The sequence below is a fragment of the Pelmatolapia mariae genome, linkage group LG7 (genome assembly GCF_036321145.2).
Source record: "Pelmatolapia mariae isolate MD_Pm_ZW linkage group LG7, Pm_UMD_F_2, whole genome shotgun sequence".
NCBI classification, from domain to species: domain Eukaryota; kingdom Metazoa; phylum Chordata; class Actinopteri; order Cichliformes; family Cichlidae; genus Pelmatolapia; species Pelmatolapia mariae.
This window is the reverse complement of record NC_086233.1, coordinates 55,279,856-55,531,798: the sequence shown is the minus strand read 5'-3', so window position 1 is coordinate 55,531,798 and position 251,943 is coordinate 55,279,856. Positions and strand designations below refer to the sequence as shown.

General features: G+C 40.1%; 17 protein-coding genes, 1 long non-coding RNA gene, 1 other non-coding gene and 2 pseudogenes across 36 annotated transcripts in view; 14 read left to right on the top strand and 7 right to left on the bottom strand.

Moving 5' to 3' along the window:
• Positions 1 to 619, bottom strand: part of zgc:77752 (uncharacterized protein LOC393862 homolog) — a 4,514-nt gene extending 3,895 nt beyond the window's left edge. The window contains exons 1-2 of the mRNA XM_063479822.1: positions 475 to 619; positions 13 to 204 (exon numbers count right to left, since the gene is read on the bottom strand). Of these exons, the coding sequence (XP_063335892.1) occupies positions 13 to 203 (191 nt within the window). The 5' untranslated portion in view covers position 204; positions 475 to 619. The remainder of the gene's footprint in view (positions 1 to 12; positions 205 to 474) is intronic.
• Positions 620 to 2,312: 1,693 nt separating this feature from the next.
• Positions 2,313 to 7,017, bottom strand: LOC134632442 (ADP-ribosylation factor 5-like). Its single transcript, XM_063481167.1, has 6 exons — positions 6,807 to 7,017; positions 6,085 to 6,165; positions 5,852 to 5,961; positions 4,513 to 4,584; positions 3,619 to 3,744; positions 2,313 to 3,509 (listed from the first exon to the last, which is right to left on the bottom strand). Exons 1-6 carry the CDS (start codon positions 6,871 to 6,873, stop codon positions 3,423 to 3,425), a joined length of 543 nt encoding a protein of 180 aa, XP_063337237.1. The 5' UTR covers positions 6,874 to 7,017; the 3' UTR covers positions 2,313 to 3,422.
• Positions 7,018 to 9,625: 2,608 nt separating this feature from the next.
• On the top strand, positions 9,626 to 15,233 carry si:dkey-30c15.2 (uncharacterized protein LOC558938 homolog). The gene is made up of 10 exons (XM_063480401.1): positions 9,626 to 9,658; positions 9,794 to 9,837; positions 11,081 to 11,144; positions 11,262 to 11,393; positions 12,942 to 13,144; positions 13,618 to 13,663; positions 13,848 to 13,919; positions 14,017 to 14,170; positions 14,249 to 14,331; positions 14,423 to 15,233. Exons 1-10 carry the CDS (start codon positions 9,626 to 9,628, stop codon positions 14,573 to 14,575), a joined length of 984 nt encoding a protein of 327 aa, XP_063336471.1. The 3' UTR covers positions 14,576 to 15,233.
• A 105-nt stretch (positions 15,234 to 15,338) lies between these two features.
• neto2b (neuropilin (NRP) and tolloid (TLL)-like 2b) lies at positions 15,339 to 24,789 on the bottom strand. Of its 2 annotated transcripts, none has more exons than XM_063479820.1 (12): positions 24,372 to 24,789; positions 23,140 to 23,196; positions 22,783 to 22,935; positions 22,179 to 22,427; positions 22,024 to 22,071; positions 21,742 to 21,869; positions 19,178 to 19,279; positions 18,792 to 18,918; positions 18,381 to 18,494; positions 17,768 to 17,898; positions 17,571 to 17,663; positions 15,339 to 17,482 (listed from the first exon to the last, which is right to left on the bottom strand). In XM_063479820.1, the coding sequence occupies exons 1-12, from the start codon at positions 24,379 to 24,381 to the stop codon at positions 17,033 to 17,035; spliced, it is 1,662 nt and encodes a 553-aa protein (XP_063335890.1). In that variant the 5' UTR covers positions 24,382 to 24,789; the 3' UTR covers positions 15,339 to 17,032. The 2 variants fall into 2 exon arrangements, with proteins under 2 accessions (XP_063335890.1, XP_063335891.1); XM_063479821.1 differs by having other exon boundaries at positions 22,783 to 22,888; positions 24,372 to 24,785.
• Positions 24,790 to 34,184: 9,395 nt separating this feature from the next.
• Positions 34,185 to 35,811, top strand: si:ch211-127m7.2 (uncharacterized). Its single transcript, XM_063481166.1, has 3 exons — positions 34,185 to 34,395; positions 34,494 to 34,596; positions 34,786 to 35,811. Exons 1-3 carry the CDS (start codon positions 34,298 to 34,300, stop codon positions 35,104 to 35,106), a joined length of 522 nt encoding a protein of 173 aa, XP_063337236.1. The 5' UTR covers positions 34,185 to 34,297; the 3' UTR covers positions 35,107 to 35,811.
• A 1,582-nt stretch (positions 35,812 to 37,393) lies between these two features.
• Positions 37,394 to 39,691, top strand: LOC134632440 (uncharacterized). The gene is made up of 2 exons (XM_063481165.1): positions 37,394 to 37,591; positions 38,249 to 39,691. The coding sequence occupies exon 2, from the start codon at positions 38,256 to 38,258 to the stop codon at positions 39,105 to 39,107; it is 852 nt and encodes a 283-aa protein (XP_063337235.1). The 5' UTR covers positions 37,394 to 37,591; positions 38,249 to 38,255; the 3' UTR covers positions 39,108 to 39,691.
• Positions 39,692 to 41,991: 2,300 nt separating this feature from the next.
• Positions 41,992 to 52,183, bottom strand: terb1 (telomere repeat binding bouquet formation protein 1). The gene is made up of 19 exons (XM_063480400.1): positions 52,147 to 52,183; positions 51,939 to 52,049; positions 51,648 to 51,779; positions 51,208 to 51,339; positions 50,927 to 50,987; positions 50,671 to 50,789; positions 50,375 to 50,503; positions 50,120 to 50,272; positions 49,893 to 50,024; positions 49,599 to 49,724; positions 49,225 to 49,355; positions 49,121 to 49,130; positions 48,146 to 48,208; positions 47,235 to 47,453; positions 46,193 to 46,264; positions 44,744 to 44,809; positions 43,551 to 43,621; positions 42,757 to 42,912; positions 41,992 to 42,092 (listed from the first exon to the last, which is right to left on the bottom strand). The coding sequence occupies exons 1-19, from the start codon at positions 52,181 to 52,183 to the stop codon at positions 42,054 to 42,056; spliced, it is 1,959 nt and encodes a 652-aa protein (XP_063336470.1). The 3' UTR covers positions 41,992 to 42,053.
• Positions 52,184 to 53,465: 1,282 nt separating this feature from the next.
• On the top strand, positions 53,466 to 58,921 carry pdp2 (putative pyruvate dehydrogenase phosphatase isoenzyme 2). Its single transcript, XM_063479819.1, has 9 exons — positions 53,466 to 53,544; positions 53,949 to 54,078; positions 54,186 to 54,377; positions 54,902 to 55,021; positions 55,115 to 55,401; positions 56,382 to 56,487; positions 56,567 to 56,803; positions 56,899 to 57,198; positions 57,326 to 58,921. Exons 2-9 carry the CDS (start codon positions 54,001 to 54,003, stop codon positions 57,599 to 57,601), a joined length of 1,596 nt encoding a protein of 531 aa, XP_063335889.1. The 5' UTR covers positions 53,466 to 53,544; positions 53,949 to 54,000; the 3' UTR covers positions 57,602 to 58,921.
• Positions 58,922 to 59,321: 400 nt separating this feature from the next.
• LOC134631842 (cadherin-1-like) lies at positions 59,322 to 65,555 on the top strand (annotated as a pseudogene).
• A 3,859-nt stretch (positions 65,556 to 69,414) lies between these two features.
• si:dkey-30c15.13 (uncharacterized protein LOC558731 homolog) lies at positions 69,415 to 70,678 on the top strand. The gene is made up of 6 exons (XM_063480399.1): positions 69,415 to 69,576; positions 69,656 to 69,766; positions 69,872 to 69,928; positions 70,014 to 70,121; positions 70,265 to 70,411; positions 70,625 to 70,678. Exons 1-6 carry the CDS (start codon positions 69,415 to 69,417, stop codon positions 70,676 to 70,678), a joined length of 639 nt encoding a protein of 212 aa, XP_063336469.1.
• Positions 70,679 to 72,922: 2,244 nt separating this feature from the next.
• On the bottom strand, positions 72,923 to 150,709 carry frmd4a (FERM domain containing 4A). 10 transcript variants are annotated; one of them, XM_063479814.1, is made up of 24 exons: positions 150,298 to 150,709; positions 105,573 to 105,638; positions 101,048 to 101,142; positions 99,299 to 99,391; positions 96,307 to 96,391; positions 94,302 to 94,358; positions 93,572 to 93,594; positions 91,912 to 91,995; positions 91,738 to 91,803; positions 91,253 to 91,310; positions 90,924 to 91,010; positions 86,187 to 86,262; positions 85,088 to 85,230; positions 84,801 to 84,942; positions 83,166 to 83,299; positions 82,923 to 83,045; positions 81,290 to 81,521; positions 80,980 to 81,036; positions 80,646 to 80,883; positions 80,261 to 80,419; positions 79,704 to 80,027; positions 78,986 to 79,569; positions 77,117 to 77,219; positions 72,923 to 76,134 (listed from the first exon to the last, which is right to left on the bottom strand). In XM_063479814.1, exons 1-24 carry the CDS (start codon positions 150,328 to 150,330, stop codon positions 76,032 to 76,034), a joined length of 3,165 nt encoding a protein of 1,054 aa, XP_063335884.1. In that variant the 5' UTR covers positions 150,331 to 150,709; the 3' UTR covers positions 72,923 to 76,031. The 10 variants fall into 10 exon arrangements, with proteins under 10 accessions (XP_063335884.1, XP_063335883.1, XP_063335882.1 ...); XM_063479813.1 differs by lacking the exon at positions 150,298 to 150,709 and adding an exon at positions 135,177 to 135,898; XM_063479812.1 differs by lacking the exon at positions 150,298 to 150,709 and adding an exon at positions 127,962 to 128,410 and having other exon boundaries at positions 85,088 to 85,226; positions 86,186 to 86,262.
• Positions 77,366 to 77,438, top strand: trnam-cau (transfer RNA methionine (anticodon CAU)). Its single transcript has one exon. It is a non-coding gene; the product is annotated as a tRNA-Met (tRNA).
• Positions 150,710 to 167,870: 17,161 nt separating the features above from the next.
• Positions 167,871 to 181,423, top strand: LOC135933342 (uncharacterized; annotated as a pseudogene).
• Positions 173,425 to 187,243, top strand: LOC134632438 (receptor-interacting serine/threonine-protein kinase 3-like). Of its 2 annotated transcripts, none has more exons than XM_063481163.1 (16): positions 173,425 to 173,502; positions 182,722 to 182,901; positions 182,993 to 183,317; positions 183,414 to 183,562; positions 183,661 to 183,710; positions 183,964 to 184,119; positions 184,259 to 184,341; positions 184,451 to 184,517; positions 184,611 to 184,657; positions 184,967 to 185,033; positions 185,142 to 185,182; positions 185,485 to 185,551; positions 185,730 to 185,770; positions 186,129 to 186,174; positions 186,264 to 186,506; positions 186,590 to 187,243. In XM_063481163.1, exons 2-16 carry the CDS (start codon positions 182,747 to 182,749, stop codon positions 186,595 to 186,597), a joined length of 1,545 nt encoding a protein of 514 aa, XP_063337233.1. In that variant the 5' UTR covers positions 173,425 to 173,502; positions 182,722 to 182,746; the 3' UTR covers positions 186,598 to 187,243. The 2 variants fall into 2 exon arrangements, with proteins under 2 accessions (XP_063337233.1, XP_063337234.1); XM_063481164.1 differs by lacking the exon at positions 173,425 to 173,502 and adding an exon at positions 182,140 to 182,159.
• Positions 187,244 to 188,654: 1,411 nt separating this feature from the next.
• On the top strand, positions 188,655 to 195,465 carry LOC134632437 (receptor-interacting serine/threonine-protein kinase 3-like). Of its 6 annotated transcripts, none has more exons than XM_063481160.1 (14): positions 188,655 to 188,736; positions 189,346 to 189,525; positions 189,614 to 189,932; positions 190,018 to 190,166; positions 190,265 to 190,314; positions 190,563 to 190,718; positions 190,858 to 190,940; positions 191,050 to 191,116; positions 191,210 to 191,256; positions 191,564 to 191,630; positions 191,737 to 191,768; positions 191,923 to 191,968; positions 192,060 to 192,302; positions 192,391 to 195,465. In XM_063481160.1, exons 2-14 carry the CDS (start codon positions 189,371 to 189,373, stop codon positions 192,396 to 192,398), a joined length of 1,422 nt encoding a protein of 473 aa, XP_063337230.1. In that variant the 5' UTR covers positions 188,655 to 188,736; positions 189,346 to 189,370; the 3' UTR covers positions 192,399 to 195,465. The 6 variants fall into 6 exon arrangements, with proteins under 6 accessions (XP_063337230.1, XP_063337229.1, XP_063337228.1 ...); XM_063481159.1 differs by having other exon boundaries at positions 192,057 to 192,302; XM_063481158.1 differs by having other exon boundaries at positions 191,920 to 191,968.
• Positions 195,466 to 196,398: 933 nt separating this feature from the next.
• LOC134632436 (uncharacterized) lies at positions 196,399 to 198,688 on the top strand. Its single transcript, XR_010573758.1, has 5 exons — positions 196,399 to 196,572; positions 197,545 to 197,580; positions 197,913 to 197,958; positions 198,050 to 198,292; positions 198,373 to 198,688. It is a non-coding gene; the product is annotated as an uncharacterized LOC134632436 (long non-coding RNA).
• Positions 198,689 to 201,240: 2,552 nt separating this feature from the next.
• On the top strand, positions 201,241 to 208,028 carry impdh1a (IMP (inosine 5'-monophosphate) dehydrogenase 1a). Of its 2 annotated transcripts, XM_063479807.1 has the most exons (18): positions 201,241 to 201,456; positions 201,593 to 201,642; positions 201,805 to 202,083; positions 202,764 to 202,862; positions 203,888 to 203,936; positions 204,577 to 204,678; positions 204,809 to 204,883; positions 205,019 to 205,225; positions 205,407 to 205,494; positions 205,589 to 205,788; positions 205,989 to 206,079; positions 206,190 to 206,285; positions 206,384 to 206,527; positions 206,627 to 206,768; positions 206,847 to 206,990; positions 207,076 to 207,159; positions 207,400 to 207,416; positions 207,529 to 208,028. In XM_063479807.1, exons 3-18 carry the CDS (start codon positions 201,848 to 201,850, stop codon positions 207,630 to 207,632), a joined length of 1,878 nt encoding a protein of 625 aa, XP_063335877.1. In that variant the 5' UTR covers positions 201,241 to 201,456; positions 201,593 to 201,642; positions 201,805 to 201,847; the 3' UTR covers positions 207,633 to 208,028. The 2 variants fall into 2 exon arrangements, with proteins under 2 accessions (XP_063335877.1, XP_063335876.1); XM_063479806.1 differs by having other exon boundaries at positions 201,593 to 202,083.
• Positions 207,978 to 214,778, bottom strand: prrt4a (proline rich transmembrane protein 4a). The gene is made up of 3 exons (XM_063479804.1): positions 214,660 to 214,778; positions 213,465 to 214,334; positions 207,978 to 211,781 (listed from the first exon to the last, which is right to left on the bottom strand). Exons 2-3 carry the CDS (start codon positions 214,225 to 214,227, stop codon positions 209,713 to 209,715), a joined length of 2,832 nt encoding a protein of 943 aa, XP_063335874.1. The 5' UTR covers positions 214,228 to 214,334; positions 214,660 to 214,778; the 3' UTR covers positions 207,978 to 209,712.
• A 2,625-nt stretch (positions 214,779 to 217,403) lies between these two features.
• On the top strand, positions 217,404 to 224,463 carry si:dkey-5i3.5 (uncharacterized protein LOC565091 homolog). The gene is made up of 4 exons (XM_063481151.1): positions 217,404 to 217,629; positions 220,697 to 220,993; positions 221,963 to 222,209; positions 222,296 to 224,463. Exons 2-4 carry the CDS (start codon positions 220,757 to 220,759, stop codon positions 222,655 to 222,657), a joined length of 846 nt encoding a protein of 281 aa, XP_063337221.1. The 5' UTR covers positions 217,404 to 217,629; positions 220,697 to 220,756; the 3' UTR covers positions 222,658 to 224,463.
• Positions 224,464 to 225,512: 1,049 nt separating this feature from the next.
• On the top strand, positions 225,513 to 234,625 carry rbm28 (RNA binding motif protein 28). Its single transcript, XM_063479803.1, has 20 exons — positions 225,513 to 225,823; positions 225,946 to 226,092; positions 226,173 to 226,273; positions 226,358 to 226,433; positions 226,548 to 226,640; positions 226,751 to 226,822; positions 226,912 to 227,005; positions 227,102 to 227,352; positions 227,451 to 227,517; positions 227,668 to 227,777; positions 227,878 to 227,951; positions 228,408 to 228,543; positions 229,898 to 229,962; positions 230,094 to 230,252; positions 230,394 to 230,543; positions 230,730 to 230,804; positions 230,915 to 231,044; positions 231,264 to 231,402; positions 231,601 to 231,718; positions 234,172 to 234,625. Exons 1-20 carry the CDS (start codon positions 225,706 to 225,708, stop codon positions 234,304 to 234,306), a joined length of 2,310 nt encoding a protein of 769 aa, XP_063335873.1. The 5' UTR covers positions 225,513 to 225,705; the 3' UTR covers positions 234,307 to 234,625.
• Positions 234,626 to 235,557: 932 nt separating this feature from the next.
• On the bottom strand, positions 235,558 to 236,135 carry LOC134632434 (leptin-like). The gene is made up of 2 exons (XM_063481150.1): positions 235,986 to 236,135; positions 235,558 to 235,893 (listed from the first exon to the last, which is right to left on the bottom strand). The coding sequence occupies exons 1-2, from the start codon at positions 236,133 to 236,135 to the stop codon at positions 235,558 to 235,560; spliced, it is 486 nt and encodes a 161-aa protein (XP_063337220.1).
• Between the last annotated feature and the right edge of the window lie 15,808 nt (positions 236,136 to 251,943).

Below are 251,943 nucleotides of genomic sequence, written 5' to 3'. Positions count from 1 at the left end.
AAACACTCTCACCAGGAGGAGAAAATGCCTCGAATAACTTGCTGGTTCAGCTTCCAGCACTCTGGTCCCTCGTAGCGACAATCTTTACCTCCACAGGCCAGTAGACAGAGGAGCTTGGGTGGGATAGCTTTCACCAGATTCTCCCTGGCCTGGGAATAGGTGGGCTGTGGTACCGGTATGTGAGGGGTCAACGTCGGCATCATCCTGCACATGTAAAACCTGCAAATCAGCTTTTGCTAACATATTATATCTGTGAAGGATGCCTCACCTGGAAGAAATAGCAGCTTCCTTCATCCTTCAACTCTGACAAACATACATCTTGCAGTCTGACAGTATTTGTATTACTTTTAGCTGTCATTTTACTTACTGTGCAAGGATGTCATTTCTGAAAGTGTTCTGCTTTAAGAACAGTCCAACTATATTGTTTTTACAGAACTTCATATGTAATAAACAGCAATTAAATGTAACGCTTACCTTTCTGTTTATGTTGAAAAGTGATGGTTTAAATCCCATTTAATGTATTTCTATGAGGCTTTAAGAAATATATAGAAAAAAACGGATCAACAAAGTAGAGTACACATGATGCACACCGCTTGCACTCACTCACAAAACTGTGTGATGACCCAGCTCCACTAAGCCTGATTAGCTGTCATAAATACATTAGAACAGACACTCATGCATCGTAGCAAGCCAATTATATAATCCTTACACCTTCAGCTATAAACACTGTGTATGTCCTAATTACCTGGCACCTGGCTTCATACATGATTTTACTCCACTTGATATGCTTAGAAACTGTTTACCTCTCTAACAAGCATCAAAAGAGAGACTGTATGAATGTTTTGCTCACACCTGCTCAGTCTGGCAACTATGGTAACTGATTTATTGAAAATTGATTCACTATAAAGTCTTCATGGCGGAAAATTGCCACACATTTTAATCTTAGTGCACATTAAACTGCTGTGAATTGGAGATAAACGTCAATGCATGCCCCTTCTGGTTCTCTGTCTGTATATGACCCCTTCCTGCACTACAAGCTGTTCATTCAATAAATTCACTTCTCATTAGTACACTGGGAGCTGCCCAGCCCATGAGTCGCCACCAGTCCCCTCTGAGGCCTTTCCCAAATTGCACCCTCAGTTCATGCTCAAGCCATCTGCCAACATCTACTAGAAACACTGTCAAACTTAAATGAGGATTTGGCCCCAGCTAGTGACTCACCTTTGACATTATTGCCCCCTGCAGTGCTGCAACAGTAACAACATGGTAATGATGAAAAGCTGATAATACAACCTTTTTCTAGCCCAATGAGGGCTCATCTCCCATTTAAAAAATGATTACCATGTGCTGGATAAATTTCACACATCTGCTCCTGCCCAGCACAGGACACGCTGGGGAAACAGAGCTACATTACAAAGCTTTTATTTGAAAGCAATTTTATATTCAAGTTTTTTAGCATTTCAACTTTTTACCCTTCTTCTTTACTTGACAGCGGTCTTAATTTAAGCAAACGCTGTGAGCGAGCTGCTCTCCCTTTATAGTGCACCATATAATATGTCATTATATTTCTCTATTATTCAGTCCGCATTCAACTTGAATCCCTGCATCTGATAGCCTGGCACTCATTTTCCAGCCAAACTGCTACAAAAGACCAGACACTCTTATTCAGGAAACTGCCATTTACTAACATTTAGAAGAAATCCACATAACTAATCCTGCTTTTCTCTCCAAGTCACCATCATATACCACTAGCTGTCAAAATGAAGGGAAACTGCATCAAGGTCACGTAGGCTGAATGTTTTCCTCAAACAAAGCACTGACAGCTATTTTCAGTGCAATGCCTCCAGCTCAGTTTGTTAGTTTACAGTCAAATCGCTTCCTCACCTCTAACTTTTAGTTACATTAGTTTAAAAAATAAAAAATAAAAAAAATAATCTTGCTTGCCTGAGGGCCACTTTCAACATGCAGAAGCTGTACAATTCGCTGTACAGATGACCTTAGGTCACACCCAAACATCAAGGAAGATATGTGCTAGGAAATGTGGTGGCTTGAAAGCAAGTAATACATAAGCAAAGACAGGCAGAAGGTGAGATCCGTTTGTAAGGACTCTGTCCAAGTCACAGCGCAAAAGCAAAACATAGCTGATACTAAAGATTTTCACTTCCTCTCAGCCTGGTTCCTGATAAAAAGATGTTGACTGATGATGAAACAAACCTGAAAGCCAAGAAAGGCCTGGCCTGAAAAAACACTGACAAATGACGCCAAATGTCGTCAACAATGAGCAGAGTCTGAAAAATATCTTTAAACACCAACTTTATTTGGAAAATATTATTAGAGAATATTTTTGACAGGTGTCAACATCTTAAAGCACAAGTTGGAATGTACCCAGATAAATTGATGAGTAGGCATGGGATATGTAACACAGTATTTGCAAAACAGTACAACTGCTGAGAAACAGACAAAAGCAATAAAGAAAAAAACAAAACACATGCTGCTTTACTGTGTTGCAATGACACTGGCCCTGTGTCAACACTGAAAAGATGCTTCCTTCCTCCTTTTAGTAAAAAGATTTTTTGTCGGGAGGATAGAAGATCACAAGATAAAAGAACTTAAGTCCCCTCTTTTTCCATTGTGGTTCATAAAAACAAAGTGAAAAAAGGCAAATGAGCCAAATTCACAGATGTTCAAACAGGATAAGTTGCAGAAAGAAATCTGTTCTCACTTTGGTTTTGCTGCACCCCAGCATGCAATCCACCACATCTTATTGCATAATTCTGCGTTTCAAAAGCATAGAGAGACAAAAGCAAATTAGGAGGGAGCATGACCTAACAATGTGATAAAGAAAGGATTACTCAGATTTAGGCAAAGAGGGACCAGAAGGCACGATGCTCCTTTGTGGATACATGTGATTCCACACTAGTAACAAAATCACTGCAATCCTCCTGCACCTCAGACTAAAAGGCACAAGCCTTTTCAAAAATGAGTTGCCATTAGATTAAGGACACAGAGGTGAACCGCAGGGCTGGGTCTAACATTCACAGTTTGTGGCCTATAAATTGTCTTTAAATAAAGTTTTTTATTTTGTCATATCCCTCCAAGTTAATGGTTGAGGAAGATAAAGTCTAAGTACAAGAAAATGATTACTGCAGATGCTGCCTAGACAGGAGCCAAGGCATTAAACGGAAATGATAAGTGGTAATAAGTAGGAACAAAAAGAGAATAGACACTAGGTCAAGAGATAATGTAACTGATAATACAATCAAAAAGAGGAGTTATTAATTTTTTCCAAAGATGACTACATTGTCCACCAGCCTGATCCCTTGTGTGATCACTGGTGCTGGGAAGTTTCTTGACTGAATGTCTGTGCCTTCAGTCCTATTTTGTGCCGTTTAGTCTCTTTCTTCTATCCAACCAGTCCTTCCTCAGTTCTTGGACAACTCTTGGGATAGCCAGTCAAGTCCTTCATATAGCCCAGTGCCCTGGGTAGCGCAGGTAGACTCAATGTGCCACTGGGGGGTGAGATAATGTGAGATTGTGAAAAGAGCTCCAAACGTGCTTGCTTTTTGTTTTTTTTCCCTTCTTCTGGTGTAAAGACCGTTTTCTACTCAAATTACTTACAGTTCTGCTGCGAAGGGCATGAAGGCCAAGTTTGTCCGTCAGCTCGCTGACCGATAAGGCGTTGGGAAGATCTTGTTTGTTTGCAAATACCAGCAAAACGGCATCTTTCAACTCGTCTTCTTGCAGCTGCAGAAACCAGATTAGAGATTTCATGTTATAGCAAGATAAATGGGGTGAAGGACATTTCTACTGAGTTTAGATCTTTGTCTGGCACCAGTGATTCGACTTTACTGTCATTTCAAGTCCTGATAAACTTGACTGTTATTTTTCTCTTTGACTATGGGGACCTATCGAGGCAGCAAAGTCATCTTAAATCATGATGCCACCACCACCGTGCTTCAATTTTGGGACCACGGGTTCATGGCTCTACACCGTGAATATTGTTGCATGCTCATCTCAAACAGTACAACTCTATTTGTCCACAAACTCTAAGATTATTTTGTAAAACTTCACAGTTTTACATACGTCAATCCATTTTCAATATGTAAATTTGAATTTATTTGGCCATAACTGTAAACTGGATGAAGATCTGCTGTTATTTTGGGACAGGCTTATGCACACATATACACATATCTTTCATTTTTATGGGCTATGCCAGTAACAGTAAGGCAACACTAGAAAGTAGATACTATTTGCTTCTGGATGGCTCAGAAGAAGTAAAAATATGATGAGAAATCCATGTTTCTTCAAGGCACGACCAAATCAATCAGCACTTCAAACTACAAACAGACTCCTACAGTAAGGAGGACAGTCATCTAACAGTAAAAAAAAAAAAAGGAGACAAATATTTAAGGATCAAGTACATCCTGTAAAGACTAGGTTTATGTTTTGAGTCCCTGTAAAGCATGTTGGGAACAGAATTAAACTGTTTTTCCTATTTAGCCAAGAACTCACCATCTTAGACAGCTCTTCTGCTGATTCAGTCACTCTTTCTCTGTCATTGCTGTCCACTACAAAGATGAGGCCCTGCACAACAAGAGAGGTTGTTGAAGTGATTACATTAGAATTTAATGTTGGTCATTTAATGAAAAGCAAATATGGTCAGTGTACTGGTATGTAGATTTTAAGATCAACTCAAATATGCCACAAGATAACAACTAAAGACATGCTCATACAGCTTTGGTGAAACTGCAATGACTTAAACTACAATAAATATAAGATACATAAAATAAAACCAGTCATTATGTATTTTGACAAATCTATTTGCTTTAAACATTATGGCTGCATTGGCATCATTTAGTTTTTTTTGTTGCTTTTGCATTTCTTAGCTGCCAACTGCTACTACTGCTCAATGACACATTGTTATGCCAAACATGAGATTATGTAATCCTCAGAAACATGGTATCCAACCAGATGATTACTTTGAATCCCATTAACTTGGCCTCCAGGGACACTGCGAGGAATCTCGGGAGTTGTTTGTGATCAGGACATGTCCTTCAATGTGCCCATTAAACAAATATCTAGGACTGCTTTCTTTCACCTATGTAATGGCACTAAAATTAGAAACACCCCATCTCAGAGTGATGCTAAAAACTAGTTCGTGCTTTTATTATTTATAAACTAGACTGCTGTAACTTATTATCTGTTTTTTCTAAATGTTCCCTGAAAAGTCTCAAACTAATACAAAATGCTTCAACAGAAGTATTAACAGGGTTGAGAACGAGAGCTCATATTTCCCACATATCGGCTACACTGGCTCCCTGTTAAAGAATTGAAGTAAAGTGGGAGGCAGAGCCTTCAGCTATTTAGCTCCTCTCCTGTAGAACCAGCTCCCAGTTTGGATTTTAGACACAGAAACAGTCTCTACTACTGAAATTAGATTTAAAACTGTCCTTTTTGATAAAGTTTACAGTTAGAACTGATCAAGTGACCCTAGGGCATCTATTAATTGCGCTGCTATAGGCTCAGGCTGCTAGGAGACTGCCTCCGGCACTGCCCGTCATATTACACACTTCTTTTTACTTTCTCTTTCACTCCACCTCCAACTGGATGGCTGCCTTGACCAAGTGTATTTCTGACTGAGTTTTTCCTTCCTGCTGTTACCTAGTGCCTCCTCTTGAGGCTCACCTGACTGTAGGAGTTTTCTCTCTAACACTGTGTGAGACTTACCTTCCACTATAAAGCACTTTAAAGCAACTGTTATTGAGATTTGATAAGCGTGAACTGAGCTAAATTACCTTTAGGCTATTAATCCAAAGTTGTCACAAAACTGCATGATGGTCATATTACATACCTGTGTGTTCTGGAAGTAATGCCTCCAGAGAGGTCTGATCTTGTCCTGGCCACCCACGTCCCACACGGTGAAACTGATATTTTTAAATTCTACCGTCTCCACATTAAAACCTTTACAGAAGAAGAAGAAGCAGAAAGGGGGCAGCTCTTAACACTGCTAAACACTGGAGAACCATCAAAGAACCACAAATGAACTTCAAGTTGTAAAAGGAAAAAGAAAGGAAAGTCTCTCACCGATGGTTGGGATGGTAGTTACAATTTCACCCAGCTTCAGTTTGTACAAGATGGTCGTTTTTCCCGCAGCATCCAATCCAACTGCAGGGAAACAACGTGGTTTAAATACAAGTCAACATTCATACTGAAAGTGAATACAAGTCAGTGTTGAACATTGAACTGATTGCGTAACAGCGTCTTCCTCCAGTCTTCAGTCCAGTCATCACTCACCAGAAGTCGACTAATATCGTGCCCTGTTGCGCCATTTGCGCAAATAAACGTCATCAGGAGATAATTGCTTAATTACTCGAGTTAAACAACGTGAAAACGCCGTAACGAGTTACCGTCAAACAACGTATGTTAGCATTTTTAGTTACAATATTTACAGCTTTAATCGTCGCACTGTTATTCTTTCAAGTGCCCATTTGCCAATGACAATAACATTAATTTCAGTAAGTTTTCTTTTAGTATTTTAACGTAATTTCTTTTAAAATGATGCTTTTAACAGACTTTACTACGAAACTTCTTTTAAACCACACACATAAAAAATTTAAACCCTCGACGACAAAAATTTGTTACCTTTTTCAAACAACAAAATATTACGAACAACAATAGTTATAATAATATAATTGTCTCTTCTTTGTGCTTTTTCTCCTCTTCCTCCTCCCAAATTTTTAGAAGTCTGAGAAGTACTCTCCCACGAACGCTCATCAACAACTAGCTAACAGCTAGCTAGCACTCACCCATCAAAATCCTCATCTGTTTTTTGCCAAATAGCCGACCGAAGATGGACGAGATGGTGAGCCCCATAACTGTCCGTGGATGTTTGACTTTGTGGGAGTAGAAGTGACACAAGCCTCAGCAGGAACACACACGTAGACTGTGGTGCTTTATCTCTGATCCGCTTTTTCACTGTGATTTCCACACAGGAGCACTGCCGACTGCCACGTCCGGGCCAACGTGGAACACGCACACGTCACAAGTTTGAATCAACTTTATCAACTATCTCTGTAAACACCACAACTCTTTTGTAGGATGCTGCGCTTTTTGAGGTCTGTTTGTACGGTATACCGAGCGGTATTACACGGGATATGAGAGGGAGTCTTTAACCATTCAAGAAAGTTTATTTAATATAATTTAAATTACTTTTTCCTGCTCTCATATGAACAAAAATGCAGAGCCCAATTCTTACCACTAGATGTCCCTGTAACACAGACGTTCAATTATTGTAATCTAATACACCGACCAGTAATCAGTTGCACTGCACTGTCCTCATCCTGTGAGTGTGTGTGGATCTATAGCTGTAGAATATACGAATGGCAAAAACGGTTTAGGGCCCTTCTATGATCAGCATCAAGCATACATCCCAACAAGCCCTTGTTGGTTTAGCACAGGGGTAACACGTTTTTTGTAGTTGGTCACCAGGTTTGCACACATCTGAAGTGGGATTTTGACTAACTCTAAATCCTTGAGGTTTGGAGACTGGGAAGCCCACTCCATCACCTTAATATGCTTCCTCTTCAGCCTTTCTTGCCTTGGCAGTGTGTGTTGGACCCATCTTCAGTGTTCTCATTGAGGGAAGGTGATTCTCATCCGAGATTTCACGATGCATGCAACGAAGTTGTCCTGTACCCTAATCAGAAAAACAGCCCCAAAGCATAATGATTCCATCTCCATGCTTGGCTGTGGGGATGGTGTTCTTTGGGTCATCCTCTGTATTTCTCTTCCTCCAAACACAGCAGGTTGAATTGATGCCACATAGCTTGTTTTTGGTTTCAGCTGACCACAGCACTTTTTCCCAAGCCTTCTCTTAATCATTTAGATCAGGGGTGTCATACACAAGACACAGGGGCCAGAACTGGCTCGCCAAAGACTCTAATCTGGCCCACAGACAGCAGGAGGGCATATTTTTGGCATTTTTCATACTTTTTTACACCTTTTTGCACTGATAAAGACCTCCCTTATTGTCATTTGTACTATGCCATTCATACTACATAAACGGGAATTTTACTAGTCCGATCCACTCAAGATTTGTTGTCGACTGTGGTCCCAGCTGTCTTCAGATGATTAACAGTCTCCTTCTGTGTAATTTTGGATTGATCCACCACTTTCTGTCATGATCATCTTGACCCAATGAAGATCTTGCATGATGCTCAAGACCAAGGCTGAGTGAAAGTAATTTTAAATTTCTTCCATTTCCAAACGATTGCACCAGTGGTTGTTACCTTCTCACCAAGCTTCTTGGTGGTGGTCTCGTTCCTCATTCCAGCCTTGTGTAGGTCTACAAATATTGTCCCTGATGTCTTGTCACAGCTCTTTGGCCTTGCTCATGGTGATGGAAATGTTGGAATGGAAGAAACTGATTCTGTGGACAGATGCGCTTTGCACACATAATGAGTTGCGGTCATAAGTATCTGTAACTGATTGATTGAAATCTGCATGCAACATGGGCACATAGCGAAACTGTGGGTGTCAGAACTCTGGCTGGGTTGTCTCAAACCCTCATTTTATGTAATTTTTATGTAATTGTTTTTCTTGATTTTTACTTGATATTCTACCTCTCTCCTTTTAAAATGACACTACAATAAAAATTAGATAGTGTTCATTTCTTTAGAATTGAGCAAACCCAGAATTTCAGAAATAGATCAAATAATTATTTACCCAACTGTACTTGACAAAAGTGGTAAACAAATTAAACACTATGTAGAAAAAATAAATATTGAGAACAATTTAAAAAAAAAAAACTTTTAAAACTGGGGACTTTCCTGTTCTCCTAAAAGTAAAGCAAGTTTTTACAATTTACTATAAATGTACAGTGTTAGATAACAAAGTGTGAGAATAAACTGTGTTTTTAAACCATGTGATGTACACCATGTGATGTAGGGCAGGATGTACTACATATTTAGGCTATGGCTTCTAGAAAAAAGAAGCAAGACACACTGATTAGTCAGCACTGCATCTTACAGAAAGTCAATAACCCAGAATACAAGTGAAAGAAAAACGAAATAGTTAGAATATTTTTTTATTATCGGGATTCCTTTTTTTTATTGCACATGTGTTTTCAGCTGTGGACTAAGTCAATAAGATTAGGATTTAGGTTTCCATGAAAACCTTAAAAATATTTGTTCTACTGTATGCTTTCATTTTATACTAGACTAAGACATGACACCTTTACTGAAGAATGTTAGGGATGCAAAACTTTGCTCAGACTTTCTCTATTATTTTCTTAGTTTGCAATAATCAGAAGAGGGCAAAACCCCAAAGAGTACAGAGAAACTCCAGTTTCATTGTCTTACTATATCTTCTAAATGGGTCATTATCTTGGAAGGCATCAAGTAAGGCGCAAACTAATTCCACTCTACCTGGGGATTACCAAGTATTGTCACAAATACACACAAACACACACACGCACTGAGTCAAGCAGGTGGAGTCACAACATGTGACAAGGTGCACTTTTTTATAGAGGCACTCTATACACAAAGAAGTCACATTTTCATTGGCCTGTAATGAGAGCAGGTTATGGAGCTGTGCACATGCCGAATGTGACTTTTTACTTCTCAGGATGGAGCTAAATACTTTGCTGAGTGGAGCTCAGGTAGGCACTACATTTATTGTTTTTAATGGGCTTTAATCAATTTTTATTTTATTTTTTTATTTTTAGAAAAAAGAACTGTATAATAAAATCTTTTATCCGTGAAATGACACAGGCATTTCCAAATTTTGCTTTCAGATCGACGTCCTCTCTACGGTGTACATAGTTTTACTCACTCCCAGGTACTCCTATGCACTTCCTCATATTATTATCATCATGAATTATGTAACAATGTGTTTTGTAAATATGATCATAGCAAACACAAGAAACTTTATTTTGCATGTTATTACCTTTATGACAGTTTCTCATTTTTTTTAAATCAACTGAGACCAGCAGGGCACCATGCAGAGGGACTTTCTCTTTGAATTCTCTCAGTTATCTTACATAATCCATCGTCATTGTCTGATATGTTTGAGTTTTAGGTTATTTAGTGTAGATGATACCTGTAATTTAAACACTTCCTTAAAGATCAATGATACTCCTAACCCTTTGTTGAAGAGTCTTCGTGTTTCTTTTTGTTTCTTGACAAAAGCAAAGCAAGAATAGGGGAGAGAGGAACTTTTTAATGAATTACATTGTTTGTAAATGTTGTTGTTGACATGGTGCCGCATGTCTAAGACATGTGGCAACATGTCTGTTTACCCCCAAAAAAGTCATCATGCTTTGTGATGTTAACCTGGATGTAAGCAAATTTAGTCTATCACTATCACTAAACTGAGATATCGTACTTTAGTCTTTTCTCGCCACTTTCTATTTCTACTCCACCTCTCAAAAGGCAAATATTGAACTTTTCTATTTATCTGCATTTATCAACTTTATTTACTTTATAAAATTATAAGTTCACCCATTTGCTGCAGAAAATTTAATGGGAATCATTTTGCTGATCATTTGAGTTATCTTTCATATAAAAAACAAACAACAACAAAAGATGTTGGCATTACAATTGTGACAGCTGCCGATTTTCCTTTTCAGATTTTTAAAGTTTTAACACATTTAAAAATCTAAGCATTACCTATATTTACCCAGAGTAGTTAAGATTAGCTATACTTTAAGTTAATGCAGCAAGAAAATCCTGATCTTGCATGAGTACTAATAATAATTATATGCATTAATGCAACGGTGTCATTTTTCAGGACTGTTGACTTCTTTTAATACTAATACTAATACTAATAGTTATTACATTGTTACAATACTTCTTAGCTAAGTAACATTTTCATTGTAAGACTTCTGCTTGCTACAGAAGGCTTTTAAGGTTGAATAATAGTGGTATTACCTGAATAAAGGGTATGAAAAGTTAATGTAACCTGAGCAGTATTCGAGTGAACTGTGGTTTGGCTCAATGTTAGTTGTTCATTTCTTTTAAACTTTCCTTCAAATAAATACCTGCGGTCATTTAATAGTTTACATATTTCTTATTAACATCAGTGTGATTGGGAGTTTCTCCGTCCTGGTGGTTTCCATAGCAAGATGGCAGCATCTAAAAGAACAGGTGAGTCTAGGTGTACGCATTACTAATGGATTATTTAATGAAATTAATTATTACTGTGCATAAGGAACTATGTAGTTTGTCAACACTGCACAACCCTTCATGCGTACTGTTTTGCAGGTACACCTCCTGGTGCAGCTTGCTCTCGCCGACCTCCTGGCTGCTCTGATCTTGATGTCCACGAGTGTCATGAACAAAATACCCCCTGACAACAGTATAGTCATCTGCCAATATGGCCTACCGCTGTCACTGGTGAGCAATAGTTTATTTCATTGTTTGATCGGGCTTTTACCACCGCAAATAAATCATTAACAGGATTGCGTTTTGGTGGGGGAGTAGTTTAATCTTAAACAAGTCATCAAAGTTAAGGTGGTTTCACATTCCTTTTGGTACTTCCAGCTATAATAATCAACATTTACAGAGTAAAAGATCAGATTACTGTCTAATAATATAACGTTTTCTAAAGGCACCGAGGACATATCACGTAGTTCAAGCAATAAAGTAAATCAAAAACATGTGTTCCTTATATTGCCTCTATAAAATGACATAGTGAGCAGTTTTGCTGTGTCACGTTCCCTGTTATGCAAACATGTCCACATTCTTCCCTCAGACCGAGAGGAGGAGCTCCACATGCTTTTCATAACAGTTGTTCTCAGCATAAAATTCTAAGTGACAACGTCTATTGTGAACTCGGTTGACTAAAGTCTTTTGAGTTCTCGTTAGAATTTAGATTGATAAGCATTAAGGACAGTAGATATTGATTGTACGTAAAAGCAACAGAAAAAGGAAAGAAAAGAAAAGAATGTTTTGTAGGACCAAACTCTCAAATTCCTCTAGCTCAGATTATGGAATTCTTTCAAAATGCAGATATGGAAAATATTTAACCTTTTTAAGAGTTCAATATAAAAAAGAAAGAAAGAAAAAAAAAGAACTGACTCGGTTCCTAACTTAAGGTTACCTTATTTTGGGGTTCAGAGTCTTTATGCACTCCAACAGACTTATTAAATTCCAAATTTAGTTTACATGCTATAGACAGGGGTCCCCAACTCCAGGCCTCGAGGGCCGGTGTCCTGCAGTTTTTAGATGTATCCGTGATCCAACACAGCTGATTCAAATGGCTAAATTACCTCCTCAACATGTCTTGCAGTTCTCCAGAGCCTGGTAATGAACTAATCATTTGATTCAGGTGTGTAGACCCAGGGTGAGATCTAAAACCTGGAGGACACTGGCCCTCGAGGCCTAGAGTTGGGGACCCCTGCTGTAAGATAACAAACATCCACTTCAAATACTAAAGGAGCATGGTTTTAAATCATTTTTATATCACCCTACATTTCAAAATTCAGCTAATGTAGCATCTTATTTTTATGTCTGCAGGTATGTCAGCAGAGGTTTACTGTACCTTACATTTACATTTAAATAAATAGCTGTATTTATACTTCATATCCTTCTTATACAAAGAAGCATGTTTAAAAAAGAAAAAAATATTTCATTTCATTTTACAAGCAGCACATGTAAAATCAAATAATAAAATGTCCTCACATTGCTTCATAAAGATCGTCCTCGTAAAGATAAAGGTTATCTTGCACGTTTGTTGGACACTGGTCCTGAGAATCAGCATAACCAACTGAGAAATCTTCTTCAAGTATAAAGTTGTTGTTCTCTGAGAACCAGAGCTCATCAGTATTCACATAAATTATATTTAACTGACATTTACTCTAAGGTAAATATTAATGCTTGATCTAAAATTACTTTATTGGTAAAACTGTCACATTTTGTGTTGTTCTTTGTGTTTTGTTCCAGACATTTTATTTCATTTCATTCCTGCTGGTGGTCGTTTACGCCTGGAAGTCAAAGAATGCAATCCAAGGATGGAGAGAAAGACCAGCGGATGATGAGGGCGATCTGGTGAGGCATTTGCTGCGTCTGGTGATCATAATTTGTCCAGAAACCAGATTCACTGACATTTGCTTGTTTTGCAGAATACATGTCGAAGACCAGAAATAGTCATACCTGTGTATGCCATTGTGTGGTAAGTTTTAACCACTTTTTAAAAAAATAAATGAATTAACCCTTTATTGACCGGCCCTTCAAATTTACCTGTAAAATGGGCCCGCCGGTGGGCCCACGGTCAATAAAGGGTTAATGAATGCTTTAGTTTTTACCTAACCCACCAGATGGTATCCCATGTGTGCACAATTTAATTCTTCTACTCTATCTTCTGCCCAATATAACAGGTTGATCCCACTTGCACTTTACTTAGCATATGTGCTCACTCCTTTCATGAAAGCTACTTTGCTGATTCCAGCTACCAGCAGCTTGCCAAATGGGGTCTTCAGTAACGATAGCACGTACTGCACCAGGTGAGCACACAACCCAGAGATTCAGCCTCCTTCAAAATCTTTCAAAGACGTCACAGCAGTGAAATGGGTCTGTTCCCCTGTGTTTCTGACCTTTTTTGATTTTCTCTTTTTCACAGTTGTATTTTGTTCTTGCACGTCTGGAGGGAGTCCTGCTCAGATGTTGTGAGTGTACAGCTGTCTTATGAAACCCTTTAACACACTTTCTTTTATCGAGGCCTCTGTTGTAGTGTGTGTGCATATAGTCTCTGTTTAACAGAATAATAATGCTCTTTAGCATTATTACATTTTGTATAAGCAATGCACTGTGCATGCATATTTTTGATACATAATTCTCTTTTGCCCACAGGAGATAATCCATGACGTTTTCATCAGAGCTTTTCTTTTCATTGTGGTGATACCGGTGCTGGTGTCTTGCTCTGTGAGTTACTAACAATCACATTGCTGTAACATAACAAACAAGTTTAAATACCAGTGTAATCTGATAAAACAAATATTTTTTTCCTGGTGTGGTTCAGATTATTTACTATAAGGTTGGTAAGTGGTATGAAAGACGAGATCCGGAGGGGCTTTTTCCAGTGGAGGGAGATGGGCGTTCAAGAAGAAGAATGAAAAGAGCAATTTCTACTTCAAGGAATATGGTGACAGTCATCCTAATCTGCTGGGCACCAGGTACACAAACGCACGCACAAAGCTAATGTAAATATCAACTTTAAGACAAAATTAAACTGATGTTTCTTCTTCTTGTAGCGCTTTTCCTCATCCTGCTATCTACCTTGTTGATGAGAACGAAGGTTGAACAACACAGTTTATTTGGTGTTTATATGATACAGGTATGTTTTAGTTACAGATTTTCAATGAGTAGGTTAAAACGTCCTCAGATGGCAGATTTGCAGGCTAAAATATTGCTTTTGTTTACTGCAGGCTGCCAGCGTGTCTCTACAAGGTTTCCTGAACAGCATGGTGTACGCCTGGAGAAGGCCCAACTTCACAGAGGCTGTTCTTGGAGAGAGCACACCCTTGGTGGCCTATAATCACATGCCCTTTTTTGATGAGTCATTGAGGACCTCGCTTTAATGCTTTGGACTATAAACACATGGATGGACCATGTCGTGCTGCAATACATCATTCTGGCCTTAGGAGCCTGGTCTGCCTGCACACTTTAGACTGAAAGGAGTTTTTTTGTGGACTGAAGATGAAAAAACACCAAACAAAGTGATGAAGGAAACTCAAAGACTTTAAACAAGCTGTTGCTGTATTTTCATTTTCAGCTGCTGATGCTGACGTGTACTAAGTCATAATGCAGCAGCACGTTTTCTTATCAATGGGGCCAAAAACTGCTTGTATAGTTTTATTAAAGATTTATAAAGATGTTATTTTAAAATTACAGACCTATTTGTGTGTTTGATTTCTATTTTATTATGTTTTACCACATTTATTTATTTTGATCAATAAAGTGCTTTTTATTCTTGACTCCTCAGCATCGTCTGTAGTACAAGGCAATCACTGTGCTAAACACGTTAGACGTCATTCTTTCCAATCATCGTTACAGTAAACATTTTTTATAAACATTTCCCAAGCCTTCTTGTCTGTCTCTGGAAACTCTGAATGGTGGAAAGACTGCATGCCAACCTGCTGCTCTAATGTAAGTTATCACCTGACCTACTGTACTGCAATCTAAAAGTAAACTTGACGTTCAGTTCTGGTCAAGCATTGTTGTTTGTGTACCGAAGGCCAGACACTCACCTGCAGGTGATAGATGGATATCATGAAGCATAAGCAAAAGTGTTTGTAGAATATTACAGTTTTAATTTGAAAGGAATCAGCATAACCAACTGTGACAAAGTAAAAATGTTTTTATAAATGAATTAAAAGTAGTAAAAAAACAACAAACAAATGATTATGGCTTTCAAACTATTTGTGGTGACTATAAGCACACAGGGCTTGTAACAATCTAAAAAAAATCAGACAAAAAAACCCAACTTAAACTTCTTTAGCTCCTTAGTGCAGATGTTTTCCCAGCGTTGATCAAACTGAGAAAAGAATGAGACACACCTTTGAAGATAGGCTTAACTATTGTCACACAGAGAGTTATTATATAGCAATAATCCTGGATCTGCTGTACCTTTTGACCTATTTCTCTGGAGTCATTTATTACCTGAGGTGTTCCAGATATCGTGCCTATTCATGGATCTTGAGATAAAAAAAGGAAAAAAAGACTGTGTACCGGAGCTGAGAATTCATATTCCCTACAAACAAGGTCAACTTATGGAAGCATATAAAACAGAGTACATTATCATGACTGACCCATTTATGTTATCTATCACTTGTTTGATCATAGCTTTTATTGTGTACAAAGTAGCCAGTGCATAGAAACTTAACTGGAATTCTTTAATCGTGAGTTTATAAGTCTATACTTAGAGGTCAAATGAGAATTGTATAACACTGTGTTACCAGCACACACACTAGCACTGAGAATGCACTGTCAGGCTTTTGTCTTTGCAGACAAACTATGTTGCCCCATTAATTATTGGTCCAGTGAATTTTTTTGAGGATGACAAATGAACCGCAGAGGTATGCTGACTACACCGCAAGGCTTTCCAAATGAGGTCTGTGCCAGCTACAAGGTTATGTAAGAGGTTCTGTGGGAATTTCAGAGACACTGTGTTTAAGATCACAACACATGAAAACATTGGAATACAGCATTTTAGATCCACTGTGAAACCAGGCAAACCATGTCTAACTTTCTCCATTCAAACACTTTCTTTGAGGTCAGTACTCACATGGTTTTATTTCTTATTAAATGGTTTAATTCCTAAATACCCTCCTTGCTAATTAACAGGACTATGTTGGCTTTTCCCCCACTGTGTTAACGTCTGATAACCCATTTGTTTTTAAAGATTGTAAAAAGAAACCTTGTTTTCTGGTTTTCATAAGGTCAGGTGTGTCACTGAAGATTGACATAATTGTAAAATTTCCAACCTGTGTACCTGTGCAACGTGCCCAAAAGGGGATTGCAGAACAACCAGACTTTCCTTCAGCAAAACTAAAACCGACTTTAACTCGGAGCTGACTTTTCCTAAGTCAGAGGTGCGGAAATTACCTTATTGTTTTTAACCAATGTAGTTTTTTCACTAATACTCAAAATGTAATCACACTTCTTCTACACACTGACTCAAAACATACTTCCACAACATCTATTCGCGTTACAGTTAAATGTATTCAACAAAATACATCAAGACAAGAACACTATACAGCATTTTCTTTTACTTTCACCTTTACACCGGTGTCAGAGACTTGATAACAGCTCTCTGTTTGCTGTTTCAGTATATAAGCAGATTTGGCAGTGCCTGAGGATCTTCTTGTTGCTCCTTAACAGAGCCTATGTTTTCCAGCCTTACTGAGAAGAAGGAAAGTGTACTTGCACAAGCCATTGGTTTTCTTTCTTTTTCCTTTTTCCTGTAAATTTGAAAAGCTCCTCCCTAAAATTGAGGCAGTGTTTACCTACCCTAACGCAGATCTTGTTTTTTCTCCTCAAAAGTCCATGGACAGGGATCTTTGCTGGGCCATTTCATAGCCTCTTCGGCTTCCGCCTCTACGCACATACACATCATACCTTCCGTCCTCCTCCTCCTCTTCATCCTCTTCCATTACTCTGTCCTGCCGCCCCAGAGCTCTCTCTCCCATACCATGATGGCCCTGTATTCGGCCTGATTTCATACTGGGCCAGCTTTTCTTCCTCAGACTGCTGTTGAAATCTCTTAGGGGAGGCAAGGAGTTTTGGAAGTCTACTCTGAAAGGTGGAAGCTCCATGGATCCCCTTCCCAGGCCTTGTGCCCCTAGGCTGCCTTTAACGGAGTTGATAGAGGCCAGAGAGCCACAATGGTGTTCGTGTATGCAGCGCGATCCTGACGAGGACCTCCTGAGCGCTTGTAGGGACTGGAGCTCCTCTGACAACTCCCCAAGGTCTCTTGAAGAAATCTCCTGTGAAGGACAATGTTAATAAATTAGTCGTTTTAAAATGATATAAACATGTACCAATAATATAATGTGTAAAAGCAATAAAACTGACCTTGTCTCTGAGATTAAAGAGTTCATAGTGAGGAGGGTCAAACACCTCCTGGAAGTCAGCACGAGGAAACAAGTTGTTCTTACGAACCAACACCTTTAAAATATGACAGTATTTTACACTATTTTATTTGTAGTTTCTATGAGAAAAATTTAGTGGGATGATGTTAGAAGAATTCGACAACAAATTTTCTTAAATACCTTCTTACGTGGCTGCTTGACTTGCACCAGAATGGAGACAATTAGGAGTAACAGCACCACCCCCGTAGACACACAGATTATTGTCCCGTGAGTCTTTGTGATCTGGTGAAAAAGACCTTTGTTCTTTTTCTCTGGAGGACAGCGATGATGACATAAAGAGTTAAAAATATCAGAGGCTTTCAAAGGCACCGAGAGTACATCAGTCATTTACTTGTTCCCACCCGTGTCAACACAATTCGTATCTCTGGATGCCAGGAACAATTCAAAGCAGTTACTAAAAGCTAAGGCACTGATAAACACCCATCCCAGCACTAGAAATGCTTAAGATCCACTTATTAGCCAAAAAGCCTTGAAGGCCTTTCAGTTGGAAACGCGTCAAAACTATGAGATTATGCTTTTCCTGCCAAGTGGAAACACATCGATATTAACTGTTCTGTAGTTGCTGCAGCCGGTGTGTGTTTCATAATGATCCTCAAGGAGACTCAATGTGACACAACAAAGGCAGACATGACATCCATCATTTCATAAAGCATGACAGAATTACACAGCATAACACATCACAGCAGACCAAAGAAAGCATTTCTGCCAAAGGGCTTCAGCAGAATCGAGGTACCTTTGCAGTTGCTTTCGTCCCAAGGAAAGACACAGTTTTGTATGCCGTTGCACACCAGAGAAGTGTTGATGCACATGTTAGTGTGGCAAAAGAACGCACCGCCCATACAGGGTGCTAAAACAAAAACACAAGTGTATATGAAGTATGTGTACAACCTGACAAAGCATCGAAAGCTACAAGCAGAAAGAATGTGGCATGTCCTGGTCAGGGTATTTTATCAGAGATTCAACTATAGAATGCTTATCAAAACTAGTATTATTTCCTATTGCTAAGACTTACTATATAAAGTGCAGTGATTAAAAGTAACCACCAAAATGTGCACCGTATCTTTAATACATGTACTTTCCCATCGCAGCTGAAAAAGCAAAGTGATGGGCAGGGGGGAAAGAATAATCTGAAGGAGACACTCACGGTCAGCAAAAGATGTGAACAGCATCCGGAAGCGGCTGAGACGGCTTGTCTCATCAGCCCACATCCTCACTACTCCCACACCAGTGTCCAGCATAATGTCATTAGCTACTGTACTACAAAACTTGGCCTGCAAGAAACCACACACCACTTTCTTTTATGGATGTTGATGTGCGGACTCAATGAGGCCAAGGTCTGTAGAACAGTTGCTACATACTTGTGATTTAAATATGGCATTAAAAAGGCGCATGTATGGCAAAGAAAGAAAGATAAATCCTGTAGCAGAAGAAGAACCTCAGACCTGAAAGCATAGTGCAATGTAATGCGCAACAAACTTAGTGCGTCATGCAGAGACAGAGTAATATTTATGATGTTATGCAAAGAATTACCTTTAGATCCTCAATGGCATTACTGCCATCATAAACAGCCACAAAGTTCTTCTTACATTCATTGGAGTTTTCCATCTGGTATTCCAAAAATCGCAGGTAAATCTGGAATGAGTAATGGAGAGGGAAACAGTGTACACTTTTCATTTTTTACACACAAACCAATTCCAAAAAGGTCGGGATGCTGTATAAAAAATGAATCCAATGATTTGTAAATCCCATAAACATGAAAAACAGGTCAACTGTTTAAACTGGGAACAATATCCCTGCCATATCCATAGAGGCTGGGGTCTACCACACCAGGCAAGACCCCAGCTGCATGCTGGAGCTAGCAGGCAAGGACATACATAGAACACTATCACCAAGTGGCTGGTATAGTCTACAGGGCCTGGAAGTGGCCTGGAAGTCCTGAGGTCAAAATGGGATACGCCCCCTAGGGAGGTTGAGGATGACCGAGCTAAGATCCTGTGGGACTTCCAGATACAGGCAGACAAACTGGTGATGGCTAACCAACCAGACATAGTAGTGACAGCCGTAGTGATAGATGTAGCTCTATCGAGTGATAACAACATCAGGAAAAAGGAAAGCAAGAAGCTCGAGAAGTACCACGGGCTGAGAGAGGAGCTCAAGAAGACGTGAAGGGTGAAGGCAACAGTGGTACCCCCATACGGGGCGAGTGCCTTCAGCAGATCCCAGGAACAACATCCGAGATCTCTGTCCAAAAGATCGCCGTCCTAGGAAGCGCAGGATCAGCTACTGGACTTTTAGGAGAGGAATGTTGTTCTGTTCATGCCTGATGTAGGATTCTAGCTGCTCAGCAGTCCTGGGCCTTCTTTGTTGTAGTTTTTGCTTAATGATTCAAATGTTTTGATTTAATGAAAGGTCTCTGCTGCAGACAGGCCGGTTTGGCATCCGAGAAATTCTGCTACGAAGCTATGATGTTGACATATGCGTGCAGTACATTTAGTTTTGTCTTGCTGAAAATATAGAAGGCCTTATCTGAAAAAGATATCATCTACATGGTACCTTTACAGCCACTTCCATAGGTACTATTTCACTTCCATACCATCAAAGATTCATCATGCTTTTTAAGTCCGCGCTCATAACAAGACAGATGGTCCCTCTCCTCCTTAGTCCAAAGAAAGCAGCGCCCAAGTTTTCCAAAAAAATAGTTTGAAATTTTGATTTGCCAAACTGTGTTCACAGACAGTGATTTTGGAGCTCGTGCAGTAATTTACATGGCGGACTCACACCTGTTTTTAATGCAATGCCATCTGAGAGCCTGAAGTGAATGGGCATCTGTCATGTTCCAGAGTTTGAGCCTTATTAACTGAATACTATTATTTTATGGTTCTTAGTTGACTGTTAAACTTGATCTTTATGTATCTTGGACCTTTCAGTTTATTTTCATTTGTATTCTGGTCTGGGTCGATTTAGCATAGTTGTTTCATGTTTATTTTCCTGGCTTTACCTTCATGTCTTTGTCAAATATGAGTGTGCTAAGGTCTTATCTCTGTGGTAGGTATGTGACTTCCTTTTTTGTGTGTTTTATTTCTAGTTTCACTTCTGTTGTCTCTAATTTGTCTTTAGCTGTTCCTCATTTCCTACCTCTTCCCAACCCCCCTGATTAGCCCTTAGTGTGTCAGCTTGTATAGACAGGCTTAGTGACTCTCTTTGTTTCTGTCTGTATGTTAATGTTTCTCTCCCTGTGTGTTCCCAACTTTCAGTTGCCTTCTTAATGGACTTCAGCATTTTTGGTTCTTGCTACAACTTCCAAAGATCGAGGTCTGCCTGTCTTTGGAGTCTGCATTTGGATCCTCAATCTGCTAAACTATGACAGCATCCAATTCTGGCTTTCAGCTTTGTCCCTTGCACAGAGATTTCTCCAAATTCTCTGAATCTTTTAAAAATGTGCTGTAGATGATGAAATATTTAAACTCTTTACCATTTAACATGTCCTCTTGTAAATAACATACATCATGAGATTTGCAAAGCATTGCATTCTCTTCCTATTTACATTTCACAGCTTTTTACAAAATGGGTTTGTAATTCAGCTAGTTTCTGTTTGCCAACAGAAGACAGGTGAATCATCTCTGATATAAATCATTTTGACTCAGCTTTACTGCAGATGTACTTAAGCTGACTGTCAGATTATCGATGCACATGTTTATTATTTATATGCATAAGCTGCGGATTAGTAGTTGCTTGATATTAAAAAAAAGATGCTTGGGATGCTTTGTTTTTCAAATAATGTAAAGAATATAGAAAATACATCACAGCAGATATGGAGAGGGTGAAGGGTGAAAGCAGAAAGCAAAATAAGCTGCAGGCTGCAGACTCATCTTTAATTCCACTGTACTGTTTGTCATTTTGTTCCCAATGAATCATATCCCCTCTCCTTAAATTAATTTTGTTGAGAAGCAATATTTCTCCTTTCCTTTATTTTCCTTTCCTTTCCTTTCTGTTTTTCCTTTTTACAGACTTTCAGTTATCACTCAGTTGAAAACGCAGAAATGGAAACCTGGATGTATAAATGCAAATTTAACAATGCCATTTTAATATCTTACCCTGTTCTTTGTTGGGGCACGTATAGTCCAGATGCAGTCCACTGCCTGGTCTGGCTTCACTTTGTTCTCTTCGTCCACCTGACTTGAACGGATCACACCGTCAGCTCCAGACAACTCAAACTGACAATCTGACCCAGAGACAGCGACAGTTGGCAAGAAACAAAGTGGAAGCAAAAAGGAGGACATGTGATCAGATGGAAAGTAACAACTTTATTTCACATGGCAGTCTAAAGATGTACACCTGAAGCTGCATGAGTTTTCTTATACATGCTGTTGCACTACCTGGGATGGGGTTTAAAAGTCCTCCCACATGCAGATGAAATTCAGGATCTTGGGGGTGAGAAATAAGAAGAGCACAGAATCACTGGTCAGCGAAAGGCTATTTGTTTTTTGAGCAGTGTGAAAATGGTACATCCACCACACTGCATTTTAGTCACCTGCAGTAAAGCTGTACTGGACCTGGAAGCCAGTCCCCTCCAGTTCTTCATCACTGAAGAAGCGGATCCACATGAAGCGTCCGCTGGACAGGATGAGTCCAGGACTGGCTGAGCCGCAGAAGCGATTGATGAGCGGGGAGAAACTAAAGGGACCGTCCCGCACTTCGATGTGGTCGAAGCGACATTCGAATGACGCCTCGACGTGGAAGACTTCGTCAAACATCAGCTCTATTCTCTGGCGAGGCAGGGCTGGGGAACAATTGGCACTCTTTTACTGTCAGAGGCGATTCAGGAATACAAAACGCTACCATAAAAACGGCAACAAGAAAGACACGTTTGCTCCTTTCAGATATTACTCTGTCTTGTATGTTCTTTATATATCATTACTGGTTGAGAAGTTAATGAACGATACATTAAAATAACACAGTTTTGTCTTTAATGACAAAAGAGGAAAAAGAGGCATTGCACATAATAGGTTTTATATGTGTTCATGGCATCGGATTCCCGCAGAGCCAATCCGAGTCAATAAAAGAATATGTCCCAATATCTGAACTGTTTTTCACATCAGTAAAATGAGCAGGGCTGTGTGCTTCTCATCAGTTACCTTCCAGCACATAGAGGCACTCCTTGTTTGGAGGGTACGTATTTGGGTAGTTTGGGGAACTGAAAGTGCCGCCATCAGTGGTTCGTACCCAGTTTCCACAGTGACGCTGTGGTCGTAGAGAAGGGTTAACTGCTTTTGACCCTGCACCTGAATCTGCACATTATGAAAACCAAGCAACACAAGGCATTCAAACCTACAAAAAATTATCCGGACAAAAGCTGCTGACATCTAAAATGCAGTTATGGACACATTTGTGTAAAAAATTAATAAATAAATAAATTTCAAATTAAAGAAAAATATGGAAATGTATAAAGGAGTCCATTTGTCAAAGGAGCAGAGTAAAGATTGCAATCTTACCTTTAATCTTTTGCGCCAGTGCAAATCCCTCCTCAATGAATAGGAGAAATATCCAGACTGTACAGAAGTCAACAGTGTGTGAAATCACAGTAAGGAGAGGTACAATCAAGGAATAAAGGAAAAGGGAGCTTAGCAGGATTTGTTTGTCTGCGCTTTATGTTTCAGTACACTCAGCAGAATCCTTGAATGTATATTAAAGCCAAGGGTGTGGGGTTCAAAGCTTGGGAGCGAGAGAACAAGCTGCTTCTACCATCTGCTTCCTTAACTCTTACTCTTATCTTTGCATCCCCTTTTTTTTCGTCAAGATTTATGCTGGGTGAGAGGCGGGACTGCTGTCTGCCAAGAAGCTGTTCAAGGACATCTAATGGTAAATATGCATTAAAAAAGAAAAAAAAACGTTTCATGAAATCATATCTTGCACCACATTTGTACCTATTACATAAAATGTGACCCAAATAAATCATCTTGCCCAGGGGCACCAGTCTGCTTAGAACTTGCTTTGAGTTTTCACCAAAGTGGCATGTTGGCATGTTGCTGCACATCCAGGGACAAAAAGCAAAACATAAAATGGCAGTAATAATATAGGCTGTGGACGTTCATGCTGTATGTTCCGCCTGTCACAGCTTGTGACCTGGGAAACAGGCAGATTTATAACTTTTGACTCTGTTTTCAATTCATTATTGTTGTACAATAAGGTAAATAAGATGTGTGGCTGACTGCCATGCTGCATGTTAAATTTACTTGCAGCCCTTCCTCTGAGAACATATTAAGTGGGTGCAGAGGAGGAACAGAGGCAGCAACAGCAGCCCAAATCCTCCTCTTGCCCAGGCACTGAGCCACCACACGCTGACGCAAAAGGGGAAAAACGGATTTCCTACTTTGATTTTTTTTAAAGAAAAATCCGTGATGCTTTTTTTTCTTACTTTTTAGAGTAACTGCACCGAGCAAGTGTGGGGAGCTGTTACTTCAGCACCACGAATCGATGCACAAGAGAAACTTTCAAAACAAAGAAAAAAACGTACTGTACAGGGTCCCTTGCGTCATATTACGGATTTCTTTGCACAAAGTAACTACACAAACATGTCAGAAAACAGCCAAGAAAAAAACCCCTAAAAACCAGACCAACAACGCGTTTCTAACAACTCTCTCTTTTCCCCTCAGACATTTAAGTAAAGAAATTTACTTAAGAGAGATCTGCTCTAAGGTGTGAAAATATGGATGATGTCTCTTACCTGCGTACATCCTCGCCGCTGAGCTCCTTTTTATGAGTTTTTCTGTTTTCAAACTTGTCCCTCACATCCCCTGTTTATGTCAGTAGTACGGATTATCGCACGTTAAAACTACTGATTTAGAAAATCCGAACTTTCACCTTTCCATCCTTGTCGTGTTGGTCAAACTGAGAGCGGCTCAGGTGCGAAAAAGAGCAGATGAACTTCTGATTCGTCATCAGAATCAGAAGTTTGCACAGTTTTCCTGCCCAGCTCGGTGTATGAGATTCAGCCTCAAACAAACGGATGATCAGTCTGCAGCTGCTCGCGGTTTAAAGATTGAGCTCAGTTGGCGCTAGACTGTAAGGGAAAGCTGATTGCGCATGTGCCTCATCAGTTATAAGTATTGGTGATATGATAAACCTCCAATCGCCCGTTTGGCATGGGGATGAATTAAATTGGGATTTCCCATTTTTCAAATTTTAATTAGCTGATACTGGCCGCCGCACTGACTCTCCCAGACAGACAGACAGACAGTCGCGCGCGCGCACACACACACGCACACACACGGCGGGGGGACCGTGCCAAAAAGCCCACTGAGCATAAGTCTGTCGGTGCATTGCTGTGAATTCCTATTCAGAGCAGAGAGCATGGACACATTGGCTCTAGCCTTCTCATTTTTCACCAAGGACACTCATCACCTAAAGCCCCAAAAAGCTGGCTACAGAGCCAGAGAGAGATGGAAATGGAAGCCAAGTGTAGGTGGGATAGAGATTTTCCTTTGATGTGTTAGCTTTTAAGACAAAAAACGACTCACCACATCCACTGGAGGATTTGTACTGTATTTTATAGGTGAATGTACTTGCTTTAAATCAGAAGCTTGTCACAAGAAGTGGGACATTTGCCAGTTCTCCCTTCAGTTGATCAGTTGTATCAAAACCTTCCTATTCTACTTGTTTTTCACATTCAATGCATCTTTACAACCAATCAATGAAGCAGACAAATCTGAATATATTAAGTTGTTATACCATTTATGAATACTTTTGATCTGATAGTGGAGGATATTCCTCAGACTTTCCTTTAGAAGCTACAGGGAAATTTCTTTAAGTAAAAAGATAAGTACTATCAAGAGTTTAAAGTACTTCTACTTGTTACAAGTAATAACATATAAGAGTATAAGATTTTAATATGTATTTAATCGTTGGATTGATATTGCTTATTTAATAACATTCAAGCTGAATTAATGTAATTTTAGCTTTTTTAATCAACGTGGGAAAACTATTATGGTAAAAAGTTAATAGTACAAAAAAGCCTCAGTTTACTATATAACTACAAGTACTATACAAACCCAATCACACAAAAAAAATCACAAAAAAAGGTGAGGCGGTGTATAAAATATGAATAAAAAAAGAACTCAGTGATCCGCAAATCTTATTAACCTGTATCTTATTCACAGTACACAGCAAAATCTCCAGTGTTAAATTAACACTACAGAGTGTCTATATGTGTCCACACTGTTGAGTGTTAAATGAACACTTTTGACAGTGTTGTGTTTTTAAAAGTAACCTAGTCAGTTTTCAAGATTTACAATGAATAAAACTGAGCAGTGCTGATTTTCTGAACACTGGAAAATAACTCAAAATGTTAGAAATATTCCAGTGTTAGAAAATCAGCACTGCTCTGTGTTAGTCATTGTAAATCTTGAAAACTGACTAGGTTACTTTTAAAAATACAACACTGTCAAAAGTGTTCATTTAACACTCAACAGTGTTATATTTAACACTCAACAGTGTGGACACATATAGACACTCTGTAGTGTTAATTTAACACTAAATCTTTAAACTGAGAAAAAGTAAGCAAGTGAAGTTTATTTGTAAAGCACCTTTTGCAGACACAAGACAAGTCACAAAGCACAATCAAAATAATAAGATTAATCAAAATCAGTTACTAACAATAAAAATCTCAACAGAAAGCTGTTAAATAACAACTGCTTTTTAACAGCAGGAGACTATTCCAAAGTCTAGGTAGTAGAGATTAGGAAGCTAATCTACAACAGATTAAAAACACGCCGACACGCTTCAAAAACACGCTTCAAACCACAGAGCAACACAAACCAAAGCCAATCCTTATTTATTAGGTGGGTAAGAAAGTCAGCAGGAGATAAATGCTCGCTCACACAGCATGTGGACTTTCACAAAGCTGCATCCTCTGGGCTTGTGTTTGAAAACAACACTTTCCCCTGTGACTGATTATAAAGTGAAGGTGTTGTCTCTGAGTTGCGTGAATCATTTATTATCAGCGTGTGTTCGGTTGGGAAAGGGAGCTTAAACTCCACCTCACCCTGAGCTATGTGAACTCAAAGTCTCCACGCATACCTGCTGTTACACACACAGCCAGTCCTCTGGTCCTCTGCCTGCTGCTCATTCACTGAGACACATGCAAACAAGTACACATACAGGTACACTTTCACCACACATCAAGGGTATTCAAATCCACATCAGTTACCATAGCAACCAGACTTTAGTCTTGGCTGCTTCTTCTGAGGTAATCAGAGACCTAGAAAGCAGAGGTTTGACAGAGACGGGGATCAAAGTGGAACAAAAGGTGTGCTCCTGCTCCAGGAGGAGAAAAGTACTGTTGATTTTTATTCCCCTGTGATTTACTGTAATGTTGAGTATTACTTCAGTAATACTCAATCTTTCTGATTTCCTTTCACATTACTACAATTCTGTAATTTTTCTCAGCTTTTAGAACTTTCTGATTTTCTACTCGATAAAATCATTCTTAACCCAGCTGTGCATGTGTGGGCTCCATCTCCATTAACTTATCGATGAGCTTACGAAATAGGCTATTTAAAACAAATATAGTATTTACAAGTTTTCTTCTGCTATTCACAGCACATTTTGAGACACTTTCTATGACAAAACAATCACATCTTGTTCTCATTGTCACGCTGAAGTGGACAAGAGGATGCAAAATGCTCAAGACCAGGATATTCAGACATTTGCTATTCCATGAAAAACGGGCAGCTTAGGAGGATTACAAAAAGCTCAGGGACAGTCAGTAAAGAACTGTTGGTGAGATTTATTGGCCTGCTTTGAACTTTCTGAATAGAAAAGTAGAACAAAACACAAGTTGGCATGTTTTTCTTGTTTCAAAGTGTTTCTTATTTTTAAAACATTAGGAAGGAAGGAAGGAAGGAAGGAAGGAAGGAAGGAAGGAAGGGAGGAAGGAAGGAAAGGGCCTGTATCCCTGTAAAGAGCAGGGATCTGTTCTTTAGTACACTGCTGAAAAAAAATAAAGGAATACTTTAAAAACATCACATTTCCATAGGAAAAATCACATATATACTGATATGGAATGTGTTAGGAATTAAAGGACGCCACAGAAACGGATGAAAATGAAAACGATCAACCTACAGACGTATGATTTCAAAAACACCCTGAAAGTGAAAGTGAAAAAATGATGCACCAGGCTAGTCCATTTCACAGCAAATAAAAATGTTACTCAGTAGTTGGTATGGCCCCCATGTGCTTGTATGCATGCCTGATAATGTCAGTGCTCCTAATGAGACAACAGATGGTGTCTTGGGGGAACACCTCCCAGATGTGGACCGGGGCATCGCTGAGCTCCTGGACAGTTTGAGATGCAACCTGGTGGTGTCGGACGTAGCGAAACATAATGTCCCAGAGATGTTCTGTTGGATTTAGGTCAGGCAAACGAGGAGACCAGTCAATGGTATAGATTCCTTTAGCTGCACAATGTTCTCCACAGCTTTTTCAGACCATTTCACAGCTGTCACATGTGTTCAGGGTGAACCTGTTCTCATCTGTGAAAAGCACACGGCAGCAGTTATGTACCTGCCAATTCTGGCAAAATATGACAAATACCAATGTGGTCCTGACGCCCCCAACTAGAGGATATCGGGCCCACAGGTCAACCTTAATGAAGTCTGCTTCTGATTGCTTAGTCAGAAACATTCACTCCAGTGGCCTGTTGGAGGTTGTTTTTGTAGGGCTCAGGCAGAAAGATAATGTGCTAGAAGACCATGGTACATATTGATCCTAGTGGAGTTGGTCTGCCTGTGCAGTTTCTAAATATCTATATTCCATGTGGATTGAACGGCATGACAACAGTCATAGCACCCTCTGAACAGCTGTAGAGTAAGATTAGATAAAGTCCAGCTGGAATGTTGACATTTTTTGTAACACCACAGTGTTTTGGCAATTAGATGCAAAACTGCAAACACTGAAAAAGACACACAAAAGAGGATAATGAATTCTAAATTGTTCATTTGCAGGGCTGCGAGTTTTAATTAGCATTTTGACTAGAGTCTCAAGGAGGCAAGTGATTGCTCTTATGAGCATGTGATTACAGAGGAAATTAGCATCTTCAATTTGCAGAGTACACGGATGAGTGAGCCAGGTGAGTTGGTGAAATCAACTTTAGCTCATTTTAGCCTTTCTTTTCTCATTATGAAAACGCACAAGCCCATGCACAATTTTGCAGTTTTATTAATCTGAATGAGCTGTCATGAACAGGGTCAACTTTAAGGTCATGCATCACACACAAGGACGTTTCATGGAGTTCAGCAGCAACATGTTATGACAGGGTAAAGCAGTTCCAGTGGATCTTTAACCCTTTCCAAGCACAATACTGCCACAGAAACACGCTGCCTGGACTTTGAATCTATGCCACTGTTTCCTTGAGCTGCATGTCTGCGTGTCACCATGATAAACGACAGATTGATGAATTTCGGAAGAAAAAAAAAAGGCAGTTTTATCAGCTTCCAAGGGAAAGTTATTAAGATCCCACCACGAGCCTGTGATTGGCAGGAAATCCCAATGGATTTGACCTATTACTGCCGATGAAGCAGCACAGTAGCCTTCAAGTCTCAAGTTTAACAACAGATTACTGCATCCCAGCAACTCCTTATTTATCATCATAAAGTGGGGGGGGGGGGGGGGGGGGGGGGGGGGGTTGGCTCTGGAGATTTTACGGCCTTTGGGCACTGGATGTTACAGCCGTAGATTATGTCACAACCAATCACCCTCACGCACAGTCTGCGGCATTAAATCCTACACTCAGCTGAGGAGATCAACTTGGGTCTTCTAGTGTGGGCCATAAAAATCTTTAATCAGCAGACCTGTGGCATAATTGACCTTTTCCTTTTCTTTGTTCTTGGGGTATTTAAAAGCTGTCGGTCCAAAACCTGATCTTCATGGAAATTTAAACTGATGTTTAATCATCCCCATAGATGAAGCCTTACATAAGAACCAGCTTAAGGTTCAAAGTCACGTTGACCCAGGAGACCCAGCCATTGACTGTGAACACACATGTCACATTCCTAGAGAGATTTAGACATATGTGATATCAGGAAGCACGAAGCGCTGACACTAAACAATATACTGACCTCAGGCCAGCATGACAACAGATTAGAGAAAGAAAGAAGGGCAAGAAAAACAACCCCATTAGAAAGAATGTCGGAAAGAGAACTATAGGTTAAGCTTTTAGAAGATCACAGGGCCAAATTCTTATGAAATCAGTTTTGGTTCTAAATATACCAAAAAAACAGCTTTTTCTCTTTAATCTCAGTCTTGTGTTTTTAAGTTGTCACTACTCTTCCTTCATTTCTGTTTATGAAGCAAAGCAAAATGTTAAAAGGAATTACAAATTAACGTGGGAAACCACATCGTAGCCACGTCATGATGAATTCCAATCAAGCATACATATATGCAGACAAACACAAATAATAAAAAGAGTGAAAGGCTGCATTCACACATCCTACGTGTAAACACATCTAGAACTTGGAAAATGGGAACGACTGGCTCCATTATGTTTTGTGGCAACATCCAAACGCAACCTGAAAGATAAAAAAATGTCTCTGCTTTTCCTTAAGTGTCAGGTTTTCTTCTTTGTGTTCTGCTACGCACACAAAAAAAGAAAAATGTTACATTAAGTATTGCCAGACCTGCAAACATAGTCTTTCATGGTCCTGTATAGATTTGCAAATCCACAGCTATGCCATAGCGAGAAGGCGTTGTGTCTGTGCCAACAGATAAGATCATTCAGTGGAAATTTTTCATTCAATTTAAACATTCTGCTCTTCATAAATCTTGCTCTCTGGCGCCATATGGCCAATCACAAGGAGGGCTTCTGAGCCAGATGGCCAATGGCAATGACCCTTACTCAAATCAGGGTTAATCTCAGGAAGACAACGATAAGATTACTCTGCTTCATACCAATTAGAGCAAGAAGAACATGTGATTGGCAAGCCTATGGAAAATCAGATATTATATAATTACACTTCTACTCTGATGAGCCACAAGTTTAAAACCACCAACAGGTGAAGTAAATAATACTATTCACCTTGTTGCTGAGAAACCTTAACTCTTGGCTTTTGTATGGCTGCTACTTTGACACGTGTCAGCCATCTAAACATTGCCATAGATCCAGCCACCTCCCGCCATGGCACTCTGAAAGGACAATGCACCTCGTCATACAGCTAGGGCTGAGATCACAATGATGACGCAGCCTCAAAACTCATCAGATCCCGGTCTGACTGACTCCAAACTCCCAGTGCCAGACATCACAGGACATCCCCAGAGGTGGCGTGACTGTGCTTCAGTGGGTCAGAGCAGGGGCCCGCACAATATTAGGTTAATGGTACTGCTGACCAGTAGTATATGATATAAACAGCTGATAGGTTTGTTTAAAATGATTTGACTCACAAAAATCTACCGTGTGAAAATTTTATATAAGAAGATGTTACAAAAATTTAAGTAATTAATTAAAAAAAGAGGGTTACTACTGAAAAAAGACATTTAAAAAGTGTTTAACAAAATCATGGTGGTGATACTCAAGTTTAGCACATTTTGGACAAGTCTGACCCACAAATTCAGCAGGCTAGAGAAGCAGCGACAAGATTTACTCTATTGGCAAACAGAAATCTTCTTAGCACAGCCTGATCTGTGGATGTGGCAGCAAGCCTGGAGGAGGATGAGTCCAATACTATATTGGGGTCTACACAGATTTGCGTGCGTGTGTCTTTACGTTTAGATCATTTTTATATGATTTTTTTGATTTTGCAGTGATGCCACTGAGTTAATGATGATGATAAGTTGTAAACACCGCACACAGAGTTAGTGAGGCGTTTTAAAAGTGACAAATTGAAAGCAGCTCAGTGAGAGTGCTGTCTGGAACCCTCGTGTTTTATTGGTGACCTTTTTTTCTCATAAATCATGCCTGGCGGATTTAAAAGCTATTCCAAATTATAGTCACTAATACAGTTTGTTGTTGGTTAAGAGCCCCCTTTCAGTGCCATCTGTAAGAATAAATAAAAATAATATCGTGGGAGATTTTGAGGATTTTTCTTGCCAGTTCAGGCTGCTGGTTATTGTTTTTTCTTAAAATGCACTGAACTTAAGAGCTTAAAGGAAAATTACATTGTGAACACATCTTGCTGTTAACATGCTGTTTGCCTTGAGATTTTTTTTTTTGTGTCCCTTTTTTCCACTTTTTAATTTAGTCAAACATACAAAGCCGGTCCTTGTAATCAAAGCCTAAGCGCTTGTAGGCAGGGGCTTTAGAGACATAATTAAAAGGCCAGAGTGAGAGAAGGCAGCTTTGGTGTACAAAGTGACAGAAAGTGAGAGTCTGATGCAAGGTTGTTTAGAACATCAGTGATTTAAAGAGGAGGATAAAAGGACAGAGGGAGGAGAAAGGAGTAGAGTGAAAGAGCGAGAAAGAAATGTGTCATGCAGCTGGACAGATTATCTACTGATGGCCCGTAAGATCAAGTCACACATGGCTAGAGATCATCAGCATGTCCAGATTGCATTTTAACAGCTACAAGCATCTAACTGTCTTTCTAAAGTGGGAGGACACAAATCAGAAAGTGGTACTGATTTGTAAAGATTACTATTATTTTATTTATTTATTTTAGCTTACGTCTGCGTTTTTGTGCTTGAATCTGCAGAAGAGCTGAGACAATAGAAAGTCCTGGGCGAAAGATTGGAAATTAGATTAGACCAGACTTAGAACACAGTTTTAATCACACTCACAGTACTTGTGATCCTGATTACTTCCAGCAAAATAAAGCGAGCATATGTGTGCACAAGTAAGTGTGCAATGATATGGAAAGAGAAAGAGATTTGCAAATGGTGCCTGAATTTTGTGTACACTGTATATAACTGTGCATTTTTTACAACACATAATTTAACATTTGGGCCCATGCATTTATGTATTAACTGGAGGAGCATAAGGATCATTAACAGAAATGTGCCACTAGATTAACTGTTTTCAGTGATAGTGGTGCATTTTTGAAGCACATCTGTAAGCTGTCAAACTCAGTGCCATCCACTTATCATAAACTGAAGTGGAAATAGCTAAACTACATTTCTTATTGATTAAGTACTGGCTAATGATGTTTATCTGATGTTTATTTATACTGATGTTTTTATTGTTTTATTCGTAATAGTTCACATTCTTCTTTACCACTTTTAGAATTATTTTATTATTTTTTTAAGTTATTTGTAGATTCACTTATTTATACTCCTCAAAAACAAAAACAAAAAAACTGGAATGGTTTAAAAGGTGGAGGCCAATGATGTGTTTTTCCTCCTCATCTTAGCTGACTATATGTTTGTTGTTTGTTTGTTTGGTTGGTTGGTTAGGGTCAGTGTCACTACTCTCTACAGAGGTTGCACAGGCAGACCAACCCTGCCAGGATCAATATGTGCCATTGCCAGAAGGTTTGCTGTGCCTTCCAGTACAGTCTCAAGAGTGTGGAGGAGATTCCAGGAGACAGATAGTTATTCTAAGAGACCTGGACAGAGCTGTAGAAGATCTATAAGTCATGAGCATGACTAGTATCTGCTCCAGAGCACTGCCAGAGCAATAAAATGACCCCCAGCAGGCCACTGGTGTGAATGTCTCTGACCAAGCAATCAGAAACATTCATGAGCATGGGGTCATGGCCGTACATCCTCTAGTGGGCAGGACCAGTACTGGTGCCATGTGCTTTTCACAGATGAGAGCAGGTTCACTCTGACCCTTTTTCAAAACAGATTCAGCAGTAAGAACAACAGCTTAATCTGTGTCAAACTCAGTTCTGAATGTACAGTGCACCATGTACCAAAATATTAATGTCAGATAAGGGGGAAGAAAGGAAAATATGGAAGATACTGTACAGGTACACCACTCAGGTTGGTTACAAAATGTTATTATCACCACTGCAGAATGAAGACAAATGTGAAACAGTCACAATCTCTCATGGTGCAGCATGTGGTTTCTTTAAATTATAACCACAAATAATGTCAAGAATACATGATGCTACTGGGAAGTTTGCCTTTGACCTTTTTGATATAAATGTTATGATGTCATGATTTTGTCTTAGTGGAATTTTTGTTGATCCTAAAGTATGTGAAAACACATGTTCTGTGAGTTCACTGTGACTTTTGAGTCTTGAAGTCAAAGAAATTTTCTCAAGGTCCTTTCAGATATTGCATCTCTGGGACAGACAGTGAGATTACATAATGTCTCCATTCATGAGTGCTGAAATAAAAAGCAAATCTACAAGTTTTAAGCTCAAAGGGCGGGGTGGGTGAAGGTGGGGGTTTAAAGAAGTTAAATGAAAAAAAGTAGAGCTCTAACGCCGTCTAGCGGACAATAAAGTCTGAATCACTATTTTGAAAACCGCCGTTTGCTAATCCTTTGTTGTCGTGGCTGTATGGTGCCATTACATCCTTGTCCGCTAGGTGTCGCTAGCGACTCTGTCAGCCCGTGACATCACGGTTACTCTCTGCTGTGATTGGTTGTTATAGGGTTGTCAGCGGCACCAGAGCTCGTGCAAACCGTGTTGTAAACAGGTTAGTCTCGTTTCATTTTACGTGATGTTGCGGCAGACTTTCGAAGTGTTGTAAAGCTGCGTACGACGTAAAGAGAGCGGCATGTCAGAAAGACACAGGTCGCTGCCTGCATGGATGGCAAAGAAAGAGGAGAAAAGCCAAGAAAAGAAGCCACTGAAGAGAAAGCGGAAAGCTGCCAGGTAGTTATCGTAAGAAACACGATCGGGCTCGGTTTAAGGTCCCATTTAAAGCTCCTTAAATTTTTTTAAACTTACCCAATCCACTTATATGTTCCCAGGTCTGCTTTCTACTGTATGAACGAGCAAGAGCTGGTAGAAGCAGCTGTTTCCTATTTCACAAACAGCTCATGTGAGGAGCTGACACTCGTGACTCACCAGCAGGTGGTGCTGCTTCTCTTTTCAGACCTTTGATTTTTTTTTTCTCTACATGCCCTATACATGCAATATAATGATGTGAAAGTCCATTATATCCAATATTACTGTGTGCAGTTAAACTCTTAATCATCACATGTGGGTTACGACTTAACTGTCGTGTAATATTTGCTTGATCTCCCCTTCTCCCACACCCAGGGTAAACAAAAAGCAGTGGACACAGTTAAGAAGATGGGGAAATCCACAAATTCACAGCTGACAGCGAATCCAGTTGCTGCAGAGGAGTCCCCATCAGACTGCACTGAAGATCTGGACATGACGTATGTTTCAGAATCAGACTTGGACATTACAGAGGTAGAAACATTACCGTACACCAGCAGCCCGCAGCATCAAACATCTGAGCGTCGGCATTCAGGAACAGTTGAGGATGTGGAGGCTGGGAAGACGCATGAACCACCGCAGACAGCAGCAGAGGACAGCGATGCCTTACGCCTTGTACGGGAAATTTTTTTCAGCTGATTAACTTATTTAATTGACACTAAAAAGTTTTTGCATTAAGTTGAAAAGTGTCATTTGGGGGAATGCTTCCTAAATTACGAATTCAGGTGAGAGTGCAGTCAGTACTTGAGGACACATAGCTCGCAGCCCATCCATAAAGAAGCAGTTTGGAGAATGGATCCATTAATTGGTGTCTCAGAGAGGTACATCCCAGCAGCGCTTCACAGGACTACATCCAGAGAAGGAGACAAGTAATTAATTCACCAAAGCTTCTGCACTGAAATCAAATTTCAGCGCTTCAGTCTATGTTTCAGTGGCATCATCTAGCACCGCGTGTGAGCGAAACTACTTATTTTAGTATCTTACAGTGTGACAGTTACTTAAGTGTTGTGTTTGTTTTTTTCTCACTTGGGTCCACACTCTAAAATTGACAACATGGCATTTTTTTTAGGTTTACTGAAGGTTTAAATGAGGAAAAAAAAAAAAACAGAACGGTTTTTGTTTTCACATGCATGACACTGTATATGAAACTGACAGCATCTGTGGGTTTTTCACCACAAAGGTTTGGTGTTAGAAATGTTTCCACCAGAAGGCCTAACAAGTTCCTGCTAGTACCCTGAGCATAGTACTCCACTTGTGCAGTACTTGTACTGCACAAGTGGCCTTGTTCTGTGGGGAGAAACTTGAAAAAAGCCTTGCTTTTGCATTAAACTGCTAAAACATAAAGCAGACTGTTATTCATGTGAATTAACTAGAAATTGTAGTTATAGAAATCACATTACTGTTGCTCCTTGAATATATGAGGTAGCAGATATAAGAACACACTTTGAAAAAAAAAATATATTCTTTATTCCTTACAGCTTATATAGAAATAACTGTCAGCACAATTAGGGTACCACTCATGCATCCACCAGCTGTGCATTTTAGACTCAACAGACCATATTTTTTGTTGTGTTATACATTATGTGTGTTGGCTTTCATAAACCACTTGGTAAAGAGATACAAAGTGATATTGCAGCACCAAAAGACACAGCTTATCATTAAATACATCATGACAGCAATCAACATATTCTCCTAAGCAGATTCCTGTGTAATTGCATTAATATAGTACTTTTCTAGTTTTACTGACCACTCAAAGGTCTTTGTGATATGATCATAACATTAATCGCTTTATTTAAACTGCACAGTATGTGGCTCATGTTTACATTTAAGCAGGGATGAGCTTAAGCATTTCGCTGCGTTCCCAGTATGATCTCAGTCGCTTACCTGACACATGGGTCAGTGCAGATGTGATAGCCAGCTCTATCACCACACCCAAATAGATATAGAACCAAATGGTTATGTTTTGCCAGCTCACATATGACTGATAGACAAACAAAAAACTAAAAAGGCCAGCCAGGGTGAGCAAGGCTGCTCCGACCTGGAAAGTCGTGCTGCAAAAGATAGCAGGTTCGTCTTTGTCAGAGATGACTGAATGCATGCCCATCAGGGCAAACGCCACAATAATCACTGGAACATACACAGCTAGGTAAACCGCTACTCTGACAGAGTTAGAATGTGGCTTAGATAAAGTCTCAGCTTCAGCTCCTTGGGATTGCGATAGCTCGTACAGGTGACTCTTATACACATTATCACAGGACCATTCACCAGTTTGTTGGATCTGACAGAATCTGTAGGGGCTGATGAGGACTTTATCGGAGCGAATAAACACACCATCAAAAGGCACCAAGGTGATTATCATCTGAACCATGACAAGCAGAAGAAGCAGAAAGATCCCACGAACGTGACACGCGGGACTCCTCACAGCACATTGGGCTCTCTGCTCAGGCCACATCCTCACTGCTCTGTAGATTAAATAAAACAAACATTCTGCAAACTAAGCATGAGAATGATGTATATCAGAGCAGAAAAGAGAAGCTCAAAGTACCACAGATCCTAAAGACGTTTGACTGTCTTGCAGCATAAGAACACGCTGATGTTACAGTAAATGTGTCAGTGGTTTTGTGTTCAGCCTCAGTCAGCCGATCACCACGTTTACTTCCCCAATATGAAGGCCTTATGTCATATAACTGTATTCATGTTCCTGTCATCATGACTCTACTGAACAACTAATGCATAAGCTTTCTATAAGGAAATCTACAACTGTCCAGGGCTTTAATAACACACGATTTAGTGGTTTAGTTTAATGGCATATCTAGTTTGACTGAGTAAGGCAGATCCTTTAATTTATTATTATTATTATTATTATTATCGTTTTTGTTGTTGTTTACTTACGTTTAGTAACCGAGAAAAGGCAACGAAGCCAATCTGGTTCAGGAAGTTAAGTGGTTGCGCGCTGGAGCGCGCACCGTGGACGCGGAGAATGTGCGCCTCAGCAGTCTGTGCAGGGCTCAGCTCCTCTCTGCTGTGCGCACTTCGAGCGGTTTAACAAGCAGTCTCCTCCACGAGCGGGATCATCAGCAACTTTATATATATATAGGCCTGCTGCAACGCCAAAAGTACAAAGGTTGGTGAAATGCTATTATCCTCCTAGACATTTTAACCACAGTGTTTTTGCTCCTTCTCTACTATTTGGATACAATTTAACAGTCTGAGCACCGCGACAGGGAGGCGGGGTCGTCTGCAAAACTTGTTTTTCCTTTCGCGATCACCAAATATTAATGTTTACTGCCTAACTTATGTTGCTCGCATTTTTTTATTTTTTTAGTAGCGCATAATACTAGTTATGTGAGTTATGCTTCGTTTTCATAAGCGACTGGAACATATTATTTTATAGAATCTAAGAAAGACAAAACAACAATGAATCTGCAGACTTTAATTGACATTTTTAAGTAAGGGGATGTTGAGTGAAAGTCTATGAAGTGGTCAAAAGTTGTGACTGCACAGGTCATGATGTGTCCAGAGTGTTTTTTGTTTTGTTTTTTTTGTGGTCGGCATGTGTATATCAGGGTACAGGAAGTAAAGGATTAATCAAACAAGTGCTTTAGGTGGTCCTTGGGCTCTCCAGAAATATATTTAACATCTCAGAAAAAATAGAGCACACAGTGCAAAGAAGAAGAACATAATGTACTAAAACACACAAATTTCATCTCCACCAGTCAAATAAGCATCTCTCTTGGCATTAGTTTAAATCCGTTTATATTCATTTTGACTTTCTGTACAGGCTCATTATGGGAAACAGGCTCAGCAGAAGGCGAGAAACCCCAGCCAGCACCCATGAAACTGTGGCTGCTGAAGAGAAGACCACAAAGGAGCCAGGAAACGACTCTGCAGTTACACAGACTCACGAAGCCGCCAAAACAGAGGATCTAGATGTGGTGGTGGGAGAGCCAGTGACACCAGTGGTGTGTTTACCCAATGAAGAATGTGTCGCGGAGTTTAAAGAAGCAGAGGCTTCCAGTGCCTCAGCCCCGAAAAATGATACAGAACCAGCACCTGTGGTAAAGGAAGCCCCAGTCCAACCTGAACCTCAGGTCTCAGCCAGCACACCTTCAGAACCAGCTGCTGAAGCCGAGCTTGCTCCTGACTCCGAACCAGACATTGAGATAGTCCAGCCCATCTCAGAGCCAGCACCAGCCTCAGTGGAGCATCTGGAGCAGCAGCCGGATCAACTAACACAAGAGTCTCTCCATGAACCGGTTCTTTCTTCGCCCCCTTTGACCGACTCTGGTCCCCCTGATTTCGCGCCCTCCCAAGATCCCATCCCTGTCCCAGTCAATCCAGACGAGCCATCAGACCTCCCATCAGGTGAGGAACGCCAAGATGGTGATGAGGCTGCTGACAATTCCACGCTTGAGCCAGAGAAGCCAGCAGAAGCACATCTGGAAAAGCCGATGGAGGTGGAGGCTGAAGAGAGTTTGGAGAAGCTTGGAAGTGATGTCAACGAGGAAAGCGTTAGTGAAACCCCAAAGAACTCGGAGCTGAGAGGAAATGACCTTGTCAGTGACCTCATTCCAAGAGATGTCAATTTCCCTGATGACACTCCCATCACAGACATGAGCACATCTACTGAGCTGATGTGAATCCATCAGAGGATTCATGAAGGAAGTGAAACCCTCTAAATCTAAATTGTGAATGGATCTAAAAACAGTGGTTTGTCTCACCCTAAGTGCCCACATTAATGCTAATAGAGCCTTTTTTTTAATGTTAAATGAACCAAAGGTGCCAAAAAGCAGTGTGTGTGTACATGTGTGTGTTGTGATGGAAAGAAGAGTGACCTAGAATACTTCATTATTAGACAGAGATCTTCATCTGTGAAGATCCAGGCAGAAATTAAATGTGTCTTGTATATATTTGAGCAGTTTTCTTTTTTGTTTTAAAAAAAATTGGCAACAAAAAGAAAAATGAAAAGAAGGTTAATGAAATAAATGTAAAGGACAAAGAATGCAACTTCAGCTGGAAACGGCATATGCATTCCACAACTGGTTACAAGTATCTACTACACATTTATGAATTAACATAGTAATACATGGCATTTTCAATAATCCACTAATCAGAATGATTGTCATCTTATGTAATTTTAAATAAAATAAATGAATTTTCAATTTCAAGTAGTTGCCTTTGAAAATAAACTGGCATTTACACATCACAATCTTGCTCCCTGTTTTTCAAAAGTATATTTTATAGTATCTGGTCACACTGAAGATTCTGGGAATGGATTTTTGTGGGGGAGGAAAAATAGGAGATACTCTGGGCATGTTTGACAAACTACTACATGTACGGGGCACTCTGCAAATGGCAATAGAAATCTATGTAGCAAATCCCAGTTCATTTAAGAGGGACTGGAGCTTCTCACTGTCTCGTGGGAGAGAGGACATCAGAGGAGGGAGGAGAAAAGGGGGAGACTAGGCCACATTCTTTCCAGAGGAAGGAGATTTTCATGGGGCCTGGGTCAAAAGTCTTCAGTGTGACTGCATTTCAGTCCATGAGAAATCTGTTCCTCACATGCCTCCCCTTGCTATCACTACATTGCTATCCCAAAATCTTGTCTGAGTAGTCAGGACACTGGTATGAGAGGCCACTCCTAAATGCCTTAAAACTTTAATCTAGTCATGTGGAAAGAAAGCACACGCTTTTGCAATTCTGTGGTTTAATTTATCAGGTCATAAAAAATAACCTAAAACTGGGTAACCACAACCTCAGATATTACATCATAACAAGATTAAACCACAATGTAGAAGCAGTGTGTGAAAAGCAGCCGACAGGTGCTGCTAACCAAATACATTTGATTAATTGATTAATTAGCAAATGTTTGCACCTCTATAAAAGCAGAGATTTTGGCAGAGTGCTGGCTTGGAGCATTGCCCGTTTTTTCATGAGTGGAAAACATTTAAGACGGTTTCCAATATTCCCAGCTGTGGATATCTATTTACTCCTCCACGTGGTGGAGGGGTAAATATTTGGGCTCAGTTTGCAGCTACAGGATCCGGACACCTTGCAGTCATTAAGTCGACAGTGAACTCCTCTGTACATCAGTCTAGAGTCACATGTAAGGCCATGTATCAGTCTTTTATATCCTCGACAATAATATGAAAGACTGATAGTCATGCAGAAAATGATTACTTCACGTTATTGTTATTAAGGTGGTTTTACAAGCTAAATGGGTGTAGTTAGTTTTTCACATACCACTTCTGCAGTTTAGCTTTTTGTTAAATAAATATAGTGTAATATGTTGTGTTGTTTTTTGTTGTAGGTTGTTGTATTTTTTTTTTAGTAATTTTAGAACATGGTAAGGACCGGATGATTTTTTAAAAATATCCTGATATGCAAAAGCTTAGAATTGAAAGAGGGTGTACTTGCAAATGTAAATAAGCAATAATTTGCGCATTTACTTTGCCAATTCAACAGAAATACAAATCAATGACGGGAAAAGCTTAATGCCAGGGTATACACTATCACCAGTAAAAATTTCCCTTTCACCCTTCCATTATTATATGAGGTCTCAAACTATTACAGCCTACGCCCCAGGGCATGGAAAATGGGGAAGACCCATGATTTTAGCAACACACTGATGAGTCCCCACAGAATGGGAGAGGCACTCTAGACAATGATCTCAGTCAAGCTAAGCTTTAAAGGACACATTTTGCAGACTGAGCTGCTTCTTGAGGCACACTGTGAAAGATAAGCAGTTTGATTTGCACTGTGATTCCTGTCATACCAGAGGCTTTCAGCTCAATAAACAAAAATGCTTGACCTGAGTCCCCTCTCCCCTTGTTGATTTCCTGTCTGTGAACTGAAGCACAAAAACAAAGAAAGCAGGACTTGGCATTTGCTTCTGTGATGCTCTATGTCAAGGCCTTAACAGGGTCTAAGCAAAAGAAGCAATCAGACATAATCTAAATAGTCTTGTTTTACCTGAAAACTTTATGGAAAACAACTCTGGTTAATAACTGGTGAAACAGACACCACTTTCTTTAATATGCATATGAAATAACAAAAAGCCACAGTCATTTTAATGACCAGATTATATCCAAACTGCCATACAGTAAATCTGACCTGGACTAAAAACAGTTATGATACAGAAAAATAAATATGTGGAAAACTATACTTATACTGACTATCTGAACACACTGTTCAAAGGCCAGTTAGTCGGTTATGCGGTACGATATAGTAATTATTCAATAGGTGCTTTTGCATCACTTAAATCTACCTTTTAATATCAATTTAATTTGGGCACAGTTCATTCTCAAAGAAACTCCCAGATGAACATAAACCATGAACAAATAATCACAAATAAATAACATCTACAGCTATATTTTCATTTTCAAACCATAACTCAAAGAAGTTTGAGACAATATTCTGCTGAAACCACAAATCACTAAAATTAGTACACCAGGTATAATATAACTATAAGGAATATATACTGCTGGAGATCATAAAAAAATTATTGAAATGTTTTTTGAAGTGAGAATGAAGGCCTCACAGGTAAATCCATTCAGCTGATCTACAAATCCTAGGTTGAACAAGGATCAAGAATCTGCACGGCTGGCATCCTGGGCCTTACATTTCTGAAGGCAAAAAGACAAATGAAGTTAATTAAAGTCTGTGTAGTTTAGCGGTTCTGGTGGCATTCAAAAACTGACACTTACATAATTCGAAAGGTTTGAGAGATCAACTTAATGGTGAAACACAACAAGACCAATAAAACAAAAACTTTTGATCCTACGGCCAGTAGGATTACATTTCTAGTCAGATTTAGTAGACACGGGAGTGGTGGTGCACTGCAGCAACATCTGCACAAATATGACCTCATGAAAGAGTCATATGAAAACCTCGCCTGTCTCCTGAAGAGGTTATTCATTGAGAGAATTCTGCAAATAAACATCATCAGAAGAGATGTATATGCAGGTTCATGAGAGATTCTGTCTGAACGAGAGGCTTTTAAGGAAAAAAACTTCGGGTGAGTAAAAAACACATTTATAAAGTCTGAAATTGGCCAAATTAGGTCTTCCTGAACACCAACCATGCAAGGTGATGAAATTTGTTCTGGGCATTTTTTTTAATGAATGGGGGGGGAAGTAATTTACTCAAAAGAATTTTTAAAAAGTATGAAATTAACTTTGTGCATTTTGTAAATCATGTCATCCCTTTAGAGTTTGGAAATTAGTACCACTGTGCTCAAAACTTCTAAGGCCACTGTAACTTGTAAAACACTTAATTTAAGGATTTTACCATTAGTCGCCTGTACTTCTTGGCCAAGTCAACATTGGTGCGCCCAGGCTGGAAGGGATATGACCACAAGATTAAGTTCCAAGAGAAGCCATACGTCTTTACTCCAGACAGCAGGTAGCCCACCTCCTCACAGCTGAAGTCCTTTCTCTTCCTTTTCTAAGAGTATTGAAGCCAAAATGTGCACATGTATGCATACATGTGCACATGTATGCACATGCACACTTTCATCAGTTTGCCACACCTCTCAGTGCTTAGTAACTTTTAAAGCATTTTCTATCAAAAATTGGCCTGGTCACTGAAGCCATGGTTAATCGCAAATAAAATAAAGAAAGAGGAAAAATGTTTTCAAAACATCTGGTTTTTTTCTTCTTTTTTCCATTTACTCATACTGAAAACAATCCAGCCAAGTTGCCTGTAACCAGCATCCACAGACCACACTGGTTTCAGCCCATTAATAGCTGCATTTTGCAAAGCATGTTATTCACATTTAAAATGATTTCAACACATCTCAATGAGCAATGGTAATTTGTTAATTCTTAACGGGACTTTTTTGCCATGTGTTTGTGCCCAAGTTCAATCATCTTCGCTTTCTGATTGGCTGTTCATATTGCAAAATAATGCAAGCACCAATAACAGAAAGCACTGTCAGGGATAAAAGGTGCTTTGGTAAACTGAAATTCTACTGTGCGTATCTGCCCTTTATCTTCAATTATTGTTATAACTACGATGCAATACTGATTATGACAATAAAGCTTTTTCTCGACATCCAAAAACATATCTGATAGAAAACTTACAGTGGAACTGTGATCTATGCCAATCTTCAGCTGATTGTTATTGTGACCACTCCTCCCTCCCATCTCAATATCTGAAACACAGCATGTGAAAGCATGTTTACCAGGGATGCACTGATTTATTAGTTAAATATAAACATCACTGATATTCAGTTTGTATACAGCCATCAGCAAATACAATGACATTAAATGATAACAGAGGTCAGTGGATTTCTGTTGTGTGTCACCAGCATTGCTTCTAGTTTCATATATTTGTGTAGCTGAATTTCACTAAATTTGCTGACAGTGTGTTTAAATTACATTTAAAGTTATTGTTAAAAGTGGAGATGCTTTTTCCCTCCTCCAACAAAAGGTGAGAAAACAATCAGTACTGCAAATCATCTCTGCACCTCTACTGGAAAAGACAAAGCTTTACAACCCCTGTTTTATCATTATATATTCAATTGCCCCAGATTTAATATGCAAGACAATTTCCTTTTTTGCCTAGGACTGATTTTATAGCAGTACTAAGCGGTAGTAAAAAAGATGAAGACAGAGTAGGAGGGGTGGTATTATAGTTTAACATGCTGAAAAATGGATGGCAGTGGAAAAAACTAAGGAAGAATGGACTCAGAGTAAGCGCTGGAGCTGAGATGGAAAAAAACAACAGTAAATCTCAGTGTGACAGCACAGAGAGAATGCACTATGAAACAGTGCCCCTGCTTTGCAACACTACTGCAATTCTTGGGCTACACAACCTTTGAGATGATGCAAACTTGCAAACTGACAAAACACTGCAATCCCTCTAGTTTCACTACAGCGTCACTGGCAAGACACAAAAGCATCCGCCTTAATCTCTCACAGTGTTACACAGAGTGTGAAACAGCTTAATGCAGCTGTGCTGCTTTGAACCAGCTCCGGCCTGCACTGTGAGAACACTGGCTGCAGTTCAACATTCCCTCTGCTGTTTGGTTTGTCTGCTGCCAGGAACACATTGCAGAGAACAGCTCCCACCACAGGCTCTCAATCATAACATTCACACAGTTAAATAGTCAGCTGTAAATACCCCTATCTGATATTGCATATCTATCTTCAGGAGGATTCTCCCTTTTTAGGAGGGCCAAGAGAGGAGTGATGGGATCTATGTTGCTGATTATGGCAGAAATGCAGGACTACAGTAAATAATTAAACTGCTGCTTTGTGAAAACATCTCATACCAGTCCTGTTATGAGAGGCGAATGTTGTCTTTCTAGCTCTTCTTTGTAGTGGAACCAATGTGACGCCTAAAAAGAAAAAGACAACCAAATTAATTTACGAATTATACATATAGATGTCCTACACCTAAAACACAGCAGCTCGCAACTGCTCAGACAATTTCTTTATCTTTCAGGACATTCCTGCTGCTTTCTATTATCTTGAATTTGTGCTATGTTCCTATCGCTGTATCACATAATTTTGTGACATTAACCATCCCACACACCATAGAATTTATACCGAAAACTAAACTGTAATGCTAATCCTTGGTGGTGGTAAAAAACATGTAAAGTAAAACCAAAACTTAGAAGGGTCATTCTGCATTATTTGCCACTGCTGTTGCAGTTATTACTTGATGCAACATAAATGGAGAAACTATTGCTTCAAAGTTGTTGCCTCATCTGAAAATCTTCTCAGTGCATGTTATATACTATTATTATTCCCTTACAGGATAACTGCTAGGATAAGGTGTGACAGTACAAACTCTTTGCTTCGGGGCCACATGCCTATGCACGCATGAATTCCCACTGTCACCACTCCCATTGTCACAAAGTGCTTGCTCATAGTGGGTCATCTGATTGTTGGGCCTTTCTCTGTATTATTGTAAGTTCCTTACCTTACAATATAAAGCACCTTGAGGTGACTATTAACATCTTTTATGTTTGTCAATTCATATTTTGCCAAATGCCCTCACAGGCGGCGGTTTTGTTGTGACACATCAACATCTGGCATGTTTGCCAATCAATCGATAACTACATGCTCTTGCTGGCACTGGACCAATGGTGACACATTAAAAGCTGTCATGTTTGTCAGTTAATGTGTAACTATATTTCTCACCCCAAAGCTCAAAATGTGTTCAGGGTTTGTGGTGGAAAAAAATAAGGAAAAACAACAACATACATTTTACTCAGTACTGTTATACTAGCAGTAGGTATATTAAACCTCGGAAACTGAGACTTGTGAGTTGAATTGATTTCTACAGAACAAACAGAGTACATAATAATAGAAGGTTACAGTTTAAACTGTGGCTTCTGAGAAGACTGCTATGGAGTTTGAGGAATCATGGAGCACCTGGTTTCCAGGACAGGTGTGAATGAAATAATTTTCAGTCTCAGTCTGTTTAGCTGAGAGTGCTGCACATTAGCAGCACCATTCTCACACTGGCACAAATGGACCCCACTGTTACACAGTTGGGAAACACTGCGTGTTGTCCAGGCACACTTTTGTGTTAATGTGTTCACCTTTACCAGGTGACTGGTGCCAAGTATGTGGCAAAAGCTCTTTTTTGTACTCGCACTGGTGCATTTCTGATACAAAATAATTACCACAAAGGGTTCAAAATAGCTCGTATATTAGATTTACAAAGACTCATTTGCAACAGTGCTTTCAGGTGTTTGTGGTAAATTTCTTACCATTGTGCTTTCTCCATCGGTGCTCAGGCAGAGTGTTCTTGTTATTTACCTTTACTTCACCTTCAGAAGGTCCTACAGTGGAGTAGAAAGTCATTTTATTAGCAACACATGGCAACAATTTTATATTTAAGCATTTTTTATTTCAGCTTAACCCTGTAAGACCCAACCCATCAAAAAATAGCCAGAAAATTCTGATATTTTGGAACTGAGATGTTTATTAACCCTTATAACAAAATCGACTTTTTTTCTACATCATGTTGGGTATGATAGATTTTTATTACATATTTGTTATATATTTTTTGTATCACATTTGATACAGTGGGCATTTTTGGCACCTTCTTGTTAACAACAATGTCAATTTTAAACAAAAAAAAAAAAAGTTTTGTCCGTAACTAATGATCAACAAGTATTGATCATGTTGATGAGATAGAGGTGCCAGAAATCAAATATGATACAAAGGGATTAAAAAGAAAAACTTTCACACAATGACAATAAAATGCTGTTCAAAAGTAAAGTCAAGCTCCACCCATGCATTTCAGTTCTTCTCTCACACTAACAGTGAAGAGTGCCTGCAAGACACTGCAAGACTACCAATGCAAGAAATGAATAAGAAAACTTCAGAGATTATGTGGGCATTACTCAACCATTAAATGTGGTTAGCTGAAATCACATATCCTGCCACTAATTCAACCGTGTCTAAGAGACAAAGAATCTCAGTGTGTGATTTACAGAGAGCAGATTACCCAATGACAAATGTCTATCAAAGTGCAAACAACTGCACCCTGTGTGTCAATTTTTCTGCTGAACTTTGATGCTAATTGAGTGATAAAGCAGGTAGTGCATCACCTTCTGAACCAAACTTGTTGAAAACTCTGTCTATCCATTAGCAGCAAGACCTTTAAAGGAAACTAACAATAATTAGTACTTTTTAATAAAACAAAAAAAGCAAACCTAGGAGCTGCAGGAACTATTAGTGTTCACTGTAAACACACAGAGAGCCAGTGATAAACTGGATTTCTGTGCATATGGAGAATCTTCTTACCAGTCCAGTTTTTGCAGGTTTGTTGTGGCTCTGCTGTTGAATATCTCTCAGCCTCAGCGGGATCCTGGTGCTCCTTCTCAAACATGAGCCTGCAGTGATGCATTCTGAAGCGCTCGGTGGCCTCTCGGAGAACCTTGTGCCTGTCACAGCTTTGGTGGCAAGAGCTTTGGAGAGACTCAAAATTGTGACTGGTCACTTCCTCAAAAGGTAACACACAGGCTATGTGGAGAAAGAAGGACATGGGATTTATACTTCTGTTTAAATCCTTCTGTAAACCATATTTATGTCATAACCACAAATACTTCCCAAACTCCACATCATAACCTACACTATAACCTGATGTCAACCTCCCCAAAAATGTAACTGAATGTCACATTGTCACAGCCCGCAATCAGTGACTGAGCAGTTGCCTTTCCAGTTACTCTTTCGTTGCAGTTTTTGAAGTGATCGAGCTGCTTTATGATGCAGTCCCCAGGATAGCCTGGACATATATACCAGAAGCAAGAAACAAATGTACTTTTTAGGCCCCATTCACACATGCCTAGTAACCATTTGGTGGACATCAGGAGCAAGTGGAGGCTGTGAAATAAATCTCTTCTTTCTTCTTCTCGCCGGTCTACAGATGGGCCATTGGGAAAAGTTTGTATACTTCTTTGCGACAAATTTCACACTAGTGATGCCAGTAGGTCCCATACCGGTCTCTATGCCTGTTTGACTGAGGCCTACATATGCATTTAACCAGAACTACTGGCCCTAATTTGATACGTCATAACTATTTTGAAATAAGGCTTATTAAGAGAGACACTTGTGTTTGCAAAGACATAGAGAAGTAAAGGCTGTCCAACACTGTCCTTGTTTAAAGTCTGCCTTTAATGATACAAAATTAATAGGATTTCCGTGTTATTTCCTACCTGCACATCGACTAAAAGGAACTGGGGCTTTGATCACGTTCTTCATATCAGTATGCTGTAACTCTAAGCATAAAACACATTTAGGAAAACATCACATACTATACACTTACTGATATGTCAAAGTCCTTTTCATTGAAAATCCAAGTGTAAGACACAGGAGGCAAGTAAACACACACACACACACACACACACCCATACACACACACAAATCAGTCTGATACAAAAAAGGTCAGGCAGAGACTTGTGCAGATTGCATAAAAAGGCAAAATCCAAACACAAGGAACATGTTAAAAAAACATTCACAGGTATTAACTGAGTAAAAGAATGCCAGTAAGCTCAGGTATCAGACAACACACAATCTAGAGATTAAATGTTGGGAAGATATGTGTATATATACTGAGGGAGTGATTTGCAGAGTGCAAACAGGTGAGTTAACTGGGGGAACCAGGTGAGGAAGTCAAGGCAGTCTGAGCATATAGCTAAATACTGTAATTCTAGTGCCTGGAAGTGAAAATAAGTGATACTGTGTCTCTTACCTTCAATACACTTAATCTCGCTTGGTTTTGTGTACCTCACTGGAAATAGTGCCTTAAACCACTGACTAAAAAAAAAAAAAAATCTTATCATTCACCCTCATTTTTTTTCCTGATAAATAACAAACGCAGAGCAACTCCACTAACCTGTTTGCCTCAAGTTGCTTACTGGCTCCCTCTAGTGGCAGGACATGAGAAGACATGAGCACTCCAGTACCCTTGCACATTGAACACCTGACGTCACCTTCACTGGTTTCTTTGTGAGAACTTAACCCAGAGGTCAATTCCTTGTTTTCACCATTATTCCCCCTCTCAGTTATGTTTCTGGGGACAGTTTCAACACCCTCCTTTTGTGGTATGTGCAGTGGCAGAATTAAAGCTGGTAGAGATATTTGGTCTCGCCCCTCATTTGAATTTGGTAGACCTGTTTCTTCCTGCTTACCCTCGACATCCTGAAGATCAACATAAGTACACATCATGAGTCACCATGATATGATCTGGTCAGACTTGGCAAATACATGTGTCTAATGCATGTTTAACTTTCACCCTTCTCTTCTCTAGCAGGTTAATCCTGTGTAGCATTTCTCTGGCTGAACTCCTGAACTCCTCAATGTGTTTAGGGGCTTCCACATTTTCAGCCTGTTTTGCTATCGGATCACCCACTCCTGAGCACATAGCTTTATAGAAAAGGCAAATACTGCAGATCATTATGAAAGCAGATTTTTATGTTTTGCATACTATATACATGCCAGTTATCTTAAATGTAAGACAGAGGCAAATAATGCAAATAAAATGTATATAAGATAGACTGCTGTGATACACAGTAACTTAAAAGCTAAACAGAAATGTCAAAGTGACTGTGACATGTGAAAATACATAGAAATACAGAATTATTGGAAAATAAAACTGCTTTGACTTACTGGCCTTTTTGCAAGTTTGCAATATGAATGTAGCAGCCCTCCTAACCTCCTCACTTGAATCCTCTGTGAGTAAAGTTATGATAATGGGGAGCCCTCCACACCATATCAGCTGGGACTGGTGTTTCTCTATAGAACCAAATAAGCACAGTGCAACTGTGAAATGCATGGACAGTGTGTTATGATCTTTAAAAAATGAACACTGTGCTCTCAATATGTGCATTATGCAAGATATCATAGTTAAGATATAAATTGGAATATATATTTAAAGCAGAAAAAAAAATAGTGCAGTCGCACCAGAGGCCTCAGTGCAGTAACCAAGGCTTAGTAAAATAGGAAGCCTGTCTTCTGGGTCCAAGTGTGGACTAGCCAGCAAAGAGAAAAGGTGTAAGACCACGCCATACTGCGCCAGACCTGAAGCCAGAGAAGCTACAAAGAAGAGATTGTAAATAAAGGAGGAGATACTTTGGTTATTTAGTTGTGGATTTAGGGTGCATGTGTATGTGTTCGAGAGCAGTTCGCACAGTTATCAGTGATGCAAGCTGACAGAGTCTTGGATATAATGACAGAAAGCTGGCAAGACAATAAGCTTGTATCTGCAGCAGAAGCTAGATGACCCAGGGTAAGAGCGAGAGTTTCTAATCCCCCACAGGCAGAAAAACTCTCCTGAACACAGGCTGCCAAAAGAAAGAAGTGAAGAACATTTAGTCATTTGCATTTCAGGATCAACTAAGATGTTTTACATTTCAGAAAAACAAAAACATATTTTCAGCACTTACAGTTGTTGGCCACTGTCATTGCTATGAATGTGCATATTGGCTGAAAAATTTCAGTCTGTGGAAAAGTAAGCTGCTGAAGCCAGATTTTAATCACAGGAAACGCTGCCACACAAATACGCTGACCCTCCTCTGCAATACAAAAGAAAATAATAACCGAGCAAAAAAACAGCTTTTGTGCTTACCCCAAATAAACATTTAATTGAATACTGAAAATTGTTGCCACTATAGCAAGCAAATCCGTATTTTACATTTCACCTTATCTGAACAAGAAAGAAAAAACACAAAGCTCATGTTACCATTCTGAGGGTTGTTTACACATCCACAAAGAGCACTGGACACAGACGTCCAAAGCTGGTAAGTTTGAGTAGCATTAGCTGCTCTGAAAGTGGCTTCTGTGGAGATGGGGAAAGTGGCCCTGCAAAATATATACCATTTACCTTACATGGACTCAAATGAGTGTTTTTATTGATGTTGTTTTCCTTTCTTTGTAACTACAAGTGGTGTGATTAAAAATTATCTTTGGTCAAAAGAGATTTCAGCAATGAGAAATACCTGAAGAGATTCAGTAGAATGTCCAGGCAGCCACTGGTCTGAGCCAAAGTCTGTCCTAATTCTACAATAAAACAAAGTCAGACAAAGGTTGCAAACATTATCATGCTCTCAGAACTAAAAAGGATTCATGCTATGTTTGGCTCTAGTTATATGGAATAAATTTAATGAGCTTGCAAATAAACCAGACCATATAGAGTAAAGTGACTGATAAACATGCAGATAAATGTGTGATCCAGTGCTGTAGCTTAAACTTATTCTGTCTTTTTAGAATTTGATCTTACTGTTGTTGGCTACCAGCACAAGCAGCAAATAAACAGAGAGTCGCTTCTGTTTCAGCGGGATGTCCTCTTTCATTAGACAATCAGCAAGGTCTGCAAATGTCTCCTTTTTGCACAGAGAATTCTTGCAGTAGACTAACAAAATGAAAGACAAATTATATGTTGTTAAAATTTAAAACTATAATTTATTTTAAAACAATTTACACTTAATAAACACTTAATAAATACCACATATCACACAAACACATATTACACACATATAGCACAAGTTGGATATCATTGGGGACCACAGAGCTGCCTTTAATTTCTGGAAAAAAAAAAGGTATGCCACCTTTCTTCCCTCCAATGCTTGATTGTCCCATCATGATTCCAGAAACTGCATCCTTAAAAAAAATAAATAATCCTCCCTGAACTTAGATTGGACAAATATCAGACGTGCCTACCGTTGGCCTCTGCCAGTGTGCCAAGTGTAAAGAGTGCAGTCTCCTTAACATCTGGATGAACAATGCTGGATTTGGAGAGGTTATAAACAAATGCCACACCTCCCATTTCTCTTAGCAGGTCCACATTATCCTCTGAAATATTCCCAATTTAAAGTGAGACAGTCATCAGTTACCATGTCAAGACCTTATGCTATATAAATATCTCACTAAATACATGTATTCATATGACAGATGTGTTCGGGTTCAGTTCAAGTTGAAAGTACGTTTATGTCACTGACTGTTCATTATTACCTCTCTTTTCGCAGATTGAATGAATAGTGAGAAGGGCTTGCTTCTGTAAATCGGGGCATTTCATCTGAAACTTGAGACACTCCAGCAGCAAACTGAGATCTGTCTTAATAGCTGAAAACGGAAGAATGTAATATAGCCAGTCAGGGATACATTTGTCCTTCCACAAATACATGAAAGAGCCTGAGGAGTAAACGGAAATTACACTTACTATTTCGCCGGTTGCTGCAAATCTTAGTCTTATCCATGTCAATGTTTAATTGAAGTATTTAACAAAAACACTGGCAAATGTCATTAGTGTCTGGATAGCTCCAAATTACGGGAACATCATATCTTATTTCCCATATTTGTTCAGTTAGGTGAACTTTATAATACTACCATTTTCAGAAATTATGCTCGCTAACTAGCTAGCTATAGCTAAACTAGCCAAAAGTTAGTTTAGATATTAGGCTTTAGCTAAGTAATTGTGCTCAGTCAAACCACAATTTGTTTATTGTCACCCTAATGTCCTAACTTTAAATACACTCCCAAACCTTCACGGAAAAAAGGTTCGAGTATCTTACTGCGATATCAGCAATATTAAACGTTAACAGAGATATTTAATAGAAAGAAAGTGACGACGAAACTTTACATTGCACGTTACCATAGAAACGGACTAGCCTAGCTGCTACTACTACTACTACTACCCATAATGCAGCCCCTGAATTGGGACACAGTTATGGATGATGCTACAATATGCGGATAACTTCTTAAAGATAATCAATATAATGTTCAGAGAAAAATGGTTGACAATATCCATTCAACGCCAAAAACCAACTGCAGCATAAACAAGGAGGTCACTGCGGTCACTGAGGGAAGTCGACTGAAATGGACAAAAAAAGAAAGAAATTTCAAAACTTGATTGATTTGTAAATTTGTAGTTGAAACGGGTAGTTTGCCACTTGAACCTCTATGTTGTAGGAATTAATAAAATAATTTAATTTTTCATTGTGAGTTGTATGTGAGGCGGCTGAACACAGGAAGGAGAAAAGGACTGATATCGATTGTATCTTTAGGAAAAACAGGAATTGTGAGAAAGATAACACAACTTTTTGTTCTCCTAAATGCGTTGAAAGAGCCAAGAAGAGGTGGACAGAAAAATGGAAAAATAAATTTAAATATAAATGATTGTTTTTACATTAAAATCTATACCTCAAACAGTCATTATGAAAAATGTCTGAACCTTTTCGTCGAGTATATTTTATTGACGGCCTATAACACATACAAACAACAGAAACAGATCCAAAGTGCTTTAGAAGCAGACACACATTGCAGGTCTCGAAAAAAACTCAGTTTCAAAATACATATAAAGCTGAAAAGTGTGATTTGTTATATTCACTAATTATTGTGGGAAGTAAAGATCACAATGATCGATTGTGTAATAGATCGACACCAAAAATTTGCAGTAGAGGTAAGAAAAGAGGAAGCATGCACCCCACTAAGCTCTACATCTACTACTACAGCAGAGCGCGATAACTGCTACGTCAGACGTTTCAGCACGTGACCGTCCTGTTATGATTTTGAGTAGTGACTCAATGGACATCGATTCACTCGAAGTTTTACGAAGTTTGTACGTATTTGGCTGTTCAGTTGACTTGACATATATCTTAAGCCACTGTATGTGTGGAGGTTTAGCTAGGTACAGGCTACTGGATAACGCTAGTACGGTGTGGTTTTTAACCAAATGTTAGCGCAAGCTAGCCAGCTAGCAAGCTAACTTTACGTGTCATGTTGACAGCTCAGTGGTACGTGGCGGACTTGCACGTAATGTACCTAAATCAAATGTCAGAAGATGCCACTTGGGAGTGGCGTGTAACAAACGTATCATGTTGTTAATCTGAAACTGTTTGATCTATGGAGCATGTAAAATGCTACCAGCTTACGCTAGCCATTTAATTATCGCCAGGAACATCGTAGCATCACCATACACATAAGCAAATGTATAACATTTTTATTTTTTCATCCTTGAGCTAGGCATAAAGGTGATTAGGCTGCAGCACAGCCTAGCTAGAGTGTCGCAACAGCGATGTATGGACGTGTGTACGCCAGCATCCTGCAACGAGCGTCAAACTCACTCACGCTTTATTCTGGCGCTCAATTCCAGGTTTGTCTGCTTTTATTTTATTCTTTCTTGTAAATCAAAGGCGGATCTAGCAGAAAAGCTTTAGGAACCACTGCCCTAATGTATTTTTAATCCCCTTTCTTCCTCAGAATGCACACGCTGTAGCAATTTGCTGTTCTCAGTCTCACTTACCCCACTGCCACTTCTCATCCTGGGGTCCATCCAATGGTGATGAATCTGGGAATTTGTCTAAAAGCCAGCGACACCTCTCAACTCGTCAGGATTTGGACTTTCAGCAGAGCAGAGTACAGATCAACAGTATTCTTAGATCCAATGAACAAGTAAGGGGTAGCACACAGTCTTACCCAGCAGATACTTTAAACTTATTAATTAAATGAAAATACAACAAAGACAGAATATTGTGCTAATTTTTTACTAAATACCAGCGATATGCATCAAAAATATTGTGTTTACCATTATGCCTATCACCTCTTCTTTTAGCAAAACTCTAAAAGTGTTTGGAAACTGAGAAATTTACTCACATATTTTGACTGGGTAACAATCTTTAGCACTCAGACTATCATGAGCTGGCCATTGTACAATGTGCAGAAGAAGTATGCACTAAACACTAGTTTTTACTTTTTATTCATTTATTGCATTTTGTTGTCAGCAACCTGAATGCTTCCCTCAGTTGGGTTGAAAAGAGTTCTGTGATTTTTCTTTGCCATTTTCTTTCAAAAACCTTTTTCAGTTTGAATGTGAATATTGACGAACTCTAGTTAAGTGTCTTCATTTTAAGTTCATATTTATTATGTAACTGTTTTGGTAAATAGCTAAAGTAACACAAACCATATCTCTGTTTCAGTCTGTGAGTGTCCCAGAGTTTGATGGCAGGGGACTAAGTGTTGTGAGGAAGTTTGAGAGCAACCAGCTAGCTGCTAACACTCCTAATGAGGACCGTCGCAGTGCAGCCACCTGCTTACAGGCATGCAGTTTTTTCCCCCTTGCTATAGTGAAATCTGTGTTTTTTCACTTGTTTCTTGTAAAATCCAATTTAATGTTTCTCTGTCTTCTCCAGTCAAAGGGCATGCTCTTTGGAGTGTTTGATGGCCACGGGGGTTGGGCGTGTGCTCAGGCCGTTAGTGAGCGGCTGCTGTACTATATAGCAGTTGCAATGATGCAAAGGCACAGCCTGGAAGAACTTGAAAAATGCATGGAGCACAGCAGACCTATTCCTCCCATCCTGCAGTGGTATAAACATCATACAGATTTTAATTATCGTGAATCTGCTTCCCTGTACATCGACAACCTCAGAGTCTTCTGGCAAGAATTACTGGACAGTGATGAACACGAGTCAGGCATGAGGTAAATGCTAATAAGTCTTCTCTTCAGCAAAGACTGAGAGGAATTATTATTTAGCTTGTTTTATTGTTTCAAACATAGTCCTTGCTAGATGTAACAAATGGTGTAAAATTATACAAATGTCAACGCTTTGACTCAGCTTTTAAAGCATTATCCAGTTTTTGTGTGTGTGACTCAGAGGCTGTGGAGGGATGAATGCTGTGGTAGTGATAGAAGGTTTAAGTGGGGTTTAATAATACAGTTTAAAATGGGCTATATGCTTGTTAAAGGCAACGGGTGGGTGTGAAATAATACAAACACAATAAGAAATAAAAAGTTTATTGATATGATGGCAACTAACCTAAGCTGCAAACATGTGTCTAGACGTATATGTATTTCCACACATTTGATAGATTTTTTAGTTTTGTCATTTCCCCTCGATTACTTTTTCATTTTTATGCTATGTTTTGCTTTCAAACGGCCTTTAAAATACATAACACAAAGTAAAAGGAAAAACGAGAATTTTCTGCAGTGATTGGATTTGTTGGCTCTGTTATGCTTTGAAAGTTATTTTGCTGGCATGATTTGATTCCACGCCTCAGTGAACACCTTCACTGTAACATGAAACACTTTTATATTAATGTGAGTGGTCTCTTTCACGATGAGAGTGCACACATTTAAAGGGCAATAGGGGTCACTCAATGGACTGATGAGTATGAAAATGATCTAAATCATATTCTGCTACTGAATTCTAGTAGGAAATTTTAGACTGAGGTGACTGTAGTCCTCTTAAGTACCAACATCTAACCACTATATAGGGAAACTGTTTTTAAATAATGACATAATCCCTCTAGTAGCCTTACAGAAAATTTAAAGTCAATAACAAGATGCACTGAAGCCGTTTCAGCATCAAACACTTTACTGATACGTGTTGATTTATGTCTTAACTTGTCAGTTGTCTATGTATGCAGAATAGCACAAAACAGAAAGCCTTGTTTTTTTAGTCCTCAGGATGCTCTGGATTATGCTTTCAAACGGCTTGATGCTGACATCTCTCTGGAGGCTCAAGTTCCTCTATCCAATGACCTAATGAGAAGTACAGCCATTCAGGTAATAAGATACAGCAGTCTTCGGTCTCTAGTGTGTTTTAAGTTCATACAAGGTTGATACACATGCATTATCTGTCCAGGTTGCATTTGCCGGGTGCACTGCTTGTGTGGCCCATGTTGGCATGGATGGCATCCACGTGGCGAACGCCGGTGACTGTCGAGCAGTAATAGGGGTGCAAAATGAAGATGGCTCATGGAGCGCTTTACCTCTTTCTCGAGACCATAACTCACAGAACCAGGCTGAGGTGGAACGCATCAAAGCCCAACATCCACCTACAGAGAGCAACACAGTGGTTACAGATGACAGGCTGCTAGGGGTGGGTTTTTGTCACCACATGCAACAGATCACAAATGTGTTTGCCATTCGGTTTAGAGAATGAGTCATTGGTTCAATTCTTTATCTTTCTGTCAGGTCCTAATGCCACTCCGTGCGTTTGGTGATGTGAGATTTAAATGGAGCCGTGAGCTGCAACAAAGTATTTTAGCCAGCCTGGAATCTGGAGTAGACCTTGACTCTCTTAATCTGTATCAGTACACTCCACCTAACTATCTAACACCGCCGTACCTGGACGTGTCACCTGAGATCACTTATCATAAACTGAGACCTCAGGACCGCTTCCTGATCCTCGGTACTGACGGCTTATGGGATGAACTAGGTAGTGAGGAGGCAGTACGGCTCATTGGAGAGCACCTGAGTGGAATTCACCTACAGGTTTGTATGGAGTAGCTACTTCACAACATGCAACTGTTAGATACAGCACTTTATTTAGACTTTATCCTGCAATCTTGACCTGAAAAAACCAAAAAGGCTTATGACCGACCTTTCTTTTTTGTTCCAGGCTCCAGTTTCTCAGTCTGAGAGAAAGCTGAAGTTGGGTCAGATGCATGAACTGTTGCTGAAACGCCAGGCCCGTGCCTCCCCGGCTCTAGATACAAACGCTGCCACACACCTCATCAGACATGCTCTCGGCACTGGGGACTATGGAGAACTATCCCAGGAGAGGCTGGCGTCAATGCTCGCTTTGCCAGAGGATCTAGCGCGAATGTACAGAGATGATATCACAGTTACTGTGGTGTATCTGAACTATGATCTGGCTAGATCTCACCACAACTAATGGACAGAGAGAAACAATTAGAATTGGGCTATTCAGATTAGGACTCTACCGGTAAGTATTAACGAGACCCTTGATCTTTAAAAAAATGAACTATTGAGATCATATTAACTATACAGATATGATAATATAATAATTAGTCATGTAGTTTATTGTTTTATACACTTTTTATAGGGTTTTGGTTACAAACAATGCCTATCTACACTCTTATAACTAGTGCAATTAATTTGTCTAAAAAACCAAAAATAATAAAGTCAACGATTCTTGGAGAATTGTACTGATAACTTTTTTTTTTTTTTTAATATTCTGTATCTATGTTAATAATACAGTTTTATTGTGAATTCTTTTGGCCATGACAGTCAGTTAACATTTTCTAAAGGTTGTCACAGTTACAGCTTGCTTTATAGACTGATTGATCTTAAAAGAAAATGACAGTTTTCAGTGTTTACTTACAGTTAGCCTGAACAGACAAACGCAAAAATAATCATCAGTCTGGAACCTTTCAGTTTAGTTCACAACACATTGTGAACCGATGCAGGTCAAAATACCTCCGGATCAAACTGTAGAACTACAACGAAACGCGGCACAGTCCTGAGTGACCAAAAATATAAACACACTGCAGCTTGTACTTTTCCGCATATCTGACAATCAGTTGGCCCACACATGCTAAGCCTGCTCAATGTCTTTGGAATAGAGGGTGGCCATCCATATGCTTTCTACAGAAACATCGACACTCAAATTTGTCTGGTTCTTAGGAAAAGTTCAGTTACCAATTCATAGTTGCAGCATTTAATGGGTCACAATTACAGTTTTTGTTTAGAAAAAGTCCTTCAGTGTATTTTTGATGTGAAATAATGGGAGCAAACGCAATGGTACCTCTCACTTCTGTTGATTTTCTTATTGTGCTTTTGTTTTTCCATTTAATCTTTTTTTCCATGTCCCTGTTTGTGTAAGCTGTGAAGTATCTTTTAATGAAGTTTAAATGTTTATTGTAATCGTGTTTTTATGTTTCCATTCCATTTACTGTAAAATTAAACTAATATTACATTGAACAGATTTTTTTTCTGTCAGAAACATTTGGATTAAAAGAAATTACAAGGGGACATTTAAATACTGTAAAGCATAGTTTTAATGTCCTTTTGCCTAAACCTGGGAAAGTAGATAAGTGGGGTCAGGAGTTTTCAAAATAAACTCTGCTTGTCATGTGAGCCTGTCTCTTCTCAAACGTGTTTTGTAAACATGTGTGTGACATATTAGAGGAAAAAAGTTAGTCTGTAATCAGCCTGATGGTCGTACAAACATAAATGAAGTTATTTTAATTGATGCTGCTAGTGGCTCACATTTTTCTGCTGGTCTCTCACTTACAATTGTAGAGAATATGAACAAATTCCACTTTTAAAAAAAAAAACCTCAAGCCTTTTTTGAAATGTGAAGTTGGAAACCCACATGTGTAAACACCCTCACCTGCAGGTCTGACGTATTCTTAATTCCAGTTTAACTCCTTCCTGTGCAAATCAGCTACTCAGCGTGTGAAGAAAGTGAAACGCTAAACACAAATACTGTAGCCGGGGGCAGTTAAAGAAGGCAGTCACAGACAGTTGCTAGGAAAATTACTGCACTGATGGAGGACGTTTAAAGAGGAAAAACACTAAAAGACCCGTTAGTAAACATAAGTAAACTTGGCAATCTGACATTGGACTGTAGGGTTTCTATACTTGAAATCATGGGGGACACCAGGGTCTTGTGGGTGCTCTTTTTGCTGTATCTACTCCACGTGAGTGTTTTTTTTTTTTTGTTTGTTTCTCTCTGCTTTTCAAGATGTCTCAAATGACCTCATTGCACTTACCACTTAGGTTTCTATTTATATTTGTATATAAAGATGCACATATTATACAATCTTTTCACTTTTAAGATTTCTTAGTTTTTTGCATATTTGTCAAACCTACATGTTTCAAATCACTGAGCAAAATAGCGTTTTGTCTTTACTTAGATATATTTGTTTAATATTTACATTTGTTTGATGTTCTGAAACATTTAACTGAGACAAATATGAAAAAAATAAGACATCAGAAAGAGGGTAGATACTTTTTTCACAGGACTGTTTATTTAGTAGTAGTAGTATTAGCAGTATTGTGTTTACAAAGTTTATTTTGTTTGTTTTTTTCTAAACCACACAGATTTGAAATGATACATACAAGCTCACTAGTATTTGGTTAAATGTCCTTAACCAAGTTGTACCTTGAGCAGATACTTTTGATCCATGAGCAAGCTTCTGAAATATTTCTGTCTGGATACGTGACCACTCTTCTTGGGGGAATCGATTGTTTATTTTGTGTGTTTTCCTGACACACAAATTTGATTGACAAATTTTAAGTAGGGTTGAGTTCAGGGATTTAGAAAGGCCATTGTAGAAGCTTAATGTTAGTCTGCCTGTTCCAAAACCAGTTTTGATGTTTGGGATCATTGTCCTGTTGAAACACTCAAATGTCTCCCAGTTTCAACTGTCTGGCTGCTGATTTAACAGGCCTTGGCTTAGTCAAGTTAAAGCTATTGTAGAACATTCAGCACCACAGAAAATGCGCCAGTTGAATGGTGAGGGAAACTGCCAAGAAGGTGTTTGGTATTGCCTTTAGATGGAGGAAGGAAGATGAGGAAATACGGGGAAGTATCAAAAAGAGATAAACTGGAAAACAACGAAAGTAGACATGACTACTTGGAGGCTAGGAGTACAACAAAAAGCAAAGTAAAAGGCTTACAGTGAACTGTATGTGAACCTGGACACTAGAGAAGGTGAAAAAGACCATGGAGCTAGTTACGGTGATTAAGGAAGGGGTTAAAAATATGCTTACAAGTAAAGAGAAGAGAGAATGTAGGAGTGGTTAGTGGAGCTCATAAATAAAGAACACTAGAGTGAGGAGGGTGGATGGAGGATAGTTAGTGAGTTAGGAAGTGCAGATGATTAGTAAGGAGGAAGTTAGGGCAACTATGAAGAGAATGAAAAGTGGACAGCACTGTGATGTGTAAATTAAAATAGGGAGCAGGTGGGAGAGAGCCTGGAGAGGTGGAGGTATGCACTGAAGAGAAGATGAATGAAAGCCAGGAGAAACAGGATGTTTGTTTTATATTATAATTTACAGTGTTTTCAGATTGTAGTTTGTTTTTTAACACTTCACTATGACACATTTATATGTATATTATAAGCTTAGCATTACTAGGATAATGTCTACTGTTGCTTCCTCAGTGCTTGGCATTTCAAGTTGCTCCTGCAGGGATCCAACCACAGTGCCTGAAAAACAGAAAAAGCTGCCCAAATAAAATCTGCAAGAAGGTACGTCTTAAGGTAATTTTAGAATTATTTGCATCATCACTTTTCATTGATTAAATACTATATCTGGTGCAACATGATGTTCTGATTCAAAAGTTCTTACACCCTCCCCCTGCAGCTTCCCATTGTGGAGTTTCCATTTGTGTCTGGCAGCTTGAGGGAGTGGGTTATTCCACCAATTAGCTTTTCAGAAAATGTCTTACCCCAAAAATCTAGTAAAGGTAACTGCTGCCATGCAATCCCAATACCATAGAAGTTGGATGCTGTGTAAAATGTAAATGCAATGATTTTCAAATCTCATAAACATGTATTTTATTTACAATAGAACACAGTGTCACGTTGTCCTGCTTTTCTGGAGGTGCTAGCTATATTTCTGGATCATGTTCACATATGGCTTCTTTTTTGCATGATAGAGCTTTAACCTGCATTTATCTGTGTTCACAGACAGTCATTTCTTTGCCCATGCAGTAATTTCAATGATGGAATCATGTCTATTTTTAATGCAGTCCTGCCTGAGGGCCCAAAGACTAGTGCATCCCATGTTGATTTTCAGCCTTGTCCTTTGGATGCAGGGTTAAGGAACAAATTTGTAAAATGGCTTTATTAGATTTTCAAATCATTGCATTCGGTTTATTTTTTACATGTTATGCAGCGCCTTCACTCTTTTGGAATTGGGGTTATATAAACCAAGTGATATTGTATTGTATTCACCTCAGCTCAAATGACATTTTTATTTTTTGGGATTAGCTGAAGTCCAACAAAGGAAAAAACAGTGGCCATAACTTACAAGATCACTGGACCAGGAGCAGATCAGCCCCCTGAGGGTGTTTTTACTGTTGATCGGCGATCTGGGATTTTGTATGTGCATATGCCGTTGGACAGGGGAAAAAATACCCAAATACACAGTAAGCTAACAGGAAGTATAATTTCACCTTTAATAGTTTTTTCCCCATGTATAGGTTATCTAGTATTTTATGAAATAAACTTGTGAAACTCACTCAAATTTGCTTATGTCTAAATGGTTTTTGAGACCATGTTGTGTTACAGCTGTTAGCCCATGCAATGAACAAAGGAGTTAAGGCTGAAGAGCCCATGCAACTCATTATCAGTGTCATTGACCAGAATGACAACGCTCCAGAATTCATTATGAACCCTTTCTTTGGCAATGTGAGCGAAAGCACTGATATTGGTGAGCCAAAGAAAACTTTACTCCCTAACATGTGAATGTCTAATGCACTACAGTACATTTTATTAGCCAACCTGGTCTTGTTTTCTTCAACAGATGCCACAATCATAAAGGTAAAAGCAGTGGATAAGGATGATCTGGACACAAACAATGCTATAATTAGGTATAGAATAAAATCTCAGACACCTAAATTGCCAAAAGAGGGCATGTTTGTGATAAACCCAGTGAGTGGCATCATCAGTCTTAAAGAAGGTGGACTGGACAGAGAGGTAATGTAGCAACAAGGCATCGTGTCCTTCAAATTGTTTTTTAAAAATCCTTCATCTTCATTGTAATTCATCTTCTTGTGTTAGACTCATCCAGAGTACAAGCTCATCATAGAAGCTGCTGATTTGGAGGGAAATGGGCTAAAAGCCACCTGCACTGTTACCATTACCGTTACTGACAGCAATGATAATGCTCCCGAATTCAAAATGAGATCCATGAGTTTGGAATGCCCAAACACTTAGTAACAAGTCATTAAGTTTAATCCATAAATTCACTGAGTGAACCTCCATGCTTTCCCCCAGGTGTCCTCATCAGTCCCTGAGAATAAGGTTGGAGTGGAGGTGGTAAAAGTACAGGTCACTGACAAGGACAAGTTAGGAACTCCAAATGCTAACACCAAATACTCAATAATAAAAGGCAACAGCAGGAGAGAATTCAGTGTTATTACAAGCTCCAATAAAATGGGGGGGGGGGGGGGGGGGGGTTGTTTTGTTTGTTTGTTTTTTGTTTGTTTTTTTGCCTGTCCCATTTGGTTCTTTAGCCGTCAGAACTGTTAATTTTGACAAGTGCATGATGAAACTCACAGAGTGCCTGATGATCATTTTTTGCTCTCCATCATTTCCAAGGAGCTGGACTTTGAGAGCGTTCCTGTCTTTACTCTGCTTGTAGTGGTAGCAAATGAGGCGCCGTTTTCTGAACCGGTCTCTACATCAACAGCCACTGTTACTGTAAAAGTAGTAGACAAGAATGAGCCCCCTGTTTTCAGTCCAGCAGAGGTCCGTGTGAGCATCTTAGAGGACTTGAAAATAGGGAGTTCTGTGACTGAACTCAGAGCCAAGGACCCAGACACAGCAAGGAAACAGAAAGTTAGGTAACTGAAGCACAGGCACACACAAATCCCACTGTTTACATGTAATAAGTGCTAATTGGGATGTGTCTTTTCCTTTCAGATATAAACTATACAATGACACTGCCAGGTGGTTAAGTATTGAAAATACTACAGGACTGGTCAAAGTTAAAAGTCGCATGGACAGAGAATCACCGTTTGTCATGAATAACAAATACGTAGTCCGAATTTTGGCTTATGATGATGGTAAAAAAAAAAAATTGTAGTATATTCATTCCCCTTAGAACATTTTTAATACCTGACTCAACAATAACTCCTGGATGCCTCTTTTTTCATGCTTTTAGATGATGTTCCAGCTACAGGCACTGTTAAATGACTGTTACCTTTCGATCAAGCAGAGAAGAGTCAGTCTGTGCAACCGCAACCCCTTTTCAGCCCTTCTTGACGTAGTGGGCCTTGATGGACCTGATTATGCTGGGCCGTTTACTGTGGAGCTCCTAAAGGACCACAGGGTCAACTGGACGGTCGCCATCAATTCCACAAGTAAGACCTCACCAACAACGCCTACAGAGAAAATGGCCACACTTGCATTTGCAATAACGAATAAGTTATAAGTTAAACCAAGCAGAAGTAATCATTCTGCAACATTTCCAGGCAACGTTGCAGCTCTGGCCCCCAAACGACACGTATCTCCTGGGGACTATAACATGATGATGCACATTTATGATGCTGGGATGCTCCACCAAGACAACACTCTAGAAGTAGAGGTGTGCCAGTGTTAAGGGGCCGTCTCTGCCTGCTTCATCCCACATAGTGCACCTCATGTACTCACATCTTCTCATGCAATACCAGTTTTGGGAGGAATCTTTCTTTCTTTCTTTCTTTCTTTCTTTCTTTCTTGCATCCATCCATCCATCCATCCATCCATCCATCCATCCGACTTATTTTGTTTTACTTTGGTCACAGTGCTTCTTCTACTCCTTTTGTTGCTGCTGAGAAAGAGAAGGAGGGCAAAGAAGGATGTCCCCATTCTTGAAAATTTGCCCAGGGATGACATTCTCTCCTGCAGTGAGGAGGGAGGAGGTGAAGAGGACAAGGTAGGAACATAATGGGGAGGAGCGCCTTAAAAATTTGGGTAACAAAGATGAACAGTATCGTATTTTCTACAAGTACAGATAGTGAGCACATTGCGAGTAGTCACATTGTAACAGCTGGGGCTTTGAGCTCAGATAGAGAGACAAAGATAGAGAGGACAAAACACACATTTTGACTATGTTCAGTTTTGCAGTTTTTAATAGAGGTAAACAGGTTAAAGCAAACATAATTCTGGTGGTTATGAGAATGGTTGGCTAACGATTGACAGAAAACCAAATAGGAGATAAAGGCTGAAAAAGCTTAGAAAGTATTGAGTGATTGGATTACTTGCAGAGTTGGACGGCTGATTGAGGAATCCTGGTGGGCAGAAGGAGAATAAGCAGACCTGGAATGAGAGATTCTGTTGGTGATGCAACACTGGATAATGTATTACTAATGAAACTAACGAATAAAATAGAAGACTTAGGGGGAAATACTGATGATGTAATAAAATTGCAGTATCACTGCCTGAGAAAGTTGATGCTGCAGTCACACTAAAGTAGGGGGTACATTTTTCTGAGGCTTTTTCTACGGTGGCCCTGAAAGGTCAAACGCACTACAAATGCAATCCTTCACGTGTTTTGGTTTCTGCCACTTCCTCAGTGCTTCACTCACATTAATGTCTCCTTCAAAAACACTTCCCTTGTTTTTTTTGGTGAGATTTGTTTTATTCAACTTCCTTCGTGTTTTGTGTGTTTTTGCAGCATTTTTATATGTGCTGGTGCGTTTGACCTATCAGGGCCACCATACTTCCCTGTTTTGTACCTAGTTTATATTACATATGTTCATCTTGTGTTATAGGTCTATGACCTGAGCCAGCTCCACAGAGGGCTAGATAACCGTCCGGAAGTCTTCAGCACTGATGTTCTTCCTACTGCACAGAGCTGCCCAAACTACCCCCTACAAATACAAGCCAATGAGGACATTTGCAAATTCATTGAAGAAGTGAGTAATGTAACAATTTTGTATCATCTTTTAGTGCATTTAATAGCAAACCTTTGGTATATATGTAAAGATTTACAGTTTATATGACTGTAATATTTTCAGAGTCTTATATGTGCCTGTGGTTGTCCCCTCTTAGAATATTTGTGCAGCAGACAGTGACCCCACAGCTCCTCCTTATGACTCTCTCCTGGTGTTTGACCATGAAGGTAATGGCTCTGAGGCAGATTCACTCAGTTCGATGAAATGGTTGTAGTGATGTGTCGGTCGCGAACGAAACGACTCTTAGAGTCGGATCTTTGACGTGAACGACGCGAACCGGCTCCTTATCGCGAGCCGTGGGTTTTGTTTTTTTCTTTCTCTCACCCTCTCTCTCGCACTTTTTTTCCGCTTCACTCCGCATGCGAGCCTTGTGCTTTAGGCTGGGATGGGGGGGGCGGTAGATACACTCAGTAGCACAGGAACAGAGCGGGAGGGAGAGACAGAGAAAGAGAGCCAGGGACAACAACGTCACATTAGAAAGGTATAGTAATCATCCACAACTATTTTCAGTTGCAGATGATAAAGGATTCAGAAAGTTTATTCATGCAGGCCCATATGACAGAGAATATGCATGTTCTTTTTGTTTTCATATTTTAATTTATATTTAATTGTGTTGTGGTTTGCAGTGTTTTGTGTTGTTTCACTTTAAATTTGTTTAAAAGGAAAAAGATGAAAATTTAAATAGTTAAAAGTTGAAATGTGAATAATTGTTTTTTTGTATTATATGATTTATTTATTACATTTTATGTGGAGTGAATAAATAAATGTCTATTTATGGTGGCCCCTAGAGACAAAACACGTACAAACCCCGAAGCACGTACAAACCCCGAAGCACGTACAAACCCCGAAGCACGTAAAAACTCCAAAACACGTACAAAAGACAACAGAAGTGCTCCAGGATGCTAGGCGCAGTGTTGAGCTTTTGTTACCTAGTGGCTACACAAGCCAGGAAGTACCAACGACCGGATTTGGTGTGTAAATGAACATTTTTTTAAAATTATTTGAATATATATGAGTGCTTGTGTATAAATACACAAACAATACACATGCTTTCAATTGTGTAATTTAAGTGATCTAGGTAGCTCTGTTTTGGAAGTTCAGTTAACGCTACAAATGTGTTTTGGAGTTTGTACGTGCTTTGGAGTTTGTACGTGCTGTGTCTCAAGGGGCCGCTGCATATATTTATATATATATGAACATATATAAATAAAACCACTTTTTTTTTTAAACATTAGTAATTCCTTTTGTGCATAATTTTATATTATTGTTAATAATAAATTAATTAAAGCAACAAAACAACCTGAAGAGCCAGTTCGGAGCCGAAAGAACCGGCTCTTTTTAGTGAGTCGAGCCGAAAGAGCCGGTTCTCTAAAAAGAGCCGGAAATCCCATCACTAAATGGCTGAGCATTGATAAAAGGTGGCGATAAAGAGCCCTTCTCTGAGGGGAAGTCTGCTGGATATTTCATTTGCAAACAGCACCTCCTGGAGGATTAAATGAGGAATTGCTGTTGTCCTGTTGTCCTGATCAAGTGTGATACATTTTTATTTTTTATTACGGTTTCTAAGATAATTAATATAATGATTAATTTACTTTTATGTTCTCATGTACTGGTTTTATAGGTTTTAATATATGTAATATTTTTCTATAATATGTATCTATGCATGATCACTATATTGTTTGACACAGAATATGAGATTTAGGTTTTTTTCTTGTAATAAAAAGAGATTTGTTTGACTATTTTCTTTCCAGTCATTGTTTTTCTATGCATGTACTTTATTTATGTGGAGTTATTTTAGGATATTTTTGTGTTTGAATGAAAAGAAAAATCTTTGTATCTTTTGTTATTTGTAATGGCTCAATGATTGTTGGTAACCATGTCCATTAGGTTCAGCCGGAACTTTTTTGAGGGTCATGCACACATGCGTAGCTATACTCCAGTGACCACAGCTGACTGTATTCCAGGGGCCAGAGCAGGCGACACTAAAGGAAATTTGAAACTGCAAGCTAATGATAAACGTAGATTTCACATTGGCAGTAATAGCACAAATTATTTGTTTGATTAAAAAAATATTTTCCCACAGATGTGTCATTAGGTAAAGAATCTCTAATAACTTCTTTACTTAGACACTTCCTCTCTGATTGATCTTTGATTTAACTTCAGTATTTTCCTCTAAACCATCATCATTATTACTTCAATTTGAACTAAATTGATCTATATTTATTAACACGCTATGTAACATATCTACCTTATTATCCTAACAGAGCACTTCACTCGCAGGCTGTAGGCTTACTTGTGGTTCCTAGAGTTTTCAAAAGTAGTCTGGGAGTAAAATTGGAGGCGGAGCCTTCAGCCTTCTGGCCCCTTTATTCCCAGTTTGGATTTGGGAGACAGACAGACTCTCTACTTTTAAGATTAGGCTTAGAACTTTCCTTTTCCACAAAGCTGATAGTGAGAGCTGGATCAGGTGACCCCGAACCATTCCTTGGTTATTTTGCAATAGGTTTCGGCTGCTGGGGGACATCGCATTAAGCTCTGAGTGTTTCTTTTAACTCCCTTCGTGTTTATACACCACTATGCATTCAATCATTAAAAATGATTAAACTAAGGCTCTTTGTCTCATACGGTGTCGTTTGTCTTGCCTCTCTGTTCCCTCTTCTCTTTGCCCTAAACTTTGAATTGAATACCAAGACTTTTTGAGATAATTATTTTCTCATCCTTATCTGATATGGGATTCTAGCTGCTCATCGATTTTGGGTCTCATTTGTTGTATTTTTCATTTCATGATGTGCCAAATGTTTTCAACTGGTGAAAGGTCTAGACTGCAGCCAGGCCAGTTTAACAGCCAGACTTTTCTACAACATAGCTATGCTGTCATAATAGATAGAGCAGTATGCGCTCTAGCTGAATTATGCAAGGCGATCCCTGAAAAAGAATCATTTGTAACGGTCTGAAACATGTATATACCTTGATGGTGCCTTTCTGGATGCACAAGCTGCCAAATTCACTGTCACTAATGCATCTCCATACCATTAGAAATGCAAGCTTTTGAGCTGAGCTCTCAAAAAGCTGGACGCTTCCTCTCCTCTTTAGTCAGGAGGATGTTTGGTTTTCAAAAAGAATTTCAATTTTTGATTTGTACAGTTGTCCCACTTTGCCTCAGTCCATTTTAAATGGCGTTTGACCCAGAGAAGATGGCGGTGTTTTAGGATCATCATCATCACGTAGGCCTTCTGTGAATGATCGAGCTTTAACCTGCGCTTGTGAATGGCACTCTGAATTGTTTTCAGCCTTTAACCTCAAGCACAGAGATTGTAATGTAGATGATGAGATATTCAAAGTGTTGAGGAATATTATTCTGAAATTGATCCACAATTTCTAGATGCAGGGTCTGTCCATCTTTACTTTAACCGATTAGTACCAGTTACTTTTCACATTTTTTTTCTTGCGCCCTCCCAACTTTTTTTTTCAGTGTCTTGCTATCAAATTAAAAATTTGATATTTTTTCCTGAAATAGTAAAATGTCTCAGCAGTAACATTTGATTTTTTTTTCTATTGTGAATAAAACGTGGGTTTCACAAATCACTACAGCATCCTGATGTTTTTGGAGCTGGGGTTGTATTTCTAAGTATTCTTCTTGTGTCTAAAATGAACCAAGTCCTCTGATCTTACAGAAAGCCCTGCCTACAAGCTGATAAGCACTTTACTCATGGCTAACACGCTCTCTGAATCACTTCCTCAGCAGTGAACTTTAACCGTTCATTATCATCCAACTCAAGTGAACTTTGACCAAACAAGTTTACTGTGTGCTATAAGAAGTAACTTTGTAGCCGTGAGAAAAGCCGTTTAATGTCTGTTATTCTGGTTGGATGGATATTTTCTGTTTATATGAAAGCCCGTGGATGAATAAACAAGGGCTTTACAACATCTGGGCAAGGTAAGAGGTCACAGACTGAAGTTAAATGCAAAATATGAATCTGAAGGCATTCATATCAACCATGATTTGTTTGGCAAAATATCAAATGATTTGTGCAGCATTTAACATCCATACAAATTAACCTTTTCCCTGACAGATGAGGCAGAACATGTTTCAGGAGGGACTGTACCAAGTATTTTTTAAGGATACACCCTCACCATCCCCACAAACTGAGGTCACCAATAATGGAGAGCTAAGCAATGCCAGGATTCATCGTTGGTTCGGGGCTGTGGTTAATACTAGACTTTTAGTCAGTGGGGTAAGAAGCTCGCCCAAACTATTGATTAACATCCTGAAGCTTTGAACCTGCCCATCTTATATTCTTTATTCCCCCTCAGGTGATTCAAATCCTCAGTGCCTTAGCTTGCATACTAACCACAATCACTCACGCATGTGTGAGCTACAGCTGTGCTGTCTCCATGACAACACCAGCATGGTCAAGCATATTTGTGAGTCCACATCTGCTTCAGCTGACATGCACACAGTATAAAATATTTCTGTTTTAAAAGAGAGAAAGCCAAATAGGAGGTTGTACCTGTTTTTTGTTGTTCCAGTATGTGGCTGCTGGGTGTCTTGCAATAGAGGTTCAAAGAAAAGCGAATAAACTGAAGGTAAAAAGTTTGGTAAATTCTTATGTGGCTTCTTTTTTACTTATGTTATGATCAGCCTGACTTAGTTTATCTTAACAACAAACAGATCATCGCTCTGATGGGTGTGAATGTCTTTAGTCTCGTGTTTGGATTCTCAGCTTTGCTGGCCAACGGTATCAGAGCTGCACAAGTCGTCACACTCACTTACCAACAGGTAATTCTGCATTCCAGTAACTAGGTTTGAATCTTTCTTCATAATAAAGAGGTCCTGTAAGGAATCTCTTTTGGGGTTTGTGTTCAGCATACACAGAAAACCTCCTTACAATCTCTCTTTTCCTTCTGCCTTCTTCTCACTAGCGCGCTGGTTCTTATGTTGCAAGGGCGAGCACCATAGTGTTCACCGTACATTGCTTGCTGGCATCACTCTACATACTTTTCCTGTCCTGGAGGGGTCTGCGCCGCTACAGTTCTCCCCATTTTCAGGTTTACAGTCGCGTCTCACAGGTAAATATTGGATGATAGGGTAAAATAAAATAACCTGAGACTGGGAGAAAATCCTAATGAAAGCTGTGACGTCTGGTTTAAAGGAATACAGGAATGCAGTTTAATTCTGTCAACTTTTTTTAGGGCATGATGATGTATATTGAATTATTTAATTGGCATTGATTTGTTAATCACTGCTATCTTAGTGTTTCATCTGGATGCTTTTCTTGGCAGGATCCAGATGAAACCAATGGGCCTCTCCTGGAACAAGTGGAATTTAATATGTGAAAGATCTGAAATCTCATTGTTTGCAAGCATAGTTACTGTCATTAAATTGTTTGATCTGAATATAGTAATGTTGTAAATATGTTAAAGGCAGTAACCTATCCTCCAGACAACCATTCACCCTCACACTCACACCTCAGAACAGTTTCTACAAACATCTGTTAATCTAACATGCATGTCTTTGGACGGTGAGAGGAAGCTGGATTACCTGGAGAGAGCTGACATAGACACAGGCCTCCACAGAGACTTCAGACTGGCTGGTGGAGTCAAACCCAGGACCCTCTTATAGTCAAAAAATTGACAGTGGAAATTGCTGAAATTGCTGTCATATATAAATATATAAATATATCATATATAAATATGAAGCTTCTTCAGTTCTGAAGAACTGAAGAAGCTTCTCGGATGAGAGGTGAAACGTCTTCAAGCAACTTAAAGAAGTCCAGACGCTTTTCTTTACAAGCTCCTTTGACTACGATGACCTGGATGACTGAGAACCTTCACAGACATATAAATATGTCAATAAAATTTGGTCTTTTTTATTTAATTTTTTGTAATTCAAAGGCTATAATAGTTAAAACTGCTGCCATGGTTTTCTTTCTTCATTTACTTTGATGTTATTCTGCAGAGGGCACTAGAGGGCGATGCTGCCACAGATTTTTCACATCGTAAGCCAGTGTAATATTTTACTCCATTGCAGTAGTTAAGCGTAAACCTGGATAATGAATTTCATTTTATTATTTAAGGTTTTTTTTTTTTTTTTCATTTTTTTCAGCACTCAGGACCTTCAGGGCTGAAAAGCCAGAGTGATCTAATGAATATGCATCTTCTTCAGTTGTAATCTATCCATCGCTGACTGTAAATAAATGTTCCTGTTGAAAAAGCTTGCAAGAATCTGTTATTTTTTTCCCCTCCTTCTGGATATTTTTTCATGAATCTCAGTGGGATTTTAAGCATCTTACTTGAACCCTAACCTTCGTCACAAACTCAACATACACTCAAAAACTGCACATCACAGACATATTCGCATGTCTAATAGTTCTTATATTTATGTATTGTGTAGTAGAGGGTGTGGTGTGTTTGAGTATTTCAGTGATGGAGGATTTAATTAGGAATTTAAACGAAGGTCATACACCATTCCTGCAGCAAGAACTCTCTCTCACACACACACGCACGCACGCACACACACACACACACACACACACACACAACCACACACACACACACACAAACAGACGTAAGAGTGGAAAAAAATCCAAGTGCAGTTACTTTCTCACGGCAGTTCGGGCTAACAGCTTCCAGCTGTTGCCTGGCTGGGAGAACTGCTATGGGAACACACCGAGTACAAAGACTAACATGGGATTAATTAGTAAATGGACACAGAAGTGGTACAAACCAAAGCAGTATGATGAAGCTGGGTGTCCTGGCAGAAACTGACACTGCTCATGTTAGCAGAAACCACATATCATCACAAAGGATCACAACTACCGTTTGTGAGTTTTGGGCCTGAGTGCTACCCTTAACCTCCTAAGACCCGAACTCTTCCACGACATGCATTTTTAATTTCTCTTTGATATTTGGGTATATTGGGGCCCGATGAATGTAAAAACAAAGAATTACCAGATTTTTTTTTTTACATTATTTTTGTTTTTAAGAAAAATAAGAGCCACATATGAGGATATTCGTTTAAAATTTTGATAGAACAGTAGCAGTATAATGTCCTCGTAAGTGGATATCAGGCCCATGTAGGGCAAATTTGAGTATTTTGGTCTAAATAACCCAAAATGTGATGTCCACATATGTGGACGGCAGGTCCTAGGAGGTTAAAATAGTAGAGCACACGATAAGTTAAACACACATTTCAGCATATTCTGCATCCCACGCCAGAATTTACTTAAAGGAGGATTTCGTTTTTCAGTGGATATCAGCAAATGAAAAAACGTGAAGCTGGGCTGTTTAACCACGTCTTCTGATGAGTAATATCTTTTCTGTTTGGAGTGTATCTTCCCTTCTGACTCCACAGGAAATCCTCTCAAAGGTGCTGAAGGGAGGGAAGTAAATTAAGCTCGGATGTTAGGAGAGTGAGTGTGTCCGGAGGAGAGGAAGCGGTGACCACATGTTGGGATTCCCTTTGATAAGTCTGGCCAACACTATGACCTTTCAGCTGAATGGCCTCAAGGTACCTGATCTTGAACCACTTTGGAGAAAGGGAACGGAAGAAGTGAAAAAAGAAACGACAGACCACTTATCTTGAGAACATTCATCAATAATTTATTTTCTTACTCTCAAGAACCACCACAGCTTCTCGTCTTGAAAATTTCATCATCAATTTTGAACAACACAGTTTTGAAAAATGCAAAGTTACTATACAAATTCTTAATAGAAAAAAGAATAAATTAAGTGTGGAATTAAGTTTTTTTTTTTAAATCAATTCCACATTTTTTCCTACAACACCTTTAATGTACTGTTTCAGCTGAGGAGAACTGATAAAATTGAGTTACATGCTCTATTGTCTGGTAGAGGAAGTGCTTCTACTATTAAACTGTTTGTTAAAATAAGCTTCATTTTGCACATCTGGTATTGAATCTATTGATAACAATGAAGAGATGTCTAGATCCTACGTGACAAAGCAGTAAGTGGTCATTTTGTAGCACCTGAAAGGGTTGTTACAATGTCCGAAACTTAAAAAAAACAAAACAATACTGGTTCAGTTAAAGTGGAACATTGTTAAAACAAAGGATGTGAATGTTAAAAACCCCACAAAATCTAACAGTGCCCCATCAGTACATACAGGAAAAGACTTGGTAAAATAGTTAGTTCATTTCTTCTCTTGGGAGTATTACAAAAACCTCATACATTAGTATGGAGCACAGGAAATATGTTGTTTGGAAATATGAAGGGAAGGGATGTCACATGTCTTCACAATGAGCTCAGAGGTCAGAGATTACAACAAGGTCAAAATGGTACTTTTTTTTGGTGCGGGATGACACCATGGAGTAAAACGTGCTAATGGTAACACGAAGGAGCTGGGCGCTGTCTTTGGGGTCTTCCTTTCTCAGAGGATCTTCACGACATGCGTGGGATGTTTTGTCTAGCACAGAAATGTTTCGGAGGAAAAAGCAAGATCAAACTCAAATACACTCGAGTAAAGAAGTCATATTAGGCGGTAACCAGTGATCACTGGTTCCAACTCTGCTTAAAGACTTATTCAATTTGACCAAACTTGGCAGGAACAACTGTCCAAGAACTAGCCATGCAGGAGGTCGGGGGAAACCTTCTTAGTAAAATATTGTAAAAAGGGGCAAATTACAACAACTCACAGCAGTCTATAAAGGAAATACAAATGAAAGACGTACCGTTCCTCTCATACCAAGAAGCACAATACACCTTTTATCCAGTCTGAATGGTGCTATAGGATCTATCACTGAGATTCACAACGTGTTTTAGAGCAAAATAACACTTGTTTAATTTAGATTTTGAGGAATAAGGAAACAGTGGTGAGCATTAATTTGCAACGGAAACATTTGTCAAAGGAAGAGAAGGATAATGGCTAAAAAACAGCCAAAATTCCTTTTATTGTTATTTTTTTTACAAAACTAGATGTGCTTTTCTAACCCTGTTCTGAATATTTGATTGATTAGGACGTGTGAGAAAAATAATTCTTTCCGTTTGAGCGGGTTAAAGAATTTGTGTGTTGGTTTTAGCGTTTCTTCCCTGACAGCAGGGGTTTTAATTATCTGATGCCTGAAACACAGAGAGGATTGCCCTTTAACACCTTGTGGTTACACTGATATGAGAATACACTTACTGTAGGTCCAGCCCTCAAAGACACTGTTAATGTTGTGCTTTCAGACTTAATGGTGTTAAAATACATTTTTATTTCACTTAATACCAAATAAACCCTCGTTGGATGTCACCCGTCCACTGTGCCTCACTGTAATTTCATAGAATGGCTTTCTGCTGTGGGGAAGTAAAGGGGCTGTGTGGTTTGTAATGATTTCAGTAGTAAATTACAGTATTAATGTAAAGCACCAACATATTTGGAACAGATAAAGTAAGATGAGTAAACACAGTGCCATAAAGGGATACTCAGCATGGTGAGAGCTGGTGTAGAGCCAAGATCAAAGGTTAAACAATTCTCACTGAGCCACTGCAATATTAAAATATAAGTAATGCCAAGACATGTCAGACATTTTTTCTTTCTTTCAGGGTTTAATATGAAACAGTGCGCAAAGGCCAGACCAACAAACTTCAGACAAAATTTTAAAAAAGTGCTGTAATGACTGAACAGCACCCATAAATGACCTTTTCTTCCAAGCCTCCTCTACTCCCTGGCTCATACACCATGTGATCAAACATGCTGCTGCGGACAGAGAAATCCTCTGAAGATCACAGATATTAAAATAAACACGAAGGATGAAGTCAGTGAAGAAGGCAAAAGAGTAACGCCAAACAACCACAAATCCAAATTCCCCCTATCATGATCCTTGAATTCACTCCGCCGATTCTAACCAGTCCAAAGACTTCTACGAGGGTTGTTATTGCTATAGTCCTTATTAATATCCAGACAGTCTCTCAGAAACCATGCTGATATTGTCACTTTGAATACAGTTTTAACTTTTTTCTTTGTGCCTGCCCAAGAACTCTGGTGTGACTGGTCGATTCAGAAACTGTCTGTGGTTGTGGGTAAAAGAGAGAACTCCTGAATGTTTCAGTCATCTTTTCTTTTTATAAATACGCTGGAAGAAATAAAGAAAAAGAAAGACAAACAAGTGTTAATGGGAATGAAATGCAACACAGTTCGTTTGGGCCTGGAAATGGGTTTGAAACTGGTGGCTCAAATCCAGCAGGTATCCTCTGACTGGGAGGCAGTGCACTGGAATAAGTCTGGGGACCAAAGATGAATATGAAAGAGATCCTGGAATGGCCTGTGTTGTTTCTGCTGAGTTTTGAGTTGCATGCGAGACGTTTTGCTGTGCTCTCTCTTCCTATTGCTCGCTTCCCGTTGCCCTGTTATTTGTGTGCTGCAGTAGGTGAGTAAAGAAAGGGCTCTGTGGTGCTGTAGGGTGACAGTTCAACAGCTGAGGTGGCATTTCTCAGTCCGTCCTGTGAAATCTGCCCTTAAAGAGCCCAGCGAGTAGTCCCTGTCCTGCTGAACTGCAATAGACAGGTCATAATAAAGAGGTGGTGAGATGTTAGGAGGAGGGAGGCTTACGTCCAGCCCGTCAAGTCTGCTCAGGGCAGGGTTTCTGCAGGGCTTTAAGGATGAGGTTGTCGGTTGTTGATGGATAATTGTGGGGAACAATGGAGAGGCAGTAGGAGAGGGCAATGGGACTCTTCTAGGCCCCATAGGAAGGTCTCAGACCAGCGTTCCAGGTTTGGCCTTGTCTTGTCCGTACCACTGCACATCTGCCAGCTCTGAACACAGAGGGCTGCTGAGAAAACAGCTGTCACTCAAAGTCCTGCAGAGGAAGAAAGCCCAGAATCAGAACAGATGCAGGGCAGCTTTTTTGTCTTTGTCTGCTGTTTGTGAGCTTTTCGTTGTTGTTTTTTTGTTCAATCTCTGGTCTATGACGGTGCACGGTTAAGTATTGTTTATTAGTGAATCTTGTGAGCTGCAGTAAAGCTTTAGCATCAGAACGGAGCAGAAAGCATGCAAAATTCAGACAGATACAGGCAGAAAGGGAGTTCATGACACGTATACCTCCACCGTCAAAGAGCAAGAAATGAGAAATGAACCACAACTGTCAGTGCCCCACAGATGTGCATTAGTTTATCATGTTTTGATGGGATACATTTTTATGAATTAAAAGTTGGACTAAATTTGGTCCTGATGTTCTACAACGAAAAAGGTTTGCTTTAAAATCTACTGATATTGCATTTTCCTAGTACTACACTAGATTTAGACCACAGACGGTACCTCTATGCATCAGAGCTGGGCTGAGGGGGAGACTGACAGACGTCCTCAGTAGGAGAGCAGTCTGCTGTCCCTCTAAACCAGGAGAGAGGACACACACATAAGGAAAGGAGGGTTAGTAAAGACAGAAAGATGGACAAGAAAGAAATGACAAACAATAAGCAATAAGAAGATTTCCAAGAGAAAAAAGTAAGAGTAATAAGTGTGTAAGATAATCAAGAAAGACAGTGAAGAAAAAAATGTACATAAAGACCACAAACAGGAAAACAGGCGGGAAAATACAGACATATATGATCTGACTGAAGTCTGAAAAGAGTTAGGAAGTGTTTTGCACCCAAAATCACAGAAAACGACACAAAGAAGAGCAGACACTCGAAGTTTGTGAGTGTGTTAAGCGTGAGTCCTGGACAAATACAAAGAAAGAGAAAAAAGATGAGCAGCAGATGCAGTTTTCCCTAATATTCCTATACGGCTTCTATGTCTTGGCAGCTTTTCAGCCATCTTATGCGTGCTTGTGGGTTTCTTACCCGCTCTGCCAGTTAAGGATGTGTTGTGGGCTGCAGGGAGGTGTGGGTGTAGCTGCGTGTTCACTTGACGGGGTCATACTCCTCTGGCTGTGAGGGGAAGCAGCTAAAGCAAAAAAGTAGAGTCAGTCAAGTGACACAAAGACCAGAGGTTACAGTGAGGTGAGAGACAAAGGAATTCCAGCTATGCTCGGGGGATGGGGGTGGGAAATACCCTGTGAGCTTGGGTGGGAAGGCTGAGGGGGAGAACAGGCCTCGTTGGCGCAGTAGGCAGCGCGTCAGTCTCATAATCTGAAGGTCGTGAGTTCGAGCCTCACACGGGGCATGGCTTTGTTTTTTTTATTTTGTTCTTAGCCCTTATCTCTTGATATGGACTTGTCAAAAATGCATTTAGCACAAACTTCCACATAATTGATGAGCAAGTACCAAAATGTCATGCTTGGGCCAAAAAGATGCATATTTACTTCCCCAAAGGGACATTCGAAGGTTAATTGTCATTCAAGTGAGAAAACTGGGCAAAGATGTGAGAATCCTCACATAAATGCGGGAAACATTAGCGTGTGTGCGACGTGACCAAAGCCTGTGAGGCTTCAGATCACAAATCCAGAAATTCAACATTTAAATTCAGCTTTAATTGCTTAGTAATTACAATTTTCCTAAACATTATTAATTTATGTATAATTAAAAATAAATGCGAGTTGAACTGCTGAACTACTTAGTAAGAGTTCTTAATCGGAACCCTAATCTCTGAATATACATGAATAATCTCATTAATTATTGCACGCATGGGTCACACAGCAGGCAGCGTGAAGGTCTCATAAAATAAAGATTTGGAGTTTTAGCTGCATTTTTTAAATCAGCAATACCAGCTAGTAAATTACAACCAAGACCAACACAAATCAGTTTGTCAATTCAATTCAATTTACATAGAGCCACACAGACAGTCATCTCAGAGTGTTTTACATTGTAAGCTATTTTAAGAGCGAGAACCACATGATTAGATGATCCCTTATGAGCAAGCATTTGACAACAGTGGGTAGGAAGAACTTCCTTGTAACAGGAAGAGACCTCTGTCATTACCAGGGTCAGGGCGGGGCAGTCAGATACAATTTGGGGTTAATGAGAAAGAGAAAAAGACAAAAGAGTAGAACAGAGAGATCCAGTTTTGGATAGGATATATGTTCCTATCCAAAGCTAGAGTTTTAACAGGCTTGCCTTTTAGCTGAAGCAGCCAACCGGAGGAACACTGCTTCATACCCACACACACATGCCTCACTCTACTGACGCCTTAAACAGTCTATTGCAAAATTTCCCATCCCTTCTTCAAACACATCAATACCACTGCTATCCTAACTTATAAACCCCAATCTTATATAAAACTGCACTTCTGAGGAGTGATGAGCTCGATGCCTAGAAAAGATTCAAAGTGTATTTTCCTGCTGCTCAAGCTACATAATTATTCAAACTGAGCAACTGTTTACCCTCATGAAATTAACATTAGCTTAAAAAGCTCTGTCATTTTTTTCTGAATGCAGAAATATTTATAAACCTTTTAATTATTAACAATTATTGTTATAATCTAAACATTTATGGAAAACTAATATAGTCAGAAGATCTGAAGCTAAATGATCCCTCAGTAGTTCCAATAGTCTGAGGGCAAAGGAATTCAAAGCATGCTTTCCATGTGGCGATGGCCTCGGTTTGCTTTTTTGTCACGGGGTCATTTGACAAAATTAGTGACAGCAGGGATGTACTGCATGCCTTCTCAGTGCAGTAGCCTGTCAGTCTCATAATCTCAAGGCTATGAGTATGAGGCTATGGCCGCTGATATTCGTTCACCTGTTTAAGATAAGGTTTCACGATGAGACCTACCTGGTGAGCCTTTGGCGAGTGTTCCTACTCTACTTCCTCGACCATGTCCCAGAGTTCCTTGCTGTGACCCAGTCTCAGAGGATGTGGATCCCGAATGTGAGTGACTCCTCTCCTTTAGGCTCCCTGAAGACCTCTGGTACCAGCACCGCAGTTCTTCAGAAACTGCCGCCCTCCCACCTCCTCCGCCTCCACCACCCTCTCTCCCCAATGATGGAGTCCTTACGATCTGAGAGCGTGACGGCGTAAGTCGACCGCTTCCCTCTCCTCCCTCCTCTCCCCCCCAGGCCTCTTTGTACAGTCCCCCAGCCGTGTAGGAACTGGAGGTCTTGAACTGAGCCTTCACGCTGTAGTGTCCCTCCTGATCACTCTCCAGGCTGCGCACCACCACTGGGTTGGGGCTGCCCTCTACATATAGAGGGTACTCTTTGATGCGGTACTGGGAAGAGGGCTGGCTCTGGCTGTGGAGGTAGACTCCATGGTGTCCCCCTCCCACTCCACTACCACCTAATCCTCCACCAGAACCGTTCTTAGCTGCCAGATTTGGCATTGAGCCAGAGTTAGAGGAACCCAGGTGACCTGCAGACCTGCAGAGAAAACAAAAAATGATATATGACAGTCTCACAGATATATTCATTTCTTTAAACACATGAACATATACATATATATATATCTATATATATATCTATATTTAGATATATATATATTTCCCTGCTCTTACCTGTGTCTTTGCCTCTGCCTCTGCCTGGCTTTGGAGGGTGAATCTTCTCCCAGAGTAGAGTAATTTGGGTTACTGCCAGGGTGTCCTCCAGAGGGGTAATAATGCTCCGAGCTGCTTTGGCTGGTGCAGGATGAACAGTCATCCAGTGGGTCGGAGCCATTGGAGCTGCGTCCTGGGCCAAGGAAGAAGTCAGGGCTGCCCAGGGTGTGCGGATGTGCGTCGGAATCGGATGCCAGCAGTTTGCCCTGGGACTCAAGGCTGGAGCTGCGGTTCCTAAAGTGCTGAGAAAGACTGTGCAGACGGGTGGGACTGATGTCCACTGACCTGTGGGAGTTGGCAGAAATACTAAGTGTAAAGACTGGGCTTAAAAATCTACTAACTTATTTAACACAGAAACTGCTGCAATTTTTAGTTAAGTAAATGGAAAAATAGAAAGAGCAGCAAAGGAGAGCTGAAGTGAAGAAGTCCAATGGCTTATTTCCAGTTGGGAAACAAGGCTTAGTCAATTTACCTGATGATACACATTTTAAAAAGCCTGGTGAGGTATATCGACTGACCTGGTGGAATGTACATAGTGCGGGGTCCTGGTCCTCAGGTCCGGAGTTGATGGCATGCTGGACTGAGAATTCCAGTGAGGGAGGCTCCTAATGGGGCTGCTCTGCAGAGAATTACTACCCCCTGCTTCTGCACTGCCCGAACTCGGGAAACGCCTGTGACTAGACAGAAGTTAAATAAGTTACATTCAAAATAAATGCAATTATTATCATCAGCATCCACTGACTTTCTACATTTGCTGGCTGCAGTTCCTCTCTGCAATTGTACTTCTTGCACACACACTCCTCTAACAGTAACTTGAATGAACTACTTGTTGTCTAACTCTGATTAAATATAGCAAGATATCACATTGCTATATTACAAATTTAAAGACAAACTCACTCATACCTCGAGTGAGATGAGCGTTTCTTGACTTTCTCATAGGGCTCATCCAGTGATGATTCGCTCCACATCTTGGGTTTGATAGGGGATTTGTCGTAGTCAGAGCGTGTGTAGTGCAGGTGTCGCAGGCCATCCAGGGACTGCGGTGGAGGGGGGCGACTGTGAGATGGTGGTCTTGGAGGGAGCCCCTTATGAGGTGAAGCTACTGGAGAGAAGGTGGGGGTACCTGTAACTTGAGAATCATCTGAAACAAAGTAATGATTGGATTGGATTAGACATTATATTATTATTAGGAACAGCACAGCTATCAATGGGAATAAGGCGAGGGACGGAAACTCACCATCATCCAAGACCAGTGCATCAGACAATGAGCTGTCTTCAGAGCCAATATTGGCTTCTATGGGATATAAAAACAAAAACAAGAGGTTACAAAATCTAAAAGCTTTTGTGTCAGTGTCATTGTTTTCAGATCTTTATTATATCAATAGCAAAAATACTGAAAATTACTAGCCTCGCCATACAATGGGTGGGTTTATATAACAGTACAGATAAGAATATTGCTGTCTGTGGTGGCAATTACAGCAAATTGATATGACATAGATATGAAAGCGATTTGATTTTCCCTAAGTGAACAGGCAGTTTATTGGTACCTTCTATGATAAGCGACGCTCTCTGCGTGGGCTTCTTGCCAGAGCGGACCCGGTACTCATTGATGGAGTTCTCAATTTCCTGGAGCTTCTTCAGTGCATTCAGATAAGAAGTCTTCCTCTGTTTCTTCAGCTTTTTACTGCTTACGTGAGGATCGCTGGCGAGACGCCTGGCTGCCTCGGTAATCTGTGACTGAATGGCAAACTCCCGCTCCAAACGCTCAAGTTCTTCTTCCTGGCAAATACACAAACATGATTGCAAACTTAGAGTAACACAAGCACTAAGTTACTGGATCCACTCGCAGCTTTTAGCAACAGAAATGTAGGAATGATCCAAAAATAACAAGTTCTAGTTTGCAGACAGGGATTCAGAATAACTCTCCCATGCAATGTAGTTCGGTTATACACATACAGAAAGCCTTGCCAGAGAAAACACACTGCGGAAATCATTTATCTGTGCTGCAGCCGTGCATTTTCTCACCACTGGATAATCTCTATTGAGACACTCTGTCCCCAGTAATAACGCCTCTCCATCAATCCGTCCTCTCCTCTTCTACAGCTCTCCTGAGATTTCTCAAATCAAACAGGTGAACCAAGTAAACATATTCTGTTTAATGCACTGTATATATACTGCGTGTGTTGCCTGCACAGTAAAATGTATACGGACATACCTCTACTGTTAAAACTCATGAACATGACAAGAAAACAAAGTCCTGTGACACACTGTGTCCATCGAGCACGTAATTGCTTCACTGACATCTGAGCGCGCACACACATGATTTCACTTGTCTCCACAGAGGCAGAACAATGATGTATTCACTTGGGTTGACTTCATAGTGGGCTACCTCATTTCCGAAGAATCCCTCTCACTAACAGTGGCTTTACACTACAGCCGAGCGGCTTCTGTTTCTGTGTGTCTACGAGTTTAAGGTGCTCCGTGTAGATCAAGAAACACCGTTTGTGCTTGCGATGCACTTTTGTGATATCGTGTCCCTGGATTCTTTTCAAAGCACACAAACCTCTGTGGAACACACCCACATGAATGCCTGCACACATGCAGGAGCACACACAATCCTACTATCACCACTTCCTGTGGTGAGAAACCAGCCGGGCTATATTTAGAAGTTCTGCTGCTCTGGAAAATCTAACCGTGGCACAAAACCGGCAGCGAGACAAAGCTACTTTACAAGATCAAGATGTCTCAGATTGTGGCTTTTCAGGGTTCTCAGTTTTCTTTGTTACTTCAAAATTAAATTCTGATAGAATCGGTTACTTTATTATCATGTGAATCCTCATCCCACTACATTTTGAGAACATTATGTAGAGTATATTAGCCTCATTTAAATCCTAAGGAAACCCTTGATTTGCTCAGAATAACACAGAGCCCTTAAACAGCACTACTGTTCAGTGCGGACCATTAACATTACAGCTAGCTTAAGAGGAGATAAACTCACTAAACTAATTAACACTGACATATTCCAGCTGCTGCATTACACCACTTGGCCAAATACATATACTATTAGGTATTCATTTCAAATGCTGACTCTGCTAAATGAGCTCATGTTTTTATTTGGGGAGTAGGAGACTGGAGTGAGAGATAAAGTGCCAGTAAAAGAAATGGAAGTTATGGCCTAACCTCTCCCTTAGGTAGAATTTTCTGCTCATCCAGTTTGAAGGCGGTACCGATCTTCCGTCTCACAGTTGGCGGCTCCTCTCCCGGATCCAGTGGATATTCCTTTGGAAGCTTTCCAGTCAACTCCTGGAAAAATTTAAGGAGAAGGAAGGAGGAAGGTAGGAAGTGTGAGGCCATTGAAATGAGATTAGAAAGGATTTACGCTTTTCAAAATATTCACCAATTCAAACAATTATTTTCACTTACCGCCTCCCGTATGCAGATGTTCTTGAGTTCCTCTAGTCTCTGCTTTAGCGTTTCCTCCAGAGCTTCCTGTCTGGCCCTCAGCGCTGCCAGCATGTCCTTCTTAGCCGTCTGGGAGCTGTCCGATTCCTGAGAGCCTGCAAGGTGCAAACAACATGTAAAGTGAAGACAGGAGTCAGAGTACTGTTCTGAGGCAGAATCTGAAGCAGAGGGAGAAATAGCTTGTGCACCTGCTAGTCTTGCAGGATGTTTACAAGGAAGTGAGTGGAACGTTTCGATAAGGAAACTGAGTTTTGCTGATGTGTTTGTGCAAGTGTGTGAGTGTTTAAAGGAAGGGGCAGTTTAGGACAAAGTCGGTGACGCACATCTCCAAGACCCCGAGGTGGTGCCAGTCTTGTTTGAAAACAACTCATACCCTCCCACTCACACTGTGTTTCTTGCTCTCTCATTGACCCCTTATGCGGGGATGACGGACAGATGGACACGCAAATACTAAAAAGTACTGGTGAAAATGTTTTGTTAGAAATAAACAGCTGTCTATAATTCTTAGATAAACCCAAATTACATTAAGAGTTTCTTCTGTTTTGGAGGAAAAAAGCCTGCACGTTGAAAGATTTCTGAAGACTTTACAATTTCGATCTATTTCGAAAGCCCCGTTTAGACATGTCACAAATGTGTCACAGTTCCTGTTCATGCTGTTTGACTAAGATCTACCCTAGTCATCAAGAAATCATCACTGTAATCACAAAAAGAAGTGACAAGACACAGATAGACAAAATGAAGAAATACTGGATGATATGAGGTGCGAACAGAACTACAGAAGAACGCAGAGGAGGATAGGGGAAGGTTAGGAAGGGATATATGAGAAGAGCAAGGGCTAGGTGGAGGTGAAACAGAAGGAAGGAGTAAATCTAACCGAGGTGATCAATGGCGAAATGAAAAGCCCAAGCAGACAACGCATACTGAAAGGGAACTGTGTTCTTCCCTGGCAACAGTAATTGACTCAGTAAAGTGTGAAATACTTTAAACAGCTGACCATGTAGTCACGTACATGCTAATCATAGATTATGCTTGGCTGGACTAATGCATGCAACTTAAAGTGAGTTATACAGTAGTAGCGAATCAGGTTACAGTACTGGTGTTTCTCATCAATGGAATTGCTGCACTTGATTTCCCAGCATGGAAGACATTGTATGTGGCTGTACGGGAGTAAAAGGGCATTTTCCCTCCCAACTCTAATTTTAGCTAGTGTTACAAATCTTCCCGTCACACTCGTTACTTGTTCAGCACCAATAAGCATTGTTTTAAAGGCCACGCAAAGTTGTTCACTGACCCTCTGCCCCTCTCATTCTCTCACCCACTAAAATTAGAGGAGTCGGGGGCCTCTGGAGGATGAGTCTGTGTGACATGGGAGTGGTGTTCTATACATACTGAAAGACACTGGGTGTGGTGTGAGCACAGTATATGTTTGAGAACATTCAACACAGAAACGCTGGTCTCTTTCCACCCGCAGCTGTTTCTGTCTCTCCGGTTGTCAGCAGGACTCATCATCAACAGACGCGAGCACAAAGACAAATCTTTGTTGGGGTATTTCCCCCTCGTGGTTATTTTCCTCTGAAGCAGCAAACACACACTGACCTGAGGAGAGCAGGCTGCCACTGCTGCCACTGATGATCTTGCCCTTGCTGCCCATGTTGGCCAGTTTGGATGTCTTCAGTGTTCCTGTTTCTGTCAGGTCTATGGCAATCTCACTCAAACTCCTCGCTGCATGGATCTTTGACTGTATGGACGAGCATGGACAGGCTGTGTTAACACATCTGTAAACTGTTAACCCACCACTCCTGCTGACCATGCCTTGTAGAATTGTAATTATTTCGTGAGATCTATCGTACGCTTTGACTTAAAACGTCGTGGGAGAGACTGACCTTGCTCTGTTTGCGGTCCAGGTAGAACTGGTGCTGGCTGATGGCCATGGCCCAGATGGACTTGATGAGGGCAGGACAGGCGTACCAGGTATGCACAGCAATGCCGCTGTGACCGAACGTCCTTCTCGTTACCGACGCCCTACAGTAGGAGCGGACACAAAGCCTCCTTATATACACTGAATAAAAAAGATGGCTACATGTTTACAGCAATGAAAACACTCCCACTGGACTGCTCCAGTGACTAGTGCTGCTACTTAGAGAGCAAGCTTCTTTTGAAGCCTGAGGAGAACTGTCCTGATAGAGATACAGTTTGCAAAGCCACACACGATGTTTCCCATTGTTTAGTCATCCTTTTTTAAACACACATCTGTAGCTGAGCAACAGACCAGCTCCCTCTAATGACAGCTTCCTTTAAAGAAAACACCGCTGCTCTCTGCTTCACCCTGTCTGTCTCTTTTTCTCCAATTCCCTCCCTGCCTCTGTCTGTGGAATAACACTCCACACATATAGCCATGTTAAATAAACACAAGAGAGGTCACTTCCTCCGCAAAAGAGCTATCGCACAGCAATCTATCCTTCTCTGGTCAACTACCAAGGGTTTAACATACATGTGTGCATGTTTGTGTGTGCGAGCACTAGAGCGCGTGTATTCTTTGCATGCATGTGGCTGCACGAGCGTGTTAATAATCAGCATTTCAATCCGTGGCGGGCTCCACCAGGACATCCTCAATATCTTGCACCGTTGCCAAGACAAATTTTTCAGCCATTACTCAATTAGATTCTATCTCTCTTTCCGTGTACCGCGCAGTATGGAATCTGAATCTCAACATATTGACTCAGGCCGCAGTGGTAATTTACAGTAAAAGCTACTGGAAGGCATTTCTTAACTGATGTAAGACTTTTATGAGTTCCAGATATTAGGCTTGAGACCACAGATCAATTGCAAGAACATTCATCATTAAATTTACTGATTTAAGATCACGATCGTCCAATGAGGACTTCTGGACAAAGAGGACATGAATGCTTGATAATTAAACGGTTTCTTAGAAAAGAACGGCATCAAATCAATCTCAGCTTCAGTTTGTGATATAAATTTACCTCCTGGGGTCATGAACTTCCACCGAAAACTTCTTCTCTCTGAAGTAGAGGTTCTCCAATTGACGCCATTGGAACACCTGAGATTTAGGAAAAACAGAAACTCTTCAGGACTTCTCACAGAAAAAACGTGCTTCACATTAAATCCGCGCAGCTTTCAGCCGGGTTTCTTCACTGTATGTTCCAATTTGTTTTGAAAGAAAACGCAATGGGTAAGGAGGAGGGGGGGAAAAATCGGGGCTGAAAAGGAGGAGTTGGTAAGAGAGAAGGAGGACCTAATCTGGAGCTCTATGATCAGGTCCAGACCAGGCAGTCGTGTCCACAGAGGATCCCAGCACTGGATGATCTCACTTTGGAGATCTCACTTTCTTTTTACCTCCTTTCCGATCCTTTGACAACCATCAGCGCCTCTATAAAAGAAGCCAAACCCAGCTGGGCAAGCAAAATTCCCTCTAGACGTACTCCAAAACATATGTGTATCTTAAATCCTCCCAGGCGCAGGGAAGCTGAAAGTTCTGAGGTGGTGGGTGCTCACCATCTGTAAGCATGTGCTTGTGCTGGCAGAGAGAAAGTGTGTAAAGTTAAGTTTCCTCCTCTCCTAGAGCTTTGCTAGGAGCGTTAAAAAGTGAGGGGGCGTTTGTGCCTCCCCTCCTTCTGACCCCTCCTCCCTCCCTGAGGGACTGTGGGCTCTGCTCTGGGCTGCGGTTGTGGTGTGTGTGTGTGTGTGATGAGGGGTCTGGGGCGTGATACGGGGGAAAGAAGCTTTTTGCGGTCCTGCCGATTGAAGTGCCCTTGCTTTGTTTAGTCAGACCTCTCTGCTTGCACACACAGACATTCACAGTCTGAGTGTATTTCGTGCTTGGGAAAGAGCAGAGTGTCGGCTACTTAAGAACACAAGACGGTCTGCATCTATCAGCTGTAAGAGACACACAGAAACATGAAACGAGTATCAAACAGGAGAACAGAAATAAGGCAGACCAAAACGAAAACGGGAGGGGAAGAGGAGAAAGGGTGTGAAGGGAGGAACAGGTCAGAGCCGAGGAATTTTAACAGCTTGGGAAAACAATGGACAGAAGGATGAGAGGGAGAAAAGGAGGGGGGGAAATATTATGAACAAAAACCCCCAAAACAGTCATGCGTGCCTGTGGGTGCACGATGAAAGAAAATCGGTGATCTTATCAAAACTCTTACTGTACTGCACATTGTCAATGGAGTGTTAAGTGCTAATGTAGCATGCTGCTAAAAATAGCAGGCAGAGTAGAAATGGAATGAGTGACTGTGTGAGTCTTGGCTACATATGGGCTAGAGCTGTGGAGATTAGATAGGTGTTTGTAACTGTTGTTAACTGTGTTCAAGCACGAGACCACTAAAACTGTCCTCACTGTCAGCTGGACAGACTTACTGCAATTTTGAAAGTGCACTTTGATGTTTGCGGATAAGCTGTACGTGTACGCAGAAGGTATTTGAATCTGTTTGAGCCACATTATTTACAAAGAGACGCAATTATGCCACGCTGAACTTTAAATTTAGCCATTTTTGCTTTCAAGTATATACCAGATTATGTAAGTACTCCTCTTACATAAACCTATTGTATTAAAAAAAGACTTTCTTCTGTTAATATCTTGAATATCTGATAAAAACATGCTGGCAGCTTCTTCCTCAGGAACTCCAGTGAAAGCCAGCGGGTGCTGCTGTTATCAGGCTGAGGGTTCGGCATGTGCGTGTGGATATAAATCCTCTTCGATTTGGCTGTAGAAGCCTTACAGACAATGGCACAATCAGACACAGACAGAGGAAGTGACTGGTCATTATTCATAAACACACGAGGTGCCCGTGTGCACGGAGCCACGTCTGTCTCACAATAATGTTTGCACACAAAAACACACATCCACTGGAGATGAAAGGTCACATCTGATTGAGTGTAAACGCCTTTCTTTGGTGTAGCAGACTCCCAGAGGACCATTGAAAGAATAGAAAGTTTAAATAGCTTACATCGGTTTAACTATAGTGCAGCCAGGTATTCTTTTCTATAACTGGAACTAGGAGTCCCAAAAACTATTGTTTAACCCTTGGGTGGGGTTCCAGTGCGCACCAGTTGTCACAAAACTTGAGGCACCTCCTGTTTCTTGGTCAGTGTTTCAGAGAAAGAACACACAAACAGATGCTGACACAGACGAAGGGGTGATATATTCATATACTATGTAAGTTTATATGCAGAGAAACGCATAAGAGAATAACCATATGTGCCGTTTTTAACTTAAATATTCTTATTATTTAATCATAGTGTTTTTTCCCGGTCTGTGACTAACAGACTCTATCATCTCTGCTTAAGCAAGTCACAAGACACTAATGAAGCATTAGAACAGTGTGTGGGTCCACTGTAAACCCCTGCCATGATGAACTGTTCTAGTGTGTCCGCTTTTAGCATGTGGTAAGACTGGAGGAGGTATTTTAAAACCACTAATAAAAAAAAGTTGAGGGTGTGGTAGGTTGCTTGCATTTAGAAACAACAGGATCTCCCCTTATAAAAACTAAGTAATTAAAGAGAACTACTTTTAGTGCACAACTATTGTACACCACAGCGTGAAGCTACTCTCTAATTCATTAGGGTTTTTTGTTCCTGTGTCCAAAGACAACAGCCCCAAAATGTCTCATAATCAGCGTTGCTCCTCCATCTCCCAGATTTACAGTAATGAAAACTTTAACAGTGGTTGCACTGTGAGTCAGTGATTACTGGTATCCATCTGACTTGTGGGCTGACGAATCACCAAATCTGCACTTCCTGCAGTTAAAATAGTGGTGACACTCACTTACTAGCATTTGAATTTTCTAGAACACATCTCTGGAAAGAAGAAGCGCTAACTCTCTTTTATCATCTGATTATTGAACAAACCTTCACTGTGTTCAGTGGAGTTTCGCTGAACATGTAATGTTTTATTAACCCTTTAATGCCTAGTGTGTCATATGTGGTGCAAACTGTGTTTTGAGACTTCTAAATCATCAGTGAGATCTTTTTTTTCTCCCCGAAAACCTAAATAACCCAGATTCAGCAAATACGATAGAAATTAAAAGTCATATATGGAAATAAAAATGTAAATAATTTTTAAACAAATTTGTCAGTTTTTGGTTTCAGCTTGAGTCAAAACATGATAAAGAGGCCCAATCTCACTCATTCTCTGCTCTCAAATGCATGGAAGAAATAAGGGAGGGTGAGTACGAAAGGAGAACAAAGTCAGGGTGTCAGCACCAAAGCTTAATGGACCTTGAGTCACACTGACTGTTGCTATGGCAGCTGAATGCTTGATAAGCCGGCACTTCTCAAAAAGTGGCCCCTGCTTCTGTTTTCTCTGTCCAGACAGAGGTATAGTTTGCATGTTGTTTGTTTGTTTCTCAGCAAAGGTGCTGAAAAAATACTGGATAGAATGCCATGGAAGCTGGCGAAGAAGAACCAGCTCGGTTTTTAAGTGAGTTATAGCATCAGTCTTAGTAGAGAGCCCTTTCAGTTTTTGATGGGAATTACATCGGACAAAGATATACCATTGTTTACCTGCCTGAAAAATTTACAGCAAAAAAATTGGGAGGGAAGGGAAACCTATATGGAAGGTTTTCACTTCACTTAATTCTACATTCTTTTAAACAGACTGTAAGGGAAGTCTCCTGATTTAAGACTTCAGGACATGTTTTCCTGATAAGTTTATGGCCTCAATTGTGAGTTTTTAGTCTACAAAACCTATATATATATATGTATGTATATAAAATTAATGCTACATTGTGATTGAGAAGTTTCTGCTGAATGTATGTTCCAAAAAAGGTGGTAACAACCGAAATGCTCAACTCAGAACTTCTAAATATAAATCCATAAACACATGGGTAGTGCCAAATTGGTTACTTCATATATAAATACCAGTCCATTCATGCTGCACAAGTTAACTTTAATTTACAGTGTAAGCCCGTGCTTTATAATAAAAAAGTACACAGTTTGCAACCAATCCAGAGCTTTCTCAGAATGACCTGGTGATGTGAGATACACAGACTCCTTTTTTTCATCACCATGGTTACTTAACACCAAGGAAACCACTAGATTTAGCACACTTGAATGAGACAGAATTTCAGGCTTGGTGACTGGAATGCACTAATTATGACACTGAAAACACGTTAGTGGCAAACAGGAAAGCATTTGGGCGACAGGAAGTATTCGTCAGGATGGTGAGTTCAGTGTTCAGTCCATTTCCTGTCTCTGAGAGTGTGCATCTGTTTGTGTGTGCATGCACCTATGAGTAAGGGTCTTAGTGGGCAATCAGTGTGCAAGGATGCTGTTAACACAAATAACATCTTTCGAGACAAAGGTGAATGGAAGAGATCAAGGCTTGAAACCAGTGTGGAAGTCAAAGGCGAGGTAAGAATTGTTTTTGCAGATAACCCACACAGTGAAATGACTGTGAGGAGGCAGACATAAATTAAGGACAGGATGCAAAACATTCTAAGACTGAACATCTCCAGATAGTAATAATTATACAACATTGTTAGTACTCTTTGCAAACACAATACATTTGATGACTGAATGGAACAATAGGCAATAGGGACTGTAAAAAAAGATAGAGAAAGACAGAGAGCTTTCCGTATAAAGCAACATGTTCCCTGAATAAATTCTCTGCTTGGGGTGAAATAAACTGAATTTAAAAAGTGAAGGAGAAACAGTTTAGTTTGTGCGGTAGATAGATCAGAGAGAGCATTATCTCACCTTCCTGGGCTTAACTTTGTCCTGGTAATCATACTGAAAGATGCCTTTATAGCTCAGACCCAACCACCATGGGATCCCCTGCTTGTCCTGTAACACAACAAAAACAACTCAGGAACGGCTGTGCATCTGTGCAAGACTCAAAGGGGAAGAAAGGGAAAGTTAAAGAGAGGTAGAAAAAACCGCACAAATGGAACAGTAAAAATTTAAGTTCCATCATGTGTGCAAAAATCCCAACTGGGTGATTAGAGATCCAAAGTGAACAAAAAATGTGTGTGGTGTGCGGTGCATGTGTGAGAAAAAAAAGAAACGGCAGAGCAGTAAAACTGTACCTTTACAGAATAGTAATGCACTCCATATGTGGGTAGAGACTCTACAATGCTCATATAACTGTGAGGAGCAGAAAGAGAGACATGTAAGGGTTACAGAGAAGACAGCTTTCAATATGCTGGACCAACATAACTAAAAGCATAAGCCCCTTCACACAAAGCCCCTGTTCAAGGCAGAGTGGTTGTGTCTTTATTCCCCCTCGCACATCTATGTGAAAGGTACTGTACAAAGACAGAACTGGGGGGAATTGTTATTGTGCTTTTAAGCCCTCAGCAGAGGTAGTGACAGAGCTGATTCAACATCTGCATGAAGGGTAGAGCCGGCATGGCCATGCCACACTAAACCCCAGTGCAGTTGTGTGAAACATATAATGCTTTTGCTGGAGTCATAAACTGGGGTGACACTACACCAGGCAAAATCTGGGGGACTTCTCAGAGGCATTACCACCTTATCTCTGTGTGAATACATAAGACATTTACACACTTACTTTACGATTGCCTGCCCTCTACTCTGCCCGCTGAGCTTCTTGTAATTCTCTATGACCCGATCTTCACTGTAGGGGGGTGGGATAAAGAGAAAAGAGGAAAATATCAGCAAGACGATAAACAACATGTGAACTTATAAAACGTTCGGTAGATTTTTCTGGGTAAAAGTGTCTCACCAGTAAGCCAGTGATGGGTGCTCCTTTAGGGCCTGGGTGGGTAGAGCAGGCAGCTTTTTCAGGTCAGACCTAGTTGCATCGTTACTGTGAAAGAAAAAGAGCACACTTGATCAGCGACACTTATTCTCAACAGTTTCACACAAAAACTGAAAGATATCACTCAACTGTGGAAAGGGGACAACTTAAAAAAAGTTGTAAATTAAATATTAAAAAAATGATTTTCTGCAAGTCTTAAAATGAACTTTAGAACATTTTGGAAGAAGGGACATTTGGTTAAGAGACAGGAGTAAATGTCCATGGTCTAAATGCTTCTGTGGTCTGTCTGAACAGCTGCGGAGAGTAGACATTGACAGCTGGAAGCAGAAGAAAGAAAAGAGCGACAGAAGCAGAGACACAAAGATAAAATAAAGAAAGATAAAAGGCGATACAAAAAAACAAAACAAAACAGGAATGGGACAGGAAAAGATTAAGACTGAGAAAGAGTAAATGAGACCGGGAAGCATACAGACAGCTAAAGTAACTTGGCCCCAGATTCAGTTTTCAGACCTCCAGCGGCAGGAGGTCTTAATACCCAACTCTAATCCCCCAGCCTCTCTCCGGCCTCTGCCTAGGCCTCAGAAGATTGGGGAAAGCCCTGGGAACATGACAACCTATGAGCTAAAGCCCTGGCAGAGATCCATCCACCCTGCCCGTCTGTTCCTCAATGTGTGAACACAGCTGTGCGTCTGCATTGACTGGTACTCACTATATAGCTATTTATTTAGTATACCGGTTGGGTGCACAACTTTGGGATCATACATGATAACGATCTGAAACGCAAGCTGTGCAGAAAAACATCCTAAAAAATAGTGTTTTGCTCCAATCTTTTTCTTTAAACTGTTAAATGCAGAGAGAAATTAAGCGCTGTTTTACTAAGATTCAATTAAGATTACTGAAACGTAGTCAGATTAACATAAACCGCACTGAAAATCAGTCAATTTACTGAATTCTTTGGGAACAATGTGATATGCATTTAACAAAGGAAATCAGGTGTTTGGTTTTAAAACTGTATTTTAGGAGGAGACGTAAAAAAGGGCAGGAACTATGAGCTTTTAGAAAAAAAGATTTATGTGTATGCGTGGGAAGAAAAAGGGTAGGAATGTGAAGTAATGTCTCCAGAGTGTGTCACATTCCGTCCCTATTGTGTTTATTTACTCCTTTTACTGGCTGAAATGGGGTCAAAGGTGATGGCTGTAGTAGTATGTTTTTCGTGCTACAATAAAGGGATGAGGAATCACATACATTTAAGCCAACATCACACAGATGAATATCAGAAGGGCCACATGAGGTCCTCAGCTCACATAAAACTTGCACATAAATTAGTATTTTTTTTCCCCTAATAAGTCAAAAATGAAAATATAACCCAGCAGAAAAGAGAAAATCCGAACGGCTCAAAACTGTTAGGAGAAAAATAAGAAAGTGAGGTAAATCAAATTAAAGGCACAGATATAAGTGATCAAGAGGGGAGCAAAGGACCACATCCAGACCATAAACCACATCCAGTCCTTGAAAATGTCAAGATACTTTGTTAGCCGTTAGCATATTTAGTTTTTAGTTGCTTTGTTGCTTTTAACAACCTCTAAAAGGACATAATAGCTATGATGACTATGAGTATACATACCTAGTGAAATCACCTTTAGCCTCCTGTGAAAGAGAAAAAAGGGAAAAAGGAGGTCAAAGATGATAGGACAATTTATACAGGTGGATATGTGAGCACTAAACAGTGGCCATAAAATGTGCTTTTAAGTTTTTTTATGCTGGAATCAAGGAGAAACATTAAACGACCATCTGGAACGAAACTTCTGAAGAGTTACGGAGCAGATACCTGACACTGTGTGTCTGCACCTGCACACAGAGGCCGAAAACGCACCCACATTACTCAGCCTAGTTTATGTGTAACATGACCTTGCAGAACCACGGTTAATTGACTTACCTACTCCGAGAAAGGGACAGGAAAGGGAAAGGGCTGGAGTCAAGGAGGATTTGTGAAGCGTAAGTGCTTCTCTGTGACAACAGCTATTCCTGTCCACCATTTATCTGGTAGACCAAAATTTGTGTTACCAAAGTCAACTGAGGTTTTTAGGATTTGAAACCTCCCAGCGTTACTGCAGATTAACGTCAAATTGATAGCTACATTAGATAATGAGAGTTTAATTGCTCACAATTATTACTGCAGTAGATAATGTGAGTTTAATCATCGTCAATTAGGATCAAAGGCTTGTGGAGATAGTTTGGAGGAAAACTTCAAACGGTTTCAGAAAAGAACAGCCCCTGGAATAACTTGTGGTACACACACTGACACACAAACAAACATACAACACACACACACACACACACACACTTAAGCTTACTTGGAGAATGTAGGAAGCCAATTCGAAGACAACCTCACTGTCTACTTCAATTAGCTCCTGCAAAAAGGGGAGAAAAGGAATGAGCAAAGGCCATTGAAGACATTCACAAATAAATAAAGCACACTTTGATCCCAGTGGGAGTAAAAAGTGGACATTCCTGAAATGATCACTCATTTCATCAGTCGAGATAAGCTGATATTTCCTTTCACTTAGATGCCAATAACCCTTCTTTTTTCATGATGTCTTCATGCAGAAAGAGATCAAAGATTAGAGACAAAGTGGAGGGGTTTGGGAGAAGGTGTTGAGGGGTTGAGGGTGAGCATGGATGCTCTGGTTTTTGATTACTGAGTACATTTACCAATGTGTGTTTTAAATGCATTACTAGGGATGCACTGATCTACAGGTATCTGCCAATATCAAACCCTGTTGACTGATATTGTCCTAAGATGGCATTTACCGATGTCAGTGGTCATGGGTATTAGCATTACATATTGCTAACCAACTCAGAATTTAACCATGGATGCATGCATGTTTACTACTGTTATGTGTACTACTGTTATATAACACGTAGATGAAGAGATAAGCGACAAGCAGGGAGAACAGACAGAGACAGACATGCAAACACTGGTACAAACATTTGTGATTTAGTGACATGCGGTGCGTTCCTGTGAAAAATTTCCCAAATACTTACTTTGGGAGTAAACATATATATGACATGATATGTGTACATTAACAGAGGATTAGTGGGCAGTGAGTAGTGGGTCACCTATCCCAGGAATGTGCCCTTTACAATCCACCTCTTAATTTGATGGAGGATCAAACAGCCAGGATGAAACACTAGACAGAACAAACCCAACGTGGGTGTACCACCCAGTGAGGCTACAAATCAGCACACACTGTGTGTGTTTGTACTGTTTTTTTCACAGCACAGCAGAAATGTTTCTAACTACAAGAATAGTGACTGCAGGAAGCACATTTATATCTTTCTATCTGCTACGCTGTGCTGTTTCTCTTGCTTTCTTTTTTGCTTTCCTACACTGGTATTTAGCTAATATGAGTTGTAATAAATGAGCAGATAAAAAGTGGTATCTTGATGAAGACGCTTTAACATGTTTACTAGCTGGACTGAGCCAAAATCCTTTTCTTTTTCGGGACTTTGCCAGCCTTTTTAACCTGAAATATTGCAACTGCCGATATTTGAATGTCTTGCTACATATAAGACGTTTTAGCACAAAGAAAAGAAGTCTTTAGACACTCTCACAGTTTTCTACAAGGCTTTACTAGAACATTTCAGCTCAGTTATTTACAGTTTCAGGCTGCACACGCCCTCTTCTGGAAAAATTACATAACTGTTTGATACTGGTGTCTATAAATGTGCTGTATGCTGACCAAACTATAACTAGATGCCCCTGCTTGAATTTTAACCAGTTAAGTGAATTGGATAGCCTCTCCTTGCTCTAAAGAAATGTACCATATTATCTGAGTGGTAAAATAATTCCAAAAGCTTTCCTCCTTTAAATTGTCTCTTTAGGCAACTTTCTGGAAGTATGTATTCCAATGCATAATTTAAATTGCTATTTAAACAGCCAAAGTAATTGTGGCTTAGCGCTGACAGATGGCAATGAAAATCATTTGCTAGTTGCTGAAATGTGGAGCAGCGCATGACATGACGGGTAACAGATGATGCACATGGTTCACATTTTCTGCTTCAGCAAATCAGCACGCAGGACCGAGGTCCAAGCTTTCCTCTTGTGGCATCTCTTCATTTAGAAAGAAAAATGGGCTAAGGAAGTGGCACGCAACATGAAGCCCAGCACTCTATGCAATTTCACCATAAAATGTAACCACTGAAAGCCAAAAATGATTTAAGGCCAGAAGAAAATCTTGGCTTTAAATGCAATTTCACAGAGGATTCATATCATTCATATAGCATGTAAAGATAAACCAAAGGAGAAGGAGATGAAACCAGCAGTACTTGAAATGCATAAAAAAACTAGCTATTTACCTTGTATATGATGGACTTTGCATTAAGAAAGAACAGTTCAATGGTGGCGTTATCCTTCAGGTAGGATATACTCTCTATGTAGAACCTGAAAACACAGAAGAAAATATAAACACTCCTGCAGCTTCAAAGTAAGCAAGGATGTTCATTGACCTTCAGCCGACAGAAAGAAGATACATGAAGGAGTGTTTTTTGTGTTTGCTTCAAAAACAGAAGCTAGCATGCAGGGAAGCTATGAAAACTAAACTGTGCAGATGTGACTGAAAGGTTGCAGTGGTAAAAGTGACCAGATGGGGGCGCACCATACCAAAGGCTGATCACTTATGCCAAAATCCTTTCCCTTCCCCTTACACCACATCGCCACAGTGGCTGGCAGTGATTCATTATCAGTTTGTGAGTGTGTGCACATTCCTCAATCTGAATATGCACGCACACACACGCAGATTGAATGTGCACATGATGCACTTCACTGTGCATCATCAGCAGTGTGCAGTGATCACACACGCTCGCACACAAACACAGAGTACTACCACACACAGAGATGCTGTCACTTTCTGGAGAGAGAAACACAGTAACCCACTTCTGGCAGAGCGGTGAGCAGGGAACTAACACAATAATGCAGTTTAAATTTAGCTCATGAATGCATGCAAAGCCAGAGGGAAGCTGGAATGGTGCACCAGGAAGCTACTCGTTGTTATCTCCTCTCTGGTGAAAATACACATCAAAAAGATTCCATATAGCTCAGCTGCTCTAAAGTGTCACCTGACATCTTCTTCAGAGATGGTAAATCGTTTGCTGTTAATCGCGTCTTTTAACCTAAGCTAGGTTTTACAAACCAAACCACTTCATTCACCCACTGGTACATCAGTGGTGGCAAAGCTTGTCGTCCACAGATGTGAATGGGCTGGGAGTCGAACTGGGAATTGGTGCGATTAGCGGATAAATTGCTTAAATCCCCCATCTGGTGTGCATAAAAGAGTTCACTTGACTTGATATATCTCTGTGAACAATGCGATCAGCAAACATGTCCTTATGAATATAAATCGGAAATGCGCGTGTTGATTTCAGTGCATATGGGTCTGTATAGGCATCGAGTGAGAGGGATTGTAGGCAGATCAATAATCGGGGGTGGGGGGCGGGCCTTAATTCGCGTTACCCATTGAGCTGCAAGAGAGAATGAGAGGTGCTTGTCAATATTCAGTGTGAACATTTAATTAAAGCAGCACGGTTGATGAGACATACCCACACTGCCAGCACAGCAGCAAGCATGCAAAAAGGCACCCACTGAATCAGCAGGAGGTGGGCATGTGCCTAGCACTTATTGGGAACACACGCATCACACAAATACCTCATGAGAATGCAGAAACGTGACATACAGAGAGAAACACGCACCCACACATAAACACACAACATACTTCATATTAGACAAACACACCCCCGCGCATAAACAAACCTTATATTGTGCTTATTAAAAACAATATGCTCAGATTGATAACAGATTCAGGCCTGGCATTTGGGCTGATTGTTGTTCCACTGCAGTCCACAGTCTGGATCTGAATGTGTGCACGTGCAAGGATGTGTTTGAGAGCGGGTGTATTCAGTACTGTGACATTTAGAGAGATTAAGGTTAGAGATTAGACGGAACTGTGATGATGAAGAAGGGGGATGAAGCCTCAATGAGGTGTCAGAGTTCACAGTGTCATAGCACTACCATCACATCCTCAAACACCCATTAGTCTGTGTAAATACACACACAGTGACCCTGCACCCCACACAGCTAACAACCAACACTACCACTACGGCTTGTATATGCAGGCTCCTGGGAAAGACAGGACCGTTAGTTAACGCAGGTGTAAACATAATTAAGACATTCTCACTGTATTGCTGTGGCATTGTGCAATGAAGCCACTAAGTAGGATACAGCCAATGTGCTAAGAATATGCTTTTTCTAAACAGCTCATTTATATCATGTCTCATGACTTGAGCCACGATATAAATGCCACCATGAAAATGACTCACTGACATTTTGTCCATGCGCATCACTTCGCTTTACACTATTAAACGTTTTATTGCAGTGTTGTGCTAGAGAATTATACGGTCCTAGCATTTATATCGATGTAACTCTGACCTGTGCCACAAACCTAAATGCTGACGCAGCTCATGCACAAACCTGAGCGGAGCAAAAAAACCCAACAGGACAATTCAAAATAAAGCCTTCGTATTTTTCCAATTTTATTTCAGAGAAACCTCTATATGCATAGGAATGTGTGTTTTTTCATGTCACGTGGATTGTTTTTTACAAGCCTATGAAATATGTAACACCACTAAATGCAATCACAAACAGCTATATGCTGAATTTTGGTCATGCCTGTGTGTGTATTGCAATTCTTCTGTCCTACAGGGGGGTCAGTGGAAAGAAAACGAGTGAACTGTGGTGCAATTTTATAATCCTGTCACAGTTGGTCAAAAGAAGCATTTTGTTTTTAACCAAAGAGATGACTACAGTTAAGCAACAGCAAGAAAGTCATGGTGGGCTTATACAAAACAAGGATAATGACTGTGCTGTTCATTGTTCCATTGAAAAAGGATGTTTTATAAATGAGCTTGCGAGTGTTTTTGTCAAACAGCTTCAACATAAAGACGCACAGTGCTGATTTATCCACCCCCCCAAACCCTACCCTTATAGGAAAAAGCTATCTGGTATTTTGTTTAGAGTACAGTCGCCATGAATCCGATGCTATCTGCATGCAGTGCATTCTGATGAAGTATGAGAGGCTTGCCATTGGCTGAGAGGCCCTGTGGTGGGAAGTAAACACTGTGATCAGAACAATTTCACAGGGGCTTTTCATAACTAATCGTATTAATCTCTTCCTATTATCGCATGAATGTATGAGTATACTCAAGAACGTACAGACTTATTTCTTTCATTCCCACATACATCTGCAATCAGACAATGATTGGTGTGAGGGCACTAACTTGCAGAAGAAAGACTCACCTGACACAGAAGTAGAGGACAATGGGACCAGACTTCTTGGGGAATTCATGTTCTAATACCCTGCGGTCCAGCTGCAGCCAACTAAAATGGCCCCTGATGGGGAAGAACAACCATACAATCAACACTATAATTCAGAGATGTCTTAATATCAAACTAGGGTACACAAAAGTTCATCTCATGAAACAGAACACTTTCTACTTAAGCCTTCCCATTTATCTTTTTTGTCACACTTTGCTTGCCTCTGTCCCCCTCCTCTTCTCTTCCCTCCCCTCTCGTTTCTCTCTCTTTGTTTCCAACAGAGAGAATAACTGCACAGACAGCTTGTCACCCTGGTTACCCTGCATGGTCTCCTGAGCAACTGAGCAACATCTCTCTCAAACTCTCCCTTCTTCTGTTTCTTGTCTCTCAATCTCTTGGCCTCCTGTCCCCAACACGCAGCCTCTTTGACCAGTGAGCGGTCAGAGCTCAGGCGTCTCCTCTCCCCAGGCAAAAGCAACAAATCTACACATCACAGAATTAAGACTCTATAGTGGACACTGCTTCGCTGGACAGACACTGGCAGTAGTCGCTACCATGTAAATACCAAAGAGCAGAGGCCAGTCTTGCTTGACATCAGTGGATGCATGAGATAAAACAAAAACAGAAAGGCAAAACGGCCATGGCGATGTTTGCCTGCATGTAAATCGCTGGCATCACTATCATGCCGTGGCGTTTCTGCCTTTCTAGGTCAGAAAACCCAACAAAGCTAATTTGAATGTCATGTTTGCATTTCAAGCACAGCTCTCATGGCAAGCCTACTGGCAAACACAGACTTGTGATCTTTGCTAGTCCAGAGAAAGATAACCACCCACATCACTTCACTTCACGGTTAAATGTGATCTTCACAGATCTTCATTCTTTGCTTTACCGACAATGATAAAGGCAGTGGCTGACAAAACAAATCTGTTTGGTTTGTTTTTTTGTTTTTTTTTAAACCACTGAACAAAAAGAAAAAGACAAATTAAACATCTAAGCTAAATTTGATTTTTCTTTTCAATTTCATAGTTAATTAAGCCTTAACAGGAAAAGTGCTCTGGGAATTCCCCAAGAGAAAACCAAACCAAAACCAAACGCCACATTATTAAAGTGGTGCTTTTGCACACTGTGCTACAACTTAAGTTAATCCAGGAGTATATATTTTATATTTAGTCCACCATTATCCGTTTTGTTCACTAGTGCTACAAAGTCCAATTAGCGGGCACACAGAGTAAAATATAAACGGTTATTGTGGAACAGTAGCCATGTGGAAAAAGATTTTAAATTATACCTCAAAACTGAACGCAATCAAATGTAATTAGAAACCATACCTGCTACTACTCATTATCCTTGACACTAACTCTATAGCATTTATATAAGGCTTTCTATCTTTTTCATTGGCATCTACAAACACACTGTCCACGACATCAGTGTCCATGACACTGGCTTCAGCCAACCATGAAATCAGAAGCCATGTTCATGTGCACTCCCCTCTGATATCCTTGTTGCTTTGCCTATGTGCACAACAAACTGCACCTGAACTTTGATACTAAATTTGCCTATGATTACACTACTGCTGACCCACATGTTGCTTTAATAACTTTACTGCTACCAACTGTGTATCAGATCTGATGCTGGTGTCATTTACAGTGATCTCATGTTACAGCACTGAAAAAATCCAAACAAGCAAGTTAAATTAAAGACTGAGTGACATAATATTTTATTATAACTTACGTTTCATCTGTGTATGCAATTCCAAAGTACTCCTTCTCCTTGAGGTTGAAGTGAGAGGCCACAAGGTCCAGCAGGTCTTTAGCCATCAGCTTGGGCTGCAGGGAGGAAGATATACGAGTTTGGATTAGGCTAAGGTTGTTTTAATCAGCTGTCTTGTGTGTGTGTGAAGTGGTCTGTCACACTGTAGTTTAATTGGAAAAGTAGATGTAGTAAAACTTTATGCTAATGTATTATATCGGCTGTTGAGTTACCGCAGTGACTAAGCATTTTGACAAACACCAGGGAGGAGAGGGAAAGGGCCAGAGTGGAGGAGATAAATGAGAGTGAGAGAGCAATAGAAAGATGGATGGAGTGCGTGGATGTTGCTGACAGTGCAGGTACCCTTCCCCTCCCCTCTCCTGCCTGACCCACACCTCCACTGCAGAGTCACGGCTATGGGCTGAACCACTGTATTGCAGAGAGATGCTAGCACAAGAGCTATATAGCATGCAGATCACCTTAAAGCAAAGCGAGAGTCCAGGGAATGCTGCCATATGCTGCTGGTTTGTCACATCCTGAATAAAAGTGCACCAGTAACTGAGGTTAACCATGGGTGTGCCTCGCTGCCTACATTTAAGCGCACAAACACACATGCATACACACTCATCTGCATGCAGCCACAAGACCGTGTTATACAGGCCACTCCCAGCATACAGAAGGAACACATGTGTTTGTACTGTCTAGGAGAGGAGGGCATGAGGATTACATATTGTCTGAAACCATTTTTCTACACATGCCCACACACACAACAGCTACATTGTAGTGCCATAGTATCCACACTCTTAAGAGCCTCTTCCTAATGTCCTATAGTATCTACTCACTGCATAGCTACAACTTCAGTGTCATAAGCTACTGAGAGCTATTTAAAGGGAAGGAGGTGATGTCATGCACACACACACACACACACACACACACACACACACACACACACACACACACACACACTACCACATCTCCACTGACCTAGATCCCATATAATCACGACGCCTACAGTGATCCTGCTACACATAAAGGCTCAGGAGAGATCAGAATTGAAAGAGAGAGCTGAAGGTGAAGTTACCGCATAAGTTGATTCGACCCTATATTCACAGATGTAAACAGAAAAACAACATGGTTAACCATGTTGTTTTTCTATTTAAATGTCTCGTTAAGAGTAAAATTTCCAAATACATATTTACAGAGAGAATAATTGTAAATTTAGCAAAGATAAGATCGGGAATGTCTCTGAATATTTTTTTGTTCTGCGGCTGTATGTTTACATTGCACAAGCAGAGAAGCAGAGGTTAGAGTGATGATTTTCTCTGTGTTTTGGTCCTGATCTGTGTGACTCAACTGAAATTGGTACTCCCATCCAAAACAGGTCTGATTGGCCCTGTCATTTCTTCCAAATGGGAGAGCAGAAACTTAGATGATCAACACTAGAAGTCTTTGAAGCCCTCAACACATTTTATATGTGGAAATTTTAGGTTTTGAACAGAGGGTATCTTTATAGCATTAGCAGTAATACCTGTTTTGGTTCAGTCTGGGGAACATGCTGCGATGGTCTTTCATTACCACAGAGCAGCCAAACTGCTGTGGCAACAATATCAATTAAACAACATCCATCCCACCACGGTGTAGGAAGCAGTGAGCAGGTAACAGGGACATATTGGCACGTTGTTGGGCAGATGATGAGGCGCTAAAATAAACCCCAGATACGCTGTTAAAAATCAGGAGTGTATTACTGAAGATTAAGAACAACACAGGAAGCATTTCGCTAAGGTTTGACCTACCTTCTTGCCCAACCACTGTTATGAATACCTAGAAGACTCAGAAAGCAGAATCACACTGGCATCACTGAATGGCTTAATTGCATTTGTTTTCCTCTTCAAGTGACTACCCACCATTTCCACAAGCATGCGTGGCAGCTTATTTCTGGGATTACAGATACCAGATGTGTAATAATGTGATGTAGACAGAGAAGGGCAGGCAGTATTGTAAGTGATACGGTACACTAAACACACCCTAGACATATACAGACCGTGCAGACACACATTACATACACATACACTATGGAGCCATCTATCAGACTGTACAGTTCTCTGAAAGCTTAGACAGCATTACTGCTAATAGATATTTAGCCTGTGCCTCCTCAGCAGCACAGGTAATTAACAGCATAAGAATTACAGGGAGGTGTAAGCGAGTAGCAGACACACTAAAGACAAGTGACAAAAACACAGTTGCACATTTGGCTGGCTGGAAACAAGTCATGGCCCGATCTCTGCAAACACCCAGTAAGGTCTTTGCTGCCTTCAGAGTTGCTGAGATTTATGAGTTGCCAACTGATTTATTAGTTGCAGCCTATCCCCTCTAAGGCTGTCTAAGGTTAAGGCTTTTTGGAGACACATGCTGCATTATTGTGATTTTTCCCTGCACAATAACCTCTTCTTATACTTTTTGCTTTGCATACGGACTTACAGTTTACTGAACTTCCCCTTCATATTATGTAAAAGGACTCAGTGATGTAGAAAAGCAACACTGTTACACAACTGAACCTTATTCACCCTTTAGCCTCGCAACAGTCTAGCCTACGTAAGTAATAGCTTCTGCACTGATATACATTTTCACCGAGAGGTGTGTTTGGTAGTTAGCTTTACATCTTTACAACCTGGTTAATAAGTGCGCTGTCCCTCTGGTACATTGCTCCCTGCCAATGAGGCATTGCTCCACAAGCAAACCACAAAGGGCACGCTATCAGACTGGAGGAAGTAGACAAGGCTAAATGACTCTTCTGGGATTAAACAGCTGGTCAATGTTACAACTCACTGACAGAAGTAGGAGCCAACCTTTCTTCAGATGGTAACTGGCTTGTGTACTTGGCATGCTTACAACAAGTTTCATGAAAACCTCAATGGGACAGACCTGACAATGGCGCTGTTTTACGATCGGGGAGACTTATAAATAAACACAAATTATAAATAAACACACTGGTTTAGACTGTTTTTGAAATGTGAACATCCAAATCTTTTTTTTTGCAAACAAGCGGAGGACTGGACTGCTTTTTAGTTCAGTGGAAAACTTAAGAATAACACTGTGATTCTCTGTGGTCCCACTAACAACTCAATGACCTGCAGAACATCCGCCTAACGGATGGAAGCAAGGACAGGGACTGAGAGAGAAAGAAAGCCAGCAGTTTCCTGATTTATGTGACAAAGGTTTGTTAATGACATCCACTTTTCTGACCTTTTTATCAGTCTTGTTTCTTCTCACAAACGCGGTTAACACAGTCAATTTTTATCACTCACTCCTTATCCGAATATACCAACAAAACTCTTCACATAAGCACTACATTAAGAAATATTTATGTTAAAGCCCCAAGTTGTCTTTTTATTTTAGTTTTATGTACTGAAAGAAACGAGAAGAGCAATTGAGAGGGTGGATGGATGCGAGATAGAGCTGAAACAGTTGTATTTGTAAATTGAGATAAAGCACTGGAAAGACAGGTAAAAAGCTAGCCAGCTGTTGAATGAGAAAAGAAGACATGAGGAGCCAAGAGTGGAGAGACAGACAGAGTGACTAAGGAAGAGGAGCAGAAAAAGAAGTACCAATTTGAAAGGGAGGATCAGTTCTGGCAGAGTAATCAAATCAGAAAGTCAGCAGACCTATCCTTGGCTCTCCTCTCCATTTTCTCCTCTCTTTTCCCATCCCTTTAGTGTCATCTCCTTTTCATTCCTTAGCCCTCATCTCATTTTTCTCTCTCCCTCTCAACCTCCCGAGTTTCTGCGTCAATCGTTCTATTCTCTGCCTGCTGTTCTTCTCCTGTTCCAGGGCAATTACTTTCTTTTGTCTTTCTCTGTTTCAGAGGAATCGAGTAATGGTCAGACCAAAGGGAACTATGGGAGGTTAGGAAGAGTGTAAGGAGCTCCTAATGAATCCATTTCAGTGTATCTAGCCAAGCCAAAAGAAAATAAAAAGAATGGCAAAAGTCAATATCATTAGCAATCAATGAAGACCTTTGGTATAGAAAAGAAAGCAGACCAGAGGAGAGTTGCAGCCGAAAGCTGAAAAAGGTAATGGTAAAAACGTAAATGAAAGAGAGGCAGTTTTTTTTTAGGATGGTGCTGTTTTTATTCATTACTACAGAGAGGCTTGCTGGGAGAACTAAAGGCTAAAAGCAGAGCCAGGGTAATTGAAGCAAAGGTTTCCATTCAGGACTCGATCGAGTGGAACTGTATGCCAGGATTCAGAGTTTAAACAGGCACTGCAAATCAGTGCTGCAAGCGCAACCTATGTGTGCTTTTATGCATGTGTATGAGAGAGATCAGGGCAAGCATCAAGAAAGCGCAGCGTCACCTACTCCTGACCAAATTTCCCTTCGTCAGCAATAATGGAAGTCACTTGGGACTGCAGACATCACTTCTCCCTAGCTGTAAGGAACTGATAGTCTGTAAAGTGAGAGGGGAGAAAGGAAAGAAAGAGCTAGAGGTCAGGAGGAAGACACACTCACCTGAACGAGGAGCTCCAGCTTCCTGTCGTCCAGCAGATGGACCTGACATCGCCGGCCCTCTGTCATCTGAGAAATAGAAAAAAATGTATGTTTCTTAATATACTTGTTTATAACACCTCATCCAAACATACACCTGTATCCCACTATTCTACAGAACTACATTGTTACAACTCATACAACAAAAATTTGGTACATTTCCAAATGACTCATATATTTTGCTCAAATTGAAAAACATCATTGTGCCTCTCATCAATAAGTACAGTATGTGAGCAATATCCTGCATGACAGGCTTGGAGTTTGCATGTGTGTTAGCTCGAGCCATAACAAGGTTAGCTGAGCTAAATACACACAATGGGCCTTGCTCTGTTCCTCACGGACATTTTTAACATTCCTCCTTGAGCAGGAAATCCACTATCCATCAGAGGACTAGTGACCAAAGTGAGGGAAGCTGCCTGCTGACAGTGTTCACTGGAGTGTTTGTCTGTTATGCTGATACCAGGTTTGCTGAACAGAGCTCCAAAAGAATGAATAATATCCGTCTGCCAAGGTCAGGCGTAAACAGTGAAGCAGGTGCAATGATGAAACAGTCAACTGTGGGAAAACACGTGTTAGACCAAATATTTTACACGGCAGACAAAGCCAAGCCATCTCTGCAAACCTGCCCTAACATTTGCTACTCAAATACAAACAAATCCAGGACCAAGCCTTTAACATTCACTGCATAAACAGTGCCGGACATTTAAAGCCATGTGAAGAGGCTGGGTCTGAAGTGTTCTGCATTTTTGGGTGTACGTATGTTTTTCAGCACATGTGGAGATTCTCCACGATTTCACAGGAAGCAGGGACCCTGAGGAACACAAACACCCTTTGGCTCCACCCACGCTTCCCTCAAATCAGGGAGATGGGGACTAGAGAGGTTGGAGGATGGTGTGTGTATTTGGGGGGGAATAAAGAGACGGGGGAAACATCACCATTGTCCAAAACTCATCTCAAAAAACAGATGCTATTAATCTGAACACAAGTATAACTGGCTTGTAACTCTATCAAGAGGATCATATTGGCCTCCTGAGGCTATTGTAATTTGGTAAGGGTGTCTCCTTAACATAGTTAGCCTACTTTCTCACCATTTGTGCCAGCTTGCATCGGGGTGAGACTTTAGCGAAGAGACGATGATACCAGAAAAAGTGAGGGAAAGAAGTACCGCAGCACTCGTCCCAGTGTGAACTTCCCTAAATCATTACTGGTGGGCGTGTGTGGCTTCTAGTGTCTTTGCAGGGTTCAGCTTACCCTCCCCCTCGCCACTGATCTCCTGTGGTTTGAGGGTTTAGATTGGGTGCACCTGTGCACACAGTCAAGTGACACACAAACCCTTGCATTTTCCAACCTTGCCCTTTGTTTTTATCCCCCATCCTCCTGTCCTGGAGTTACATTATATCTCTGAAAACAATATGTGTTTATACTGTACACAGTGATTTTAATTATTACCATAGCTGCTTAGTGGTAGGTTTAGTGGTGCAGATACAACCAGATGTGAGCTGTACAACAACTCAGAGATGTCAAGCGCAACTAAGGTTGCTGTAAAGGCATAACATCACATTAATCCACATATTTTTGCTCAATTACTCAGCACAAAACTAGAGTATAATAATCAAACATTTAAAGTATCCTGTCTGCAGAACACTTCAAACTGTAATGTGGCATGCACGCTGTCACTGGGACTCAGCTTGAGGCACATGGGAATAGTGCAAGTCTTAATGTCAAGGTAACAAATCACTGCCCTGAGGAACAAAAACTAAGCAGCCCAATCTGGCACAAACAGATGGGTTTTGGCTGCAAAACTGCATGAAAATAAATGTAATAAGTCTCTATTACAAGGTTGTTATCAGTAAAGAAGGCTGACAAACGTAGAAAATGAGGAATTTTCAATATAACACAATCTAGCTGCACCATGAGCTAAATAATATACATTGTTACAAAATGTTTCTTCTTTGCAATGCAACTTCTCTGAGAGAAACAGTGGCCAAAAGCACAAGTGCTACTGGCTGCATCACCTTATCCTGTTGTGTGATTCATAATGCATTCAACAAAGCAACATTTCTGACCCCATTAGTGGTCAGGTCTGAATTGGTTAACATGCATCCTCAAGCCTGACTCACCACCAAGTAACGCTGATATTTAAAGACCAGAGATGAAAGTGAGGCATATACCACTACAGTGCTGTCTGAAGCAGCCATGTTCACAGTGTTTCATTATTTCTTCGCTGGGGCTGACAGCACAATTACACACACACACACACACACACACACACAGTTGACAGTGATGCTTGGTCAGTATAAGCGACCGCAGTAAGGTTATCATTAGTTAGTACCTTGCAAATAAATGTTCACTGCCACTCACAGAAGCCGGCTCCAAGATGGAGAGAAAAAACAAAAATAATAATAAAAAAAATTAATCCCAGAAAGAAATGAGTCGTGTTACAGCTAGAAAATCCTCAAAAAACACCCGCTTTTCTGTCCGGCCTAGAGGAGGATGAGGCACATCAGCATCCATGTTTGTAACCATTAGTTAACATTAGTTGCGAGCTGGCCGTATAATCCCGTCTTCTCACGTCTTCGCCGTTCAAGCAAAAAATAAATAGGCGCTAATTAACGGCGACCGTGGAGCGTTTTTCAAGCGAGGCTTCTCTCTCATCCCTCCTTGTGGAAAGCACTCAGCTCCACGGTGCTAGTCCCGGTCGACCAACCCCCGCCCACCCCCTCCCCACACCTTTCCCTACCGGCACCGTGCACAAACGGCGTGTGAACGTGCGGAACGCGGGAGACCGTACCATCGGTCGGCAACCGAGGGGGACGGCCGGAAGAAGCGGCTGACTGTGCTCCAGTCTGCCTTCACTTCGCCAGCTTTGCTTCTCGCTGTCACCGGAGTTGCTTCGAAAACACGGGAATAATGGAGGCAAGATGTGGGGGCGGGGAGAGGAGGAGATGAGGGGGAATTTTCTGCAGCGGCAGCTCGCAGCCATGAGAAACTGCAGACCTCTCTCTTTCTCTCTTTCCTGATGTGTGTGTGTGTGTGTGCACCCAAACATCTGTGTCTGCAGGACGGTACTGATAAATAACAACGTAAAGTCTGCCTACTTTAAGAAATCCGCTGTGTAGGGGCAGGAAGAGTTGAGACTATCTAATATGACCGATCACTTTTAAATCAGCATGTAACAAGTGTATTGTGACAGAGCTGCACAAACCTTCAAATGTTGGTTATACCCTGCTAAAAAGCAAACAAGCAGAGGTTTCTGTCTAGATCCTTGGTTTGCGCTCCCTCTCTCTGCCTCCCCCTACAGCTTGTAGCTTCCTGTCTGCACTTTCAAACACAAATCTTGCTCACAGGTTTGGCTTGCTTGAATGAATCCTGGCCCTTCAGTCCACTGCAGCCGTTGGACTGACTCTCTCTTTCTTTTGTATGACCTAAATTGGGCACTTGTGTTCACCTTGCACGGCTGGAACAGCAGCCGTTGAAACCGCAAGCTGTTAACATAACAAAATCAGTCTGGTTTGTGGATCCATAAATAGATACTAAGATGTGCGGAGGGTGCCTATAAAAAGTTTAAATGATTCAGCTATTCTGCTTTTTACAACAAGAAGCTGTCCCCGTGTTATGAGGACCCATGCAAAGCAGGTATGCATATGTGGCACACCTTTGTCCTGTCTCTCAAGGATACCTGGCTATTTGTTGTCAAATGTTTCTCTAAAATTTGTGTACTCGGTGTCATTCTGTTTATTTGAGTGAAATGCAGTTGCGCCATATGTGATTCGTTGAAATGCTCTCTTCCCAAACATTTAGCAATATCAAGATGCAATTACATTTTATAAGCTTGGCTTGAAAAGCTTTCTTGCAACCACGGTGTATGCTGCAACCCCAAAATTCAGCTTAGTTTGCTAAATGTAGAGGGTCACATGAGAAACGAGGAGGTGTATCCTTTTCCCTTCTGCCGGATTTTTCTGTTTCTGGATATTTTTGGCCTGCTCCAGACACCGGAAACTGGCCTGTCCAACTTAAACATCTCCAGATGACTCTTTCTTTGGCATTAATACATACAGCCGTCCCCTCATTCTTTTTCTCCGGTCAAATTCACATCTCTGTTTATTGGTAGCTTCCTCAATTTGCTGTGATAAGAGTCCTGTTGTTTAACAGTGCCAGGGAGAGTGAAAGAAGGGGGACAGAGGAGACTAGAAGCAGGATCCTGAACACTTACACTGCATGAGTCTATGAATGATTCCTCCTGTGTGGCATGGATGAAGCTGAACCACAAAAAAAAACAAACATAAATAAAAAGGAGGGAAGAAGGGAAGCAAGGCAGGAAGGAACAATAACAGGCAACTGTGATTTACTGAGCCACCCTATGCAGTGTCCATGGCCCTTATCTTCCCATACATGCTAACCTCTCCATGACCTACAGACAGTATTGCCAAGAACTACAAAGTGAGAAACACTTGTAGGTGTAACATTTCTGGACCCTGACCGAGCCTTGTTATGGAGCCAGTTTGCTTCTATTCTGGGCTGAGGTGTGGCCGTAATAATGAGGTGCTGATTAAGTATTTTTCTACAGAGTACCGATCCAAAGGGTAAAGATCTGAATGGCTGAGGTGGGTTTAACAGGGTAGAGTGGGGTTTTAGGGTCAGACAGGGAAACACAGCTGTTGGTCTGTGTTGGGAAAGGTAAGCTATGTTGGTGGAACCCAATATAAACACCGCTGAACGGTTAATTGAAGCAAGATGGAGAATCTCCTCAACCCTAACTGTGGGATGATGTGGTAGGCAATTAAGACTGACACACACACACATACACATACACACACACACACACACACTCTGTCTTGCTCTGTCTACCGTTGTCTGCTTCTCCCACATATTTATGGAGACTAAATAAACAGACACTCTTAAACACGTCACTTTGAGAGCAAGCGTGCTGTGACACAAGCACTCCGATGATGATTTATGATGCTGAGATCATTACATCTGAGCAGGCTTTACGACTTGTCTGCAGTTTGAACGCAACAGCATCTACGTATGGTGCAGATTAGATTACAATGCAGAAGAAAAATAAAACATTGGGAATACAGTTTCAGTTCAGTCCAGTAGGTTATTAAAGACCTGATGGAAAAATAATAGCAGGGCCAAATCCTTTCTTCCCCCTCAAACTAGTGCTTCACAGAGTGGCAGAGTGAGATGGAGCAGGGAGGGTCAAGGAAAGGCAGCCAGGAATGTCTAGAGAAAAGACTGACCGTCGAGATCTGTTTTGTTTGTACAAGTGTGTATATGGGAGCGTGCGTGCGTGTTATTGTGTGTGTCTGTGAGCTCCACCCTCACTGCCCGTGAGTGACTTTGGGACTGAAATGTGGTTCCAGTTAGGGCGTTTTTTAAAATCAGAAACATACTGGCACTTCAAACAAACTGGGGATATTTTTGAAGCCAACGCAGCTTTGTTCTTATTTTACTACAAAGCTCCATTCCCAGACTTCCACTAAAAAAAACAAGAAAAACAAAAAAAACCCTTTCCCCCCTCATTTTAATATAGAATCACAACTCTGACTAAAACTGACAGACGGAGACGCTTATGAATTTCAAAAACCACACGGGCACTTTTAGCGGGAACAGTAAAGACATTGGGAATAATGCTGTATAAAAGATTTTTGCAAGATCCAAACTTTTGTTGTGTTGAAGTCACACCAATCCACCTCTGCCTTCACATCTTAAGTTCAACCTCGCTGCCATTTGCACCCTTAGGAGCCTCGATTCCAAATGAACTGAAAAGATAAGACTTTTGCCTTTTCTCGCTTCATGGTGAAGACTGCCAGAAGGCATTTCTACTACACACACGCACGCATGCACGCAAGCAAAATGTACATTCATCGACAGATCAAAGTGTCATCAAAGGGTCTCTAAAAATATGCACAATGTGAGCCAGTGGTTTGTGCTTCGTAAAAAGATTGTGTGGATAAGAGAAATAAAAATAACAGGTGTGATGATAAGACATGAAGACACAGCAATAGTTTTTTTTTGTGCTGGTAGAGTTAATCTGAATATGCCTTACAGTCATAACATTAAACTTCACCTTGTTCCGCTTGATTCCTCATGGTCTGAAATTCTTCTTTTTATTCTTTGCAGATTACACACTGAAAGGTCACATTGCCTAATCCCAAAATAATGAAGTGCTTTCTTACCCCCCCCCTTGCACACCTATGTTGTTCCTGTAACAGTCACTTGTGTGGAGTTGCTTAATTAGCTCCTACTCGCCTCCTCTTTGTTTCAAGCCCATATCATCCTTCTGTATGTCTCAGTTCTTCCATTTCCTTTTTTTTGTTTTGTAAATCCTTCATATACATTTGTTTCAACTGCACTTTGTGGTTGAACAAAAGTTTGGCCTCTCAGACGTACACGTGTGCACGGGCGGCTCACTCACAGAACCAGCAGTTATATTTAAAACTCTAAAACAACACCACAGTCTCCTATGATTACATCCAAGCAAACAAGCACAATGCGGTGATACAGCGCCACAGTGCGTCAGTATAGGAGGGAATGGCCTCAGGCTGCTTTGATTATTCAGTTTTAATTTTTTTTATGAAAATGAGATGTACAGAAAGAGCCAAAAGGGCTTATTCCACTTTCTAAAGGTGGCTCCCCCAGTTCATGATTCTTTTCATGTCTTCTCTTTTAGATGACTTTTCCCTGTCAGCTTTATTGGAATGGACCGTACAGTCTATCTGTGTGTCTATAGATGTACTGAGAGTGCCAGCAACCTGAAAGAAGAGTACAGAAGTTCAGGACAAATAGGTATGAGTGATGTCATGTCTTCTCAATGAAACACAGTCTCAGTGATTGCGGGGGCTGATCTGAGAGGATGTGGACTGTCAGTGTTCACAGGGGAAGGATCTTTTACCCCTACACCTCCTCTCTTCATCTATAATTTAGACAATGAAAAATCACTGTAGACCCAAGCGACCCTGTGTTCACTGATACTGCTGGCACTGCACTCAGAAGGACAGTGTGACGTAGAGAGGAGTGTGTGGTTCTGCACAGTATCCTTTGTATACAGTGTGTGTGTTTGCATCTGTGTGTACAACCCACTGAATTTTGCTGATCAATGAGCCTTCCTTGTAGAGCTCTTTTTATCTTTGCTTTTTTTGGCTTTTGTTTGGTGTCCCATAAGCAAAAACCAAAAAAAAGGAAAACCCTACATGTTTGTGTGTGCCCTCGTGGCGTAAACTCAAGGGCACTGAGTGCTGCAGAGCAGTTGAACCCATGTGGCCTCTATTCCCTGCCCTGTGACAAGATGGAATACCAAACACGCTAATCATTTAGCATGCTGAATATTAAACAGTGCTGTCTGCAAGTTCTATTTGTGTGTGTGTGTGTGTGTGCGTGTGTTTGTGTCCTAATGTATTCTACTAGTCTATTAAACATGTACCCTGAGACCAGAAACAGCAGGGGAGAGTTTGGGGTAAAAGGTGCCTAAATCCTCTCTGTGCCTTGCTGATTTTGCCTGGTGTGTGTGTGTTTGAGTGTGTGTGTGTGTGTGTGTGTCCTCCAGGTCCAAAGACCCTCTAGGCTAATTAGGGAAACAGCCAAAGAACAACACCATTCAAAGCACTGGCTTTACAGGAGCTTGGTGAGCTTCCATCCTCATAATACTTCAGAGATTTTCAAACCACCCACTTCTTTAGCTGAGTGCATGGAAACATCCTGCAGTGTCAAGTGCACACACGCATACATGCACACACACTGTCGCGTGCACGTAAATGTTTGACCAGCCTCATTGCTCCGTGCTCGCCAAAGTGAGATGCAAACAAAAGTTGCCATGGCAACGTTCTAGGAGATCTAGCCTTGTCTGTCACTCAGTCCTGTGCCAGAAATGTAGGGCACTTAAAGGAGGAGGCACTGTCACACAATGGTCAGACATTGTAACAAAAATAGGTATGACTGTGGTGTACAATTGTACAGCAAAAAGGCACGCAATAAAGGCTTCAAGTGATTCAGTGCAACTGATGACAGTGTCATGATGCCTGATGAAAAAGACAAGTGAACCCTTTGCTCTACCAGGCCAGTATGTACTCATAATTTCACACATCTGCACCTTCACTATTCCAGTTCGCGTTCACAGGGAATTGGCAAGGGAAAAGGCTGAAAAGGGTTAAGGAAGACAGATTGGAGAAAAAAGGAGAATACATGAGAGATGAGCCAGGCAGAGAAATCGACACAACATATAGAAGAAGCTGAAAGCTATGAAGTTATGGGCTGAACAGGGTGCAGCCTAGGACATTTCTTCATCTTGCTTCAGGATCTATTTCAAGGTATTATAATGAAAAAAAGGGGAATGAAAAAGAGTTATCGGCCCCTCCACAAGTCCCGTCCTGCAGCCTGTCTAGTCAGTTTGAACTGTGCTCTATAGCTGGGATTTATCAATCCATAACTTTGGTTCATTGTGACTAAGCTCCATTATGACACACTTGATTCCTCTGAGGTAGGGTAGTGAAAAATGACCCAGCTCATCTGCAGGGAGAGCCCTTAGGCATTTGTGTGTGGTCTGTGCACAGGTGTGTGTAGTGTATAAATATATAAATATATATATGGATGTGGGTGCAATTCCTGTTGTCCAAAGGGAATCCCATCACAGTAAAGATATTGAAGGTTATCCATTTGTCCACTTTGCCTCAAGGAAATTCTCAGTCTGAAGGTTTGGAAAGCCTTTTCTTTCTTTTGAAAGCACCTGATTAAAAAAAATGGCTGTGGTATAGAACCTCAACAAAGCTTACCATTCCTAAAATCTAAGATGTGAATGAATATGCATTCACTCTCATTCAGGGGCACAATGAGCTACTTTGGACTGGAGGAACCGTTTCATGTCTTACAAATTTTCAAGGTAGTCTCTACTTTTTGTTTGTCGGCATTAGAGGAACTAGGAACCATCAAAGTTCTTGGAAACATTTTTTGAGGTCTTTTGTTAGCTCCTCCTTCAGCATAGACATAGTGCTTACTGTACACATGTAGTTGTACATGTGTTGATTTGTGTGGTGCTTGCAACTGCATATATAATAACTGCTAGAATTCCTACTCAGCTGCTTGAGACATTCAAACACAGTGAAGCAATTTAGAGAGAAAATGAAGATTAAATAACATTAATAATAAGATGATAAAAAACCACAACAATCATGGCTTAATGAAAGCTACCCTTGTCCACAGACTGGTAACATGCTGCACAAATGATTCATTAGTCGAATTTTAATTTCATCAACGGCTCCAGGAGCCTCTGCCTCTTGTTAGTGAATCATTGTATACTTAACAACGCAAAAAGAAAATAATCACTTGTAATGTTACGTTATATAACTTAAAATAGCACATTTGGGTGCTTTCAGCTGCAGGTCTTTTTTTTTCCAAGTCTATTATTATCACAAAAGATCCAATCATGGCACCTTCCAGCTTGTTGTGAATGTGGTCTAGTTGTTGCTATGCCAACCATGTAGCAACAATACTTCATGTAAATGTTCCTGCTAACTGCAAATGCAAACAGGCAAAAACCTCAGAAATGTATAGCGGTCTTGGTGGACCACCCCAGCAGATAGTTACTGTTTGGGGCGATACACTAACTTGTCAGATCTGAATGTTTTGGCTCAGGCAAATGTTGATATTTCTCTCATCTCTACAGTTTAATACACATGCAAAACTCTAAACCTCTTTTCAGTAAACACATGTGGACTCACTGTTAGAGGGTATAATATCCGTACAAACAGAGGATCTGAGAGTCCCTGAGAGGGATTTCCCCAGATATTTACCAGATTCTCGTAGTAATCCTCCGGGATTACCATTCTATACCGTGGCCCTAACCTTTGAACTTAAAACATTATAAGCTCTTACATCCCCAACACTAATGTCGCATTTAAACCAATCTCTTCATTCACTGGAAGAGGACCACCTCCAAAAACCTTATATCATGTCCGTTCTGGCCACGATTCAGACACACTGAGAGGATTTAAAGGGATACCCGCCAGCTTTATGGAGCAGGCTTCTCAGCCTTGGCCCAATAAAACACTGACCAGATACTGCAAACATGTTCAGCATCCAAATAGTCTCCAACATGGTAACTGATGCCTGGCAAAGTTATTTAAAATCAGACAGTCTTTTTCACGCACCAACGATGGATGGTTTTCCTTTAAAAAAAGTATGACTACCATCCTGTTTATATCCAATATCCAATCCTTAAACCAGAGAAATCAGATTAGTCCTTCTAATACTGTACAGCATGTGTGAAGATGTCAGTGTGCACCCATGCATGTGCCTGTAATTAATTAAAAGTGAGAGGCCATCCTGTGAAGGACTCTGATATATTTTTACATCACCAGAGAAATTATATTCTGGCACGGTTGATAGCTGCTAAATGATAATATTGCACATGGAGAATTAAATTGGAGAAGGGTGTTGTGCTTTAAATATTTAACATGTAACAGGGTTGCAGATCATAAGAAGCCTCATCAAACAACTTTATAGCAACAAAATGTGGACAACGATTCAGTCTTTGATCGTGAATTATGATTTACAGAGTGAAATTATAACTTAGAGTTCAACTCCTGATGAATCAGTTCAGAAGATTTTTTCTGGCTTCAAACATGATCAAACAACGACAAGCTTCGCTCTCCTCTGCTTTTTCCTCTTCCTCTTTCACACATCCATTTACACTCACACACTGGGTATTTGATAAACCTGGGAATGGAGCAGTGGAAATGTTTTCCAGACGAACTATGCAAATAAGTCCTAATCCCCAGGGATACACTGTAAACGGCTTGAACCACCAACACAATCTACAGAGGGGTATTTGTGTGTGCATGTGTGTGCATGTGTGTGCGTCGATGCAGGGATATCAAACACAAACACGCCTCCAGCTAGTTGCCAACAAATTAGAAAATTACAAGTAAATAAACAAAGTACTGGAAAAATTTGGTACAGTGTCGATTCTGGCCTTCCCATCCACGAACCCTTTCTGTCGGTTGTGGGAAAAGATTTTCCTCACATACAGATCCTGACTTTGGCAGTGAGAACAAAGACTGCTGCCAGACAGCCCTAGCGATCAGAATTCTTCAGCAGGAAGTCACAAGTTTAACTTCATCCTCTATCCAATAATTACTTGGCTGGAAAATGGGATAACGTTGGGAATAAGCAAGGACACAGAGATTTCGGATTCTGGACATTTGCCTGCCTGTCATAAGGTTATTTACCGACATCTGTTTCAGTAGAACACTTTACAAATTGACGATAAATTGAACATGAGCGTAAGAGAGACTTCACAAAGTAGGCTGATTACAATCGTGACCTAATTCAGGGGAGCTGCTGGCAATCACAGTGGATTCTTCCCAACACTGTACTTTGACTGAGAGCCAAAAGTCCACAAACAAAAGCAGTAACTGGACAGATACAAATGAACCAAGTCTAAGACAGAAGAAGGATTGTGTATCCTATATCTTAGGGTGCTGTTGCTGCGTCTCTGGTTCGTATCATAAAGTACTGGGACCACTCAGTGGGAAAGGAATACATCCAATGACAGAACTTTTCTCACAGGAAACGGCACCAGATGAGTTTGGTGGGAGTAAACTGGCTTGGATTTCAGTGTAAAATATGAGGAAGGAGAGCCTGCGAGCTAATGCACCATAAGAGTTACAACGAATATACCTTATGCGTGCAATCTTAAATATGCATAAAATTTTTCAGTCGTATTGTGTTGCTAGGAAACAGCTTGGATCAAAGTTTATTTGTCATGTAGGAGAACCAGTTTCCTGTCAGCATTGTTATTAGCAAGAGCTGTAACAGGAAGCAAACTGAGTCTATCTAGGATGTTTATCTTGTCAAGTCTGAAAAGCTCCACGGGGATGCCGAACACGCTTGCTTAACAAGTCACTTCAGATTGTTATGAATAAAATGATGGCTTGGAGTAATTTTTGTGAGTTGTATTACACTGATGACTACAGGTTGATTAAAAGAAAAAAACAAAACAAGAAACAAAACAACAAATCTTGCAGCTCAGGGGAAGTCCGACCACCTGCGTTTGCTATAGTCTTTACTGTTGCGTCTTCCCTGCGCAGGATATCCTGCCTTCGGGATGGGGTGGGATGATAAGAAGGGGGTTGGTAGGATATAAATGAAAAAAAGAAAAGGCACAATGTGCACAGCTGAAATCGATGCAAATTGGAAGCAGCACGAGAAATGACAAACAAATACCCTGAGACACTGTGTAACGCAGCACAGCCGAGCGCTGCCCTGTTGGTACTAACCCTGTTTAAGGGGTCACATCACCAGAGGAAAATGTGTGACTGGAGGCTGTTGAGTCAATATTACTCAGCCTGATGTATGGAAGTGTGAACACACAGATCCCTCAGAAGAGAAATAAGTGTACGTCTGTGTGAGCAAACAACATTTCACAAATGCCGTCTGCTGGTTAATGCAGCGCTACAGCTCCATCGCACGGTGCGATGATCCGCACAACATGCAGAGCGACGTTGGTGCGAAATCATCACCTTGACGCACAGTACATTCCCACATGGATTGAGCATACTGGACTGCTGGTGATGCAAGCCTTCACTGGTCACAGCTGAAATGACTGCAGAGAGAAAGAGCTGAAAGGAAAAGCAGTTGAATTTTAAGTAGGAACAAATTTTTAAAAAGAAAGTTTGAGAGTAAAACAAGGCACGGCATGATCCTGGGACAGGTTAGAGCCACGACTGGAAATGTTTTCCAGTTCAAGAGAAGAAAAAAAAGATGGAAAAGAAGTGCAGAAAGTGAAAACAGGTTGGTAGAAGTTAAGGCCTTGTCTGTGTCTATCATTCCGGCTCTCTTTCTTTCTTTTCCCCTCTCTCTCCTATTGTGTGTGTGCCAGTTGTGTGAGGCTGGGTATCTCATTAACAGTAATAGAGGAAGCCAGGCAGGGCGGCAGTGAGCCAGGGATATCCCCATCCCACAGTCTGACACACTGACCCCTCCTTCTCTGCTATTGAAACTCCCACCACTATTAACTGCTCCACCTTGGACTGTACCACTTTTCCAGGGGAAATATTGTTGAAAGGACTTCTCCAGAGGATGTTTAGGGAGCATTAAAACAGCCCCTCCTGAAAGGTGCCTTAGTGTGGACCAGGATGGGGTTGTTAAGGATGGGTTAGACTTAGGGAGGCCTTGTAAATTATTTCAGCTTCCTCTGATTGTGTTACCCTCCCTCAGGATGCTTAAACCGAGGAGCTACATAAAACCGCATTTGAAGACAAAAGTTAGAATAACAATCCAGATTATTCTCCTCTTGAGAATAAAAAGGGAATCGGAGAAAAAAGGCAGGAAAACGCGCATGCTGTGTATGTTTATCTTTGTGTGCATGTATGCGCTGACGAATTTTTGCTATGCAGTGTGCTTCTTATCATTTAGCTACAGGCCTGGTGAGTCTGTTGGGTTTGTCCTGGTGGTACCAGCTGCATACAGGGCAGGTGAGATGCTTGGGGAATACTAATGGGTCCATGAAAGCCCTGTGCATCAATCCAGACGTGGTGAAGTGAATACTGATCAAGCTTTTTGCTGAATCACAGCTAGACAGGCACAAGGCGCAAAAGAAGCTGCTGCTTTTACACAAATAAAATAATGCAGACCACAGAAAGGGCTTGCATTATTAAAGCAAATTGACACATTTAGAGAACACAAAGTTAGCAGGGAGTGAAATGTGAGGCAAGGGAGACAGAGAGACCAGACAGCTTACAAAACAGCCTCTATGTGTGTGTTTTTGTGTGCAAGCATCCCCCTTTTAGATGCCCATAGAAACACTTACCAGCTTAACAGCTTAGTTACCACCTCTTTAATACTGACCTTGGCAACGTAACTTCCTGTTGTGTATGCCGAGCACAACAAAAACAAAAGAACACTATACACAGGCACGGCTAAGTGAAAAAAAGTTCTATTCAGTACATAAACCTAGCAGGAACATAGCCATGACATCCAACCCAGTTCTGTCCTTCAAGCTTAATGAAACAAATCAGTCAAGTTTAACCCTGCCCTGTCTCTGGCTCCAGCCTTTGTCAGGAGGACATACCTGGCCCTAGAGTACATCATCTGTTCCCTACTTGTCTTTCTTCTTCTGCCTCAAGCCCTTGACACACAAGCGCAGAATCCTTCATTAATAACAGCTCCTTATTACACAGGAGGGCAGCATGTAAACGCACATTTATTTGGGATAAAATTAACCCATGTAGTGCAAAGTGCCTACTGAGATGAATGTGCATAGAAATCTATCTTATATATATACCTTTTCTTTCTTTCTTTCTTTCTTTTTTTTTTAAATGTGTGTATTGGAGATGAATCCTACCTGATATAGCGGCCTTGAAACACACCTGTGTGTGTGCAATAGATGCAGAGGCCCAGGAAGGTTCCTGGCATGCACGCGAATCCGCCGGATGGCTGTGGAGGTGAGAGTCCATAGCAAGCCCTGTCGAGTACAGACCACCTCATCTAGACCCAACAAGACAGCCTCCATCCCTAACTAACTACTTTGCCACCAGACGAATACACAGCAATATGAGTTTATATCAAAGGGACATCCACAGGTAACACATTAGTGGCAATGAGATGGTATGATTAGCCTTTATTGTCCTCTTGATGCCACTTGGATCCAGTAGATAATATATGAGTCATTTCTAGAGGTAAGCCTGAGAGAGACAGGTTAACCCCCGTGTCTGTCTCCTCTCTTGTCCCTCTAGGGCCACTTGCCTCTCTGGGATTCACTGGAGTGATGCCTCCTCAAGGTCAAACCCTGCTAGTCCTTCTGCCCCAGTCCCACACAGCAAGTGTTCCCTGCTGACTCCTTCTCTCCTGGTCCTCCTCTCTTCCTGTCCCTTTTCTTCCCACTGAAGCAAAGCACCCTCTGTCCGTTGCTCTCAGCGTCACAAACACAAACATTCCCACTTAGGAAATGCAGCCGGTCTCTTAGTCTACCCGACTGGAGGTTGTTTTTAAAGCGATATGCACTCGAATACTGCAGCACACACTGAGGGAAACCAGTCCTCTCACTTTCTCTCTCACTGTCTCGGTTTTCAAGGAAAAAGGTATGAATCTGTGGTAAGTCCATTCCTTTCAAACACCTGTTCAGACTGAACACTAAGTGTATGTTTTTGAAGGAAAAGAAGACTGGCACACATGTTATACAAGCATAACTGCAAGCACGATACAGTAGAATGAATCACAGTAACACTGACATCTGGTCACTTGGATTTTTGCCAGAATGTTTTTAAAAAAGGACATATTTTTCCCCCAAGCCAGTTTTCCCAGGCTGAAGTATCCTGGTCTGACCTATCTAAGCTTTGAAAAAAGAAAAATTATGCCTGCTCCAACCGTCTGCTAGTCTTCGCCAACTCATTATCTTGTGAAAAAAAAAGACTGAATATAATTCATTACGTCAAACTAAGTTGTTTATTTGAGTCAGAAATCCACAATGAATCTTACACTTGCTTGCATACATCCATTTGCAAAAATGGCCACATGGAGGCAATACAAACCCCATATATAATCTCTGCCAAGCAAGCAGTGCCTGTGTGTAAATCCTTGCCAGTCTGTTATAAATTCTGGCTTAACAGCACTACTAAAACACTACAGCTTGTATGAGACATGCTCACCATGTTATGTCTGATAGAAATGTTAAAGTAACTCTAAAATCAAACACACACATTTTTTTTGCCTCCTGCAGATCACGACTGGTTACAGAGAATTTTATTTATGGCAGTTGTGCTATTTAAAAATAACGTCTGCTGGTTTTGTACAGCCAAATGCTTTCATTTTTCCTACATTCGTCATAGTCTCTCCTCAGAGACTTGATCGATATAAAAATTCAATAACTCTGTACAGTACAGTAATTCTTTGCCTTTTCTACCAAACCACCAATCTGACTGTGTGTATGTGGGGAGGGGGGATTAAATGGCCTTTCGTAGCCCGCTCTGATTCATTGCGAGGCTTATTGATGCGAGGGTCATTTCTGTACTGCTGAGATAGTGTGCTTGTGTGTGAGACTTTGTGTGCATACAAATTATTGTATGACTTAAAGAAACCACAAACATATGAGTGGGAGGCTGCTGTGGTGTACATCGGGCTCAGAACATAATATAAGTAAACTTCTAAGAATCAGCTTATATTTACACCAACCATAAGCTCCAGAATACCTCTGCTTCCACAGCAATCATTTCCCATACTTCTATCTCATGGTTTGATGTTGTCCTCTCAGTGGTGTCTTGAGAAACTCATGAGGAATGTGTGGTATTTGTGCAGTGTGAATTTTCCAAACTGACTGGAGACGCTCATCTCACAGTGACTGTAACTTACAAGGGGGTGTAAATATTTGTTTCGGTGAGGAGAGAAGAGGGAGGCTGGGTATGAGTGTGCGCTGTTCCCATGATTCCATGTGTTTGCTGTGTCCTGCTGAATCCTGGGAAAGGTCAGACAGCCACTGTGATGTAAACAGACACGGCCAACAGTGTCAGCTGGGCGGCTATCCACAAAGTAAGAAGACGGAGTGGAAAAGAGACTTTTTTACATTCAGAACTGTGATGAACAAATTGAATTGACAGTTAACTAGTGAGAAAATCTACATAAGACACGGGGAAATCATCTGTCTGCTCCTCATGTATACATGTCTGGCTTCTTTACTTTCTCCTGTTTCTCCATCTCGTTTGGCCTCTTTCATCTCTCATCTCTCATATTTCTATATCTCAGTCTTCCTTCTGCTCTCTGATTTTCACTCAGGCGTGTTACACTAGAGTGCAGGCAAGGCAGAAAGAGCGAGTGAAAGAGAGAGGAGTGGAGGGAAATGGGTCACCAAAACTATAAATTCACAAGCAGATTCTCAGCTGAGGCTCTCTGGCACACAAATACCTTAAACGAGCTGTGCGCGGGAGAGCAAAAAGTGCACCTGACACTGACACGTTGAAACACTTTATGCAACACTGAACCCGACACGTGACTTGTACGGGTCTAGATTGCTTTGGATTTTTTTTTTATTTTCCAACATACAAAGACACACAGATCGATGTCATTGCAACAGAGCTCATAAGTGACACATCCATATAGACCCAACCAGGAATTCAATTCTGATCAGTCTTGCTTAATGTGATCACATTAGAGGTGCAAGCAGAAAAATCAATAACATAAAGTAATCTGGCCCGAGAGACGGATGAATGCTTTGAGTTTCTATATGTCTGCGTCTGCGAGAGTGAAAGAGTGCATGCTGTGAGCTTTAGTTTCACTAGTCCTATGGGTGTTTGGAATAAATTAAATAAAAATATTGTTTACTGAGCATTTGTGCAATGAAAAACACCCAGTGATGACATGACATAAGCCTTTGAAGTATCGGGACTTTTATACTCTCTTAAGTATAGAAGTTGACCTAGTTCATGTGTTATATGCTCTAAATACCGTACACACATGCATTAAAGGGTGTTCACGCACATGCACGCACATATACACTCTCGCTCTTTCTACCTATCTCTCTCAAGCTAATCATTGTCTCCACTTTGCCTGGCAGATAAATATTAATGAGGATTACTATGTTACTGCAGCACACCCACGGGAAACCAAGAGCCTGCCACTCTCTCCTACTTTCTAACCCTTTCCTGCTCCATCTCTCTTTGTTACTCCCACACGCCCACACACACACACACACACACACACACAATTCAAACATCTGCCAAAAAAAGTCTGCCACTTTAAGAAAATGCCTGTCCCCCCTCAACTCTCCTTTCTAGATGTCTTAATATGCCGTAGAATGATTCACACACAGACTCACACACACATGCAAACTATGAATAAACCCCTTCATATGAGTGAGTCACAGGCATGCCTCGGTTCTCATTGAAACGTGTTATCTCTGTCTAACAAAGGGCACAGATTGTGCTGGGATATTTAAGGAACATTTCAGGGGTCTCCACATCCTGTTTTGTGGGAGATTGAGTTTTTTCCCATCAGCCCACGATCATCTTTTTCTTTCTTCAATGCTTGCCTAAAGAACATGATTGTGTTTCTTCCTATATCAGTTAAATGTCTTTATCTTTCGGTGTAAAAAAGGACCTGAGGTAACAGTTGTTGTGCTACAAAAATAAACCTGAATTGAATTTTTCTCCACTCTCTCTGTCTTGAGATGATTGTCATTTCTGTGAATAGAGAAGCAGATATAATGAAGAAATCTTACTGAGCTCTGCATGCATGTGGCAGATGATGGGAACACACAGTTAGACCGACTGACACACACACACACACACACACACACACACACACACACACACACACACACACACACACACACACACACACACACACACACACACACACACACATCCATCCCATCCATCTACTGGAAATGTTTTGGCAAAGGACACAAGACTCCACTTTCACCATAGCTACCCTGCTAGCAGACTGTCTCCATAGAGAAAGCATATCATCAGCAGCCTTACTGTCTTCAGCCTTCACTCACAGTCATAGGCGATCATCTCTTGTTTGATCTGTACAGATTTACTTTGAACTTGTATGCAGCTGCGCCATGTGTCTATCTGCGGGTTGATTTTGGACAGGCAATAAAAGACATGAAAAAAAAAATCATAGCCCAGAGTAATGAAAGAAACAGGGTGGAGAAGAGGGTGGGAGTCTCCCGTTCAACCCCCCTTTCTTCAGTGGCTCAATAACATTCTTCATTCTGAGCTGCCTTGGGGAGAAAAGGGGGGTCCCCTTTCATGCCGAGCAGGGTGTGGTGCAAGAGGGGCCGTCACGAACCTTTAGCTCTAGTTATTCCCACCTCTTTCTTTTTTTCTTGCCTCTTTCTCCTTCTCTTTGTCTCTTTAATTGGACTGACTGACCACAGCTCTCTCACCTACAGTCCTGGGGGCATGTTTGGATCTCAGGAAATCAATACTGTAGCAAAGGAAAGGAGAGCTGTAGGGGCAAAAAGCTCAAAACTCAGACTTTTTAGCAAACACACAGAGAAATGATAAACAAATTACAGATATTTTGGGTGTTGTGTTTCCCTTTGGTTTCCATGTCAACTATTCAAGTCCTTGAATGAATTCTGACTCTAATGTCCCGGCAATTAGATCAGTCTGATGGGAAACAAGTAAGAGAAGCAAGAATGCCAGAATCCAGCCCTGACCTTCTCTGTGATTGGTCCAGACAGGATGTTTAAAGGTAACAAGGATCGATTAGTATTCCTGCCTTAAGTCTTGCGTGGCTGCTTCTAGCTTTCAGCCCTGTAATGGTAACTGCTGTCAAGCTATTGTCTGTTTGGATTCCTGTTTAGCTTATGAATGTTTGTTCTGAACATGTGTATATGTGTTTGTGTGAACTTCTCCTTCTTTGACAGCGATCCCCCCCTCCCACCTTCATGCCCTCGCTCCCCTGCAGTGCTCCCGACAACAACATGTTTCCCCGGAGACCGATTCAATCTCCTAAAATCAGAAATTGCACACAAACACTCGCACAGGCACACACGCCAGTCCTCCCTCTCTTCTCTTTGTTTGTTTGGGTTTGGCTTTGTTCTTAATTTCACAAATAAAAGCTGAGCAGCTTTACATGATAGCAAGATAACAAAGGCAGGAAGATAATCCTAATTCAGACAGCTCACAGAGGTAATCTAAACTGAAAAATATCCCCTCAAGGAAGATGTTTTTTAAAGCTGTCAACACCAACTGTGCAATTTCTCACCACAACATCATGGTATAAATACCATAAGTACTTCTGTCCCATTTTGTTCACACTGATGCACAGAGGCAGAAGAAGGATGACGTCATATATAAAAGACCTGTAAGCAACAATCGCATGTGACAGACAACAAGATGCAGAAAACGTGTAACACAAATGGAAAAAACCCGAAACACAATCAAGTCCAGTTAACAAGGCATGTTTTTTTTTGTTTTTGTTTTTTAATATGTCATAGCTACTGACTGGGAACAAAGATAGCTAATTAGCCACTCATCCATCACAAGCTACTGATGCAGACGTGACACGATTCATCTGCATTAGATTAGTGACAGGGCGCAGATGAAAAGGTGTGTTTTCACCCTGCAATTTGCAAGTGAAATGAAACCTGTAGGATCAAGCTTTAAAATATCTTTCAAGTAAGTTCCCGAATGGTTTGGAGCAAAGTGTATAGCCAGCAGGGATCCATACCCATTAACGTGTGCTTTTTAAATGGGAGACGCTGAAGGACATGAAAAACTAGGATCCAAGTATGTAAAATGCTTTAGCTGACAGTAATAAAATTTCCACTAGAACCTTTCACTTGCTTAGTCAGATCATATATACATACTTATAAGCAGATTTCTTTCCCTTAGCCCTCTAGCCATCTTACGCAGTTGTATAAGATACAGATGGAGTAGAATGAGTTGCCTAACATGACAAGTCAGAGCAGGACATAGCTGCAGCTGTGAATAGAAGTGAAATCATTTCAGTGGCTCAGTAAGACCACGGAGAGAGGAAAAGTCATTAACCAACAGACAGTCAACATTTACAGAGCGCGTCGCGCATAGAAACCGGCTTGTTCACATGTCATTACTTAACAGATAAATTACTCAGACAGTCTGGTGATTTAAAATAATTTTTGTTGACATATTAAACGCTGTTTTACCTGTTTTGTTTGACTCATTACTATTTTTCATAAAAAGTGATGCAGTCACCGCCTCCCACATCAAGCCAGTGATTTTTTCCGGTGCGGCAGTACAAAAATGTGACTGAGTTTATGTAAATCACAACAAGTAATCCCTCTTCAGTCTGTCTGCTCACAGCTGGTGTTAAGGAAAAAAAATGGAAGGAAGATAAATGGAATTCAATCAGGAGAGACTGTGTGTGAAAATCTGCTTTTCTCCGTTAATTAAGGTGATTTGAGTGAGGGTGTCTGTTAGTGGCTCCAGCCAATCAACGAGCAGCAATTACATTTGTGAAAAGGGCAGTGAATATTCAGTTTCCTTCAATCAAGGACTGTTACGAATGTCAGATAGATTCAGACAGAAGCGATCCACCCAGGAGCTTAAATACCAGCATTAATAACACATAATAACACAAACTGAGTCTTAAGATGATAACTTGAATGCATCACAGCTATAATATAGTGTCTGACATGCTCCTGCCTCTGATCTCTTTCACTTATCATCAACAAAGAAACCAGGTTGCATTTTATGTACTGTGATGATGCAGCGGTGGTGTGTATATTTAGGCTCATAAAAATGAAAGCTTTTCCATCTAATTTATGACAGCATGTGCACAGCATGTGTTTTCTTGCGTGTGCTGGTGTATATCCTCTGTTCAGTGAAAGCAAGAACCACAAAGAAAGTGGCGATTCTCCAAAGGCCTCATGGCATTTAGGAGTCCCAGCCACTCAAAGAGGCACATCTATGAGACCAAAGTCACCTCATAGCGAGTGACTAGACTGAGATCTGAAAAGAAAGATGAAATTCCTTTCAGTATCATCATGCAAGCAGATTGTGATTGTTGGAATGCAAGTCTGGAAGCTCTGTATCTTCGGTTCGCACGTCACCTGAACACACACTGTACTTAAGTGTGATTCACTTAATACCAGTGCATTTACTGCATGAAAGAACGCTGACACCCATCACAGAATGAAAGCACAGCTGCAAACCTTTTTTTTTAAATTTCTTAAAGAAACATGACAATTAGGAGTAAACAACTTTGCTGAGCACCAAAAGATATGAATTACATGGCAAGTTACAGCGTGTCTTTACAACTGACACAAGGGTTAACTTTGCACCACACATTCCATGTAGCTGGGAACTATTATCTCCAGCCACCAATCTCCACCCACTGCACGCACAAACACATAAACACAAGCTTCTGGTGCCTTGCAGATGAGCTGAAGTGTACTGTTTAAAGAAAAAAAAAACGATCTGGGACAGCACAGGATTCAGCGCTTTAAACTGGGCTGAAGTTGAAGCTTTGCTTGATAAAAGCCCATGTCTCGAGTTTAATTGCACTGACGGTGACAGGCAAACAAGCTGCACTCCCACTGTGAGACTTCCCTGTAACCTTGAAGCCGAGGACGGCAGAATGCATTAGCGGTGACAGAGACAGGCTGAGAACTACAAAGATTGACAGACTCAGACTGGCAGGAAGAGAAACACAGAGAACTATTGTCCACTGTAGAGATTAAAAGCTTTGCTCTTGACTTGCCTTGCACCAACTCAAATCTAATATAGTCCTTTGGATTAGTCAAGAACTTTTTTTTAAATCCCACTTACACACACAACGATGCTAAAAAAAATACTGTCAAACAGACATAAAGTCAAATAAGGAGGGAGAAAAGTGAAAGAGGTTAACTGAGGGAAGCTTGTCTCTTACCCTCTCTGCACTGTTCCTTCGAAGAGTCCCCACCGGCAGCTTAAGCATCAGCCGGCGGGTTCTCCCGGGCGTCACCGCTCCCTGAACCACCATAGTACGCTCCAGAGTGCGCGTGTCTGTGGGTGTGAGAGCATGTGTGTGAGAGTGTGAAGTGGGTGTCCTCGCTGTCCCGTCCAGCCTGACAGCCGTAGTTCACGCGAGCTTGCGCGTGGCGGTGTTAGAGGGAAGGAAGAGTGTGATGTGAGCGTAGCTGTAGAAGTCCCACACGGGTCCTATGTGCCTCTCTCTGCTTCTGTTTCCCTCTGTGTTAAAAGGCTTCCCATTCTGCTCCACACAGTTACACTCCGCTCTGCCGCTCACGAGGTGAATGAGTGTGTAAGAGTGTATGGGAGGGAGAGGGAGTATGCTTTGTCTCTCCTCTCTTCTCCCCTCTCCAGCTTTGGCAGCTTCCCCTCCCTTCCTCACATACTCACTTCCTTCAGTCAGGGGCTTAACCAGGTCACTGGATTAATGTGACGTTACAGCTCTTATTAGCATACGCACTTGTGTCACATGACTCAATAATTATTGTGTGTGAGCATATATACCCCCACCACCCACAAAGCCCTTACAGGGAATCACGTGGGGAACCTCAAAAGGAATATGGGATGTTTTGCCATCTGGTAGGGAGATTATCTTCGAAATCCCACATCCCAGCTTTCTCTCCCTGCACTGTCTGGAATAGGACACAAAGGAAGAATACATACACACTCACTAGCATGCATCCTCACAGACCAGCATGCATGTTGCTCATGCATGCAGATATTGATCATATTATCACTCGGTTCTTTGCCTATATGGGGGCAACTGTGGCAATTGGCCAGAGCTTTTTCCACAAAGCTATGACAGCAGTGGACAGTTTGCAGTATTGATCTGGCCCTTGCGGAGACCTTTTATCATGGTAAAACCGCAGCCGCAGAGATCTCCGACTAGCTGCGGCTTCATTCAGCTGAGTCAGTCCTCTGTATCCACCATTGTGGTCTTTACATTTCCATTAAAGCTATTGGAATCATGAGTTACTGCTGCACCTTGTCATATCTACATCATCACTCACTGCTGTGCTCTTTTTTTGCTTCGGCACATCAATACTAAGCTGTCAGCTGATTAAACAAAGTGAATCGACACGCGCTCACATATGCAAAGCTGTTAGGTATGCACATATCCATGCACACATGCACAGCTGCGCACATCTCGAGGTAACCATTGCTAACCAGTAACACTGGAAATATAAACCTGTAAGATTTAGCTTGGTCATCTCAATCAAGAGGTGAACTGATGCTGGATCACGGAGCAAAAATTTAGAGTAAAGTGATTAAAGTGAGCAAACTAGCGAACTTCTTTCTTCTCCCATATCATTTCTTTAATTGAGATCTCTGACAGCTTTCGTTACATGAGGCTATATATGTCACACACACACAAACACACACACAAAAATACCCCACGCATTGTGTTAAAGCCAAGAGCCAAGCATACAGGAGGAAATCATCTGCAGTGGTAATCCCCAGAAAGCATTATTTATTCATCACCCTGGCCTGCATCGGTGTGTGAGTGACTGTGGCCTACATGTGAAATATCAGAGGGCTATTTTTAAACTTGGTGTGCAGACATCCAGGTCTAACAGATAAGGAACCAAAATGACTTGGTCCATTTCTCTCTCCCTCTCTGCAATATGACTGGTACTCTGTGTGGTGTGCTTCCTTGACATTAATTCACATCGTGATGACAGAGTTCAAGCTCTGCTGCTGATTGGGGAGACAATACACAAAATCCTGTACTGTACATCCCCTTGACAGTGAAATGAAAATGCACCCTTCTAATAGAGCACTTAAAGTTTGATTTGTGATCCTTTGTTCTCTTCTTTTTTTATTTGCTTCTTTATTTATTTATTTTTTGCTTTAAAGTGCAATGAACTCCTCAAATCCACAAAGGTGATAAGCCCTCTTCTTGACAGGAGGGAGAAAAAAATAAAGGCAAGTAAAAACAACATGCTACTATTCTTGATGCCTCGGGCTGCTTGCACAATGACCCATTTCAGTCAACAAGCACATAAAGCACATAAAAAAGTAAAGCAAACGGGATTTGCACTCGGTAACAAAATACATGAAATACAAACCTGTGTACATGATAAAGAGCAAAAACATAAATTTGTAGGAAAAAGCTATTAGATTCTGACAAGCTTTGCTTTACAAGCACCCGTTGTCCTCAAAGTGAACCATCAGCTATTAATACATTTGCAAAAAAAGAAAAAAAAAACTGCAGAGAGAGAAAGAAAAGAAAATCTACGCCTGAGAGACGCTAATGAGGGAAACAAAGCAGCTGGATTGTCTGGGTTTTATTTCTGCTGTTCTTTTTTTGTGCATGTCTGCTTAGTCTTTGTTCGTAGTTGCAACAATAAGAAGCGATGTTTCTCCAATGGTAGACTCCCGGCATTGTGATGCATTAATTTACCCTGATAACCCAGCCAGTCTCTGCCCACGGCTGTCTGACTCATCCCTATGGTCCTGCTCCTCAACTCTGCATGTTTGTGCGCCTGTGTGCGTGTGTATGTGTGTGGGAGTATGTGTTTATGGAAATGCCCTCTAGTTGGACCGACTCCCCATCCCAAGCGGAATGGAGGGGGATTGACTGTTTACGTTTCAAGACACCACAAATTACAAAGGATTGAGTTACAGCATCATCGCAGGCAAAACAGATAAACGATTGTTTAGCTAAACAGTACCACCCTGATAGCGTAACTCGATTCGCTGCTCACTGTGTGCTTTCATCTGTGCTTCTATATGTATGCCAGCCTTGCATCTCCTGAGAGTGAGATGAGCAGAATGTGGGGCCTCCCCACCCTTCATCAGGCCAGAACCAATCATAATGACTTCTCCACAGGGAAGCATCCACTTCAATTACCATCTTCTCAGCAGTGTCTGTGTAAGAGAACCCGGGAAACACCATTACATGCTAAGAAAGGTAACGGATCGCCTGTGAGATTGTTTTATTTGAGTCACAGTAAAAACTGGGGCATATTTGTGTTTCAGAGAGATTTGGTGCAACACTAGGACAGGTTGTCCTGGTCAAACTGTGTCGCTCAGCACACATCTGCTCAACCTGTCTGTATGTGTGTGTGTGTGCGAGAGTGTGCGTGCAAACTGCAAACCTGCTTAGGTGTTGTTCCGTAATATTATTGTTCAAAGTGTTGACACCAAAGCCATGCAGTCAGGCTGTCTTTCTAGCCTTAGGAACACAGAAGATAAATGTGGCCTTTAATAAAATCTTTGTCCAAGTGCAGTCCACAAACACACTCATACGCTGCTATTATCCAGCCATCTATGTCTTAACAGAATTACAATATATCATTCCAATGGGCCAATCAGCAGTCTATTAGCAGGGCAAAAACACATTTGAATGTGGTGCTAGATGTGCAATATGCCTGAGAGAAAAGCATTCAAAGCTTCTGAATTATTCACCCGAGTGTGCTGGAAACCCTGAGCGTGTGCTGGGCCAGCTGACATCCGAATCTGAACCATGATGGAAATTGAAGGATGAATGATAATGGCTCATCGGTTTTATACGTCTGCACAGAAAATGGGATCGAGTTTATGGTAATTTTGTTGTTGTTTTTATTAAATTTATTTATTTAATTCTGTTTGAATGATCCTGCTGCCAAAGACTAATGAGGCAAGTAAATGAGATACATCTGATTGCACAAACTGACTATATTACTATATTATTCAAACTTCTTTTTCAAAAGAAATTTAAATAATCTCTTTAAAAAAAGAAGTTTCTCTGTTCTTGTAAATATATTCCACTCAGTAAATCGTACAAGACCCCCATAAATAAAAACAAATTGATTCTGCTATCAAATATTAGTATAGCCAAACTCTGATATTGCTTATTTCTCTCAGCTGTTGTTGCCCAAAAGCTATCAAAACACAACAATGAGCCATTGCTGCACTGGGGGACATAGTTTTTTTTTCTTTTGTTCCATTAACATGAATAAGGACTGTAGTTTATTTTGAGTCAATCCCCTGAATCTGCAACTGCAAACAGCCCCGCACAAAGGCATTATTTACTTCTTCTTCTTTTTGTCCAGCTTTTAAATATTTATATCTCCAGTAGTAACAAATGGGCTTGGGGCTGCAGGATGCAGACAGTGTAGAGAAAGACGGAATCAAATAACAATGAGAGATCGACTGACACATGCTGGTTTTGTTCTTCTTGCAGGATTTTTTTTTTGTTAATAAGAAAGATACTTAAGTCACATCTCAATCAATATCGAAATCAAAATATTTCAGATTAAAGGACAATTGATTGTTGGGGAGTAAATGGGAGAGTGAGTTACGAGGTGCAAACAGAAAGAGGAAAGAGGTCAGCTCGCACTAGCTGAACAATTTTGTCACTGGTCAGAGAACTGGTCAGAGAACACACCCATTACATAACAGAATACTCTCACATAATACACTCAGTCAATAGCCAATGTTTGAATCAACACATCTGCAGCAGTGCAGTCAAAAGAGAATAGTTTGCTAATAAAGAGGCTTTTTGTATGCATGTACTGTAGACACGCATGTTGTATAATGCCGTAGCAAAACTCCCATTGTGACAAGGAAGCGCTTGGTATCGGTACGTCACAGTGTTTGTGCTCCTGGCGGAGTGAATGCTCTCAGAGGCCACAGGCCCTTTGTGACCAAATAGCTCTCCCAAAGATATAAACCAGTGCTTTATGGCTGCTGGAAGCAGAGGAGACGATGGAGACGAAAAAAAAAAAAGCAGAGCAGTGCATTACAGCTGTGATGGAAGCAGTCCCATCCAGCTGAGGTCTTTCTCCTTCAGAAGAGACCGGGGGATGGGGGAGGCGAGAAGGGATGTAGGACTAAGGAAGAGTAGGAGATGGAAGGATTAGTACCGCCTGCAGGCTGTATCATAGATGTGATGTTGGAAGAGATGATTGGGAGGTGTTTGTGGGGTGCACAAGGAGGAGATTCAATTAAACTACACAGGGATTGAATGCATTTTTAATCACGCTGCCTCAGTTGCTGATGTGACAGTCAGCCTTTGTGCTAGATTGCGAGGCATCCTCTGCAAGAGGAGTTGCCATGCCTCCCTGTCTGTGTGTCCTCTCCTCTCCTCATAGCTCAGCAGCACAATGCACAACAGCTCTGGCGTGAGATGATATGATGCCACAAACCAGTATTTCATAGCAACAAGAAAAAAAATCCAATCAGCAGATACAGATCACATTACTGGTTCATTAAATTTCAAAGGAGCACACATGTGTGAGCTTATTTTAACAGTGTTGAATTTAAAAAAACAACAACTTTGCAATTTAAATCCACGATGGTGGTCTCCTTGAATACAGCTGACCCGAAATATCCAGCTTCCTGCAAGCGAATGTGGCGACAAAATAGTGACCTCCTTTTCTAGTAGTAAAAGAGGCTGTGAAGGAAGTTCATTGCCTCGGATCCTCTCAGCTTCCCTGAATCATTCATATGTGCAGCTGTGCTAATGAAAATAGCAGTGAGCCCTTGAATATAGCTGCGCACTTCACTGCTGCTCTAAGCCAGTGAGCAGCATAGATAGGGCTCTGGAGGTCTTTTTCTACCAGAGGATGGAGAACTGCTGTCATTATTCTAATGATCCTTAATTTTCCTATAACGATCCTGGTCTCTGAGCTTAACTGTCCTAATTCACACATACACACAGTCAGACTTATTGAATACACACTTTACAACAAGGACGACTATATACAGTATCACAGGCCTGATCCATAACACCATCTACTGCTGGTAAGTCTTCCAATATAAGTCCTTAATTCCCCCTTCCCTTACTTGATGGTTCATTGAAATAGGCTCACGTCTGCATGTTGTGAGTGTGTGTGTATGCATGCATTGCCATATGCGCATACGTCTAGCCAGCAGTCTGGAATGTGTGCACACAATTTGAATATTTCTCATTTAAGTATGCAAAGTGGCCAGATAACCCTCTGTTTTCCACCCTCTTCCAGCAATTAGAGAAATAAATTAAAAAGCGTTCTAATTAGGATGTTGAGAGGAAATGTAGAGGAAGGAAGCATTTTCCTTACTCCAATTTTTCCATCCCACATGCGGTGCATGAATAATCCAAATCCTGCTCTGGCCATAAACAGTAATCTTTATTGCCATGGTCATAAATCATCCTTTGGATATACAGAAAGAAAATGACCAAATCTCCAAAGTAGTTTGATGGATCCGCGCATACAAAAAAAAAAATCCCAGCATATTTCAGTGACACTGAAGCCCTGTGGCAGCGGATTGAATGCTGATAGTGCTCACTGAATATATATCTCAGGGAAGACAGATTACAGTTCCCTTGAACAGATGCCTGTGCCTGTAAACAATGTTAAAGGGAAACAGCAGCTTAACGACCAAACTCATTACAGCAGCCGGCAGATCAAAGCAACCAGGGATTCTGATGTCACATTTACAAAGTGTGTCTGTCTGTGTGTGTGTGCTGAGGTAGACCATGTAAGCTGCATGTGTTTTTGTATCTAAATGTCTGTGTGGGATGCAGTTCTAGCAGCCCAAAATGCTTTAGCAACCACAGGGATCTGAGTAATCTACCTCTATCCAAGCGTCACAAGCGACAGAAACACGCCTATCACATCCATCAGACTTTCCACCTACTTCTCATTCCTCTTTCATCCCCCATTTCCTCATTCTCGATTCCCAATTCCTTTACTTGGAGATTTCGTTCATTGCTAATCAAAAGATTTATAGCTATCGAGAGATAAATATGAAGGATGCAGACCACAGAAAGTAAGCCCACTGCCTAGATTTAATACTTTCGAGTTAGTTGGACGAAAGCTCCTCATATGCTGAGTTCAAATTTCCAAAGTTTTAAGTCCCTGGGCTAACCTTATGTTGACTCATATATTAGGCCAAGCAGTTCAGGTTATATTCCTGGTCAGCCAATTTATACCATAATTCTCCCTAAGCAGAGAATTTGATGGTTAATAAGCATGTGTTTTCAGCACCAATTAACGACATAGCATCTGGAATGTTGCATGAACATATGTCAGCCCCCATCTCCAGCTGAAATTATGCGCTGGAGAGGTCACCCATATAAAACACAGAGAAGATGGGTATATTAAAGCATTTTTTAAGTGATATTAAAACAATGTTGAGCAAGAGAAACTGTGGAGAAACTTACGAAAACGTCCATAAGCATGTGTTCCAAGGTCACCTCTAAGTCCTCGAGTCGTGCTGAAAGAGTCATCGTTCAACTGATCAACAACCACGGCAAAAAAAAAAAAAGAAGTGATTTTTCTACGAAATACTTAAGCAAAATTCTCTTTCTCTCTTTTATTCAGTTCGCTCATGGGATTAATCCTCATAAATGACTTAAAGAAAGTAATAAAGCCATATCAGCTATATAATATCCAATTCCTCCAAGGAGTTGTGCCAGTAACAGTCCAACTTAACTTTTCAACAATTCACTTTTATTCTCCATCCACTGCAAGATTCCCAAATGGCCAGCTGTAACAAACAAAACTATCTCCAGCAAGTTTGGCTCCCAAATCTCCCTGGACTCCGATTAGTGCACCAAAGCTCCCTAAAAAGAATTGGGCGTCCCGTCAGAGCGCTTCACTTGCTCCACTGAGCAACTTGCAACTACTGGCGGGGATCTGTGACAGACTAGGGTCTTGTAGTCTCCTCTTCACATCTAAGTTATGATCCATGAGAGAAATGAAGACACTGACAACTCCCTGGCAGAGGGAGGGCAGAGGGTGGTCTCACTTTTCTTGCTAGGATGCATAGAGGAGGATGATAGGAGGAGGCGTACGGCTTGATGGGAGAACTGACTCTCAGAGAGGCAACTATTTTGTGACGAAGTCATATGTCTGCCTCACTTTTTTGATATCGCTCTAACATTTTCCAAGTTGTTTGAGTTATCTCTACCCTCTTTTCACATTTCTCTCTCCCCTTCTTGTTCTCTGCGCCTTTTCAGGTCTCTGTCCACAGTGGGCGTCTTTGTGCGGAGGGAGAGCCTGGGGCAGCTGATGCACAGTTCTGGGTGCTCTTGGCTGGGGTCATCCTCTCTCACACTGGGCCTCTCATCAATGGGCCTTTGTGGTAGCCTCATTAAGGGTTGGCCTTGGATGCTGAGGCTCTCATAGACACACAAGGGGGAAAACAAGAGCGATATGGCCTGGATCTATGACTGGAAGCTTATGTAACAGTTGCAGCAGGGGTGGGGTGTGGGTGGGGGGGTGTTGTAGAAGGCAGGGTATGTGGGGGAGACTGGAGGCGGGAGGGGGAGAATAAGGGTGCATAGCCGAGGGGGCAGTAATTCAGTAAGAGGGGAAGGAGAGCAGAAGCGAGGGGAAGCGGGGAGACAGAGGATGTTGGTGGGACACTCCTTGGAGAGTGGTTGTTTCTGTTTTTCTGGCGGGAGCCGGTGGAATGTACCCCCCACCACCACTATTCTGTGTTCATTAACAAGAAAGAGAAAAAAGAGAAAGGCCGGATCAGACTGAAATGAGTTTAGCTGGGCTGGACCAACAAACAGGATGTGACTGCACAGAGGAAGACTTTCTGCATTTACTATCAGAATTCAGGCTACAACAGGAAGCTGGAGAAGATCATAGTAAGAATAAAAAAGTCAGGAAATAAGCCAAAGGACTAATTAAGCAACCAGTTTCAGACATAATAATTAATTAATGTCCCTGCATCGTTTAAGCTGATGGTCACATCCATCTCCAGCTTTTGACTCCACTTTTGACACAAACATCCCTCTCAAAACGTATGTTTCGAGCCAGTCCTCCTCGTCCTGCCCTATTTTCCTAATCCATGCACTCCCAGAATGCCAATGGCCTATGCCCTCTAAACTCTCTTGGGTGTGAGGTCATCATGAACTCATGAACTCATCAGTCCTCACATCAACTCTGCAGTCCAGAGGAGTGGGGTGCAACTCACAGTTTTGCACTGTGATTTGATGTTGTTACGTCCCTGCAAATGAGGTCTGGGGGAAGGGGTGGGGAACAGTAACAAATAGGTCTGGGAAAGAATGAAAAGGAAATCAGACAGAGAGGTTTAGCATAAACACACATATAAGGACACATTCAGACCCCATAATACACACAACTGGGTGTTAAAGAGTGCACATCCATCAGTCCTTTGTTGCCCTCAGGAGGCCATCCCGCCTTCCTGAAGCTCCTAATGCTGACTGCTGTGAATATGTAACACCCATAATAACTTAGAAATATCACTCTAATTTTCATCTGCATGCTGCATGAATTATAAATATCCGCTAGCGTGGTGAAGATTGATAGTATATGACCATTAAGACTTGCGAGGCAGGCAGCTCATGGAGTCCGAATGCCAAGAGGAGTGTAGAGATAGCGGCAGGTAGCCTAGCCAGACCGGCATTTATAATTAGAGAAGAGCTTAACCCCCAACTGAGAGACAACGCAGGACAGCATGTCCCGGTGTGACTCCTTCTTGGCACGAGCAGGGTTAAAACCCAGATTTCTCATAATCTAGACTGTGTGTCTAAGGGAACATAAATGAAGACAGTGGAATGAATCCTCTGTGCAATGTTTTTACGACAGGTGACTCACAGAGAGCTGAATATCTCCTCACCTCTTTGCACCTCTTTGGATAAACCAATTATGTTTCCTCACACACAACTGCACACTCACAGGCACTAATAAATGTGTATACTCGAACATATTGGCATGCGACTGACAAAGGTTTAATGTAAGACTGCTTTGTGTGAATTATCATATGCACAGATATACGAAGACTACCATATATATTCATATGCATATATATGTATATATGTATATATATATATATATATATATATATATACATACATAAGTAGAATTAAATACTAGATACTTCAACAAGCATATTGAACTATATTTAACTGTTATATGCTTTGTCAACCCCTTTAGCTAAAAAGCTGCAGTGTATGCTGTACTTTAATATGAATCAAGCTGGAACAGTGAGATGTTTATTATTTTTTGCAACCATCAGTTTCCTCCTGAAAGCTGACCGTCCCACTAATCCCATAATCAGAAAGAGCACCAGAGTGGCAGCAGTTCAGATTGTGCATCACAAAATGGGCCTTTACCAAGACTCTCCGATTCTTCTTCACACTCAAAGCTCCGAGGACAGTTTTGCTCTTTAAATCTAATTTTAGGCGAGAGTACAGAGCGTGCGCCTGTGTGAGCCTGATTGATCATGATGTCCACCTGGTGTGCAAAATAGGGATATGTGCTAATCAAACTCCTGGCAGCCTTCCAAGTCAGTTGAGGTTTGTATACACACAAGCATTCAAAAATAGTAGGCCCACCTATTCCAGACATGTTGATAAAGCCTCTTAAGCACCTGTCTGCACCTAACTGTCGAAAGAGTTTACTGCCAGCTTTAACATTGGACAGGAAGGCATTTAAGTCCAAGCACTGCACTTTACAAGCTTGCATGCCTGTTGTGGTGACCGCATATGGTTTGACTGGCCAGTTAAACGTCATTGCGTGATGCGTTTTCTCTCTGATTAAAGCTCTAGCAGAAATTTTTACATGATGCAAATGTTTTTGTCTTTTTATCTTTGCTGACAGTTTGTCTCTTTTTCTCTGGGTTATAAACGGCAGGCAGTGCAGATGCAAAGGATTCTGCTAAATCATTCACTTCATCGCTGTTAGTAATGAGAATTTTGCTGTGTCATTCTGCAACCCAAATCTGTCATTCCACAATGCAGTGAATGGCTCTGTGTCTGTCTGTGAGACTGTGTGTATTTGTGTGTGTGTGTGTGTGTTTGCAGCATTTCTAGAAAGACCTGTGAAGAGTGAGGCAGGTGCACGCTACTATTTTATGTCATTCTATCTGCAGTGAAAGTCACCTTGGATTTTAAAGGGACCCATTCACACTCAGACCGCAGAAAATGTCCTTTGAAAGATCTGAGGAGAAAATGAAAAGAACATCTGATATGCGAGGGGATCAGAAGCCATTCACAAGAATAATACACACCTTACACCTTTTCTCCCTTGGTTGGAGCCGCTGTCTTGCTTGTTCTATACACAAGCCACTCGCCACAGAGTAAGTGTGTGCCTTGGATGCACTGAGCAGACAGAATGCGACAGAGGCATATTTTAGGGCCTGGTTGTATGAAGGCACTGGATTGAGTCATGCTCCAGGATTTTCTGCCCCAGTAAACTTAGCCCACTTTACCCAGTGCCGAGGAGACTTCACAGCCTCCGCTATGCAGGGAAACAAACAGAGATAGACGTATTCAACCACACCATAAGAAAACACTGTTTCCTTGATTTAACAATTAACACTCAGTTTAAAAATATGCACGCCCGTCTGCCTGCAACTCTGCCCAACTTTTTATGAATTACTCTAGCATGCAAGCAGCACGCTCACATCAACTTAGGATCAAGACATGCACGTGAGGTGCTCTCCCCCCAAACGCAGCACACACACAGTTGGGAATCTGATTTGTAGCAGTGTGAGCGTTAAATGTTTGATGATACGGCTACATATTTAATCTTTACAGACCGGATCATGGTGGGAAATGGGTTATACACGATTGTACTCCCAATGGAAAACATTGGGTTACTGAGGGGAAAAAAAGAGGCAAACATGGTTTTAAGCTTTTAATATGTTTCTGTGACATCTTAATTGCTGTTTCTAAATTTGGAGACATTCAGTTTAGACATCAATAAGCAAATCTGCAGTTTAAGTAAACATCAGTGTTGAATGCCGGGCATTTTTCAACTCAAATTTATTTTAATGTTTTGAATTGCTTTAGCAACAGAGATTACTGCTGAAACCCCATAAACTAATGTAAGTGTTCCTGTATTGCTCACACCCATGCCACACAGTTCTCATTCTTTAGACCTTTGGCTCGGCCACATTTGTCTACATGCAGGATGCAGCTGTGCTTATAACTCTCGTAAACCTCTCAGCCCGTCGTAACTACACAACTCTCCTCCTTTATAGACATTAAATCATTATGAATGCTCAGGCATGCAGGCCACAAATTAACGAAGCATGTGCATAAACAAATACAAAGTACAAAGAGGATGCACCTGTAAACCCCCCTCCCCCCCCACCACACACACACCCACACGCACACACACATACTCATACTTGCATTTCCTCATGCTTCTAATGAGCTAACATGAACTAGTCATGCTATAACCCTCAACACACATGCATGCTTTCTCCCAGGAGGGCAGTAACCCAAGCCAGACGGTGCCAGCTCCACCTCTTGCTGCAGGCATGGGACTAAGCTGCTTGTTACTGTACAGATGGGCCCCACACCTCTGACAGGTGCTCCGGCTCCACTTCTACCACGCAAACCAATGGCAAATGCACTGCCAAATGACTCAGGCTTTGTCTTTGTTAACGTGCAGAGGAGGAAGGGAAGGAGAGCCCCCCCCCCCCCGGGGTACAAGGAAAGAAAGACGTAATTTGAGGAGATCATCTCCACCTCCTGACATTACTCCAGGCCATCCTTCTCATCATTGCGAAGGGAAAATGTCAAACAACATGGCAGCTTGTGTTTATGGTTTTATTCACTGTATCAGAACTGATAGTCAGCTATTACTCGCCTTATCTTTTAGCAAACACTTCACCTTATTTGTGTTTCTCTGCTGTGCAGAACAAATGGATGGGATGAAAGAAGAATCCAGAAAGGCACTGGGTTTATAGAGAGCGGCAGCCTGATGCCCCCTGGGGCCATAGCCAGACAAACCAGTCACCTCCCACCCTCCTCTGTCTTTGTCCTTGCTACACCTCCTCATCTGTACCCCAGTCAAAGAAAAGATGTGCTGTGACAGACAGTGCTTGATCACTCCTGGGTCTGTCCAAGCCAGGGTTGCGTCCCATGATATTTACCACGCATTTACATTCAGAGCCAACTATTGCCATGGGAACAGAGGTGCTATGCAAACTATGAAAGGGAAAGGAAGGAATAAAATGGTATAAGCTGACCACATGAAACATTAAGGACTGGAGGGAGACGAGAGAAAGTCTACTGGGAGGGAACATGGGGGGCAAATCCCACGTAATTGCCCCTCTAGCAGACAGCAGGGGTAATAGGATGGCCACTCAGTCACTGACACAGCTCATAATTATTAATCAAGCTCAGCGTTTAACATATGCTCCCCCCTTTCAATCCTCACTCACTGGCGCCCCATCATTTTCCTCTCTTGATTTCACTTGTTTTTCGTGCTCTTCTTTCCACTCACTGTCTCTCTCGTGAACAGCAGGAGATACAGGATGAGGTCATTAATTATATACCTCACTGTTCTTCAGTCACCACACACACATCTGATCTCCTGTTCTGAACCTCGGTACTCCACAACCACTGTGTTGCTGAGAAAGTTGTGATGACAATGATGAAAGGAAATGTGGTGTACAGTTTTGCTCTTATCTGAACCAAACAGCCAGCGCTCATACACAGCAGAGCAGCAGACCACTGCCGATTAGAGCAGAGGGTCTCTGCTTATTGGCCCCATACATCAGAAAGGACACAATGAACAGCTGACAGCTGCAATCTAAAGCAACATCAGGAGTTTTTTTCTTTCTCTCGCCTTCTTGATGGTTACCGATGTGAAGAGGAACTTCAAACCCTCATATCCGAAAATGAAGTACTAACACAACTTCAGGGCCCAGAGGAAGTGCTCTTCCTCAGGTGGACTTTCAAGTGCTGAGCTTGTTATTTAGAGGAACCTTGGGAAAGGTTAGGAATCCCATCGCACAGCACACTCTGGTGGTAAGAGGGTGGAATGCACTGCATAGGTGAAAGTAGTGTAAATGGTGAATAAATGAAGACAAACAGCTTGTGTGAATGTATTTAAAGCAAATCGGGAAAAAAATACACTTGAAAAAAGGCACAGCAGATAAAAGCTCATCTAGAGATCCACAACAGCAACATTTCTACAGGGCGGTTACCACTGAACTCACCTGGCAGCTCTAAGAAACAACAAACATTTGCTCTCAAGAACTTTTTTATGTTTTAGGTATTTGTACTGCACTATTATTTCTAAGCTGCTCAATTCAATGCCAAGGTACATAATAATACCCAACATCCACCTGCACCCACTTTAGAAACCCGTTAGACGACATTTCATGTAAGATTGATGGCGTACTGAATAAAAGAAGTTGGACTCGTCTTCATGATCTGCTTTTTACTTTTGTGTGTTATTAGACACTTCCTTGGTTTTGTTCAACCTTTGCACAAGTGCTGACATGCATTTTGAGCATTATGCATGTCCTGTGTTTAACAAAACGTTACTGGGAGGTTAATGGTTAGCAATGATATTTATCAGTATTTACCAGAATTAGTGCATCAACCTTTGCCGGTGCGTGTGTCTGTGTGCGTGTCTTAAATGTTATTCTGTAATTGCAAGCAAATTAAAGTAGAAGGGTTAAATCCAGATGTTTTCCATATAAAAATATATATCTACATTAACTTGTGCCGTTTTATAACTACATATATTAATTTAAATCACTTGAAAAAACACACACAGAAAAAGATGTACATGCAAACAAAGCACACAGCAAATAACACCAGCTGCTGCTGAAAACCAGACACATCCGCATACAAACACCTCAAGACGTTTATTAATGGCCTTAACTGCAATGGCAGATGCTCACATCTGTTCAGAAGAAAATGCACATCCGTGTATGTGCAGACACAAATACACTCAGGGGTGAGTTATAAATCTGACACATGTCACCTTTAATTGCTCTAACAAGCCATAATGAGAGCATCAGAGGTCAGAGAGACACTTAGGATGATGTAAATATTCCTAGGAGGATGGATGAGCATCAATCTGGCAATGCTGATTTCATATTTTGGTTTAATTCAGCGTAATGGCAGCTGTCTACGCAGGGGAGAAGAGAGGTAATAGGATACCTGGCAAACACTGCACAGAGTCCACAGATTGAAAAGGATTGGTGGAATGAATAGAAATGTAAAATAAAACACCCAGCATTTAGACCGCTTATGCAATAAGCAGTAAAATGCATGGTTTTTATTTAAGGGAACTCAAAGGTTTTATGTCTTAGTCCTAACTGAGAATTGTCAAGGGGTCTTGAAGAACCCCCTACCCCCTCCAAGTCCAGTCTGTGACTATAAGCAGATTCTTTCCCCTTCTTTATCCCGCCAACGTTACATCTTTCCTTCTTTTTCTCCATCCATTCATCCTCCTATCTATCAGTTTTTCTAAGCAGTCCTGAACCCACTCCTCCCAGCCCCACTGCTAGGAAACTGACAAGCCAACATCAATTAAGCTGTCTAGTGGCACCGCATGGGTCCATATGTCTGGGGCTGTACACATAGATGTTATGGAGCATGCAAATTGACCAGTGTGCATGCCTGTGTTTGGGGATGTGCACATTTTGAGTCTACAATGCATCTGTATGCAAAAGCGCTCAATGTCTTTGTCTCCTTGAGCAGCCATGTACATAAATCATGAATTAGCCATTAGCACACTAGAGCGTAAAAAACGCAAATGTAAAACTGTTAAATGCTGTTTGATTAAAGACATTTGGAAAAAAACAAGAAGGAAGCTTCACTAAACCTAAAAGGAAACAAGTGAACTTAAAATTCTACTAGAAATCTTCATAAAGTGCAAAACTGTATTTTGGTCAACAGACCTAAATACTGTTTTATGGTAACTGAATTTGAAAAAGACAGTGTTTGTTTCGTTGTTGTTTTTTGTATTTGTGTTTATCATCCTTTTTTTTTTTTTTTTTTTTTTTTTACAAATTCGTAAGGGCACATTTGGTGTGCTCTGCAGTTTTTATTGACGCATCGAGTCGAGTGGATTCAGTTTCTTCTTTTTATCTGCTAGAAAAAAATTCACCATGAGGCAATATCCTAAATGGATCCCCAAGCAAACAGCCATCAGCACAGCAATATAATCCTTTGCAGCTTCACATTTGCTGCTTTGACAATTAAGCTTATCCAGGTTAGAAGCCAGAAACTCCACAGCCACAGGCTGAAATTGAGACTCTGCCGCGCGGTGGTGGTGGAGTGATTGCAACTTTCTAATAAAGCTGGAATTCCTCAGTGCATGCGAATGGGTCAGAATGGTGCAACTGTGATTTATTTATTTCTTAACACCATTACAAATACAAATAAGTATGCCTCTTTTCTCTCTCTACCTCTCACCTCAGGGCAGTTATATGGTCAGCCAATCAAATCTAGACCTGCTAGTAACCGCTGCAAGCTTACTCTCTTCATATATAAAAGGTCACAGTTCAGAGCCCAGGGGAAGACATATAGGGTGGCTTAAAGTATGGGTGTAATGGGCTAGAAATGGTGAGTCTATGATGGTGCAGAGGGGAAAATGACAGAGGAGGTGGAAGAAGTGCTTAAGTGTGTATGACTAGAGGAGATAAGAAAATGATTTATGGTTTCAGGGGGAAAAAATAAAACTCTTATTTCCTTTGTAAGAGTATGCATGAGTATTTGTGTATTTATAAAATTCATCTGTGCTACATAGCTCAGATGAGTGAGCTACATAGCTCTATCTGTTCAGCTACATAGCTGAACAGATAGGGTGATGTATGATACCTCTTAGAGCCAGTGTCACCCACTGTAGGAATTCTGACACTACTAATCCTCTGTAGGTTCATTAGAGATACTTGTGTGGTTGAGCAGTGGTGATTACATTCTAATACAGGAAATATAGCATTACATTTGCCATTTGGATTGTCTAAAGGCTTACGGCAGTGCAGTCAATGTCTCTTGAGATGCTATTCTATATAAGTACATAGATAGAGTCAATATCTAATAATGGGACTGCTGCAGGCTTTTTTATTTTAAAAGATAGGGTTTAAACACTGACAAAAATAAATGCACCACGCTATAGCGAAATTATCTTTACGACGGTTCTCGTGTTATGTGCTCTACCTATCTATGTGAAGACTAATTCTGCCCTCCCATCTTTCAATTGCCTTTCTGTGAAATTATTTAAAAAAACGCCTCTAGACTAATGACAGCCAATGAAGTAGAAAATCTGCACCCCGCGTTTCCATGACAACATCAAGTGCTTGGTTTGCTTCTCCAGTTGTTCAATTGCGCCCTGATTGATCTCATCGTTTGGAACTCTTCAAGGGGACAAGAGCACATTTGACATGCTTGACACCAAAGGGTACGCTCAAATGCACACACATTTACACGACCAGAGGTGGCGCATGGCCGCCGGGCTGCGTCTTCAAAAATGGGGAAAGAGACGTTCAGCAGAGAGGAAACGCTTCAAACAGGGAACTGTGGGAGGAGGACTCTCTCAACACGGCATCCCGCTGATCTAATCTTACTCTGCAGAGCAAGAGTTGAGCCTCTTTTTATCTTAATCTGCCTCTCTGCATGTCATCAGTGCACGGGTGTTGCAGGTGGGTTTGTGAATTTTTGTGAATTAACAGAAGCTAGTAAGCTAAGGATAATATATAGCTAATAAAGTTCACATATATATATATATATATATATATAAATAATAATCTTTAAAGTATTATCGGAGCACTAGGTGGGGTGACTCCCAAACTAGGCGAGTGGCTCCAGCAGATCCCAGGAACAACATCATGTCTCTGTCCAGATCTCTGTCCAGAAGAGCACAGTCCTAGGAACAACTAAGATACTGCGCAGGACCCTCAAACTCCCAGGCCTCTGGTAGAGGACCCGAGCTTGAAGGATTGACCACCTGCAGGGGCGAGTGGGGAATATATATAATAATATCAATAATAATCTTTAAAGTATTATCACCATATACAGATGTGTGAGGCAAAGCATATACAATATCATTTGCGCCTTATACAATTATCAGAGCTGTTGTGTACCTTTTGTCCAAATGGGACAGCGTTTCAGTACAGGAATAACACAGCAAGTAGTTGCACTCTAACATTACCTGTGATTGTATTCTACATCATTCAACATTGTAAAATGACATTTAAGAACCTTAAAATGCACAAACATAACAATAGAAATGTGGCTGAAGAGGTGTGCCATTTATACACAGCCCCATGATATCATAGGGCAGCAGCGCAGCTGTTTGTACTTCAGCAAAAAGCTATAATCACAACATAAAATCCAATGTAGCCCATAACTGAGATTTCCCTTGACAGTGCATTTATTAGGCTAAGATGATGACAGCTGGGAGATGTGGCTCTACATTCAGTGTACATGTAACTGTGTGTGTGTTTGCGTATGTGTGTTCATGTGTGTGTGTGTGCCTCAGAACCCCAGCATGTGTGTTTGTTTGCATTTGCCCCATGTGGTTTCAGCAACCAGACATCCCTCTGCTGCGTACTTTGGCCTTTAAATGCTGCCAGCTAACCTGCTGTTCATTGAGAGAGAGAGAGAGAGAGAGAGAGAGAGAGAGAGAGAGAGAGAGAGAGAGAGAGAGAGAGAGAGAGGACTGAGCAGGCTGCCAAATGCAGCCCCACCTTTTGCTGCAAATCTGAAGCCCACCATCCTGGCCTTTCACTCGTAATTATATTAACCCAGACAGCGAGGTCGGCTTCAGGCATGCACGTCTGGTCACTTCTCTTTCAGCTGCTTTGTCCCCAAACCAGTCTAAGACCTTAGCCAGGTAGGTGGATGAATGGAGAGATAGAACATGGAGAACACAACAATTTGGGGGGGGGGGGGGGGGGGGGGGGGGGAGTGCATCCTCAGGGAGGGAGGTGTGTGGGTGTGTGTGTGTTATTTAAACTGGCTATTCTTTAATGGACTAAGTGCATGTTTGCAGAAGAGTGTGTGTGCATGTGCAAGCCCATGGCCATTTTTCTAATGGCACCATCTGTCATGGGCATCTGGACAAACACAGACACACACTCACAGATATACACACACACACATATTAGGGCTGAAGGATTCGGGGAAATATCGAATTCTGATTTTCTTCAAAGCTACTGCAGTCCTGTTTAGATTTTTAGTAAAATGGTGCACGTCTGTATTCACCATGTGACCACATTTGTTACTTTTTGGATTTTTGAGACATTGCGATGAGATCCTATCAAAACATTAATTGCTCTACATTTTAATGCAAGCATGATAAAAAAACAAATGTTTTTTAATTATCAAAGAGCATACGCTCACACACACACACACGCCCAAATTCTCATGCGAAGAAATACAACCAGTTGAGGAAAGAGCCTGGAGATGAGAGAGGCAGTGACATAGTGGTGAAAGAGAGAGTGAACTAAACAACATGAGTGAGAGAGGAAGAGCAGAGGAGTCTCTCTGATTAGACTGAGAGAGCATTGACAGGGTTAATCTCTAGATAACTACTCCTCATTGATCCACTAACACACAGGAAGAGCTGATTGGAGAGAGGATACATAAGACACACACACCCGCACATTTACGCCGTACTGTGTGCACAAAGCGTGCCCTATAAAAGCACACACGGTCTCCAGAGAAAGATTTCTATGAAGTTTGAGCTCCTTGTTCTACTGACCTATATGCATATATTAGACACACGAAGGGGAAACCTACAGGGAACTCTATTTTTCTTTTTAGGAGTCTGTGAGCGCATCTTTCGGGTTTGCAAGGGCCAACAGAATCTGGATGTACCCTCAAGTCTCTGGTTTACAAAAAAACAAAAAAAACAAGAAGAGGACAATGCGCAGAGTTAAGATAAAGTTTGGAAATTAAGTGCAGTGAGATATTTGTCCTGACTAAAATAAACTGCAACTGTAAGAGCACATTAAAAGACACAGAGAAAATATAATAGCAAGGAGTACATGTGAGCAAAGTTTATGGACTGGCTACTAACAAGCTACTTTTTTCAGATTCCCCTCAGGATTACTTTGCTTACTGCATCCTGTATGCAATGTGTGTGTGTGTGTGTGTTGACCTGTTTTTCTGCTGCATGTAACTATGCACAGGCAACACAGACGCACAGCTCACTGATGCTTATTTTATTTCATTTTCCTGCATCAGTGCCCATTACTGTCATCCAAATAAAGAAAGAGAGTGCACATGGAAAAAAAACTTGCTGGATTGAAGTAGAGAGAACAGGAGCTTTGGGGAGATATGACTACAGCTCTTCTAAAGGCCACTCGATAGCTGACACGGCCATCTCAGCACAATTTCCCCATTTTAGTGAGCTGAGGATTAGGAATAGTGGAGCTTTTACAGGCTATAGCTGTTCCAATCTCTTATTAGGTGTTGAACATCTTTTTGCACACCCTTGGAGTAAGATTCAGAAAGAATGAACTATTTAGTGGCTAAAATGGTCCTAAATGGGATAGCAGATGCTATTTTTTCTTTTCTGTTTCTTTTATTTACTTCAGGTGCAGTATTTGCTGTTAGAGTAGATGGCTCCACTTCTGTTGAGAAACAACACAGCATTACGCTGCTTCTGAAAACAAATATCTGGGATTTATTACCTTCCGTACTGTTCCTGAAAGCCACAAATCAAAACTCCTGCTTTCACTACATACGTCCTTTTATCTCAGAGGGTGAGAGTAAGTGTATTAAGATGAGATTATGCAGCATAAACTTTGACAGACTCCTGCACTGGTTCATCACGCTGTGATTCATAAATCCACTGAAAGTGACTTTGATGCCAAAACAGAGATACCCACATCAACTGTGGGGCATGTGAAGCTCAATGTGGCTGATGAAGATAAATGCAAAAGTCATTTAGTTATTGAAAATGATTCCAACAGCTCTGTGGCAAATCTGGCCAGGGTGGCAGACAGCACAGATATAGCAGACTTGATTCGGCGCCATATCTTTGAAGCCAAGTCTATCTCCAAACAGCCCGCTAACACTCCTCTTTGGATTAAATCACGGGCCGATCTGCAAATACCAATTACATCGCTCGCATTAACTGCCAAATACACGACAAGGGGCAGACAGACAGGCAGACGGACAGGTGGGCAGACAAAAAGGATGGAGAAGCAAGAAAGATCTGGCTTAAAATACCAGAAGAATTTTGGCGAATCCACATGCACATGGGAAAAGAAAAAAAGGGTCAAAACTCCCACTGAAAAGAAGAGAAGGAGTGTGAGTTGTAAAGGCGTGAGAGGGAAGGTGAGCAGACGGGGGTACTCATGTGTGACAACCCCATCAGGTCATCCCAGTGTCTCAAACCTTTCAGCATCTTCGCACATCGAAGCTTGTGTGGGAGTCATAATAGGGCGTATGAACTATACCTGCAGGTTACAACAGGAACAAACAGCCTATTACAATGTATGCAAATTCTCACATGTATGGGAATTTATTTTATGCTGCACGGGTCGGTACCAGTGGTGATAAAATGAGAAGGGGGATGGGAGGAATGTATCACAGAGCTGAGTGCTGCTAAATCATCTTTGTCCTCCCAGGAAGGGGGAGCAGGTAAAACAGTAACAGAGGGTCCAGCTAATAAGTTATTTATTTCCTGCGCCTGATTTAGTGTTGGATCGATGGCTGCTAAGAAACTTCTACAAAATCATTCCCATCTCCTGCAAAAATAATGCAATAATGCTTTTATAAACATTAATAACACAATATACTGTATGTATTTAGTAACACAAACTGCCATCCAGAATTAGTAGCAGGGTCAAAATGTACCAGGAATCAAACACCTCTCAGTCGCGATTACTGTCCTCACATTGGTGCTGGATAAACTCCCTGGTACTGTATGTTCTAAATTAACACACAATCACTAACATAGGCAGGCACATATAATTTACTTCTCTCATAAGCCTTTTCTGTGTGCTTCAGGCACAATCACTGTCCAACAGATGCTGAGCACAGGGTACAGCCTATAGTCAACTATGCCGGACAGGGACATGAGTAACTAATACAAAAGGTCATGTTTAACGGGAACAATAGTGAAAGGCCACTTTCAGATATTCATCCAATTCACTGCACAGCTCCTCCCTTGCACCTCTTTCTCTGCTCCTTCTCTACCATAAATCAAAAGGCCAGTGGTTTGTACTGAATGGAGATGGGCACCACTTTGAAAACACTGAGTCATTCTTTCAAAGCAATCCCTTGTTAATCTGTTCACACACACACACACACACACACACACACACACACACACACACACACACACACACACACACACACAAACACACACAGACTGCATGCAAACTGAAACTGAATTTCAGGTTTAACATTTTTACCTACACACCAAACTGAGACGTGCGTCTCCCACTCTCTCCCTGCATCCTGCCTACAGTTTCTGATTTATTTCAGCAATCAGGCAGCTTTTAGGGCACGCTATCTCACTCTATGCTATTCTGGTGATGGATTCCTGTGGAAGAAACAGCGTGTGGGATGCTCTGCAATCCCCATGGTGACTTACCCGCGTCCTCATTGGAGACAGCAGTCCCTCCATAGTTGATGAGGTTGGTTCCAGTGGGCTCGGGCCCCTCTCGATTGTGTCACCGTATTATTCCAGTCCGCAAATAGATCCTGTTAGAAACGCTGTCTCATCCTCAGAGCGAACATCTCTTCTACAACACAGCTCCCTACCCACCCAGAGAGCCCAGCGCTCTGACAGGCTCACAGAGAGAGCCAGTGTCTGTATGTGTGTGAGTGCAAGCATATAGACACACACACACACACAGAGGGAGGCAGCAGGAGAGAGGGCAGTGCCAAACTCCCAGTGCTTGTCCTCCTTCCGCCAACCTGTCAGTTGGTGTGGATCTTCCCGTACAAAACAGTGTGGCTTTAACGTGCAATGTCCACGGAAGGTTGCCCTCTCTTTCTGTCTCTCTCTAACTCTCTCCCTTTCTCCTTGGCTTTCGTTCTCCCCCCCTCTCTCTCTCTCCCGCTCTCTCTCTCTGCCTATCCTCTTCTCTCTCCCTCTCCCTCAGTGCCTCCAGCTACATTTGTTCCCTTCAATGTGGCAAATGATTGCAGGTTTTTTTCTCTCTCTCTATGGTACAGCTCTCCTGGTAGTGCTCTCCCTCTGCTTGCACTCTGATCCCTCTGTCCGCTTGTCTTGCTACCTTGGACATATCCCCCCATCTCCCATAATGCCCTTTTGTGGATCTTCCTGCTGACTGTCAACTCTGTGTTCCCGCCCAAGCTGGGGGGGGGGGGGGGGGGGGGGGGGGGGGGTGTCAGACAAAATGTACATTTATAGTACGTGTAAAAAAAGGATTAAAAAAAGAGAGAGAGAAAAGAAAGCGACAAGAGGGCACTCCTGGGTCTCCTATTGTCCCTACAGACAATAGTGGCTCTTAATCGCCTAGCAACCTGATCACCCTCTTTTCTCTTAACAGACAAGGCATGAGTCACTCTCTAGACACACAAGTACACACACAAACCCTGTCCCTCCTTTCCTGGCATGCCCACGCTTACACAGCTACACCTGCACCAAAGCCCACAGTATATATTCATAGCATGTGACAGGTCATCCGGTATATTGTGTTACGGCAGCGCTTTGGTGCTGTGATGTTCTCGTTTACGGAAAGCTTTTGGCTTTCTCTGTGTGACAGCAAAGGTGGATTAATGAGTGTTTCTGGACGCGCATCTTAGATTCAGTCTGTTGTTGCTCTATTACAGCATTACAGCGTTATTCCCCGTTATAAATGGATGAAAATGTGAACAAATCATCACCTCTGCTCTGAGTTGCATCTCGCCGTTGCCATGGCAACAATGTCCGTTAGGGTGGGCGCACGCAGAGGCGGTGGGATAATTCTAAATAAATAAATAAATACATGGAATAAATAAATAGATAAGCAAATCACTCCTGTGCCTGCTGCCTTTCCTCAGTCACACCAGCTGGATCAAACTATGCACTTAGAAGACATCAGTGGTTCAAATGGCTGCCTGCTGACTTCAACAAGCCTTTATACCTGGAATGCAATTGAAGCACTCTGCCTCTCCCTGTTTCTTATCCTTGCTTCTTGTAATTGACCCAGATAGGCCCAAAAAAGAATCAAATTAACTCAGATGATCGCTATATAATTTATCTTTGAGGATTCCTCATTAGCTTTTGTCTACAGCATAACATATCCTTGCCACTCCACAGTCCTAACCTTTAAATTTACAATGCCTTTCTGATAAAAAACAGTAAGAGAACAATAGTAACTTTTTATATATACCACCATTAACAATACACTTTACAAAGTGCTGTAAAAGAAGTGAGGAAAAAGAGGAATCTGCTTTTAAATTAAAGAAAGAAACAGAAATCCAACACAAAATGATAAATGGAGGGGCTGTTTAAAATTAACAATAAAATGACACATTATATTATACTGACAAAATGTCAATATTAAAAAAATATCAATAAAAGAATGAAATGAATAAAAACACTTTTTTAAAAGCAAGGCAACTGTAAAATCCTAGATGATTAGACAGCCGATTAAGGACCATAAAAAAAATGAAATGAAAGCAAAAGTATTCAAATTGACCTAAGAGTATTTAAATTGACCTAAAGGACATCACTGACGTTGTGAGCGTTATCTCCTCAGGCAGGCTGTTCCAAAGCTGAGGAGCCCTGATGGCAAAATCAGTCATCTTTAGATTTAAGCCCTGAGCACCTCAAATTAAAAGGCTGTGAACTGGTTCATACGGGCACATCGGCATTTTTGACCCAAATCTGCTTTAAAATTGGTCAATAAAATCTCAGAATCAATTCTGAAACACACAGAGGGCCAATGGAGAAAAGCCAAGGAAAAGCGTGTTAAACAAATGGTTCTAAACACTCTTAATGTGTGCTGAAGTGGAGATAAGAGGAATAATTCCATTTATTACGTCTAACTTTAACACATCAGGCAAAATACATCCACTGCACTCTTCCGTAACATAATTTGGTCAAAGTGCATCAATATGTGTGTCTTCAGGTACATTTACATCCCAGTAGCAGTTAATCAATGGCCAAGTGATTGATTTGTGTCGACAAGCTGAAATCCTGCTGTGACCACTACACCATCAGATATCCACTGCACCGATGAAAAAGCAGATAAACTGGAATCTGCTGTCAAAGTTCAGCATTGATCGCAGCCTAGCCTGGACAGCGCAGACATTTAAGCACAGCAATGTATGGACATTATCACCAATGTGGTCCTATTATGTTTGTGTATGAACAACAAGCATTGTCAAACTGATTTTATCGTTAATGCAAAGACTGAGGTTGCACAAGAGTCTTCTCTGTACTACGCCATCACAAACATAAATATATGCTTAATAAAAGCACTGCTCGGGGATCCATAAGGTTGAAATTTATGCAATATTTATAGCCACTGAGCTACTTACCATCTAATTAAAAAGGGATAACATTCAAAGTCATGAATTTCATTAATGAAGCATATATAAACAAAAGATTTCCCTCGGGAAAACACTCCTCGGTTCACTTAACATAAGACAATTTACTACTTCACACGGAACATTGCCATGACACCACGCGACCGTATCGCTGCACATGCTAACAAATTCACACGCCTCAGTGACATGAAACAGACACAGATGAATAAACATAAACAGACAGTGCAGACACACACTGTATCAATCGCTAATTCTCTAAAACACCAGCTTATTGATGAGGTGAAAATTGTCAGGCGCCGCAGAGGTCTCTATAGGGAGGCAAAGAGAGGAGCTCAAATTGCATTAATAAGATGACCTCTGACCTCACAGCAGGCTCTTAAATGTAAGTTTATACATAAATCTAGAGCGCATTTGCACCTGAAAATTATTTTATTTTCACAGCAATTTTTCACAGTTTCTGTTTCTGTTAGTCTCTTTATTAAATATATATTACTACTCTGGCTAAATAAAAATTTTTTTTTGAGGGGACAATAAAAATTCATCGAGGCATAAGGTTGAAGTGCTTTTTTTTTTTTTTTAACCAGACTATATGTGCCGTTCCAGGCAAGCCCTACTGTCATTCCCATATATCACCATCACACATTACTACTGACAGTGAATGTTAACCTGTCAGCAAATCCTACACACACACACGCACACACACACGCACACACACACACACACACACACACACACACACACACACACACATACCTCGCCGTCCCACTCACTATTAAACCTCTACAGGACATAAAGAATAGAATGGGTGGAATATAGGGGGTGATAAACATCGCAATCACAGGACAATACTACACAGGGTATTGCACATTTCAATAATGCACACTTTCCTTAAACCCATCCCCACTGCCTCCATCTTCTCCCCATCCCCCTTCATCTACTCTCCTCTCCTCCACTTCACTCCTGTCCCCGTCGCCCCAGCTGAACCCCAAAATTAATCCCTGGTGACTTTTTCCATCATGCTGATGTGAGCAGACACACTTTGGTCCGAGTGTGCAGCTTTATTGTTCTGGCGCCTCTAGGTTCTCGCACGCTTGCTTTTTTATATTATTCTGCATTTAACCCTCGTTGTAAATTTCACACTTTTCAGTACAGACAACAGCATTTCCACTGAGTGAACATATGAGGGTCACATCATGGACAAATTGTGAAAATGGTGTGTAATTTTCTTCTGGCTGTTTGTGTTTCTATTGAGAGCTGCAATTACACTGCAAAAAGCAGACGTCCAATCGGCTGAGGTAATTAGAGACTGTAACTTCATGGGGAAACAAAGGAATTAATTGCAATGATTACCAATTAAACTACATCACAGCAAAAAAAAAAAAAAATGAAAGAAAGCATAAATGAGGTTTGTTTTTTTTCCTTGTAGAGGCGCTCCAACTCATGCTTCAACCTGATGTCTTTTTTGTCGTTTAATCTGTTGTTCCATCTGCCACTCTGGACGTTTCAGTGCTCTAAATTAGCCAGACACCATTTGTTTAGTTTGATTATTTAGTTTGCTTTATAAAAATATCCAATAGTGGAACTTCATCCAGGGAATATCTGCAGAACTACAGCACTGTGCAAAAGTCTTGAGTCACCTTTCACAAAGTGCAGCACTTTATTGAAAGTTTTATTTAATATGAACACCTTTATTACACATTCAGAGCTCTTCTTAGGACGTTGGCTGCTTATTGCTCTGTTCCCTGATGGCATGACAGCACTTCTTCAGTAATGTTGAAGTCCGGGCTCTGAAAAGGCCAATCTATGAATGATAGCGTTTCATTGTCTCGGTGTGTGTTTTCATCAAGGTATGCTTTTTTGCATCAACATGTAATCTAAAGTTCACTGCCATGCTTTAAAATGAACCCAATGCCAATCAGACACTTTCTAGAAGGTATTTCATGGTAGCACATAATCAGATACTTTTCTGCAAGTGCAGCAAAAATACTTTTCTGCATTCACAATGCCATCCGTTTTGATAAGATCCACTACATCCCTGGCTGAAATACAGCTCCGAACCATCACTTGTCCACCGGTGGCTGTAGGCACTCACTATTGTACCCCTCCCCTTACCTCCCCTAAAATGTTCAAATCAGGGTTCATGATTTAAAAAAACTGGTGCCACTAAAATTTAGTCCAGTGCTTCCGCAAATATGCATACATGTGCCTTGTACCTGTACCTTTTATACCTGTTTCTTTTCCTTAAGAATTGCTTTTTGACAGCCACCCTTCCACTGAGACCATTTGCGATGAGACTTAAGCAAACAGTAGATGAATTAACTGAAGCTTTAGCTGTATCTCTCAGCTAATCTACCAGGTCTTTACTGGATTTCTGCCTATTTCTTGAGAATGTGACTTTTAGATACCGTTAATCTGCTGTAGACAGCTTTTTACACTGGCCACTTCTTCTTTTGTCCTCACATTGTCCATTTACCTCATATTTTTTTAAATACACACTGCACAGCAAGCAGTTTTCAGCTAATAGCTCTTTTGGAATTATCTTGTTGGTGCAAAAATACTACTTTATATCTGTTTTTATGTATTCAGTGGGAACAGATTTTTGCACCAGGCTGCTAGGAACAAAGTGCCCGAAGATTCCATTTAAAATAGTCTTTTCTCTGCTATGTGTAGACACAACACAGTTTCATCTCTTTGGTTAGATGCCTTTTATATACTTGTGAGATTCATAGGTCAGTGTTAAGTGACTCACCAAACAAAGATCACAATACTGTGAAAATGGTCAGGTCTGAGGACTGGACTAAAAATTATATTTAAAAAAACAGCCAGTGGCCAGGAAAAAACTTTGCAAGACCTTCAGAGAAGAAAACTATTCCTCAAGACCACTTTAAAAGATTACAAGAAAGTCTGGCTGCTTGGAAGAAAAAAAGATATAAGAAATGAAGGATGAGCCAAGACTTTTGCATAATAGGATATATCAAAACCTATCTGTTACAGCAAGCCAGGTGACCACTTTGAACAAGAGACTGGCAGCCCCATGGCAGAATGGGACAACAAAACAGAGAGAAACAGTGGAAGGAAAGAAAAAAGGAGTCATATTTATCATTATTCACTGTGTGTCCGGGCATCTGGCTGACAACAGAAGACCCTATAAGTCAATGTGTGACCCTGTCACACCACAACAGCTAAATCAATGCCAAAAGAGAGTAAGCTGCTGCTGACTCTCATAAGGTGGACAGGGACTTCTTGTCTACACAGACTAACAGAATCGGCTCAGTAGGGACTTGGAGAGATAAGATGTGTCCCTGTTAACAATCACTGTCAATACTGTGGGAGGGCTGATGGAAAAACTGGCAGACTGGGACCCGCTGCTCCAGGTTTTCACATGTTGGGTGTAAATTTCAGTCAACAGCTTCTATGCTTGATAATCCTAGGATAGAAAAATCAGTATCAGCCCTTGAATCTTACCCTTCCACTCTTATTTCTGCCTCCACATTAAGCCTCAACAGAGGCAAAAAAGCAATCTCGTAAATGAATATTGACAAATCTATGTGGTATGTGTCTGAGGGATTAAAATAGTAAGCCAATGAAGTGTTGATTACTGCATTAATCTACTAATCACATCATCATCATTAAATATTTAAACTGTTCACTCTTGGTAAACGTTTGGTGTAGAAGGATTAGTCCAGGAATTATTTAAGCATTGAAATAGAGTAAAATCATCACAAAACACACGCACTCATACACACTTTACATCTGAGAACTGAGGCGTTTGTTTCTGCTTTCAACAAGATGTTAGCGCAATTGGTTTTTGCTATTTAGAGTCACCAGTCATGGCCAAGGTTGAGATTTACTGTTATATATTGGGGTGTGCCAAGGGTTCTGGCCATGTTTAAGAGCGCCAGGTTGATTGTTGCCAGAGGGAATATGTCTGACATCTAATCTAAAGTTCATTAAACAGCAATCCCTAGAAACATGCTGCACTTGCACATTGATATGCCCTCACACACACACATATCCACAGTCACCCACACCCACACACAAACAGAAACTACCCTGCACCAACATGCATAGACGCATACATTTGATATGTGTGGTTGCCCTCATTGGCCTGCAGTCCTTGGAGGTATTTAAAGGAAGAGGGGGAAACCCCTTCTCTTCTCTCACACCTCACCACAGCTCAGAGGGACGAACATCTTATCTCACTACTGCAGAGAGACAGAGAATTAGGAGGGAGAAAGATGGATGGGAGAGGGTAATGTGAGCAGGGTTTTGCAGGCGAAGGACATACGGGATTGAGGGAGTGTGGGCATAAGAGAATAGCAGCGAGAGACAAAGAGAGTGAAAATATTCAATCAGCCTCATTTCTCCAAGTTTTATGCACGGGAAAAAAAGCAGCTTCTGTGGGACCACTGATTGGAAATGTGTTGTACAAGAACAACATAGGCATCAGCTGGACTATATTCACGTTTTTTTCCACAAGACATCTCACAGGAGCCTGGAATCTTCTCCTCCATAGATGTGCTAATGTGAAAACACTTTCTACCCACCACATATGTGCGTGCTGATGAAGTGTTATCGGTGCCAAAGAATATTTCCCCCTTATTTAAATGCACATTTGGGTAAGAAGGAAAGTGAATTGATTTTATTCATCGTGAGCCATGGCATGAGCATGCCCGATGCTATGAAGTCATTCCAAAACGGTTTCCTAGCAACCGTCGTCATGGGCAACCAGCATTCTCTGCAGACAGCACACCGAGCCTTGCAGAGAGAGCGAGAGATACACAGAGAGTGACAGCATGGTGGAGAGTTGACTGCAGTTAATTTGGTGTTTGTGTGTCAGGCTTTGCTTATACAGACTCATCATCCACATTCATGTGTCACCATTACTCATACCGGTTCATGAAAAGCCTTTTCTTATTCAGAGGAAGTGTGTGGCTTTGCAGTTTTGCCATGATGACTCCTTTTGCAGGCAAAGACACTCACAGAAATGTGACCTATTTCGATATTCCTGACACACGCTGTACACTCAAACACATGCCCAAAGCATGGCCAGACACTCAGTATAGCACGTACCAGTAGTGGTGCATTATTCACCTGCAATCAAACACTGCCCTCTACTGAAGAAACTCTAATAAAACATGCTGGCAGTTCCTATATTCAAATAAAATGCGTCCTCTTTATAAAAAATAAGGTTGAAAGCTAAGCATTACGCTTGTATTTGATGACACATCAAATAGCAAACTGTTTGAAAAAGTTGATTACTGCTAACGCTGTAATCATGATTAAAGTAAAAAATTTAGTTTTTATATTTTCTGAGTTGATGAAAAGAAGTTTTAATCATGTAGCTTTCTGACAGTTTGTTCTTTGGGATGCAGACTGTTGTGTGCAGAATGGGGGCAAAAGGCAAATTTTTTGTTAGTTTCTTGGTGTTGGCTTGTTAGAAATGTAACAAATACCTTGTTAAAATGCTGTAAAACTGCAATAAAGATATGATGGATAATAAAAAAGAAAATACAGTTCAATCTCCATGTTAATGTGATGGAGATCATATCACTTCATGGAAAAGCATTTCAAATTCTTCGTGTATCTTTTTCTTTTAATTTGATCTGAAAATAATTATATCACAAGTAATCTGTTGTAATAGCATGAATTCATATGAATCTTCATATGAGCTACTGTTAGGAGCGATTACTCCATTCTCCTAGGATGTGATAAAGAAACTTATTTAATAAAATGCTACTGATTTACTTTTTTTCAAGCAGCAAGGTATAACACATGAAATACCTACAAAATAAAATAAGTCCTACATCATGGTTTTTGCACCATGATGAGGACAAAGAGAAGAGTAAAGAGAAATTCCACCTATTGCAAAGCGAACTCACTAAATAAAACATGTAGAACTACCTATCTCTCATTTCTTTATGTTGTAAAATGGGTAAACGATGCAATGTTGTTTTTAGGCCTGCCACTTCTTACTTTGTCCTCTATTTGTCCTTTTTCCTCAATTATTTAAGGACACATTCAGATATCCCAAGATATCCTAAGTTTTCAGTTAATTGCTCTGGGGATCCCTGTGTTTGTGAAAAAAAATATTACCTTATGCCTGTCACACTGGGGTTATGTGTTTTTGTAATAGGCTGCTAGTAACAAAGTGCCTAAGGATACAACTTAAAAATTGTTGTTTATTGTCTCCATACTGTCTGTTATGTATAGATAGAACAGTGGCTCATTCCTTGAGGTAGGTGCCTTTTTTATGCTTGAATGATTCATAGGTCAGTGTTAAGTGGCTAAGTAGCAGCTAATGTCCAAAGAAAAACTTTGCAAGACTTTCAGAAAGCCAGGGGGGAGAACTACTGTTCAAGCCAAATTTTAAAAATTACAAGAATCTCTGGCTCCTTGGTCGCAAAATATATATACATGAGGGGCTACTCATGACTTTTGAACAGTACAGTAGAGTTCTCCTGCCTTAACTAACAACAACTAAATGAAGAAAAATTGTGATAAAAACCTACACACTATGAGATGAAAAATCTAGACTCACAAAGACATGACAGGCCTGAGTGAGAAAGATTCCTATACTATATATGTTCATGTATATGTTGACCTTTAACGCACAAAGTTTGGAGCAGCAAGTCTGACAACTTTTAAGATGAATGTTTAAGAATTTACATATACTGCATATACACTACTACTAATACACTACTACTAATACACTATTTTACAACCATTAGGAGTCCATACAGTAAGTAAATTCATCCTTCACCCCATCATCAGTGTGCCTGTTGGGTAATACATTCCCTCAGTACTAAATAATATATATATGTATTAAATATTATACATTACTGAGGGAATTAGGCTGGTTAACGTCTTGTAAGTCAGAAAATCAGTCAGTATTGATATCAGTCACTGATCAGCAGGACTGGGTCTAAAGTTTTCAGCTAATAGCTCTGGGTGGAAATTGTGCATTAGTTTGAAATGAACTGAATAGAAATTACCGGACACTGTTGTAATAACAACCGCAATTAACTAAATTACAAAACAGATAAACATAAATAAATTTTCACTTAAAAAAATGGATGCAGCCACAATTTTTTTAATTTCAGAAATACTCTTGTTTCCTTTAAGCAAATTGTTTAAGCAAATAAAATGCATCCTCTGTTGGTCAAATAAAATTTCCCTTACAAAGACATTCATTAACAGTGTAATCATAATCTAATTACACATCTTGTAAGTTTCGTTTATTATAGTTTCATATTTTTGTAACTTGCTTACATAATCCTGATTTAGCCATAGCGGAATGACAGCCTATTATGAACATATGAAACCTCATTTATACACTGTTTTTACTCTCTTTGTGTGTTTGCACAAACATGAACTAGCTCATGGGTACACACCTTTTACAATAATTTGCAATAATAAAACATTACTATTGACCTAATGCTCTCTCACTGGCTGAATTTGCATGTAATGACAGGTGTGCTCAGATGACCAGAATACAACACTTCCCGCAGGCTCCTGGATGCATTAAGAACTGCAAAATGCACGGTACAATTTTAAAAGCACAAATGATCATAGATCTTATATTAGATATATAGTTGTGGTCATAACCTTGCATTTGGCCAGGGTGGAAATGATTGTACAGCATACATCTTCAATGATTTTCATACCTGAATATGTTAACTTCATTAAAAACATTTAATAATTGTTGCTGAACGCTCCACAGTGTTAATTTAACAAGGCCGTGGCCTATTAACTTCTCATTAGTGATCATGATTGACTACAGCTGGTAGGTCCTTTTTGCCAACATAAAATGGATTTGTTTGACAGCACTCATTAGACTGACTAACACTCGGAGCAATTGGAAAGTCCAAGGAACTCAGTGAGGATCTAACAAGGAAACTCACAGATTTATACAAGTTCGGAAGGTTTCTTGTAGCCATTTCTAAACAACTGGAGCTTCCAAGATCATCAGTTTAAACACGATATGTAAGTAGAAGCCATCTTTATGGCAAGGCCTGGAAGAAGACCCAAACTGTTAAACTGTTACCCTCCGATGAGCGGGAATTGGTTAGGATCTTCGGGAAGAACCCTGGAACCACTAAGGCTCATACATGCCTTGAACTGGAAAGTGCATGAACACCAGGGTCACTGTCCACAGTTAAGTGAATTATACATCAATCTGCAGAAATCTGCAGATGCCCACGTGGACATGTCAAATGTGTACGGGAAAAACATTTTATGGACAGATAAGACAAAAACTGAGCTATTTGGCAACAATGTCAAGAGGTACGTTGGAGTAAAGGTGAGGCTTTCAATCAGGCTTTATCATGTCTTTATCTCCCTCTAGAGGCAGAAAAACAAAAGGTTTATAGCTTGGCCCTCTTTGTCTTGCTCTGCTCTGCTATTTCATCTTTTTCATTTTACCCCTGCTCCATGGAGAGTTCGCTGTAAAATGCATTCAGGTCCATAAATATCTGGACAAACTGACAATCTTGCCTCTTTAAATGACCACAGTGGATGTGAAATCACACAATCAAAATGTTATTGACGTGCAGACTTTCAGCTTTAACTCAGTGGGTTAAACAAAAGTCTTGCTTTCATTGTTTAGGAGTTAAAGCCATACAGGCACATATACACACAGGCATTTTTGTACTGTAAGCTATTACCATATCATTACAAAAAAACCAACCAGTGAATTAATGAACATCGCACCTAAATCATGACATTTCTAAGGGTCACAGGGAATTAAATCAAAGATTTTGTCAGTCATATGTGAAACTCTTTAACACAGTCTTGACTAATTTTGTTGCAGCATGTGTGTTTGTTCTTCTGCTAATATTTCTCAACACCTAGTTCTGCAGTTTACATCATTTTTCACACAGGAAGATGATGCACTGAAATTGCACTTTCTGCTTTTCTATAGCTGTTCCGTTACTTCTCTTAATGAACAACACATGCAGTTGCTCCTCACAGAAAAGCAAGAACACATACCTGGTGGCACTGAGCATTTTAACATAACATATTTTTAACATTAACATATTTCAACATATTGCAATAAATGCACGGTGGGAAGAAATGACATTTCGCATTTCAACTTCCCACCTTATAATTAAACCGTCTGAAACACATTCAAAACCTTATTCAAATACCCACTCAAATGAGACCAGTCATTGTTAATGGCGCCTTAAATGGATATCCTGTTTGTTACCCTGCTATACTGGGTAAGCCTTGACATGTAAACATGATCCTCAAGCTTACATAGGTTTTGTTTTGAATATACTGTACATCACAAACGTCTCCACCGGAAATTAATTGTAGAGAAATAAAGATTTTTTTCAAAAAGCGTTGGATAAGATGACTGTTGCTAGGACAACCAAGGTCATATGTCTGTGGAAGTGAGAGACTAAAAGGAAAGACGCAGCAAAGTCAGTCTGATGGGGTGTGCTGATTCAGTTACATCTGACTGTCATGGTATATTTTAAGAACTGAACACTGACGCATAGATAAACTGCAGTACACACAAAGCAAAGAGTTTCTCAAGTCTCAGAAAGTCTTCTATTTCTTGCTGAAAACAGGATGTTGGTGATTTGTTCCTGGTTTCACTGCCCATACACCCATTTTTTTCTTTCTTTTCTTTTCTTTAAAGCAAAGTTAAAGCAGTAGGCCAGGAGGACTGCAGCTACCATTCGCCAATTTGAGCAGCCAGCAGGAAAATATTATTAAACAAGGAGACAATCATCTCCACAGCTACTGTGAGTTCATCATGGACAACATGAAGTTTGGCATATACACAGCCAAACACAACTTATAGTCTTCTTAGAGAATGTGCTTTCAATGTGTGTGATTATACAGGACAATGATTTTAATTTTTTGAAGCAGCAGTTAACGTTTTACATTAAAAAGCAAACAGATGCTGTCGTTGATTATTTTAAAGTCACTGCTTTTCAGTAACATTGTCATGCCACATTTTGTTAGAAATGTTGATGCGGTTCAGGTGGGCTAAGTGGGTCAAGAGGACCCAGAAGAAAGGTAAAAAGGCACTCTGACATTAAGAGAGAAATTTAAGAGGTACAAAGAAAAAAGAACAAAGTCGATTTGTTAATGAAACTGTGAATTAACTGTTTCCTGGTATGCAAAAACAACCAGTTTTAGGCAACAAATACAGCCATTTTGCCAAAGAAGTCTCACAGTTACCCAAAACATGTTCTTGACATGGTCGCCAGAACGCCTGTATGGACACTTTTAAAGTGCACAACCCTTTGCAACGCATTTTAAAACTTTTTAGATGCCCCTGCACCTTTTCCTAAATTTAACCGAGAGGTTTTTGATGTTTAAACTAAACCAGTGAGAAAAAGTTACAAGTGAGTGGAAACACAGTGTCAAACAGAACACAATTCAGTCTCCTGGATGACAAACCTTGCGACTTTATCTCTATAAATGATGGACCAGTATCTCTGTTTCCAATATTGCTGCAACCGATGTATCACGGCAGCAACGGACAGAAGAGAATTATGAGATAAACCTGACTGCTGAGCACAAAAATGGAGCTAATCAAACCTTCTGTTATTACTTATTATTATCAACTGAATATAACTGAAGGACTGCACTGGTAGACAACTGCTTTTTGTTATAAATAAATATACTGAAACCATGACTAAGTGTGGTTTTTAGAACAATTCTGATCTGTGTCCTGCCCAACAACCATCACTGTTCTATAGCAGCTAAACCCTGCCTTCTTCAGGGTTGTTGCTTTATTAATGTAGGGTGTTTTGCTGACTTTCCATAGGATTGGCATGTATAATTTGACCCAGATGAAGACACGATATATCTCTCATATTACACAAAGGGCTCTTCAAATGATTCCTTATCTTTTGGAGCAGCAAAAAGGAAGCTGCAAAATATTCCCTGAGTTTACCTAACATAACCTTGCACTTACAAGGTAGGCACGATGAGAAAATGTGACAGGTGAGTTACTTTGCACATGTATGACAAAGTGACTCACCCGTCACATTTTCTCTTCATGCCTACCTTGTAAGTGCTGCTAATAGGACAGCTCTTCATTATGACAAGGGCCTGTTCTATGTTAACTCACTCCATATGGAAGACAATCAGCCCCTCTGGGACCTGTGTCAACCAGAGTGTGAAATGTCAGACGCATGCACGTTGTAGCACACACACACACACACACACACACACACACACACAAATATACACATCCATAACCCACTGCAGTCACATTCACAGCAGCAGTCACACACACACCCACACAAAGGGAGAGAAAGTGAACTTGGAAGCAAATAGAGATTGGTCTTTCTAGTCAGACATCTGCTCGGTCCCAGAGACAGATGGTGAGCCAATCAGACCGCCTGGTGCCTCTGTTACTCCCCGCCTCTTGTGCCATCCTGCTGCCCCTCCCCTAAACCTGCATCCTGGCTCACATGACAGGTGGCACCTTGTGAATGTGACACTGCCACTGCCCTGGAAAATTATTTATGCATTCACTTTATTGAAACTGACATGCAAATAAGCAAAAAATGAAACATTCAAATCCAGCTCACTTTACCTTTATCTCACGGTTCACTCCCTACGCTCCATACTGAGCTTATTGTGTCTCGATGCGCCAGTACAAACAGAAATCTCTCATTTATCTGCCCTGATTTTTTCCACAGCATCCTGACCTCTTAAAGGAGGGCAGCCGTCAGATGGATGTCTAATGTGCGCTTTGCTGAAAGCAATATCCTGCAAGTCAACAATAGCCAAAAAGGGAATCTCTTAAAACTGATGCAGGATCTAAGCATTTTGTTTGCACTTAAATATTTATTCAAGAGACCACAAGTTATGTCATGAGTGAGTATATGAGTATATAAATCGGTATCCTATATTTTAATGCAAATATACACATTTCAGCCCATATTCGTTCTATGCACTGCAGCAACCCATAATTAGAAAGCCTGGATAATTTCACTGCACAGATATGCACCTGAAGAGGTAGCCTGACAACGAGACAGAGAGCTTTAACAAGCATCAGGATGAAGGCAGGGAGCCACAGCACAGGGAAGGATTGGCAGACTGTGATGAGCATCTGCCGGGTGCATGCTGGTGCTCATTAATGGCAGTTTCCTTAACCCCTCACTCACATTACCTGCACCAGCTAAGCTCAGTTGATAACCTGGCAGCCATTAGGTTCTCAAGAAATGCTGTCACACATCACTGAGAGGCTGCAGCATACATTAAGATGCCGGAGGGGATGCAGTGCAAACACCACGCTGACACTGCAAACACTTCACACAGTCACACCTGAGACCTTCCTCTGGCTAGAAACAAAGACCACCACTAATGCTAATTGAAACTATGGCGAAGTCAGTTAATTTCTGCAGCTCATCAATAGTCCTTAAAGAGACTGTAAACAGCTCAGAAGATTTAATTACATGCTTTAGCCACTGGCACACAAACACCAACCTTTATACATTTATGCATGTTCTGAGATTTGAACTGTTTCTCTTGTTTGCTTCCCTCTACCCTCCCCCTTTTCTCATTCTACAATAATTAAATTCTTAGCTAGTAAGTAAAGCAAAAATAAGCAAACCCCAAAAAAGGGGAAAAAACACATCTGAAAATGTATTTATTCCACAAAGATCACAGCCAAATCTACTCTGAAGAAGACATTTCTGATGCTCTTTTGATCTTAATCAGCCAATACTGTGATTAGTTGCACAGTATAAATTCAAAGCTCCACGCAGTACCAGTTTAGTTTACTGCACATTTAACTCTTCTGTAGTTTAATCTTATCTTTTTTAACAGCTGTTTTTGACAGATACACTCAAAACAGATTATCCTGCTTACCCAGCAACAAAAGGGTAGTTAGCTTGTAACTAATGTTAGCCGCTAATGTAAGTAAAGCAGTGAGCTAAAGACAACAAATAATAAAATTAATAAATAAATACCTTCATCAGAGGACAATAAACCTAGGTTAACCCAAAATGTGATTGTTGGACTTACATTTTTAAGAAACATTACTCCTCTTGGATGGTATTGTTCTTCCACTCCATCAGATTTGCTCACTTTTTACTACTTCATGTTGGGCACTGAAGGCTAAGAGTTATCTTAAGGCCACAAACTACCTGAAAACCTTGTGCATACTGTGTATCTCTGTGCATATGAGGAAGACATACACGCACTTTAATTCTGGTCATTTTACTTAAAAGAGGGGAAAAAAATAGTGAATTGAAATTGTTCCTGTCTTTATTATTGAAGTTTATTTTATTTTTAATTGCAAGTTAAATATGTTTCAAAATGTCAAATTGTATTCCAGTCTAAGATGATTTGCTCTGAAGAAATGAAACATTGGCTAATTTGTCATATGTTGATGGTGTTTATGGTGATGACACTTATGGCAAACTGCAGTTTTATGATCATCAAATTTTGTGCACACAGAGTTTGCTTACATTTATTTGCGGACAAAATAGGCTTTTAAAACAACCAACTTTAATCCAGTGTTTGCACTTCCAAAATAATGCCATGCTTTTCATATTCACATATTTTCATAAGTATAAATACAGTGAAAAGTAGCACCAGTGGTGTAAAGAGGTTTAAAACAGGCTTTTTGATCCAACTTAGAGTAAAACTGTTTCTTGCAGTGTTTCCTGCAGCAACTCCAGAGCTTTAGTTAGCTGACATCAGCAGTACTGGTTCCTAACATCACTCAAGCATGACTGTTCTGCAGCCAGACTGCGGCTGTAAAAGGACAAATTCTTATATTATTACAGAGAAACTAGCACTAAACAAATAAGCAAAAATAAAGTGGTGCAGGAAAAGTAGGCAAGAGTAGCCTACAGCTTGCAGACAGGAATATAAAGTGGAAGATAGTGAGGCATCAATAAAAAAGAATAGCAGTAATGGGATGCCATCTGTGCCTCTGCTTCTTGTTCATACTAATCACCAATAAGAGCTTCAAATCTGTGCAGGTTATAAATTTGTTCATTGGGAGATTACTTTCTGTCTTCGCAGCATTATGACAGTATGTGTCTTTGTGTGGTTTATAGTTATGTGTGCTTTTACAAACAAGCACCTTTGTGTGGATTGTAGGTAGTTTTAAAATTATGTCAAGCTTATTTTCTTACAAAATGTACAGAAACTGCAGAATTGTACTTCATTAACTGCTAACTATTGTGCATTTCCCAGCCAGGTGTACCAGAGATACAAGCAGTTGTGTTGACATTTTGGCCACATACAGAAACACACATACACACACCAAATGTTATGCCCCTCTGCCTTTGTTGCAGGGCAGTAATCAATTATCTCAGTATGATGTCATTCTGCTAACCCTCCCCCATGCTCTTCAGCCCTCCTCCATTTGTACACTTGCTCTTCTGTTGTCGCCTGCGTCAAAAATGGAAAGTGCGACCTAGTAATCCAGTGCTGGGAAAAATAATTTCCGTGTACAGTGTACATGCGTTTAATTGCAGGTTTTTGCAGGGATAAATAAATATATTGAATGGACATTGCAGTTAAACTGCACGTACACACACCCACTTGATACATCACATCATCGAGCAGTGATTTGATTATTGCTGAATGAATCCCCTGGCTTGATCACACTAGGTCATCTGGCCTCCATCCTCAGTGAGAGGATAATTGAATGAAGGACAGTAATGAAGAGACATGGGCACCAACATGAAGGGCGACATGAGGTCTGTGCTTTGGAGTTTCTCTTTTTGTGTAGCTACAGGTCCCTAGTTAAACGCTTACCTGAATATAAATAAAAGCTGCATTATGAAGTTATCAACATGAATTTACCATTTAAAAAACAGATGTGCAGCTTTTATAGATGTTTTCTGCTCCCTGCAAGAATCAGAAGACCTCTAACACATATATGCAGCTGTGGACATTGAAAAAAAGTGATCTGCTGTTTCCTCACTGTATGCAGAGCAGACCCCTCCAGCATTAGGAAGATAATCCATTTAGGTTGTCTGTGTGTCAAGATACGAGTTTGCCCTGGTTTCTTGCTGCTGGGTTTTGTGAGGTCCAGTGTAACAGATAGCAACATGCATATTGATCAGCTGCCCCTGCATATGGAAAAAGACAACCACTCTTTCGAGAGAGCTCTAAAATTAAAATGAATGAATCAGAGCAGAACACACTGGGGCAAACTGTGCTCCCATTTTTGTCAGCCTCATTTTCTTCATGAAGTAAAATTCCATGTGACACTTTATCACATGGAATTTATGATAAATCCGGGATTAGCTGCATCAAAACCTAAACCTTGAGACTGGCGCTTACGATGAGGGTGGATTTAGTCTTTAATTATTGCTCTTATTTTTCTCCTACGCTTATTAAAAGGCAACACTATATTTGTTTGATTCTGTTTCGGATTTAATTCTGCACCTCTCCATCATCTCCGAGAGCTTGGAGGGGCTGGGGTGGTGGGGGGGTTCTCTGAGCGAGAGAGCCAGAGCAGAGCTAATCAGCTCAGTGATGAGTGTTGTGGCAAAGACTAGTGCTTGTGCCAATTCTGATTTAAAGTACAAAAAGAAGCGTGCAGTTGTGGATACACACATTACTGGGAAGCGTAATAAGAAGAACATGTGCACGTGCGGGCTCAAAATAGTAACTAGCTTTGTGAACCAGTATTTCCCATTTAGGCTACGAATGAAGCTCACAGACAAATTCCTGTTAATGCCTTTACATACAATGTAGTTTATGACCTATTCCAGTACCAGTTGGCAGCATTTCTCTGGATATCTTAGCTGGAATCAGTCATGCCATTGATTCTTTTCATTCTATTCTAAAACTAATGCTCATTAGAAGCAAGCCCTGTCTATGCACATACATGCATCTAGTAAAAGATCCCAGAGTTTAGTTCTATATTTATAAAATAAACCAAGAAGATGAAGCCCTGCACATTTCTCCTCCTAGCCATAACATTTTATAGATTTAATTCAGTCAATCTATTGGATCTGCCTGACTTTGCTGTTTCTGATGTGACTTGTTTGTTGTGCTGTCTGTGGAAATAATTTACAGCATTGCCTGTAATTACTGCAGCAGATAATCACCTAACCACCTGAAATATTAATACACAGAGAGCCATGAAGCATGATCAATATTAATATCTCGGCTCACGCCACACAAGAGCATGCACACACACACATAGCTGCTAAACTCCCATTAATAAATAAGATGGGTTCACAGCATGAATGCAAATGTCACAGATTTTGTGAACTGAGCTCTGAAATGAGATATGAGCATGAACTTTGGGAAAATTTCAAAGATGAGAGTTAAGACACGTTAGTCCATATGTTTGATCAGCTTTACAGTCATCAGTAAATATTTTTCAAAGAAAATGCCAAAAGAGCAAGTGGTATACATGTTAAGGTGAGTTTATTTTGGCAAGCTTGTGGGGAGTAGATCTAAAAGGTGAGAAGACTGTGGATGTAGGACATCAAGGACAAATGTGAGAGAGGCTGTGAAACTGGGATGGCAGCAAAGCTTTTTGTGCCTGTCATTTATGACAGCAGGAACACTTATAATGGAACACCTTCTATGCTAATGCATACTTGCAGCAAAATAGCGTAAAATGTGGAGTCAAAGGACACAAATTCTCTGCTTCAGATCTGATGATGCTCAGAAGTTATGTCCCCAAGGCCCCAAATCCCATTTTGATGGAAACCATCATCAGGGTGATAATATTTCTTGCAGTGTATCGCCATGATGATGCTAAAAGCTTACTTTGACTTTTCCATGGCTAATTTATTTCATCTTCTTTTCAAATCCTCATGCTTTGCCCCTTCCCTCCTTTGCCCTGTCCATCATATTTTGCACTTTCCCCCTGCCCTCATCCTTTTTTACGACCACCTCTCTCTCAAGTGGACTGCATGGCCTATTGCCATAGTAACAGACAGCCATGACAGGTGGAGATAGCAGGTAGTGCAGCGATGCATGACTCCCCCTGGGACTGCAGAATGCCAACACTATAGAATGAAAATGAGCAGAACAGACTCTTTTATAAGAAGTCACCCTCCATACAGATTTTACAGTCATTCATTGGTGGTTATCATAGGATGAACACATGCAGCAAAGCTGCAGCGCCATTGTTTCACAGTTAGGCTGGACAGAGGAGCAAGTGGAGTTTACTGGATTTTTAGCTTATGTTATGTATTTCTATTGCATCACTCTCTATGGCCAGATCTGAACCACGGTGAGCCAAGCCAGTCTGTTTCATGCCAATAAAAGACTGGGTTCAACACTAACAAGATCCTAGAAATCCCATGGGTTGCAGCAAAACTGTTCGCTCTATAATATGAAATTGATTTGATTCAGTGTTGTATTCTGGCAGTGTTCACATGCTGACCTTGCACAAAACAGAAAACACTTCAGTTTAGCAACTTATCTGCTTGCACTGAAGGCATAAACCTTAGGTCGTTGCTCGCGGGCTTAATCATAGGACACATATATACTAAATTACATTGTCTCCAACATCCAGAGGCACCACGATCAACACCGCACCCTCACATCTGCAGTCTGTGAGCCATTTCTCCCACACTTGACCAGTGCAGTAGTGGAACACGTGGAGGACAAAGCGAGAGTTTTCTTACTTGGGTGGAAAATACACACATTTCTTTAGTGAGCTATGCCTCTCACAAGGAAGTTATCAAATGATAAAAGGACCGTAGATGGTAGTAAAGGGGAGGGGCAAACAAGCAGCGTTCTTTTTAATGAGACGGCAGTGGCAGCATGGGCACACGCCATGAGGAGAATGGTGAGAGAAAGCATGCCAGTGAAAGAAAAAGAAAACAGCAAAAGGAATAAAGAATAGACAGTGGTGTCAGTCCCGTACTCCTCTGAGACTCACCATAAGCAAACACACGGCTGATTCAGGGATGAGTTGGACAGCCATATTTGGATCCTCCTATAGATTTGTGCGCAAAGGGAATGCCTCCAATTTCCTAAAGGGACCTGCTTCGATGTCCTCTTAATCTGAGTCTTCACTCACAAAGTAAGCTTACACTGTCCAAATGAAGATCTGAAGACCTTTGATTGGTTCCCTCACTTTGTGTCCTTATAACCACCCCTCTGTGCTGCAGACAGTCTCTTCAATTGCAATTCTGTGGTCTCTGGAGACTGGAGTCTCTCCAGTCTCTCTCTCTCTCGCTCTGACTCTTCAGTCTGTGCGGTCCTCCTTCTTCCAGTTCTTTGATCTGAGAGCAGAGTAGAGCCCCCCCAACTCCTCCTTTCACATTTAAAACACTCCCCGTGAATCCCACACCAACCTCCCCCAAAACCGTTATTTGGAGGTTTGCGTCTTGCTAAATACTACTCTCCTTTCTGTTGCTGCCCTCTGCCTACCTTTTTCAGTGTACTATCTATCAACACAAAGCACATCCAGCCATGCACGTGGGGCTTCAGTGCAGCTGTTTTCTCCCGAGGCTGTCCCGTTGCTGCTCCAGGGGATGTAACCTGCTGGCATAAGTGATGCTCCCCAGTCTATAGCACTCTTCCACTGTGATGGAAAAACAGACGTTCACCTCAGCTCTCGGATCCAGCGCAGAGGGCTGCCCTTTACATTAATCCCCAGCCTCATATGTCATCAGCATGAGACAAGGGCAAAGAGGGATGCAAAAGAAGGAGGATGTTATAGACAGTCTCTACAAGGGTAGAGAATGAAGGAAAAGGCAGATAGGAGGAGAGATTTAGCGTAGAGAGCAGCCCCTGGTGAGAGAGGTCCTCACTGAGATGAGTGTAAATGAAGGTGGGTGGGGAAGAGGGAGGGGAGTGAGGAATGGAAATGCAGAGAGCAGGAACAGACCGCGCCTATCGATGCCGGCTGAAACAGCAAGGCAGCATGGGATGCAAGTGAATACTCCTCAGCTCTCTTAAAAAAGGGGGGAGTGTACACGACTGAATATGCACACCAGACATAGAGCCGTAGTGTCATGTTCACAAGCACCATTGCTCCAGACGCAGAACAATGGTTTGTTTTGCACCTTTACAGGACTGTGTTTGACATTAAAAATATCCATGAAAAAAACATCTTCATCTGGTATGCGAGAGAAGATGAAAAAGAGAGGCAGAGAAAGCTTATTAGAAGAAGGTCATAAATCATGTAATCATTCAACTGATGAGCTCAAGATTTAGCTTCAGCACAGCTTCAGATATTATAATTTTGATTATGTCTCCATTGTGAGTTGCTTGTTTTACTGGGTGTTTGCGGATGGATGCACCTAATTTTAATTGCTAATTAATTAACTGTTAATTTATATAAATAACATCATGATTAAATTTCTGAACTAAGAACTTTTTTTTTAACAATAGTAATCCTTAATCTTTACGAATAGTTAACTTTATTATAATAGTAGATACTTAGTACCATTTAATTATTAAAACTTACTAAAATGACCTAGATTAAATTAACTTGTGTAAAAATGTTGTGTAACGTTTTTTTAACATTATGAAAAAATTATGGTGCATTTTTAGGCTGCCAATAGCAACATTTATTTGTTATTCTTGAATAACAAATACATGTTGTATTAGTAGAAATATTTACAAGGACTTTTTCTACTAATCAGTGTATTAGTAGAAAAAGTCCTTGTAAATGGTCAGGGAGAAGATCTAATGTCCTAAGAAGTTTGAAAGATCTTCAAGTCTGGCTCCTTGGAAGCAAAATATAAAGAAATATAAAGGCTTTTGCACAGTTTTGTATCTCATTAAACTTTACTTACTTCTTCATATCGTATAGAAAGCACCATAAACGCACTTCAAATGCTCGGTCAGAGGACTGATCGATTCTTGCCATATTTGGAATCTCTGATACTCTGCATTTTCACACTTCTGCTCTTTTAGAAAACACACTGGGAAAAAAGAGGGTATCTTTGGACTACTTCTTTGCAGGAAACTGAGGTATGCAACAATTAAAATAGGAACCGAAAGCTTAAGCAGTTCCCGTTTGGATTCAATGCCAGCAAAGGAAAGTTTGTAATGATGGAAACTTTAATACTCTAATACTTAATACTTAAACACTTTTTATAGCGGTGGTTTGAAGCCAGGTCATGATTTCTTTCTGTGTAAAGACTATTTTTTCGTTTTTTGTCGAAAGAAAGCATTTTCTCAGCAAAATATTATTTTTCAAATAAATCATAAACCACTGTCATTACGTTTCGTGTAAGCCCCGCCCCTTCACTACATTTCGGGGCGTGCCAGGATATGAAAATGAAAGTCGGAACGTCTGTATTTTTTTTCTTTTTTTTTTTTACCAGGGCTTTGGTTTAAACTAACTCTTCTGCATGTGGAACAGCTTGAGGTGAGTAGCAGCCAGCGTTTTACTTTTTTATCCTCTTTCCTTACAGATGCTTTAGCTCCAAATCAAACGACAGCTCCAGTTTGCAATGAAAAGTCTTTCAGAACATTTGTTTTAACTTGTTCACAACAGGAAGAGCATTTTTCATTGCTCATTAATATTGGTGTCATTTCATTCCAAGCATTTTTTTTTCAAACGTGTAAGGGCATTTGGGAAAACGAGTGCCTACAGTTTAAAAGTTGGAACAAGTTTTGGTTGTGTTTGTTTTTGTGGTCAGAATTTGCTAACATGATTTCACTGTCGTCATATGCGGAATAGACACACTAATTATCAACTATGTAAATGGGTACTGTAAAAGATAAAGCGGAAGGGAATTAAAACAATTTGTGGAGGGGACAGCGGTCTGTCTGTGAAGTAGGAAGAGGAACACACAGAAGAGTGCCGAGGGTAGAAGCAGCCCCCCCCCCCGCCCCCCTCCCGCTTCTTCTTCCTAGTGCCTATAGTGATTATCACCGTTATTGTTTATAGAGTACATCTTTTTTTGTACTCACAGTCTATTTACAGACTTTAGTTTTGTGCTTTTCTGTGTAATTGTTATTTTCTTTTACATTTACAGTGTGCTTTAAATGCTACAGTAGACATTTAAAGTAAGTGACAAGATGCAGAAAACTTGAAGAGATGAGGATTATACTTCTAGATACCTCTCGTATCTTGATAAAATATTTAAACATTGTTACCAATTTGGTTTACACAATTAACACAATTAATTTAGTCTTTTTTGAGTATTTACGAAAAAAAGTCATTTTGACAAATGAATGAAAGGTTTGGAAGAACTGAGTGTACACTGTTAGCCTTTGCAGTAATTTCCATAGCTTAGTACTGCAAAATCAACAGTAAAAAACTCTAAAGGATGTCAGCAGTTTAGTACTGTAATTTGCATGTCATTGTGAGAAAATTCCATGAGATTACATTATTTTTATGGTAACTCACTGTACTTATGGAAACAGCTGTAAAATACAGCAAATGTAACAATTGGTGATGTTACTGAGATTATACTATTACACCATCTGGATTTCTGTTCTTTTCTACTGTAGATCTAAGAGTAATTACTTAAAACCTCATTCAGAGTGTATTACTATAAAATGCAATTCATTGTGAGAGTAGTATAACATATAAACTACAATATACAGCATTATTTTCAACTTCAGGAGTAAGTTGCAGCTACACTAAAATGGAATTTCTTGAATTGAACCTCATATATTAATAAATGTATGTATGTGAAATGTTATTACATTCCACTTGTATCAAACAACCAGTCTCACTCTTACAAAAAAGAATATTCAAGTATATTATAAGTATACTTTAAAAACTAGAAAACAAGCAAGTATACCTTTCGTTTACTTTGTATGTATTTTCTTGATTTTTTAGACCAAATTACATTTAAGCATACTTTAAGTACATATGAAGTATACAGAAAAGTATAAGTACATTTAGTCTATACTTGTAGTATAGTAGTGCTAGTAGTATACTATGTAGTGTGTAGTTTACTTGAAGTATACCTGAAGTATACTTCAGGTATAATACAAAGAAGTACAAATAAATACCCAGCATGCATTGCAGTGCTTTAACTGTGAAATTAAAACTATGAAACAAATGATTGATGTTTTAAAACAAGAATCTGTCAAAAATTCTTGTGTAATGTCGTTTACCTTTTGAACAGAGCAAGTGGGGTAAATCATTAATTAAAAAAATGAAATTGTTCAAACCGTGAGTGAAAAGGGTCAATAGCTAATAAACCTCAACTCTCCAATCATTTTCTCACCTGTTTACAATATAGTTCTGGTACTTGAGCTATGAGTGTAGTTCTCTGCAGAGGAAGCCTTCTGATAGTTGGAGCTGTTATCTGACTGTTTGAGGAATGAAAGGATTTGTTACATGTGAAAAATAAGTTTCAACTGCATTTTAATTACTGTTTCAATCAGAAGTATCTCAAACATAAGCTAAAAAGTAAATTAATAGTATACTTGTAATGTAAGTATTGTGCTAGAATAGAGCATATTTTAAGCATACTCTTATAGACTGGAAAGGACATTATTCTAGTACATTTATGGTGAACAAAAAGTACATTTAAAAGTTAATATTAAGTATACTTTTATGTACTAAAACGGGGGCCAATATAGTCCCAAGAAGCATTAGTAGTATACGTACTAGGTAACGTATACTTGGGAAATATACTTGAAGTATACTTCATAATATGAACTTAAAGTATACTTATTTTTTGTATGGGTAGCAACAAAGACTAATTGTTACATTTAGAGTAATGTTTAAAAATGACTTCATGTAGCAGGGTGTTGCTTTTTTCTCTTCTTATTCTTTCTTATACTGGAACTTCATTTGTTTTGTATAAGGTGGTACTTTTTAAGACACCTCTGCCTAACTACAGTGAACTAACCAAAAGTCTCGGAATATGCTGTGGTGGTCATTTTACACAAGTTCAGGTGTCACATCCATGAAACCTAGACCACTAACCAGCATCAGTCCTCCAACTTCACTCTCAAAATTGATAAATTCTGGGACAAGCAGAAACTGTATTTTTAGCGGGGCATTTTGTGGCAGGCCAGACTGCTATTAAATGCACTCTCCTAAAGAAATAATTCCATGTAGTACCACTTCGTCTTGGTTCAAAAGAGATGTCCTGGAAATACATGATAACGTAACACGGGTGTTTATGTTTGTTCACGTTTAGCGCGTTGGGTAGTGTTTTTAAAGCAATTGTTACGTTTTTAAAGCGTTTTTATGCGACAGGTGTGTGTAGCACTTGTTATACATCTCAATGGGAGAGCAATAGCCAACACCACACCTTCACCTGACGTACAACGTGACGTATGACGCACACGTCGGGTGCAAAACAACAATGGGGGATAGAAAATATTGATCGAGGCCGTTAATGCTCCTTTCGCTGGTTGCCAATCACCATTAAATAACAACAAGAAGAAAATATTGATCTGCTTTTCTTAGTTTTGCACGTTTAAGACGCAATTCAGACTCAAACAAAGCTGCAAAGCAGGAGAACATCATGACCATCAACTATTCTGTGCCACAGATCCAGTTTGCTACAGCACAGAGTGATGATGAGATGGTGGAAGAACAACAGAGACAATTTACAGACCGTTAACATGTGCAATTTAGAAGTAGTCAGAGGTAACTGGATGGAGTTCAGTCAGGTTAAATGCACGGTTGATTGGATTATAACTGAAGATTGTATGCTATTTGTGACAACTCTGCTAGACTCCAAATTTCTCTTCCATGCGGGAATATCGCAAAAGTAAATGAAACATCTAAACTTAACACTTTTTCCCTAAAACTGACTGACATGGGACACATTAAAGTTGGATTGACACCAGCTCATCAGTCTGAAGGTAAGTGTTTTTTCACTTATTCGAGAGAAGTCAGAAATGCGTTCTTATTACTGTTTGTTTTGACTTTTAAGCTACCCTGCCAGGTTATTTTCATTCAAGTGCTAAGACAAAATGTCAATAGTTATGACTGTGAAGACTCAAAAGACTAGTTAGCTAATAGTTGCAGATGGATTTATGAGACTTGATAGAAACTTGGACGTTTGCAACAGGTGAATCCGTGAACTACCGAGGTTGCGCCCAAATGCTTAACGCTGTTAGCTGGTCAGCGTTTTCAGGTGTGCTTGTACTACCTGTAAGGTGCGGGGTCCTGACTTAGTCAGGCTAAACCCGTTTAAGCGTCGAGCTCAAATATCTTTTCATTTTTGTGCACTGCTCACTTGTCTTTACTGTGCTTTTTGTCGGCACACATTTTCTGTTTATTGAAGCCTTTTATGAATAAGTTTGATCATGTAAAAACTGGGAATTGGTCCCTATTGACAGTACTCTTATTTTTTATTTTTTTTTTTTGCATTGCATATGTCATTTAGGAACGGTAATTAGTCATTGAACTTTTTGCAACTATGTGTATTTGTAAATTTTGTGACTTCTGCGCACACAAATTTATATTGTTCAGTTTGCATGTTAAAAGCCACAAACATGTAGGTAACTATATGTTTTCTTGTGGAACTGAGAACTGCCCTGCCACTTTCAGAACATTTTCTGCCTTTCATTCACATATGCATAGGAATCACAGAACAAGAAGGGAGACCACTGAGGACAACTTCTATAAGTTCACTGGTTACCTCAGCTGTCAAGTTCCTGCATGTGGGTATGCTGCACAAAACTTTACAACTCTTTGTGCCCACCTCAGATTTCACATCAAAGACGGGAAAAAGTATTATGTCCATTTGAAGATTGCTCTAAATACTTCAGTGTCTAAACATCATTTTCCAGCCATATTTCTCAAAAACATAAGTAGACAGTTCAGCAGTAATACAAGGACAGGACACAGTTAGTCTATTAGAAGACAGTTGGCTTTGTGTCATTTAAAAATGCAGGCTAAAATGCCCTTGCCAACCAGCACTATACAGAGCATCATAGGGGAATTTCAGGATCTTCGCAGCTGTGCTGGAGGAACTCACAAGCCTCCTGCCGGCACTAGACAGATAGAAAATAATCTGCATTGTAGAACACCTGACGGACATTATTGGTGTACAACAAAAAAGTGACCTTTTGTTTGTGGAGGCGGAAGATCTCAAACCCTTTCTCACAACAATTCAAATACGTAAACTACTTCTCGCATTTAAAGGAGGCTTGTGTAAGTTCTGTACAACTCACAGACTCATAGACTTGAGTCTATGATTTGAAGGTCACTCATAGACTCATATGTCACTGATTAGCTTTTTTTTTCTTCACCACACCATTCTACACATGTACTTTGACAGTATAATATTAAAGAGCTTTTTGGGGCTCACATTGTCTGGTAGTTAATTAAGTATATTTTATATATCTTATTTTATTGTTTACTCTATTTCATTTGTAAAATATGTATATACACACTCACATACACACACACACACACACACACACGTAGAGAAACATATTTAGTATACACATCCAGTAATGCATATACTCTTATATATTGTACATATATTTATTACTTTCAGATTTAGCCATTCTTATATTTTGCTTTTTTTATGTTATTGTATTTTTGCACAACTCTGTTGCTTGTGAAGCTCGCACACAAGAATTTCACTCTCATGTACTGTACCAGTGTACCTGCACATGTGACGTGACAATAAAAGTGATTTGATTTGAGATGGAAAACAAACAAAAGTAGACACTGAATCTTACACCATTAACCTTTCATTGGTAGTAGTAGGACTAAGGGTGGAAATTGTGACAGACTGTAAAATATAGTGTATTTTTCAATGTATTTTTCAACTTTTCAATGCAAGACTTTGAGTTTGTAGTTCTTCTGCAGTCCTGGGATTGTCTTCTGATATTGTCTATCTTTTCATCTTCAGACAAGGTCCCCAAAACTGCCTTTCTGTTACTACTCAATCCTAATTGCAGGGTTCATCTTTTAGTGAGGACATATTTGTTGAAATAGCCATATAAAGTAGCTTTTCCAATGATCTCTCTTTTTTTTAGATGGCAACAGACCATCCACCTCACTCCTCCTCCTCCACGTCCACCACTATGTACAACCATTACTCCAGCTCTTGGGTCTCACACTTACAGATTCCTTGCGAAAGATTTCCACTCCGACTGTCGCATGCAATCACAAGAGGAGACAGAGCTCATCCAGAGGACAGAAATATGGTTAGAATTGTTGTGGAGGTTATGCAAGTTCTCTGCAGAAACCCTAAACATGCATCTTGTAAAGAGGTTGCTAAGATCATTGTGGACATTATTCACTACTAAGAAGCATCAAATCTAGAGTTGAACATGTTAATCAAGATAATACAACACATAGACTTCGTCAAACAAAGAGAACCAGGAATGAGGAAGACTGCAGTCCCAACAGTAATGCAGCCTCACCTAAAAAAGTTAGATGCCTTGTTGATAGCAATGGCTGTATTCATTGGCAGCCAGTTGAACTTCCTGAGGGGCAAACGCCAGCTTTTTAGAGGAAAAGAAAGACATCCTGTTAACAATTTTTAATTCACAAGGACCTGGAGCTGTGGAGAGACCTGATGTGGATGACTTCATGTGCCTCACATATATTTCTCAGTGGCAGCTTATCAACAGTTGTCCCTCACTTTCAGTAGCTGAAATTCAGGAGCAGTTGCCATTTTTGTTTACTCGGAAAGGTCTTTCGAACCACTTTCACAAACTCACAGGTATTGATATCAGTGAGCGCTTAAGTCAGGCCCTCATAACCAAAGGCAGAAGGATTGTTAACTATTTCTCCAGCCAGAAGCTCAAATGGAACCTTGGTATGAGGACACTTCTCCAGCAGATAGAAAGTGAGGAAGTTTTGACCAACAACAAGGTTGGCACAGCAGCCATACTTCTCATGATGAAGTATTAAAAGGAAAATGAAGACTCCCTCTTTGTCTTAGCAGATGTAAGCTTCTTTCATACAGCTCTATGTTTAATGCTGTTGCTTGCTGTTCTGTTTTTTTTCGTTACATAAAATGTCTTGGTCCTTTATCTGGCAGGAAACATCTGCCAGGATGTCCCTTGTAGCAGAGAGCAACCTGCCAAGCACCCCAAGGCTGATTATGCTTGGTAAGAAGTCATTTATGAAATAGAGCTGATTAGACTATATTACAATTTCTGTTTGGCACAGGAGCTTTTCGTGGAGACAGGTATCCAGTCTCTGTTTATTTAGCTCACATTTATGTAATTTCCTTTATAAACCAAGGTTGTTGGACGTGTTTCTCAGTGAATCCAGCAAAGTAACAATATCAAATTTCACATTACATATTACTGATCAACATGGTAGTCTAGCTACACTAATAGCAGAAATACTGAAGTCAATACTGTAAAGTTTAACAGCAGCACAAACTATAAACTCCAAAATAACCATACAGTTGATGGAACTCCGGTAATTTAATTGGGCTGACTCTTTGTTAGGTGTGTTTAATGTGCAGAATAATTCCCAATTATGTACAATTATAATATGTTAACACGGACTACATAAGGCCACTAATAATTAACTGTACGTAGCTATTTGCTTTATTATTATCTAGACAGTGTGAAGAAGTGAAGTATTGAAATTATTTTGTGTTGCGTAATGACAATGTTGCCCCTATACATTTAAGGACAAAGTTTAATGACCGCCACCTGCTGGATGGTGGGTGCAGAGGGGCGTGTAATTGTTGAGCTGGACAAAGAGAACACCTTTGCTGATGCGATGTCAGTCTTCTTTGGTTCATTCTATGTAGTGAACCTGGAATACCAGGAGTCAGCGTGTGCAACATTTGAACTAATTCAGAGGTATGTTTGAACAGTTAGCTACTTGTGATAGATGATGAATAAATTATCCCTAAGTAGGTCATTTTTTTCACATCACAACTCAATGTTATTGTATGTTACTATTTATTGTGGCATGCTTTAAGGTTTTTTGTAAGGATAAATCGTGACAAGGGAACAAAATGTACCTCCAAGGTTGGGACAAGCAGAAAGACTGGGACCACTGTGAAGCGAAAGGTTGTTCACATTAACACTCATGTCACAACTTTCCTCCAGCGGCTTACTGAATTTGAGTGGAAAACTTCAAATTAGGTAACTGTTGTTGCCATTTATAGTGAATTTCTTGTATAATTTAAGTGAACAATGTGTACCTGTGTCTCCACAGACGATCCATGGCCCATGCTTTCTGGACATTTACACGAGGCGAACAACAATGAAGACAAGCTCTTTTGCCATCTTGCAAGAAGCTTTTTCTGTCCAATAGGTTTTTTGAGTGCAACAGTTTTGATTCTTTTTTCCTTCTTTTACCCATTTGTTAAAATTTATTTCAGGTACTTACACTTTTATCGTCATATGTATTGGCTCACCCTACAAATCAATGAACTCAGTCCACAAAGCAAGGTCAGGGTTCAGTGCAGGTCAGTCAAGTTCCTTCACATCGCACATGCTCATCCATGTCCTTGTGGACCCTGCTTTGTACATTGATTTGGTGGTGCGAGCCAGTATTTTGGACAAAGTGTATGTAGAGGCAGAAATGTGGAGCTTCATGTTCTATTCATTTCCATTCAGTTTATTTGTATGGTGCTAACAAAATGAATGCCAAGGCACTTCATAGTGTAGGTTTAAGACCCTACAAAATATAACTAAGAAAGCTCATCACTTGAGCATATGTTGTCCGTTATGATATGGATATGACATATCGTTATTGTTTGAACAACCATCTGAGAAAATACATGGGTTAGATGATTTAGTAAAAACAGGTGCTTCCTGGAAATGTGCATTTCTGCAGAGGAAAATCAGACCTGAAATAAAAAGTGGTGTAAAGCACATGAATTATATTTTGTGTGTGTGTGTGTATATGACACAAATATATATATATATATATATATATATATATATATATATATATATATATATTTTTTTTTTTTTTTACGTCATATACAAATATATATATATATATATATATATGTATATGTGTGTGTGTGTGTGTGTGTGTGTGTGTGTGTGTGTGTGTATAAAAATGTATAAATATATATATAAATAAAAATAAATAATGCATTTTTTTTTTTTTTTTTGAAACAGTCTCTTACAATATGTTACTGCTTCCTGAAGTTACTGGTAAATATATTGCAGTTTATTACCTTGCAGCGGGCTTACAGTGACATACCGTGAATAAACGGTAGTATGCCAATTTCTTAATCACAGTATGATGTTACTTTGTTGACGTAATTTACGACATAACGGTATCTCACTGGCATCACTGTCGCCAGTGGGATACTGTAAAAAAGGCTACAGTGCGTTACCATAATTTGTTCAAGACTATTATACCACAACAGCAAAAAACGGTATCATCCCGCAGAACGGTAACCTACAGTAACACGGCGTCACGGTATGACGCTGGCAACAGTGACGCCAGTATGTTGCCGTAAAGTGGAGATGAAAAGTCTAACAGTGTAGTTTAGTTTTTTCTCTTTCTAGCTTCTGCAAATTCAGAATACAGAATTTCAAAAATGTTGTGAGAAGTGCACCAGTATTATTAGAAAGTGGAAAATGTGTGTCAGTGTCTTGCTTCCAGCTGCTTTCATGTTAGTGCAACAACAAAGACTTCTAAGGTGTTGTAAAAAATACTTATAAAAGCTGGGTTTATTCTCCTCTCTGTGTCATTTTATTATGTTTTAAGGTTTTGTACCTGAGTTCAGCAGGTGATGGAACTGCAGAGACCTGACATTGAATCAGTTGGAAATGAAAGCTTGGAGAACTGGCAGTTAATTGACTCTGGTGGATTTGGTCAAGTCTTCAAGGCTAGACACAAGAAGTGGAGGTGTGACGTGGCCATTAAGCTACTTCAACATGCTGCTGGGTAAAATTAGAACAGAACTATTTTTTTTATTTTTATACTTCCAAGTACATGAAATAGTCCTTTCCTAAAGCTTTTTGCATTTTCCTTCCAGGACTAGGGACACAGAACTGTATAAGGAGGCTAGTCATATGGCCAAAGTCTCCTTACACAGTTCTGTGCTAAGGCTTTATGGAATATATAGGGGATGTCCACCAAATGGAGGGCGGGACATTCAGTTGGGAATTGTTATGGAGCTCATGGATAGAGGATCTGTTCAGACCCTGCTGGAGACTTTGTCAGGTCCACCACCTTGGCCTCTGGCCTTCCGCTTGGCCTACGAAATCGCTCAAGGAATGAACTTCCTCCATGAGAAGAACATTTTGCACCATGACCTAAAGCCAAGCAATGTACTGCTGGATGATGACCTTCATGCCAAGGTAAAGTGCTATCCACTCAACTCATTAGTTTATACCGATCCAACATAAATTGTCATTGTGTTATTTATTTTATTTTTTTCCTTGATTATTTTGCAGCTGGCAGATTTTGGTCTGTCCAGGGTTTCCACCAGTGTTCTGATGAGCTCTGAAGAAATGTCCACAGTGAAAGGAGGCACATATCAGTACATGCCTCCAGAGTCTTTTGATCTATCATATAAGCCTGTTCGTAAATTTGACATATACAGGTAAGCATTAAAAGAATAGTTGTGGGGATTTATGTATGATTATAAATTTTATTTTAAACACATTGTGTTAATTCCTTCTATTTCTTTATCTTGTAAAGCTATGGTATTCTTCTGTGGTCTATTATTTGCGGAAAAAAGCCTTTTCCAGGTACAATGAATGGATTTCAGTTACTTATCATTTTCCATAAATTTTTCTTTGTTTGTATGTTTGTTTTTCCTCATAAGTTTCCAGTTTATTGGTCAAATATTTGCCCTTCTTTTTAAAAAAGAAGTTTTCATTTAGATTTCATGTTTTACATCTAATATAAGTATTATCAAGACAATGTGAGGCACTTCCATAAATGCATTCTCTCGTTTGTGCTCATGTTTTTTAATGAAAGTCTTTGTTGTATTTCACACAGATGCTACTCAAGCTCTTTTGGCACTGAAGATCCCAATGGGGGACAGACCTCGCTGTAATGAAATAGACCAGACAAAGGCAGAAGGGCTGAGAGAGCTGGTTGGCCTCATGGAGAGGTGCTGGGATGGAGATCCATCCAAGAGGCCAGACTTTGGAGGTATGTGTTAACTACCTGTATTAAACACTCTGTATTAAACAGCCCATTTTTTATATGTGCACGAAATCACTGACAATTAATGAACTCTCTACTTTTCATACATTATGCCTTTTAAACATGGACCATGGTGTTGTTTCAGAGTGTGATGAAATCACTAAGGATGTGTTCTCAAAGCACAGGGCGGGGATTCACGATGCAGTCGGACAAGTCAAGAAAAAATTGGTGCAACTCAATTTATCATTTCAGAAATGAACTAATAAAGTAGTCAACAATTTCAATTTCAGAGGGAGCACTTTTATCAGACATCTTCGTGTACTGTTTACTTTCCTAGGATTCACAACATGGTAATCAATATCCTGACACATGTGGTCCACCCGGTGTTAATCATGAGATGCCAGGTAGATTCTTCATTACGGTTTCTCACTTTGTTCTCAGACTTATTCCTTTCTTATTAGCAATGAACATCATACTGATATTTCTCTTTTTTTCAGGACAGTCAGAGTCAAATGATAATGTTGATGCAAGAACTGAAATGCAGGTATTTAATATGCACTCACAAATTTGCCTCTCACAAAGTGAAAAGAAATGTTATCAAGTCTTTCTCAAGTGTTTCTAAACATTTTTATTACATGTTGCATCATTAGACAGAATGAATGATCTTATTGGTTGATTTTCACATTATGCCACATGTCACTTGGACACAAGTAGGAAGGATTCACAATCACAATGTACTGTAAAAATAGATATTAGTGTACAGTTTTAGTTCAAGAGTAAAACTTGATAATAGGAATTCATGGTAAAGACTTTTATCAGACTTCTTTGCGTTCTGTTTATCTCTGTGGTCTAGAATATGCAACTTGGTCATCAGCATTCCAACATGTCAAGTCCATCTGGTTTTATTGCTGAGATGCCAGGTATATTCTTTAGTATGGTTTGTCACTTATGTTTATTTTCATTCACATTTCTTTCTTATTAACAAAAAGCATCAGACAGATGTATAAATGTAGTTTTTTCTTTTTCAGGACTGCCAACATCAAATGATACTGTGGACATCCCATTGCAGGTATTTTTTTGGACTTTGTCCTTTGCCTCTCACAAGGCGTAAAACAAGTGTAATCAAGTCTTTCTCAAGTGTTTCCTGATTGTTTTAATTAAATGTTGCATCATTAAACAGAATGAATGATCTTATTAGTTGATTTTCACATTATGCCACATGTCACTTGGACACAAAGATTCGCAATCACAATGTACTGTAAAATAGATATTAGTGTACAGTTGTGTTTAAAGAGTATAGCATAATAATAGCAATTCATGGTGAAGACTTTTATCAGACTTGTTTTTGCTCTGTTTATCTCTCTGGTCTAGAATATGCATCTTGGCCATCAACATTCCAACACGTCAAGTCCATCTGGTTTCACTGCTGAGATGCCAGGTTTGTCACTTATGTTTATTCTAGGGTTTAACGCAGATTAGGGTTAGGGTTAATCTGCGTTAATGCGGATAAATCCCTTTTTAACGCGTTAACGCTAACAGCCCTAGTTTATTCTCATACACATTTCTTTCTTATTAACAAGAAACATCACACATATATATATTTTTTTCTTTTTCAGGACCGCCAGCATCAAATGATACTGTGGACATCCCATTGCAGGTATTTTTTATTTGGACTTTGTCCTTTGCCTCTCAGTTCTCAGGGTGACTTCATTTAATCAAGTCTCATTTTGATCAGAAGATACTTGAGAACAATAAAACCAACTTAAACATTTGTACGTAAACACTGTTATGTATAAATACATGTAATAAATTTTGTGCTAAAGAGGATGGATGTTTCCAATTTTTACATCCCTCAGAAACAAAGTAGGCAAACCAAAAGCTGTGTTAAATTAAAAAGATAAAACATAAAAAATCAGCCTAAACTATCAAAAGGATTCACAGTCAAATCAGATGTTTGTGTAGTTATATAGTTAAAGAGTAGAGACCAAATATATTTTCTTTTCTTTTGCCAACAGAATAATGTGAGCAGTTCTGCTAGAAATCTGACTGAAAATGAAAAAGGTGTGTATTATATATTATTTCACAGTCAAATTCACAATTTTATAATGATATTTAAATACACGCTGTTATTCTTCTTCATTTACAATCAGCAAAGTTTGTTGATAAAAACAGGGCAAAGTTAATCCAAGAAGTTTCTGAAGTCCTGGCGATAGCGGAAGAGCTTGGAGACCTGGTCCATCCTGAAGCCTATTCAAAGATTGAAGCTACACCGACAAGCCAGGAAAAAATGAGGGTGCTCTTTCAAAGAACACTGCGTTCAGGAGGGGGGAAGGCCAAAGCAGCCTTCTTTGATGCCCTTAAAAAACATCATCCAAAACTAGTGGAGAGGCTTGGTATGATTTGCTCTTATTAAAAAAAGGTCAAATATGGTTTAACATGTATAACAAGTTAATAGTTTCTCCTTTATTTTCTGTAGGTGGCTAATTCAAAGGAAGAGAAAGAGGAAAAAAGGAAGAAAAAGAAGAGACAGTGGTGTCAATCCTATAATCATCCCATTTATTAGGGATGAATTGGACAGCCTTATCAGGATCCTTTGTACAGATTTGAATACAAAGTGAATGACACCGGTTTCCTAGACAGACTCTCTTTGTTGTCCTGTTACTAAGAATCTTCACTCTAAAAGAAAGAGGGACGTGAGAGACAAATAAAAATCCAGCAAGCAAGAACGCGCCACACCTATTAACACCAGCTGAAACAGCAAACCATCATGGGATATGAGTGAATACTCCTCAGTTTACTTAAAGAAAGGGGTTTGCTTAATGCTTGACACAGATCATTGTCCTATCATGCTTTGCAAGCACTAGTTCTTTCTGCTTTCAAAGGATTGTGTTGGACGTTAATAGTCTGCATTAAAAAAAACATTTTAATAGGGCTTTTTAATATTTTACTGTTAAACCTTCTTACAAGGATCTGTATTTTATCAACATGTTTAGACATAAAAACTAAATTGATATGTATTTGCCCACTCAGTGGAATTGCTTATTTTGTACTCTATACACAGATGTTCTGCTGATTTTACTGTAAATGATCATATGTCTCTCTGTTAATGATAATAAACGTGTGCTACCCACCAACCTCCTAGTAGATGTACATGTTCCAGGTCTGATTCACAAGATTTTGGAAAATTTGACCTCTGACCTTGACATCACATTCAAAGTTACTTAGATTTGAACTTTTGGTTGGTAAAATTATAGTATGAATTTCGAAATTCACAAAGATTCTCAGAAAACTTGACCTCTGACCTTGACATTGAGGTCACTGAAATTAGAACTCTTCCAAGATTTTTAGTAGCTGCAACTATAGTTTGAATTTCAAAATATTATGTCACCTCATTCTTGAGTTATTGCATTCAGAAAACTTGCGTCACCACGCCATCTGCCAGGGGAGTTATGACAATACCCCATCACAGGAGTGTGTGAGGGTGCAGCTCAAGCGTGAAGGAGTCTTTGCATCAACTACATGAACATTACTGACTCACACTGGAATAAATTGGCAGCAGATAAATCAATGAAATGTTTAAACCTAGTTGCATGGATCATACTGTTAAAAGGGCAAAAGAGCTCTGCGTCAACCAGCAGAGCACTGAAAATCCCTTATTAGTCATTAAATCTTTGGAGCAGCATATGATTTATGTGACAGTGCAATTATTTTGTTTTTACTAGAAACAAACAAGCTGTATAGAAGTTATAAACTTGACTCACTTAGTCAAAAGCATATAACTCCAAAGTAAAGTCCTTAAGTAAAACAGTTGTTTTATTAGATGGAAATGATCGCCCAGCTGAAAAATGTTGAAAATTCGAGTAACTAATGGGAATTTTCAAATTAATGGCTCCAGTAGGATAGACATGCAATTACTGGCACTTGTATCCACTTTTGAAAGATTGTTTCATTTCTCTGACCCACTACAGTGCTTCACGTTGTTACACCAAAACTACCAAAAATAAATGTATCCATATAAGTGACTGCCTATGACTGTTTTTCAATTTTTCTTTATTATTAAGTCATTGACTGCCCTACAGATCATCATCTATACACCAGGGGATGCTATACCCTGTATTTACGGACTTCCAAAGATCAACAAAGAAGGGGTCCCACTCAGACCCATTGTTAGCAGCATAATCTCAGCTACCTACAACATTTCTAAACACCTTGCCACCATCCACCCTTGTGGGGAACACCCCCATCACATCAAAAACTCCACCGACTTCACCAACAAGGTCCAGAAACTTACAGCAGCAAACTTTGATACTTTAATTAAACATTTTTATAACGGTGGTTTGAAGCCTTAAAGGTCATGATTTCTTTACGTGTAAAGACGTGCATGCGTTTTTCTTTTGTTTTTGGCGAAAGAAAGCATTTTGTCATCAAAACATTGTCTCTCAAAAAAGTTATAACCAACTGTTCATACCAGAAATACACTCAATACTCGCTCATTACGTTTAGTGTAAGCCCCGCCCCTTCACTACAGTTCGAGGACGTGTCAGGATATGAAAATGAAAGTCGGAACGTCTGTTTTTTTTTTTTTTTGTTTGTTTTTTTACCACGGCTTTGGAACAGCTTCAGGTGAGTAGCAGCCAGCGTTTTACTTTTTTAATTCTTTTTCCTTACAGATGCTTTAGCTCTAAATCAAACGACAGCTCCAGTTTGCAAAACGATACGCTACGAAAGGTCCCTCAGAACTTTTCTTTCTTTATTACTTGTTCACAACAGGAAGACTATTTCTCATTGCTCATTAATATTTTTGTCATTTCAGTCCAAGCATTTTTTCAAACGTGTTAGGATATTTGGACACAGTATTATCAACGATGTAAATGGGTACTGTAAAAGATGAAGCGGAATGGAATTAAAACAATTTGTGGAGGAGACAGCGGTCTGTCTGTGAAGTAGGAAGAGGAACACACAGAAGAGTGGTGAGGGTAGAGCCTTATTGGCTGTATAGGAGTGTAGTCTCTTTTTTTCTTTCTTTCTAGCTTTGGGAAATTCAGAATACAGAATTTCAAAAATGTTGTGAGAAGTGCACCAGTATTATTAGAAAGTGGAAAATGTGTGTCAGTGTCTTGCTTCCAGCTGCTTTCATGTTAGTGCAACAACAAAGACTTCTAAGGTGTTGTAAAAAATACTTATAAAAGCTGGGTTTATTCTCCTCTCTGTGTCATTTTATTATGTTTTAAGGTTTTTTACCTGAGTTCAGCAGGTGATGGAACTGCAGAGACCTAAATTTGAATCAGTTGAAAATGAAAGCTTGGAGAACTGGCAGTTAATTGGCTCTGGTGGATTTGGTCAAGTCTTCAAGGCTAGACACAAGACGTGGAGATGTGACGTGGCCATTAAGCTACCTCGACATGCTGCTGGGTAAAATTAGAACAGAACTAATTTTTATACTTCCAAGTACATGAAATAGTCCTTTCCTAAAGCTTTTACATTTTCCTTCCAACACTAGGGACACAAAACTGTGTAATGAGGCAAATCATATGGCCAAAGTCTCCTTACACAGTTCTGTGCTGAGGCTTTATGGAATATACAGGGGATGTCCACCAAATGGAGGGCAGAACATTCAGTTGGGAATTGTTATGGAGCTCATGGATAGAGGATCTGTTCAGACCCTGCTGGAGACTTTGTCAGGTCCACCACCTTGGCCTCTGGCCTTCCGCTTGGCCTACGAAATCGCTCAAGGAATGAACTTCCTCCATGAGAAGAACATTTTGCACCATGACCTAAAGCCAAGCAATGTACTGCTGGATGATGACCTTCATGCCAAAGTAAAGTGCTATCCACTCAACTCATTAATTTATACTGATGTAATTGTGTTATTTTATTTTATTTTTTTCCTGGATTATTTTGCAGCTGGCAGATTTTGGTCTGTCCAGGGTTTCCACCAGTGTTCTGATGAGCTCTAAAGATATGTCCACAGTGAAAGGAGGCACATGTCAGTACATGCCTCCAGAGTCTTTTCGTTCATCATATAAGCCTGTTCGTAAATTTGACATATACAGGTAAGCATTAAAAGAATAGTTGTGGGGATTTATGTATAATTATAAATTTTATCTTAAACATATTGTGTTAATTCCTTCTATTTCTTTATCTTGTAAAGCTATGGTATTCTTCTGTGGTCTATTATTTGTGGGAAAGAGCCTTTTCCAGGTACAATGAATGGATTTCAGTTACTTATCATTTTCCATAAATTTGTCTATGTTTGTATGTTTGTTTTTCCTCATAAGTTTCCAGTTTATTGGTCAAACAATTTTTGCCCTTCTTTTTAAAATTAAATTATAATTTAGATTTCATGTTTTACAGCTAATATAAATATTATCAAGAAACTTCCAAAAATACACTGTCTCATTTGTGCTCATGTTTTTTTTTAATGAAAGTCTTTATTGTATTTCACACAGATGCTACTCTAGCTCTTTTGAAACTGAAGATCCCAATGGGGGACAGACCTCCCTGTGATGAAATAGACCAGACAAAGGCAGAAGGGCTGAGAGAGCTGGTTGGCCTCATGGAGAGGTGCTGGGATGGAGATCCATCCAAGAGGCCAGACTTTGGAGGTATGTGTTAACTACCTGTATTAAACACTCTGTATTAAACAGCCCATTTTTTATATGTGCACGAAATCACTGACAATTAATGAACTCTCTACTTTTCATACATTATGCCTTTTAAACATGGACCATGGTGTTGTTTCAGAGTGTGATGAAATCACTAATGATGTGTTCTCAAAGCACAGGGCGGGGATTCACGATGCAGTCGGACAAGTCAAGAAAAAATTGGTGCAACTCAATTTATCATTTCAGAAATGAACTAATAAAGTAGTCAACAATTTCAATTTCAGAGGGAGCACTTTTATCAGACATCTTCGTGTACTGTTTACTTTCCTAGGATTCACAACATGGTAATCAATATCCTGACACATGTGGTCCACCCGGTGTTAATCATGAGATGCCAGGTAGATTCTTCAGTACGGTTTCTCACTTTATTCTCAGACTTATTCCTTTCTTATTAACAATAAACATCATACTGATATTTCTCTTTTTTTCAGGACAGTCAGAGTCAAATGATAATGTTGATGCAAGAACTGAAATGCAGGTATTTAATATGCACTCACAAATTTACCTCTCACAAAGTGAAAAGAAATGTTATCAAGTCTTTCTCAAGTGTTTCTTGATCATTTTAATTACACGTTGCATCATTAGACAGAATGAATGATCTTATTAGTTGATTTACATTACAACACATGCCACTTGGACACAAGTAGGAAGGATTCACAATCACAATTAGTGTAAAAATAGATATTAGTGTACAGTTTTAGTTAAAGAGTAAAACTTGATAATAGGAATTCATGGTAAAGACTTTTATCAGACTTCTTTGCGTTCTGTTTATCTCTGTGGTCTAGAATATGCAACTTGGTCATCAGCATTCCAACATGTCAAGTCCATCTGGTTTTACTGCTGAGATTCCAGGTTTGTCACTTATGTTTATTCTCATACACATTTATTTCTTAACAACAAAAACCATCAGATAGATGTTTATATATCTATATATTATTTTCTTTTTCATGACCGCCAGCATCAAATGATACTGTGGACATCCCATTGCAGGTATTGCAGGCAAACCAAAAGCTTTGTTAAATCAAAAAGATAAAAAAAAAATCAGCATAAACAATCAAAAGGATTCAACGTCAAATCAGATGTTTGTGTGCCGATATGGTTAAAGAGAAGAGACTACATAAATCTTCTTTTGTTTTGCCAGCAGAATAATGTCAGCAGTTCGGCTAGAAATCTGACTGAAAATGAAAAAGGTGTGTATTATATATTATTTCACAGTCACGTTCACAATTTTTATTCTATGATTTTTAAATAAATGCTTTCATTTTCTTCATTTACAAGCAGTAGACTTTGTTGATAAAAACAGGGCAACGTTAATCCGAGAGGTTTCTGAAGTGCTGGCGATAGCAGACGAGCTTGGAGACCTGGTCCATCCTGAAGCCTATTCAAGGATTCTAGCTACACTGACAAGTCAAGATAAAATGAGGGAGCTCTTTCAAAGAACACTGCGTTCAGGAGGGGTGAAGGTCAAAGCAGCCTTCTTTGATGCCCTTAAAAAACATCATCCAAATCTAGTGGAGAGGCTTGGTATGATTTGCTCTTATTAAACCAATTTCAATATGGTTTAACAAGCAAAGAAATTAATAGTTTTTATTTTCTCCTTTATTTTCTATAGGTGGCTAGTTCCAAAGCAGCTGTGGCATTCCTGCATTTTATGTACATAAGGTCAAAGACTTCCTTTTTTGCTTAAGTGTTTATCTTTTATGAAAAGCTAATGGAAATTATATCTTTTTTAAGCATTGTTTGATGATGTTTTGTTGCACTGTGTTTGTTTTTAGAAACCATGACAGGGGGGAAAAGGAAAAAAAAAAAGAAAAGAGCAGACAATCAATGTCAGTCCTGTACTTATTTGGGACTCATCATAAGCCTTTCATGTCACATATTAATTACGCCACCAATGCTCGGCTGCGTTGCTATGACTGTGGCCATGCATAATCAGAATCAGAATCAGAATACTTTATTGATCCCTAGGGGAAATTATTATTTTTTTTGTTAAAGTGCTCCATTATAAACAAACATTAACAAAGACAGACAATACACTAACTAAGAATAGCACAATATATACAGGCATATATATATATACATAAAAGTCACTTATTAATAAATAGCTGAAAAAAGAACATCTGTAGCTGTTGCAGTAAACAGTGTGTTAAGTGGATGAGTTGTACAGGGAGATGGCTACAGGCAGGAATGATTTCCTGTGTCGTTCAGTGGTGCTTTTCGGTACTCTCAGTCTCTCACTGAACGTGCTCCTGTGACTGACCAGCATGTCATGGAGTGGGTGGGAGGTGTTATCCAACATTGTCTTTATCTTGGACAACATCCGCCTCTCCGACACCACCTTGAGGGAGTCCAGCTCCATCCCCACAACATTACTGGCCTTACGGATCAGTTTATCGAGTCTGTTGGCATCTGCGACCCTCAGCCTGCTCCCCCAGCATGCAACAGCATAGAGGATCGCACTGGCCACAACAGACTCGTAGAAAATCCTGAGCATTTTCTGGCAGATGTTGAAGGACTTCAGTCGCCCCAAAAAATAGAGACGACTCTGGCCCTTTCTGTAAAGTGCTGTGGTGTTTTTAGCCCAGTCCAGTTTATTGTCAATGTGTACTCCAAGGTAGTCCTCCACAATGTCAACACTGACCCCCTGGATTGAAACAGGGGTCAAGTGTTTCCTGGTCTTCCTGAAGTCCACTATTATATTAGGTGGCACTTGATTGCAATAGACAACCAGTTGATCCAAGTTCAGTCCTGGTGATCCGAGTAGGTACTAACGGAAAATGGATTTCAACATCCTTATCAGAATCCTCCTATAGATTTGTATACAAAGGGAATGACACCAATTTTCTAGAGGGACTCCTCCTGCCTTTCTCTCTGGACATCCAGTCACCCTTGTTAACATACCTGATGTCCACCCACATCTTATCATTCTCCCCTCTCTGACTTTTCTAATTTAAGCTGATTTAAAACAAAGTTTAAGCTTAAATAGTACTAAAGGCCTCAGACATGATTTAGATATTAGTCTTATTTTGCACTCTAAACACAGATGTTCTGCTGATGTGACTGTAAATGATCACCTCTCTCCCTGTTAATGATAGTAAACTGGTGCTACCTCTCAACCTCCTAGTAGATGTACATGCAGAGTCCTAGGTGTCTTTCTTCTTAAAAGATGTGATTCACAAGATATTGGAAAATTTGACCTCTGACCTTGACATTACATTCAAGGTTACATAGATTTGAACTTTTGGTTGCTGAAACTATAGTTTGAATTTCAAAATTCACAAAGATTCTCAGAAAACTTGACCTCTGACCTTGACCTTGACATCGAGGTCACCGAAAGTCGAACTCCTCCAAGATTTTTAGTAGCTACAACTATTGTATGAATTTCAAAATATTGTGTCACCTCATTCTCGAGTTATTGCATTCAGAAACCTTGGGTCACCACATCATCTGCCAGGGGAGTGATGACAATACCACATTACAGGAGTGTGTGAGGGTGCAGCTCAAGCGTGAAGGAGTCTTTGCATCAACCACATGAACATTACTGACTCACACTGGAATAAATTGGCAGCGGATAAATCAATGAAATGTTTAAACCCAGTTGCATGGATCATAGTGTTAAAAGGGCAAAAGGGCTCTGCGTCAACCAGCAGAGCACTGAAAATCCCTTATTAGTCATTAAATCTTTGGAGCAGCACGTGATTTATGTGACAGTGCAATTATTTTGTTTTTCTTGTAACAAACAAGCTGTGAAGAAGTTGTAAACTTGACTCACTTAGTCAAAAGCATAAAACTCCAAAGTAAAGTCCTGAAGTAAAACAGTTGTTTTATTACATGGAAATGATTGCCCAGCTGGAAAATGTTGAAAATTCAATTAACTAGTGGGAATTTTTAAAATAATGGCTCCAGTAGGATAGACATGCAACTCCTGGCACTTATATTCACTTTTGAAAGATTGTTTCAGTTTTCTGATCCACTACAGTGCCTCGTGGCGTTATACCAAAACTACCAAAAATAAATGTATCCATATAAGTGACTGTCTATGACAGTTTTTCTGTCTTTCTTTTATTTTTTCTTTATTTAGCAAATGTATTTTTGCATTCATAAACTCTGTTTCATAAGCCTTAAACTCCTTGCAGTACAGAACTGCTGGTCCAACATACAGTAAAATGTAAGATTGAAGGATAAATGATTGCTTAGAATAACTTTCATTGCCACTAAATGAGCTCAGTTAGTGTCATGTCATTTTGAAAGGGAAGTGTAATCAGGGGCAATGAATTTCGTGGTATTACTCGTGCTGGATAATTGTGATGTATTGTGACTTACGACTTAACCCATTTCCTTAGACTGGGTTGCAAATTTTTTACTTTGCATAAATTGTCGTCACTGAAACATATTTGAATAACCATTCCTTTGTTAAATCAAAGCTTAAGGCACTGGCTCAGAATGGGTATCCTTTTCATTTTTGCAGTTAATTGTAACAAAAAGTAATTAGCCATTAACAACACTCTGGATGCCCCTGTAGTTATCAGTGGGGGTCCAGTAAAAAAAAAAAAAAAAAAAAAAGATTGTAAAAAAATCTTTAATTTCTAAATTTATATTCTATATAATTCTTTTCAGGTGGAGACATCAGTAAGTTTAGAAATGAACCCCACACAATGCCAAGTGTATTTCACCAGTGACTGTGAATCATTGTATGTATGAACAGTGAAATTAAGAAATTTACAGTGTTTTAAGAATGTAGCTTTCATTAAATCCACAAAAACAATAGATTCCACACTTTCTGACTGTATTTTGAACTGATGCATAATTAATATTATTACAAAAGGCCAGAAGTTGCCTATATTTTTTTAAAAGTCTTGATGCATGCTCGATCATCCAGGTAAGGACATTTTTTCATTTTAAGACTGTCAGTCTTGATCTAGCAATCCTGTGCCTCACTGAGAATCACACAACTCAGTCATGACAAATGTGTAGCCTGGATTGCCAGGGGTACAATCTTTGTGAGAAGACTTTTGACAGACAACACACAGAAGCCATATATCTTTGGGTCAGCTATTGGTGTATGGCGAAACACAAATCATTTTGCAACAAACAAACAACTTTATATTACCTCCAGTTTTTAATAAGCATTTATTTATTTAACTCACTAACATTATTTGAGCTTTCAATACAAAACACCCCACCACCACCAACATGAAAATTTACTCTGACTCACAAAACCTACAAAATACTTCCTCTATTTAAAGGTTTGTGTGTTTTCCACAAACTGACCATTGCAAAATGGGAAGCTTGCCAGCTTAAATGGTGAGCTGTTAACATAATCCCACAGTGCTGTGTAATGTGACAGACAATCCCGGTCTGCAAACGCTTTGTTCTGTTTAAAGAAAAGAAATAAGTTCACAGTTTGCTTTTTCTCCCTTGTCTTTATTCCCTTTCTTTTTTCCACACGGTGGCGCTAACAGTCATCTATACAGAATTAATTAACGGTGCTGTAAAGTTAGAGCGGACTATACCATTATGCTTCTTTTGTAAGGGGTGACAGTGGTATCAAGAGGCTTCTCTGTGTTTTGGAAATCAAGGTTCATTCAGGCAGTTTAGTTATCACCTTAATTACTGCAGACAAAAACACATTTTCCTTCCAAGCTGACAACCTCGCCCCGCCCCATCCTCCCTCTTCTCTTGCTCCGTAACCTCAGTAAGTAAAGATGGGAAAGTGAAAGCTAGAAAGTCCATAGCTTGACCACAGCTTTGGTTTGAACTTTCAAATCTGGAAGTGGAACATCTTGACAAAAAGGTGAGTAGCCGCAAGCGTTTTAATATATTTTTCATTTACGTTTTTAAAACATAAGCCATTTCCCCCTTTTAAAAAACCCACACGTAGGAACATGACAAAGAAAATGACGCATGATTGTCTACAACTTGAGGAAGTTTGGGTTGCATTTGTATTTGTGGTCTCAGAAGAGTGAGTATGAGTAATCTAAAAGATATTTAGAGACCGTGATCACGGAAATCGGAACAGATTTCAAACAGTTTGTGAACACGGCGGACCCTGCACAGATGTGCATGTTAAACATGCACATCTGTGCAGGGTCCGCCGTGTTCACAAACTGTTTGAAATCTGTTCCGATTTCCGTGATCACGGTCTCTAAATATCTTTTAGATTACTCATACTCACTCTTCTGAGACCACATGTTAAAATTCTGTGTGAACAATTCAGCCTGTCAGAAGAAACCTTAAATGTTTCTAGTCCAAGAGTCGTCATTATCGTGGAAAATCTAGCAGTGGAAAATGAAATTAAAAAAAACGCAGACAAGACAAGAATATATAACTTATGAATAATCCATGCAAAAGTTGTGAACATGGAGGAGTCTGCACAGATAAACATGAGGGCAACAGCCTGCAGTGAAAGAGGAAGCGGTAGATGTAACTTGCTCTGGTTCGTCCCCTGCTAAAAAACACACAGGGATTTGCATCAGTATGTTAGTGTACTGATAGTCTAGTTAGTTTGCTCATCTCTGTGCTTTTCTGTATATATGAAATGAATTTTCGTATTGTAACTGAGCGCTTACGTGTGCTCTTGAAAAAAAACATGATTCCCTTTGATACATAATAACAGTTTTATCAGACTTCCTGCTTACTTTATACCTCTCTGTTCTGGGATTCACTACGCATTAGCAGTCAGTGTACTGTTTGTTTGTCACTTGTGTTTTATTCTGTATTCTTTACTTAATGATCATTGGATTAATATTTCTTCTTTGTTTTTCAGAAGTAGTTGATATTAGGTTCCAGATTTGCAATGCAGGTATTTGTTTTGCTTTTTGTCTTTTTCCTCTGAAAAGCTGACTTTATTTCATCAAGTCTCAATGTGATCAGAACAGACTTGACATCAGAAACAGCAACTTAAACACTTGTTGTATCATTACACATAGTAAATATCGTTTGATGAGGATGGTTGTTATTTGTTTATTTTTACTTTGCTTGGACACAAGGTAAGCAATTAGACATTATAGCATATTAGAATAAACAGCCAAATATTTGTACATGTCTTTCTACTCTGTTTTAAAAACGTATTATGGTACTACTATAGTTATTGAGTATAAACTAAAAGTATGTTTTTTTTCCCTTTGCCAACAGAATTATGTCAGCAGTTCTGCTACAAAAATGAATGAACATGAAAAAGGTGTGTATTATTTATTATTTCACAGTCACATTCACAATTTTTATTTTATGATTTTTAAATACATGCTTTCATTTTCTTCATTTACAAGCAGCAGACTTTGTTGATGAAAACAGGGCACAGTTAATCCAAGAGGTTTCTGAAGTGCTGGCGATAGCAGAAGAGCTTGGAGACCTGGTCCATCCTGAAGCCTATGCACTGATTGAAGCTAAAGAGACAAGCCAGGAAAAAATGAGGGTGCTCTTTCAAAGAACACTGCGTTCAGGAGGGGTGACGGCCAAAGCAGCCTTCTTTGATGCCCTTAAAAAACATCATCCAAATCTAGTGGAGGGGCTTGGTATGATTTGCTCTTTTAGAGACGTCAAATATGGTTTAACATGTATAACAAATTAATAGTTTCTCTTTTATTTTCTTTAGGTGGCTAATTCCAAAGCAGCTTTGGCATTCCTGCATTTTTTGGACAGAAGTGTCAAAGACCTTTCCTGCCCTTTAAAAAAATGAATTTTTTGTGAAAAATATGTATTATGTTTGATACATGACTTTTTGAAACCTCTACATCATCAGTGTGATTTTTTTTCCTCCTAAAGACCTAAATAGATTTCACACAAAATTTCTAAAGATGAAACTGCAAAAAAAATGTCAGAATTAGCAAATACGATACAATTTAAAGTCAAATGTGCCAATTTCTTCTTATCGTTTTATAATTTGTCAATAAACAGCCCATTTTTTTAAACCAGTATTCTCTGGGAGTTATTTCATGGTTCAGGCTTTGCATAGTTAGTGTATGTATATATGTGTGTGTGTGTATATATATATATATATATATATATATATATATATATATATATATATATATATATATATATATATATATATATATATATATATATATATATATATGTATATATATATATATATATGTATGCATATATTTTTTTAAATCCCCGCTCGCCCCTGCGGGCGGTCAATCCTTCAAGCTCGGGTCCTCTACCAGAGGCCTGGGAGCTTGAGGGTCCTGCGCAGTATCTTAGCTGTTCCCAGGACTGCGCTCTTCAGGACAGAGATCTCCGACACTGTTCCCGGGATCTGCTGGAGCCACTCACCTAGTTTGTGAGTCACTGCACCTAGTGCTTCAATTAACACTGGGACCACCGTTACCTTCACCCTCCACATCTTCTCGAGCTCTTCTCTGAGCCCTTGGTATTTCTCCAGCTTCTCGTGTTCCTTCTTCCTGATGCTGCTGTCATTCGGGACCGCTACATTGATCACTACGGCCGTCTTCTCCTGTTTGTCTACCACCACTATGTCCGGTTGGTTAGCCACCACCATTTTGTCCGTCTGTATCTGGAAGTCCCACAGGATCTTAGCTCGGTCATTCTCCACCACCCTTGGGGGCATCTCCCATTTTGATCTCAGGACTTCCAGGTTATACTCGGCACAGATGTTCCTGTACACTATGCCGGCCACTTGGTTATGGCGCTCCATGTATGCCTTGCCTGCTAGCATCTTGCACCCTGCTGTTATGTGCTGGATTGTCTCAGGGGCATCTTTACACAGCCTGCATGTGGGGTCTTGCCTGGTGTGATAGACCCCAGCCTCTATGGATCTTGTGCTCAGAGCTTGTTCCTGTGCTGCCATGATTAGTGCCTCCGTGCTGTCTTTCAGTCCAGCTTTGTCCAGCCACTGGTAGGATTTCTGGATATCAGCCACCTCCTCTATCTGCCCGTGGTACATACCGTGCAGGGGCCTGTCCTTCCATGATGGTTCCTCGCCTTCCTCCTCTTTCTTGGGTTTCTGCTGCCTGAGACATTCACTGAGCACTCGGTCAGTTGGGGCCATCTTCGTGATGTATTCGTGGATGTTCGTTGTCTCATCCTGGACTGTGGTGCTGACACTCACCAGTCCCCGGCCTCCTTCCTTCTGCTTAGCGTACAGCCTCAGGGTGCTGGACTTGTGTGAAACCCTCCATGCATGGTCAGGAGCTTTCTTGTCTTGATGTCAGTGGCTTCTATCTCCTCCTTTGGCCAGCTTATCTTCCCAGCCGGGTACCTGGTCACGGACAGGGCGTAGGTGTTGATAGCCTGGATCTTATTTTTACCTTTCAGCTGACTCCTCAGGACTTGTCTGACCCTCTGCAGGTACTTGGTGGTTGCAGCTTTCCTAGCGACCTCTTCATGGTTTCCATTTGCCTGTGGGATGCCCAGGTACTTGTAGCTGTCCTCTATGTCTGCAATGTTGCCTTCTGGTAGTTCGATCCCTTCAGTTCTGACTACCTTCCCTCTCATAGGTAGGGCAAGAGACAATATATATATATATATGTATATGTATTTCGTTTCTCTCTCTCTCTCTCTCTCTCTCTCTCTCTCTCTCTCTTTCTATATATATATATATATATATATGTATATATATATATTTGTCCATATATCATTTATTTACATTTTGTTAAGCCATACTAATTTAGGATTAAGTCATGAACATGAGGTTTAATAAAAATCTCTGTGCAAAATAAGTTTTGCTTCTTAGCTTTTCAACATTTCTATTGCATTCATTATAAATTGGAGGCTTTGTTTTTTCCTTTATCTGGTGGGAGAAAGGGAGCAACTGCGAGAGAATGAGAGACATACAGTAGATGGAGAGAGAGAGAGAGAGAGACATTCTAAGAGGCTTTTCTAGTTCAATCCCTCTGTAACTGTCACAAGCAGTCAGTCAGTCAGTCACCTGTAGATGATGCTACTGAAAGCACTGTAGGCAGCAAAGTTCCTACTGTTTCTCAATGAATAGTTAAAACAGTTTACCAAATCAAGATTAAAAAGCTCCCGCAGCAGCCAGAACAGACATTTTAAAGATGTTGATCTGGTAAATTCTATTAATTAAAACCTCATAATATATAGAAAGTATTTATAGAACTTTGTTGTTGTACTGCCATGATAAATAATAGTGCCACGGTATACAAGCCACTCCTAAATTTAAGTGTGACAAACTAATTAGACAGCATTACGTCTTTAAAAGTTATTCTCTGTCTCATTTCTCAAAGACAGGAAGTTTGTACATATTCTGGGGTTTGACCTTGTCTCATTCACAGCTCTGTCTACACACACACACGAACACAGACCGTCACAACATGGTAATCTCCTGTGAGGAAAGTGTTTTCAAGTGTCATCTTGACCCATCCTTCTCTTCCTCGGTACTACTACCTACACTCCACCCAACACCCATCTCACCCCACCCCATTCTGCATTAATGCTCCCAATCCTCTTTGTGGGAGAGTGACGTCTGCTACTGTCAGAAACAGAGTTAAGCTCAGCAGGCATCAGGAGAATAGAGTAGAGAGAAGCTCCCAGCCGTAGGGATAACCAAGCAAGTTCTGGACCTCCAGGGGGACGAATCTCTGCTGCCTAAGCAAGGCTTGACTCTCCTCCCCAGGGGCTGCTTGTTCCTTTAGCTGGGGAGCATACAGGAGATCTAAATTTGCTGTGCCACGATAGCGACCTTCATCAACAGGTGGGCAAAAAAAGACTATCCACTGTCTGAGGGCCTTAATGGCCTCCATGGATAAGTGATAACTAACCGGAATACAAACTCAGCCATGGACAATTTGTTTAGGATCTTTTGTTGCTGTTTCTTCTATTTTCTACAGGTTTGTCATCTGCAAGTCTCGAGCGGCACTATAGCTTACTCCCATATCAGGTGTGTCTGAAAGGTGTTTGTGTGAACATGCACTCAAAGCATTGACTGCGTTAGAGTGTGTCTCCCGGGGTTTGCTGAGGCCACTGTTTACTTGCAGCGTGAAGGTGTGATTGTATTTGTGTGTATGAAACAAGTCACAAGTGCTTAAAGAGTGTGTGATAGGTGGTCGGGCACCGTGGAGGTCAGAGCCCTGGATTTCATAGAGATGGAAGGTCATGCTTATGACCGCTTCGGAGATGGAGAAAGGGACAGCTACCTCATTGACTACCGAAGGATTGTTGGAGACATGGAACCAGCACGGCCACGGCCCTCAAACAGAGATGGGGAGCAACCTCACCCGTATGGGGGATATGCCCACCCTGTGCTACATGGACATGGATATGAGACAGCAGCCCAGCGATACAGCGCTACACGTATTCAAGCTGGGTATGAACCAGAGAGGTCAGTGTCACACTCTATTAGCAGTCTTCACACACTGCAACATCACAAGCTTCTATGGTCTGCAGATGTGATACTATAAAGCCGTATAACTTGTAAACATTGCACTTCCAGTAGCAACTGAGCTGTTTTCACTTTCTAGTCGCATTGGCTGTGCTCATTACAAGCTCATTTATCAGCTACCTGGGCAGCCTACCAAATCCTCTTACCTACTCTACTGCCGTCATAGCTGTATAGAAGGAGTTTCCATTGACAAGGACAGATTCTGTTTTGTTTGCGTTTCCTGTCTTCTCTCCAGCATTTGTAATAGGATCTAGTTACAGTATGTGTGTAAGAAACAGAGACAGATGAGCCACATGCTTTTTGAAATGGATTCAGAATTTAACTGCTGACTAACCAACCATATCTTTATTTTTAGTAAAAATAGACTTTCTCCTAATTTAGGTGCACTGTTTTCAATCAGCAAAAGTGATGGACAGAATAATAAAATATTCACTTAAGTGTTTGAAAATCTGCAACAAGAACAAATTAATGTAAATTTAAAGCTATATATATGTCTATAATGTTGTTATCTTTTCATTGGGATACACCAGTATTTCGCTCAGTATTTAGATGTGGTGGTGGCTAACTCATATTCTCAGCTCCACGATGAGTGTATGTGTGTGTGTTTTTTTTAATTTCAGCATGGCTGACTACTTGATCAGCGGGGGTACGGGTTACGTTCCTGAGGATGGACTCACAGCACAACAACTTTTTGCTATCGGTGACGGACTTACATACAAGTAAGAAATGCTAAATTTAAAATGACCCCCCCCCCCCCAAAAAAAAAACCCCCAAACAAAACAAAAACAAAACAAAACAAAAACAAAAAACCAACCCTCACACGCACAAACACATTCGTGGCATTGCTTACATGCTGACACAGATCCACGTGCACCTAAAGAAACACACATATACACTGTTATCTCATATCTTCCATTAAATGTTTATTAATATCAGCGATGACACATCTGCTCAGGTTTTATTTGGGGGATTATTACGCATAATACTACTTTCAAGGATGAGTCTTGAGTGGTGGTACAGACATTAAAAGCAGTGTCTGTCAGAGTGTGTGTGTGTGTGTGTGTGTCCTGCACATATCAGTGCTTTAATGGCTGTCAGGGTAGTTTCCTTAATGGGGCTATGTGTAGGGTTTATCAGTGTGCAGAGGATAAATGCAGAACATTTCAGTGTGCTGCTGACAGATTATTTCTGCTTACTGTCAGCTAAAAAAATAAAATAAAATGTTGCCTTGTAGGAATGACTGCAAAACATATAGTTCACATACACAACTATAAGAGGTAGCTTTACAAGTGTTTTGCTGGTCAATGTCACTATTAATATTAAATGCTGGTTACCAGTTGCCACAGTGAGGCTGGTTTTGTTTTTTCAGTTAAGTCTTTGTGTGTTTCCTCATGGCAAAAAGTGGTCCTGGCGACACCTGCAATAGCAGGTAGCACCAAAAAGGTGGTGTTGAGTTTGTCAGCACGATAGCATCACAACTGTGGAAGATGCACACACAAAACTTTACAGGTGAGTAGCTGAGACCAAAATGAGCGTCAAGTTTGAAGATAGGTGGCATCCAACCCATGAGTGCTAACAACTCATGTGATGATGTAGTAATAACTGAGAGCTGAGATCAAACCGACGTGCTGACGATTGCAATGACTGATGTGACCCCACTGAAAAGTGATTTCTAATTTAATTTGTGCAGTACTTCATAGTCTTCATGATCTTCTCTCCACATCTGTCACCTCTCCCCTTTCAGTGACTTCTTGATCCTCCCCGGTTTCATAGATTTCACTTCTGATGAGGTGGTAAGTGTCATCATACTGTCTAATATATTAAACATAGCCTACTGTTCAAACTTTCTCAGTGTACTGCTCATGTGATGTGATGTAGTTGGGATTAGGGTTTCTTCAACATGGGTTATGTCACAACACTAGTTGCTATAATCCCTGTGAGGTTGCTGCTTTGGTGAATGGCAACACAGGAATAGTTTCCTTTGAAAACTGTCACCAGTAAAGTGAGCTAAGAGTGCTTCAAACACGGTGTCCTTTAACTCATTATATTTTATATTGCTGTTATTAAGGTGCTGCTGTAATCAGTGCCTAACTCTTTGTTGTGTTGCTTAGCTAAAGGTGCATGAGCACGGGGTTATTTATTTGACTTGCACTGTGTTCATCTTTTTGAACTCTGCTGGGACATTAAATTAATTTCATGACTAGATCACATGGGTTATTGCTGGATAGCAGGTGTTCGAGGAAGCCACCTGGGTCCTTTAAACACTCAGCCAGTTAGTTCAGCACTCCACTTCTGATGCATCCAAACTGGCTCACTGCAGGGCAAATGAGCCACTTAAGAAATACTTATTTAATTTGCTAAAACGCTTGTTGTAGACCTTAGTGTTGCAGTATAAGGTGATAAATTTGTTTCCAAATACATTGAACTTTTAAGGATCTAACTTCAGCCCTGACACGAAAGATTACCCTGAAGACGCCTCTCATTTCATCTCCTATGGATACAGTCACGGAGTCATCCATGGCCATCGCCATGGCAGTGAGTACAAACACCGCAGAGTGTTATATACATCATACTTAATAGCTGAGTAGGTACTGCTCAAATGATGCTTTTCTTCACTTACTTACTACACTTACTTACTTACTTGTCTCTAATTGGTTGGGTTCAGCTGATGGGAGGGATTGGAATAATTCATCATAACTCCACTGCTGAGTTCCAGGCCAATGAGGTGCGCAAAGTGAAGGTGAGATAGAAAAAGTCAATGCACACATGTGCTCTAATTAAATAGATGAAATCATTTTTGATCTGTGAAGCCCCTAACAGCCATTTGATATGGAAATTAATTCTCACTCGACATTCGTGTTTCTGTTTTTGCTAGAAATTTGAGCAGGGCTTTATTACAGATCCAGTGGTAATGAGTCCCCGTCACACAGTAGGCGACGTGTTCGAGGCCAAGCTACGCCATGGTTTCTCTGGGATCCCGGTTACAGAGACTGGCAAGATGGGCAGCAAGCTGGTCGGCATAGTTACCTCCAGGGATATAGATTTTCTTTCTGAGAAGGACCATGACCAACCCCTTGAAGAAGTGAGTGTATCAATGTTGTGGACGATTCTGCAAGAATTTGTATATTTTTGAGAACATAATCTGGTAAATGGTAAATGGACTGATTCTTATATAGCGCTTTTCTACACTGCCAGAGTACTCAAAGCAAGAATTATAATATCAAACGAGTGTGTGTGTGGTCACAGTTTATTTTCTGATGCAGGCAATGACAAAAAGAGAAGATCTAGTTGTTGCACCAGCTGGAGTCACACTAAAAGAAGCTAACGATATACTGCAACGTAGCAAAAAAGGTAAAACTTTAAAGAGTAACTCTTCTGTATAGGTAGCAATCATAATTGTGACTCTAGCATATTTGGCCTTTCCTTTCCTTTCTCATTCTCCCAGGTAAGCTCCCCATAGTTAATGACAATGATGAGCTCGTCGCCATTATCGCTAGGACTGACTTGAAGAAGAACAGGGATTATCCTCTGGCTTCCAAGGACTCTCGTAAACAGCTGCTGTGTGGAGCCGCCATCGGTACCAGGGAGGACGACAAATACAGACTAGACCTCCTCGTGCAGGCTGGAGTCGATGTTGTTGTCCTGGTAAGTTTTGATTGTATTGTAATAAAACTTTTGTTTGATCTGTTATTTGATTCTATTTTTTTATCAGATCACATATAGCCAGCTAAGTCATTGGTCTCATATTAATCACTGGATGAATGGAACTACAGAGTGGGTATGAGTGTTTGACCGATCTTAAGTCATTTTCCCATAATTTTGTTTTATTATTATTATTATTACAGGACTCTTCTCAAGGAAACTCAGTCTATCAGATTAACATGATAAACTACATCAAGCATAAATATCCCGAACTACAAGTGGTTGGAGGAAATGGTGAGCACCCTTTCTTTACTCGGGACTGTCTTCTTGAATTCATCTTCTACCTTTGTGCCTTTCTTTCTCAGACTCCTCAATCACTTTCCTGTGCCTCTGTCTCTCTCTAGTGGTGACAGCTGCTCAGGCCAAAAACCTCATAGATGCCGGTGTGGATGCCCTGAGGGTGGGAATGGGGTGCGGCTCTATCTGTATCACACAGGAAGGTACGATCATACTTAATCATGGGACATAAAAATGTATGAATTTCACTGTATTGAGGATACTTTGCTCCCAACCATCACATTGTGGTCTTGTTTCTCAGTAATGGCATGTGGACGGCCCCAAGGTACATCAGTGTACAAGGTCGCGGAGTATGCCAGACGTTTTGGAGTGCCGGTAATCGCTGATGGAGGCATTCAAACTGTTGGACATGTGGTAAAAGCTCTTGCCCTTGGAGCATCTACGGGTAAAAGAAAGAAATTTTCTCTCATTTTCTCGGGGCTTTAAATTTGTCTGTACACTTGGATTAGCCAGTGAACAATTCAGTCTTTTTTTTCTTCCTCAGTAATGATGGGATCATTGCTGGCGGCAACTACTGAAGCTCCAGGAGAATATTTCTTTTCCGACGGTGTGCGCCTGAAAAAGTACAGAGGAATGGGCTCCTTAGATGCCATGGAGAAAAATAACAGCCAGAAACGCTACTTTAGGTGAGATTTTTACTGGAAAACACTTAATCTGGAAAACTTTTACCTTGTTAATCATGTGAATTATATTTGTGTGCCCAGTGAGGGAGATAAGGTAAAGGTGGCTCAAGGTGTTTCGGGGTCAGTACAAGACAAAGGCTCCATTCATAAGTTTGTTCCTTACCTCATTGCTGGCATCCAACATGGCTGTCAGGACATAGGAGCCAAAAGTTTGTCCATTTTACGGTAAGTGTCAAACTGTGCGTCTGTTTAGTGTGAGATTTATTACGTGAAGGCTTTCGCCAAGTATCCTCCTGTGATCTGTCTCCAGGTCAATGATGTATTCTGGAGAACTGAAGTTTGAGAAGAGGACCATGTCGGCTCAGATGGAAGGTGGCGTCCACGGGCTTCACTCGTAAGTCTGACGTTTGACTGTTTGCTTCAGGTGACCTTTACCCCTCCGCTGCAACCCTTTCTTTCTCCATGTATGTCTTTTTCTTTTCCTGTTTCTGTTGTCTAAACATTTTGATACCAGTGACAGTATGTGAACATGCTGTTGTTAGATATGCTTCATTGTTAAATGTCCATTAATTTACCTTCAGCAGTATAAAATTCTCTTATCTTTTTCTCTTTATTATTAATGCTATCATATTAGATATTCTTTTGTGCCATGTAAGTAATCATTACCTCCATCTTCTCCTTTTTAAAAAAAAAATTCATCTTCATTCATTTTTCTAACTGTAAAGTTTATGCTTTCCCTCTTTTTTTTCTATTCCATATGTAGTCATGAGAAGCGGTTTTACTGAAACAGGTGGAAGAGGAAACACCCGATCGGGACCCAACGTCCCGACCCCAGCAGCTATGAGCAGATGCACCGGGCGCATGTGATCAGAATGCAACGCATGAAGCTCCTGTGACTTCTACACTCTAAAGTTTAAACAAAACTATTCTGTGAGCTTCTGTTCATTGGTGTCCCAGCTCTGACCCCCAAAAAACTCTCTAAAAGTTCAAAGAGCCTAAAAGGAAAGAGCCAAAGAACAGAGTTTTAGAGGATGGTGACAAACTCTTAATCTGTTGTTCTCCCTCTCAGGTCAAGCAGTAGAGGGAATCCTGTACTTACCTATTCTGTTGTTCCCTTTCAACAAGAAAAAGTATAGAACAAACTTGTCATAATATATCTGCCGAGCTTGATAGAGAAGAGTACAGCCATATATTTCCTTGCTCATTTACTACATTTACTACCCCCCCCCCCCCTTTTTTGCGGGAAATCAAGTAAAAAACAGCGCACAGAGCTATAATCACATACTTTTAGTTCTCTTTCTCTCTTATATATAACAATAACAAGTGAAGTGTGCTAATAAACACAGAAGAGTAAAATTCCCATAATTTTTTTAGTGCACAGCTTTGTCACTCAAGTCATTTCTCTGATGCGTGTCGGTGAGCTCTTTGCTGCTCTGTCATAGAAGGGACAAGAAAAGCATCAGCCTTAATTTATAAACGAGCACTCCAAATAGGGAGTGCCTTCAAAAAGCAATTTACACTCTCACCTGGAACTTTACTCTTATTTTAATGTTATTGATTGATTTAAAGGAGAGTATTCACAGTTTTCTTTCATCATTCTCATTTTTATTGTCACTATGCAACCAAAGCTCCACTTAGCTTTATAGTACATGCTGTATTCTCCAAAAATGCTATTTTGCAAAAGGTTATCATTAAAAACACAGCAGTATATAGAATGGTTGGTTATTTGTCTTTATTTCCCAGGCTCAGTATTAAAAAAATAATAATAAAGCAAAGAAAGGTAGATACAGTAATGGATTCTCTAGTGTTGCAGTAGAACAAAACCAATATTCCAGTCTTGATTTATTTATTTCTAATGATCTTTACAAATATCACTTTTAAATTAATTTAATTTTTCCTTTTTTCTGTGTACTCAATATATTTGGTTTGACACGTATTACATGTATCACTCAGTTTTTAAAAAAATCAACAATTAATTTTCAATTTTGCCAACTATTTGTCACCAGTTAATTAAACTTCTTACTAGTTGACACATCTTTATTATAAATAATGCCATAAATAACATCTTCTTTTTTGGTCAACCTAGGAATCAAACTTTCATTTAATGTAACTTGTGTTATATAGTGGATGTATATGTATTTGAATAAAGATAATTTTTCAAACAACAGTTTGGTACTATTTTAAAACTGTTTTGCTACCACTTTAAATTCATGCAATGTAATGATGTTGTTTTTATTCTTCAAAGATATTCCACTGTTAAAAGAAAACACCCAGAAACAACTCAAGGGAAACAAACAAACAAAAAACACCAGCTTGTCCTTATTGGTACTTAAAAGGTGACATGAATGCTTCAAAGAAACCTCAAAAGGTTTATATATTTAGACTGTAATTCTTTTAGCACACTATCAGGAAAGGGAAGCGGAGAAAGTTAAGCCCTTTCAAGTATGTCTCACAAACCACAGAACGTATCAGCAACGCAAACTTTAACTTTTGTGACTTTTGCTTGTCCTATGGCTGCTAGATTTCCTCGACACAATCCTGGATTTTCACTAAAACAAAATAAAGCAAAAAAAATTGAACTCCCGTTTGGGTTAACTTCTTTGCCACAAATATTACCTTTTTTTTTAGAAACAAATGTTTGATTTTACATATGATTTCAACGGACACATTCTAAAATTATAATGTTGCTCAAATAAAGCAATACTGCAAGGAAGAAATAGGTTGCTGAAAACAGCATAATGAAGACAGTCTTATAAACTTTTTTTGTTTGAATATACAATATCAACAGTACAGTATTTACAAAAAAATATTGGCTCATATTTTAGGTCTATATATAACTTTTTTGACATATAGACTACGGTTTAATTTCCCCATCTAACCTAAGTAGAGTTAAATCTACATAATTTGTATTCCAGTTACACCCAGTTTTATTTTGTTTTTTAGCTTTCTACAATTCAATGGTGTCACTGCAAACACTCAGTGCATCAATTTGTTTGCACACACTGACAAACTCTGCTTGTACAGCCATATCCCATTCCAGCTGTTTGCTTTCACTCAGGTGTTTAGTTCCTGCCAATCGGCCAGACCCCCGACTGTCCTGGGAAGCTAAGCTCAGGGTTCGGTAACGTCTGTGGTATGGCAGGTGGGGGATTGCACGTGGGAGGCTGCTCTGAGTAAAATTTTGCCCTCTGTTGGCCCATGAATGTGATCGCAGCTTTCCTGTTTCTTTGGAATGGCTGCAAAGGCCCTGGGTTGAACCAGTAACACTCCCTTTCCAATCACATTGGTCTGGTGATAATGGTTGATTTCTACGAGCTGTCATACAGCCTTGAGGTTGGGAATACCTGGAGTTGGACAAGGTGTTCTCTTGATCTACATCTCCACAAGAAGAAGTTCGGTAAAGGGTATTTCCCACAGAGCTGGGCCCTTGCTTTGATGTACCTTGGCTAGGGGAGCTCAAGGAAAGGCTCGAGGAAGCAGGTCTTGGGAAACCAAAGATACTATGAGAAAACAGGGATTCGCTGAACAGAGCTTGGTCGATGCTGCGCGACAAGTCTATGGGAGATGGAGGCCGCAGATCCACAGTTGAGTCAGTCTCGAGACCTAAATGATCCAGTGATGACAGGCGAGCCTCAGGTGAGGCTGTAGGTTTATGCGGTGGGTTTGGGGGTGTGGGGAGAGGTAGTACAGTTTTGCTTTGGCTGGGTTTGTGATCACAGTCTGGTATATTTCCAGGAGACTCCACAATTGAGCAAAGAGGAAGAACCTCTGACTGCTCCTTGGCTACAACATTACAGGCCACCAGCTTTTCTTGCTTACCCTGGGAAAGGACGGGGGAATTTGCACCATCCTGAGAGGTTATGGTGAGCATTCGTGAAGGAGAGCCACAGGATAGACGGGACCAAGATCCTGGTCTAGGATGTGCTAGGGTCTTGTTAGAGTTGCTACAGAATAGAGGATGTGTGCCAATGACAGACAAACCTAGGCAGACCCCAATCTCACAGAGTCTGCAGCCTACTTGGTAGCCCCACCATGGCCAAGGCTGAAACCCATGGCCATCAACCCCACCCAAACCAAGGGCATGCAGGATCCCGTAAAGCTGAAGACCTCCACACCCTAACAAACACAAAGAAGTTCCTACTCCAGCTCCTGCTGCCCTACCCCAGTCCTTCATACTAGCAAAGGGGCAAATTGCAGGTCGCATCACCTCAGGAGATCCTCCACTCTCTCCATTGTCATTTAACCTGTAAATGTTTCTACTGTTGACTTGTGTCAAGCAGTAGAAGATGAGGTATGAGCATGAGAGAAAGGTGGTGAGACATACGAACACACCCTGAGGAAAGAGCAGGATGACAGTCGGGAGGCTGTGAAAGAGCTGAAAAATCCCAAAACACCCCAAAGAGATAATAAAATGTAACAGGGCCAAACATAGCAACAAGCAAGGCTTTGGCAAGGCTGAGAAGGAGGCAGAAATAACAGGTGGAAGTGAAAGATGCTTGCGTGAACGAAAGGAAAGAAGGAGGAAGGCCAGGGAAAATGCTGAGATCAAACATGGCAATGGCAGTTCGGAGAGCAGCAGAGAGACGACAGGGGAAAGGCGATCTTGGTAACTGTAAGCATCGTAAAGCAAACAGAAAGCTTGGATCCCTGCAAATGCCAAAATGAACAAGTGCAGCATTGTGAAGTAGGGGCTTCCTGGGGGACACCTCAGGGGCAGCCCTAACAGGCAGACTACAGAGATTAGGCCAAATACAGTGAAGACAGAGCCCAGGCCATAGATATGTGCTTCCCATGCAAATCCCCATGTAGCAAGGGCAGAGTTCCAGTCTGAATACAAAGGGACCAAAAACGAAGGGGTGAGAGCCAGAAAGGGGTGCAGAGGCTTGTTGTGAGTAAAATCCTCTGGGTAGGTAGGTGTCCAGGAATGATTTAGTGTTTTGCAGGTTGTGGCAATTGTGTCCATGTTACCATCTAGCCGGCTTGGGCTTCTGGCTTTTGAATCATTCTTGGAGTCATCTGTAAAGAATATAAAAAAACATGAACACCATATTGGTTATGTCAAAAGAAAACCAAAAAGTAGAAAATTTAAGTACAGACTTAATTTAAAGTTTTTCGTTGGCAAACGAGCAAACATGCTAACTTGCATAAATATGATGGTATAGTAATACATAGACAGTGTAAAAGATGGACATCGCTATGGTTTTTAAAACATAGTATTAAACATGTCTTAGTTTTTAAAAATTTAATATGTCTCTAAATGAGTGACTAAGCCTATGAACTCAGCAGTAGGTCAAGTCAGGAGTCGTTTTTCCCATAGACTTCCCATAGACCGCTCTCTGGTGGCCATTAAATAGAATGCAGGTTTAATGCACTGTAAGCTACAGCCATCTTTTATACTGTCAATGTCATCAGCACTTTATCCATGTCATCATGAGCATGTTAGAATGCTAGTGTTAGCATTAAGCTCAAAGCATGGCTTTGCTCAAGATACACCTTTGCTTCACGCCTAATACACCTGTGTATTTTTATTATTTTTTGTGTGGTGGTTATGTGTCATATTATCTTTAATAATGACAAATTGTTCTCGACAAATGAACATACTAGTACTAATCTAACCTCTGGATACAGGCCAAATTTATTTTTACTCACAATCTTCATTTTCTAAAAAGAGAGCAGGGTGTAATCTGCTGTGTGTGAAGCTAATCCATAATAAAACAGAACAGGCTTGTAACTGGGAATCTAACTGGGTCACAGACAGAGTGGGAGCATGAGCAGTAGGTTGTGTGCATATGTGTTTGTGTGAAAGTGAGGAAGAGAGATACTGTATGTGTGCTGATTAGCCAGTATTGACCTCATGCCTGCTCTCATTTTGTGTGGCTATAAGTAAATTGGCATTAGTCACGCCATGTGGTTATCTATAAGAATGTGAAAGAGCTTTATGACTGATGATAACATTGTAACAAACAAAAAATGTGAGTTTCTTATTCTATATATGAAATAAGCTGTATAGGGCAATCTGAATCAGGGAACCTACTGGTTATAAATGGAATGTGTCCTATTTCTGGTCCTCCATTAGTAGTGAAGCAATTACATCAGTATAGACGCAGCAAACAGAGAGCACTTTTAAGTGCGGGGCTTTGATGCAGTTATTCAATAAACTTGTTGTTACACTGAAAATGTGTGGTATTAAATGCATACACAGGAGGAAGCAAATTCCTTATTGATTTCTTTCAAGTCCTCCTCTCATATGCTTGTGGACACAACATTTACTTTGACAAGTAAATGCCAGTATGTGTGTGTGTGTGTGTACAGTAAATAGTGTGCGTGCTGCATTATCCAGTAACCTTTGAGTGCGGGCAATGGATGCTGACTGCAATGTGAATAAAATGTTTTACTTTAACAGCAGAGTGTAAGTTTGAACTGGAGAATCTGTGCTAAAAGACTTGAATGAGAAAGACAGGGAGAGAGAACTGAAGGAGTTAGAGTGAGAGAGAGAGACATTTGAAGAAAGTGATGCAACCCATTCTGTGAATGTAAAAAAATCTGTGTTTGCCAGCAGAATACATATCATAAGCACTGCAGTGACACGTGGATTCTGAGTTTTTGGAGGTTATGCAAGGAAGCTGAAATGCACTATAGGGCATAGTTTCAGCTTTAGATTTAAAGTAGGGATGCTGTAAATAATTAAAGGACTCTTACCTTCTTTTGCCTCCATGCTGGCAGTTTCTCTCTGTAAAATAAGATCTGTAATATCAATGAATCCATCTCTGTTTCCCTTTGTGGTAACAGAAATGCCTGTGGTCCATCCAAGAGTGTCTGGCCCCGGTCCAGTGGGCAGTGATGAAGTTGAGTTCTGGTCTGATGTGTGTGATGGGAGTGAGCCAGGGAGAAGAAAGGGTAAGTGAGTATCAGTCATCTGATTTTGAAAGCCTGGGAATGTTGGCTGATTCTCTCCAGTCTCTCTAGGATACAAAACTGATGCGGTGTTGGTCTCAGCTGGCTGATTCTTTAATGTTTGTTCATGGGTAAGCTTGGGTGGTACACTTGCTGATGAGGACTTCATTGTTTGCATTCTCTCTGTGGAGGCAGTATCTACTGTAGCACCCTTTGTGGGTCTGGGTATGGGTCCCTTCTCATTAGGAAATAAAAGAGATGGCTCAGCGCTCTCCAGTAAATCGCCGTATTCACCAATCACACCTTGTCTGTCTGTGTCCTCAGATGATGATAAGGACCAACTTAAAGGGGAACCCAGGAAGTCATCATCCTCGGGTGCAATCATGGGGTCACTTGGTGCTAAACCGGGTACATGAGGTCTACTCGAGAGCTGTTTCAGGAACTGCCCTGCCATGTCACTGTCTGGCTGTTGTGTTTCTTTTACATTTTCTCCAGTTAACGCTATGGCATGAAGCGAATGAGGCAAAGAGAGAGGCAAGAGAAAATAAATATTCCACAGAGAGACCATGTTGAGGGTCTGCAAACTTGACCTCAAAGTCACTTGGAGTTGTTGTGCAGTCACATGTTTGAGTAATCCCTAATATCAGGTTTCCAAAGATGTCATTCTTAACACACCTGGAGAAAACAATCACACGTAAGAAAAACAAGTAATGCCAACTGCCTTCAAATATTGCTTATCATTTGGACATCTCTAACATAGATAAAGTTAAACTGCTGCATGTGGGTCACAGCTAAAATCAAAAATTATATGTGAAAATAACGGCAGTGTGATGAATATGAACGCGGTGTGCTGAAACCCACTGCTAGACTATAAAGTCTTGTGACGTGCACACAGTACAAACACTAAAATGCAAAAACCCATTTAAACAAGAGCATTAAAAAAAGAGACATTAAACCACTCAACTCTGTGTGGCAGCCATTCCTTTTTTAGCTTCCTTACCTCATCAATAGCCCTCTTTGCTGCAGCCTCTTTAAACATATATGCCGCTCTGTGCTGCTGCATGTCTGCAGTCTCTGTCTGCATTGCACGGCGTGTCCTTTCATACTCACTCTGCTATGCCCCTGTTCTATCCATCGGGCTGCTGACACACGGGACAGACCCCACCTCCTCTACACAACCCCCGCTATGCCCACATGCTGCTTCTGCACTCATCTGACAGTGAGACTGTTTGCTGCCTTCGATTCTCCTAAATCTGAGGCTGCATCATTATGAGTATCACCTTTATTGTAGTTACGTGAGAACCTCGGAGAAGAGAAGAATAAATGTAAAAGCAAAATATATCAAAGCAGATCAATACATGGATTTGTGTGTAATTTACAACTGGTGGCTAAAGTAAACAGCTCAGCTAGAAACATTTGAACTAAAGTATATACTGAAAAGCAGATTATTTTTTAACAGCATACGTCTGTAACGCATGATCATAGTTACTTGCTTGTATACGAACACAGAACACCTGAGAATCTAGTACATGCACTGTTTGACCAAGGATTTTTACCACCACTTATTGCGGTGAGAAACTGTGGTGGTGTTATCTTATTCACATTCCTTTATTTTCCTCCTTTTATTGTTCACGTGAGCTGTTTTTACCCAATGGGGGAAATCCAGTAACCTCATGGCCTAATTCAATTCCCATGGATGCTTCTAAAATAGACACTGATCCACATACCTTTGGACATATTTGGGGACAGTGAGCTTGAGGCACAGACACACATTATATGCTCTCTTTGCCTAGATGTTGCAGCCGTCTCAAAACTTCTGTTTTATAAACTTCTCACTGACCATTACTGTTGAATGGGAATTCTGCCAAATGCATAATGATTGGTCGCTGGGATGCAAACCTAACTTCATCCCATAAACAAATATGCCAAACATATCGTTAGGACAAAACACAAAGGCATAAATAATGGTTCTGCGTGCCAAGACACACACACTGGCTGTGACTGGCAACACCAAAGATAATAATAAAGCATTTACACTTGGATAAGTACAGCCAGAATGACAGTGAAGGCTATGCCACATCATTTAGACAGTCAGAGATGGGAGATAGGAACTTCCCCAGGGGTGTGATTAACCCAGTGTCTGATGAGGACACAGGAAAGCATCAACCCGGCCGTGACTAAAGGGGCTGGAAAGGAACAATGACAGGCCAAACATATGAGCTCAGAAAGGGACATGGCCAAATGATTGCCGCCTCACACTTGCTATCTGAATTCACTGAGCAACTGGTTTCTGTTTAGACAACTCATCCTCCAACAAGACAAAGTCAGCAGGGGCTGGGGTCCTGCAGGGAATGAGGACTGTCATGTCAAGACTCATAAACAAAGCTGCACAAGCAAAGAGGAGGATAAAAGCAAGCAATTCCCTTACTTTAAAAAAAAGATGAAGATGGGACAAAACATACAGTACAATATTATACAGTGATGCCCTCTTAACACGTGTATACAAACATGACCTTTACACTTCACCTCAGTTCTCTGTTATTGGACCAACAAAGGAGGTCAAAGTAATGAGGGCAATGCCACAATCACATGCATCCCTTTGTGGAACCTCAAGTGAATTCTTAGAACATAAATCTAAAAGCATGTTCATTAAGGACAGGCATCACAAGTGTCTTTTAAAGAAGAACTGAGTGAAATTTTTATTCAGCATTAGTTTTTGTAATTGTAATAACTCCAACATTCATTAAACATACATTAAAATGAGTACAAATCTTAAAATAATTATGAACGTGAAACAGTGGAAAAATTTTTATTAAGATGTGTAAAATGTCAGAGGTCCCTTGGAAATACTATGATATACTAAATGATATACTAAATACTATGATTTATATTTAAGTCATTGAATTCAGGTGTTCCAGTCAACAACTAGAGCCAAACCCTCTCTTCCAAAATCCCTGTCTGCCCTCACAAATGTGTTTCTGGAAGAATGGTCACAAAGTCCCATAAACACACTCTTAAACCTTGTGGGAAAAGGGTGAGCCAAAATCATATTAAACCCCATGGATTAAGAATGGGATGTCACTCAAGTTCATAGGGAAGCACTGATTTTTTTCATGAAAAACTGGAATCATAAAGGGAATTTATTAATAAGTTCCCTTTGTAATTATAAAGTCTCTCTGATTCTGATTCTGATGTGCATAAAAGTAAAAAAAAAAAAAAATATATATATATATATATATATATAAATTGGCTGTTTTTTTTAATTAGAGTGAAACTCGCTCATTGATGATGTCAAGGAAGACAGAAGAAGCCGAAGTGGAAGCAGCTATAAAAATCTGCCAAATACAGGAAGCCCACTAATCAGTGATATCCACAGGTTCCAGGATAAGCATTTTCATTTTTGTTGTTAATAATTATTAACAAGGTATTATTCACAAAAGGGGAAAACTTGGTGGTGGACCTACCAAAAATACTGCATGAGTGCATGAACAGCTCAACCAGGAGGTCGCAAAAGAACCCAGGACAATCACTCAAATTAAATCTGTAAATCTGCAGTTCAGTTACTATAAGGTTGTTATATTTGAAATACATTGCTCAGACAGGTAGAGGCACATGATTTACAGTGGGTGACAGTCCAGATATTTTCAGACTGCACAGTAGGTGGCGGAAAATATGTAGTTACAGAAAATCACGAAGAAGAAGGAGGAGGAGTTAAGAGGAGGACTTAAGGAAAGGAAATAGATACCACACTGGGATCAATTCCATCTTCACGTCTGACTCACTTGGGAGATGTCGTAGCTTAAAATTAACCTTTTTATTCTTTTTTTCTTTTTTGCTGCAAACTTGGTGTTTAGGAACAGCCTGTTCTTACCTACTACATATTACTACAATTAAATTGGATGCACTTTTGTAACTCCGCTACAGAAAATAGCTACTAGGTTTACTAGCTAAGGCTTTCCATGCTTTGACGGTAAGTTCATCTTAAATTAGCATTGCATTTGTTTGTTTGTTGTTTGTTTCAGCTGGCTGTGAAAGAAAGGCTAACTCCATATGTTTAAGGGGATTTTTTTTAAAAACTAGACTATTGTACGCCAAATGAGTGGGTGGGTTTTGGTGGGGGTTGGGGACATTTGGGCTCTATACAGTTAGCTTTGTTTGCTTAGCTCAACTTTAACGGCTCTTGTAGCAGCAGTGAGCGGGAGAAAGGAGGGATACTCTATCTTTTTTCTGAGAAAAATAAAAAGGAAAATTACAAGGAGAAATAGCTTAAACTGGTAAACTGCATGAGCTGCCAGTAAGTTTGGTTTGCATCTGAAGAACAGCACAAAGCAAGCATCCATGTATATGTTTGTTTTCGTGTGCGACTTTGAGCAGAACAATCAGTAGCCATAGCTAACCACAAGGTTAATGCATAAGGAATAAAACAGCAACAATTAATGATAGGAAAATTGTAACAAAATCTTTATTTTGTTGTAGGGCAGTTGTTTTTCTACACAAGTGTTGCACTTAGTATGTATGTGCATGCATGATTAGAGGCATGCCCCTTTAGTTTGCGTCCTTCCTACAGAAATACTTGTACAAAAGTACATAGTGAAATAGGGCTCCTGTCTCCGCCATTTTCCTTGCTTGGTCTTGCTATAGGCTAAAAACAGTCCTATATAACATCCCTGACTTGTGTGCAACTTTTGCATGATTCAGTGAAAGAAGTAATCAAGCTAAACAACAGGGAAGCAGCTTTCATAAGTTATGGAGAGTTGTATAATTTGTGCCAACATGTTCAATATGATTTATAACATTATAAGTAACATTATTACATGTTGATAAAATATAAGTGATCCTTTAAAATCTGATATGGAGTTATACTTATTCTATATAATGCAGAAAAATAAAATTTCTATGCTGTTTTTTTTCTGCATACAAGCATCGTTGGTGATATATCAAGAAATTGCCAACATATGTATAGATTTAATATAAATTTAATATAATATATTAATATAGATTTAATATTAATATAGATTTAATATAAAGTTACATATTCTAATTTTGCCTAAACATGTACAGGCAAACCTCAAGTACTCCCAATTTTGGCAAGTAAAAAACCTGTCAGCTAATGGTGTGTGGCTGTGTGTATATGCTCTTGCAGAGAGGTTGTGACCTTCCTATAGACATACTTGTACAAAAATATGTTGTGACATAGGACACTGTCGCGGCCATTTTGCTTACTTGGTCTGATTATAGGCTATTGTGGGCTCTGAGCAGTCCTATATAACACGCATAACTTGTGTGCAGCTTTTGCATTATTCAGTGAAAGAAATAACCAAGCCAAACAACAGTGAAGAAGCTACGTTATAGAGAGTTGAACAGTTTTACAGGTGTCAACATGTTGAATTTAAAATATAACTTTATAACTGATATTATTACATTGTTAATACAGTATGAGTAATCCTTTTAAGTATATTGTAGAGTTATACTATATCATTGTGGTAAATACAAATTATTATTACTTATTACAAATTTTTTTCTGTGTAGAAGTATTGTAGGTGTCTCCCAAAGTACATCAAGAAGTTACAGAAATATGTTTAGAATTGTGCCAAATTAGCAAAGTAGCAATCCTGCCTAAACACAGTACAGGCAAACCTCGAACCACCCACTTTTAGCAGGGAAAAGTCTTGTAAGCTAATAGTGTGTGTGTATGTGCCTCCAGAGAGGTTGTGTCCTTTCTATAGACATAGTTGCATAAAAAATCCTTGTGAGATGGGCCTCTGTTGCTGCCATTTTGCTGACTGACTATAGGCTCTGACAGTTGTATGCACAGCTTCATTAAATGATTCATTAAAAGAAATAAATAAGTTAAGCAATTGGGAAACACCTTTGCTAAATCGTGGAGAGTTGTACAGTTTTACACACACACACAGACACACACACAAACATAATAATTACATTATTATTGTATTGTAGATACAATGGCCTCACTATAGGCTCTGAGTATTCACATCCCACATATTCAGATAATAAGAAAGAATATCCATAGCTCTATGTCATCTAAAGAGCTTGGAAAGAAAAGCGTCTGGACATCTTTAAGTTGCTTGAAGACGTTTCACCTCTCATCCGAGAAGCTTCTTCAGTTCTAAGGTCAAATGGTGGAGAGTCCCAGACTTAAGCCCAATGGGAGATTCCCCCAGGGGGACATGGACCCCTAATGATCTAATCACACGAGCCAAGATGTGAAAACGGGTGTAGGTCACAATCAGCCAAGGTTTCGGGTGAACTCATTGTGAAACCTAGCCCCACATTATCATGTGATTTCCTGAGGTCAGCAGGCCCAGGATGTGAGTGGGCGTTAAGGCGTCTGGGCAAGGATCTCAAAACTGGATTATAGATGGCAGACGGTTGGTGTCATAAGCCACCGCCTCTGTTCAAAGATGATCGTTCACAGTGGACATGGCTTCTTTCACTCCTCTTTCAAACCATCTGTCTTCTTGACCTCACTAAATCAGATGATAGGGTGGGGCTGGGTTTCACAGTGAGTTCACCTGAAACCTTGGCTGATTGTGACCCACACGTGTTTTCACACCTTGGCTCGTGTGATTAGATAGAGGATCATTAAGGGGTCCATGCCCCCCTGGGGGGACACTCCCATAGGACTTAAATCTGGGACTCTCCACCATTTGACTTTAGATCTTAAGAGGCTTCTTGGATGAGAGGTGAAACTTCTTCAAGCAACTTAAAGAAGTCCAGACGCTTTTCTTTCCAAGCTCCTTAGACTACGATAACCTGGATGACTGAGAACCTTCACAGACACAGAGAGAGTATGTCATTGTAACACTGATATATGCCAGTCCTGCTTGCATACCATGCTGGCAAAACCCCCCACCAGAATTGGTTATAAACGATTGCTTTGATTTCTGTCATTCTTAGTTTTTCTTGATCTTTGTTTTTCTTTGTTTTTCCTTATTTTGTGGTTTCTATGTCTACCTGCCTGGTTCTCTGTTTTTTATTATGCCAATTTCATGCATGTGTCTTTCTCTTTTATCCAGGTAGCCTTGGGTTTTTGAATACTCTTCTCTCTCTTAAACAAAAGCCCTACAATTGCTGACATGTTTGCAAGTGTAGCTCTTAGCAGAGGCGTTACTGCCCACCGGCTAAGTAAGAATGCCACGTTCTTCATGAATGAAGCAACATTTGCAGTCCCTGGATGCCGGAACCAGACCTCAGAACGTCACAAACCTCTGTTGCTGATGTTACCGTGGTTGGGTTCACGTCCCCAAGCGCTGGTTAAGTACTGTGACATCTACTTCAACACAGGATTTGACGTGCTAGTATTTGAGAGCGAGGTAAGAATTCAGGGACTGAGAAATTGGAGCATATGTTAAAGTTAATCAGCTTCTCACACTAACTGTATAGCTGCTCTTCGGAGTCAGCTAAAACAGTATCTGTTGTATCAAACATGACATGCTCTTTGACCCCTACTGATGAACCTGTAGGACAATGTTTCATTCTTGCATTTAACACTAAAATGCATCACAGGGCAGTTAATTAATAATAGTCTTTCTAGAAGTATGTGCTCTGAGTGCAAGCTTGTGGTTCCCAGAATTACCAAAAGTACAATAGAAGGCAGAGCCTTAAGTTATCGAGCCTCTATCCGGTGGAACCAGTTCCAGGTTGAGAGAGACAACCTGTACTTTGAAGATTAGGCTTAAACATTTCCTTTTGGTGAAAATTTATAGTTGGGGTGGATCAGATGACCCTGAATCACTCATAAATTATGCTGCTGTAGGCTCAGCTGTTGGGGACTTCCCATGATACCCACTTTTCTGTTCACCATGCATTTATATGAAACTGTTGTACATCGTTTCCTTTTCCCTACTCTCTGCCTTTGTCCCGCCTTTTTGTGATCAGATGACTGCCCCAACCTGATCTTGGCTCTGTTGGAAGTTTCTTCTTGGTAAAAAGAAGTTCTTCATCTACAACTGTTGCCATAATATCACCGTTCACTTTGTCAAATTATAGGCTCCTTTTCTTTAAACTGTAAAGTGTTTTAAGGTCTATATCTGTGAAGTAGCACTATAAGAATGAAACTGCATTAGATAAATGTGAAGAAAGTTTTTATTGAAGTAAAATTACAGTGGAAACCCAATTCATAAAAAAACCCCACCAGGACATCTGGGGAGCACTGTAATGTTGCGCATTGATCTTACTTTGAAAAATGAATTCACTCACTTTTACACTCAAAGTTTAGTGTGTGTGTATGTTTTTTAATGATTTTCTGAAAGGCTGCTTAAATTTCTTCTTTTTTTTTAAAGGTGCAAGGGTTCCTTTGGCCCCGCTGGGGTCTGGAACATGGAAAGACATTACTGGAGTTGCTGGAGAGCGAGCGCTTCGTGTCCCGCCCCCTGCTTGTTCATGCATTTTCAATCGGTGGATATACCTTCTCTCAGCTCCTTGTGCATGTGTCTAAGGATACAGATAAATATCAGGCATTCACAGAAAGGATCACAGGGCAGATTTATGATAGCATGGTGGCAGGATCCCTTGAGCACATGGCTATAGGTCAGTTACCATTAACTCACACTTTATCTAATTCTTGTTTTCCTTTTCTTGCAAAATTGATAATTATTTTCCTTCTTTCTTCTCAGGTTTGGGAAAAACTGTATTTCCAAAGTGTGAGTGGTTGGTAAAGCAAACAGCCATGTTTTACTTTGACAAGTTTAAAAGCCACACCGTGGACTACTTTGACATATGCTTGGATGCGTTTTGGAATACGCCCGTCACCGCTCCTGTGCTGATGTTCTACTGTAACAACGATCCACTGTGTGACCCACGAACTTTGGCGGACATGGCCGGTTACTGGCGAGGGCGTGGAATGGATGTCACAGAAAAGAAGTGGGACAATTCCATCCACGCGGGCCACCTTAAGAGACACCCAGAGGAATATCTGTCCACACTTCGCATATTCCTCAGTTCCCTTGGTTTTACCCCGTTAAAGGCAAAGTTATGAGGTAAAATCCCAACAATGTAATGCAAGAGGAACTTGACTTCACTGTGCATTAACCTCAAATGTTTTAAGCTTTGGCTGGGCTGTAATAGTATATCTTGAATTTTTACACTAACTGGCGTGCGTAATGAAGGTACAGTAACAGTTCAGTTTTATTCAGAATGAAGATCACATGTACTCAGGGTTTATTTCATACAGTTTCATAAACAGTAAAGCAAAGCATATAAAGAATAAAATGCACTTTGGATCACAATGTTCGTGTACACCAAAGTAAACAAACAAATATAAAGTCTGACATTTTTCTTTTAGGCAAGCAACTGTCTACTAACTTAAACTAAATCATGGAAGGGAAGACAAGTGCAGAAAATATTCCAAACTTAAATTTCTCATTTGAAATGCTGGAACCAGCATAATTTGGCATCTTCATTTTACTAAAACATAATGGTTTGTCAGAACTGTTAATCTACTGGTCACTACTGACATTTTCAGTTAACTATATTTCTTTAAAAATGTATACATCATTGCATTTTGCACAGTATCTCAGCGTCTTTGGAAATGGAGGGTTATACATTGAAGTTCCTAACTGTTCTTTGCCCCTCAAAAATACAATTTCCAAATCAAATGTGAACTTTGCTTTTTGCTTTTTTTTTATATTTGAGAAAAAATGTAAACAGTCCAAAGAATGATGTGAACAGTGATGGCCACAAGCATGCAAGCTCCAAGTGCTTCTATTTATGAAACACGACAGGTCAAGATGTGTGCTTGATGTTTTAGTGTCTAATGTTTGGAGTCACATCTTTTGGTGCTTGCATTAATGGGTACAACTAGAGTTCAAAGTCAAATGACAAATCTCTGGTTTCAGCTTCTTAAATACAATCACTTGTTGCATATCTTTCAGATTTTGAGCTACTGAAGAGAGGGGGGTGGAAATTTTCTCATGTTAAAGACAAAAGGCTAATCATTAGAATGGTAAAGAGATTATTCATTGTTACACAAAATATTTTAGTAGTTAATTTGGTGGACAGCGCTGAGCACACGGAACAAACAAAAGAGGAGAAGTTCGCATAGTTTTAGGTGAAACACTACAAAATTTGAAATGTGTAAAGCCTAATTAACAAACTCAAGTTTCACAAGCACCAAGGTAATTTTTTATCAGTCAAGATATGTTCAGGGAAAACTCACACAAACCACCTGAAATCTACTTTACCTTTTCCCTCTCAGTTAAGGGATTTTTTAAGTGGCTATGACATTTCCTGGTGGTTGTTTATGTTCTCATCTCAGGATGTAAAAACCCTTGAATGATTTTGAAATTAAAACTGAACATTTACTTTTCCTGTAGTGATTTACAAGTAAAAGAAACTTTTTCTGTGCTTTAAAAAAACAGTTGATGCATGTGGTTGAGCTTCAGGGTTAAACTGCTGGTCCGATTTTCAATTTCCTGCTGATAAGTACAGCATGCTGTGTGCACTCAGAAGAAAATGCAATACTACTTGACAAAAACTTCTGCTGCAGAAGTTTTGCTTTTACACATTTTTACACAAAACCTTGAAACTGCCTTAAAAAGCACCTGACTTGTTACTGCCACCAAGTCTAACAAGAACTAAGGTGATTACAACAGCACATTTTCATGAAAGTATATATTTGATTAATTTAGGTCGGTGTCTATGTGTGTGTGTTAAACTATACAGTTACCTCTAAGAAGGTGTTTGTATTCTCAATATTCTTGAAAGATGTGACCTGCTAAAATTGGGAAAAGAAATCTTATTCAGTCATTTCTGTTAAAACTTTTCATATGACTGACTTGTTGAAGCGTTGAAGATGTTTAAGCATAACATGTTATACTTCTAACTCTGTAATAAAGATTTGTTTATCTTGAACCTGTGCAAGTAATTTTTAATTTTTCCTTTTTTGTCAAAGTTGATTAAAAAGCGTTAAGAGTCAAAGCACCAATGCGGTGAAATGCAGTATTATTCTTGCTGTAAAGCACTGTACTCTTGCCTAACAAAAGATGCACATACAAAAGTTGTTCTTTATAACTATGTGTACAACACAGTTTTTAACTAGCTGGGGTAAATGAAAAGTGTGTATTTATATTAGTAGGTAATTATGCTTAACATTTAACCACCTAACCTCAGAACTGAAGAGCACATTTAGTCTTCAAGCTGTTCTACTATGGAGACAGGTGATAAGCAGGTAAGGAAATGAACCTTTGACCAATGCAATTAGTACACCCAGTCATTGTGATGTTTTCTCCAGATATGGTTTGATGCAATCAGTTTCTGTAGGGTAGGTACTGTACTTCTCCAACAATGTCATAGCCCAAGGTGATTTTAAAACTGTGACACTAAAGAAGGGAATATCTTTTGGAAGAATGGTATTTAATCCTTTTAGTAGAGTTACAGGCTTTGAGAACTGAGGTGGCCCAATGCCTTAAAACCACACTGTTTTCTTTACTGTAAATTTTTAGTTTGTACCTAGAAAGTGATTTGAGCTACTGAAGACACCACCTGGTGACAGAAGCCATGTAGCTCACTCCCAGTATTATCATTACAGTTATGCTTTACTATCAGCACAAGACCCTAGAAATGATTAATCCAGTGTAAAACAGCTTACAGTTTATGTTAAAACAGCTATTGTGGGAAGTTAAAGTAAATAGTAAGCATATGCAGGAAACTCGGTAATGGTGAAAACAAACATCAGACAGAAACGGTACTTCACAAAAAGAAGCTGAATTTTACTTTTATATCAACTTGTTTAAATTTACATATTATTCATACATTGAAACCTCCAGGACGATAGGTGGCGCACGTGAATGCGAATATCTAACGAATACACTTCCGTTCTTTTTCAAAGATGGCTACTTCCACATGTAAACATGCGACTTAATCCCGTGGCTAACGACGTCCAGGTTAAACCGTTCTGTGGCGTGTATTCATGCCACTGATAAGCGTGTTATCGAGAACTTAGACATTAGCTTCCTGTGGTGGATTGGTATTAAACTGCATTTCACTTTTTGAGTTGGTGCACACGCCGTAAAGTTAGCAGTTAGCCATGGCGGCGCACACCATATTTGTTGGTTCTTTACCAGATTCAGCTTCTAATGAGCGACTCGAAGAAATATTCTCAGAAATTGGTCCGGTAAAGAAATGCTTCGTGGTCAGAGATAAAGGTACTGTCGTTTATTCGAAAGAACCATACAGAATAATAATTGAAAAAGTCGTACGAAAGCAGAATTAAATTAAATCTGCAAACATAACAGATATTGGTGGTATCTATTTATTTTTTAACCAGAGACAGAAAAATGTCGGGGGTTTGGTTTTGTCACATATTCCATGGAGGAAGATGCACAACGAGCCTTAAAAGAAATTAAAGAATACGACGGGCAGAAGCTGTCCCTGACAGTGGCCAAGAGTAAAATGAAAGACAAAAACAAGAAAGGTTTGTATGAAGACATGTTCCAAAACTGGCAATCAGGAGAGTCTGTGTCTCCATGGTAACCTTGCACTTACTTCATTTAGCATCTACAGAGGCAGGCACTGCTCCAAAGGAGAATCAGCAGAAAGGCTCCAAGAAAAAGCTACTGAAAGCAAGACTTATTATAAGAAATCTCAGCTTTAAGGTACAGTATGCTTCATGATTTCCAACTGTAACAGCTCAGAGCACACTGACAGAAACCTTTGCTAATACACACCATGTGTTACAGTGCACAGAGGATCATTTGAAAGAAGTATTTGCAAAGTTTGGGACGGTTGTTGAGGTCAAAATCCCCCTCAAACCTGGTAAATACATATATGTTTCTTAGCAGATGTATATATAAGTGAGCATGTTGAGGTATTGCCAGACATTGGAATGGATTGATTCGTTATGAGGTTGATTTTTATGCTTTTTCATAGATGGAAAGATGCGTGGATTTGCATTTGTCCTGTTTAAAAAAGTGCCAGAGGCGTCAAAAGCACTTAATGCTATGAACTTGAAGGAGATAAAAGGTCAGTGAGTGGGACCGTTGAGTTGTGTGCTTAAAAAAAAAGCTCATTATGACTTGTTACATTGTTACTTTGACATTTCTTTTTTTTAAATGTTGGCATTTAATCTCCAGGCCGACCCATAGCAATTGACTGGGCTGTACCAAAGGACAAGTTTGTTACTACACAGCAGTCCTCAAATTCAGGTAGTTAAATGACAAAAATACTTTGTGTGCTCCAGTTCCAGAAGATATAAAGCTTGTTGTCATTAACACAATTTTTTTTTGCTTCATAGCCAGTACAAATCCAGAAGAAGCAAATGCTAACACTGACAGTGACACAGACGATGAGGATGAAAAAAAGAAGAAAGCTCCACCTGAGAAGAAAAAGTATGAACCTCAAACATGCATTCCTCTGTTTATATGCCATGAGTGTTAAAAGGTGATTGACTACACTGGTTATTTTTGCTCCACATCTGTCCACAGTGTCAGTTTAAAATCAGCTGTGAAGCATACAGAGGAATTCGAATCAGGTGATGAAGATGGGAGTGAACAAAGCAGTGAAGTGAGTGATTCTGATGATGAAAAAGATGAGGAGGAAGAGGATGATGATGATGATGGGGAAGAGGAGGGTGATGATGATGATGATGATGAGGATGGAGATAGCCTTGATTCAGATCATGATGATGGCAGTATGGATGAAGAGGATGATGAAGAGGATGAAGAAGATAAATTAGGTATGGATAGTATAAATAAATATTTAATGTAACATATTTAATATGTCCTTTCCTTTGAAGTTGTTTTCATACATTCTGTATTTGGCTGTTATCTGTAGCTCAGAAAAAGACCTCGAAAAAACAGCTTCCTTCAGATGTGAAAGAGGGCAGAACGGTTTTCATCAGGTCAGTGATTATTCTTCCTACTCAGTCCTGAGCCAGCTTTGGTTTATTTTACTGTGGCTCATTTGTTTTCTTGTTATTCTTACATCCTCAATCTCTCTCTGAGACCCGTTTCTTTTGTTTTTTTAAACACCTACATTTAAACCGATTTAGGAACCTGTCATTTGACACGGAGGAAGAAGACTTAGAGGAAGTTCTCCTTCAGTTTGGAGAACTTAACTACATAAAGATTGTTCTCCACCCAGATACAGAACATTCAAAAGGTCGGTTAACAGTCCTTGAAAGTCCTTAAGTGAAACACTTGTGTCTATTAGTTGTTTGGAGAGAACCAGTTCACTTACTCTTCTGTGTTATTGTTGGCAGGTTGTGCCTTTGCTCAGTTTAAGACTAAAGAGGCTGCAGATAAATGCATAGCTGCATCACAGGATGAGGCAGAGGTAATATATAATCAAGTGTAATGTACACGATGTTTGAATTATTGTGCAATCACACGCTGTTTAGATGGACCCGCTTCTTGGGAATTTGGCCTTTTAATGTTGATGTTTTTAAATTGGAATGTGGAAACAGCATGGGCAGAATTGATACAACATATTGATAGCTCTGAGTGGTCAGTGTATATCTATGTATTTTTATTCAACATATTAACTGATAATAACTACTAATAAATAATTTTTCTAATTATTTTTTGTCAAGCTACATGGAGGGTAATTTAAATGCTATTAACTTGAAGCAAAATATTTTTACTAATCTGTCACTTGTCCAACTGATGTTTGAACACTGTTATTACAAATTGTCTTGTGTATTCACCCTTTTATAGCATCACTTGAGTCTCTTTTTTGTGTAATAACCCTTGTTGTAGACAAGCCTTGCAAACATTTGTATGTTTGATGCAGGATAGTGGTATCCGTATACATGGCAGAAAGCTGATGATTGTTGCAGCAGTGAGCAGAGAAGATGCCGTGAAGCTGAAGGTCGATAAAAAGAAGGTTGAAACGGGCACGAGGAACCTGTACCTGGCCAGAGAGGGATGTGAGTAATCATTTATCTTATGTGCAGCTTCAGTAAGCAATCCTTTAATTTTGAACATTATTGAAGTCTGTGACTTCACTTCCATCATCTTATGCATGAAAACTCAAAGACACAATTCCTGTTGGTTGGTTAATAAATATATATATATATATATATATATATATATATATATACATATATGCGCTATGTGGCCACTTCATTAGTTACACTTTGCTAGTACCAGGTCGGACCTCCTTTTGCCTTTGGAACTGCTTAAATTCTTTATGGCACAGATTCAACAAAGTGCTGGAAATATTTCTCAGAGATTTTGTTTCATATTGACATAGCATCACGCTGTTATGCAGATTTGTCAGTTTCTCATCCATGATGGGAATCTCCTGTTCCACCACATCCCAAAGGTGCTAGAGCAGCAGTTTGTGAAACATACAGACTAGCCCATCTGGCTCTAACCACCATGCCTCATTCAAATCACTGAAACCACGTTTCTGATGCACCTGAAGTGTAGGTTTTAGCAGCAGGTTTGAATTTTGGTCCAGGTTGTTTTTGGTGCTTAGTGCAGCACGGTGGTTAGCACTGTTGTCTCACAGCAAGATGGACCCAGATTCAAAATCACCATCTGGCCGGGGCCAAAGACATGCACTAAATGGTGGTGAGGTTAACTGGTCATTGAGTGTGAATGCTTCCGTCTTGCTGTGTTAAAGTGCCCATAAACCCTTCGCAGTGGTCGCTTTGCTTACTGCCGCGCTGTCATCACCTAGATGCAGTCATTTATACCTGCAGTTAAGGTGCAAGAAGCTGCTGCAGTGTTCTCCTAAATGATGGGTGTTGCCACTCAGTTATAAGTCAAAACAGGAAGCCAAGACTTTGTCAAGGGTTCTTTCCACAAACTCTGAAGTTTTCAAACACTTGCAGCATCTCCCTCTGTGTGTCAGTATGTCTCTGAGCTTGTGTGCAGGATCATTAAAGTGGAGGTAAAAATTGGCACAATTGTACAGTCATGTCTTCAACCCAGCTGCGACAATTGTGGTGCAGCACACAAAGTGACAAAAAAAACAAGAGGTCTGGCGACCTGTACCATGCACCTCGCCTCTTGACTTATGGTAGCTGGGAGGCTCCACCCCTGGATAAGCAAAAAGAGAATGGATAGATGGATATCCTTGGTTGACGAACTGTGTTGTCGAACTATTGTTTTGAAGCTACAGCGAAAGACATCATCACAGTGTTTTCTTCACAGGTTGTTATCTTTCCTGTGAGACAGCCCAAAGGAGGCTTTAGAGGGCATGAAAGGAATTTGCACTGGCTCCATGTAGCTAAATTGCTTTTGACTGTTATTTTCTTTCACCTCAACTTTCAGTGATTCGTCCAGGAACCAAAGCTGCTGAGGGTGTACCTGAGACAGACATGATCAAAAGAACCAGAGTAAGTACATTTTTCATAAACAGTTCCACTCGCAGAATGATCTCTGTTGTATAATAATTAATCTTTCACTTGCTCTTTCTAATTGCTTCCATTTTGAGTCATTATTTGCTGTTGCCTTTTTTTTTTCTTAGTTTGAAGAAATAAAGAGGGCCAAGCTTCGGGACATAAACGTGTTTGTGTCAAAGACTCGCCTGTGTGTGCACAATCTGCCGAAGTCAGCGGACAGCAAAAAACTCAAATCACTCTGCCTTCAAGCTGTGAAAGGAGTAAAGGGAGCTCGCATCACAGAGGTGAGACTACACTATTGGGCTTGACGTAGATTGTTATTTTGTCACAGTTTTGTGAGGAAAAAAATGTCTTGTGCCCAGCAGGGGGTGTTGTGGTAATTTTTTTCCTCATGCGTGTGTGAAACCAACTGTTTCTCTTTTTAGTGCCGGGTCATCTACGACAAGAAGCCCGAGAAGGGTCAAGTGATGGGACAATCGTTAGGCTATGGCTTTGTTCAGTTCCAGGATCACGAACATGCTCTCTCCACGCTTCGCTACCTTAACAACAACCCTTACATCTTTGGCTCACAAAAGGTACAGAACTGCTGAAATCAGTGGCAGAGTGTTTGAGAAGCGGCACTTTATAGCCTCTTTTCCTCTTTGCATTGTGGTTAATTTTTTTGGTTTTATGCACCAAATTCTGTTTTCATATTTCTTTTCCTGGCCCACAAGCAGTCTTGGGATTAGTCAGGCATAACTGTATTTTGTGTCATTTTGCAGAGACCCATTGTTGAGTTCTCCCTGGAGGATTTAAGAAAACTCAAAATAAAAGAAATGCGGCAACAGAAAAGCAAGGTACGTTTGTACTGATCTGCGTGTTAGTTGCAGCTTAAAGTATCTTTGGAAATTCTAAAAACAAGAAGAGATCTTTTTAATAGGAAGTAAGCGTGTGTTTATTTTTGCAGGAGTTTTTAAAAAACCAGGCTAACAAAGGAGGGGTGAAACCCAAGTCCCAAACAGCTGGAGATGGAAAAGGACCAGGGAAAGGTGGGAATAAAGCACAATCCTCACTGAAGAAAATGGCAGAGGAAAAAAGTAAGAAAAGATGATTTTTGTTATCATTTAGTATATTTGATCATTGAATATGATGGTTTATTAGAGGGGCGTGTCACGAGTGTCACAGCTTTTGGTGCGTGATTGAAAACAGCTGCTCTGATACATAAATGTGCTTTCTTATATTTAATACTGTCAATTTTACTTTTTATTTTATTCTTCTTTAAATGTTCTATCTGTGCATTTTTCTATATTTATCAGGTATTCCTGAAGGCCAGAAACAAGACCAACACTTTTCAGGCTTCCAGACCACACCTGAGGTTGAACACGTAGATTTGCAGAATGGGAAGAAACGAAAGAAAGTGCTGCCTTTGCCTTCCCATCAGGGACCAAAGATCAGGTGTTGTTTTTACTACTTTAAGTAGTTGCCTGTCTTTTCCTCACCGGTCACTTTGTACTTCTGCATATAGATATTGAAAACAAAGGCTATAACACAAATATTTTAGGTGTATGTGCCCAATTTCACAGATTTCACAAATTAAAAACTAGACTGACATACTGACTGTCACTCCACAATGGGAACTTGAATCCTTTGCAGATCCCGTGACAAGAGAAAGCAGCAGAAAGCCCCCCCACCTAAGAAAGCCAAGCCTGGATCGACCAGGAAGGAGCGACCGAAGCGACAGATTGAGAAGCCCACACAGCCCAGAAACCAGGTTTGCAAATTTGGTGTTACATGTGCTTATTTGTAATCTTGAGTAATAGTCACAAAACATCGTAGAATAAAGAGCACCTACGGATTGATGGCAGAATACTTAAAGTAGTCATTCTTAATTTTAAAAAACCAAAGCCATAGGTATTTAGGCCATTTTACTGCACTTTTTACACTTAAAAAAAGTTCTTAAACCTGAAGAAAATTGAAGGTAGTTGAGAAGACGCTTAACTCAAAAGGTGTTTCTTGCAGTGTATTTAGTAGAGCTGATGCAATGGAAAGTTTGTAAGCTGTCTTGACAAAAAAAAAGACATTTTACAGTTTAAAGACAGTGGGGACGTTATAGCAACGTGTCCGAAAGCCACATGATGTCACGTCTATACAACACAAACAACACAACAATGGAGGATGTCGAGAGCACGATATACCTGCTGCTCTGTCTATGCCCTTTTTGTCAGAGTCGGGCTAATGGTGTTGGTTTTGTGTAGGTCTTTCTATTGTTGTCAGTTTTGAAAAATTACAGTTTTGATTTTTGTGAAGGAGTCACTCTAATTTGTCATCAAGTGATGCCATTGACTGGCCAATCGGTGGCATGCGGTCTGTTGAGGTCAAATTTTTGGATGGACTCAGCTTTGAACGCAGGCTGAGCAGGTACCAAAAAAGTACCTGGTACCAGGTACTGCTACCATAAAAACTGAGTCGAACAGAGTGGATTAGGTACTAGTGGAAAAGGGCTAATGGAGAGTGGAAAGAGGTGTATGAAGTTGCGATGCTCAGTGCATCATGGGAAGCACCCCAACAGCCTTGGCTTGTTGCACTGTAAGGGAGGATTCAGTGTCACCTGATCCTGCCCTAACTATATGCTTTATCAAAAAGGAAAGTTTTAAGCCTTATTTAAGAGTAGAGAGCGTGTCTGTCTCCTGAATCCAAACTGGGAGCTGCTTCCCATTTCACTTTTAAATACTCTTGGAACCTCCAGTAAGTAAAGTGCCCTATTGAGATGGTGCGGCACTATAATTGCCGCACCATCTATATATTAACAACAACCATATATATATATATATATATAGTAACAGGGAGCCAGCGAAGAGAAACCAGTATGGGAGAAGTATGCTTTCTTTTTCTCGTCCCTGTCCGAATGCAGCATGGATCAACTGAAGGCTTATCTGGGACATTTTTAGGACATTCTGATAATGAATTATAGTAGTGCTGCCACATTTTCCATTTCACTCTGAGACAGGATGTTTCTAATTTTAGAGATATTGCACAAAAATTGCAATAAAACTGAAACGCACTGCATAAATGTTATAAATTGATTTGCATGTCATCGAGTGCAACTCTCATTAACTCAGCCAGATTACAACCAATCAGTCAATTGCATTTTCTTCATCTCAACTATGTTTACAAAGCAACTGGTAACGCACATAATGTCTAGAAATCCTGGAGTGCACACAAAATCCCCTTGCTTTAGAAGGCTCATGTAAAATTTTTCAGTGATATAAAATGATTCAGAGAAGTCTTGGGAGGGGGCGCTGGCTTTCCTTACCAACAAGGATTTCTCCACCAAGTACTAATTCATGTTTTGCTTGGAGATCTAATACTTGATTCACTTGATTCATTGTCTTTTTTTGCTGGATTTTTGGTTGATATTCTGTCTCTCTCTCTGCATTACTGCAAACTATGCAAACACATGAATGTCAGGGAGCTAATATCACTGAGAGTTAAAAGAAGGATGACATCAAAATTTAAAATAATTTAAGTGACAAAGTTTTAACGATCAAACTTTTCCTCTACCTTCATCTTTGTGTTGGTAAATGCTGATAGAAGTTCACGGTTTCATGTATTCATTTTTGTCAGTACAGTCTCTGATAACAGCTTGCATTGCAATATTTTTATATTTTTATATTTGTTTTTATATAATATTACTTTTGAAAAATTACAGAAAAGGTCCTGACAGCTGAATACCCAGTTTTCTGTGATTATAAAGCAGAAAGATTCTGTTCATTCGTACAGTGTATGTGTAAAATACATTTCTGTTGTACATAATTAAAAAAAACAAATTTTCTTTGGTGTATATGAATGGCTGTGGTGGAGGTCTTAATCAGTAGGATAATAATACAGTTAAAGATCCAAAATTTATGTCCTCCTTCACATTTTCTAAAGACGTCTAGTGGGGCAGATTTGAGTCTTTGCTTGGCTGATTACGGCCCCGGGTGTTATGTTTGACAACCCTGACTTGGAGTAGTCATATTATATTATTGTTAGTAAGTGTTTATTAATACACAGCACGCACAGTTTGCCGTAATTAATTGGGAATATTAAGACATAATGTAAAACATTACCCATACAGTCTGTCAGCAGTACTCCTAAACTGTTTTTTTTTTGTTTATAGAATAATAAGTTGCTTGTTTTATTGTCCTGTAGCACCACATGACATTTTGTTTTGTGTCTTTTCAGAAGGTTAAAACGGATAAGAAGCATTTCAAGCAAAAGCATGGAGACCGATTTGAGAGCCTGGTAGAGCAGTACAAGAAGAAACTGATGGGCAACAGTGACACCAGCATCAAAAGAAGTAAATGGTTCAATAGTTAACTGTGCGTTTTTGTGTACGTGTGAGAATGTGTGTGTGTGTGTGTGTGTTTGTGCGTATGTCAGGTTAAGCTCCGAAAAAACAGGAACTCTATATTTGGCATTCTGTCTGAGGTTTGAGAGTACAACAGATTTTCCTAGAAGTTGGTTTTGTGTCAAACTGAAAGTAAACTGTACAGCTTGATGCCCACATGCTGAACCTCATTCTGTCTGTTTGTTTAATCTTACCAGCGAAATGAATCTAACTATGTAAGGACACATTTTTTGTACATGTATATGGATTTTAAGGAGAAAATAAAGTGTTGTATTTTGTTGTGATTCACATTTTTCGTGTTCAAAGATTTATTAATGTCTTACGATAGTTTTCCTTACACTCGCTTTTCTCATGTTAGTTTTTATCAGCAGTTAATCATAAGCCGATAGCTCTGGGAAAACACTTCCCACTCATGTCCCCTGACTGTACAAGTGTAGCAAGAGATGAACACCCACAATGAAATTATACATTAACCTGCTCTACGTGCCTTTTTCACTTCATTCTGATGATTCTGATTTCATCTTAAATCCACTAGACAAAAGTGAGAGAACTTCACACAACACCAAAAATCAGTTTGTTAAAAAATGTATTGATATTTTATTGCAACAAAAATAGTACCAGCTGCACAGCAAAATAACGTGTCATCCGTGGATATAAATAGACATTTTTGGAAGATGTGATATTGCACCGAAGTAAAGTTTCTCCTCCCCAATTCTTCCAGCTCTCATGCAAACATCATGCGGCTTTCTTGGCAAGTTTCAGGATGGTTGTCAGGAATTTCCAAGGATGACATCGTCGTTCATCATGACATATCTTCCAGTTTTAATGCTACACTGCTGAGTCAGCTTGATGACTGGCTTAATGTGAAACACATTCTTCACTCAGAGCTCTTTGTTGACACAACAGCAGTGTCATAGTACAAACCTTGTAAACAGCTGATTTACTTTTGTGTCATTTAAAATTTCTCCTGAAACATTGTGCTGCTGTGGTAAAAAAAACATTATTTTACAAAATACATATCTTCCAAATACCATATATAAATAAATACATAGTGTGTATAAATAAGTGCCTGTTCATTAATAACTTCAGTTCAAAACATTATCAAGTGTTCAACGTGGACAACTCAGAATGTTAAGTCTGGCATCGCTGATGGAGACTTTACAAATGTTGTCCAACAATCAGGGCGATAGCTTGGAAATACTGGTCCTGATGTACATCCTTCAGCAAGTCTCCAGCTGATCCAGGTTCTTCAGCAACAGATTTAGAAACTCCTTCACTCTCATGAGAGCCTCGATGCCCACTGTGTGAATGAATTCTTTGCGGCTCTGTAGCTCTTGCAGTGGCCCTGGTACTTCAGGCTTTGGTCGCTGTTCGCTGCAGTGCCCCTGCCTCCACAGATGAATGTAGCCTGTCAGTGAAGAGATGTCGTACTTGATCTGGGAGACCCCGTTAAAGGTGTCCGAGATCAGGCTGTTGTAACCATTCAAGAGCGTCACTATGGAGGAAGTTCCATCCAAATCATCAGCAGGTGGGTTGAGAGTCCAGTTAACTGGGACCTTTAATTGGGAGGCGAACGCATTAGGGTTAATAACACATCGACTCTTTCAAACACTAAAAATTCTGTCTTTGTACACTGAACTATAGCTACCTGTATGTCTTTGTCCAGCCTAACCACCAGCTGTTCAGCCATCCACTTCACTTTTGATTTCATCGTCACTACTTCCACTGGCAAAGGAGCTGCTGTGCCCATGCTTAAAGCTTGAAACAGAGGAAACAGGAGCACCAGACCGTAGTCCATAGCGTTGTGTATTCCCACTGTTGTAACGAACAGAGAAAGAAGATGGTGTTCCTAGGAGAGGAATGGAAAATTAAACGATTAGAGATAAAGGATCTTTTTCTTTCTTTCAATTTCACTATATCATCTCACTAAAAAAGCTGGATGAGTTCTTATCTACATCTAATCACATTACAGATGTTTGTACAGATGCTTCCAGCCAGTAATTTACTCAACCTGTTTGGTGCAAATATTTGTGAAAGTGACACCTGTGAATTTCTGGCTGTATAACAGGTACAAAGATCACTGATTTTGGCTCCCGCAATTAGTCTCTCCAGTTTTCCAAAATGTTACCAAAATTCTCTGAGAATAGTGAAAGAAAGTTTCTTTTACACCCTTTAAATTTTTCAGTTAAAACACATGTAACTAATAAACAAGAATTTCTCTATAAAAACTTTGTCGTCGCTGACATCCTTCACTACACATTTTAAATTTAATATCGTCAGAAAGCTGCACTCATGAATGGAGAAACCACAAGTCTGATAGTTGACACAGACTTAGAAACAAAGACATTAGCCCCTGTGAGATTAAGGTGAATGAGCTGTGCAAAGAGGAGCAGAGAGTTGACCTTACCTCGGTTTGGTGTCTGCGAGTATGCCACTGTTAGGCTCCATCAGGACATCTTATATTGTAGAGCTGTTGACTCATCTCTTACTCACCTCTCTCTCCGACCCCCCATTCCCCCCTCATCCGCCCCCTCAGTTACCTCTCTCCTTATCATGCCCCCAAATCTGCTGGTGGTACTGCATCAGACAGGGAGAAGTTGAATGCGCAATACATTTCGGACACTTTTCCTATGACACATTCATCATTTAGAGATAAGTCTATGAGTTGCTTTGAGTAATAATGAAGTAATTTTATTACTTTCTTAGCTCTTGGAGACATTCATTTGTCATTTTTTGTCAAACGTGTATATACATACATATATGCAGATTTCAAGGTATCGCAGCGCCCAAGGTGCAAAGAAGCTTTTTACTGTTTGACTCACTGCATATGTCATATCCTGCACTGACACAGTGTAATTTTATGAAATTGCATCATATGAGAAATTCCACTTTTGAATTTACCAATAAGCAAGAATGTGACCCTGAAAATTATAAAATCACACATTTTAAATGGAAAAGTGAGGTAACAGAGTGGATTTTCACTGTGAACTTGTTTGATAACTTCAGAAATTACTTAGGATGTAACCAGATCACTGTGTGATTAAGCAGTAAGATCCAAAATAATAAATAAAACCAAACACTGCAACTTGAATAAGCTGTTCATTGCACCTTGGTTCATGTTTATGTGAACATTATAATCTTTAAAGCCACTAAAGCAGTGTGGCGATCGCAGAATATTCCAGGTAGCAATTATGCTGGAATGTATTTAGTGTGACTGACAGTTTGTAGCAGCTTTCAGCAATTACACTTTCATCCATCAAATTACAATTTACAGTTACATTATTTTTGGTGCCAGATTTCCACAAAAGTTTCTGTTTAATGTGAAATACACGAGTACATGTGAGCGGCAACTTAATTATCAGCATCTCCTTTTCTGAGCACTTTAGATGTTGCGCTCAAACACAGTTATGTCCATGTTGCTCAAAGTCAGTGCTCTTCTTGGAAAAATGTTTTAAAGGCCCCTTTCCCCTAAAAAGAGTTATTTTTGGAAACAGATGTTAAGGAGGGGAGATGGTGTGCAGAGCATGTTTCGTTTCTCTGAAACAAATATGAAAAAAAGAAAAAAGAAAAAGGGTCAGAGAGTCCAAGAACCAGTGTGTTTGATCCATAGGGAAAAACACAGGGGCATGATTGTAATTGTGCTTTTCTCTCAAGGTAACTTACAGTAAAACCATCTTATGCTCATGAGGTCTCATAAAGAGATTAAAATCAATGCCAAATTTGGGGTCAAATAAACAGATATGTAAAAGAATGTGAAAATTGATGGAAAAAAGGGGGAGAAGGACGTATTTCTGGGAAAGACAACAAATGTGTGACATTGTCCTGCTTTTTCAACGGGAACAGCGTATTATTCATGAAAGACTAGAAGGAATGATATGAACTATCTAATTGCCAAGTGGTAACAGTTACCGAGCAGGTTTCTGTTTGGTAAGTAAAAAAAAAGTTTCTCTAACATCTGTTGTGAATTAAAGCTTTTAAATTATGAGTTTTGTCTGCCAGTATGTGAACTCTCTGTATACAGGAAACAAAATAAATTGCAAGTTTGGAAACAAATGCGTCTGTCGCACTGTTATCTTTATATCAGTCTTGTTACTCAGAGTGGTTATGGTTTTCCTCAATTGCAAACAAATTCTCCTAAAAAGGATGACTCAAAGAAATTTTCCTCTCCTGGAGGTGTTTGTATATATCTTGGTTTATTTAGTCCAAAGTTTGCGCACGTATTATTTCCAAATAGCAAAGATACAGCTTTTGTGCTGTATTAAAAAACAAAAACAAAAAACAGATGCAGTTGTGTGTCTGTCGTCTGTGGGACAAGAAGTTGCCTCCTGAGCTATGACAGAGGGACGCTGCAAGGCTTCATTAATAATTCATGATGCCTCTGTATCGCATCACTTATGGGAGAATATGAGTCACAGTCTTCAGAGAAAGTGAGCTCCCGCCTTTTACACATGCACACGTGTAGTAATACTGCAGGTAGCATATACATTTAAGGTTAGGGAAAGCAAAACTACTGACCTGTCCTAGTAGCTGTGTCAGAGCACAGTGTCAAATTACTTCTCCAGATGCTAGATGAAAACCAGGAATTCCTCTCAGCAGGAAATTGCCTGGATGACTCATAGGAATGACGGGAATTCAAATTCATTGATCCTCCGTGTGCTGCCATTCAGAACAATGGGCTGTTTTTACCCCCAAGTGTTTGAGGGATGCTAAGACCATCAAACTTGTTTGAAAAGATCTGAATCAGCATTTATTTTGTTGTGTAACTTCAGAGCATCACAGATTTCTGCAGAAACAGAGGCAAAGCGAGCAAGATCTTCAAGAGAATAACAAGTTTGGGAAGGATAGCACCAAGTGCTGTTTTACACTACTTCCAGCACTGCAAATAAAATTAGAAGTGACCTATTGTAAAGGATTAATGGAGTTGAGGGATTAAAATAGTTGAGTGAATTCAGGCAGACTATAAGTGGTGACAGGTTATGCAATGCCCAAAAAGATTTTAGGGTTTGTCGGTAACTGATGCTCTTTCCCATCAGCCTATTATCAAGAGGCTTTATATTTTTGTGCTTGTTAAATAAAACATGTGTAGTGTAGTGTGTGCAGTGTTTCAGTCAAGAAAAGGTCCTGACAAGGTTTTAGTCAAGTTACTGCAACTGAGTTTTAGTCCTGTTTTGTCCTGTTTTCTGTAGAGTACAAATGTATTTATCATTACACACTCAAAGTTTAATTAATCTAGTTGCTTTGTGATCTGATTGTTTACTCAAATCTATTTCTAAAGGAAAATATAAAGGAATGCTAAATGTGTCACATTATTTTGTAGCATCATCTTGTGCTATGGGATACTTTGCTACAAATAATTCATTCTCATATACAGGTCTAAAAGTCTTACACCTACAATCAACCAGTGCTGCAAACCACAGAGACACACACTAAGGTCTTAGTTAATAAGTTTGTATAAAAACATACATAAATTTTCACTGGAATGCAACAAGAAGAACTAGAGCTGAATACATTTCATACATACTTTGACAGTGCTGTAATATCACTGCTCCGATTACTGATGTTTTGAGTACTCACACATTGATCCAGACTACAGTGTTGTTCAATTCACAATTAAAACCACATGTTGTGGTATTGCTCAAGCCTTCCTGTCCAAAGAGAAAAAAAACCCAGCTGCTTGAACCTCTCTACTGGAAATGCAAGTTGATTAAAACTAAAATATACACAATCTAAGAAAAAAGGTTTATTTTGTTTCCATAGCTACAACGCCTGCAATTATGGAATTACAAGTTTATAGGCAACATGCTCCATCCATCCATCTGTGTGTTCATCCATCCACTGCCACATTATTGGCCTCATCTTAGACAACTTGTCTTACAGTGTGAATTTCACAACGGGCAAAAGTTAAAAGACCACATGTCCTCTTTTTATTTACAGTTCAAACTGTATAAACAAAAGGTAGAATAAAGTAGAATTTGGTGTTTACACTGCATGATCTTTGAGACCTGATTATACAGTAAATTTTAAGGAGATTACTTGATTCAAAATTTGATTCACTAAAAGTGGAACACTTGCCATTTATGTAATTTGTTTCATTTTTTATGAAGCCTATTTATAACAAACATGTCAAAACAACAAATACTGACCAAAGTGCTGAACAGCTGTTAGAAAAACACGAGAAAGTTACAGATAACTATATTGTGGAGTCTGTCATTTTATTTTTTAACACTGAAATCATGTTAAGAGAATGGATCTCTTGTTGGCCAGTACTGGAGGAAGTACCATATGCATATGTTTTTAATGACTTTATGTGATGTGGAGCTATACATCAACAAGTGTCTCCCATTGCAAATGCTTCTCTGCACTTAAAATAAAGGTACGGCAACGTCGCTTATACTTTAGTCCTCAAAATTATTGATTCAATGTTTGCCGAATTTTTAAAAAAGATCAAAATCAAGAAAGGCAAACAATACATTCTTGACACTTTTCTTTTACACATACATGGTTGAAAAAAAAAAAACTAACCAGGGATTTGGGTGCAGTCTCATGTGATTTAGGGTTCATTAAAAAAAACAAAGAAAAGAATCCTGCAATCCCTCTGAGAGTTTTTCTTGTGGATATCCGTGTTACAGAACTGTTCATCCATCGCCAGAATTTGGTCTTCTCCACATACAAATGAGATACAGATGACTGCTATTCAGATGGTCACAACATGAGGATTCAAAACAAGGGAAAATGGTGTGTCCTTTTTAACATGACTTATCTACAGCTCAGACTTCAGTTTCTCAAGAAGCAGCTGCCAGATTTCTCCCGGAATATTAAAAACACAATGACATCACACAGTTGCTGTAGATTTGTTGGCTGCACGTTCATGATGAGATTCTTCCACTCTACCACATCTAGTGCTCTCGAGATCTGGTCACTTTAGAGGCCATTTGGATGCAGTGAACTCACTGTCATGTTTAAGAAACCAGTCTGAGATGGTTTTAGCTTTGTGACATGGTGTGTCATGCTGCAGGAAACAGAGGGACATGGTCAGCAACAATACACAGGTAGGCTGTGACATTTAAATGATCCTCAAATGGTACTAAGGGCACAAAGTGTGGCAAAAAATATCCCCCCACACTGGTACACCTCCACCACCAACCTGAACTGTTGATGCAAGGCAGGATGGATCCATCCTTTCAGTGTATTTAAAACAAATTTGGGTCTTATTGTGTAGCAGCAGAACTAGAAACTCATCAGACCTTTTTCTGTCGTTGAATTTTGATAACCTTGTATGACAACCTTGTATCCTCACTTTCCTTTTTTAGCTAAAAGAAGTGGCATCAGGTGTGGTCCTCTGCTGCTGTAACATATCTACTTCAAGGTTTGATGTATTATACTTTCCGAGATGTTCTTCTGCGGACTTTGGTTGTAACAAGTGGCCATTTGACTTACTGCTGCCTTCCTATCAGCTCAAAGCAATCTAGTGAATTGTCCTCTGACTTCTGGCATCAACATTTTTATATTTTATGTTTCGTATATTGCACATTTTCCCTTAATCAGACCATTCTCAGTAAAGAGATAGTTGTATAGGAAAATCCTAGTAGATCAACAGTTTCTGAAATACTCCAGCCCACTAGGTACCAACAACCATACCATGCCTTTTTGCCCCCATTCTGATGCTTGGCTTGACGTCCTGGAGGTTTTCTTGACTGTGTCTGCATGAAAAAAAATGCTTTGAATTCCTGCCAGGTGATTGGTTGATTAGATATTTTCAGTACAACCAGTTTAATAGGTGTTCCTAATGAAGTGGCAGATGGAAATGGAAGTTTCTGGTTTCTGCTGCCGACATCAACAGATTGAGTTTAGCCAACTTTATTTTCAAATAATGAGGGTTTGATGCTGGTCCTGAGAACGCCGTAGTAAAACTGTGTTCACCTTTTGTTGGTTCAAGTCTTTCAGAGATGTTTTAAGACATGTAAAAATACTACTACTACTTGGGACAAAAGTTCCATTATCTGTTCTGTAAAGTTCAGTTTATTTCTAAATGTCTTTTACTTTACAGAAATGTTTATTCTCATTGTTTTGGAGCTGGAATTTTCCAAACTGCTTCTCATTTCACAGCATGTGTGCCTTAAACCACATTTCCTCCAATCTTCTTGAAATGCTTCCATGCACTTATTTGGCAATTATTTTGTGGACTTATCTACACTGACTGTAATTTCATCATATCGGGACATAAAACAACAAACAGTTGTGGACAGAAGTTCAGATACAGTCATCATGGGCTTGAACGTCAAGGTAATTATGGGCTTTTAATGATTCATTGAACTGTTTTCCCCCCACAGTGGAATGGTTGCACTCCATACATCTTTAATAACTTAAATTTATTGTGGATTTTCTCTCAACAAACTATCGAAAGTATACACACAGGCTTGAGTATATACATATACGCACTTAAATCTTTTCATATGTGGTGCTGAAGGTTCTGCAATGTCTGTCAACGTCTGTCAACGTCTTGTTAACTTCGCATTAGTGATTATGACTGACATGATCACAGCTGATAGTTTCTGTTTGCCAGCATAAAAAGGGGGCCTTTGACAGCATTGATTGAACTGACAAACACTTGGAACAATGGAAAACCTGATTAACTCAGTGAAAACTGCAGGTTTACTCTGGTTGGGAATGTCTGTTATTCTATATTCTGTAATTTCTAAACACGTGCAGATTCCATTACATTGTGTCTAAGTTATTCAGATCGGTCACCTTCACCTGAGAGAAAAATTTTTAGGATGTTCAGGGGCAACTCAGGAACCACCAAGGCCAAAGATTGCCATAAACTGGAAACTGCTGGAACACATATGTCCCTGCCCACAGTGAAACCAGTTTTACATTGCCCTGGACTGAGAGGATGCTGACCAAGAAAGAAGCCCCTGCTCTAAAATCAGCACCTTCAAACTTGACTGAAATGGATATAGATAAGCAAATGCCTTCTGGAGAAAGGTTTTAGGGTTAGATGAGACAAATATTGAGCTATTTGGCCACAATGACAGGAGGTATGTTTGAATTAAAGGTGAGTGTGTTTTGTAATGGATAAAGCAGGCTAACATAAAGTTTCTGGAATGACCTTTCCAAAGCTCCAACCCCAACCACATAGAAAATTTTTGGACTATGCTTAAAAGCCAGGAACCAACCTATTTAAATGTAAAACTCTATCAATTCTGACAAAAAGAGTGGTCAAATATCCAGACTGAATTATGCCATGAGCTTGTCAATGGCTGCCAAATGTGTGAGACTGAGGTGCAGCTAAGGTTACCTGTATTTATATCTTTAACCCTGTGTGAATTAGAGAAAATCCAAAATAAAGTCAAACTTGTGCACCCAGTTTTTGTGTTTTTAAAAAGTTATTAAAAATGTATGATGAACAGTCATTCCAACCTGGAACAACAACAATTCAAACAAATCATTAAAACCCCCAAATTACAATGATGTTTATGCAAGTGACGAGTGTATGGCAATATCTTACCACATCTGTACCACTAAGAAAACCATGGTGGAAAAAAAAAGTACATCATCACTTTATTTTTTTTCCAACCTGTTTTTGTGATATAAGAACGAGATGTTTAAAAGATTGATGCTACTGGTTTTGATTTTTAAGAGAGTCTGTGAATAAATCAAACATTTTATAGAAATCAAACATTCTATCAAAGAAACTATAAAGCAAGATTTTTCAGCACACAAGGAATTGTTTGTGTTCTTTACTTCACTAGAAGGGAAACTTCATCACTGTTCCACTGAACTAATAAAACATCTGGTTCAACACCTGTTTTTTAGTTGAGCCTTTATCCTGTTTTGCACGCTACCAAACAACAGACTGATTATTGGTGCAGAAATGAGTAATATATAGGAAGTGACAAATTTCAGCATAAGTGTTTTATTAACGTGGGAGGTTTACAAAGGAGTATATTATTCACTTTCTACACTGACGCAAATTGTAGAATAAACAAAACAGTTTTACGAGATACAGCAGTGTCTCACTTTCTGGACAAACGTCTAAGTGTAAAGTACAGTACAGTCCTACCAAACCAATGTTCGAGTACATAAATGTTACAAGTAGCTCACAGTGTAGTTATAGCTGCTGACTGATATAGTGGCTCGCTATTTTTATTTAAAGGAGTTAAATTAAAAGATTGAATAATCGAACACTTCTGTATGGCGTTTAGTGAGATTTCTAATCAAAATGCCTGAGCAATGCTGCCACCTTCTGGAGAAATTATAAAATGCAACAGACAAATTTAAAGCTGTAGTAATGCCTCTGCCCGGGACATAGAAAGCTTTTGTTCTCAATCACTCTAAATAATCTGGGAGTAATTTATATTTTAAAGTTTAATTTGGCAATTCCATTCATAGAAAAAGCAGTCCTACTCTTGTTTAATGAAGACCAATATGTGAACCACTAAATTCGTGCTCAGTGGGTTTTTTTTTTTTAATTTCTTTTACAATTAACACGGTTTAAATTATGCACCATAATTACCTTATTGCTAAATGACTACTTAAACATGCACTACAAGTTAAACATTGTTTTAACAGTTGTATACACTTACATTACAAACTGAGTCATTGTCAAATGAGAATTGTGTGCAAATTGTCTTTGATGTAAGGATCCCTTGCAGATGCTTTTTGGGGTAAGGGCTTCCTGGATAGACACATGACAGCAAGCCCAGACCGCAAAAAGACCTGAAAAGAACAACAGCGCTCAGCTGCAATCATGGTCACCGTCATACACAGTTGGTCCAGTATCTGAAACACACAGTTACAAATAAGTGAGACTGAATGCAAATTACTGATAAAACAAAACATACACAAAATCATTATTTGTTTAGAGTTTACGTTTTGTTCCTCCTTCAAGTCTTTTATTGAATCACAAATTTCTCAAAGAGATTATTAACTTTATACTTTATTGTGCGGCTTCAATCAAGAATAGTGATAAGTACCAAATTGTTTTTCTGCCTTTGCTAATCTAGTTTGTATAAATAAACATTAACTAAAGTTTTAAATGAAATATGCAAGGGCATTAATCTTCAGTGTGAACTGAATTCCCTCTTGATGGTACATGTATATTTTCACATTTCTTTTTGCAGGACCGTAGATATGGAGAAAAACAAAAAAAGGGACTATTAAAATATAGAGGACTATTTTTTTTTTTACAGTTTACAAGACTAAAAATCTCGTCTTATAGTCATTGCTTAATATTATCAAGTCAGCAGCAGGTTCCACACTCTGACGTCATGCAAATGTTTGCACTATAAGTGCTCATTATTCTGTTTCCTTTCTTTTGCATTTGCTTATAAACTGATTTTAATGTCCTTAAAATAGCAGGATGGAACAGAATGATATTGTTGTCGGTCTCTAGTAGACACATAACACATGAAAAATATCAGTTTTGTGCTTTGAGTTGAGTTATTGGCTGATTTTGAGTTTGAAAAGCATAACATGTCAAATATTCAAGACTAGAGAGAGATGTTAATGTACATAAAATGGTACTGGTGTTGATATACACTCTATGAGCATAGATTGTAAAGGACAATATTCCACATCCAAACATTTAAGCATTGAAAATGTATCATATTGTCAAGCCTTTCTGCAAGCAAATGCAATTCCTTTTAAAATGCCCACCAATGCATGCAAAGATATTTAGTTGCAAGACTTATGGAACACTCATTTCTGCACAACCTACTTGATCCCTTGTTGTGGTTTACATTCAGCACACCTTACATTTACACAGAGCCAGTGGCTGGCAGTCTGTTGCATTATCAACTGGCAAAATGTAAATTAAGAGAGCATTTGAAATTAACACATTTTCCTGTGAAAAGAGGCAATTCAGTAAAACTAGTGCACATGTGAATAACACTGAAAAGTCCCAGAGCGCATGAAAGCCATTCATGATTTTCTACGAGAAGCACAGGATGACGCACTGTTTGTGGATTCAAAAATGGAAGAAAAAAGAGAAAAAGATGAGAATATGGGTACATTTTTTAATGAAATGTGCATTAATTTATAATGAGGCACAAGGCCAGAGAAGAATCTGGATTTCAAGTGAAGTGACGTTAAAACGTGTACACACACTTGCTGCAGAAAACAAGCAGGCATAAAGGTGAAACGGTACATGATCACAAATATGTATATGTGTGACGCTAATAAACATTTTCAATAAGTTTTCCACTACACCTCAAAGGATTTGGCACAGGTGCCAATTTAGCAAATCTCCAGAGGAAATTAGGGCCTGTGGGTTAAATATATTTATTACAATGATAACACACTTTCAACAATGAAAAGCAAAGTCATCTGGTGTGTATTTATGAGGCTCTATTGGAAGTGATGCTGCAGGCAGTGCGGACAGAAGAAGGTAGACCACACTGGATGAGCTTCACCTGAGCTGTCCATGGTTCTGAAAACCTCACACCAGCCCTGCCGGTAAACGCCCTAACCCTACCCCACCCCCACCTCTCCTCCACTCACGACATTGTGCATGTGTGCAAGTCAAATGTGTATGTGCGTGTGCCTGTCTGTCTAAAAGTGTGTGTGTCTGTTTAAGCAACCATCTTACTGCTGCATGCAACATCAATCTCTTGGGCTTTTTATTGTAGCAAGGGGTTGCACTGTAAATTCATCCTGCCTACACACACGTCACCTGTCCAGAAGCCTATCCACTGAAAAATTACCCTCGTCTAATAATGTGTTGTCGATCTTTGAGAGGGAAACACACACACACACACACACACACACACACACACACACACACACACACACACATACAGAGAGAGAGAGAGAGAGAGAGAGAGAGAGCGAACCTACACTATGCATGCTTTAAACTTTCACTACAAATGATGATCCACAGGCGAACTCAAAGTTTTGGAAAAGACGAAATCACCACTCATCACCAACGTTTGGCTGCGCGCGCGTCGGCAGGTCGCCGAGCTGCAAGCAACCATGACGCGCACAATCTTGAGCCACAATAGCTGATATTCATTTTACCCCCATGCAAATCGCGACCAACAATTTCGATATAAATGCGGTACACGATCAAAATCAAATGAAAGCCAAGAGCAAAAAGACAAATAACTGTGTTATTTAATGAGATGGAGAAGGTGCTCGTTACCTCAGTGCGTCTAGATGCGAGCGCTTGGAAAAGGTCGGGATTGTGTAGCTAAAGCCCTTGGGAAAACATTAAAAACAAAAAACGTAACAGGAAAATGCTAATACAACACAGTATAATTTACATGTAGCTGCAATTATGGCAGAGCGAGAGAAAGCACATAGCGTTACGCAGGGAAAAACAACACAATACGTACACATACATACAAAGATCATACGAAAAACAAACAGCCGGCAATGTGCACATCAAACACACAGAAATGTTCTCAGAAATGTTATTCCTCAACGCTAGTCACTGGCAGGTACCATCCCACAGATGCACTGTGGATGAGGAGGAAAAAAAGCATCCATATATACACACCTCCCTTACTATCGCTGATGCTCGAAGGGTTGGGGCGACGTGATGCCACTGTGATCATTTTCACTTCTGTATTTTGATTCACCTCTATTTTCGATGCATTTTTGGAGGAAATATACTTCCATTTTCTACTCGTTTCCATCCTTTCTGTAGGAAATACTGCAAAAGCCCCAAATGGAAGCCACTCAATTCCTCCAGTCTGCGATTGACCCGCATTGACGTCATTGCGTCATTAGGTCTCCCCTGGAAACACGGGGCTCCCAAAAATAGCAACACATTAATTCAGCCTGCGCTGGGGTTGGCTTGGCGGGGGTGACTATTTGTATCAATCCATAACCCCTCCTCTGATTCTAAGCAATAATACAGTCCTCTCTCTCTCTCTCTCTCTCTCTCTCTCTCTCAAGGACGAGCTGATCACGACTCACGGCTATTTTTGGAAAGAGAGAGAGAGAGAGAGAGAGAGAGAGAGAGAGAGAGAGAGAAGTGGGTGTGATGAGAGACGCCCGCACCTCTGCTCTCCTCTCTGCTGGCTGGCTGGGAAACAGAAACAGCACCACGGGGATAAAAATAGCAAAAGAGCGGTCAGCCAGCAGTGGGGTGTGGGAGGGGAGGCAAGACCCTAAACCTAGTTAACGACCACCAAAAAGGGCCGGAAGTCGGCCACAGTGGACCGGTGTGTCACTCTGAGGTGGCATCTATAGCCGTTCATTCATTCTGGAATAGAAAAAAAGCCCTGGCGTTTCATTCATTCGTCCATTCATTTATTCATTGTAATGAAGTAAGAACATTTACAGAATGAAATAATAATTTCCTTCCGAGGACATTTTAGCAGTGTCCGTCTCGGTCTCAGCGAGCTAGAAGTATGCCAGCTGGCTACTAGAGCATAATTTTATTGTTTGTCCCTTTAAGCCTCGTTGATAGAGCAGAGGTGATGTACGACACAGAACTACATTAGAGAGAGATTTCTGCAGTTTCTTTGTTGCACTTTTATATGAAAAGTGTCTTTAATGACATATCTATCTGTTCCGGTACAGCTGCTGCAGGCGGACCAGATTTTTCCCTCACTGTTTTTATTTTTCACGTTAGCAGTTTTACGTGAAGTAGGCCGCTCATAGTATTTCCTCCTCGCTTCCTAAGGGACAAGCAAATAATACGCCTGCTACAGCGATCAGCTTTCATTTATAGATATTAATGCTGACATTCTAATCAACCGACTGAATATTTGCGCCACTGGATCAGTGTTTTTGCTAAAAAGAAAAGCATAATTTGGGGTAGTCGTGCAGAATTGACCGGCTACACTGAGCCCACAAGTGTTAATCTTAAACTACTGATGCCATCTACTGGTTATTTAACAGACCTGCATTAAATAGAAACCATGGTTGCATCATCCTAGAAGCACAGGTAGAGATACTGTAGAGGGCCTTCTCACTTGTAAACCTGCTGGTGTAGTTTGGTACTACACTAGGATTTCGTGTGCTGGAAATGGTGGGGTGGAGACACGATCGTCCTTGATTACTTTCCAGCTCGTCCAGTGGAAGAAAAATTAAATAGTGAGTAAATTTTTGGATGAAATTACAATTTTAAAATCCATTTACATATGTCATAAATATCCTTTTCTATAGAGAAAATGAATGATGTGCATCCTTTTGCAAGCAACGATCTGTAGACAATGGAAACAGTGCAAAGATAACTGAACGGTTTGAAAGTGATATTTAAGAAGCTGCAATTGGCTCAATAAACAGCAGATGGCAGGAGGGATCACTATCTGAAGGCCAACCTGTTGCAGAACATCTATATGGTATGGTATAATTTGGCTTATGTAAGCCTTTCACATGATGAACTGCCAAATGCAAGAACCCCTGCAAGTTGTAAATAACTTTTCATGAATATGCATGATCACTGCGGCTCTGAAATTCATCAGCTTTTCAGATTATCATATCGAGATGGCAGAAAGCTGCAGCACCAACACTAAATATAGACCTTTTTTAATATGTTTGCAACCGCTGACAGTAATATTTGCGTGTGAAGACAGTGAAACACCGAGGGACGTTTTTTTTCCTACTCACTTTTCACATAGATGCCCACACTGATTTACCCCAACACACTAATTACAACTTTGATCATTAACGAAACCCATTTTTCCCCACTCTTTAAATTTTCCAGCTCATCTCTCGCTAATGCTCGTCTCTTCTTATCCTAGCTCTAGGGACTCATTGTGACATCCACAGAAAGGGGAAACAATAGGTATGTTTAAAAAAACATTTAATATTTACATATATATTTCTGTGCTTATTGAAACCAAAACTTTACTATCCTGGCGATCAATTTCAGAGGTTTTCTGCACATTGTTAATTGCACCATTTTGCTCCCATATGTCTTAAATATAACACAGTAGGGTACCTTGGGAGACATCAGTGAAATCGCCCTGGGAGAAAATAACAGCAGCAATATCTATCCCCAGCCAGAGAAATTAAGAGCAGACGCTGGCATCCATTACAGCTCCTGACGGTAAGCAGTTTAGCTCAGCTTGCTGTAAATCACTGCCACTGGAGACACACGCTCTGCACTGGCTTTATATGTGGTTTTTATCTCCACATATTCCTGATTTATCAGCTGTTCCCTCTTGGCAAGAAATAATGGTACCACAGCTTCACCTGGTGGAGTGCCTCTGCTCTAAAGAATTTATTGATTTATTCACCAAGAGCAAGCTATTTCTTGCATACAGTCGAAGCCATCTGATGTTTGTCCTGCATCGGAAAGGGTGTGTGTCTCTTTAACATCTTATGAAAGCACTGCAGGGAGGCATAGACTTGTTCATTTTCAATTAGCCAGAGACTCACATTAACTGAAGATATTAAAGAGGAGAGTAATACTGTTGTACAAGCCAATAGTCTGTGAAAGCTGGAATCTGCTGAGCCTGCATTGTGTACACGCAATAGACAGACACAAATACACACCGAGCCACATAGGAGCGTATCTGGTTTGAAATTCAAAGGTACATTCCCAGATGTATGTTCACTTAGGGACAGCCATGCATAAGTGGCTTTACATTTGCCTTTGGTGTTACCTGTTTGGCTCACTGTGTTGCTCCCTACAGGATAGCAGGCAGCATGCTGAGGATTCATAGGGGAACACTGTCAAACACCCTGCCGCATATATAGAAGAGCTTCCAGAAAACTTACACATAAGATACTCTAACATATGCATAAATTCAGCACACAGCTCTGCAGAGCCCTATGATCCTACAATATTGATTAAAGGAGAGGAAGCTGGGTTGGTGGATAGATTAACAAGAGTGCAGCCAGAAACTGCAGGAGAAGCTGCAAGAAAAAAAATTTGGAAGACTAATTTAACCACCTTGCTGACATGTGTTTCATTTGGTCAGCTATCAACTGGCATGGTGAGCATAACTGTCTGGCTTAAACTGCTACAAGCTACCAAGGGGAGCGAAATATTTATATACACATTTTACTGCACATACCTCGCATGCACAATATTTAATTCACTTGGCTTGATGCATAGCTACTGCATTTTAAATATCTCTGTGACTGTTAATAGATATGTGAGTGAACCTATTTCAGGGTTAATCCAAATTATTGTTGTCCCTCTATATCTTCCTGGAAGGGAATATCAGCAGATCCTATAACTACTAACTACTGAGACAATGATGGCCTTATACTCCTTGTTATTCATAGTCAGGCCAATAAACAGCAAATAAGCTGCTGTAATACTCAAACTGCCCTGTTAATGTCAACAGAAAAGCTGGGCATGTGGATTTACATGAGCATGTATGTCTTTGTAGCCCCACTAACAATACGGGCCAGTGGATTTCTATGACGACGAGTGTGGTTAAAATATTTTTACAACTCAAAATTGCATGTGCTGCATATGCTGGTTATCCCTTGACCTTGCTCTGTAGCACCTTGAGGAGGTTTAAAGTGCTATCTAGTGAAATATCTGGACATCTAGTAAACTGATTAAACTTACCTATTGATCATTCACCTTGACCCACAGTCAAAATTCTTCAGTTTTTGTTGGATTCAGCTTAGCATGCTAAAACGATAAATACTGTCAGTCTAAAAGGGTTATTCAGTATTTTTGGCTGAAAAAT

Bases quoted from the DNA above. Each gene is read 5' to 3' on its own strand.
- LOC134632442 (XM_063481167.1), bottom strand. From the start codon at position 6,873: ATGGGGCTCACCATCTCGTCCATCTTCGGTCGGCTATTTGGCAAAAAA. The intron at 5,962-6,084 runs GTGAGAGACTTT...TCTTCTGTAAAG, and splicing joins AACTACCATCCCAACCATCG to GTTTTAATGTGGAGACGGTA. The intron at 3,510-3,618 runs GTAAGTAATTTG...CTCACCCCCCAG, and splicing joins ATGCCCTTCGCAGCAGAACT to TGGCACATTGAGTCTACCTG.
- si:dkey-30c15.2 (XM_063480401.1), top strand. From the start codon at position 9,626: ATGGAGCTAAATACTTTGCTGAGTGGAGCTCAG. The intron at 9,838-11,080 runs GTACTCCTATGC...TATTAACATCAG, and splicing joins ATAGTTTTACTCACTCCCAG to TGTGATTGGGAGTTTCTCCG. The intron at 11,145-11,261 runs GTGAGTCTAGGT...ACTGTTTTGCAG, and splicing joins GGCAGCATCTAAAAGAACAG to GTACACCTCCTGGTGCAGCT.
- neto2b (XM_063479820.1), bottom strand. The intron at 19,280-21,741 runs GTAAGATATTAA...TACTCATTCCAG, and splicing joins GTGCCCCAACAAAGAACAGG to ATTTACCTGCGATTTTTGGA. The intron at 17,483-17,570 runs GTCAGTTTTATT...TGTCCTTCACAG, and splicing joins TCTTTAATCTCAGAGACAAG to GAGATTTCTTCAAGAGACCT.
- si:ch211-127m7.2 (XM_063481166.1), top strand. From the start codon at position 34,298: ATGTCAGAAAGACACAGGTCGCTGCCTGCATGGATGGCAAAGAAAGAG. The intron at 34,396-34,493 runs GTAGTTATCGTA...ATATGTTCCCAG, and splicing joins AGAAAGCGGAAAGCTGCCAG to GTCTGCTTTCTACTGTATGA. The intron at 34,597-34,785 runs GTGGTGCTGCTT...TCCCACACCCAG, and splicing joins CACTCGTGACTCACCAGCAG to GGTAAACAAAAAGCAGTGGA.
- LOC134632440 (XM_063481165.1), top strand. From the start codon at position 38,256: ATGGGAAACAGGCTCAGCAGAAGGCGAGAAACCCCAGCCAGCACCCAT.
- terb1 (XM_063480400.1), bottom strand. From the start codon at position 52,183: ATGGATAAGACTAAGATTTGCAGCAACCGGCGAAATA. The intron at 49,725-49,892 runs GTGCGACTGCAC...TTGGTTCTATAG, and splicing joins TTACTGCACTGAGGCCTCTG to AGAAACACCAGTCCCAGCTG. The intron at 43,622-44,743 runs GTATGAGATGTT...GCTGTGTTTCAG, and splicing joins CGCCTCTCATAACAGGACTG to ATATTGAGATGGGAGGGAGG.
- pdp2 (XM_063479819.1), top strand. From the start codon at position 54,001: ATGTATGGACGTGTGTACGCCAGCATCCTGCAACGAGCGTCAAACTCA. The intron at 54,378-54,901 runs GTAAGGGGTAGC...TCTCTGTTTCAG, and splicing joins TTCTTAGATCCAATGAACAA to TCTGTGAGTGTCCCAGAGTT. The intron at 56,804-56,898 runs GTGGGTTTTTGT...TCTTTCTGTCAG, and splicing joins CAGATGACAGGCTGCTAGGG to GTCCTAATGCCACTCCGTGC.
- si:dkey-30c15.13 (XM_063480399.1), top strand. From the start codon at position 69,415: ATGAGGCAGAACATGTTTCAGGAGGGACTGTACCAAGTATTTTTTAAG. The intron at 69,767-69,871 runs GTGAGTCCACAT...TTGTTGTTCCAG, and splicing joins CAGCATGGTCAAGCATATTT to TATGTGGCTGCTGGGTGTCT. The intron at 69,929-70,013 runs GTAAAAAGTTTG...AACAACAAACAG, and splicing joins GAAAAGCGAATAAACTGAAG to ATCATCGCTCTGATGGGTGT.
- frmd4a (XM_063479808.1), bottom strand. From the start codon at position 120,117: ATGGAGGCTGTCTTGTTGGGTCTAGATGAGGTGGTCTGTACTCGACAG. The intron at 101,143-105,572 runs GTGAGTGTGTCT...TCCTCCCTGCAG, and splicing joins AGCTGGAGCTCCTCGTTCAG to CCCAAGCTGATGGCTAAAGA. The intron at 80,028-80,260 runs GTCAGTCGATAT...CAACTCCCACAG, and splicing joins CACTATGTACATTCCACCAG to GTCAGTGGACATCAGTCCCA.
- LOC134632438 (XM_063481163.1), top strand. From the start codon at position 182,747: ATGGAACTGCAGAGACCTGACATTGAATCAGTTGGAAATGAAAGCTTG. The intron at 183,711-183,963 runs GTACAATGAATG...TATTTCACACAG, and splicing joins CGGAAAAAAGCCTTTTCCAG to ATGCTACTCAAGCTCTTTTG. The intron at 185,552-185,729 runs GTTTGTCACTTA...TTTCTTTTTCAG, and splicing joins TTTCACTGCTGAGATGCCAG to GACCGCCAGCATCAAATGAT.
- LOC134632437 (XM_063481157.1), top strand. From the start codon at position 189,371: ATGGAACTGCAGAGACCTAAATTTGAATCAGTTGAAAATGAAAGCTTG. The intron at 191,117-191,209 runs GTAGATTCTTCA...TCTTTTTTTCAG, and splicing joins TGTTAATCATGAGATGCCAG to GACAGTCAGAGTCAAATGAT. The intron at 191,769-191,919 runs GTATTGCAGGCA...TTGTTTTGCCAG, and splicing joins CTGTGGACATCCCATTGCAG to CAGAATAATGTCAGCAGTTC.
- impdh1a (XM_063479807.1), top strand. From the start codon at position 201,848: ATGGAAGGTCATGCTTATGACCGCTTCGGAGATGGAGAAAGGGACAGC. The intron at 205,789-205,988 runs GTAAGTTTTGAT...TTATTATTACAG, and splicing joins GAGTCGATGTTGTTGTCCTG to GACTCTTCTCAAGGAAACTC. The intron at 206,286-206,383 runs GTACGATCATAC...CTTGTTTCTCAG, and splicing joins TATCTGTATCACACAGGAAG to TAATGGCATGTGGACGGCCC.
- prrt4a (XM_063479804.1), bottom strand. From the start codon at position 214,227: ATGGTCTCTCTGTGGAATATTTATTTTCTCTTGCCTCTCTCTTTGCCT. The intron at 211,782-213,464 runs GTAAGAGTCCTT...TATTCTTTACAG, and splicing joins CAGCATGGAGGCAAAAGAAG to ATGACTCCAAGAATGATTCA.
- si:dkey-5i3.5 (XM_063481151.1), top strand. From the start codon at position 220,757: ATGTTTGCAAGTGTAGCTCTTAGCAGAGGCGTTACTGCCCACCGGCTA. The intron at 220,994-221,962 runs GTAAGAATTCAG...TTTTTTTTAAAG, and splicing joins TGCTAGTATTTGAGAGCGAG to GTGCAAGGGTTCCTTTGGCC. The intron at 222,210-222,295 runs GTCAGTTACCAT...CTTTCTTCTCAG, and splicing joins CCTTGAGCACATGGCTATAG to GTTTGGGAAAAACTGTATTT.
- rbm28 (XM_063479803.1), top strand. From the start codon at position 225,706: ATGGCGGCGCACACCATATTTGTTGGTTCTTTACCAGATTCAGCTTCT. The intron at 226,823-226,911 runs GTAGTTAAATGA...TTTGCTTCATAG, and splicing joins ACAGCAGTCCTCAAATTCAG to CCAGTACAAATCCAGAAGAA. The intron at 230,253-230,393 runs GTGAGACTACAC...TTCTCTTTTTAG, and splicing joins AGGGAGCTCGCATCACAGAG to TGCCGGGTCATCTACGACAA.
- LOC134632434 (XM_063481150.1), bottom strand. From the start codon at position 236,135: ATGGACTACGGTCTGGTGCTCCTGTTTCCTCTGTTTCAAGCTTTAAGC. The intron at 235,894-235,985 runs GTAGCTATAGTT...TCCCAATTAAAG, and splicing joins GGCTGGACAAAGACATACAG to GTCCCAGTTAACTGGACTCT.